General features: G+C 38.7%; 1 long non-coding RNA gene across 1 annotated transcript; it reads right to left on the bottom strand.

Moving 5' to 3' along the window:
- Positions 1-45,235: 45,235 nt before the first annotated feature.
- Positions 45,236-287,764, bottom strand: LOC137210493 (uncharacterized). The gene is made up of 6 exons (XR_010936577.1): positions 287,598-287,764; positions 278,897-278,982; positions 213,221-213,333; positions 162,383-162,459; positions 144,798-144,988; positions 45,236-45,399 (listed from the first exon to the last, which is right to left on the bottom strand). It is a non-coding gene; the product is annotated as an uncharacterized lncRNA (long non-coding RNA).
- Between the last annotated feature and the right edge of the window lie 594 nt (positions 287,765-288,358).

Genomic DNA, 288,358 nt, shown 5'->3' with positions numbered 1-288,358 from the left:
CCAAAAACTATTGCCGACTCAATTCTGATACAGAATTTAAAACACATCAGTAAATAAACAACTCAACCATGTAATCTTACATAAATTATTTTGGGAATATAAATTATAGGTTTAAGTGATGTCATAAAATCTTGCGAGAAAATAATTCTAATATGTCAAGTACTTTAAAAAGTGGAGAAAATTTGTCCTTGGTTTTATTTCCTTGGAAGGGACAAGCATTTTCCTGAGATGGTCATACACCACCTAATGCTACTCAGCACGAAGCCCTTCTTGACTACATTCACTAAATATTAAATACAAAGTTCATTTTAGTCTACCAAAAATATAATCTTATTTAATAAGCACCATTTCTTATTCTATAGAATGTGTGTGTAGGTTTATTAGAATTTGCTAATTTAACCTTTAAACTACTGTGCTAATGTACTTATTGCTATTAATCATCTCAGCTCTTCTTTTATTCAGGGAAAAGAAAATTTAGCTCACCTGATTTACCTTATGTCTTTGCTTGTAATTGCAAATAAAATGAAAATGTTGCTGTACCCAGTTTAACTCTAACAAGATGCATAGTGTTTTTTTTCAGTAAAATGATGTAGACCAATTGAGATCTTTTCCTCTATACTCCATGTAAGTTCTCTACATAATGATTAAGTAACCTATAGAATGCCAAGTGTTGTATCCACATTGCATAGTGATGGAGGATCCTGGCCCAAAATTTGGTTCACATGTTGAGAATGATGACACCATGTACGCTCCTCGTGGGTAGGAAAAGGTTTGTGACTCACAGAATGAGGCTTTCTGGGCACAGCAGGATAGACTCCCCAAGCTCGTCCCAAAAGGGCTTGAGATAGTATGGAAAGGAGGCTGGCTTGGGTGTTTATGATACTGGATGTGGGGGGTAGGAAGGGGCGGGGGCTTTCCATGCATAGGACAGGGCTTGTGTAGTATGAATTTTCCATTCATGCCAAAGGAGGGAGAACTGGGCTTTCTTATCAGTTTGATCAGATGTGGGGCAGGAGGAAAAGAAGGAGAAGTAGATCTTAAAAGCTGTCAGCCGTCAAACATCACAATGGAGTCAGACCCTTTACTACAAGTGCTAATAAAAGAAATGGAATCCTACTGATTGAGGAAATACAATTGACTAGAGTTTTATATCATCACATTGCATTATAATGGAATTGAAATATATGAAGTAACCCAATCACAAATTAAACATATAAATAATAGAAGAGCAGGATAAACATGGCTATGCACAAAAGGCCTAATGGAATTGGAAGAATAATATTACTATAAGAAATATGAGTGTTAATGGCAATACCAGTTAAATTAAAAACGTTAATTTTTAATAACATTACTTTATGTAGTATTTAGCAGATGCAGTGGCCATCTCTCAGAAGATTAGAGAAATATTTTATTGTAATTCAAACTCAAAATATTGCTTAGAAAACCTGACGTGATCAATGACTTTTTTGTTGTTGTTGCCATTTCAAATTAAACTGAGCAAGGATTTCAGACAGAAAGGAAATTATGAATAAAATCAAGTCTAGGTTTGTTTCCACTTTTTGACATTTCTAGAATGGTGTCATTCATTTTATAGAGTTTAGTCAAACTGTGAAGCAGCAGCAATCTCAGAATTCGGATGGTATTTTGAGATATTCTAAACATTGGTTTTGAGAATTAGCCATAAAGCATAATTCAGTCCTAGCTGAAAAGTATTCTTATACTGACACCTTTCTTTTCTCTTCCTTCCAGACAGCAGTGACCTTCCATTGTTGTTGAAACCATCGGTGGTAATGAATACTCAACTGTGTAGCCAAAAAAATGTGATGGAGTGTCAAGTGACACCTCCCACCCCCAACATACTGTTTTGCATTTACTGAATGACATTTGTAAGACTTCCTCTCCTCCACCCCTAAGACTTCTACTTTGTAAAATGTAAAGATTGCCTCCCCCCAATACATATTAACTAGGGCTTCTTCCATTTCTGAAATTTTAAGCTCCTTTACCTTCTCTCAGTTTTTCTAATTAAATAAGAGGTAATTATAAGCCTGTGTGTCTCATTCTTCTCGCTTATTCTCCGAGTTTTGCCTCTCTGCAAAAGGGCCTCAGAGTAGGTAGCCTGGATCTCTCAGTTATTTTGATTTATTAAAGCTTATAGTTATTTCTTTATACAAAAGCAAATCTACATATTATAGATATTTGAGAAAAAACAATCTGAAAAAATAAATATGAAGAAAAATCAATAACGATGGTGCAGTGGAGAAAAAGAGCGCAAGCTAAGGAGATAAAGATAACAAGGAGAGGCATTTCGAAGATGATGGTCAGGGAAGGAGTCTCCAAAGTGATGACTTTTTGAGAAGCTCCTGAAACGAGTGAGGATCTGAACTGTGATGCTGGAGAAGTAGCATTCCAGACCAGAAGGAACAGTATGTGCAAAATCCGCAAATGAGAGGAGACTTGGTGAGTTCAAACACCGACCAGGTGACAAGAAGGCCTTTGAGGCTTGAGTGCAGTGAGCAAGGTGGCAACGGTGAAGGAGCTTAAGTTTACCTCCGGGATTTTAGATTTTGTCCTCAGTCTGATGGAAAATTATTTGAAGGATGCTGAACAATGCCATGCTTTGATCTGGCTCACATATTTAAAAGGTTAATCTGTCCATTGTGTGAAAAATATTCTGGTGATAGAGTAAGAGCATAAACAGGAAGACCAATTAAGTGGCAAGAGCAGATGAGCAAGTAGACAAAATTTTAATGGTTGTATTGGACGTAGAATGTGAGAGAAAAATAAAAATCAAAGATGATTCTAAACTTTCAGACCTTAGCTATTGGGTACTTGATTCCTTCTGCAGAGATGAGAAAAATATGGGAGTGGCAGATTGGGTTGAGAGCTTGTTGAGTTTGAGATGCCTATCAGATATATAACTGGAAATGTTGATGAAACAGGTGGAAACAAGAGTCTAGATTTCAGGGCAATGTAAAAGACGGACCTAAATTTGGGATTGATGGGCTCACTGAAGTAATAGGTCTGGACGACAGCACATTGAAAGAGGGTGAATATATATAATAGAAAAAGCCCATAGGTTGGACCTGAGAACACTGACATCTAGAGTTTGGAAAGGGAAGGGAAATCTGATGAAAGAATTTCAAGATAGGAAAAAAAATGCTATTAGTTGAAAATAACACCAGTGTTTGCTTTGAGGACAGGGATATTCTGAAAGGTAATTTTGCTAAAGGAAGAACAGAGAGCCTAGGACTCCCAATAAAAAGCAGGTTTCAAGGTACTGCAAGAACCAAAGGAAGATTTCCAGCTCCTGCAAAAAGTGCTTGCCTCTGAGAACATTTATTCTCAGAAATACAAGCTGCTCCTCATTGGCTGATTAACAATCATAATGACATATATTTTCATTTTTCAAAGCCTCTTCATACCTCATCCCATTTTGTTTTCACAGCAACTCTCACTTAGGAGACATGACAAATTTCTAATAGCCATTTTATAGATGAGAAATTTGAGGTTCAGCAGGTGAAGTGGTTTCCCCAAAGTTACACCACTAGTTAATGATGACACACCAGCTCAGCAACTAAAGACTTTTGACTCCTACTTCTTTCTACTTTGCATACCATCTATTCAAGCATTTAAAAACGTACGCAATGTTTCTTTGTTTTCTCACAAAGAGTATTTTATACAGTAAGTTACACACACATAGGACAAAAAAATGCCAAGGAAATATCTTCAATATCCATCCATTCCATTTAATCAACCGCAGATTTATAAATCTATTGATCAACTCCATAAATAATTTTTTGAGCACCTACTATGTGAATCAGACATCATGTTACACAGATATACTAAGATTAGGAAGGAGTAGTATTTGCCCTCAAGATGATCATAATCTGAGGGATTTTTTTCACACTTTTACTTGTTATGCAATAATGGTAATTCATACTACTTTTTTTGTGGTTGGTTAGTGTCTACATTAACAAATATTTTCAGATTTCATCATGGGCTTTACTTCTCCAGAATAACAAGTTCTAGCTTATGGGATAGAAATTTATATTTTATTTTCTCATTTGAAACTACAGGTTGCACATTAATAAGTTGTTAAAACAGACCTTCGATATCATTAATCTGACACTTTCATCATATGGCTAGGAAATTAAAGCCCAGACAAGTGAAAAGTGATTTGACTAAGCTACAAAGCTAATCCATGGCATTGACATTGAAAGCTACACTGTTTGTTAAAGCAGTTTTTCAGATCTCTGAGTTCTGGCCAAGGATACTTCCTGGTTGCCAAAAGTTTCCAAGAAGTTTATCTCAGAAATTCTATGAGTTCCTTACCCAAGAATTAATTTTACCAAGCCAGATGGCTTTGTTGGCAAGAATGGGGTATCACAATCCAAATTTTGAAGTCAGAGAGGGAGCTTGCATTTCATTATAGAATTCAGATGATCGATGTTCACTATTTGAGATCTTAGTCAGGTATTTTCAAGCCTGGGAAAGTAATGTATTAGCATCTCCAGATAGTACCCAGATATTTCCTTTTTATTTAGCTTGAGCACAAAGTCCCTTATTAATAATATTATACTAATCTTTTAATCTCATCTGAAAACATTACTAATGTGAAGCTACCATAATGTTTTTTTGAGGTTTATTATTGTAATCTCAGTGTCTTAATTAAAACAACAAAGGTCGATTTCTTACTTGTGCAAAGTCTGTTACAGGTTTGGGTCTCTTTCCAGGGAAGCAGCTTTTCATGTTATGGTTTAGCAGTGGATCTCCATATCAAGCAATACTTTCACAGTCACTTCCGCTGAGAGGGGTGGGCTGGAGGTTCAAGTATCAGAAATTGGATGTTTCCACATGGAAGTGCCACACATCACTTTGACTCACACAGTCATACCCAAATATTTAGGGGAACAATAGTTACATCTATGGTAGTTATCCTTGTTTAGCTGAATGTATAGCTGATATTTACAATAGCCAAGACATGGAAGGGTCCATTGACAGATGAATGGATAAAGAAGATGTGGTGTATATATACAATGGAATACTACTCAGTAATAAAAAAGAATGAAATAATGTCTTTTGTAGTAACATGGATGGACCTAGAGATTATCACATTAAGTGAAGTCAGACAGAGAGAGACAAATATCATAGGATACCACTTATATGTGGAATCTAAAAAAATGATATAAACGAACTTATGTACAAAACAGAAATAGACTGACAGACATAGAAAACAAGCTTATGGTTACCAAAGGGAATAGCGGGGGTTGGGAGGGGAGAGATAAATTACGAGGTTGGGATTAACAGATACATACTACTATATATAAAATAGATAAACAACAAGGACCTACTGTATAGCACAGGGAACTATACTCAATATCTTGTAATAACCTATAAAGGAAAAGAATCTGAAAAAGTATATATATACATATAACTGAGTCAGCTGTGCACCTGAAACTAACACAAGATTGTAAATTAACTATACTTCGATTTTTAAAAATGGTAAAAAAAAAAAACACAATAAAAGGAATTGCTGATTAAAATTGTTCACATTTTTGGTCCTCTTAAGAAAAACTTGGTGATTAAGACCATAAGTGGAAAATCAAGGCCACATAATCAACCTAAGAGGCAGCTAAGCATTTACAGTGTCAATCACTGTGCAAAGAGCTTTTCAGATATTATTTTATTTAAAGTAGTCTCACAACAACCTTAAAAAGTTGGTAATATTGTTGCCTTTTTATAAATAAACAACTTGAAGTTCGATGATTTGTCCAAGATTACACACTAGCTTAACAATGGGGCAAGGCTTTTAAAGTCAAAAAACTCCCAAATAACAATAATTTGTGTAATAAATTCTTTTAAGCCTAAACCTATTAAATGAAAATCATAATAGTAACAAAGGAAATGTCTTGCCTTTTGCTTCCTAAGAAAACTTTCACCTTCTTTTCAAAGAACACTCCTAAACAACCAGGAATGCTAGAGTCACTCAATTCTCAGACTTTTTATAGCGTTTATTGTTGTGCTTTCATTTGGTAATAACTCCCATATTGCCCTGACAGATGTTTTCCATTGTTATCTTAAACTGTTATTTACACCATTTTGAGGGTAGGAATCATATCTGCTTTTATCTTGTATTCCCATTAACACGGAACAAAGTGCCTTGCACACAGAAGGTGCTTCATGAATTTATCTTTTTAGGAATTGTCACTGCTTCTTTGAAGGGAACAATGGTACAAAGAAGAGCATTATAAGAATATTACAATGACTGATATGACACATTTGATGCTTCTCCCTTTGTTTTTGCATTATGCACACATTACCTAGAATTTTAAATGTTCTTTCGCAGCAAGATGCTTATTATTAAATCATGGAAAACATGGAAAGGGAGAATGGGAGTTGGGGGAGACGTGGCCTTGGAAATACTCATCTTGAGCCTCTGTAGGACTTAATTTTCACCTTGGTCACTGTGAGAGTATCCAGGTTGGGATAATATTTGAATTGCTTGTCAGGTGTGTTAGACAAGCTGACATAAATCTCATTTCACATTGACATTCTTCAACTAAGATCTAACAGCCTAAAAGTACAGAGAGATGCTGCCCCAAGCACCACAAAACCTTAAGGCTTGGAATGTCTTCAAGAAAGGACAAAAAGGAGTGATGATTCATTTTCTTGACAGTTACCAAGAATGATGCAGTGTCTTTAGAAGTCTGACAACTGGCTGCCCTGCAGAGGCCTCCAAAGTATTCCTTGCAAATACTCAATTATGCTTCTCAGAATAGGTCTTGCTTTAGAAAATTTAATAGATGAACTTCTGTCTAAAAATAGTTTGCTCACCACCCTCACCACCCCCCATTCTGGCTGATCTAAATAACAGAGAGTCTTTCAAAGCGCAGAAAGGATGCTAGAGAGAGCAAATCCTGGCATAAAAGTTTAAAAGTAAAAGTCATTATGTATGAAATAAATCTATCCTAATTTTCCTCATCTCTATTTTCTGTTCTTTCACTTGGTTCCTAGGCATGATTTTATATATATATATATATATATATATATATATATATGTATTTTTTTTTAAACACTTTCTCTTCTTTTGTCCCAGGTGTTCACCTCTTATTCTATGTAATGTAAGTTGTCCTCCCTCTCTTTTCCTTATCTACTCCCATCCATCAGTGAGATTTCAGTCAGTGCTTAGTGGGATTTTACCCTCAACCTTGATCCCAATAGTACACTTGATATTAAAGGAAGGGCTAATTGACATGAGTGTTGTATCTATTTATCCTTGAGGCATGAAGGATGGACAAGGCATTATACAGAGTCCTCACAAACGGGTTTTCTTGTAAGAGATGAGGTAGGTAGTAGAGATAATTCATACCAAGTACCAAATATGTGTAAGTAGTTTTCTATATATTCATCTAAAATAAGTCTCAAAATAATACTTTGAAGTAAATTCTGTCACCCTCTCACAACTGTTATGGTTGATAAAATTGAAACTCAACTAAGTGGCATAGGTCTGAGAGAGTCCAAATCCCACGCATGAGGGAGATCTCCTTTTGCTAGAAGGCAAATTGCTTCTAGTGTCAGGGATGGTGTGTTAAACTTAGTTCTCACTGCAGGAGAGAGCTTTTGAATGAAAAAAAAAAAAAAAGTTCAAAGCAATGAGTCCAAATATATGCTTTGTCCCTGGCTCATCTTTGCTCATGCTGCTGAAGCCCCTGGTTTCAAATACAGCATCAATCCTGTGAATGGAGATGTTATGGAATAAAAAAAAAATATGGCCTAGTTGGAAATAATTGCTATACATTTGCTCAGTGCTCAAGACTATAAAGGGATTGCAGATTCAAGTTAATGCAAATGGTGGAAGCCCTGATTAGTAGATGTGGGCCCTGCTGAGGCAGAGGTATGTGGGCCATGCAGAGTGCTAGAATCTGGGTGAAGTTACGGTGAAGGTGTCATCTACCTACTTTTCCTATAGTCCCTGTTCTATTTGTAGTGACAGTCAGCTTTCATACAAAAACCCTTTCTGGTACATGTTTCAAATTTCACCTGCACCAAAAATGCTCGGGCTTCAGCAAAGCAGGAATAGTAGTCCCCATTTGACTGATGAAAAAAATTATATCCAGAGAATTTTAAAGTCTTCGTAAAAGTATCGAAATGTGAAACTGTGATCCAAATAGAGAAGTCCTGGCCACAAACATATTGTGCTTTCCACATTACGCAAAAGGAGAGCATAATAAAAGAGGACATTAAATTAAATTTAAAATCATATCCTTGATATATAAAAAAACAAAAGGAAAATGGCAGGTGTGAATCTAGCTATATAAATAATAATGTTAAATGTGAATGGATTAAACACCTGAATCAAAAGTAAAATATGTCAGACTGAAAATATGACCCAACTATATGCAGTCTACAGGAGATATACTTTAGGTTTAAGAAGACAAACAGATTGAAAGAAAAAAGATTTTTAAAAAGCTAGCATTCAGTCAGCAACCATAGATAAGCTGGAATGGCTATATTAATATCAGACAAAATACACTGTAAAAGAAAAAATGTGATAAGAGACAAGACGGACATTCTATAATGATAAAAGAGTAAATTCATCAGGAAGACATAACCATTACAAATATCTATGCACCTAATAATAGAGCCCTCAAAATGTGAAACAAAACTAACAGAATTGAAAGGATAAATAGATAGTTCAATAATAATAATTAGGGATTTCACTTCGCAACTTCAGTAGCTAGAACAACTAGATAGATTTACATGCATATAGAAGACTTAAATAAAACTATAAAACAATTGGATCTAATAAACATTTTTAGACCAGTCCACCCAATAACAGTGGAATATAACTTCTCCCCAAACACGTATAGAACATTCTCCAAGATAGTCTATATGCTAAACAATAAAACAGGTCTCAGTCAATTTAAAAGGATTGACATAAAGTGTGTTCTCAGTGGAATGAAATTAGAAATCAATAACAGAAGGAAATTTGGAAAAAATCACAAATATATGGAAATACAATAATACACTACTAAATAACTAACCGGACATTGAAAAATTCACAAAGGAAACTAGAAAGTATTTTGAGATGGATGAGAATAAAAATATGCCAGAATTTAAGAGATGTATCAAAACAGTGCTTATAGGAACATTTATAGCTGTAAACACCTATGTTAAAAAAATAAAGATCTTAAGTCAATAGCCTAAACTTAAGAAGCTAGAAAAAAAAAAAGAGCAAAATAAATCCATAGTCAGCAAATGGAAGGAAAAAATAAAGAATAGAATAGGAATCAGTGAAAAGAAAATGGAAAAACAAAAGAGAAAAACAATGAAACCAGATGTTGGGTCTTTGAAAAAATCAACAGAGTTAAAAAACCTTTAGTGAGATTGACCAAGAAAAGCAAAGGTAAGACTCAAATTACTAAAATCAGGAATAAAAAGGGGATATTACTATTGGCTTTACAGGAAAAAAAAAAGATTATAAGGGAATATTGTAAACAACTGTCTACCAACAAATTAGGTAAGTTAGATGAAATGGACACATTTTTAGAAAAACACAAATTACCAACATCAACTGTATACAATCTGAATACAGCTACAACAGGAAAAGACATCGAATTAGTAACAATTTTTCATGAAGAAAAGCCCATGGTCAAAGGTCTTCACTAGTGAAGTTCATCAAACATTGAAAGAAAAATTAATACTGATCCTTTATAAACTCTTACAAAAAATAGAGGCAGAAATACTTCCTAATTCATTCCATAAGATAAGTATTACTCAGGTATCAAAACCAGATAAGACATTTCAAGAAAAGAAAACTACACACCAATATTCATTACTAATATAGATGCAAAAACCCTCAACAAAACTAGCAAATCAAATCCAGAGACATAAAAATGATTATACACCAGGACCAAGTAGGACTTATCCCAGAATGCAAATCAGTTCAACATCTGAAAATTAAGCAGTGTAATACACTACATTAATAGAATTAAAGACAAAACCCATACGATCATCTCAATGTACACAGAAAAATCTTTTTCATAAAATCCAACACCTTTTAATGATAAATACACTTAACAAAATAAGAATAGAAGGAACTTCCTCAACTTGATAAAGAGCATTTATTAAAAACTTACAGTTAACATCATACTTAGTAGTGAAGGACTAGACGATTTTCCCCTAAGATTTAGAATTAAACAAACATGTATACTTTCATCCCTTTCATTCAACATTGTAGTACTAGAGATCCTAGTCAGAGTAATTAAGCAAGAAAAATAAATAAAATACATTCATATCAAAAAGTAAGAAGTAAAACTACCTCTATTTGCAGAAGACTGATTTTATATTTAGATAACTAAAAAAATCAGCTAAAAATCGAATCTATTTCAGCTAATAAATGAGTGCTTTAAGATTACTAATATAAGCTCAATATAAGAAACAATTCTATTTCTAAACACTAGTAATGAACAATCCAAAAATAAAATTAGAAAACAATCCCATAGCCTCAAGAAGAATAAAATATTTAGGATTATATTTAATAAAAAAGAATAAAATACTTAGGACTAAAACTTAAAAAGGGAACATAAGATTTTTACACCAAAAATTATAAAACACAGCTGAAAAAAAAAGATTTAGATAAATGAAAAGTTTCCCCATATCCACGGGCCAGAATATTTAATATTTTTAAGATGGCAATATCCTTCAAATTAACCTACAAATTCAATGCAATCCATATCATCATTGTAGCTGACTTTTTTTTGAAGAAATTAATAATATTTATATGGAAATGCAAGAGACCCAGAATAGCCAAAACAATCTTGAAAAAGAGCAAAGTGGGAGAACTCACACTTCCCATCTTAAAACTTATTATAAAGCTACAGTAATTGAGACAATGTGATACTGGCATACAGAAAGATAAATAGATCCAGGGAATAAAACTGAGAGTCCAACAACAAACCCTTCAATTTATGACCAACTAATTTTTAACAAGGGTGCCAAGATAATTCATGTGGAAAAAAATATTCTGTTTGACAAATGGTGCTATTGGATAGTTATACTCAAAAGAATAAAGGTGGACCCCTACTTCACATAATACACAAAAATTAATTCAAAATGGATCATGAACCTAAATGTAAGAGCTAAAACTATAAACTCTTAGAAAAAAACATAGAAGTAAATCTTCATGATCTTGGGTTAGGCAATGGTTTCTTAGATATAACACCAAAAGCACAAACAATAAAAGAAAAAGTAGATAAACTGGACTGCATTAAGTTAAAAATCTTTGAGCATTAAAGCACACCATCAGGCTTCCCTGGTGGCACAGTGGTTGAGAATCTGCCTGCCAATTCAGGGGACATGGGCTCGAGCCCTGGTCTGGGAAGGTCCCACATGCCGCAGAACAACTAGGCCCGTGAGCCACAACTACTGAGCCTGCGCGTCGGGAGCCTGTGCTCCGCAAGAAGAGAGGCCGCGACAGTGAGAGGCCTGCGCACCGTTGTGAAGAGTGGCCCCCACTTGCCCCAACTAGAGAAAGCCCTCACACAGAAACGAAGACCCAACACAGCCAAAACTAAATAAATAAATTTAAAAAAAAAAAGCACACCATAAAGAAAGTGAAAAAAAACAACCCAGAGAATGGAAAAATATATTTGCAAATCATATATCTGACAACAGACTTGCATCATGAATATATAAAGAACTCTAACAACTCAACAATAAAAAGACAACACAAATAAAATATAGACAAATAATTTGAATAGACATTTCTCCAAAGTAGATACACAAATGGCTAACAAACATGACAAGATGCCTAACATCATCAGTCCTTAGGGGAATGCAAATCACAAACACAATGAGTCACCACTCAACTCCCACTAAGATTGCTATACTCAAAATGACATACAATAGCAAGTGTTAGCAAAGATGTGGAGAAATTAGAACCCACAAAGATTGCTGATGAGAATGTAAAGTGATGTATCTCCTTTGGGAAATAGTTTGACAGTTTCTCAAAATGTTAAACATAGAGTTATCATATGATCCAGCAATTCCACTATAGCAAAATGGAAATACGTACAAACAAGAACATGTACATGAATGTTTATAGCAGCAACATTATTCATAATAGCTCCAAAGCAGAGCAACCCAAATGCCCATCAACTGAGAAATAAATAAATAAATAAAATATGGTATATCTATATAAGAAATATTATTTGGCAATAAGAAGGGATGAAGCTCGGATATTTGCTACAACATGGATGATTCTTGAAAACATTATGCTAAGTGAAAGAACTCAGTCATGAAAGACCACATATATTAAGATTCTATTACATTTAATGGTAAGAATAGGCAAATCTATAGATAAAGAAAGTAGACTGGTAGTTGCTTAGAGCACGGGGAGGGGGGAAGGAATCAGGGGTGACTGCTGATCGGTCCAGAGTTTCCTTTAAGGAGAATAAAAATGTTTTAAGATTAGATTATTGATAATCGTACAACTCTGTGACTATACTAAAAGCCATTGAATTGCACACTTTAAATAGGTGACCTGTTTAGTACATGAATTATATTTCAATAGAGTTGTTTATAAAACCATGTTTTGACTATTAACTATTCATTCATCTTTTTTTTTAATGAATAATTATTAAGTACCAAATATCTGCCAGAAATAACAGGGAATTTCATCACAGTTCATGCCATCATGGAACGTGGAGTCTAGTTGGGGAGACCATTCTATCATCTTCAAAAATCACAGAAATAAATGTAAATTGACTACTGTGCTAAATGCTGAGAAAGATAACTGGTACTATGAAAATATATAAGTAGAACTGTCGAATAGAACATTCCGTGACGACAGAAATGTTCTGTATTTTTTCTGTCCATTGCAGTAGTGACTAGTGTGGCTAGTGTGACTGAGGAACTAAATATTTAATTTAATTTAATCAATTTAAATTTAAATGGCTACATTGTGGATGGTGGCTACCATAATTTACAGCACAGAATAGAAAATTAAATGTTCTATCGTCTGTGAAATCATGGAAGTTTTCTCTGAAGTGACACTTGATAAATGCAAGAGCATTCCAAATGCAGAGAAGAGCACAGGCAAAGCCTTTGAGATGGAACCAAGCAGTGCACACTTTAAGGATTGAAGAAGACTAGTGGATCTGGAGTTGACAGAGGAGGCAGAGCACTTAGAGCATGGCTGGAAATAAGGGTTAGGTTGTCAGTACCATACGGAACTCTGAGTGCATATTTAGGAATGATGGGCCTTATGCTAAAAGCTGTAAAAGCTAGTGAATTACTTTTACTCAGGGTGTGATTAATCAAATTTCGACTCAAAACCTTTACTGAATTGACTGTACGTAACAGACTGTGGGCATGCATAGCAAGAGGGGATGTTGAAGACCAATAGGGAAGTTCTGCCTTGGTGCAGAAGAAAGTTGGTAGTGGCTTAGCCTAGGGTGTGGCAAAGAAGACGGGAAGGAAAGAGTAAGACGCAAAGTTCAGCTTCCAGGTTTGCAGACTCTGAGTAGGAAGGAGACAAGGTCTTGCTTGGATGTGTCCATTCCACTGTAGCCTGAGGTGTCTGGAGCAAAACTGAAAACTCAACCTGCATCTGGTCTGGAAAGCAACCTGCTTAAAATCTTCTTATTTTACAGGTTTCCATAAATGGAATGTCATGGAAGGCACCCACTTAGAAATTATGCTAGTTGTTTCTGTGAATATAGGAGGATGCTAGAGAAGACTTTGTTTACTATGGGAAGAATCACTTAATGATCTCTTTGCTTATGATCCAGGGAAAAGTATAATAGGACCTGAGGATCTTCTCCCTTAGCAAAATTATATTTTCTAATTCTCTTAGGAATGCCGACACCTGAGAAGGTGATAAATGGAGTATTTCCTGCCATATCAATAAACAAAGGATGTCACAGTCATCAAGAATTGCAGCCCTCCAACGTGAGCCCTGAGCTGAGGAAACTCAGGGCTGAAAAAGAATGCCTGCCATCTAGCAGCCATTAGACTGCAGCCACGCCCTGTGGTGAGCCTGGAGGAAACTCAGAATGTATCAGAATACTGGCCCCAGATAGCTGAGGTGCGTATCAAAGGAATGATTTCAATGAGTCCAGACTCTTGCCTCTTCCCATATACAGAAAAGCGCTAAATTCCTTAACTTGAGATATCTGGCTTTCTTTCATTAACAATAATCTTTTGACGTTCCGACCACCTGTCCTTTGTTGCAAAACTCCTGTGTATCCTGGCTCATCCCCTTGCCTCCTGGGAGCAGTTTCTCAGAGCTATCTGAGACGCTGTCTCCCAAGCTGCAGTCCTCATTTTGCCCCAAATAAAACTTAACTCGCTCTCACATTGTACATTTTTTTTAAGTTAACAAAGGGAACGAACCCATTTTCCCAAGGAGCCCATGGCAAGGAGAAGGACCAAGTCTCAAACCATTCTTTCAGAGGTTCAAATTTCAGAAAACCAAGAGTGGCTCTCACCAAAAGTGACGGAGAAGCAATAGGACCATGAGTGAAATTATTATGAAGAAATTTTAAAAAGTAAATAAATGCAGAAGGCTGGCTACTTCCATGAATCAGCAAGGGAAACCTAGGAACAAAGTTTCTGAAGTTTGAATTAGTTTCTATGGATCCCATCCCAACTCTCCCAAAAGGATCATGACAAAGTTTGTTGATTAATCAAATGAGCTTTAACTTTGTAAGGGAATCTTGGCTGGTATTGTGTACAACCCTTTTGACTGACCATGTGTGGTATCATCTATCCGGGAAGCTGGCTGGAGCGTTATATGCACTTAGTGCCTTAGCATGAATATGTTAAGAAAGTCTTCACTCTGGACCAGGATTTCTCAACTCTGGTACTACTGTACTGACATTTGGGGCCACATAATTCTTTGTTGTCAGGGCTGCCCTGTGCATTGTAGGATATTTAGGAACATTCCCCGCCTCTACCCACTAGATGTCAGTAGCACCACCCCAGTTGTGACAATTAAAAATGTCTCCACATATTATCAAATGTCCCCTGGGGGGCAAAATTGCCCTGGTTGATAACCATAGCTCTGGATACTGTCTTTTCCTCAAAGAGAACTGGGACCAAATACTTATGATCTTATAGAGGTCCCCAAGCCAGTGTGAGACAACATCTATTTTGACTGAGGGAAGAAAAAAGAGGGTTTGGAACAGCAAAGGAACAGAAATGTAAGTAACTGATTAGAAAACAATGTGAAAATTGTTGAAACAGCATGAACAAGCCACAGTAGAATCACAGCACCAGGAGTGATTGATTCTGCCTTGGGGGGAGAGGTAGCTATAGGAACAGCTTAGCAGGGGATGTGAAATCTGATTTGGACCAAGAAAGCTGAGTGGGTAAGGAGGGAAAGGCATTGCAGTCTGGAAGAAAAAGGAGCCAAGGTGTGGAGTTGTGTGAATTGCAGGCAGAAGGGTGCATAGGGAGGGGATAAGGAAAGCGGTGGCAAGTAACGAAGCTGAGAAGGCCTATTTTTTGCAGTTTTTAAGTCTCCTGTATGCATAACATGAAGTTTGTATCAGACCTTGCTTATGCAATTTACCCTGGCTTGGAAAAAAAAAAAAAAAATCAAAACTAGAGGGGACCTTTAAGTCCATTTTATAAAATCAAGAAAATCCAGAGAAGGAGATCAACATAAGAAGGGTTTTTCCTCTTTGAATTTCTGCCTGAGAGCAGAAAGGGTTTTTTTTTCTTTCTTTCTTCCTGATCCCCTGAGAAATTTAAAATCCTCTTGAGCAGAATGCTTGCTAGGGCATAGGAGAAAGTAATTTTAATTGTCTGTTTCCAATTTGTATACAGGGAATTCATTTGTATGAATGTTTCTCATTTATTTAAATCTGATGGTGTTTTCAATTTGGGTAATTCTTTAAGTGAATGATGATAGATGCATGTACGTTTCTCCCCCTCTTAGAAGCAGTCACACGTGAAGTTATTCGAAGATAGAGAAAATAATGATAGGCTTAGAAAATTGTCAGTCATTGTGGATGTAGGCAAAGCCTCACTTCAAATAGTAACATAGATCTCCACCCTTTAAGTGAAGATGATGGTTGTTACCAGGTATTGAAAGTCTGCAAGACAGTACTCATTTAAAGGCTTTACATGTCTTATATCGTTGATTCCAACAACCGTCTCTTCAGATAGATAGTATTAAAATTCTCACATTGTAAATGTGGGTACTGAGGCTTGTCTAGATTAAGCAACAAGTCCCAGGTCACAAAGTAATCAGTGGAAAAGCTGGGATTGAATCTGGGGTCTGTAGATTTCAACGTCTGTAATTTTAACCCTGACTCTACACTGTTTTTTTTCCTGCTCCATAAATTTATCTGAATATACTCTGACATGTTTTATGTTAGAAAATTGGTACAATTATATAGTGTACAGCATTACTATCTAAGGAGAAAATATCACACTTTTCTAAAAGGCGAGGGCCATGTCTGTTTCTTTTCTTTGTACTCCACAATGCATAATATATAGTCAGGTATTTAGTATGTGTTCATCAAATATGATTGATAGACAAAGAATTCAAATATTGCAAACATCAGGGTGTAGAACTTAGAAAACTCTTTGGAATACATTTGGCTCTTTATCATGTCACCACCATTCAAAAATAAAGTGAATAATCTATTATACTGTTGGAGTCTTATCATGTGCTCTCATAAAACTCACTTCTCTTTTTCCTCCTCCAAATGCTGTGAGGTAAGCATTTTACAGATGAGAAAATTGAGAGTATAGGAAGTGTGTGGCGCGACCTAGTCCACTTTTAGATCATAAGTACGTTTAGGACCCCGAGATTTTAGGTTGCAACTTTTTAGTTGGGAAGGGGTCGCCAAGATATGTATTTAAAAAAGAAGTAAAATGAGGCTAGCAATCTAGTGAAGCATTTTGAAGACAAATGTTAACTTTCTATGTCGAAACAAAGATTTGTAGTGACTGGAAGACTGAAAAGAATTTAGTAGTCAATGCAACATTTTAAGGAATGACTTTTGGTACAGGATGGAGAATATGGTAACTGGTTGAGAGTAAGCTGTAAGAGGCAGGACAACAAACCAAGTCATAGAGGTGAAGCTTTGGTTTTTTTAATTATTATTATTTTAAAATTGAAGTACAGTTGATTTACAATATTATATTACTTTCAGGTGTACAACATAGTGATTCAGTATTTTTATAGGTTATACTCCATTTAAAATAATTATAAAATACTGGCTACATTCCCTGTGCTGTACAATAGATCCTTGTAGCTTATTTATTTTATACTTGCAGTTTGTACCTCTTAATCCTCTACCCCATTTTGCCCTTCCTCCCTTCCCTCTCCACAACAGTAACCACTAGTTTGTTCTCTATATCTGTGTCTGTTTTGTTATATTCATTCATTTTATTTTTTAGATTCTACAAGTGATAACATACAGTATTTGTCTTTCTCTGTCCGACTTATTTCACTAAGCATGATACCATCCAGGTCCATCCATGTTGTTGCTAATGGCAAATTTTCATTCTTTTTTGTGGTTGAGTACTATTCCATTATATATATATATATATATATATATATATATATATATATATATATATATATATATATATATCTTGGCTATTGTAAATAATGCTGCTACGAACATTGGAGTTCATGTATCTTTTTGAATGAGTGTTTTCATTTTCTTTGGATATATACTCAGACATGGGATTGCTGTATCATACAGTAGTTCTATTTTTTAGTTTTTTTTCATACTATTTTCCATAGTGGCTGCACAAATTTACATTCCCACCAACAGTGCACAAGAGATCCCTTTTCTCCTCAGCCTCGCCAACATTTATTATTTGTGGTCTTTTTGATAATTGCCATTCTGACAGGTGTGAGGTGATAGCTCATGTGTTGGTATTTCTTTTGTAAATAAAGCTTTATTAGAACACAGTCACACCCACTCATTTAAGTAATGTCTATGGATACTTTCACCCTACTGTAGCAAAATTGTGGCAGCAAAGACCATCTGGCCCACAAAGCCTAAAATATCAACTATGTAGCCTTTTACAGAAAAGCTTTGTCAACCTCTGGTTTATAGTAAATGAGTATTGTGCTCTGGTCCCTTGAGCAGCCCAAGATAAAGGTCATGTGGTTTTGATTTGCATTTTTCTGATGATTAGCGATATCGAGGATCTTTTCATGTTGCCTGTTGGCCACCTGTATGTCTTCTTTGGAAAAATGCCTATTCGGGTCTTCTGCCCATTTTTTTACTGGGTTGTTTGTCTTTTTGATATTGAGTTGTATGAGCTGTTTATGTATTTTGGATATTAGCCCCTTATTGGTCATAATTTGCAAATATATTCTCCCATTCAGTAGGTTGTCTTTTCGTTTTGTCAGTTGTTTCCTTTGCTGTGCAAAAGCTTTTAAGTTTAATTAGGTCTCATTTGTTTTTTTGCTTTTGTTTCCTTTGCTTTAGGAAACAGATCCCCCAAAAATGGTGCTATGATGATTTATGTCAAAGAGTGTTCTCCCTATGTTTTATTCTAGGATTTTCATGGTTCCAGTCTTACATTTAGGTCTTTAATCCATCTTGAGTTTATTTTTGTACATGATGTGAGAAAATGTTCTAATTGCATTCTTCTACATGTAGCTGTTCAGATTTCCCAGCACCACTATTGAAGAGACTGTCTTTTTCCCAGTGTATAGTCTTGCATCCTTTGTCATAGATTAATTGACTATAAGTGTGTGGTTTATTTCTGGGATCTCTATTCTGATCCATTGATCTGTGTGTCTGTTTTTGTGCCAGTACCATACTCTTTTGATTACTGTAGCTTTGAAGTATAGTCTGAAGTCAGGGGGTGTTATACCTCCAGCTTTGTTCATTTTTTCTCAAAACTGCTTTGGTTATTTGGGGTCTTTTGTGGTTCCATATAAGTTTTAGGATTATTTGATCTAGTTCTGTGAAAAATATCATGGGTATTTTGATACTAATTGCATTAAATCTGTAGATTGCCTTAGGTAGTATGAACGTTTTTACAATATTAAGTCTTCCAATCCATGAACATGGGATATCTTTCCATTGCTTTATATCAACTTAAATTTCCCTCATCAACATTTTATAGTTTTCAGAGTATAAGTTTTGAGGTAAAGTTTTAGAGTAAGAAAAGCGCAGAATAAGAATGTAGCCATAGTCTTGGACAGAGAGAGACTATATGCTATTGCCAAAAACAAGGCAATTACATTGGGCATTCAAGTGAAATGTAGGAGGAGAAGAACAAAGTGGTGTATATAATTATCTGTGCAAGTTGTTCAACCAGAAAGGTTTAGTATAAAGACAGAAAATAATGTTTTATTCACATTCAGTCTAAGGTGACAGCAGCCTATTAGAAATATTCTAAAGCCAGTAAATATCTAAAACTAAATGACAAGAGAATAATGATATTGAGTGATCATGATGGGCCAGTCCCCATACTAAGTACTTTATATTTTTTTTAGATTTAATTTCCATAACCATATGAGGTAGATTGTATTATCCTAAAGTCTCTGGTCTCAGCCTGGTTAATTCATTTGCCTAAGTTCACAGAGCTAATAACTGCTGGGGCCATAATACAGTCAGGTCCTCTGACTCCAGAGCTCTGCTTTTCACAATTGTACACTATTTCCATGAAGGGAGGGGAGGAAGGAAGGGAGGGAAGCAGGGAGGGTGAAAGAAAGGGAGGAAGGGAGGAAAGCAGCAAAGAGAAAGAGAGAGAGAACTGGTATCTTCTGCATGAAGTTGAGGGCAATAAGCTCAAAGAGGAAGTGAGTATAAGGCCATCCCAGGTCTTACTTAAAATAAGTCACCTTCAGTGTCTAATCCTCATTTCCCACATCAGAAAGATAGAGATAAGTATCAGCTAAGCAATTCAAAACTGGTTAAACAATAAAAGGATTCAAAGAAATCTCAGTAGAAAAACCCCAGAATTAGTTAATTAAGCAAGTCAGTGGACCAGATTCTTTCTACCTTTCAGCTTGAGGGCTAGCTCTCCTTGTGCTCCTGAGATGCCTCGAGAATTCCAGGTGCCACAACTTCACTCACAAACATCCAGTAGGGATTATTTCTTTGATGTGTCTCTTTTTAAGAGTGTTTCTCAGAGTCTCCCCATGGCCAAAGTATTTCCACATTTTCTTGCCCTATATGAGCCACAAGCTCCCTTCTATGACAGTAGTTAATGTGTTAATAGAATTTCCATTGTTGGCCTAAACCACAGACTGCGAAATAAGGCCCATTGGCCAAATCTGGCTGGCTGCCTATTTTCATAAACTCATGTTATCTGTTACTGCTTTCACACAACAATGGCAGAGGTGAAAAGCTACAACAAGACCATATAGCCCATAGAAGCCCCCAAATATTTACTCTCTGGCTCTTTACAGAAAAAGTTTGCCAACCCCTGTCCTAAACTAATAAAGATCCACTCTTCTCAGAAAGAGAATTGGGTTTTTTTTCCTTCAATTGTTCAATTTTTTCTTATGTCATGGACACTCTTGGTGTTCTGAGACCAATTTTCAGTGTGTGTGTCAGGGGGATATTCTCCACACATTCAACAACAAATGCTTTGACACCAGCTGGGTGTCCCACAATTCAACTCAATTTTGACACTATGTACCTGGAGATAGTATCCGATTCCACAGATTAAGAGTTCGGTCCTATAAGATTGCACTTCTGTCCCCCCACCCCCACTTCAGATGCCAGTCACAAATCCAGGTTGTTACCTGTACTTCTGATCAACTAATTATAAATCAGAGGTTCCACGACTTCCGTCTTGGATTTGATTAATTTGCTAGAGTGGCTCACAGAACTCAGAGAATTTTACTTACTAGATTACTGATTTATTATAAAAGGATATAACTCAGGAACAGCCAAATGGAAGAGCTGCATAGGGCAAGGTATGTAGGACGGGATTGGAGCCTCCATGCTCTGTCCAGGTGTGCCATTCTTCCTTCATCTCCACATGTTCACCAACCTGCAAGCTCTCCGAATCCCATCCTTTGGCTTTTTATGGAGGCTTTATTACATAGGCATGATTGATTAAATCACTGGCCACTGACAATTGATTCAACCTTCATTCCCTCTCCCCTCTCAGGAGGTTGAGGGGTAGAACTGAAAGCCCCAACCCTCCAATCACATGGCTGGTTCCCTGGTAACCAGTCCCCCCATGCTTAGGTGGCAGAGGGGCTTTCCAAGAGTTTCCTCATTAATATAACAAACGACACATTTATTTCTCTCACCACTTAGGAAATCCCAAGGGTTTTAGAAGCTCTCTGCCAGAACTGGGGATGGAGACAAAGACCAAATATGTATTTCTTATTATAAATTACAATATCACAGTCACACAGAGGAGAATATATACCAAAGAAATTCATAGCTCTGGAGCCAGAAGGAAGTGAGACGAAAGATAGATCTGGATAAGTAACTGGATGTCTACCAGTCTAAAACTACAAGGAACACACCTGTAGCTAAACAAAGTTATGTTCATTGTGCTTGCTGCAGCAAGAGAGATCAAACATGCCTGGGATCTATGAGATCCCAGTGTCATTGTTGATGATTTTGTGACATTGTTAATGTTCAGTAAAGGAGAACCAGATCTAACTGGCAGTGAGTAGGTCAGCTACTGGGGCTGTTTTTTTTCTCCCTCACAACCCAGTATCTGCTACAGAGAAGTAGTACTACCCTTGAAGGTCATTGTGGATATTAACAGAAATAACATGTTGTTGAAATCATTTGAAGGTCCAAAATGCCCTATTAATATAAAGTGAATTTTTTTTTGGTACGCGGGCCTCTCACTGCCGTGGCCTCTCCCGTTGCGGAGCACAGGCTCCGGACGCGCAGGCTCAGCGGCCATGGCTCATGGGCCCAGCCGCTTTGCGGCATGTGGGATCTTCCCGGACTGGGGCACGAACCCGCGTCCCCTGCATCGGCAGGCGGACTCTCAACCTCTGCGCCACCAGGGAAGCCTTATAAAGTGAATTTAAAAGATTGATCCCATTTGAAGATGGATGCCATAGGTGAACACTTTGAGTCTTCTTCCATGAAATTTTACAAAAGGTATCTCTCAAGTACAAAGGAATAAAGTTATCAAGAAGCTTAGAACTTACTTATTACACTTGCATATATGGAGATGATACTTTTATTGTTTAGGCAGTTACTTACTCTCGAGAAAAGATTTCTAGGGAACTAGAGAGAGTTAATCCTATGTGCCAAGACCGGCAGATGAGGGTGAGCATGGCTCCCTGTGTAAGGCAGTGATACTGGACAAGTTATCTGATATTAAAAATCCACCACAAACTATATAATCTTTGCTTCTGCTACCCCATTCTTTTTTAGTCCTCTAGAAAATAAGTGAAGGCTTCACTTATCTGGATCCCATACTAAAGTGCAAATACTTAAGCATGTACTAAGTATTCTACTCTGTGCCAGGTACTGGTGAATAGGGCAAGTTCATCTTTACTAAGATTATTCAACAGTTTAACTTGATTCCATTCAAGGCTATTTATTTATAAATATATTTACATGATAAATCCACTCCAAGCATATTATTGATTTGTATAACATATATTCAATAAGCACCTAAAGTATTATTCACTGGCTTATGGATATATACAAATAAAAATGCATGGTATTTAAGAAGCACCCATGACTTAAACACATAGCAGATTAATTAAAGGTCTGGAATAGGGGTTTGAAGAGAGTACTATGGGAATGGAAGGCTGTGTCAGATGTCAGAGGGAGAATATGAAATTGAACATGACACGGTTTCTGTCGTAGGAAGGAAATAAAAGAAACATTTTAATACATAGACAATGGCAACATATCCTGCCCCAATTGTGTCCCATGGCCTGCCTATAGGAACTTTACTTAACTATGGGATCCCTACCAGGTGCCAGCTATTTAGTATTCCAAGATAACTAACACTAACTAACACTCAGGTCTTATCTTCAAGAAACTCATTATATAGTTTTAAATAGGGACTTTTAATGCTGACGTCCAAGTCTCTTTTTGCATTTTTCTTAAATGACTCTTATTAGACTTATTAGACTTAGAGCCTATTTAAAACCTGAACAGCTAGGGTGACCTTGGACAAGTTATTTAATCTCTCCATGAATCCAGATCTGAGAAGTAGAAATAATGACACTTATCTTGGGAGTTTGTTAGTGTTAAAAAGAAACAACAAACCCCAAATAGAATCACTTGTGCTAAGCCTCACCAAAACTTAACACCTAACCTAGTGCAGTTTCGAGGGAAATTTTAAACCAGTCTGGAATTTCCTGGTCAGCACTAGTGATGTAGTCTGCCAGAGATCCCTTGCTGTCCCCTGAAGGAAGCTGACCTTGCCTGAAATAATCTACCCTTTCAACTTCTTTGTCCTACCCTCTTTTGCCTATAAAAACCTTCCATTTTGTATATTTTGGCAAAAATGATGATGCTAATGATGATGATGATGATAATTGTTACTTGTAACTCAAAAAATTCAGAGATAAAGAAAGCATGATTTGTTTAATCTGAGAATTGAAAGAAAGCATGATTTGTTTAATCTGAGAATTGAAAGAAAGCATGATTTGTTTAATCTGAGAATTGCCTCTTCTGTATGTTGGTTTTGACTTCAGGATCCTTTTCTTTGCGATATCAAAATGACCCCAAATATCATCATATTCCCATATGATGCACACTGGAATTGCTATAAGTAGATGGGGGAGATAGGGAATTAATAAGACTCAATAGAAGCCTAGCTTGACTTATTGTGGTAGTTGGCACCAAGGTGTCTTGCTTTCCAAATCCCCAATTCTATTTCTTGAATGGATAGTTTCCTAAATCGTGTCAGATCTTGTTTCAATAGCAACCATAAATGGTAGAAGTTATCTCTATAAGAAGTCTAAGCACCATGTTTCATGTTTGTATTCTCTCTCTCAGCGGCAAATTACTGACAGAAATTGTACCTGGACAGCACAAAAAGAAGAGAGTACTTGGCAAATAACTGGTAAACTTTATTAGAAAATATAACTAATAATAATAATAATAAAATAATAATTCAGATCAGCAAATCTGAATAACTACAAATCTTCACTTTTCTTGGGGAAAATAGCTCCTACAGTGTAAGTGAGAACTAATTATACAGCTTACTAAAGCAACACAAAGTTAGGGGACAAGAAGGAAAGGTGTGAATTGAAACTAACATTTGTTGAGCACTGGTGATGTGCTAGACACTGTTCTAGACACTTTATCCATGCCATTCATTCTTTCAAGTCAATATTATGAAACACCCATTAGGTGACAGGCAGTGTACTGTCTGACATGACTGTCAAGAGAAATAAGACATGGTATTTATGTTAAAGAAATTATAGCCTAGAGGAGGAGATGAACAAATAGGTCAGCCTTCATGTTGTGATGCGATAAACAGCTCTGTTACTTAGAGAATGCTATCAAAACCAGACAGAAAGGCCAAAAATATTTCCTAAATTTAGAAGTACTTGAACTACGTTTTGCAGGAGGAGAAAGAGGTCAATTCAGTTGAAAAGGCAAAAGTGGATTTTGCTGGTGTCAAGACCAGCATGTGTATAGACAAAGGGGTGGGAAACACTGTGGTGTGGCTGGTGAACTATATGAAGTTTGGAGAGTTTACAAACTATATCGAGGAGTAGCTGGAGATGAGGCTCCAAAAGGCCCACGTACTGCAAAAAAAAAAAAAAAAAGAATGAATGACTAAGGCATTGAAAGTAGAAGAGAAGAAACTGATTCCAGATGATGAAGTAAAATTGGATGGGGATGGTGCATGAGTGAGAGAAGACTAGAAGGTTTCCCACATTTGAGGCTGGAATTGCAGATATAGATAGTATATATATATATATGTATATATATATGATGAGTATAGTAAAAGGAACAAATTGTGGGGGAAAAGGTTATAATTTCAATTGGGCATATTGAGGTGTCCGGGTACCGACTGAAGTATAGATTTGATTTGTTTGTTTGGTAAGAGGCTCTGTCAGCACGTTCATATGGGTAGAGAGAGAAAGTCATCTTCTTTTTTCTGCTACAGATCATTGAGTATCCCTTCTTAGTTATGCGTATGTAAGGAGAATAGTCACCCATTATATTGGGGGTTGGGTACAACTGTGCCCTATGATACTGTAAGCAGCACACCAAAAAGGCAAGAGTCAGACATCCCCAACCTCTGCTCTCTGAGATTCCAAATTTGAAAAACCCACTGTCTAAGATTGATAAGGCACTGACCAAAAACAAAGCAAAACAAGCAAACAAACAACACACTGGGAGGAGAACACCAGGGCTCCAAATGGGACTCGATAGGAGGGAAAGGAAATTGGTTTGGTGACTGACTCTTCCAGGATTAACAAAATGGTCTGAATTCATGGGGAAGGGCTGGTTTGGGTGTAACCAACCGACCTGGGAAACAGTTTCTAAGTATTTGACTATTTGTCAAACAGCTGCAAACTTGAAGTTTGCAAATTGGCCCATATTTAAATTAGTAAAGGAATAAAGTTGTAGTGAATAAGTGTCCACAAGTATGGGTAAGCCCAGTGTTTAAAAGCCATCCATGTGGCCACAATGAAACAATGGTGCTAGTAGTGGGGTAGGAGGGGTTTATAACTATTCTTTTCCATCTGGAGTTTGAGAAGAAGGACTAGATTTATTTGGGCTGGTGAAAATTTGAACAATTAGTTTAAAGTATAAAAGAAATGTGGTTTCATTTGTATCTTAAACTGGAAGAGTGGGTCAGATGGATTACATTGAGTTGGCCGTACCTGTAGAGCAGTTAAATAAAGACATTGAGGAAGAAGATGGATATACAATGAGAAGATCTAGAGGGAGGTTAGACTTGAAAATGTAGATTTAAGAGTTGATAGTGTAAAGATGGTAGTTGGGTGTGTGTTTTCAGATGAGGCCATTAAGGGAAAACATGTTAAGAGATGAACACGGTCCCAGGTCTGGAGACAACCAACATTTGGGTGGTTAGAAGAAATGGAGGGGTCCATGAAGGAATAGTCAATGAGGTATTAGAAAGAATAAGAACAGTGAACTCATAGAGGTCAAGCAAAGAGAGATTTCTCAAGAAAAGTAATGGTCAAAATTCAAATGCCATAGAAGATCTAAATGTGCCCCAAACAAAAAAAGATACTGGCTTTTCTAACATGTACTTTATCCCTGCATCTTTCAGTTATATGAGCCATTAAATGTTTTTTGTTGCTTACATCAGTTTGGGTTGGGGTTTTTGTTCATTTGGACCCGCAAGAGCTCTAAATGATGTTGGTAGGATTTTCACATAGACTTTGATGTCTCCTAAGATGATGACATACTTAGGTATCCTGGGTCTAGGAAGCTGGATGCCTGTTGCAAAATAGAAGACATAAGCTGAACATGTAGGTGTTGTATATATCATTTACTAGTATGTACCACTGGCTTTCATACAGGACAAACGGCTCCCCAAAGTCAAGATTCTTTAATGACAACAGTAGATTTTTAAGTAGAACCCTTGTTAGTGGATGTCACGGATGGTCTTTCTCCATGTATAGATTGGTCCCCATAAGACAATAAAACTCAGACCAGATTAGATGAAACTGAAATTGTTCATCCTTCCAAGACTCTGTGAATCCACTGTAGAGGAATACCTTTTTGCAGCTGTATGCTGGATGAAATAGCTGGGTGGAATCTTATTCAAGCTTCAGATGGTTCTCACTGAGAGTTCTCTACCTTCTTACAAAACTTTGAAATAATCACAATCTTCAAAATGCTAATATAAACCTCTAGACTCCTTCTGATCCTTTGGGAGCTGTGTGCAAATGTTATGCTAACATGCTCTGTTACAGTTGAGAAAACACATCAAATTTGCTAGTGAGCCACGTTATTGACAGAGCTCTGGGAATCCGACCCCATGAGCCCCAGAAGTTAGAAAGCAGAGCAACCCTTATGGTGCAAAAACAAAGTTCTTTGACTATGGCCCTCACTTTTAATTATAATCCCCTAAAAGTTACAATTCTATTCTGCTTTCTCACCAGGTATTTAAAAGATAGGATTGTTGCATCTTGCTTTTAAAGAGCATGTCTGCATCAAAACATAATATGTCTCTACCTCCTGTGGAACTACCTAGTAATTCAAAGGCATATTTCATCTGAGGTGTCTAGACTGTCATTGTCATTGGAAAATTAAAAATGAAAATGTTCAGTTCTTACTGTGCTATGTAACAAAGGGATAAGGATCCTCTGAGAGATCATAATTTTAAAACTGCAGACCACCATTCCGCTCTGCAAACGAAACAAACCTAAGAGTGTTTGCTATGAATTTACCAAGGAGCTTTTAAAGACTTAGAGCTAAAATAATACACCTCTTCCAGAAATGGAGGTGTGGGACCCATAACCAGAGCATGTACCATCTGTCTTGTCTTCCAGGGAGAGCTGTTGAGTTTTCCTATGTCACATAAAATCCCATTGGAATAAACTTCTTGGTTTGTCCAAACTGTTTAGTTGTGATGGGATTTGGGGGACAATTACTGCACTGCTAGAAATCACATTTGAACACTGTTAAGGCCAGAGACGAAACAGAATTTATACCAGCTTCTCTGTAGTTAAATCAGTGAGAGAAGAATTTGGGGCCCAGTTCATTTTGGAAGATGATATGCCCAGTTAACCTGGGACTGACTCTAACTTTGGAATGAAAAACAGCAGAGTTCATATTTAGCTCTATCAATTTCTAACAAGATCTTTAAACTCTCTGGGCCTTAGTTTCTTCATTCGTGTAATGGTGGTACTTATCTTAGACAATAGTCTTAGAAGATAGTGATGAAGGTTAAATTGAATCATATATTTAAAGCTGAAATCTGGATATCAAACACATAGGAAATGCATATAAATGGGAGTTAGGGAATACTGGTGTGACAGCAAGCATAGTACTTTCTAGATATTTATCATTAAGCTTCTGATTATTTAGGGAGGAAAGACGTTATTTTGTTTAATCTTGAATTTGGTATTTGAGGAAGATTTTGCTTAGAAGATACAGAGGGGGAAGAAAATTTGGAAGGTAATTGCTTCCAACTTTTGCCCTGATTTTGAAGTCAGGACACTAGTTTCATTCAACTATATTCAAAAAATATTTATTATCTGATTTCCTATTTTCCAGGCTCTGGGAATATAGTTCTGGGAATATAGAAATTAGCAAGGTAGATATCATCTTTGGCTCTACAGAACTTGATGTTTATCATGGGACATGGATTAACCAAGTAATTAGACAAATAATTATGCACAACTATAATAAAATGCTATCAAGGGAAAATGCAGCATGCTTGGAGAGTATAGAACAGAAGAAATCTAACCAAAATCACAGCTTTTTACTTCCTGGAGAAAGATTTATCCCCATTGGAAATGTGAAGTTTGAAGAGTTTTTCCTCGATATGCTTTCCAAAACTTTGCTGTTCTCCCTAGTTGGGGAACTAGCTGCTTGCAGTCTTTTGAATGACCCTGCATTGCTTGTCTTTGTATTCCCAGGACTTAATAAAAGTGCATTTATACTGCGTTGTTTCAATTCTACCTAATGCAACTTTCCCACTGGGTACTCTACCACAGAAAGCTTATCTCCGTCCTCTCACCCAAGGAAAAGAAGTTCAACTCAACTATCCCTTTGTCTACACAATTGGACACATTCTATTATCCCTAGTCTTCTTATCAGGGCATTAAAAGTGCTAAAACCTTTTCAAAATTTGCCAAACTAAATATCCTATGGCTGTTTTAGGGCACGCTGCCCTCTCTAGGGATGGTAAACCAAAATAAGGATGAGGGATGATATTAGGATAAAAGAGAAGGAGAGAGATAGGCTCTAGGTTACCGACAATTTTGATCTAGGTTATTCCTGTTTAATATTGCATTTCCTTCCCACCAAAATCATTGCTGGTAAATTTCTTGAGCAAAGTAAAATGAGTCACAGAACACTAGAGTTGGAAGAAACCTTAAAGTTTATCAATTAGGACTCGGGCATATGATAAACAAACAAAAAACAAACAATTAAAATTGGCTTAAGCCCAATAAAATAATGTATTGACTGACTCAAGTGATCAAAAAGAAAAAGTAAAAGGTTTGAGGTACTGCCTAGTTTTATGTAGTCTGATCAAAAGTTCATAATCTGGCTTCTTTCCATCTCTTATCTATACTGCGAAACTATGGAAGATATATAGAGTGACTGCTCAACATTCACTCATGCTTTCTTCTAGAATGCCTTCCATATTTCAGAAACTGTAAAGGAAGGCATTTCTAACCCTCCTTGTGGGTATAGGTAGAGATGCGACTTAAGTTGTTCCAATATATAGTATTTGCATTTGATCTACATTTGGAACTGGATAAGGAGTGGATAAGGTTAGGCATCCATTTTTCTGGCTTGGATCACAGCTAGGGCAATGTAGCTAATCATTAGTCACCCCCTCAGTCAGTGACTTTCTCTAGTGGAGGTGGCAGCTTTCCTGAACCATATGCAGCCTGGTTCTGGGGTGAGCGGCTTCTCAATTTAGCAATTTTCCACAGCGTTAATGGACGTTCTTACAACCAGAGCAGAGACATTGTGACTCTAAACACTAGAAACTTTTCTTGGAAGTCCAGCCTATAGCCTGCTTCTCTAGCCTTCCACTGATTTTCTAAACAACCTTACACTTGGTAGATATAAATAAAGACAAATTAAATCTCTAGAAATAAAAAAAAATACAATGTCTGAGATGAAAAACACACAGAATGGGATTAATGAGATATTGAACATTGTGCCTGACTTCTTCCAGTTAGCATAATGTTTCTGAAGTTTATCCACATGTGGCATGTATTAATACTTCATTGCTTTTTATGATCAAATAATATTCCATTGCATGGATATACCACATTTTGTTTATCCATTCATCCACTGATGGACATCTGAGTTATTTCTACCTTTTGGCTATTGAGAATAGTGCTTTTATGAATGCTTGTGCACAAATATCTGCTTGAGTACTTGTTTTCAGTTCTTTGGGATATATACCTTGGAGTGGGGTTGCTGGGTTATATGGTAATTCTATGCTAAAATTGTTTAGGAAGCACTGAACTGTTTGTCACAGCAACTGATCCATTTTACATTCCCACCAGCAGTGTATACAGGGTTCCACTTTCTCCTCTTCCTTGCCAACTCTTGCTATTTTCTGCTTTTTTGATTACAGCCACCCTAAAGGGTATAAAGTATATCTCACTGTGGTCCCTTCAAGGGCAGTTTCTATTTGTCTGATTTTTTTCATATATATGGGTCACATGTTCCTTTATTTTTGTTTTGCACATCTTGTAATTTTTGGTTGAAAACGCTACAATTTAGATAATATATTGTAACAACTCTGCATACTAACCATTATTCCTTGGTTTGTTCTTTTATTTGATTATTTGCTTAACAACTTGGCTGAACTAATTTTGCCAAGTTTATCTCCCCCGCAGTTTGCTGCCTCTGATATCCACGTTCAGATATTTTTTCCCTTGATATTATCTTTTAGCTTGGCTATTCGGAGCTCACCTCCGGTCAGCATAAGCTACTCCTTGGTCAAAGACTATACTTAAGGTCTGTTAACCAGTCACATTTTTGCCCTTTACCAAAGGATTTGCACGTGGCTTGAAGGTAGCTATCAAAGTTCAGGGCATTTATGTATTTTGCTGCAATTCAGCTGAGAACTAGGAAATTGGAGATTCCTTCTCTGATTGCTCTCAAGAGGGTGCAGCCTTGGATATGCACAAAATCTTCAAGACTTTCAGGGAAGAATGTGATTTTAGTTTGAAGTCTTGATTCCTAGGAGTCTCCCGTGGGTCAGAACAGCTTATTGTTCAACGTTCAGTCAGTGGGATTCTTTTTGTCAGAGTTTATACCAGTGAGATTTCTACCCTGTGTTAATGGGTCTGTGTATGGCTTGTGGAATGCTTTGAAGTCTGCCTCACATCCTGTTCTGACTGCCCCTGTGTGAGAGCAGCCTAGTTCATGCACACAGGCTTTTGGACCCCAAGTTCGACTGTGATCCCAGGAGGACTCTTCTTGCCTGCCTCTTCCTGGTTCTCTCTATTAAACTTCACACTGCTCTGCCATTTTGCCTATATCATAGAGCTATGAGCCTCCTCCTACTTGCTTTGCACCAAGATCTCCATTGTTTTGGACAAATCCCTTAAGCATGGGGTTCCACAAGCCCTGTTCCAAATAAAGTAATACCAGCAGGAACTTCCTGTGGGGTATAGAGTATGTGCAAGGTCCTTGGTCTAAGTTTGGGCTGTTCCTCACTTGCAGATGGGCAGAGGGGCCCATTCTCAGGAAGGCAATCACCACGTGCAGGAGGAGAGCGTGAGGACGGTGAACTGCTCAAATTCTCGAAGGTCCCATTTCCAGTGAATGTTGATTTTATTTATATTCCAATCAAATATTCAGGGAAAATTTCCTCATTACCTTGTGGAAAGTCGTAATGATAAAGACCACTGTTTGATTCTCAAGAGATTCAAAGAGCCAGCATACTGATTTAGTGCTAATCTCATTAGAACAGGGACTGAGGAAGAGAGGATTAACAGCAGGATGCACTGCACCATTAAATATCAAATTATTATCCAATTAGGTGTGATGAACAATGTTTTATTTCCAGATATCAGATACCAAATCTCAAGTAAGTGCAGCATTTTCTAGATCTAAAGTGTATGAGTAACCTTGACTGTACCCTTGTTCATAATTGTAATTCTGCACTAAGCTTGAAAAATCCATCCTGGACTTAAAACTGTCTCTTGGTAACCTGGTGGGTTTTCCAGGCACACCCATGGAGACACACGTTTTGGTAAACAGCTCATGGATGTCACTATAAAGTAGTTCTGCCAGCCTCACTCAGTTAGGTTGGGCAGCAAAATATAGGGCAGACAAGGTTGTTTGCCAGTGATCTCTGCAGGGATCATTTGATTAAACAGCACATACTCTCCTTCAAAAATGCTCGTCATTCATTCACTCATTCATTCTACAAAGTCATTCATTCTACAGATGAAATGAACTATGGGCAGAGTTAGTAAGTGTGAATGGGGAATGGAGAGTGCTGAGAGAGATGTGTTCCAGGTAGTGGGGGCAGTAATTCAGAGGCTTAGGATGGATGGGAACATAATTAATTCAATAAACTATAGGTAAGGTTTGTTTTAGAAAAATATGGCAGAAAATATGCAATCTATAAAAAATGAGATAAAATTGTTAAAATATAAGCTATGAGCAGACACAGCTTATATTAAAGGAGTATTTAGTGTTATCTGCATGTATTGTACAGAACAGAGCGTGAGGACGGTTATCCAGCAAAATGGGAGAGACCTTTTCTTGCCTAATTCAACCCAACCCCCACACAAAACAAAACAAAGAAAAATAAATAAAACAATGCATCATTTTCATTAAAAGTCAGAGGGGCTCAGATCAGAAAGTTCTCAGAAGTCAGATAGTTTGCTGCTGTAGGGAGAGGGACTGGCACAGAGCTGAGAGTCATGGTGCTCAAAAGACAGGTGGGCCCATTGCCAGGCAAAAAGCATATCTTTCTTTAGCCAAAGATATGTGTTTTTCTAAAACCAAACAAATGAACAAACAAAAATATACTGTGCACTACAGTGAACTTTATGAGGGCTGGTGAGTGGAATTAAAGGTGGCAGATAAGTGAAAATAATGGTGAAATAAAGTAAAAGTGAGCCCTGGCATGGACAATGGTGATGACACACCATGAACTTAGGAGAACAATGAATTCAACTCTGTGTACTCGGGTCCAAACGTATACGAGCGACAACAGTGATTATAAAAAGAAAACCATCAGCCAGAAGTGACAGAGACAAAGGTTTCCCTGTGGCTATACCTGGCTGAATAATGCATCTTGTTACTAACACGGTGGAATTAAAAGCTAATGCCAGAGCAACATCCCATAGCATTAATAATTTGTCTACTATGTTTTTATTTAAAATTAGCTCATTCATTAAATACAGAACATTGTAATCCCTGTAGTTTTAGTCATTCCCAGTTAATCCTTTCATTCTCTAAAGCGTTGAATTAAAACTCTGCAGGTAATTATGTGGGTCTTAAAAATCTGAATTTTCATTTCGACTAAGTCACTCTGACTGAATTAAAATATTGGTGACAGGGGGCTTCCCTGGTGGCGCAGTGGTTGAGAGTCCGCCTGCCGATGCAGGGGTCACGGGTTCGTGTCCTGGTCCGGGAAGATCCCACATGCCGCAGAGCGGCTGGGCCCGTGAGCCATGGCCACTGAGCCTGCGCGTCCGGAGCCTGTGCTCCACAAGTGGAGAGACCACAACAGTGAGAGGCCCGCGTACCGCAAAAAAACAAAACAAAACAAAACAAATATATATATATATATATATATATATATATATATATATATATATAGGTAGCAGTTATTACTTGAGACTTGGCCAAGTTATTTAAGATCTTTTTTTTTTTTTTTTTTCCCTGTGGTACGCGGGCCTCTCACTGTTGTGGCCTCTCCCGTTGCGGAGCACAGGCTCCGGACGCGCAGGCTCAGTGGCCATGGCTCACGGGCCCAGCCGCTCCACGGCATGTGGGATCTTCCCGGACCGCGGCACGAACCCGTGTCCCCCGCATCGGCAGGCGGACTCCCAACCACTGCGCCACCAGGGAAGCCCTATTTAAGATCTTTGTTGTTGTTTTTTTAACATCTTTATTGGGGTATAATTGCTTTACAATGGTGTGTTCGTTTCTGCTTTATAACAAAGTGAATCAGCTATACGTATACATATTTCCCCATATCTCCTCCCTTGTTTCCCTCATTTGCAAAATGGGAATAATGAATAGGGCATAGTCACTACATTATCAAGTTGTTATGTAGAATAAATAAGAAATCATATGGAAGCCATTTAAAGTAATGCCCAGCACACTGAAAACATTTAAACTCAGATAATAATGTTATTATTTACTATTATTTTACTTATTGTTATTATCTTCTTGAAATGGCGTCAAGACTAGAACAGACTGATGAAATAATGAGAACTTGATGACTGCTGCCTTGAGGAGGTTTATCCCTATCTGAATTCATTACAGGTTGTCTTTAAAGCTTCTCATCCTGAAGCCGATTACATGAAATATCCATCTCCAAATATTCTCTAGAAAATAAGAGACTACTGAGTCAGTAAGTTTGGAAGATGCTTAACACTGCCTAAAATAGCATTTCCCAAATGTTTTTGACCACCAGCCATTTTGTTTGCATGTGTGTATGTTGGGGGGTGTACCTATTAACATCCAGCTAGATGACTATACTAAGGGGACCTCATTTCTAGAAAGATCTAGCTTAGTAGGTGAGAACACCAGCTCTGTTGAGTTCAAATCCTGCCTCTGTCAGTTACCAGTTTTGTGAACTTCCTGCTCCTCGGTTTCCATCCGTACTATGGAAATAATAACAGTGTCATTTCCATAGAGTTGTTTTTATCAGTATTAAAAGAAGTAATCTAGCTGAAAGGTGTAAAGCAAAACGTATCAAGCAGATTATGCTTAACACACATTTACTATGATTACTGCAATCTATATAAAATTTTAGGTCCATAAGATGAAAAGGGAGTCACTTCTTACTTCAGGATGTGCCTCTGCCACTTAATAAGAACGTTATCACATAGAAGTTTCCATTTCAGGCAGTGTGGCGTTTGAACCGCCCTGGACCTTTATCATTGTTCAAAATCTCAGTGTCAAATTCTGCACATAATTTCTCCACATTTGTCCATTTTCCAGAACTGGATTTGCCAAACTTTCAATCTCTCTCCCTTTTCTATATTTTCCTTCTCTCTAACGTGTAGGACTCTGAAAATAAAAGACTCCCTTCTCTTCATCTGTGCCAGGGTCAAGTTCATTGTAGGTTATACCAGATGGCAGCAGAAAGAGATGAGTTTCTAGGGACTAGGGTTGTCATTTAAAAAAAACCCGATTGGTTGTTGTACTTGGCCATTGCTCTTACTAAAAATATTGCACTCACTTGATGTGCTGGCTGCAGTGGGGCTGAACTTTGTCCCTTTGGGGTATGCATGACTGGGGTCAGTAGCTATAACAGGATGAAAACAAAGAAAATTCTCTTTATCTCTTATCACTCTTCTTCATTCTCATCCTGGGTGCTGTCAAGAAATGAATCAAATAGGTGTCAAATGCTATTGTTTCAGGCCTTCCTCCAAACTCTTGCCCTCTGACATAATCTCAGCATATAGCTGTAGGAGCAGGAACAATTCCCTGTGTCTCCAGGGATTTCAGGAGCTTACCTGAACTGGAAGAATGTGGACAGAAAGCTAAGTTTTCAGATCTATTTCTCACCATATAATAAACAGTGCTTTTTCCTACCAACTATCATATACCTCTTTCTCAGTTTGTAAAATGCTGATTTAAAAGCCATGTTCCCAGCCCTATGAGATAAAACGTTATTGCTAGAAACAAATCATAGTTTTCACAGTGTCTCATTTCCTTTTGTCAGATATTTACTTTTCCAGTTGCTTTCGCAATGAGGGGTGGGCAAGTAACAGGAGGCAACAGCTGATGAGAGAATTTATAAGAATATTTTTATGAAATACAAGAGTGACACCCACAAAGATGCCCTTCCTTTTCTTTTTGCTCCCTTTCATCTCTTCTCTTGACCTTGGAAGTTGTAATATCATCTTGTAATCATGAGGAGAGACTTTACCAACGAGGTTGCAATGCTAAAGCAGAAAGATGGGAAGACTCTGGACTCCTAATGAGATTGTCAAGTTGTTGAACCAGCCTTGAATCTGCTGACCTCCAGTTTTCATACGTTATAATACTTGTCAATATTATTTAAGTCACCATAGTTGGATTGTACCCTTGCCTTCTCAATGAAGTATTACACAAGAGTCTTAGAATTTAAAAAGGTTGACAACTTCTCTATCAGCTTCGGGTCTGCAGGTTGTAGGAAGGAGGCTGAATGATGTATGGGAGTGAGTACTAGCTTTGTATCCGAACACACGTGATTTCAAACTCCAGATCTTTGGCTTGTAAGCCGTGTGTCTTTGGGTCATTTACCTAAGAGATCTGTGATTCAGTTTTGTCACCTTTACAGTGGGGGTAACGGTAGCTAAGAGTATTATGGGGAGGATTAAATGGCATTGCATAGAAAATTTCTGGTACATAATAGAAACTCAACAAACTTCTCTTCCACCTTTCTTACCAGCTTGCACCTAAATTTAAATTCAAGACAGGATTTGGGTTGTGTCATGGAATAGGTTTCTGGTGAAATGTTTTAAATAAAGCAGGACATGGAATCTTTTATCTCTAAAAAGCCTTGGAAATAGGAAAGTTCTAGTACAATGTATTTTGAGTTGGAGAGTTAGACTGGGTACAAGCTTTCAGAGACTTTCATCTCTTTGGGTATCTGTAGCTCGTGCTCACTGATGCCACCGATAGTTCCCTCTGGCTTGATGGTACTGCTCTTTGTCATTGGTCTACCAGAGGATTTCCCTTCAAGATCACGTGGAAATTTTAACAGGCGATGAGTTGTCTACCTGCTGAGGAGAACACACCCTGCTCTGCCAGAACGCAGGAGCCTGCCTTGTTAGCCTCTTCCTCTCTCAGGCTGGGTCAGAGATTCTCACCTACCGTCTGGGAGGTAAGTTCTCACCTGCTCTTAGACTGCATTCACTAGACGCACATCCTGAGATGGGGATTCATGTATAAGTGATTTATTAAGGAAATGTTCCAGGAAGAGACTGGTAAGGGATGGGGAAGAAGGACCCCAGGAAGAGTATAATTTCTGGCAAAGTACCAGTCTCAGCCTAATCCTGCATAGTTCTCTGCAATATACATTACACATCAAAGTTTCTCCAGCCTCAAGGCAAGGGAGCTGAGCTTTTCTCTTCCCACAGGAGTCAGTCATTGGCTGTGGGTTATGGGGTGGGTGGGGAAGAAACTTCCATCTTCCTGTGCACATAACCCAAATGGCTCTAGTAGTTCAGAAACAGCACTTGGAAGATTGTAGATGTAAGGCAGTAGGAGCAAACATATAGAAACTGGTGGATGTGTGCACAGAACTGGTAAGTAAACCAGAGGGAATCTGGGCAAGAAATGACAATGGTTCTCTAAACAAAAGGTTTCTTTTCCTTTCGCAAATTTTTTTTTCCTCTTTTTTAAATCATGATGGCCTGTAACAGTTGAAAATTTAACTGAAAATTGAAATAAATATATATTTTTTAACATAAAAAAAGAAAAAAAAGAAATGACAATGTTCCCTACACCTATTTCCCCGCCTCTCAGCGACAACATAGCTACTTCACTATGGAATAAACAAGACTTTCAACTCTAATTAAAAGCCTGAGTTGTCCAAGGCTGCCTAACCCAATCATTTATAGGCCGTGTGATATTGAATAAGAATTTAATGTCTCTGAATCTCTGTATTTCTAGAGCTAGAATTTAATAATAGAGTTGGAATGTGAACCTAGGTTTTTTGTGTGCTTTGTTTTTGCTTTTAATTCTTTCCAGTACATTATATCATAAAATAACTAGATCATGAAATTAAAAGGGACCTTGAGTGGGCATGTTCTCTCTGGGCAGGACAGATATCTACCTTTCTCAGAGAGATAGGCATCTATCTTGTTTTTAACATTCTTCCAATTCAGTGGTTTTCCTGACTTTAGACATTCCTAGTAAAATAATCGTAACAATAATAATAAAATACCTGCAAAAACAAAAAATTACCTTCCCCAAGGATTATGCCCAGTGAAACATCACTTCTATGCAGAAATCTCTGATATTCCCACTAGATAAATCCCCAGTATTATATGTTCTCATAACACAAAATATATTTTTCTGTAATTTGTCAGAGTTGCAACTCTAAATTTATGTTTATTTCTTTGGCTCTCTGATTAATATTTGTTTCCTGCTCTAGACTGTGAATTCCATGACTTCAGCAACTGCGTCTTTGTGTTCTTGTTCACTCTTCTGTCCCTAGACCCTGCACAGTGTCTGACATACATTAGATGCTCTGTAATAATTAACCATTGTAGTATAGTGAACATAGCATGGGCTTAGGGCCAGAAGGAAATGGACTTTTCCATAGCCCATTATCCACTCCCGTGACCAACGTATGAGAGTTCCAGTTGTTCTACATCCTCATCAACATTTGGTTTTGTCAGTATTTAAATTTTATCTTTTGAAGTGGGTGTGAAGTGTTATCCCCTACATTTAATTGGCATTTCTCAAATAACTAATAATGTTTAATAATTTTCCATGTTCTTATTGTCCACTTATGTATCTTCTGCCAGAAATACCTTGTTTATCTTTGCTTTCACCATATTCTTCCCCCTTACATTCACTCCTTGGGGGCAAATAAAGCATCTTCTTAAGATATTTCCTGCCAGTGCTTCTCCTAAGATATCTCTACTGACTATTCTTATGCTGTTCTAGAACATGTGTAACCCAGCATTCAGCTATTCCCCTGGCCATGCTTAACTGGTTGTACTTTTGCCTTAGGAACACCTGGATGTTGGATGAGAAATAACTCCTATTACTAGGAAAATCAAGTCATAATAAACATCTTATTTTTTAATAGTCTATTTAAGATATGTATGAAGGCCTCACATTACACAGTGCTCTTTATCATACTAAGAAGACTATGCATTAATTTTCTACTGCTGCCATGACAAATTACTACAAACTTAACGACTTAACACAAATTTATTACCTTACAGCTCTGGAGGTCAGCAATCTGTTATGGGGTCTCATTGCGCTTAAATCAAAGTGCTGTCGGCAAGCTGCATTCCCTTCCGGATGCTCCGGGGGAGAATCCATTTCCTTGCTTGTTCAGGTTGTTGGCAGAATCCCGTTTCCTGTAGCTGTGGGACAGTTTGTTACTGGCTGTAATTTGAGGGCACTTCCCAGCTTCGGGGGGCCACCTGTATTTCCTTGACTCATGGCTTCCTTTCTCCATCTTCAAAGCCAGTAACGAGGCTGAGTCTTTCTCATGTTGCATTTCTCTCTGATCTTTGTTTCTCATGGAGTAGGACTCTGTGATTTAATTGGGCCCACCCAGATAACCCAGTTTAATATCCCTATTTTCACGTCACCTGATAACAACCTTAATTCCGTTCTGCCCGATAACATAACATATTCACATGTTCTGGGGGTTAAGTTGTGGACAAGTTTGGGAGGCCATTATTTTGCTCAGCACAGACTATATCAAATATTTCGATGGTTGAAAGCTACTTTTGACCCTGTCACCGCTTGGGATTTGCTTTTCTCATACTCCTTCCTCTGTTTTTTTATTTTTTGTTGTTATCATGGATATCCAGATTTCTCACTTCCTTTATATAAAATGTTACGTTATTATAACATGTGCTTTCAAAATGATAAACCTCATTCTATTCTGCTATCCATGTAAACAAAAGATGTAGAGTTAATAAGACTCATACATCTTGGAAGGCAGTGGAAGAATCATCTTAATTAGCTGAATTTATCTGTCAGTTCTCTCATCCCCAAAGTCTTATCAATATATAAATATATATATATAATATACATATTATATATATATTCCCAAATATATATATTATATATATATTCCCAAATAAATATGGTATTCTCTCTAGGTGTAACTATTATATTAACTGACAAGGGAATAAAAACTGAATCACCTCAGCACTTATATCCCTCTCTCCTTGTCAGACTCACTATTATTAATATATATGCTTCTTGAAGTCAAGGGCTCTCCCCTGGGAGCATTAGACTTGAGCACTAAGCTCCACTTGAGACTGAGGACCACAATTACTCAGTGCCTTTGATCATTATGAAATTTATTTAATCACAACAGTCACGATGAAACTAATAGTCTTCTAGCATATTACGGTTTGCAAAATACTTTATAAAATATGATCTCATTTTAAGTCATGTGTCAATCCTGTGAGCTAGGCAGGAAGCACCTTTTTAATTTCCTATTTTTCATTTGAAAAACTTGAAGTTGAATGGAGTTAATCTTGCTTAAGTTCACATAACTATTAAGTGATAGTGTGTGGATTTGAACTCATCTCCTTTTCTTTTCACTATGCCTACTATGGTTAATTCGGCAAAACTGATTATCAGTTTCTGTGATTTGACTCATGAATTTGATAGTCTAGTTTTTGTTCAAGTAGAAAAAGATCTGGAATATATATATTTATATCTGATATACTGACCGTCATAATTTGTTTTCTAAAACACAATTATCTCACTTGGTATGTACAGTTGACCCTTGAAAGGCATGCATTTGAATTGTGCGGGTCCACTTATATGAAAATTATTTTCAACAAACATGCACCAAAGTACTACATGATCTGCAGTTGGCTAAATCCGTGGATGTGGAACGGCAGATACAAAGGGCTAACTTTAAAATTATATGTGAATTTTCAACTGCGCAGGGATTGGTGTCCCTAACTCCCACATTGTTCAAGGTTCAGCTGTATATTATGAATTCAATTTTATGCAGATTCTATTTCTCACTACCTTTCTGATATAATTTTTAGACTTTTCTCTACTTTTTGGCTCTCAGCAGTCTCTAAAAATTGTCTTCTTTAACTTTTCATGATCCCATATGGATCTCCACGTCATCTATGTGTTGCTCTTTCCTCCTAGGGAGAAAAGCAATCTGCTAAATAAATTCTCACTAGAAACAAAGAATCAGATAGCTAGTAGAAGAGATTTAATTCAAGTGGCTAGCCATGTTTCAACTCCAAAGACACAACCTATCTCACTATAGTACAACATGATGCTTTCAATAATTTCCCAAATGACATGGTTTTCAGTATTCTTAGTAACTTATTATCATTGTCCCACAAAATATGTACATGATATATATAAGGAAAACTACAAAATTCTGATGAATGAAATAAAAGAAGAACTAAACAAGTAGATAAGACATTCATAAGAAAACAATAGAAGACATTCATAAGAAGAAAATATTGTCAAGCTGTCAGTTCTTCCCAACTTGATGTATAGATTCAACACAATCCCAATGAAAACGCAGCTAGTTATTTTGTGGATATTGCCAAACTCATTCTAAAGTTTATATGAAAAAGCAAAAGACCCAAAATAGCCAACACAATATTCAAAGGAAAAACAAAATCGGGGGACTGACAGTACCCAGCTTCAAGAATTATAAAGCTTCAATAATCAAGACAGTGTGTTACTGATGGAAGAATAGAGAACAGAATAGAGAACCCAGAAATAGACCCACATAAATACAGTCAACTGTTCTCTGACAAAGAAGCAAGGGCAATACAATGGGTTAAAAAACAGCCATTTCAACAAATGGTGCTGGGACAACTGGACATCCACATACAAAAAAAAAAAAATCTAGACACAAAACTTGCATCCTCTTCAAAAATGAACTCAAAATGAAGTACAGACCTGAATGGAAGTTGTAAAACTGCACAACTCACAAGCGATAACATATGAGAAAACCTAGATGACCTTGTGTAAGGCAATCACTTTTTATTATATAACACCAAAGGCCTGATCCATGAAAGAAATATTGATAAGCTGAACTTTTAATTTAAAACTTCTGCTCTATGAAGGACAATATTAAGAGAATGAGAAGAAAAACCAGACTAAGAGAAATATTTGCAAAAGACACTTCTGATAACGGACTGTTGTCCAATATGTACTCGTAACTCTTAAAACTCAACAATAAAAAAAAAAAAAAACTACCCAATCAAAGATGGGCCAAAGATCTTAACAGACATCTCACCAAAGAAGACATTCAGGTGGCAAATATACACAAAAAAAGATGTCCCACATCTTACGTTGTTAGGGAAATGGAAATTAATACAACAATAAAATACCCACTACACACCTATTCGAATGGCCAAAATCCAAAACACTGAAACACCAAATGCTGATGAGGATGTGAAGCAACAGGAACTATCTTTTATTACTGTTGGGAATGGAAAAGGGTAGAGCTACTTAGGAAGACGTTGTCAGTTTCTTACAAAACTAAGCATACTCTTACATGATGTAGGAATAGTGCTCCTTGGTACTTACTCAAAGGAGTTGAAAACGTACGTCCACACAAAAACTTGTACACAAATGTTTATGACAGCTTTGTTTATAATTTCCAAAAGTTGGAAATAACCAATATGTCTTTCTTTAGATGAACAGATAAATAAATGGTGGTGCATCCAGACAATGGTATATTATTCAGTACTGAAGAAACATGAACTATCAAATCATGAAAAGATATGGAGGAAACTTAAATGCATATTACAACGTGAAAGAAGTCAATCTGAAAAGGCTCCATACTATACAATTCCAACGATATGACATTCTGGAAAAGGCAAAACGATAAAGACAGTAAAATGATTAGAGGTTGCCAGGAGTTAAGGTTGGTGGGAGAAGATTTTTAGGGTAGTAAAAATACTTTGTATGATACTATAATCTTGGATACATGTTGTCACACATTTGTTCAAACCCATAGAATATATAACACCAACAGTGAACCCTAGGAAAACTATGAGCTTTGAGCGATAATGATGTGTCAATGTAGGTTCATCAATTGTAACAAATATACCACTCTTGGGGGACGTTGATAATGAGGGAGGCTATACATGTGCGAGAGCAAAAAGTAGGTGGGACATCTCTGTATCTCCTTCTCAATTCTGCTGTGAACCTTAAACTGCTCTAAAAATTTATCTCAATTAAAAGAAGTATTATCCTGCACTAGTTCCCTATTCCAGAAATAGATTAACCAGGGCCAAATATGCTCTGAGATTGTTACCTTACTGTGAACTAGGTATGGGTCTTCTGTGGCTCCTGCTTAAGACTGTATTAGCCTTATAATCAGTGGTGACACATTTTGACTTAAATAGTAAACTAATAATCAAATTCCTTGGATCTTTTTTCCATTCCAACTCTAGTTAATTGAAGATTTCTCCTTCTCTCTTTGTGCAATTGGTTATTTGAACTAAAACGAAGGATGTGACATATGACTCAGCTAACTTTCATTTTTTTGGAGTCAACCTATTATTCCGATCTCTGAGGAACTCAGAAAATTGTTATTCTGTTTTGTTATAAAGCCATTATTTCTATTTTTTCTTCCTCATCCATTTTATGTCAACAGCAAATATAAGCCTCAACCAGATATCTATTTTTTATTCAAATAATAGAAAATGATGTGTAAGAGACTGATGACAGTTTACCATGTTACCTCACTTAGTCCTGTCCAGAGCCATTTTCTTTTAAATAATTTCATAAAAACAACACTTTAAAGATGAAGGAATGGATCTTTTATTAGAGTACTACCATCAACACAGTATAATAAGTCTATTTAGAACCCCAATTTTTTTTTCTAAAAAGGATTTAAAGTAACTTGCATAATACAGAGCATGATGGACTAGGTTAAAATTAGGAGTAAAATAATAAAGAGAAAAAGGCAGGAGACCTAAGAATAGCAAGGATGAGACTTAATGTGCATATAATAAATATTTATGCTGAAAATATTATTTAGTAAGAGTTGGCAACCAAAAGGAAAATTTTAAAACCCTGCCTGTTACATAGTTCACAGTACTTATAAGCTATAAATGGATCAGTTCTATTCTTATTGCTGGGAGCAGACAGGACTTTCTCCCCAGGATCCTCAAGAAGAGTACAATATGTGATGTAAAGACTGATGCGTTCAACAACACCTCTCAGTAGACTCAGTGATGAATACTGTGAGCAGTTTCTTACAGTAACCCTCAATCCAGTTTAATGGTCTCCCACCAAGACACAATTTAGTAAAAGGGTGAGGCAGTGAAAACAATGCCCTAAGGAACTGACTGGACACAGTCAAGTTCAGGCTTAAATTGACTGAGCCTAATCTGGGGGCATATTTCAGCCTGTTTAGTAGAATCCTGGGGGTGGCATATCCATCAGGCCATTCTTGGCTGTATCCCTCAGCAGAGCTTTTGATAAATATTAGGCAGCAATGCGTTCCACATTACATTAGCTGGCGAACATTTGGAAGACAGTTTTACTCCATGTAGCCAGGTAAAAACAGACCCACGTGCCTGGTAGGTAACTGAGCTTGGGGATGGGCTGACATGAGCCTTACTAGTCAATTTCTAGGAAGCCAAAATGGTTGAGCAAAGTGGAATTGAATACCTTTGCTTAAAAACCTTATTTCCAGGAAAGTCTGTCCTGTGTCAGTAACAGGACAGTCACAGGCTGTCCCCTGTTCAGAGGGGCATGGGCATTCATAGCACAGATGACATCATTAGGATGTCTTGGTAGTAATGGAGCAAATGGCACACCTCCAACTTGCAAAGATCCTTGTTCTATGCTGGACCATTTTATTAGCACAAGCCCTTTGACAGCATCAATTTCTTGGCATCCTGGGACCTTGATCTTTTTAGTTTTCTGGTGCCAAACAGTCTGCAGCTTTAATTTTCTCGCTTATATAGCTCAAAGTTTCTTATCTTTTGAGGCTGAGGAAACTGCTATCTCTGGCTCTCCCTGAGTGACCTTATCTTATCTCACAAGGTTTTAGACACACACACACAGTGACAGCCCCTTGTCTGGGCAGAGGTGGGAGTCAAGGGGAGGGAGGGTCAGGCAGGGATGTGGTGCTCCTTCCCTTGCTCTGCATGGACACGTCCCTGGGGACCTTGCACATTTGGGTAGTGTAGTCAGCACACTCAATCATACAATCTCAGGAAATGCCTCATAGCTGATTTCATCTAAAGACGGACGAGGAGGTGTTTTTAAGAGGCTGACCAGTGACTGAAATCTCAAACCACTCCCCACAAATAGGCATCAACTCTGCCTAACAGGTAAAGAAAGATGACGTTGATAGGTCTGGCAGGGTTGCCTCTTACTAGTTGTGGGACTTCTCAGTTACTCTATTTTCTCAGTTCTAAGTGGAGACAATGATACTTTTTCTCAGGATTGTTTTGAGGATTTAAGTCATTAACATACAAGTAAAATGCCCTCATGGTATCATGCCTGTCATTGTCTCTATTTATATCAAGGTATTTCATCAATTTTAACCGATCTCCTTTTTCCCTTTCATCTTGAATTTTTAAAATCAAGGTGAAACAAAATCTACATTTACTTTTCATATGTTAGTATTTTCTTTCCAAAAACTGCTTTTAATTGGTAGTATATCTTACATTCAATAGCTTCATAGAAATGAGGACTATTATAGAGATGGATAAAGATATCACTTTTCTTATTGTCTCAAACTACATTTATTTCTATAAAATTCATAATTAAATCATAAGTCCATAATTATATCAACAAAGGAAGCAGTGTGCTTTAGGGGAAAACAAGGACAAGCTTTGGAATTAGGCTAGGTTTGAATATTGGTTCTTACCATTTGAGCAGTGAAAGTACTCCATTGCTTAATCTCCTTGAGTCTCAATATTCTCACCTGTAAAATGGAGAAAATAATACATATTTAATATGAGTTAAAATAGCATATAGTTAGGACTTGGCACATAGTAGGTATTCAGTGCATAAGTGTATCTTTTCAGTTAGCAATGTGCTAAGTTTTGTGGGGATCACAAAGATGAATAGAAGGAAAGAAAATTATAATTTTTGATTTTCTATTTTGTATTAGGCTCTGTGGTTGATATTCTATGTGTGCACATCTCAATTCTCCTGAAAACCTGTGGGGAAGTTTTTAATATTCCCATTTAACAGATTAAGAAATTATTTCTCAGAGAAGTTAAACACCTTATCCAGAGTCATTTCTTGCCCTGAAGGAGCTTGTATTCTAATTGGAGACATGAGTAACATGTATCTGAAGAGCAAAGAAGATGTACAATATGAAAGAAGTATTATAAAGGCAGATATAGTACCTACAATTGAGTAAATACAGGTGATAAGCATCAAGAATTTAGAGGGAGAAATCTTCCTGGGTTAAAGTGTTTATCAATCAGGATAGGTTGCCTTATGCTGCAGTAACAAACAACTCACAGATTTCAGTGGTTAAAACAGCAAAGATTTAGTTTTAGCTCATGGCCCTCAAAGTCAGACACATCATAGCTGCTTACGAAACCAGGTTGAAGCAGACACCATTGCCTTTGATATCGTTGGTAACTGCCAAAGTGACAAAAGAACTCCAGAGAGTCATAAAATTAATTAAATTAATTAAATGCTTGGCCATTGAATGCTGTGGTCCAGAGTCACTTCCACTTTCAAGTCATTGGACAGAACTAGTCATGTGACCTTTGCAAACACAAAGGGGTCAGAAAGCCTAATTCCACTGTGTGCCTGAGGAGGAGATCTGGAAATATTTGGTAAATGGCAGTAGTAATTAACACCATGTGATTCTTACAAGAGTCTAACATAATCTATTTTATAGTGAGTTTTACAAATCAACATTTTAAAAAATACTATATTTTCTAAATACTGAGACAGGCTGGGACCTGGGACCCTTTGCTGCAGTGCTGCAATGCTTGCACCTGGACACACCTCTCCTTGGGCAACAAAATACAAAGAAACTATGTGAGAGTAAAAGTAACTGCATGCATGCACAGTTGGGACAAATTCTGGACAAAAAGAAACCAAAAAACCCAACTGCCACTTTTGAAGAGGCCGGAGCAAAAGCAGGGTACTGCTCAGGCCCTTGCACAAAACACCACCTAAGGGGTGGGTAAACCACCTAAGCCACCGCTCCCGCCCAACCCCTGGACACACCCTTACTCTCACCCCATCTAAGGAACAACTCGCCCCTCTCTCAGCGAGTGGGCCAGCAAGGGAAACTGTTGTTTGTTCTCCCTCCCCACTGCTACGGAACTGTTGGAGTTCTCGCTCCCAATAAAACCTTGCCTGAATTTCTTGTCTGACCTCTGATCAATTTCTATTATTAAGCAAGCCAAGAATCCTGGTCGGTAACAATACTAGTTTTGGTTAAAAACTGCACTACTGGTAAGGATATGTCTGAATTTTCACATGTATATGAGCCTATTACTCAAGTCCACTATCTACACACAGGAGATTACTTGTTTACAGTCATCACTGCTGATTTCTTTCAAACCTTTACTAAGCACCTGCCGGTAGAAACTTGTTCTACCTGCCAATAGAAACTGTACTTGTTGGTAGAAACTGTACCTATTCAAGCCTCTGCTTCTTATCTTCCCCTCTGAGCAGACATTACATCCCAGGTACTTGTTTATCCAAAAAGATTTTTTGAGTAGTTGCTGTTTACATAGCACATTTACAGGGGACCTTGGGAATGACAAATACACAATCATACTAGGACAACTTTTTAAGCATCTACCATCTATGTGGCTGCCTAGACCAGAAGCTAGAGAATCACCCTGTACTTCTCCCCCTTCCTTACTATATATGCCATTACATAGTTATCAAGCTCTGTTGACATCATATTTTTAAGACAATTGACTGCACATTGTAATCGCCTGGGATACTTTAAAAAATACTGATGTTTAGGTCCTATCTCATGTAATTGGTTTTGGAAAAGGCCTGATCATTGGGGTGGGGGGCTGTTTGTAAGCTTCCAACTGATTCTCATGAGCAGTCAAGTTTGAGATACAAGAAGTCTCAGTTCTTTCTGCTAATTTTCATTCCCACTGCCCACCTTTGGTGGAAGCCCTTCTAATCTCTAATGTGGATTAATTCAGTGATCTTCTCTCTGGTCTCCTTGCCTCAACCTGGATTAGGGGCCCCAGTGCCATGTTCTCATTATGCCCAGGGCACTTATATGGTCTGCATTAATATTGCCTCTTTATCATCCCTTTGCTCTATTAGACTATGAGCATCTTGCAGGCAGCAGCTAACTTGTAGTTCAGGACCTGGCACATAAAATGTGCTAAGTGTTTGCTGAATAATACAAATGCGTAAATGTTCAGTGAATCCTGGGCGGTAAACCAGTACAAAGATGAATAAGACAGAGGATCTCCATAAAAGCATTCATAGTTTGGTGGGGTAAATGGACATGAAAACACTTACAATGCCATATGAAAAAGGCCTATAACAGATGGAGAAGTTGTTTCTCAAGTATGGGAAATAAATAAGATAGCAGGAAACATTGCCAAAATAATCCTAATTGCTATACTGCTTTCCCATGATTTGCTCCCAATAATCCCAATAATAGTCAATAATATGCTATTTATTTATTTATTTATTTTGCGGTGCGCGGGCCATTGCAGAGCACAGGCTCCGGACGCGCAGGCCCAGCGGCCATGGCTCATGGGCCCAGCTGCTCCGGGGCATGTGGGATCTTCCTGGACCGGGGCACAAACCTGTGTCCCCTGCATCGGCAGGCGGACTCTCAACCACTGTGCCACCAGGGAAGCCCCCTAATATGCTATTTAAAATAAGAAAGGTGGAGAGGAATTAAGAATAGACTGTAGGGGTGGTTTCATATTTCTAGTCTTTTAACACAGTCTTTCATGACTTGCTGTTTCCCAGAGTACTTTATTGACCATCTCTTTTGTATCTGTATGTCCAGAAGACCCTAGAACACCTACACATTTCCACAACCATCTGAAAAACCATATAGGTCAATGGCAAAATGCTTGTATACATTCTTCTCTGTATATATGATTGCATCTCAGCTCCAAATCACCCTTCCAGGCTCTGTTCTGTGATGCAGAGCTGAAACTGCAAACTCAGTGTTCCCTTTGCCAGCTGTCTTCCTTTTAGGTTCTGCCAGTAGGGGGCACTAGAGAGAGCTGGAAAGGCAGAAGTTTGGAGACAAGGAACTTGATTCTCCTTGCCCAGCTTGCCTTGCCTGTTACTATTACCTGGCAACAGTGACCTTAACTGTTGCAGCATTAGTTGGCTTGACTTCTTTTTCACACCCTGTACTAGTCCTCAGTGGTTCTTCCAACTGTTCAGCTTTCTGTCCCAGGGAAGGATCCCGATTGGCTGCTGGGGTCATGTGCCCATCCCTTTGGCCAATCACAAACTGATTTGCAGAGAGAATCGGTTCTGTGATTGACAGGGCCTCTGGACATGCCCACCACTGTGGCCAGGAACCAGGTTTGCCTGTTATTGGGAGAAGGGTCATGGGAAAGGGTACTGGAGCACCAAAAATATAAGCTATCACAACTGACAATAAGGTTAAAAGGGGAAAATAATTTTAAACTTCTGAGGAGTCTTAGATATTGAATAAGCTATTAGTCCTGTAGTAGAGCCTCCCACAGAGCTGCAGCCTCCTCTGGCTGACGCTCCATTTTACTGCCGTACCATATCTCTAGTGGACCCCAGACATACCTGAATTGACACAAGTGCCAGAGCCTAAGGTCCTGCTGAGGTCTGATACACAGAGGCATGTTTAACATGCTAAGGGAACAGAGTCATGAATAAATAATTGCTTGCTGGAGTCCAGAAAGGATTTAAAGATGTCATTTGAACTGGATCCTAAAAAATCAGTAGGTGTTTAGCAGGCAAGGAAGGGGAAACAGGAGTGTAGAGGATATTCTGGGTTATGAAAATAGCAAGTGCAGAGAGGAACGGAGGCATGAAAAGGCATAATGGGTTTTGGAGAATCATTTCATGTGACTGAGCATGCATGGGGGTGGGGGTGTGATACGTCTGGAAACACAGATTGTGGACAGATTGTGATGAGCCTGGGATGCCATCAGTTCTCTTGGAAAACATCTGCTTCCCATGTGCTGGCCAAAGCGACAACCATTTTCACACATACTGTATGATGGGGCTCCCTGTTACATATGCCTGGAATCAGTTTGCTTCAAAGGGTACATTCCAATGAGATGATACCTGGAAGGTGAAGTCAGTAGGAATTCGAACGATGTTTTCAAATTTGCTACCTGAGCACATTTCAGATTTCAGTACAATATCTTCAAGCTGTTACAAAGGACAGAGAGTTTTTCATCCTCTGCATTTCTGCACCTGCATGTTTCCTCACCCACCGCTGGGTCACACTCCGTGTAGCCTCAGAAACGGAAGTAGAAAGTTGGGCTAGGAAATCAGGTAAGAGAACAAATCTACCTGAGGCTGACTCACCTCAAATATGTAAACAAAGTTTAGCTGCAATGGAGCTGTTGAAGTACAAATAGCTGTAGGCATTGCAACAATATAACAAGGCTAAAAATGATGCTGGGACATATACATTATTTCCAACTAAAAAATGAAGGACAAGGCAGAGAAAAAACATCAGGGATTTAGAAATATGTTTTGGGAAATTTTGGGAAATTCATCATGACCTCCACACTGCTCCGTACCTTTCTGAACCACTGACTGATTTCCACAGGCTGGATTTAAAACTGTTTATGACTATCTTCACCTAGCTTTTGAGGTTAATTAATTTTACCTTTGCCTGGTAGTGCCATGAGTATGGGAAGCAGAAACAGGGGGAGGCGATGATGTTTAAGAGCTATTTGAAAACTCAAAATTGCCAGAAATAAATGTTGCAGGGAAGGCAAGGGTGACTTGGAAATAGTTGTGACCTGAGGACTTGGTGGGCTTGGCTACTTGCAAATTGTAGGATCGGTAGCAGAGTGACCAACTCATTCTGGTTTGCTCTGGACTTTTCTGGTTTTAAAATGGAAAGTCCCACTTTCACTGTGCTCCCAGTCCCAGGAAAACAGAAGAGTTGGTCATCCTAGGGAAGACTGGTGATCTAGCTGACCATAATTCAATAAGCCAGGTGAGGCAGGCCAGTGGTTTGGGAAGAGTGAGGGCTACCCCAGGAAACTGTGTAAATATGTGAGGGTCAGCCTAAATTGGAGGACACAGAGGCTAGACTGCGGACAGTCACCTCCAATCAAACCCATAATTTGAAGATTGACCAAATCATTTACTCTTTATCCAGATATTGAGAAATATCAAGCCACTGTAGGTTAAAAAGTTTTAACCGTTTTATAAATTTGATAAATTTTTAGGAAGTGTGTATCTGGGAGCAAAACTCTATAATAAGGTTAATGAGAAGCAAAGCAACACAAATCTGTTTTCATCACTGTTAACATAGCTTAAATCACAACACAGGAGGAAACAGCTGCTCTGGAAGGCAGTCTAGGAGCAGATCAGCAGAAGCTGATGATCTGTTAATGAGCAGGTTTTAGTGGTGAGCCCTGGTGGAAAACCTACCAGACTCAATCCTGAAAGCCATCCACAGAACAGGAGGTGTGTGTGAATCATCTGATTGATGTGAAAAAAACTCAAACCAGATTTTTCCCAGCACTCTAGAGGCTGTCATGCCCCACTGCCTTCTTATCTGTTTATGTTAAGGAGATAGGATACTTCAGTAAGTAAATGTGTGTAGTATTTAATTAAACCTGCTGCTGGGCTCCATGTGTGAGGCTGGTCCTCATTCAGGGATTATTGGACTGTTGCATCCTGCCCTCTCACTTATTTCCCTTCCTTCTGGTGCTTCTACCTCCAGCTCAATACCAGCAGGAGCTGTGGAGCATCAGGGTAAATGCTTTAATATTATCTTATTGCATCCTCATCTTATTCTTTAGATAAGGAAACCAAGGCTCAGAGAACTTAAGTCATTTTTCTAAGGTCTTCTAGCTTGGAGAACTATGATTTAAACCAGGCTCTGGGTGACTCCATAGCCGATGCTTATGACCACTTATGTAATAGAACATAAATGTATTTAGCAAAAACGAACTATGGTATGCAGCGGTGGTTCTCAAAATTTGTCCTCAGACCAGTACCATTAGCATAACCTGGGAACTTGTTAGAAATGCACATTTTCAGGCCCTACCACAGACTCACTGAATCAGAATTTTTGGGAATGGGCCTTAGGAAGCCCTCTGAGTGATTCAGATGGACACTAAAGTTTATGAACCACTAGTATGTAGGCTGTATGCTGGGCACTAAGGATTTAAAAAGAAAAAATTAGGTTCCCTGACATCTGGGAGTTCAGAGTCTAACAGAGGAGGCAAGTATAGAAAGACCATCATAATCGCACTTATTAGTGCACTATAAGTAGAGTGAGAAAGTATGCATAGAAAATTAGGAAAGTAAAGATGAGGACAGCTAACCTGGATGGAACAGGAAAAGTTTTTGGGAAAAGCGGTTCTTGGACAGACTCTGAAGGCATGAGAAGGCTCTGGTCACAGTGACAAGACGGAGAGAGTATTCTAGGCAAGCGGACAGCATAAATAAAAGAAATAGATGACAGGCACCTGTGAAAAGCAGTTACTCTGGGGATGCTGGCGTGCGCGGGATGGAGGAGGCAGCGATGAGTCCACGCAGTGGGCGGTGAGTGGGCGGCCCTCTGCCATTCTGCAGCCCCACCCATCCCCCGCCTGTTGAAGCTCAGGAGACTGGCTCCTTGAAGCCTTGGCTTGGAGACTTTATCCATGACAGTTATGACTGCCCTATGGTCCCAGATGAGGGGCACCATATATCACAAAGGCTTGTTCTTCATGAGCTACTGAGCACCCTGTAATTCATGCATGTTATTTATACCCCACACTCTTTTCTCCTCCCTTCTTATGAAGTCCCCCATGCCACAGCCATCAGCTAGTAGACGTCAAGCTGCCCCGTGGACAGTGTTGTTTGACAGAGACTCAGCAGCTAGCGATGTCGCTTACAGTTTATACCATGAAATCTTACTCAATTCTTTGTTTCCTCACATCACCTATCACTGAATAATATGCTCACATCATAGGACTTCAGTCTGTATTTCCAGATCAGTATTTCAACATGGACATGGGCTATATTTGAGCACTTAAAATAAAATAATGGTGCTACATTCATGCCGGATAGCAGAAAGAATGTGAGATTGGGAATGAAAGAGGCCAGGGTTCTAGCCCCAACTCTGTGCTTTCCAGCTGTGTCCATTAAATCACATTTGAAGGTCCATTTACTTAAGCTTGTGAAGCCTTAATTTTTATTATCTGTAATGTTGGGTTGTTGTAGAATTAAATGGTGTAATATTGGCGCCTGGAACTCAGTAGATGGTATTCCTTTCCTTATCTTTATGTATATCCAACTTGCAGTATTGAAGAGATTGCCTCTTCAAAATGCCCAATATCAAGACTGGGCAGAGATTTCCTTTCTCTTTTTCTAGATATTGTCTCTGTGGATTTTCTGTGTTCTCTCCTACCCAAACCCTGGGGTACAACCAGGGCTAAGTTGTTAAACCTGTATGGGCTTCAGTCTTCTCTCTGGTAAGATAGAGTGACTGACCTTTGTAAATAGTTTTTCAAACTAGTTTTCATCCAGGACCCTTTGTTCAAGTAAACTCTGAGCAGTTTGGAGAAGACGGAAGCAACTTCCTCACTGGCAACCTAATCTCTGTTCACTTCCCCAAGTATTACGATCAGACGCCTGTACCTTGAGAAAATGAGAGCTCTACGGGGATGGTGGTGCCTTATCTTCTGTCCCCAAACTAGCTCCACCTCTGCCTTCTCCATCTTAGTTGTTGACAAACCAAAATTCCTGTTGCTCAGGTCAAAATCTTGATGTTATCTTTGACTTGTCTTTCTCACATCCCAAATCTATTTTTTTTTCCAGGAAATTCTGTTTACTTTACTTAAAAACTATATCGAGAATATGTTTCCTTCACACCATTTCTACTGTCACCACCAGTTCAGCTGGCATTATCTCTTGCCTAAGTAACTACAGTAGCATCAAATTGATCTCTGCTTCCCCAAGCAGTCACAGTGATATTACTAAAACAAGTCAGGTCACTCCTCTGCTCAGATCTCTGCATTGGCCCCTGTTTTACTCAGATAAAAATTCAGAGCCCCTGACCCAGCTAGTTCCTCATACACTAGTCCCCTTCTCCTCTCTGACTTCATTTCTCCCACACCTCCATCAGCTGCAGCCACAATAGGCTCTTTGTTGGTCTCAACTCACCAGGCTCATTCCTGCATTTGTGCCTTTGCCATGGCTGTTCCCTCTGCTTGAAGGCACTTCCCCAGATGCTATGGACGGAATCATGTTCCCTCAAAAATCATACATTAAAGCCCTAACCCCCAGTATGGCTGTATCAGGAGATAGGGTCTTCAAGAAGTAATTAAGGTGAAATGAGGTTGTCAGGGCAGGACCCTAATCCGATAGAACTGTGGCCTTAGAAAGAACTCTCTCTGCCATGAGAGGACACAATGAGAAGGCAGCCATGTGCAAACCAGGAAGAGAGTCCTCAACAGAAACTGAATCGGCTGGTACCTTGATCTTGGACCTCCCAGCCTCCAGAACTGTGAGAAATAAATTTCTGTTGTTTAAACAACCCACACTATGGTATTTTGTTATGGTAGCCTGAGCAGACTAAGACACCAGATCGCCACAAGGCTAACTTCCCCACTCCTTCACCTTGTTCTCAAATGTCATCTCTTCAAAGAATCCCATCACAACATTCTATTAACATTGTGATGCTAGAATTCCCAGTTTCCCTTCCTCTGCTCTTATTCCTTGTTCAAAGAATGCATCATTTTCTAACCCGTGATGTAATTCACATATTAGGGCTACAGTTTATTGTCGGGCTATGCTGCTAGGAGGTATATTCCTTGAGAGATCTCTTTTTTTGCTCCCAGCTATGTCCCAAGAGCCTAGAACAGTGCCCAGCGCATCGGAGGTGCTCAATAAATATGTGTAAAGCAAGTGAATAAATGGAATAATAACTATAATATTTCTTAGCTGTATGAGCTTGGCAAGTTGTTGACCTATATAAGTTTTATCTCTAACTTCAGTTGATTGTTATGAGATTTAAAGAAGTAAAATTTGAGTAAAGACAGAGGAACTGCTTGTCTTGTTCATCATCATATGCCAGTGTCTGAGACATAATAGTTCTCAAAACAAGAGTTAGGTGCTTAATGCAGTGCTTGACGAATAGTAAGGGCTCATCAAGTAATGATTATGGTTTTGGCTGAACGAAATGTCTGCTTTTAATCATTGTCTTTATCTCAGTCTTGAGAGCTGGCCTGGATTAATGAAGAAAAATCCTAAAAGTCTTCCTATTCTCTGTGCACTCAGGCTTTCAGCACCAGCTACACTTGGCTTTGCTGAGCACCAAATGTATTTCCCTGCATCCTGTTTCAGTGCCTTTTACAATGTTCTACTTGTGACCTGGAATGTTCTTCATCTTTTCTCATGCCCCACCTGACAAAAACTCCCGTTGTGTAAATCTGTCTGATTCCTATTCAACTTCCAGAGCTTAGCTCAAACATCACTTCACAGGAAAGTTTCCCTAACTCCCCAGAGTGAGTCAGGGCTTTTCATAATCTGATTAGTAGCACCCTGTACTTTTTAGGAGGGTTATATCCAAATTGCCTGGCACAGTGTCTAGTATTTGTTCAACAAATATGTGTTGCATGGATAAAGGGCATTATTTATGACCAGATACTTGATATCCATAATTTAATTTGATGTTTTATGGTAGGCATTAAAATTATCTCTAATACACAATAAAGCAGCCTCAAAGAGGTTGAACAACTCCCCCAAACTCACCTAGCTAATAGGTTGTAGAGTCAAGATCTGAACTCAGTTCTCTTAAGCTCAAGAAAAATTACCCTTCCCACTGCGAAGGAATTGCTCCTGAGATTCCTCAAGCCAGCTTCCCAATTCCTTTCCTTTCGTGAATGTAAAAAAGTCAAAACATATCCTCACCTGACTGACTCTCTGCCCCCAACGTTCCCTACATCCCCAGTGATCCCAGGACCCCTAATGCCATTCCAGAAGGTCCATGGTCCTGGCCAGCTATCTCCCTCTTCAAGGTTTACCCCCCATTTTTAGGATATCTATCCATATAATTTGTTCAGTACTAAACTTCCTCATCTCATTAAACGGCACCATCATCAAGCTAGTAACAGAGAAGACATCCTCCATTCCTTCTTTACTTCACTGTCCCAAACAATCCATATGTAATATTTTCTGTGCTGCTACCAGGTATGTCTCAAGTTCATCATTTTTCTCCTCTACTCATAATGTCCAAACTGTGTCCTCTCACAGCTTCTAATCCTTTCCAACATATTTTTTTCTGTCAGTCGGGAAACAGAAACTATGCATTCCAGGCACTCAGTTGACAACAGACAGCCTGCCCCACCATTTGCTACACAGCAGTCAAGTTATATTTAAACCCTAAAAACAGAATATTTTATAACTGTGCTTAAAATAATCCAGTGGCTTCCTCTTCAGATAAAACCCAAACTTGCCCCCATGACCTACAAAGCTTACTTGATTTTTCTCCTGCTACCTCTTCAATTTCATCTCATTCCAGCCTTCACTTTAACCATTATATTCACTGGTTTTCATTCTGTTTCTTCAACATGCCCAACAGTTTCTCGCCTTAGAATTGTTATATTCTTTTTTTTTTTTTTTTTGCGGTATGCGGGCCTCTCACTGTTGTGGCCTCTCCCGTTGCGCAGTACAGGCTCCGGACGTGCAGGCTCAGCGGCCATGGCTCACAGGCCCAACCGCTCCGCGGCATGTGAGATCTTCTTGGACCGGGACACAAACCCGTGTCCCCTGCATTGGCAGGCGGACTCTCAACCACTGCGCCACCAGGGAAGCCCCTCTTATATTCTTATATTTACTCTCCCTTCTGTCCAGAATATCTTCCTCCTTGATTTTCACATTCCTTTTATCTCAACACTTTATCTAAAGAGTCCTTTCCAAGTTCTCCCTGTTGCCCCCTTATTTCTTTCAGTGAATTTACTGCAATCTGCTTTTATCTTGCCTATTTGTTTAGCTATTACCTGCTACACTCCTTGGAATGCAAGCTCAGTGAAAGCAAGTACCATATTATCAGGGGGCTAGTTCTCGGCCCTGATTTAGCTATCAGTTAGATGTTCAGTTTTAGAACATTGCTCATTGTAGGCTGAGTTCATTTCCTCAAAAAATCAGAGAACATCAGTTTCTTTGGTGCCCAAGAGCCTGCATTGTACCAACCTTACTAGAAGTGCAAGAAAGATAAGGACAAGGTCTCTCAGTGCAATGCTTAAACAGTTTCAGTACATCCCAAGCAAAGTATCCTAATGCAACCTGAACTCTGAAGCTTTCTGCTATGGATGGTCTACAACCCCTCTCTCCTTTCATCCCTTGGAATAGCCAGAAATCTCATATTAATTTGATTAATTATAACTTTACCTCCTTTCCAAATCTGTCAAAATCTTCTTCATTAATCAGCACCCAATATAAACACACTCAGATTCATTTATCTGTGCTTCTACAGCTCTTGGTTATTATTCCCATTATAATACTTACCATCAATTAATTGATTACTTTGTATATGCAATTGACACCTCCACTAGATTATGTGTTACTTGAGAGCAGAGATTCTGTCTGGCTCATCTTTTATCTCCAATGGCGGGTGTGGAGAAGGCACTCAGGAAACATTTACTGAATCGCATTGAATTCCTTCCGAAAGCAAAGTGCTGGGTAAATCCCACTTAATTACAGGATCCTGGAGACACCTTAGCTAAACTGCTTATAGATCCATAATGCAGAATGCTAACTTTCTGATTAATGGTGTTTTCCAACTATTCATCTCATCTTTCTATTTATCCCTTGCTGTACTGTGCTCTCTTGACTTCCACATTATGCAGAGTGCATGCTACCTTGTTGTGTTCCCAGTGAATTCTCATAAATAGGACATACCTCACCAGTTTCTGGCTTCCCAGAACTAACCCTTTTCTGCAAACCTGATGGGCTGTATCACATTCAAATATTTGTATGAACACATCATTCACCTGTCCCTTCAAAGTCTAATTGGTACTAATTGGCAAATAAATCAAACTGAATTTTCCATTAAACATGCTTTCGTCAGTGTCAGTATTTACTTGTTTGAATTTAGTAGAGGAAAACAGGAACAAGAAACATTAGCAACTATTTTTCCTCTTGTTTAAGATGAAAATAAATAAGCATTTGTTAACACGGAGGGGGAAGTGTTTTTTAAATTTTTAAAATAATAACATATCCTGATATTGTATGAAGGGAAGAACCCAAGACTGAAAGTAGGAGATAATACTAACATAGCTACTATTAAATATTATGTGTCAGACAATATAATAAATTATTTCTGAGCCCACAATATTGCATGGCAAGTGATTTTCTCCATTTTCCAGACTAGGAAAATGATTTTTATAAGAATTAAATAACTTGACCAAAATCACAGAGATAATTTGTAAACTAGGCCTTAAATCTTAGTCAGTCTTTCAAAAAGAGTCATGTACCAAAATGTTCATTGCAGCTCTATTTACAATAGCCTGGAGATGGAAACAACCTAAGTGCCCATCATCGGATGAATGGATAAAGAAGATGTGGCACATATATACAATGGAATATTACTCAGCCATAAAAAGAAACAAAATTGAGCTATTTGTAATGAGGTGGATAGACCTAGAGTCTGTCATACAGAGTGAAGTAAGTCAGAAAGAGAAAGACAAATACCGTATGCTAACACATATATATGGAATTTAAGAAAAAAAAATGTCATGAAGAACCTAGGGGTAAGACAGGAATAAAGATACAGACCTACTAGAGAATGGACTTGAGGATATGGGGAGGGGGAAGGGTAAGCTGTGACAAAGCGAGAGAGTTGCATGGACATATATACACTACCAAACGTAAGGTAGATAGCTAGTGGGAAGCAGCCGCATAGCACAGGGAGATCAGCTCGGTGTTTTGTGACCACCTAGAGGGGTGGGATAGGGAGGGTGGGAGGGAGGGAGACGCAAGAGGGAAGAGATACGGGAACATATGTATATGTATAACTGATTCACTTTGTTATAAAGCAGAAACTAACACACCATTGTAAAGCAATTATACTCTAATAAAGATGTAAAAAAAAAAAAATCTTGGTCAGTCTGACTTCAAAGTTCAAGCTTTATTTCCTTCTCTCTGCAGCATTCTGGACCTCATTTGTCCTTACAATGGATTGTGTTATGGATAGCAATTCTTTATCTCACCCTGTTTTCATACTCTAGTCCCTTGGCTTTGGGCTAAACTGTGAAACTGGCTTTGGCCAACAGAATTAGGTAGGAGTTCTAGTTCTAAGCCTGGGCCCTAAGAAGCTGGAAAATAGTCAGCTGTGTAAATGTGACTTTCACTTAATTTCTCTGGGTCCATTTTCTTCAGCTAGAAGGACCTAACTAGATAATATCTGTTTTTCCTCTTACCTTCTACAGTTCTATGTTCCTACATCCAAAAGTTATTTGAGGCAAGTTTGACTTAAAGCACATCTGGAATTTGATGATGATGAGAATGGTGATGAGGACTGTGATGATATATACCAAGAGCTTCAACACCAATAGATGAAGCGAGGAGACAGTTTTGCCAAGAACCAGAACTCGATGATTGCTGCAAGTGAGCATGAAATTTAGCTTTGCAAACTTTGAGGTAAGGTGGCAGAGTAAATCTGGGTCACACATCTTACTTCCTATTACCGAGCAAAACCACCACCACCACCAAAACAGTGTCAGTAAAAAATCTACCAGCAGCAAATAAGCAAGAAACTAGATATAATGTTAGGCTCACAGAGAGCAGAAGTGGCCGCAAACAAGCCACTGAATATTCATGACAGCTCCCGTTCCCGATCCTGGCGCTCAGAAGTGGTGCCGGGACACAGGCAGAAATCTTCGGGGTAACAGGAACTCTGGGAAGTCTCACCAATACCCCTTAACCTGAGGTTATTAGCAGGCAGGCCGAGGAAACACATTTTTTTTCAAATCCGTAGGATTAAAAGCTCTATTTATCCTTGTAGATTTCAAGAGCTCAGCAGAGGTTCTCTTTCTCTATATAATCTATATCTATATATATCTATATATATAGAGAGAGATATGGTTTATATATACATATAAATTTAAAATATAAACCATATATATAAAAATATAAACCATATATATAAATATAAAATAAAAATATAAACCATATATATAAAATATAAACCATATATATATATATGGTTTATATATATATATATAAATATATATATATTTTAGGAGATAAAGTGTGGAGTGAGGGAGGTCAGATGCACAAGTGACCAAGGTCAAAGCAGACAAAGAAAGTACAGGATGTGCTTGGATTTGGACTCAGAGGGAAGTGGAAGGTGAAAGTTTACATATATAGTGGAGTTTGCCAGGGAAGGTTTCATAGATATTGGTTTCTTGTCTCTGCAGTCTTTCATGTGTGACTTTATGAGATGTATGTGTATGTATGAATGTGTTCAAATAAGTTTAACAGGTACTTCCACATCTTTCATCACCACTACCACCAAACTACACATAGGTACATACACACCACATACCACACAAACACACAACACACTACACACCACACACCACACACAGTTCTACTGCAAAATAACTGGCACAAGTATCTTAGAGTGTCTATAGAGACGCCATCTGTGGTTTCCAGGGGCTGCTCCCCTAGGCATTCCAGTTTTGTGTTTCTTTCAGACAAAATCAAAGAAACGTTCATCTGTTTCTCTGCTTACCCAATGTCTCCATCATGATGCTCTGTTTTGCTTTCTGCATCTGAATCAATCTATTTTGCCTCAGGGAACAGCCTTCTGTATTAATTCCCTGGTTCCACCATTGTCAAAGAGCCTGTGTGAAGTGGAATTGACAAAGTTATCGTATTTCATGTCATTTTATTATTGAGGGTTTCTTTGTCACTAATATCACCCTCACTCTTTTTGCAGACCTTCTCAGAGTCACTTTCTTCCCAAGTCTGGATTCAAACTGACATTTGAATGTCAATAGTTCAATGCCTGATTGAATTATTTAAATAAACTCAATTTTTAGCTTGCTTTTACTAAAATCACTCTTAATAACTACTATTATCTCTTATAATTACAATAATCACTTTGGCTCAGAGTCACTCACACAACATTAGCCTTCAGTCCAATAAACCTTGGCAGTTGTATTTGGTGGAAGGTCTAGGGTATTTTTAGTAAGAAAATAGCTGTCATGGCTGGATCTGGTGGATCAGAGCTGTATTGAGAGATCCGGAAGGCTTATGTCTTCCCGAGGTAATAAAATTAAAGGTTTAAAGCAACCCTGGCTAGATCTTAAGATTGGGAGATAGTATTAAAAAAGAAAAACTTTAATTTTATAGTCTGGAATGTCAGACTATTTAAACCCATCTCTGCCACCTACAGGCCTTGTGTTCTTAGGCAAGCTATTTAAAGTTTCTAGGTCTCAATATCCCCATCTGTAAAATGAGTATAACAAAACGCTTATCCTCACAACGGTTTCAGTGGTTTCCATTCTGATGGATCTGTAACCTACCGCTTCTTAAATTTTTTTTTACCACTTGTTAAATGGTTTGGCTTTAACCATAAAATAACCATATCGTATGGGTTTTGTGTGAAGATTAAACAGGTAACCAATGTAAAGCACATAGAAAACACTTAGAAATATTGGACACTGTTATAATTATTACTTTTCATTTTTATCATTACTTCTCAAGGGTCAGAGAGCTTTCATCTGGGTCATAGATGTTATCTCATAAAATCCTATGTTAACTATTAAAATCATGATTATTATCGCATTTTACAGGTGAGAAGACCGTGACTCCAAGTGGGCGAATGTACTGCCAGCGTTACAGAGCTAACAAGTGGCAAAGGTGGGATTGGAACCCTGGTCTGGCTCTCACACCTTTTTTCTACACTATATTACTTTGGACCAGAGACAGCATTTATAAAACCCAGAGGAAAGCATTTGGGGTCAGAACATCCACAATAGTAACAATTATGGGTGCCAGAAAATGGGACTGAAAAAGCCCTGGCCAGAAATCACATCACACCGACACCCGCAATGGACTCTTGCAGTTCTTTGTTTTAATTAAAGAGTAGGCTCTTAAATTCCATAGGTTCAGGGCTAGTCCTGGGAGCAGAGGTTGCAGAAGAGAGAACGAGTAGTCTCAACTTCATAGATACGTGTGAGACACAAGGAAGAGTAAAGCAATTAAAACCTGCAGCTTTCTCTTGTTTAAGAGTCATAGTAGATGCTGCGATGTGTCACCAGATCCCTCCCTTCAGGACCAAAATAAACTATTCCCCCCTGCTGCTGGCTCTCGCTGACAGCTCTCCCTGCATCCCCCTCTGAGCACTGCCACCAGCTGAAAAAAGCCCACTTGTCCAAGGTCAGTCCCCTTCCAGGACACAGCCTACATCCAATGACTGTCAATGCAGAGGTATAAAGGGCTATTCCTCTTGCCTCAATGTGGGGCAACTCTGTAGGGCCACCCAGCTCCAGAACCCCCTACCCGCCTCCCTGTGAAATCAGCTGAGGTTCTGACTACATATCTTTCAACTTGCCTGTCTGCCTTCACTTTGTCACAGGTATTCACCCTAACAGCACTACCCAGTGAATTTCCTGCATACAAATCAATGCCTCAGTCTATTTCCCAGGAAACCTGAATTGCAATATGCGGTAAAGCACGCATTTTTGTCGTGGCAGCCAACTCCAGTTACTCTCTGTATTTCTGAGGAAGTTCTAATGATTCGTCAAATATTTACTGTAGCATCAAGTAAATACAGCAGGACATGGTAAATATCAGGAGTGCTTTCATAAGCACCAGAATGGAAACATTTTATTGATTTCCAAGGAGCAATTTAGCTGTTGTCAGAGGCTAAGTCAGTGGTCCAGAAAAGAGATCCAGGTCTGCGTGAGCACATCCATTAACATTACTTTATCTCCGGGGTCTTGAATGTGCAGGGTAGCATGGAAAAATCTTAATTATCGCTAAACAAATGGTGAAATGCTATCCTTCTGCTCAGTGTTTCAGAAGTTTCTTCCTCTCAATTTGTTCATGTCTGTACAGGTCCCAGAGGATTCCCTTTGGAGTTGAGTCATTATGGCCACAGGGTTGCCTTCCAGGTGCTAAGGCAGCAAGAGAACGTTCCTGAACCTCTTCTGGGTATGGAGATCTCATGGTACATTATTGCATTTCTTAGGGGTATGGTGTATGAAGGGCAGAGCACAACCATCTCAGGGTTTGGGAACATGGATGATGTGTCATCATTATTTCTACATCTCTGATCAAATTCCCTCACCTCCAGTCATTACCAACAACCTTCTTCAAATATGGCTTCCATTCTTCTAAGTCTTCTCCCATCTTTTGCCCTGAAAATCCTACAGGCACTTTAAGGCTTGAAGAAATGTGACCCACAGTGCCATCTAGTCACAATCGATTACTTCTATAACTTCTATTCTAATAAATTTAAACTTTTTCAAAAAGCGATTAACTTTTGTACATGTTCATAATCTTAGATATAAAAATTTAACCTCTGAAATTCTATCCTAAGGGAATAATCCAAAATGTACATACAAATTTTTCAGTATAAAGATATATAAAATTCCTAGGTATGACCATCAAAAACAAGTCTTTGTTTTCCTTTTATGCTCTGTCTTCTTTCAGTAGGATTTAAGCTCCATCAGGGCAAGGATCATGTCTGGTCTCTTCAATTCTATATCTCTGGTTTCTAAAACAGTGCTTAGCACATGGTAAATGTTCAATCAATATTTAATGAATGAATAAATGAATTTCCAAATGTGCAGAAAGTAGCTAAAAAAAGCAATTGTGTCTAGATATAATGACGGTTTGATAAAAGGAGAACACTAATGTATTTCTGGTTGGAAAGAATTACCATTGTAAAGATGCCAAATTCTCTAATAATCTATGAATTTATAGCATTTCCACTCAGAAATTGACATCTTGTTTTGGAAGTTAAAAAAATTCTTGTAAAATTCAGCTGGAAGAAAAGAATAAAATAGCCCTTTTCTTTTTAAGAGAAATAGAAGAGGTTTTGTCCTGCCAAATGTATACACACACACACACACGCACACACAAACACACACACAGGCACACACAGAGTAATCACAATGGTGTATGGAAAGAATACTTTGCCTGGTGACAGAACAGCTTCGATTCTGTAAGGTATGAAAACACGAAATGTCTTCTTCCCACAGTTACTGTTAACTGCTCTGTTGAACCTTCCTTCCCCACTGGTTAGCAGCCACTTTAAGCATTATGATTATTAAAACAATCTATATTCAGTCCAGGCTATTCTAAAGCTTTAACTGCAAAATCCTAGCCTCCACCCTCCGTTTGGTATAGACTTAACTTGTGGCTTAAGGGTCCCTAAGAGGCAGAGACACGACTGAAGTTTTCTCTCATGTGCCCTTCCCCTCCCAGTACACTACTGAAATCCATACTGGGAAATTGATATACTCGTATTTTCTGTGGAAATTTCAACTGTTACTAAAGAAGTTAGTAAACTCCCAATGAATCTATTGTACATCCAGGCCTAACAGCTACATTCTTGGTGACTCTGAATGGTGATTCCTTTATGTGAGTGCAGGTTGGGCCTTTTAGCACTTTTCTGAAGGTATGGGATGCAACATTAACTCCATTTTTAAAAATTCAAGTGTGAAGGGGATAAAAGGAATGATGTTAAGTTATAAGCATTTACCATCTTCTCTCTCCCACTTCTCCCAAAGGAGAGAGACGTATTATTTGTTAGGTCAATTCTGGATCCTCCTTTATTTATACAAGAATCAGGGCAAAAGGCAAAGGATAACACAAAAGAAAAGAAAATAATAAACGATCTGAGCCAGAGAGGCAGCGAGACAAGCCTGGGGAGGATGGAAGTTTTTGAGGTGCATGTACTGGGGAAACAAGAGATTCAAGGCAACTGCGGAGTGAAAGAGAAATTGAAAGGAAGTGATATATGGGGGAAGGGGATTTTTTAAGGAGTTTCGTTTGCTTCCAAGAATGTATCCACTCCTTTTGAAACTTCTGTTTTTTTTGAGACACACTACATTAAATATTGTTTTTTAATTATTTTTAGTTGCCGGACTATATATTTTTATATGACTTTGTGCAGCACTGGTTGCAAAGTAGTTGGGTTGTACAGGCTACCTGAATTCTTTCACCTACCAAACATGCCATCTGTGCTTTCTGGTGAAGAAGAATCATTCCAAATGCTTATGATGATGCCCTGATGTTCATATAGTAAAACAATGATCTCAGAATGGATGCTCTGGTGGTTCCCCCAAATTTCCCTAAAGCAAATATTTCATTGAAATTATTTTCATTCTAAACGGCCCTAAATTTTTCCTCAGAAATCCTAGGTTCACATTTCAGCTTTACTTTGCTAACTGAACAACAAAACTGTGACCGTTTTGAAGTCAGGAAAGATGCATTATCATCTTCTTACACTGCCAGAGTTTCAGCAATTGGCCACCCAGGGCACATAGTAAACATTCAGTATAAATGAATAAGTGTGTAAGGATTCAGCCATTTCCAAATCTTCTAAATGTCTTCATAAAGTCCTGGATTAAAGAGTCTTTCTGGTATCATTATGAATCAACTCCTGAAGAATTTAATTACCTATAACTTTGGCAGGCATGACTCTTCCTTAAGATGGCATCTCAGGTAAAGAGCTGCACTCCCCACACAGTAGAACGCTGCCTTAAATAAGGCTAAATATTTTGAGTTTGCTTAAATACATGAAGAAATGAAAGAAGAAATAGAAAAAAAGATACAGAAAGAGAGAAAGGAAATAAGAGGAGAATTTAAGGCAATTCTTTTTTTTTTTTTTTTTTTGCGGTACGCGGGCCTCTCACTGTTGTGGCCTCTCCCGTTGCGGAGCACAGGCTCCGGACGCGCAGGCTCAGCGGCCGTGGCTCACGGGTCCAGCCACTCCGCGGCATGTGGGATCTTCCCGGACTGGGGCACGAACCCGTGTCCCCTGCATCGGCAGGCGGACTCTCAGCCACTGCGCCACCAGGGAAGCCCTAAGGCAATTCTTTAGGGAAAAAAATCTGTTACAATAACTCTTTGACTGAAATAACCAATCAATATGTCCAAGAAGCCTGAAAATATTTTTTCCATGTTGGAACATCTCTAGATGTTTTGGGTTAACTGTTTAAATATAAGAAATAAGTAATACACAGACTTCGCCATACTTACACATCTCCTTTTATCACCATGGTTACTCTTATTTAAATTTATCAGCATTGATGGACACTTAGTAATGCACTTATATTGAAGAGGCTAGGTGGGTTTGCGCAGTGTGATGACTGCTAAATTATTTTTTTCCCAGATGATCGAAGTGTCACCTGTTTTTCCCTTTTTCCTTTTACTTATAAAGGGAAACACACCAAGTGCCTTCTGAAGCTTCCTCTTCATCCTAAAGGAGCTTCACAGTAATGTTCTTTCATCATTAATTGCTGGGTATTCTGAAATGTTTTCTCCCCTGAAGTCATACGTCACAAGTTTCTGATGTTTTGTCTAATCTCTCTCTCTCTCTCCCTCTCTCTCTCTCTCCGCATTCTGGTTCTCTGGAGACAAGAGTCATGGAAATGTTTTTGGATAGATGAAAATGCATTCATTCCTCAGTCTCCACTGACCCTGTTATTCAAAGAGTCAATATCTGTAAGGATGGCAGGCGCATTAACCAAAACAAGTATTTTTCTTCTCCAAGTATTGTAATTATTGATGCTTTGGACTTTTCCTGCTACATCCATCGTCCTAAGGTTATCCTTGAAAAAGTATTGCCTGAGTCTAGAGCTCTTAAGTCAACATGAATGATAATAGAAAGCATTTATTAAACACCATTGAGCACTTACTCTTCTAAAAGATTTTTTTGGTAAAAACTTTTACAACCCCCAGCGGCATCCCTTAGACACCTACTGACTTAAAAATGCCACAGCCAAAATCCTTAATGTGGAAGCTCAGTCTCATTTGGGAATGGCCCTGTGCCATGGGTATACACCCAACACAGTGGACTTTCTTCTTGATTTAAACTCCTAGTCTCACTCTAGCATATTGGAAAGGACAGATGCTAAAAGAAGAGAAAGCAGAGTTTGTGAACTTGGAGAGAACAGTGAGAGAACCCCAGAATGAGGCAGGGTTTAAGCAACAGAGTCCAGAAATTTTTGTTGTATACCAGGAAGCATGCTAGAAGCTTGGAACCCCAAGAAAGGAAAATCAGACCTCTCGGATAACCAGGAAAGACACAAATAAGGATCAATCACAAGAGTGACAGAAGCTAGAAGTTCAGACTATTGCTTTGGGGCTGATGTCACAATCAGAAAACACCTAGGTAGACTGTCCCATTTCCCTTGCAGAAACTTTGTGCTCTAGTTCCTAGATGCAGACAGACTAAGTATATTGCCAAATCTAATCCAATTGACCAGTGGTAGACTCGACATTCAGACTTCCAAGACTATCTATGTTTTCTATCATGCTGGTTGGGGACAGACTATGAACGTCCTTGAATGCTATGTTGAAAGCATTTTGACATTATTCAGTAGGCAACAGGGAGCCACTGACATTTTTTGAGCAACAGACTGACATATTGTCGTCTATGGGCAATCTCTTTTCAACTAATAAATGTGGTTTGTTTTTGTCTGGTGAGGAGAAGTCTACTGAGGTGAATCTTCTCAAATCCTTTTTAGGAAGAGGGGGAAAATAAATGTATAAAGAATAAAATAGACAAAAAGCAAAAAAACCCCAAATAAATACATAAAGTATGTTTCCAGTAGAACAAAAAAAACAAAAACAAAAACCAGAGAAACAGGAAGCATGAGTCACATAAATCATAACCAACCAGAGTTCCAAGTAATTTTTTCCTTACAAAAGTTCTTGATACATGGTCAATATATGTTAATTGGTATATTATTTTGTAGTTATTTTCCCTTATTCTCTAGTTTTGCTCTTCTAAGTGATTTCACCATCCAATTTATAATTGTAGCATGCAAGAATGTATACATAATAATTTTTTCTTACAGCAGGAGAATGGAGTACAAAGGTCTTGTTTCAGACAGCTAAGTGATTTACAGTAAGGCTTACTAGATGATTCTGAAAACATAATTCAGATCCCCTGAGCTTTCTGCTTTTTTAAAGTTAACAGTTACTGGTGGAAAGGAACATTAGATTTGAAAAATAACACACACAGTATAAAAAAGACATAGTCAATTGACTCTGCTAGGTACCAAAGTTTACATTTATTTTTTCTGCAATGCTAAAAATTCAGCATTCCATTAACACTACATTTTTTAAAAATCTCTCTTTTTTTTTCATTTTATCTTTTCTGCCTTTGTTGAAAGCTCCCTCTCATCCTGCTGATTTCTGACAACTTGTTGGAAGGTAATGATAACACATATTCTCCTCTGAGCCATATTACAGCAGCGCTTCCTGACAACCCTGTCTCAGGCTGAACAAATTATTTGCACCCTGCCTGATTTGTTTCCATGTTTGTAATTCAACTACAATTTGTTCCTTCCCATGGCCAAATGAAAATGTGGTCATCAGATGCAAACCTTCCTGTTTGAGCATCACAAATAATACGTTTCTAGAGTGCAACACATAAATATTTTACTAACCACAATATAGGTTTTAGGAAATGGCAGAATGAAAGTGGTAGAGAAAATATTTCCTATAATTCATTTTTACAGTATTTAGAGGCCATTTTATGGCTTGGTGCATTCATTAGGCTCTTTAAGAAAGTGTTTCTCATCCAAAGAATCTAAAAATATGTGTAATCTAAATTTAGTAATCTAAAGATGTATGCTTCTCAATTCCTTGACATATCAGGTTTAAATTTTCTTTCTGGTTGAATTGGGATGTAATATATCAGCAAGTATTCCCAGGCCTGATTTTAATTCATTCACTGCCTTTTTTTTTTTTTTCCTACATAGCATCCTTACCTCCCAGGCAAATGAAGAGACACTGTAGAATAATGAAGTTTATACTGAAGATAAATTATTCTCACTCCTACTGGGCCAGTCACCTGAAACTACAAGAGAGAAAAAAATAGGTGGAGATTTGGGGAAGAGGGGTTGGCAATGAGAGCAGTACCATAAACAAAATTCTTCTCTTCTCCAAGTTTAAAGAATTTTGCTTAAAAATATATTCCCTTTGGCCTGAAAACCTATTTCCCATGTCCTGTAGTTTCTGTTCCGTAGGTGTCCTGAAAATAATTGGCTATTTAAAGAATCTAAAAAAATTGCCCATCACAGAGCCAACCGCCTCTTGGTACTTTCCCTCTGAGACTCTTATTAATTGTTAATCAGCTAGCTGCTGTTTCAGGTCTTTAGGACTCCTGCAAGTAAAGGAAAATGCCATGTGGGTGGCAGAGGAGGAGAGAGTAAACAAACGCAGAGGGAACCGGGCTCTTCAGAACTCAGACAAAGGCTGGTGTGGCTTCAGCAAAGACGGAGTTAAAGCTGTTTTAGAGGAGAAAACCACTCCCTCGGCTGGACCAAATGTGGGAATTAGAAGCGCATTTCCCTCTAGCTGCTTGACTAGTACAGATTACACGCACTCCTTGACCTTTATTTCCATAGATGAATACTATTTCTGGGCTTTTGCTCTAAGAAGGGCATAATGACCTGATTCTCTAGGAATATCTCTTCTAATTCTTCTGCTTTTTCTCATAGATGCCTAAATCCTACCCTTGTCTCCAACCTCTCTCATTCTCTCTCTCCCTCCTTCCCCACCCCACTGCCTTGCTCTCCCTCCAGTGTTTTGGGGCTAATTTCTCACATGATTTTCTATTTGGGTCAACTGTAAGTCCAGTCTGTGAGAAAGAATTTGTTATAATTTATATCATGATAAACAACAACCTCATGTAAAGTTGTTCAAATAGAGTAATAACTAAATATTTCTTCCTACCACCCAGTGACCCCAAAGCATATCTGATACCTTGATCTCAACGTTTTGTTTATTTATTGGCATAGGGATTGCAAACATCGCAGATTTGTAAATTGCAGGAGTTAAACGTTGGTTAGACAAATCACTGGGGGAAGGGGTTATTTGACTTGGTCTTCAGTTCACAGTGTATCTCTGACCACAGGGAAGTCCTATCTCCTAGAGTTGGGAAGAGCAAAATTTCCTTGAGTTGAGGAAAGTGGATTGCTAAGGCTTTCTAAAGTGCAACCATTCATAATATCCCAAAGATCATCTTGTTAGCTGACCTAGAGATATCAGTTATGATTTTGTTCCCACATAATGAAGTGAGGAGTGGTGAGGTAAGAGAAGAAAGGGGTGGAAGGGGAGAGGTATAAAAGGAGAGTGGAGAAAGAATTACACACACACACACACGACTGAGTGACATAAGTTGTATTTTATTTTCTATTAGGGTAAAGACCCTCCCCACATAAGTAGGGAAAAGGTTTTCTTGATTATTATTATCCTCAAATATTATACCTTCCTTCCTTCTTGTATCATAACAGATTAAATCAGCTGGCAACTGCTACATGATAGATGACAGAAAGGGGATACAAGTGGTTCTGAATCATCTAGCTTAAAACCATCTGATGACTTCAGGTTCAGGCAAAGTAATAACTGTATTCCATTCCAATATCTGAGAACACTCAGCCACTAAATTTGATGCTACCCATGGCTGATAGTAATGTGTGATGAATTAATGATTGGTTGATTAGATGAGTGAACAATAGCCTTGAATCAAGAATAAAATTCTAAATTTAAAATTTTAATTTCTCCTAACATGTAGTAAGTATATAATACACTTATAAAAGTTTGCTGGAAGACTCAGTGTTCTAAAAGGAGAACATCATCATGCAATGGTTTGCCACCAGCTTCAAGATGAAGTTCATGGTCCTTAATAGGACTTCAAGTGTCCCCCCAGCCTGGCCTCTGCCTGCTTCTGCAGCCTTAACTGTGGCACAGTACTTCAGCTGCCCAGGCTCAAGGTACACCAGCCCACCTGATGACAAATCTTGATCTTGCTTTTTGTGCCTCCATAACTTGGCAAAATCTATTCCCTGGGGTTTTTTTTCGGCTGTTCTTTCTACCTCACTAGCTTCCAGGGAGTCTGCAGGACTCAGCTGAAGCATTTCCTCCTCTGTGATGACCTTATTCTCTGTGCCTCATACAAACAGGGTAAAACATCAGTTTATCACATTGGATTACTTGCTGGTTTTTCTGAGGGAAGAAAGGAAGTCATTGTTCTTCATCTCGAAAACCTTGCACAATGCCTGTCTTACAGCAGGATCTCAACACACATTTGTGCCACAGACACTTCTCTCCAATGTGGAGGTGTCATTTTAGAACATAATGGAACCCTGGTCATTCTGAGGGCCATCCCGCCAACCCCCTCCCCATTCTCCCCACCCAGTAGGCGTGATCAGGTAGCAGGCTGCACTGTGATTCTTGGTACCAATGAAAAGATCATTTGTCTGGGTGGCTTTTCTCTTCTTTCTACCTTCTAAATGGAAAGAAATCATCTGAGGGAGAAGGCCCCTATTTGGCAACACAGGAGTTAGTAAAAGGCAAGGCGACGGTGATCTGAAACTCAGCAATCAGACGCTTTGGTTTTCATTCCATTTCACATCAGGGTACAAAGTATAAAGATACTTCTTCTACACTGGTGTTACATTTTAAAATATTTTGTTTTAATATTTAATTTATTCATTGGTTACCCTCAAAGTGGTCATTTACAAGTACATGGAAAAAATTTACCTAAGTGATTTCCTAGAAAAAATGTCATCCCCTCGGGAAAGCCTTCTTTAAGAGCATACTTTTGGGAGGAATCCTTAAGATAAAAGAATAATTATAAATACAATTTTCCATTTTTCTACTACACTGCAAGCTTCTAGAAAGAGGAAAGACTATTCTGTTTGTTTATTTTGTTTTGTTTTCAAGTCCATAGCTACAGGAACTAGCAGAATAAATAGTTTATGGTTGGTACATATTAAATGTCTATGGGTGAATGTGGGGTAGGTAGACAGAAGAAAGGAGGGGAGGAGGGAGGGAGGGAAGGAGGAACCTGTAGGTCAGCAAAAAGAGCTACAGCTCACTCATCTTCTCCAAGAATCTGTTATGAATGGGCCACATATTCCTGAGGAAAAGGATGCCTAAAATAATGCAGGATATAATGAGAAACACTGGAAATTTTCAAATACTAATCATGTATTAGAGTTAGGCTGTGAAGGACTCTTTAGGCCTCAGATAAGAATTTATAGACTTTATTTTGTTGGTTGGAAATTAAGTGGCAATTGAGGATTTTTCAACAGCTTTATTGAGGAGTAAATGACATACTGTAAGTTGCATTATTTAAAGTGTAAAGATCCATACGTTTTGAACTATGTATACACTTGTGAAACTATCACCACAATTAAGATAATGAACATATCCAATCCTGTCAAAAGTTTCCTCATGTCTCTTTGGAATTTCTCCCATACGTCTGTTCCCACCCCAGGCCCCAAGCGAACATTGATCTGATTTCTGTCACTGTAGATTAGTTGCATTTTCTAGTATTTTATATAAATTAAATCATACAGTACATACTCCATTTTGGTTGGCTTTTTTCACTCAACATATTTATTTTGATATCCATCCATATCTTTGTGTGTGTCAATAGTCCATTGCTTCTTCTTACTGAGTAGTATTCCATTTTATGGCTATTACAAATAAAGCTTCAATGAACATGTGTGCACAAGTGTTTATATTAACATGTGTTTTCATTTCTCCTAGATAAATGCACAGAAATGGAATGACTGGATCATATAGTAAGCGTATGTTAACTTCTCGAGAAACTTCCCAACTCTTTTCCATGGTGGTTGAGCCACTTTACCTTCCCACTGACAGTGATGGAAACTGCAAGTGCTCCACATCCTCAGCAATATTGACGTGGTCATTCTTTTAACTTCGGATATTCTGAAAGTGTCCATTGATCTCATGGTTTCAATTTTCATTTCCTTTATGATTAATGATGTTGAGAATCTTTTCATATATCTTCCATGGTGAAGTGTCTGTTCAAATATTTCACCCATTTTTTCAGGGTATTGTTTGTTTTTTATTATTAACTTTGTGAGTTCTTTGTATATTCTGGATATAAATCCTTTAATATTTGATATGGGAATATTTTCACCCAAATCTGTGGCTTGTCTTTTCATTCTCTTAACGGTATCTTTTGAAGTGAAGTTTTAAACTTTTGGTGAAATCCAAATTTATTGATTTTTTTTTTCTTTTATAGATTGTACTTCAGGAGCTATAGGAAACAAATCTTAATGGTTAATCCAAAGTCATAATTTTTTTTTCCAAGGTTTTCCTCTAGAAAGGTTTTGGTCTATGATCAATATTGGCTTATTTTTGCATATGATTCAAGGCATGGATTAAAGCTCGTATCTTTACAAGTGAGCACCCAACTGTTCCCACGTGACTTGTTGATAAGATTATCTTTCCTCCACTGCATTGCTTTTGCACTTTTTTCAAAAATCAAATGACTAAATAAGTGTGGGTCTACTTGTGGATGCTCTGCTCTGTTTCATTGGTTTGTCTGTCTTAAGAAAAAACTAGACTATTCTGATTGGTCTAGCTTTATGACAAGTACTGAAATCTGGGAGTCAAAGTTCTCAGTCTTTGTTCTTTTTTATGAAAATTATTTTGAGTATTCTCTCTCCTTTGCATTTCCACATGAATTTTAGAAACACTTTTCTGTAACTTAAAAAAAAAAACAGGATGCCTTATAGCACATTTGTTTATTTTTTTAATATTGCTATGCTTATTCTTTTATTTTTAATTTTTTTGAATTTTATTTTACTTATTTTTTTATACATCAGGTTCTTATTAGTCATCCATTTTATACACATCAGTGTATACATGTCAATCCCAATCTATTGTGTCATTTAAAGCTTGTGTTTCCTTATTAATTTTCTGTTTGGATGATATGTCCACTGGTGTAAGTGAGGTGTTAAAAGTCCCCCACTATTATTGTGTTACTGTCGATTTCCTCTTTTATAGCCGTTAGCAGTTGCCTTATGCATTGAGGTGCTCCTATGTTGGGTGCATATATATTTAAAATTGTTATATCTTCTTCTTGGATTGACCCCTTGATCATTATGTAGTGTCCTTCCTTGTCTCCTGTAACCTTCTTTATTTTAAAGTCTATTTTATCTGATATGAGTATTGCCACTCTAGATTTCTTTTGATTTTCATTTGCATGGAATATCTTTTTCCATCCCCTCACTTTCAGTCTGTATGTGTCCCTAGGTCTGAAGTGGTCTCTTGTAGACAGCATACATATGGGTCTTGTTTTTGTATCCATTCAGCAAGCCTGTGTCTTTTGGTTGGAGCACTTAATCCATTCACGTTTAAGGTAATTATCGATATGTATGTTCCTATGACCATTTTCTTAATTGTTTTGGGTTTGCTTCTGTAGATCCTTTTCTTCTCTTGTGTTTCCCACTTAGAGAAGTTCCTTTAGCATTTGTCGTAGAGCTGGTTTGCTGGTGCTGAATTCTCTTAGCTTTTGCTTGTCTGTAAAGCTTTTGATTTCCCCATCAAATCTGAATGAGATCCTTGCCGGGTAGAGTCATCTTGGTTGTAGGTTCTTCCCTTTCATCACTTTAAGTATATCGTGCCACTCCCTTCTGGCTTGTAGAGTTTCTGCTGAGAAATCAGTTGTTAACCTTATGGGAGTTCCGCTGTATGTTATTTGTTGGTTTTCCCTTGCTGCTTTCAATGATTTGTCTTCATCTTTAAATTTTGTCAATTTGATTACTGTGTGTCTCAGCATGTTTCTCCTTGGGTGTATCCTGTATGGGACTCTCTGCACTTCCTGGACTTGGGTGGCTATTTCCTTTCCCATGTTAGGGAAGTTTTCGACTATCATCTCTTCAAATATTTTCTCGAGTCCTTTCTCTCTCTCTCTTCTCCTTCTGGGACCCCTATAATGCGAATGTTGTTGTGTTTAATGTTGTCCCAGTGGTCTCTTAGGCTGTCTTCTTTTCTTTTCATTATTTTTCTTTATTCTGTTCCACAGCAGTGAATTCCACCATTCTGTCTTCCAGGTCACTTATCCGGTCTTCTGCCTCAGTTATTCTGCTATTCATTCCTTCTAGTATATTTTTCATTTCAGTTATTGTGTTGTTCATCTCTGTTTGTTTGTTCTTTAATTCTTCTAGATCTTTGTTAAACATTTCTTGCATCTTCTCAATCTTTGTCTCCATTCTTTTTCCAAGGTCCTGGATCATCTTCACTATCACTATTCTGAATTCTTTTTCTGGAAGGTTGCCTATCTCCACTTCATTTAGTTGTTTTTCTGGGATTTGATCTTGTTCCTTCATCTGGTACATAGCACTCTACCTTTTCATCTTGTCTATCTTTCTGTGAATGTGGTTTTTGTTCCATAGGCTGCAGGACTGTACTTCCTCTTGCTTCTGCTGTCTGCCCTCTGTTTATTTTTTATTTAAAGTATAGTTGATTTACAATAGTATATTCGTTTCAGGTATACAACATAGTGATTCAATATTTTTATAGATTATCCTCTATTTAAAGTTATTACAAAATAATAGCTATATTTCCCTGTGCTATACAATATATCCTTGTTGCTTATCTATTTTACATATAGTAGTTTGTATCACTTAATCTCATATCCCCATTTTTCCCCTTTTCCCTTCCCTCTCCCAGTGCTAACCACTAATTTGTTCTCTATATTTGTGAGTCTGTTTCTCTTTTGTTATATTCACTTGTTTTTTAAATTTTTTAGACTCCACATATAAATGATAACATACAGTATTTGTTGTCCTCTGTCTGACTTATTTCACTAAGCATAATACACTCCAGGCCCCTTCAAGTCGTTGCCAATGGGAAAATTTTATTCCTTTTTATGGTTGAGTAAAATTCCATTAGATAGATAGATAGATAGATAGATACCACATCATCTTTACCCATTCATTTGTTGATGGGCAAAAGTTGCTTCCATATCTTGGCTATTGTAAATAACATTGGGTTGTATGTAATCTTTTCAAGTTAGTGTTTTTATTTTCTTTTGATATATACCCAGGAGTGGAATTATTGGGTCATATGGTAGCTTTATTTTTAGTTTTTTGAGGAACCTCCATACTGTTTTCCACAATGACTGCACCAAGCTACATTCCCACCAACAGTGTATTAGGGTTCCCTTTTCTCCACATCCTAGACAACATTTGTTTTTTGTAGACTTCTTGATGATAGCCATTCTCACAGGTGTGAAGTCATATCTCAATGTGGGCTTGATTTTCATTTCTCTGATGATTAGTGATGTTGAGTATCTTTTCATGTGCCTCCTGGCCATCTGTATATCTTCTTCGGAAAAAAATATCTATTCTCTGGGCTTTTTGTTTTTCTTGTTTTTTGATATTGAGTTGTATGAACTGTTTATGTATTTTGAATATTAACCTCTTATCAGTCATATCATTTGCTAATATTTTCTCCCATTCAGTCTCTTTGTTTCACTGATCATTTCCTTTGCTGTGCAAGAGCTTTTAAGTTTACTTAGGTCCCATTTGTGTATTTTTGCTTTTGTTTCTTTTGCCTTAGGAGACAGGTCCAAAAAAATATTGCTAGGATTTATGTCAAAGAGTGTTTTGCCTATGTTCTCTTCTAGGATTTTTATGGCATCAGGTCTTACATTTAGGTCTTTAATCCATCTTGAGCTTATTTTTGTATATTGTGTGAGAAAATGTTCTAATTTCATTCTTTCATATGTAGCTGGCCAGTTTTCCCAGCACCACTTACTGGAAAGACTATCTTTTCTCCATTGCATCTTCTTGCCTCCTTTGTTGTAGATTAATTGACCTAAGTGTGTGGGTTTATTTCTAGGCTCTCTATTATGTTCCATTGATCTATGTGTCTGTTTTTGTGCCAGTACCATGCTGTTTTGATTACTGTCATTTTGTAGTACAGTCTGAAGTCAGGGAGAATGATGCCTCCAGCTTTGTTCTTTGTTCTCAGGATTGCTTTGGCAATTTGGGATCTTTTGTGGTTCCATATGAATTTTAGGATTATTTGTTCTAGCTCTGTGAAAACTGTCATGGGTATTTTGATAGGGATTGCAATAAATCTGTAGATTGCTTTGGGTAGTATGGTCATGTTAACAATATTAATTCTTCCAATCCATGAACACAGAATATCTTTCCATTTCTTTGTACCATCTACAGTTTCCTTCATCAATGTTTTATAGTTTTCAGAGTATAGGTCTTTCACCTCCTTGGTTAAGTTTATTCCTAGGTATTTTTTCTTTCTGACATGATTTTTAGTGGGGTTGTTTTCTTGCTTTCTCTTTCTGATAGTTCATTATTAGTTTATAGAAAAGCAACAGATTTCTGTATATTAATGTTGTACGCCACAACTTTACTAAATTCATTTATTAGTTCTAATAGTTTTTGGTGGAGACTTTAGGTTTTTTTTATATAAAGTGTCATGTTATCTGCAAACAGTGAAACTTTTACTTCTTTCCTTCCAATTTGGATGCCTTTTATGTCTCTTTCTTGACTGATTGCTATGGCTAGGACTTCCAATACTATGTTAAATAGAAGTGGTGAGAGTGATCATCCTTGTCTTGTTCTTAAATTTAGAGGAAAGGCTTTCACCTTTTCACCACTGAGTATGATGTTAGTTGTGGATTTGTCATAAATGATCTTTATTATGTTGAGACATGTTTTCTCTATACCAACTTTGTTGAGAGTTTTTATTATGAATGGATTTTGAATTTTGTGAAATGCTTTTTCTGTGTCTATTGAGATGATAATGTGATTTTTATCCTTCCTTTTGTTAATATGGTGTATCACATTGATTGATTTGAGGATATTGAACCATCTTTACATCCCTGGAATAACTCCCATTCCACCATCTTGATCACCTCTCTCTTATAACACATTTAAAAGTACATATACTGGTTAGTTACAATTCTAGAAAGTTATGTATTTGCATTACTAAAATATCCTTTTGCCATGAACGACGCTTTAACTGCTTTGGAAGAAGATTTTTTTTCCCTTAGACAAAATTGTACTACAGCAATAACTAGCCCCAAAGTCTGTATGACTTACAATAACAAAGGCTTATTTCTTTCTAGGAAACCTGTCTATTGCAAGTTGTTTGAAGCTCTGTTCCATATTGTTTCCATTTTCAGATCTGAGCTCAAGGAGCAGTCTCTACTTGGGACGGTACAAGTCTTATAACAGAGGAAGGAAGAGAGGTGGTGCTTAAATTTTTGCTGAGAAGTCCCATGTCACATCCATTCACATTTCATTGGCTAAAGCCAGACACATGGGCAAATATGATGTCAGTGAAATAAAAAGTATTAATTCTCCCAGAGAAAGGGCATCATAAGAAATGTCTATAATTATTTTTAACAGAATAACATTTATCACAGATCCTAAATAGCTCTTTACCTGACCTCTTTTAGAATGGTGCATTAATTTGAAAATTGACACATTAATTTAATGTACAATAAATTTTTCATGGAAATATTAAGGTAGCCCACTCATTTTCCCTGGCTTGGCTATGCTCTTATCCCTCCTCAACCACACTCCTCTTAATTCCAGTCAAGAAAACTTTGGGCTACTTGGACTTCACAGCTTAGTGTCACATCACATATTTCTGGAAAAAGTGGGAGTGTTATTTCCTATATCATTGTTTTGCCCATCCTCTCTTCTCCCTTTCTTCTATTATTTAATATCTGCTTAGAGATATGTACAGAAAATTTAGAAACATGTGTAATTCAGTAACTAACAAATTCTCCCTAAATAGATTTAAACTTAAGTGGGAATAGAGAAGTTGATTGTCTGGAATCCAATAAAAGCCATCATTAATTGAGTATTCAGTGTGTGCCAGTCATGATTCTAAATGACTTACCTGCATTTTCTAATTTAATGCTTCTGAGAATGCTATTAAGTACATACCATTGTTAAAATGTGAATAGCAATGAGGAAATAGGTGCATTGAGATGTTAAATAACTTGTATAAGAACTCTCAAGTATTGAGTCCTGATTCAAATTCAGGCCTGTCTTACTCCAGAACCTAAGTCTATAACACTATAATTCAGAAGATGGGCTTCAAACAATCTCAAAGTTCTTAATCGACAATCCGTAGGATTTTTAAACAGGCAAGGCTGAAATTTTAATATCAAAGGCAAATAATACATTTTCTATGAAGTCATCTGCATCTGGGCAAGGCAAGCTGTAGATCTCAGACTAATTTTGGAAGAATTTCAGTGCAGATGAATAAATAATCTTAATTATAGTATATTTCAAAGCTATATAGAGGTATCACCTTAAAGTTCAGATAGAAACAAATTTTCGAAATAAGTTGTGATTAGGATTCTCTGGCTGATACAAAGTCATTCAACAAATATTAGCTGCATCACAATATAATTATAACTTCATTCCATTTAAAAAGAAAAGACCTTAAAAGCCTCAATAAAATATTAGCGAAATGAATCCAGCCCCAGATTAAAAGAATTATACATGATAACTAAGTGGAACTTATTCCAGAAATGTAAGAGTTGTACTAAGAAATCATTCAATGTAATATATCACATTAATAGAGGAAAGGGAAAAAGGGGGGAAAAAAAACGCCAGAATTGTCTCAAATCATAAAGAAAAAGCTTTTGACAAAATACACCACCCTTTCATGATAAAAACGTGGAACAAACTAAAAATAGAATACAACTCACTCAACATGATAAAGGGCATTTATGAAAAACCCACAAGGAACACCGTGCTCAATGGTTAAAGACTGAAAGCTTTCCTTCCACTTAAAATCAGGAACAAGACAAGGATGGCTGGCTTTGTGATATCTATTCAACACTTCATGGAGGTTCTAGCTAGAGAAACTAGGCAAGACAAAAAGAAAAGGCAACCAAATTGAAAAGAAAGAGGTAAAATTATATTTACTCCCATTTGATAAGGTCTTATATATAGGAAATCTTTAAAAACCCACAAAAACTCTGTTAGAGCTAATAAATTAATTTGGCAAAGTGCAGGATACAAGGTCAACACACAGAAATCAGTTTTAGATGTATATACGAACACTGGACAATCCCAGAATAAAAGTAAGTAAACACTTCATTTATAATTGGATCAAAAAGTGTGATATTGGCATCAAGGTAGACGTATTGATCGATGGAACACAACAGAGTTCAGAAAAAGCTTTTTTATTACTAAGGGCCAATGCCAGTTGAACACGTGTGTGAGCCTGAGAATTTTTTCATTCCCAGAACTGCAATATCAAAAGTTTAATCAAAATTTTAGCAATGGAGGAAACAATAATGTCTATAATGTCTTTTTGTCTAGTGGTATTTAAGATGTGCTAAGTTGAACCCCAAAGCTTTTGAAGAGTTGCATCAAAATTTACACTAAAATATGTATTTTATTTCAAGATTTCGTGGAGTTTGAAAGGGACAGAAGCATTTCTCTTATTTACTTGTAATTCCAATTATATTATCTTTGAAAGTAATGAGTGATGACTGCTTTCCATAAAGCCAGTAGAACCTATAATCTTGTATCACATAGAATTTTCAGTGCACTTAACTCTTTTCATGATGCGAACATACTAGTGATGTAGGCAGTACAACTAATAAGATTCCTGTTTTTCATATGAAAAATTGAGATGGAGAAGCTACACTCTAACCAGGTGGCAGCCAAGCTAAGAACCAAACTCAAGTATTTTCTTGCACTCCAAATTCAGTGTTCTTGGTGTCTGCAGCTCTATCTCTAGCGCTTAGTATATTTTATTCTAAAATACTTAAAAGGAAATCTTTAGGAGGCTTAGGAACAGGCCCTAAAGAATAGATCCCTGATATTTAAAACTGGCTAAAGCCTACTGTGGGCTTATGGATTTTTGGAATATGGTTTGCCACTACTTAGGTGCCTCACCAAAATTCACATCTTCCCAGAACTTGTGAATGGAACTTTACTTAGAAATGGGGTTTTGCAGATACACTCAAGTTAAGGTTATATCAAATTAGGGTGGGTTCTAAATCCAATAAAACCTTATAAGAAGAGAGAAATTTGGACATACAGACACAGATGTACAAGGGAGAAGGCCAAGAGAAGGCAGAGATGGAGTGATGGAGTTACAAGTCAAGCAACGCCAAGAATTTCCTGCAACCACAAGAAGCTAGAAGAGGCAAAAAAGAATTCTCACCTACGAGCTACAGAGGGAACGTGGCCCTGCTGACATTTTGATTCAGACTTATAGGCTCTAAAACTGCGTGACAATAAATTTCTGCTATTTTAAGCCATGTAGTTTGTTACTCTTTGTACTGCAACTCTAGAAAACTAATTCTGGGTCTGTTTAGAAAGAGTCTTTGGTTCCACTCTTAACTCAGTGGTCCCTGGAGTGGAGCTGGTTCAGAATCTGAGAGGCATTAGTGAGGGTTTCCCTAGAATAATAAGGGAGGAAAGCGCTTACCAAATGTGGATAAGATTGACCTGAGAAAAATGGAGGTGTTCTCCACAAGGCCCACCAGTTTGGTGCAAAGAGAGTAAGACTTCAAAAATAGAGAGCTAGGATCTAATTCTCATATGTCACCACCCAAAAGCGAGACTTGTGCAAGGCACTTACTCTCTCCAGGCCTTTTTCTTGTGCTATAAAAAGGGAATAATTTCTCTGGACTTACTAATTTTCAAAGGGATACTGTGTGTTTGACAACAAAATGTGAAATATTTTGAGAAGTCTAGAACTATTCAATCTTTATCATAGAGGACTATGAAAATATAAACCAATCTAATTATTTATATTTTTTTAATTTTGTGAGCTAGACTCTTCAAATATGGGGTGAGGAAATCAAATGGTTATTTCGTTTCCAAAGTTTAAATGTCTATCCTTTTCTTAACCTAACTGCAGAGGCTATAAAGGAAAAATTCCATGTTCGGTTTTTCTATTAACCTAGATTGTTAAAGCTTCCACCACTTCAGGAAAATAATAACAACATCAAAAAGGAAGCAAAACAGGGCCATTATAACCCTCATAGCAGGGAATAAAAATTACCTTCATTCATGCCTCAAGTGGAAGAATTAGAGGTTTTGAAAACAATGGAGGTGAGTGACCAGTCATTTGCTTTCTTGCTCTCAGATCCACTTCCTGCTCTTTCCATATCACCAGAGGGCAGATCCCTGAAAACTACAGAGGCCTTAGAAGCCAGTAGAAATCCCTGGAGGCAAAGAGGGGAGCTGTGATGCGTCTCCTTCTCTCTCTGCCATGGGCTGAGTCTCTAGAACGGACTGTGTTTTCTCTGTGGCTTCAGCACCTTCCCTTCCACCCGCAGTCCCTCCCTCGCATAGGCTCAGTTGCTGTGTGAGAGAATCACTGCGATTCTAGCTTCCAGTGTTTTGTCCTGACTCCTGTTCTGGCAACACAGCCCCCACCTATTTTACCTCCAGCCCTCGAGATAGGATTGGGTTCCTAGCGTTTTTAATTTCATTTTTTTTCACCTTCCCCATTGTTCTTTCATCTCTTCTAGCATCTTTGTTACTAATTCCCTATATAAATGTTTCTCTGATTTATTTGGAATGGTTTTTATTTTTCTGGATGGACCTTTATTGAATCACTAGGTAAAATTATTTTGTCTCTGCATGGAAGAAGTCATAAATACTTCCAAATTTTTCTGACTCTCTAGCCTCAGAAAAGATTGATTGCCCTTAATATACAGTATAGCATTGAAAAACGATAGCCACACAATTACTTACCCTGCTATAAATGCATGTAACACAAGAGCACATGATTAAATCTTTACTTTTCTTTTCTCTAGAATGAGTTTGGAGACAATTGTGAAAACAAACTTTCCAGAGGTGACAGGGAGGGGGGTTGGTAGGTAACAGAGAAGAAAGGATGAACAGAATGTTCAGCTTTGCTTGGAATGTTTCTGTGTGTAGTCAGAGTGCACACTCAGACCTTCTAACTAGGGAACTCTTTCTTGTCCTACAAAATTCAGCTCAGATATTACTGTCTGGGACAGATACTGCTAGCTGTTCACAAAAATTCATGTCTTCTTCATGGTCTATACAGCTATTTTACATTTCTCAACCTCCTGTGTTGGTAGGTGTAGCCATGTGTCTTATGTCTACTCATGGAATATAAACATAGTGATACTACCATTTCTGAGCATGGCTTATAAAAATATCTTGAGTTGCCTTGTCCATGCTTTTCCCCTTTCTGCCTGCTGACAAGAAGCAAAGTATGATGATCTGGGAAGCTATGCGCTGAAGATGACACAGCCTCTGTCAGCCTGATCTCTGAAATGCTCCATGGTGGAGAGTCGATTTACCGACCCATTCACACACTGAGAACTGTTAAATGAGCCAAAATAAATTATTTTGAGCTATTAAACAGCTGGGGCCTATGAATTATAGCACCTAGCATGTCCCTAACCAATATACTTCCTCCAAAGTCCTTCTTAACTTCTGTAGAAGTAGCAGTTTCCTATTTTATGTACCTCGTTTATACCTCTGGGGCAACACTTTTCAAATCAGACTAGAGTTAATTGTTCATAATTATTTCTCTCTCTCTACTTCTCTGTCTCTCTTTAGAACATGAGCTTCACAAAGACAGGGAAAAGGTCTCATATACCTTTGTATCCCCAGTACCAAGCATTAGGTATGGAGCATACATGGTCTCAAGAATTTCATGTTGAATTGAATGGACAGGAATTGTAGTCTGCCTTCCCTTACCCCATCCTTCCTAAGATGAAAATCTTGTCCCTGAACTCTGAACATTTTTACCCAGTGCCCACTATTTGCTGGCAAACCTATCACCCCAACCATCTACTCATCTACTTGAAGTTTTTACTTGAGGCTTCTGTATGTCAACCATTCCCGTTCTCCCCACTTTGTTACAGAACTGTCTGACCTCAGAGCCCTATCTATCTTCATTATGACCTATGGACTTCAGTTTCAGCATGGAAGTAATGCTTACACAATATCCTGGGTGATAAAAAATTAGTATCATCTTTTTATGAGCTTATGATAAGATCTCCCTGAATTCATACTCTGAGCTGTGTTATTTATTTAATTGGAAGAATTATAAGCCTGGAAACCTCTGATTTCTAACTTTAACCATTGTTAGTTATAATACTGAATTAAACAAACTAACAACCCTGAAAACCCATAAGTCCTGAGGTAAGAACAAAGGTCAACTCAATGAAATGCAGTTTTAGAAGCACAAGAACAAGAACAGTAATAGCAGGATATGTCTTTATGTTCTTTATTCAGCAAGAGTGAGAGTAGAAGATGCATTTTGAACATCTATTCACCTCACTGGTACTTTGATGTTAAGAATTGTACAGATACCTAGTTTATTCTATTGCAAAGTAACTGAATCATAAAGTGTCAGGGCTGGAAGTTTCCTTTCAATTCATGTAGGCTTGACATGTTGAGAAATGCGGACCTTTTGAAAGTACATTTTCAAAGTTGTGGGCGCGCACACACACACACACACACACACACACACACACACACACACACACACATATTACGTATAATTTCAATAGCTCAAGTTTCCATGGAGGGCACCCATGATCTTTCATCCACCCATGGAAGCCCATTAATGAAATCTTGTGTGCACTAACAAATAAATGTGGATATCAGCTATGAAGTTTACTCCTACAGCAATAAAGTGCAATAAATGTCACACTCATTAATTTATCAATTTCTCCACATTAAGTTGTATCTACTTCCAGCTCCTATAGACTGGGCCCATAGAAGAGTCCATCTCAGTCTTCATTGAGAAGCCCTGTTGCGTCCATCCCCAGGACTATGTAAAGGTTTTACATAGTGCAGATCATCAATGGAGTTTACACTTATTATGACTGATGTGCTCCTGGTCCAGGGCCACAAAGCTCCTGTTGCTAAACTTGGGTCGGCAATCTTTCCTTGTGGTTCTAGAAGTTTCACTCCAAGTATTATGTCACATTAGCATCATCAAGCCATCCCAACATAGGTATTGTCACCTCTAGGGGAAAGGGAGAATGGTCACCATGCATGAGGGTGGAGATATTGCTATGGATTAATCCTTAAGGTCCTCAAACTCCAATCCCATTCCCAGTTCCATGGGAGAAAGTCTAAAGGCTTCTCAGCTCCTACAGTTTTTGCCTCCTATGCTCCACCTTTTGGGAGAATTCAGCACAAATTTTTTCAACTGCTTTTTGCAGGATAGGAAGGCAGTGTACCTTAATATTTGAGTACCTGAGCTTTGGAACCAGACTAGTTGAGTTCAAGTTCCAACTTTAATTCTTTCTAACTATGAATGCATTAGTTTTCTAGGGCTGCCATAACAAATTACCACAAACTTGGTGACTAAAAACAACTGAAACTATCATCTCATAGTTTTGGAGGCCAGAAGTCTAAAATCAAGGTGTCAACAGGATTGATTCTTTTGGAGAAGCTGAGGGAAAATCTGTTCCTTGCCTCTCTCCTCATTTCTGGTAGTTGCCAGCAATCCTTGGCTTTGGTTGGCATGTAGATGTGTCACTTCAATGTCTGCCTCCAACTTCACATCACTTCCCCCTCCTTTTTCTTCTTTTATAAGCACACTTGTCATTCAATTTAGTCATTCGATTTTATCCAGGATGATCTCATCTCAAGATTTTAAACTTAATTACATCTGCAAAGATCGTTTTCCCAAATAAAACCAAATTCACAGATTCTGGGTGGACATATCTTTTGAAGGACAAGCATTCAACCCACTACAGCAAACTTAAGAAATTTTTAACTGCATAATGTTCACTCTGGTCCTTTGTATAATGAAGAATGATGATAATAATAATAGTAAACTGCTCCATAAATTTACTGAGGATAAAAGAAGCTTATACATGTAAAGAACTTAAAGACTTCCTAGTAAACAATAAATATTCTTTGCTAAGCAGTATTTGCTATAATGGGGAGTTAACTTCTGAGTATCTGTTAATTTGTGCTCTTGGGTCAATTCAAAGCCCCATTAACAATACCTAAGGCAAGAAAGCACAAAGGGGCTAATAAACTCTTGTTTATGAAGATGAGGAAAATATGCACACTGAAAAACACAAATTACTCTGTCTCATTTCTGTAGCTATTTTGCCTTCGTACTGAGACAGAGTTTTAGCGGTGGAAATGTCAACTGTCTAGCAAGTTGCCTTTTATTTAGCCCAGAGGATATAACAATTTCCAGTGATAGGATGCCAGGAATGAAATGAAATGTAGTTAACAAATCAGAACCAAACCAGGCTTTAACATAGAGAATTTAATAGAGGGAACTGGCAAACCAGTGGGGACCGAAAGGACAAAAATGAAACACTGAAGTAACACAGACATACTCACTGCAGGAAACAGCTATCACTCCCAGCTAAGGGAGCAAAGGGAAGGGGTTGGAATCATGGGGACTTAGAAGCATAGAGGAAGGGCTCTGTGGAGTTAGGAACCAAAGTCCTAAGGAGGTGTACTACTCAAATGGTGCTGGTGTCTCTGAAGTTTGAATAAAGACTGCTGAACTGGGTTTAGACCTTGAGGAAGGGGCTTTGTCCCTCTTGTGCTTCCTGGTCAGTGGAAGATGAGTTTGGCTCTGAGAGTGTGGGAAAACCCAGAAACTGGTCCCAGCTACTGTTGCTAAACCCAACTTTCACTGTTGGGATGAAGAATCGGTGGGGTGACAGGGAGCAAATTGGAAGGAGCAAGAACCTTCGTCCTCCTCTCGTCTTCCAGGCTCCTTCTAGGGCTCTTTATGGACAGAACCCAACAGGAAGTCAGCTGCTGAATAAATGTGTTTGAAGACTCCAGCTACAGTGTGCCAAAGCTAAAAACAGAGTGTGCATGGAGCCAAGAGGCCATAGTTTAATAATCAGCATTTGATAACTACGTGGCAAGCATTTTACATATATTATTTCTATTAATCTGCACAGTGGTATTATATATAGGGAGTAGTTATATATTATGATATTGTAATATATGTTGTTTAATGTTTAATATGTTTAATATATTAAATTACCATATATAATAATTTATCATGTAATAATATAATAAATATTTGATTGCATTAAAAAAAGAAAAAATGAAGTTAGGAAAGTTAAGTCCCTAACAGCAAAAAGTTAATAAGTGGCCAGGCCAGAATTTTAACCAAGGTCTGTCTGACTTTAAAATCCATAGTGTTCTTAATCTGAGCTACCATCTGGGTATCAGAACTAAAATCTAAAATGTTCTCAGCAATCTGGAATACCAGGCAAAATCTAAAAATCATGTGTTATACCAAACATACATGCAACATTTTGCAACTGAACTAAAAGAAAAAAAAATAGGCACAATTATCAGAAAGAATATATGTGCCTATATAGCACAAAAAATGGATTAATGTGTTCTAGCCTATTGCAATCATAATGTTAATAAACAATGTTGTACAGCTATCAAAAAATAAATGTGGCCATTTTCTGCAGTGTGCAGAACAAGTAGGGTGATAACTCCTCTTTATTCTGCAATGATCAGGTCACAAGTGGAATTTTTAAATTCAATGTGGAGTATTAGATCATCAGAGTGAAGGGTTTCAAAATGAGTCCTCCCTAAAATGTGCTGCTTTGACATGTGGATTACTTTGAGCTGATGTCAATCACAGCCCAAAAGACTCAGAAAAAGCTTTTTACTTCCCTCTTAATTGCCTAAAAGAATTTAGATAGAGGGCCTGATCCAGGAAGAGAACTATTACCAGAGATAAGTACAAAGAATATGGACTAGGTGTGGTAAGCTGGGGAAACTCAGCAGGGCCTGGAGATCAAAGTCCTCTCCGTGTCCCATTGTCTCTGTATGGCATGGCAAACACTTGTTTACTAAATATTTGTTCTTCCCACCTTCCTGTGAATTATCTTTCTCCCCTTTGATGTCCCAGACCTCTATTCTCTTCTCCTTAGCTCAGAATGGCATATAAGCCTCAATTGCCTGACTGCCTATGGGTCTCATATTCTTATGGAATCCAATACATATGCAATTAAATTTGTTTTTCCCATATTAATCAGTTCTATGTTAATTTGATTATTAGGCCAAAGAATCAAGAAAGATAGAAATTTTTCCTCCCCTACAAGAGGAACTTTAAAAAAACTGAACTTTATGAGGTAAGAGTGACCATCATGATGAAGGGATGGAAAAGTCCTGCCATCATCCTGATTTCCACCCACCTCATCTCACTGCACAGTTAGGGTCATTGCCTCCTGCATGGTCTTCCTGCCTCGACCTGACCTTGCCAACATTATCCACCTTGTGGCACAGTGATCTCTGCAAAATACAAATGTGCTCATGTCGCACCCAGCTGTAGTTCACCCCAAAGCCTTTGTAATGACATTAAAATCACTTAATAAGGCTTCAAAAGTCCTCAGGTTCTCATACCCATTTCCTTCTTCAGACAGACAGACAGACACACACACACACACATACACACACACACACACACACACACACACACACAGCCACACACAGCCAGATCTTGTTGATTCTTATCCCCATCCTTAGGGCATTCTTCTCCCTCTACTGGATCACTTTCCTACCTCTAACTTCCACTTGCACACTTGCCCTCTACACACCCCTTGCCTGCTAATTCTTGCTCATTCTTCTAAGGGGCAGCTCAGGCTTCACTTTATCTTGAAAGCCTTTCTTGACAGCCCCTGCTCCAGATTTCAGAGTGTTGGCCCCTTCCTTATGCTTTTATAGCCCCCTGAGCTTTCCCTATCTTAGCACATTATCACACTCTGATATAATTGCCATTTACTTGGCTCCTCTACTAAATAGAAAGTTATATGAGAATAAGGACTTAGTTTGTCTTTTTACTATTTTACCTACACTACCAAATACAGTGCTCAGTGGACAACTGTGCCTTGAAAGGATTCATTCTTGAATAAAAGATAAAGGAATTTGAACAGAATAAGGATATTTGCAGATGGGAGTGTGAAAGCCATTTCCAGGGTATAAAGCAGTATACACTGATTTTTTCATTTAGACCAGAAAGCAGAACTAGGACCAATGGGTAGAATTGAATTGAAAGTAGATTTTCATGCAATACAAGAAAGAACTTCAGACATTAGAACAATCTGAAAACATGTCATGCTGGCTTTAGAAACAGGGAATTTTCTGTCACTGAAAATGTTCAAATTGAAAGGCAGGTCCATGAAATGCTAATAGGATATATTTTTGCTAATGGGATATATTTTAAGTGCTGAATAGATAAATTGGCAGTTTTCTAAAGGGTTGTGTTGAGAAAGAGTCTGAGACTCTATGTGGGATGGAGAGAAAAAAAATGTACAATCAATTATTAGTATCTTTCTTAGGACTGAATGGAATATGCAGTAATGGTCCATATCTGTCCTTCTGCATCCCTGCTTCTGTGTTATCCACCACACACACAGACACACACAGACACACACACACACAGAAACAAACAGAATTATAAAATGAAAGTCTTAATAGGGGGACTATCATTTCTTCAGTCAAAACAGCTCTTCACTGGGTGCACTGCCTGGAAACTCTTATTTTTTGAGTTAATGGAAAAATTTAATGTTCACAGTTGCTTCTTTTAACTGGAAAATGAGTAGTTTCATAATAGTTGACATGTTCTGATTCATTACTGTTTTTGCCTCTAAACAGCAAAAAAGAGAAGTGGGTGTATGGTTGTGGACAAAAACGATACGCTGGGAAGCCATGGATTCCAAGAATACCCAGTGGCTTATAACCTGGGGAGCAGCACGCAATAAGTTTAGTAGATTTTGCTAAACATTGGGCTTACTAAGAAAACAGCAAAACAAGTCTCAGCACATAATATTTAAATTCTGTGATTATTAGGAAAAGAGAAAAGTTCGTATTATCCTGGTCAAGGCTCCAAGTATGCCTTAGTACTAAGGGACCCCTCTGGGTCTCTGCATTTTGTACATAAAATAAAGATCTTAAGGTAGTTAAAGAGAAGCTAGTTTATTAACGGTGATGTTATCCTCCTTTTAGTGCTGCCTTTTCTTACACATTAATCTTTGGCATGCTGCTGATGCCTTTTCTGCATTGAAGTCAGGGGGCCTGGTTGATGTGAGGGCAGTGAATTGTGAAATACCAGGGTGGGTAATATACTAGCTCTGGCAGCTAGACTCTTCAGAAGGAAAAATAAATAGACTCCTTTCTTGCTTGTTAGGAGCATTAAATGCATGGATGTAGGTATAGCACATAGACTTGATACATACTAAATATTAAACAAATGCTAGTTGTTATTATTGTCATATTAATATTTTTATGTACTGTCAGGTGTCAAGTCAAGGGCAGTGCTCTCAACATTCTGCTTCTAAGACAAATACAGGACTTTGATTTACAGGCTCAGGATTGAATTAGTCAACAACAGGAAAGGAAGCAGCATGGCTTAGGAACCAGGTACAGATTTTGGAACCACATACTTGGATTTGAGTCCCATTTCATCTACTTATTAGCTATGTGATTTGGGCACCTTATGTGCCCTCTCTGACTTCAGTCAGTTGTTGGATTAAGTAAGATTCTGCATGTAGTTAACCTAGCACAGTGCCTGGAACATAGTAAATGCCCATATTTATATATTTTTAAAAAGGTTAATAATCCCTGTTATTTTTGTACATTTCTTTTGATTTGGGTTTCTTTCCTTTCAATCAGTTCTCTGCATTGTACCCAGAGCTCTACTTCCAAAGGGTCAATCTGACTTTATCCCTCCTGTACTTAAGGCTCCTTATTAGTTCTCCTTTACACTCAGGATATTCATAACAGCAGGAAATACTAATGGTTCTGTGTGAGCACGTGCTGTTCTCTCTAACCCTTTTGGATGGAGCTTCCCCTGGCCTCAGGTATTTTGCCTTACAAGCATTCACTGGTCAGTATTCTGCTGGATATTCAACGGAGACTCTCTTCAGTTGTGTGAAGTCCTCTGTGCAGCTTTCTCTTCTCTAGTACTTGAAAATATAGTCACCTTGGTCTCCCCAAACTCTGTTTCTTCAACTCAAGGATTTCATCAGGCTTTGTCTCCTTGTAACCACAGCCTGAAAATTCTCTCACTGGGGCAACTGTAAGGTTCACTGGATTGTTTGTCTCCCAAACCCTAGAGATTCCTGCCCTTCATTTCCCATCTCCACTGTTTTGAAATCATTGTTTTATATATTTAGTCTAGTTTTGTATTTGTTTTAGGTGGCGGGGTAAATCTGATGGATGTTACTCCATCTTGGCTGGAAGCAGAAATCTGGTAGCTCATTCATCGCAGTGTTTTCAGCTTAGACATTTGTCACCTTGGTTCATCAGAGAGAAGGTTCAAGACTTAGTCAACACTTTGTCAAATATAGGTGAGCCTAAATCCACCAAATGGCACCTTTCTTAACCGTTTTGCCATCTCTGCCACCATTTTGCACTGTTTTCCTGGAGTTCTGTTTTAGTTTCCCTCTTTTCACCTCTACATTCCTAGTACAACTCTCCTCTGAAGCCACTGAGACTGATTCCTACTTTTTATGGCCAGACCACCCACACCTTATACATGATTAGTATTTATACTGGGCTGGTACTGGATGCTCAGTTGTTGTTCTATTGTTACTTCTGGCACTCCCTATATAACGTATTAATTACTTCTGGATTAAGTATTCCTGGATACTTATGTACTTATATATGCCTTGTTTGGACATTCATGGATATCAATTCTTACCAAACTAAGACAGAGTTTACTACAATGCTCTGGACCCTTGAGCCAAATCTATATCCCCAGTGCTCTGCCTGTCATCCATTCCCACCAAGATGTGCACGTGAGGATACAGCATACCTTGAACTCCCAACTAAAGACACTGAGAAGCTAAATAGTGACAACCATGAGTTTTGTTCTTAAAGAAAAATATTCACGTGCAGAGAAATCCCTGTCAAAATGTAGTGAGTTGTCTAGTTAAAACTTCTTCTGTTGTCTCAATTTTCAAGTGACTAGAAAAGCAAACAAACACATGGAAAACAAGGCCAGCAAAGTTTAGTAGAATTTCCCAACATCACAGAGCAAATTAATGTTAAAGGTAGTACTCATACTCAGGTCTTCTGCATCCTAATCGAGATTTCTTTTTTTCTGGACCACAAACCCTTAGGTAGTTCTTTTGTAGAACAATTTATTATTAATATTCTTCCCGAAAGAGGAACACCCCCAACCAACCCAATTATTTGGCCCTGTAATTTTTTCTAAACCTGACTCAGATAAAGGAAATTTTCTTAAAGATTTTGTATGCTACCTTCTTAAGCCACCCTCTAATTTCACTCCCTCATATATCATGGCAATCTACAAGGGGGGCCAAAGAGAAATTTTTGGCTACTATACTTTTTCTTAACTCTTTCCTGATTTATGAAGAGCCTACTACTCTACAAATGTTCAGGCTTCACATTCTGGCACTGCAAATTTTAGGATCCCAAGTTTCTTAATTTGTACATATCAGAGAAGCAGCGTACCTTATACTGTAAACCAGTGCACTGGAGAACAATTAGAACAATGATTTCCAAATTTGAGAAAATGGACCTATTGGGGATCCTTGATTTTACTTTTTCTCTCCATGGCAGTATGGTTTTATATCCATACAATCATAACTACTGTGTTCACAGGATTGTTGTGATTGGCATAGGGAGGGGAATCCCAGGCCAGGGTCATTATTTCCTTGAGATTATTGAAGAAGCAGCTTCAAAGCCAAAGTGACAGTAAATAGGAGTGGGGCAGTGGTGCTTAGTGAATTCCCACGTGGGTTAAATCCAGATAGAATTCAAAGTAGAGTAAACATAATAATTCTATTCTTTCCTGTCAACTCCCACCTCATTACCTGAAGTGCTCCTGACTTGGAAAAAGTGGCAAGATAATCTCCAATGTCTAAATGAGATGGAGAGGGATTTGGGCCTAAGTGTCTCTTTCTGCAGCATCTTATAGCTTGGGGTTTCTATATTCAAGAGTCTCCGTTCAATGCTGAGCTGCTCAGATGCTTCACAGAAGTCCTTATCTTCTCAACTTTGACAAACACTGAAATAAACATTAAAGATGGGAGGGAGGGTGTGAATGGGAGTTGATAGCAGAGACATATTAAAGAAATTAGTTGATATATTAGAAGAAAATAGAAAACACTATGAAAGAAGGGACTACTTAAAGTTATGTAATCTTGAGTTAATAATAGCATAGTCTTCTCTTAGACACAGACACACATACCTACAAATGATTCAAAAGATTTCTAAGAAGAACAGTATGGAGGTTCCTTAAAAAACTAAAAATAGAATTACCATGTGACCCAGCAATCCCACTACTGGGCATGTACCCAAAGAAAACCATAATTCAAAAAGACACATGCACCCCAATGTTCACTGCAGCACTATTTACAATAGCCAGGTCATGGAAGCAACCTAAATGCCCATCAACAGGCAAATGGATAAGGACGATGTAGTACATATATACAATGGAATATTACTCAGCCATAAAAAGGAATGAAATTGGGTCATTTTTAGAGACGTGGATGGATCTAGAGACTGTCATACAGAATGAAGTAAGTCAGAAAGAGAAAAACAAATATCGTATATTAACGCATATATGTGGAACCTAGAAAAGTGGTACAGATGAACCGGTTTGCAGGGCAGAAATTGAGACACAGATGTAGAGAACAAATGTATGGACACCAAGGGGGGAAAGCGGTGGCAGTGGCGGGTGGTGGTGGGATGAATTGGGAGATTGGGATTGACATATATACACCAATATGTATAAAATGGATAACTAATAAGAACCTGCTGTATAAAAAAATAAATAAAATTAAATTTTAAAAAATTATCATTTAAAAAATTCTACAAATAAGAAATAACTCAAAGTAGGATAACAATTTAAAAAAAAAAAGATTTCTTGCCTGTCAGCCTGGATCATTCCTACCCTTTTGTCATTTTTAATTTAATTAGGATCAATGCTGTCTTTTGCAGCATCAGGTCTTGGAAATCTTACTTATTAATATTCTTCAACCGTTGGCAATAGCAACAATAATTATAATTGCACAAGTACCAGCAATGTGCCAGGCACTACCTAAGTCCTTTAAAATACCTCTAACTTGACAATAACCAGGTAGGTATAATTAGCTCATATTTCAGCTAAGGAAATAGAATCTCAGAGAGAGTAAGTAACTTGCCCAAGGTCACACAGCTGGCAGATGGTAGAGAGTCAGGACTCTGTTTGATACCAAAGTCCTTGCTGTTACAGTTACTGGAATTATAGCTCAGGCTAAATTATTCCTCCCTGCTCACTCTGTTCCCCAACTCCAAGGGTGGTCATCATTATTATAATCTTGGAGCTGTTTCAAAGACATGGTGGCTTTGCAGATTCAACTACAGGATGAGAAAAGCAAACAAAGTGAGTGTTCATTTTCAGCCTTTATGTGGGTCTTTTCATCTTCAAAGTCCTTTGTGAATATTAAACAATTAATCCCCCTGGAAGCTCTTAGCATTGAGGGTAGTGAACATTTCCATTAATGTTGACGAATATCTATTGCTGTTGGTGAAGTTTTGCCTTTCAGGCTGTGCTTCTAAAGCCTCAAAGCCTTGACATAAATGAAGCACGTTTTCATTCACATATCTCTCCCAAGTGTATGAGGGAGTTGCTGAGAGGTCTAAACACAGGGCTTTTTAAAGTACTTTTGAAGAGTTAAAAAGCTTTGTGGGTTCTTCTTCTTGAACACATATACACACACAAGCACAGTTTTTATGATAAATCAGAAAAGTTGATGGTGCATGTGTATATATTGCTGAGCCCTTGTGTGTTATTCCAGACAACATGGCACACAGAGGAGACTCATCTGTTATGGCTGAAGTCACAGCTGAGCTGCACAGTTGTCTCTGTGGTGCACCTGGTTAGCACATTTGGTTGCTAACTGAAAGGTTGGTGGTTCAAACTCACCCAGGGATAATTTGGTCTTCTTTTCAGGAACATGTGAGCAGCCCTGTTTCAGGAATTTATTACTCTTTTGTGAAGCACTGTTGCAGTGTTCTCTAAACTGGTCTGCTAAATCCCACCCCAGGTACTTGTTAAAACCACAAGTTCCAGGACCTTGAGATTCTGATCCTGTTGTTCTGAAAAGGTGGCTGGGAATTTGCATGTTTAAGCCATACTCTCTGCCCTTCCCCCCACCCAGGAAATTATTTTATCATTCATGTTTGCACAGAATTTGTGTAGAAGATAAAATAACTGGCTCCAGAGCCACACTGCTTGGGTTGGCATCTCTGCTTCTCCACTCACGACTCTGGAAAGTTCCCTGACCCCCATCTAAAGTAGCCACCAGTGACTGTGTAGCACAGCATCCCCCTGTAGTTATCAAGCACATGTTGGTATCTGACACTTTAATTTTTAAAAATTGTTTATTGTCTGTCTCTCTTAACTCACCATCTTCCAAAGCTCCCCACGCCCTCTGTGGTGCTCATGTGCTGTGTCCATTTGGCTACGCTGGAGCTGGATTTCTTGGAATTCCCTTCCTTTATGGAGCCATCAGAACATTTTGCATGAGATTTGAAAGATGGGAGTGAAGCAGTAGTTATTTTTCTTTCAGGTCACCATTGGTTAGAGGTGCTGAGGAACAGATGCAAAGGTGCTGGGAGGTTCCAGTTTGTCCTCACTTTTCCTCACCCCACATCCAGGTCTCCTTCCTGACTTCCAGCCCTGCTGACCAACGCCGACCATAGGCCCACTACCAGATACTTTCTGTGAATTCACAGAGACGGAGCCATGAAGAGCCAACAGCATTCCAGAGATCTCTACGTCACTCTGGAAGCTGGACTTGCCCTTGAATGGTGAATGAACTGGAACTAGGCAAACTCCTAATGGCTTTAGTTCCAGAAAATGTAAATTCTGTGAAGTCTGACCTACACTGTCTTGTTCGTCTTTATTGCCTCAGTACCTAGAAAAAGATCCAGCATGCAGTAAGCATCCAATGAGTGTTAGCTGAGCAATGACACTGAGTGACGAAAGTGATGGCTTCCTTATCTATAGAATGGGGGTAATGATGCTTCTCTCATTGAGTTGGGTGAGGACAAATGAAATAACATATAAACAGTTCAGTACTGAGCTGGCATGTAATAAGTTCTGATATATGGTTGTTGTTGTTGTTTATTTTGTTCTTAGGGCTTTGAAAATATCAAATCTGCCACAGTGAGCCAAAAACATTATAAGTTTGTGATTCAATCTGTCTCAAGAGTCAGTCACAGAGACCTTCAAGATGGTGGAAGAGTAAGACGCGGAGATCACCTTCCTCCCCACAAATACACCAGAAATACATCTACATGTGGAACAACTCCTACAGCACACCTACTGAACGCTGGCAGAAGACCTCAGACCTCCCAAAGGGAAGAAACTCCCCACGTGCCTGGGTAGGGCAAAAGAAAAAAGAATAAACAGAGACAAAAGAATAGGGACGGGACCTGCACCAGTGGGAGGGAACCGTGAAGGAGAAAAGGTTTCCACACACTAGGAAGCCCCTTCGCGGGAGGGGACTGCGGGTGGCAGAGCGGGGGAGCTTCAGAGGAGAGCACAGCAACAGGGGTGCGGAGGGCAAAGCGGAGAGGTTCCCGCACAGAGGATCGGTGCCGACCGGCACTCACCAGCCCGAGAGGCTTGTCTGCTCCCCCGTCGGGGTGGGCGGGGCTGGGAGCTGAGGCTCGGGCTTCCATCGGAGCGCAGGGAGAGGACTGGGGTTGGCTGCGTGAACACAGCCTGCAGGGGGTTAGTGCGCCATGGCTAGCCGGGAGGGAGTCCGGGGAAAAGTCTGGACCTGCCGAAGAGGCAAGAGACCATTGTTTTGGGGTGCGCGAGGAGAGGGGATTAAAAGCGCTGCTTGAAGGAGCTCCAGAGACAGGCGCGAGCCGCGGCTATCAGCGCGGACCCCAGAGACGGGCATGAGACGCTAAGGCTGCCTCTGCCGCCACCAAGAAGCCTGTGTGCAAGCACAGGTCACTATCCACACCCCACTTCCGGGGAGCCTGTGCAGCCCGCCACTGCCAGGGTTCTGGGATCCAGGGACAACTTCCCCGGGAGAACACACGGCGCGCCTCAGGCTGGTGCAACGTCATGCCGGCCTCTGCAGCTGCAGGCTCGCTCTGCATCCGCACCCCTCCCTCCCCCGGCCTGAGTGAGCCAGAGCCCCCGAATCAGCTGCTCCTTTAACCCCGTCCTGTCTGAGCGAAGAACAGACGCGCTCTGGCGACCTACATGCAGAGGCGGGTCCAAAGCCAAAGCTGAACCCGGGGAGCTGTGCAAACAAAGAAGAGAAAGGGAAATCTCTCCCAGCAGCCTCAGGAGCAGGGGATTAAATCTCCACAATCAACCTGATGTACCCTGCATCTGTGGAATACCTGAATAGACAATGCATCATCCCAAATTGAGGAGCTGGACTTTGAGAGCAAGATATGTTATTTTTTCCCCTTTTCCTATTTTTGTGAGTGTGTATGCTTCTGTGTGAGATTTTGTCTGTATAGTTTTGCTTTCACCATTTGTCCTAGGGTTCTGTCCATCCGGTTTTTGTTTTGTTTTGTTTTTAATTAAAAAAATTTTTTTTCTTAATAATTATATTTTATTTTTTATTGTAATAACTTTATTTTATTTTATCTTACTTTATTTTATTTTATCCTGTTTCTTCCTTTCTTTCTACTTTTAATCCCTTTTATTGTGAGCCGTGTGGATGAAAGGCTCTTGGTGCTGCAGCCAGGAGTCAGTGCTGTGCCTCTGAGGTGGGAGACACAACTTCAGGACACTGGTCCACAAGAGACCTCCCAGCTCCACATAATATCAAACGGCGAAAATCTCCCAGAGATCTCCATCTCAATGCTAAGACCCAGCTCCACTCGGTGACCAGCAAGCTACAATGCTGGACATCCTATGCCAAACAACTAGCAAGACAGGAACACAATCCCACCCATTAGCAGAGAGGCTGCCTAAAATCATAATAAGGTCAGAGACACCCCAAAACACACCACCGGACACAGACCTGCCCAACAGAAAGAAAAGATCCAGCCTCATCCACCAGAACACAGGCACTAGTCCCTTCCACCAAGAAGCCTACACAACCCACTGAACCAACCTTAGCCACTGGGGACAGATACTAAAAACAACAGGTACTACGAATCTGCAGCTTGTGAAAAGGAGACCCCAAACACAGTCAGTTAAGCAAAATGAGAAGACAGACAAACTCACAGCAGATGAAGGGGCAAGATAAAAACCAACCAGACCAAATAAATGAAGAGGAAATAGGCAGTCTACCTGAAAAAGAATTCAGAGTAATTTTGGTAAAGATGATCCAAATCTTGAAAATAGAATGGAGAAAATGCAAGAAACATTTAACAAGGACCTAGAAGAACTGAAGAGCAAACAAACAGAGATGAACAACACAGTAAATGAAATTAAAAATTCTCTAGAAGGAATCAATAGCAGATTAACTGAGGCAGAAGAACGGATAAGTGACCTGGAAGATAATATAATGGAAATAACTTCTGCAGAGCAGAATAAAGAAAAAAGAATGAAAAAATTGAGGACAGTCTCAGAGACCTCTGGGACAAAATGAAATGCACCAACATTCAAATTATAGGGGTCTCAGAAGTAGAAGAGAAAAAGAAAGGGACAGAGAAAATATTTGAAGAGATTATAGTTGAAAATTTGCCTAATATGGGAAAGGAAATAGTCAAGTCCAGGAAGTGCAGAGAGTCCCATAAAGGATAAAACCAAGGAGAAACATGCGAAGACACATATTAATCAAACTATCAAAAATTAAATACAAAGAACAAATATTAAAAGCAGCAAGGGAAAAGCAACAAATAACATACAAGGGGATCCCCATAAGGTTACGGACTGATTCCTCAGCAGAAACTCTGCAAGACAGAAGGGTGTGGCAGGACATATTTAAAGTGATGAAAGGGAAAAACCTACAACCAAGATTACTCTACCCAGAAAAGATCTCACTCAGATTTGATGGGGAAATTAAAAGCTTTACAGACAAGCAAAAGCTAAGAGAATTCAGCACCACCAAAGCAGCTTTACAACAACTGCTGAAGGAACTTCTCTAGGCAGAAAACACAAGAGAAGGAAAAGACCTACAATAACAAACTCAAAACAATTAAGAAAATGGTGACAGGATCATACATATCAATAATTACCTTAAATGTAAATGGATTAAATGCTCCAACCAAAAGACATAGACTGGCTGAATGGATAAAAAAGCAAGACCCGTTTATATGCTGTCTGCAACAGACCCGCTTCAGACCTAGGAACACATATAGACTAAAAGTGAGGAGATGGAAAAAGATATTCCATGCAAATGGAAATAAAAAGGAAGCTGGAGTAGCAATTCTCATATCAGACAAAATAGACTTTAAAATAAAGACTATTACAAGAGACAAAGAAGGTCACTACATAATGATCAAGGGATCAATCCAAGAAGAAGATATAACAATTGTAAATATTTATGCACCCAACATAGGAGCACCTCAATACATAAGGCAAATGCTGCCAGCCATAAAAGGGGAAATCAACAGTAATAAAATCATAGTAGGGGACTTTAACACCCCACTTTCACCAATGGACACATCATCCAAAATGAAAATAAATAAGGAAACACAAGCTTTAAATGATACATTAAACAAGATGGACTTAATTGATATTTATAGGACATTCCATTCAAAATCAACCGAATACACTTTCTTCTCAAGTGCCCATGGAACTTTCTCCAGGATAGATCGTATCTTGGGTCACAAATCAAGCCTGGGTAAATTTAAGAAAATTGAAATCATAGCAAAACTCTTTTCCGATCACAACACTATGAGACTAGATATCAATTACAGGAAAAGATCTGTAAAAAATACAAACACAAGGAGGCTAAACAATCCACTACTAAATAACCAAGAGATCACTGAAGAAATCAAAGAGGAAATCAAGAAATACATAGAAACAACTGACAATGAAAACACGACAACCCAAAACCTATGGATGCAGCAAAAGCAGTTCTAAGAGGGAAGTTTATAGAAATACAATCCTACCTCAAGAAACAAGAAACATCTCAAATAAACAACTTAACCTTACACCTAAAGCAATTACAGAAAGAAGAACAAAAACCCCCCAAAGTTAGCAGAAGGAAAGAAATCATAAAGATCAGAACAGAAATAAATGAAAAAGAAATGAAGGAAACAATAGCAAAAATCAATAAAACTAAAAGCTGGTTCTTTGAGAAGATAAACAAAATTGATAAACCATTAGCCAGATCCATGAAGAAAAAAAGGACAAAGACTTAAATCAATAGAATTAGAAATGAAAAAGGAGAAGTAACAACTGACTGTGCAGTAATATAAAGGAGCATGAGAGACTACTACAAGTAACTATATGCCAATAAAATGGACAACCTGGAATAAATGGACAAATTCTTAGAAATGCACAACCTTCTGAGACTGGACCAGGAAGAAATAGAAAATATAAACAGACTAATCACAAGTGCAGAAATTGAGACTGTGATTAAAAATCTTCCAACAAACAAAAGCCCAGGACCAGATGGCTTCACAGATGAATTCAATCAAACATTTAGAGAAGAGCTAACACCTAATATTCTCAAACTTTTCCAAAATATATCAGAGGGAGGAACACTCCCAAACTCATTCTACGAGGCCACCATCACCCTGATACCAAAACCAGACAAAGATGTCACAAAGAAAGAAAACTACAGGCCAATATCACTGATGAACATAGATGCAAAAATCCTCAACAAAATACTAGCACACAGAATCCAACAGCACTTTAAAAGGATCATACACCATGATCTAGTGGGGTTTATCCCAGGAATGCAAGGATTCTTCAATATACACAAATAGATCAATGTGATACACCATATTAACAAATTGAAGGATAAAAACCCTATGATCATCTCAATAGATGCAGAAAAAGCTTTCGACAAAATTCAACACCTATTTATGATAAAAACCCTCTAGAAAGTAGGCATAGAGGGAACTTACCACAACATAATAAAGGCCATATATGACAAACCCACAGCCAACATTGTTCTCAATGGTGAAAAGCTGAAACCATTTACACTAAGATCAGGAACAAGACAAGGTTGTCCACTTTCACCAATATTATTCAACATAGTTTTGGAAGTTTTACCCACAGCAATCAGAGAAAAACAAGAAATTAAAGGAATCCAAATCAGAAAAGAAGAAGTAAAATTGTCACTGTTTGCAGATGACATGATACTCTACATAGAGAATCCTAAAGATGCTCCCAGAAAACTACTAGAGCTAATCAATGAATTTGGTAAAGTAGCAGGATACAAAATTAATGCACAGAAATCTCTTGCATTCCTATACACTAATGATGAAAAATCTGAAAGCGAAATTAAGGAAACACTCCCACTTACCATTGCAAGAAAAAGAAAAAAATACCCAGAAATAAACCTACATAAGGAGACAAGAGACCTGTATGCAGAAAACTATAAGACACTGATGAAAGAAATTAAAGATGATACAAACAGATGGAGAGACATACCATGTTCTTAGATCAATATTGTGAAAATGACTGTACTACCCAAAGCAATCTACAGATTCAATGCAATCCTTACCAAACTACCAATGGCATTTTTCACAGAACCAGAACAAAAAATTTCACAATTTGTATGGAAACACAAAAGACCCCAAAATCCAAAGCAATCTTGAGAAAGAAAAATGGAGCTGGAGAAATCAGGCTCCTGGACTTCAGACTATACTACAAAGCTACAGTAACCAAGACAGTAGGGTACTGGCACAAAAACAGAAATATAATTAATTATATTTAATGGATTGACAATGGCAGATTAATGGAACAGGATAGAAAGCCCAGAGATAAACCCACGCACATATGGTCACCTTATTTTTGATAAAGGAGGCAAGAATATACAATGGAGAAAAGACAGCATTTTCAATTAAGTGGTGCTGGGAAAACTGGACAGCTACATGTAAAGAATGAAATTAGAACATTCCCTAACACCATACACAAAAATAAACTCAAAATGGATTAAAGACCTAAATGTAAGAGCAGACACTATAAAACTCTTAGAGGAAAACATAGGCAGGACACTCTATGACATAAATCACAGTAAGATCCTTTTTGACCCACCTCCTAGAGAAATGGAAATAAAAACAAAAATAAACAAATGGGACCTAATGAAACTTCAAAGCTTTTGCACAGCAAAGGAAACCATAAATAAGACAACCTTCTGAATGGGAGAAAATATTTGCAAACAAAGTAACTGACAAGGGATTAATCCCCAAAATATGCAAGAGCTCATGCAGCTCAATATCAAAAAAACAAACAACTCAATCCAAAAAATGGGCAGAAGACCTAAATAGACATTTCTCCAAAGAAGATATACAGATTGCCAACAAACATATGAAAGGATGCTCAACATCAACATCACTAATCATCAGAGAAATGCAAATCAAAACTACAATGAGATATCACCTCACACCAGTAAGAATGGCCATCTTCAAAAAATCTACAAACAATAAATGCTGGAGAGGGTGTGGAGAAAAGGGAACCCTGTTGCACTGTTGGTGGGAATGTAACTTGATACAGCCACTGTGGAGAACAGTATGGAGGTTCCTTAAAAAACTAAAAATAGAACTACCATATGACCCAGCAATCCCACTCCTGGGCATATACCCTGAGAAAACCAAAATTCAAAAAGAGACAGGTACCACAATGTTCATTGCAGCTCTATTTACAATAGTCAGGACTTGGAAGCAACTTAAGTGTCCACTGACAGATGAATGGAGAAAGAAGATGTGGCAATTATATACAATGGAATATTACTCAGCCATAAAAGGAAACGAAATTGAGTTATTTGTAGTGAGGTGGATGGACCTAGAGTCTGTCATACAGAGTGAAGTAAGTCAGAAAGAGAAAAACAAATACCATATGCTAACACATATATATGGAATGCAGAAAAAAAAAAAGGTTCTGAAGAACCTAGTGGCAGGACAAGAATAAAGACACAGACATAAAGCATGGACTTGAGGACATGGGGAGGGGGAAGGGTAAGCTGGGACGAAGTGAGAGAGTAGCGTTGACATATATACACTGCCAAATGTAAAATAGATAGCTAGTGGGAAGCAGCTGCATAACACAGGGAGATCAGCTCGGTGCTTTGTGGCCACCTAGAGGGGTGGGATAGGGAGGGTGGGGGGGAGACGCAAGAGGGAGGAGATATGGGGCTATATGTATATGTATAGCTGATTCACTTTGTTATAAAGCAGAAACTAAGACACCATTGTAAAGCAATTATACTCCAATAAAGATGTTTAAAAAAATAAAAAAGAGTTAGTCATCTGCCAAATCACTTGGGATTAGTCTTGCTTTTGCCCTAGAATTATAATGTCATCTTGGAGTACTATAGAGCAGGAGAGGATGCTGAAGACTTCTGTGTTCAAAAGATGAGGAAATAGAGACCCGAAAAGTGAGGAGATTTGTTAGAAGAAGAGGTAAAACTAATAACATGTTGTATTAAAGCAGTCCAGAGTTCTTTCTGTGAACTTATGTAAAATAAAAGTCTTAAAATAGTTCATAATTACACACACACAAATGTGTATGTATATATATTCACATGGTAATATGTGTATAGGGCAATAGTGTCTTGCTTTGTATGGGTAGGGGGTTCATGGTGTGATCAGAGCAATAAACCTAATGCTGGGACTGCCAAGTGAGAAGCAGGCTCTCTCCTCTACTGGATTGGCCAGCCGTGAAGATACTATATACCTGGAGCTGCCTCGAGCTTCTCCAGGAAGGCTGAGCATGAAGCCAACATGAAAGGAAACACAACCAAGAGATGGGAGAAACTAAATCCTAATCATTTATCACGAGTCCTTGATTAAGGACTCTCTAAAACTAGACTAACTCAGGATGTATTTTGCTTAAATTAGATGAGATGAATTTTCTGGCACTTGCAATTAAAAGCATCATAACTAAAGTATTGGTTACAAAACAAAAATAAAAGTGGGAGGCACTTTGTGCCATTGTCCTAGTCCCCAACCAACATTTTTCCTAGGTCACAGTTGTTACTCTAAGTTAGAGGGGAAGGTATGTCCCTGCATTGCCTCACCTCCCTATCCTACCCACATGCATATAACTCAGTTTACACTGGACTTTGCAATCCTGACCACACCATTCATTCATTCAATGCACATAAACTGAGCACATTATAACCTCAAAATTGTATATTCTATTTAGGAAAGGGTTAAAAATGAAATGATAACTGCTAAACATAGACTAGAATGCCAGGCTTTAGGAAAGCTGATTGTAGGGACTAACCTTGACAAAGATTTAGTGTGAAGGTGAGCAGGAAAGGCTTCAGAGAGGACAAGAGATCAAAATTAACTTTTAGAGGTTTGGCGGGAATTTACTGTCTAGTCAAGAAATTATGTGGAATCCTAAGAGAGAAGACATGCAAAATCATAGAGATGATAGATAATTGGAGATATGCAAATACTTGCTAGAGTGCAAAGTACACAGTAGGAGTTTGGAAGAAGAGTCTAGAGGGAGAAAACTGGGAGTTCTGGTATATGACACTGAAATTCTTGGACTTCTGTACTGTGAGCAATGGAGGACCACGGAAAGGAATTCAGATGGATGAGGATGTTCTGGCCTCTGTTGGGCCATTGTGATAAGACTGCTTTTTCTTCACTTGTCTAGCCTTTCAAAAAACGCACACAGACTGGCATCACCTTCTTTACTGAAATTCCCCTGTAAAACCCATATCATTCCTAGGAGAAGGCATTGCCCTGGAGAGCTGGAGTGCAGCCACGTATACTATACATGTTCCAGAATTGTTCTGTCTGAACCCTTTGGCTACTTTACAGACAGCTTCCACTGCCATTATTTTATTTTCCTCCTTCCTCCTGTCCCTGATCAATTTTCTTTTGCTTTGGATGAATCCTCCCTTAACCTCTCATGTCACATCCCTCCCTTTTTGTTTTATAGGTTCAGTGATCAGATTTGCATTTTAGAAAGACTGTTCAGTGGACAACAGTTTTGAACAAGGAAAAACTGAAGGCAGTGAAAGCAGATGGGAAGTTGTTGCAAAACTGCAAGGGAGAGATGAGGGTAAAGGGGGGTGATGACGAGGAGAGGATACTTCAGAGTGATAGCCACCGTACATGTGGAATGGGTAACTGCAGTTGGGGTATGTGTATCAAAAAGCAGTTAGCATATGTTCTGGAAGAAACTTCAGCATGCGGAGGCTTAAACTGCATTCAGAATTGAATTTCCAAGCTCAGTAAATTTATAATGTGCTTCTTCAATCCATCCCCACCCCCTCGCTCCACAGCTCAATGAAATAGCTAAATAATTAAATCCTAAAATGCTTCCAGGATATGCTTTGTTGTTGAAACACATCTGCTACATGTTGGAGGAGCCTTTCCCAGCAGATGTTCTATTCCTTTGGCTTGTTTGTTTATCTATGGAAATGAATATCTTAAACCTCCGCTCCTGCTAAGCTTAATAAAAAGGAATCCTTTCCACATTCATCTTCTTCACAATGCCCCTTGTGGCCCCTTTTCAAAACATTAAGGACATATGCTGTGCAGCTAATTTTTTTTTTTCATCCTACTGCAGTGCATTAATCCAAGGGAAGGCCATCTTCAGCTCAGGACTTAGTACGGAGGAAGTAATCTGTACACCACATTCTCTCCCGAAGAAAACAGTCTCTGTAGTTGGATGAAAAGACACTGAAAGCCAGGACTCTAAAGAGACTGGGGCCTCTCTCATTAACCCTGGGATAGTGCAGGCTATTCATTGAGCAATTATTTAATGGAGTTCAGTTAAAGTCTTGCCCACAGAAAAACTAGGAGATGGAGAAAACAAACCATAGACTGAACCAGCATAGTTTGATGATGAACAAGAAAATGTATATTCATCCGATTTGGGGAAAAGTGGGAGCTGTGAAGAATAAGTAGATAGGATTCAATACACTCTCTGTAAAGATCATGAACATAAGGAAAGACTTAATAAACATCTTGGAGACATTCATGGTCTCCAAATTTATTGAAACCCCGTTGGTGAAAGAGCTCCTAGGGAACTCTTAGGAGAGGCATTTGCTTCCCATTTATGCGTGGAGATGGTCAATGTTATATGGGCTCAATAAAAAGATATAACTAAGTCATCTTTGAAATACAGATGAGGGAGGAAGAAAAATGACATTTTAATTAAAGTTAAGTATGGTACAGCTTAGCAGCATGAGGGGCCATACGGTGCATTCTAAAATTAACTGCAGGTGTCATAATATCAATACAGGAAAAGTTATGTATATATATATTTCCTTTAGGGTAAAATAAGCATTTGACTCATGAACTCCATTTTGTATAGCATTTAATTTCTAAGTCTCAGGAACCTGGGCTTTTAGTCATGATCGAATTTCCTTAGAAGCATCTGGCTTATATTTTATAGATCAGTGTCCTATTACAAGAGAAGTATTGTGTTATTAAAGAGAAGTTTGTCTCTCTTTGTTCTTGTGGGAATGAACGTTTTTTTCTGTCTAGATGTTTGTAGAATGTTTTTCTTCAAACCTGAAATTCATGTTTCTGCCAGGATGTGTCTACATATATGACTCTTTGATTTTGCTTAGCATACCCTGACCTTTTTCCATTTGCATCCTCAGGTCATTGGCTCAGAGAAGATCTCTTCTCTTAAAAATACTCCATTGTTCCTACCAAATGTAAAATAGATAGCTAGTGGGAAGCAGCCGCATAGCACAGGGACATCAGCTCAGTGCTTTGTGACCACCTAGAGGGGTGGGTTAGGGAGGGTGGCAGGGAGACACAAGAGGGAGGAGATATGGGGCTATGTGTATATGTATAGCTGATTCACTTTGTTATAAAGCAGAAACTAACACACCATTGTAAAGCAATTATACTCCAATAATGATGTTAAAAAGAATACTCCATTGTTGCTTTTGTTGCATTTATCAATTTCCTTTTCAGGTATAGCAATTATCCAGACAGTGGCAGGTGATTCTCTCTTTCCTACTCTTGTGTGACCGTTTGCCCTCTCTATTTTCATGTCTTTGTTTTCTCAGGTTTTCCTCCACCATCTTGATTTGATTTTTCACATTCTTATCTTTTCTGCCTCCATCTGCCTTCAATATGGTCTGTAATTCTGCTACTATAATTTTGGTATTTTTGCTTTTTTTTTTTTAGCTCACCCAACTTTGTTTTCATCCTATTCTGCTATTCTTTTATTTCAGCCTACTTTTCTTTTGTGACTTTTTGCTTCTATGTAACAGATATTTTTTTCTGTTTCTTAGTGTATTTCACTGAATATTTAATTTTAAAATTTTCTTTTGGATTTTAATATGTCATTTTTAAAAACACGATATTCTTATACTTATAGTTTCCTTTCCTTTTCTGTAACTTGTATATGCCCAATATTTTCTTAATTCACTTGAATCTACCTTGGATGGAGTAAGGTGTCTCCAGACTGGGTGTTTGCCAATAATGTGAGAATTTCTCTTAACTCTGCTACTCATTTGTCTAATGCTGGACTCTCATTTGCAGTCTACAGTGGAGTGATGGGCAAGGCTCCCAACTCATTTCCTGGTTTCTGCAAGATATCTAGGTAAAAGGGATCTATTTTATTGAACTGGGAACCTTTCTATCTCTACAGCATACATGGCATGTTCTGTCTAATCTCCAAAATGCAGTGCTTCTGTATATATATTTTTTGTATTTGCTTTCACTGCTTACCATTAAGGATCATACCTCACAAGTTCTCTTCCTCAAATCCTGACATTTTCTGCCCTGTTGTATTCTTCAGGGGTAGAAGACATAGATGGAGGAGAAGTGAAATATAACTGATTATTTGAAGGAAAAAAGTCAGTACCCGTGCATGAATTGCCTAGTTTTAATTTGACGGAGACCCAAGTGTCTCCATCAGGAGGACAATCTAAGGTGGAAGAATTTTCTTCCAATATTCTTTGGAGCAATACTTTGAGCATGAATAAAACTATTTGCTGAAGACTGGATAGAAGTTTTTTTGAATTTTTATTGCAATATATTTCACTGGATTTAAAATTATTAAGAATCCTTCAAAAATTCAAGTCAATTTCAGGGAGGTGCATCTTTGCTTTATTCACTGTCTTCATGGGTAGCAGAAGAATGGACAATGCTGCATTAGGAATTGCTAAAATGTCAGATGCCATTTAAAACTGGAAGGTACCCAGCAATTAGCATCTGTTCAGTGCCTGTAATGTGGTAGATGACTTACATACAAATGAACCTTCGGAACAAAATTCATTCATAATGCTGGGACTAAGTGTACTATAAATCACCCAGTTTCTCTCACATCAGCCTGCATTTTGGTTCTAAACTAAAAGTTGCAGAATAACTAGTTGTTAAAAAAAAAAAAAAGCTAAATCTTGGGGTAAAATCATTTTTGTTATCACAGATATAAAGGTGAGAAAAGAAAAAAGAAAACCCCATTCTGCCTCACACATGTAATCCACACAACCATCTATGAATTGTGGCTATGATCCCATTTCTTATGAGGACAACAAGATACAGCAGGAGTAACGTGTTCTAGGTGACACAGCCATAAAGTGAGAATCAGGATCTTTAATTCAGACCCAGGTATGGCTGAACTCAGAGGTTCAATTTCTATTGCTTTGTATATCACCTACCCACAAGTTCAAGTAGTGCTGAAGGGGTTTCTCTCAAATCAATTTCTGGTGACCACATGCATACGGTACAAAGAAGTCCCACCTTGGGGTCTGTAATGTCTTATGAAAACACTTATTCTTGCTTCTTAGTCTCTTCTTCTCTTGGAACCTGTTATAAGTCCATAAGGAAAAGGAGGCTAGAGGCCAAACAAGGAAAACTCTCCACTGTACTTCATCCTTCCCCTCTCCTCTAATGCCTAGTCTTTTTTTTTTTTTTTTTTTTGTGGTACTCGGGACTCTCACTGTTGTGGCCTCTCCCGTTGTGGAGCACAGGCTCCGGACGCGCAGGCCCAGTGGCCATGGCTCACGGGCCTAGCCACTGCGCGGCATGTGGGATCTTCCCGGACTGGGGCACGAACCCACGTCCCCTGCATCGGCAGGCGGACTCTCAACCACTGCACCACCAGGGAAGCCCTAGTGCCCAGTCTTTATCTTAGTACCATGCATGTGCTAATGCCATCAAACACTTGAAAAGAATGACTATTCTATATACATAAAAATAAAGTCACCTAAATTTCATGAATATTGTGGATTTTCTTGCAGTAGATACAATGTTTTCTGCACTGACTCTTCTGTTCCATTCCATCCCAGGCCTTTAATTTGCAGGGGATCGGTATTGTCTATGTGGGATTGGAGAAAGCATAGATATAGCCAGGGCTGGGGATACAATCTTTTGTTAGGGAAAAGAGCAAGTGTAACTGACTCATAACTCTGTAAAGGTAAGCAAAGTAAAGTAAATGGTTCTTAGAAGGCAATGATGGGAATTCTCCTTCAGCACCTTGCCTCTGGATCAAAGGTGATATTTATTCTCTCTTTAAAATGGACTGGAGGGTGGGAAAGTGGGGACATGCTCTAATATTATGTATTGTACATATATTGACTTCAAATTGTATGCCACCAGATATTATAGAGGCTATTCCCTAAAATTTAAAAAGAGACGCGCTATTTCCATGAGTATCCTTCATGATCAGTATTCCGTAACAATCTTAGCACCAGTGGGTTTTAAAGATCACCTATCTTGGTGGTATGTGAGCAATAAGTAGGCATAAAACATGGGATATTTCTTGTAATACTAATATAAAAAATTAATATTCATCTTCCTTTTCCCCCTTTCTCCTCCTCTCCCCATCTTGCTGTGCTTCAATATTTTTTTTGCTGGGTTTGGAGGTTTCTATAAAAGTGTTTCACCTGTATTCTCACAGCTCATTTTATATCAGGGACAAATAAAAATTAAAACCATTTCTGGGGAAGAACCACTAATTCTTATTGAACAATAGTCAGAAACCTTTCAGGAGCAAGAGAAAGCTTCTTCTTATGTCTTTAAATAGCTCGTATGTCATCCTTGAGTATTGTGCTAGAGAAGATGCTTCCAAGAATTGCACCTTTACTAGCTGTCTACGTAACATCAAGGAGCTAGATGGTGGCAACAAACAACAAATCAAATAACAATAACAAAAATCTATTGTCTAGGTACTGGTTCCGTAAACACTAAGTAAGTGGATGTTTGATTTTTAAATTTTTTAATGTAGATGTTAGATGTTCATGTCTGATTTATTGTTTTACACCCCAAAGCACCTAGCACTCTGTCTTGCACCTGGCATATGTGGCTGATAAATATTTATTGAATGAATAAATGCATGAATAAAGACAAAGCATGGATGGGGGTAACTGATGACATTGTATCGAAAGGCATTCAAGATATAAAGCCTTGAGACTCTTTTTCATTGACAGTGATAGGATTTAAAGGAAATAATGTTTCTCTTTTGTTTTTGTGTATTAGGATTTTACCAATTCCCTAATATGATATTCTCAATCATTGCATGATAGACAAAGGTAGCAGATGAAGGACAGTCCTTTAACACAGATGACACTCAAGTTAGAATTGCAAGGGTTAAAACACTATAGTCTTTGTGAGCTTTATCCATATATCTAAATCTACAACTGGTTAATGTAAAACAAGGAGTCAAAGGGAGAGCACATCCGGTGTTATTCTGTGTAGTGGATAGCAGGACAAGGATCAGGAGGGTAAACAGAACAAAGAAGCAGATTTTAGCCAAATATGAGAAACGATTGTCCAACAACGTGAGCTTCCACCCAATAATGAAACAGCAGTTTCACAAAGAACTGTGCTCCTCCATATGTATAAAGTGTTTAGAGTGGAGCTTTGACACATAAGAGTATTATATAAGCATTTCTTCAATAAAACAGAAGTTGAAATGTCTGAAATACTGAGTAGATGACTCTTACGTTTTGTAAAATTTTGACTCAATGGCTTATATAAAGGCTGAACTGTTTTCATCATGGAAAATGGCTCTAGAATTTTTAGACCCAAAGAGAATCTTATTGGAATGCTGATTCGGGGAAGTGGACATACAAGAGTGAAGAGACCCTGAATAGTTGGTTTGGAATGGGAGTTAGGAAGTTTCAGTGGCTCCAGGTGTCATCTCTGGAATGAACAAGACCTCCAGTTGTTTTCAGTATTTTCGTCATGCTAACTGGTAATTCAAGTTCCAGAAAGGAAGCATCTGATGGATCTTGTCTTTTGAATCATGTACCTAGTCTTTTTATTAGATTACTTGATTATTTGGCAAATCAGACTGCAAGTCTTGGAAGAGATAATTTCCCAAGAGGAAATGAGGGTGCAGTTTCCAAAAGAAAGTGTAATGGATATTGGGTAATCAAAAAACAACAAAGGCTCACTGTATCCTCTAAGCACTATCCAGCTCTATGGTTCTATGGAGCTCTGGTAATATGACATTGGGAACTCCAGATGGATGAGGTTCATGACCTCCTGACGCAGTCCATGAGTACTGTGTCCACAGACCGACCATTGCCTAACATTCCTTTCTGATGATGACAGAAGAGACTCAATACACAACTGGGTACAAGTACCATCTCCTCCCAGTATGCATTTAGCCTCTCTGGCTAGAAGAGAGGTCTCATCAGCCAGAAAAGAAGCATTGTCTGTCTTCTATTGCAAGTATCCATTCCAATTCAATTCCCATGGACAATTTCAATGCATTGTCCATTGTCTGTTGACTGTGGACTCTGCAGCCAGATACCTCGAATCCTATGTCAAACACATACTTGTCACCTTATGCAAATTACTGAACCTTTATACATCACAGTTATTTTCATTGAACCAACCTCATAAACTTATTGTATGTAAAGGTTAAATTCGTTAATACATGCAGTACAATCAAATAGCCCTCAAAATAGAGGGCTGTTGATAATATTTTTATTAATGTTAACATTACAACCACCAGTAATGTCACCACTATTACTTTATTGAGTAGGATCCATCTCAGACACTCATGGCTGGTCTAAGGCACATTTGCTAAGATGGCCAAGTTCTTCTTCTAGATATTGTTCTTCCTGAAGGGAGAAAAGTACCTAAAATATAAGCAAAATGCTATAGAGGAAGTAGAGGGAGATAGTTCGATGCCTACCATTCTTTAATACTCAGAACACCTTGGAAATGTCTCTACTACCCTGTGCAGAACAGAAACAGACTTTCAAGAATAACCACACGTTTAAACAAACCAGAACCAAACAAATGAAAAACAACAACAAAGCCCTTCTTTTCTCTTTCCATCCAGGGCACAGCTTTTTCAAAGACTTTTTTCTTCTCATTATACAAGTACTATCCATTTGCAAACAGAGAAAACAAACAGCACTGAACTGTGATACCCTACTCCCCGTTACACTAGCCAATCTTTTCTGACATTCAGGACATATATCCTTCCAGTAAGGCTTTCTATGTATATAATTTTTTATAGAAACAGATTTGAATGGAGTTTAACTTAAAATGCTTTTGAGACTAAAGGGGGTACAGGTTATAACTTTGAGTGGGCTAGCTCTGGATACTCCATGAAGTGGAAAACTACTTAGAATATAGATCTTCTTTCAGGCTACAAAGTAATTTAGAGCAAACCCAACCCCCTGGGACTTTTGTGGTTGAAGTTAGCCATAAGGACACTTCATCTGGTAAAGCCTAAGGCAATTCCACTGATACCTGATGCACAGAACCCCATGCTACAGGGATAACATTTCTGTACTCCCCTCTACGTTTAGTGACCCTTGTTTAATTGCGGGTTTATTAAAATTTCAATGTCAAGTGTTCCAGTTTCATCAGGGTCATTAAAATATTTAATTCAAATGACCACTAACAAAATGATATGCATCATGAAAAGGCTTTGCAGTTCATGGAACAGAAGAACCGTTATGTTCTGGCCTGGTTCTGAGGGGTTCGGGGTTGTTGAAGGTGCCTTGATCACATCACCTGTTAGAAAGATCACTCCATCTGCAATGTCTTGTGGAGATGCACAAAGAAAAGCCTCAGGGCTGGTAACCAGCAACAATCGGTTCTACCTCCTCTAAAAAGCTCTCTTCCTGGAGAGCACAACCCTGAGGAACTGTTGGTGTGCTGTAATGGAAACTTTCACGATCTGGAACTTCTAAGGAAAATCATCATCAACATTATTACCATCATTGTCCTCATTTCAGTAACTGTAAAATCTTGAACAACATCTATCTTCCCGTCATCAGAACTAGGAGCTTTATGTATGTTCTATCATAAGAATCCCAAGCAGTTGCTTTTACAACTCTATTCTTGGGTACCAGCATTCTGGATAATTGCTTCAGTCATGAGAGGGGAGACTGTGTATGTGAGGCTCAATTTCTGCTCTCCAATCGCCAGATTTAAAGTTCCACATTCATTGATTTTATATTGTCACAGGGTAAGGAGTTTCTCTATTCTCACCTACCTGGGTTCCAAAACTATCCCACTTCTTTTGTTGGCCAGGCATATAGTAAATTAGGAAAAAGGAAGGAGGCCTTTTGTAGTACAATTCAAAATATAGAAGAGAAACGGAAACTCTTTTAGCTTAATAACACCAAAGAGCACGGGGGAGAAAACCTCGTAAGTGTTCTTTTGCCTTATGGATGTTTGACTTTGCAAAGGAATTCTCTTCACGTTTCTTTTCCACCTACATATAACTCAAACCCTCTCAGCTATAGTCAAGTGGAAAAAAATCTAATGGAATGGAAAGACTTCTGAGACTAGCAGAATAAGTAATGTGGCAGAGCACCTAGAGGTAGGGGAAGTTGGAGAAAAGAGTTTGAGAGCCGGGGGCATGGGAAAGGAGTTGAAGGGAGGAGGGACTCAGAAGATTCAGTTTGGGCCATGCCAGTTAAAGCTAAAGGCTCTAGGTGCTCTCAGGAGCTGGCAATCTGGGTAGAACAGAATAGAGAACCATTTCCAATTCTTCACTAATTTCTAGACTCTGTATAATAGTCAAAATAAGCCTGAAGAAAAGGCAGTGCCACATGGATGCTAGGTTCAGACTCTCAGAGACTGAATCTCTTACTTGTGAGATTTTAGGCCAATTAACTCTCCCATTTTTCAGTTTTCTCATTTATAAGATGAAGATAAATATACCATATACATTAGCCCCCCCTTATCTATGTGGCTATGTTCCAAGACCCCCAGTGGATACCTGAAGCTTCAGATAGTACTGAATCCTATATATACAACACGTTTTTTCCTATACATACATACGTATGATAAAGGCTGATTTATAAATGAGGCATTGTAAGAGAATATCCAAATTGCCAGCATCACTACTCTTGCATTTTGAGGCCATCATTAAGTAAAATAAGGGTGACTTGAACATAAGCACTGCGATACTACGACAGTCGATCTGATAACCAAAACGGCTGCTAAGTAATGAACGAGCAGGTAGTGTATGCAGTGTGGATACGCTGGACAAAGAGATAATTCACATCCCAGGTGTCATGGAGCGAGACAGCTTGAGATTTCATCATATTACTCAGAACAGCACGCAATTTAAAACTTACTAATTGTTTATTTTTGGAATTTTCCATTTAATATTTTTGGCCATGGTTGACTGCAGGTGACTGAAATCATGGAAAGTGAAACTGCAGTTAAGCGGGGGGAGAATACAGTCCTTCTTAAGGTGAGGAAAGGAGTAAACAGGATAAAATATGTGAGGTGCTTAGGTTGGTACTTAGAGGTCAGAAAATTTTCTCTGTAAAGGGCCAGATGGTAAATATTCTTGGCTTTGCAGGACACGGTCTCTGTCACAATTACTCAACCCTGCTCTTGTAGTGGGGAAAGCAGGCACAGACAATATGTAAACAAATGTGTGTGGCTGTGTTCCAATAAAAGTTTTTTACAAAAACAGATGGAGGGCTAGGTTTGGCTTGCAGCTGTAGTCTGGGGACTCACAGCTTAGAACACTACTAGACATACCGTAAATGATTCATACGTATTATCTATTATTGTTATTAACTGATTACCACATATTTCCAGATTCTTTTTGTTTGATAATTAGCCAATTGTAATATTATAACAGTAATTATACTATTTTATATATAGTCAAGGTCGTATTAAAGAGATTACATTATATTGGACTTTTCCATAAAATGTATTTTTATAAACAAGTCCTATTTTTAAATATTTTAAAAACGAACAAACTAGATTTGGCAAAGCTTCCTTCTACTGCAACAAATGCTTATAATCTCAAATGCTCACAACTCCTTTCCATGACGGTTTGAGTTTCAAGACTGTGTTATAGGATGCAGGCTTTTGCACAGCTTTACATGGGTGAGAGCCAACTTTTAACAAGGCTGGTTCTCCTCAACACTATTCCTATCGCCATCACTGTTACTATCACCCAGAAAATTCTCATTTCTCAAAGAAAGCACCCAAGTTCCAGGAGCTGGTTCTGCCAACATCTCGGCATCTTTCCAGTGGGCCCATCTGTTTGCATTGCTCAGTCAAGGCCTAACGGCTCAGAACATATGGCTGGGACTTCTCATCTTGGAGGGTTGAAGCTGATAAATACTTGAGAACACACAGTTGGTGTGGGAGGTATATTGGCTCAAAGAAACTTGGTCTATTTGCAATCCTGAGGCTCATGGGAAAATTACCTTAAGTCCTCATAGGGGAAGAAGAGCCTTTCCATTTTCACAAGAATAGATGGAAATGATTACATATTAGTATTATACTATTCCATCTATACCAATACAGAGGCTCAGAAAGTTTGAAGGACATGCCCCAATTGAAACTGGGATAAAGTGGCAGAAACTGAACTAGTCCCAACAGGGCTCTTTACAATTACATTTACTTAATCAGAATATTCCTTTTTCCAATCACTCCAAGTAAGTAGAATTTTACTATACATTGGAATATTAAATGTTCTGTGAATAGAAGGTATTACAAGAATAAATCTGGGCATCAACACAGCTGGACAAAATATATTGGAAAAACCCTGGGGATGGGAGCAAAGTAGTTGCTATCTACTAGTTAAGATAGCTGACATCTCAACTTGGAAATTTAAACAACAGGACCTATTTTTATCAGGTTGTCAGGCTCTGTGTAACTATAGTCCTTTAAAGAACTAGTTATCCTTGAGAATGAATCAATAAACAAGACAATCATCACCCCTGTTTTCATGCAGCTTATGGTCTAGTGGGATGTTATGGAATCAGTTAGGGTCCCAGAATGAAAGCAATAGCACCATCAAAGAAGAGAGTTTAATGATGAGTTTACTGAGTTATGAGCAAGGGTAAAGGAGTTGGAAGGAACAGAGAAGCACCTTAGGGCTGACGATACTGGAGAGCTGATCCCATCTCTAGGATAGAAGAGGCAAGAGGAGGAAATGATATTATCAGAGCCTGCTTGAGGGAACTGAACCTCAGAAAAGGGCTGCCTAACAGGACTTGTGGCTGCAGAGGAATATAGTCAAAGATGGAAAAACCACTAAAAAGCAGAGAGGCAGTAGGTATGGGAAATGAATTTTCCCGGTCTCCGAATTACTACCTATGGCCCCCAATGGAAGAACCACATTAGTAACCAGAGAGTAAAGGAACTTGGGTGATACAGCCTGTAAAGTTCAGCTTTCTGAGACACAGAGTATGGTTGACAAGAGTAGAGAACATTTTTTTTTTTGGAGGGCAGAAAGAGGGGGGATGTTGAAAATGAAGAAAAACCAGTTTACTTATGGTATGTTCCTAAAGTCTAGTACTCATGAAGGGGACACAGTAAACCCTTGATTCATGTTTAGTTAATGGAAAATGGCAAAATGGAAATAAAAGGGTTTGGGAGTCAACTAAGCATGGTCTAGAACCCCATCCCTGCCTCTTTATAGCTGTGAGATATTAGACAATTTCCTTAAAGTTTTTGTTCCAATTTCCATAATTGTAAGATGGAAATAATAATGCTTTCTTCGCAGGGTCTTTGTAAAAAAATAAAAGAAAATATTTTTTAAATACTTGGTATGTAGGAAACTATCAAATAGTATTATGGTTTTTTCTTCCTTCTTTTATACTATTGTATCCTCACTACTGTATTAATTCCAGGAATTTATAGTGCAGTAAGCATAAAATTCAATGTTGGACATAACTGGCAAATATTTTAACAAACTTAAAAGTGTTAAAAACAATCCCTCAAAACAATAGCAAAAGTAAAATCATGCTGGTCTTAAAAGAGATTAAGAGATTCCACTCCTTAAAATAGCTTTTTGATTTTTATATCAGAGCATTTTGGACAATCTTTTAAAAATGTAAAAGTTACCATCCCTGGGGTGATAAATGTACTTCTAATCTCTCCCTACCCTGATCTACTCCTGCAGAGTTATTTGTCCAAAACCAGAATTGATTATATCACACTCCTCTCTTAAACATATCTCCTATGTGCCTATAGCACAAAGTTTAAACTTCTTAGTAAGACATCCAAAGGTTTTCCCAATCAAACTCCAAAATATATCTCTAATCCAATCTTCCAGCACTCCATATACTAGAGATCAGCTTCACTGAACGATTCATGTTTTGCAATACATTTTCATATCTGTGTTCCTTACTGTTTTCTTTATACATATCTCCTTCTTGGCAGGTGAAGTATCTATTAATCCTTCAAATCTTAGCCTCAATGTCGCTTCTTTGGTAAATAGGTTATTCCCTCTCCTTTGCTCCCACAGTGCTCTTTATTAACGCTTAATGCTTCCCTAAATTATGATTAGTTGTATGTCTATCTCCCTAGCCAATTCAGCTTACATTCAATGTATAGCACCTATACGTACCAAATATAGTGAATACCTTTTAACTGTATAAATACAGAGTAAGGAGGAATTCATTAAGGTGGGCTTCTTGAGGAAGGTCAATGTGAAGTGAATGTTAAATTTGTAAGGTGGGGAGTATGTGTACTTTAATAAAGGAGAATTGAAAAGTTGTGTTGGTTGGTATACCAAGGCCAGTGCTTTGAGAATGACAGCAAAGATGTTTTTCATGGAAGAGCAAATAAGTAGGGTACAATTCAGTGAGAGGCAGCAGAAATTAGTGAAAGTAAGAATGGCTGAACCTCAGTCCTTCACCTTCCCCACCCCATCTTCCCTGGCCACTTCTGCTCTAGGCAATGGCCCTACTTTTGCTCAGTTCTGTAGCCCTGACAAGCTTCAGCATTTGTTTGGCCTATCTAGACCTATGGTTAGGAACTTTGCCTTTCTTCCTCACTAAATTACAAACATCCTGAAAGCTGAAGCCACATCTCATTATCTTTAACCTTGTGTATACACATCGGTGAGTTGTTGTTGAATAAAATGATGAAAGACCTTAAATTCCTAATCCAGAGTTTGACTTTGACAGAATGGACAGTAGAGAGGCGCTGCCCAGCTGGTCCTCCCTCTTCTTCCTCTTCTCCCACAAAAAATGTAAAAAATATTTATTTATTCATTTACCTTACATTTACCAAGTGCCTGCTGTATGCCAGTCCCTGCTGAGGTGCTAGGGATATCACAGGCAACAAGAAAGGCAAAGTTCTTGACTTGATAGAGTTTATCCTTCCCTGACAGAGACATAAACAATGAGTAAACAAATATAATATGTTTCAAGAAGTGATAAGTGAAGAAAAGTAAAGTTGGATAGTGATGGGGTAGCAATGTGGGAAGTGGTTTTCGATAGAATGGCATCTCTGAGCAGGTGCTTTATGATCTGAGATGCATGTATTGTGAGGAATGAAGTTACATTAAGATGGTGCAGTTAGAATATGCCAAGACTTTCTCAACCAATTTTTGAACCTGTTCATAAGCATATTTAACAAGTCCTTCTAAGGAGCATAATTTTTTCTTCATAGTCCCTCAGTATCCATTACCAATTATTTCATGAGTTTCTGGACTTTTTCTTTCATAACTTATTCAATTACCCACTGATATCTGAAATGAGATTTGCTTGGTGTTAACTTCCACGTTATTCTTTCCACAGACACATTGAGAATTAGAATTCCCTTTGCTCAGTCATATCTGTTCTTCCTTCCTCTATAAAGTCTTGCTGTAATATTTTTGGCTATCTACAAGTTTTATGGATGTCACTGAGAAGCAGGAGAAGAATGAGAATTGTCACATATGAGCTCCAGGACATATAATATTTGAAATGCATTCTTCTCAGATCCATTCAAAAAACATTTGTTGAGTTTCTTCTATGGGTCAACCACTATTTTACCTGATACATTAGTGAACAAAACACTCAAATTTCCCTTCTCTCATGGAGCTTACATTCTTCTAGGGGAATACATACAATAAACATAAGACACATATAAATTATAAGGTATGCATAAAACGTGATGAGTGCCATGAAAAAAAAAAGGCAATATTGAGCCATGTGCAAAGGAATTGGCTGGGGCTGCTGGTGCTAAAAGCACTTTACACTTGACAGAGAAAAGACTGTACAATGAGAGATGCCTTATATATTCAAGAGATGCCTGGAATAGAAGAGTTGTAGAAGATAGGAAAGACAGACAACAGGAACCAGATCCTGTGAGGTCATCGAGGCCCTTGCAAGGTCATTGGCTTCTACTCACAGCAGCTGTATTCCTCATGGAACACAGCAAATCTTAATCAATTTGCTGTCTTTCAATTCTAGCTTGAAAATGCAATTCTAAAGTAAACAGGGCTAATGAGTTCCATGATTGAAGTTATATACCACTGTGGAGCTGACAATGTGTTTTTATGCATATCCATTTACTTAATTCCCCCAAATCCTTAGGTTAATATTCCAGTTTTAAAATGAGGAAACTGAGCCTTGGAGATGTGAAGTGACTGCCTTGGTATCTCTGCTAAGGTGTGGAAAATCAAGATGCAATTCATATCCAGGAACATTTTATTGGAATAATGTCTACCCCCCTCACCATTACCTTTTAATAACCGGCTACGTTCTTCTCTTCCTGGGACCACCTCATCTGCAATTGAACTGATGGACTTTCACCCACTCTTTCTTTACTGCAGCAGCTGTCAGTCTGACAAGGCAGCATCCCTATTTTGGTGAGTCCCTAATTGCTGGTGTGGGCTTCAGGGCACCAACTGGGTGTGCTTCTGTCTCTCCCTCCAGCCTTGGCACAGAGCCTCACCCCTCCTCTGTGGGCTACAGTCACATTCACTCTCTTTCATCCGTGGTCCTGATGCACGTGCTGTTCTCTCTGCGTGGAAAAAATTCTCCCCCTACTCCTCTAATTATTCTTACTTTCCATATCTCAGCTCAGTAATTTCTTCATATTACCCCTTTTCCACATTGCTGGGATCTCAGAAACATTTGTTCAATGAAAGAGGCTCTGGAGTCTCAATAAAAATGTGTTAAATGAATGGATACATAAATGAGGTGAATGCCTGGAGGTAAAGCCCACACTATTTCCACAATACCCACTATTCTCACACAGCAAGTATTTTATGCAAGTCTATGATTAGTATGGAATGGTAAGGCAGAAGGAACCTCTGCTCAACAGCAAGGATAGAGCTGTACACAGTTAAGTGGTTAATACATCATTTATTTTTATGAAAAATATGCTAATTTAGGCACTCAACATATATTTGCTGATATTTTTCATTAAGGTAAAGTTGCAATTATGTTCTATTCCACGTAAAAACCTGCACTTGCATAGGCAATTTACAGCTTGCATTGTATTTTCACTTACTCTCCAGCTCATTGAAATCTTATAGGGACCCTATGAATGTGGTTGTTAATACAACATATCTCTGACTGTCATTGGTTAAACCAAGCACTTTATCAATGCACTAGTGACTCAGACAGTATAAAACTTAAAAAATCACTTGTAATTTTGCTGAGGCAAGATCTTGAAACTCACGGTTCAGCCATTTAACTAGTCAGTAAGCCTGATTAACCATTTAACATACTCAAACCATCACGGCAACTGAGAAACTGAATTTTTACTTTTATTATGATGTTAGGTATTTAAAATTTAAATCTAAACAGTCACATGTGGATAGGGCTACTGTAACTGGATAGCACAGACTTAAATAAAATGTCATGGACATCATGCAAGTTCCATGGGATAAACATTTATCTGAATGGGCAGTTTTCCAGCACCCCTCAGCTACTGGAAATTACACCCACTCTGCCTATTCCTCAGCTACATGACTAAAAAACTCCGAAGTTGTGTATGTTTAGGTATACATAAGGTTATTATTTCTATCGAATTTCTAAATATATCTTTATTATTTTCCAGTTATCCAGATAGTTCTTTTATCTTCTTTTGTTCCAGAAAAATGCCAAAATGAATTCAGGAGAGAAACCAGTTTGGAGTTATCATTAATTTCATTTAGTAGGTTGTCTCCTCAGCGCCTACTACTGCTTCTTTCTCCTTATAAATGCATTTTTATTCCTTTAATTCTCTTGGGGTTGGTTTAACTCACTACTGATGGTCTGATCTCAGCCCTTTATTAAGTCAGAATCCTGCAGTTTGGAAATTTTCCCTTGTGGAACATTTGCTTTGAATAAGGCATGTATTCCCTATATTTCTTCTACTTGGATGGGGCATCATTTAATAAATTACTGTTTAGACTTTACACACAGAAGTTCAAATAAAAACTGGAATAAACTAAGTCAACTTATATACACATTTAATGTGTATACACATTTTATCAGGGTCATACAGGATTTGCCTTATAAGATAGTGATCTCATCACTGAAATTAAACAAAAGTGTGAGGTCAGGTTTTAGGTATTCTAAAGATAGGAATTTTGATTCTAAGTTCTTGGCACTTAAATGGGTTTGATGTTGTGATGATAGATTATCTGGAAGCTTGCCTCAATTTCTTAGACTTTCTGGAGTAGAATCTCTCCTACTGTGATGTTTCTGATTTCACTCCTGGTTTATTTGTTTCTTTCCTTATCCCTTTGCTACATTTTCCTGGATTTCTTTCAAGAGGCCGCCTTCCTCTGGCAATAGCGTGAATGGCTGGTTTCCCAGGGTCCTCTCCTCAGCCTTCTTTTCCTATCAGTCCCTATATTTTCTTTGTGAGATTGCATCTACTGCCATAGCTCTACCTTCAACACAGAATAGATGCTTGCCAGACATGGCCCTAAACCAAGTTCCCCTTGCACACATAAAACTGTCTCCTTAGGGGTTTCCACCTGGATGTCCCACAAGGGACCCATATAACACATCAACAATTCAATTTGTCATCATCCTCAAACCACCCAAAATATCTATTTCTCCTACATTTCCTATTTAGATGGATGGTGCTACCACGTAACCAGCTACCTAGGCTCAGAACCTGGGAGCCATTCTTTGGCTTTTCCTCTTCCTGATCTCCCTCCCATCTAAAAGGTCATCAAATCCTGTCCATTTTTACCACCATTCATTAATTGATTCATTCAGCAAATATTTATTCTGTGAATGCTACAAGCCACATATTTTTCTAGATGCTGTGAATGGAGAAGTGAACTAAACAGACCCAATCCCTGCCCAGATGAAGCTTATAGCACGTTAGGGAGAGATACAATAAAAATTAAACAGAGAACCACATAAATAAAGTAATTTGCAACCCACATGGGCTAGAATTGACCCAGCCTCTCATGTATCCTTGCTCCTAGAAAACTTGTCAAAAATGGCCCTGAATTCTTATTTGCACATGAAAAGAACATAGACACCAATACTCTGGAATTCTTTTCAAATAGATGACTGCTTGTCTATACCAATTTCTTGCAGCCTGTATCACTTGTGCACTGAAGAGGCTCTTTCTCAAAGACTCATTTTACTTGTAGAATTCATTTAGTCTAACCTCTAACTCCATACAAGATTCACATTTACAAAATGGTGTGACCTGCTTTTGAACCATCAAGCATTGGACAAGCTCATACCCTCACACAGCAGCCCACTGTATTTTTTAATAACTTTGCCTGTTAGAAAGTTCTCCTTGAAACAACTGCTGTTGTTCTGGAGTTACACAACACCTCTAATATTTCCTCTTGTGATTGCATCTCAGATACTAGGAGATAACTATCTGAAGCCTTATTCTCCAAACCAACTCTTTACAATTCTTTCACATGATCCTCATGTAAATGATACGATCCCCAGATCTTACACTGACCAAATCCTAAAGACACTCTAATTTGTAAATGTCCATATTAAAATGTGATATCCAGAACTCAACACAAAGTTCCAGATGTGATATGAGTAGTTGCGATCATAATGTTGATGATGATAAAAATCATAAGTACTACTTATTGTATGCTTCCTATGAGCCACACATGGAAGTAACTGAATTATCTTATTTGAAACTCACTATAAATTCATAGTCTGCATACATTTATTATCCACAACATTTCTGCTGATTGGAAGTTAAGACTCAGAGAGGTCACATGACCTAATCAGTTGCAAATGCCTTGTAAGTGGCAGAACCCAATGCTTATACCCAGTTATGTGTATCTTCAAAACCTATGCTCTAATCACTTCTTTTTTCTCTTTCCTTATACAAATAAATCAGGGAAAGTTACTTTTCTTTACCTCCCTGTGCCTCTGTAATTTTTATTATGTCTTAATCTATAATCTTAGGGTAATGCTAATACCTACCTCATAGAGTTGTCTTGAAAATAAAATGAGATAATACCCATCAAATACTATGTAACTAGGATAGGAGTTTTAAAACGTGCACTTATGACTTCCATTATTGTACCACATAATGCTTGATAATCACTAATAAATGATTTATAACTGAGACACAGAATCCTAAGAAAACCAGAGAATTGTAGCTAATGACAATTTCCACAGAAACTCAGAGGTTCTGTACTCTCAGAACATAACAGTTAAGATAGACTATGTGGCAGAAACAATTCCTAATTCTTAATGTCTTAAAACAACAGTAACAAAATGTTTATTTCTCGCTTATTCTACATTTCCATCAAGGCTTTTCAGAGAGCTCTGCTCTGTATATTTACTCAAGGTCCCAGAAGGAGGGAGGCCTCACCATCTTGTAGCTTGTAGCCACTCATCTGGAACATGTTGCCACTTTGATGGCTGCATCAGGGAATGAGAAAAACCTGACTGTCATGTATCAGCTTTCCACAGCTCCAGCCCAGCAGTGATTCACTTTTCATTGGCTAGAACTAGTCACCTGGCTCCATCAAACTGCATAGGAAGCTGAGAAGTAAGTCTTCCCTGAGCCCTGCGGGGAGGAAAACTGGATACGAGTAAAAGTAGGAAAGTTAGGGTGACCATTCAGAACTGTTTGCCCTGGACAGTCTCAGTCTACACCTATCATCCTGGTGCTCATTACTGTCAAAATTGCCCTGGTTTGGATGATAGTCTAGTTACCCTGAGTAATGTCATCTCCATCTTCCTACGTTGTTAAAAGTCATTTTGCGAGAGAGGCCTTCCCTCTCCACCTAATCAAAAGTAGACTCCCATTCTCTCTCTATCATATCACCCTCTTTATTTGCATCACAGCACATATCACTACCTCTTTGTTTATTTGTTTGCTTATTGTCTGTCGACCTCCATTAAAATGTCAGCTCTATGAGAACAGGGGCCTTTTCTGTCTTGCTCAAAGCTGTCTTCCCTGTTTCTCGCTCAGTAAATGTTTAATGAGTGCATGAAAGAATGTTTCATTTCCTCACGGCAGCATTAATAATTGGGAAATGAACATTAAAGCTGCTCCTACCTGAAAGGAAAACTAAAAATATCTAGTAATAGCAAGTACTGATGAGAATATGGAGAAATGGAAATTCTCATCTATTGCTGTTGAGAATTTAATTTAGTAAAACTACTTTGGAAAACAGCTTTGTATTTCCTAGCAGAGCTGATCATGATGTGCTCTTTCTACAACCCAGCAACTCCATTCTAAAGTGTATTACCTGGTGTACGTGCATGTGTGCAACAGGAGACATGCACGGGAATATTCTTAGTAGAAAAATATCTTAATCTAAATGTCCATCTACAAAAGAATATATGAATAAATTATGGATATTCATGTAATAAAATATCAAATATCAGTGAAAATGGAGGCACCACAGCTAAATATGAATGAACCTAAATCATAGAGAAGACCGAGAGAAGAAGAGATGTCCCAGTCACTCCCTAGACATTGTGGCCCCAATCTCCCCAGATACAAGGACTAAAACGAAAAGTTAAAAACAAAAAGGCCTGCAACAAGACTCCTTTTGAAAAGCTATCTATGAAATTCCCTTCTTTGAGAGTCACATGTATAGTAGCTATTTAAGGATAGCTTATGAATTTAAGCTATTAAGGATTTAGGGATTAAATCCTGCAATGCAAATTCAATTTCATTTAATTGCATATTCATACTATATGCATTAATAGAAAAAAGAACAACTTCCAGACAAATACCAGAGAATTGGCCTACTAAGGAAACTAAGGAGGATTCATGGCAATCTGTGTCAATCACTAGCTCTTAGTCAGGATCCACCATGAAGAAGCAGTCATTCCAACTGCTGCTCTAGAACAGATATCTCACCTTTCCAGGGACTGATGATGCTACCAGAACTGGTAACTCCAAAGCCTCACCTTGCCTAAAGGATCTGCACATTGCAGAGGTCCTCACAGAGCGAGTGTCTGAGCATGACATGCCCTGATAGTCTAGAGACAATCCCAAAGTCTCCATGTTCTTGTTGCTAGCAGATATTTTAGAAGGAGCAGTAGTATCTCCACTTCACTTCTGCCCTCCAAATCTTTCATAAATCTACCAGATTGTCTGAAGATAGATCACATCCAAACCCTTGCTGCAAGGGAATCTAGGAAATATAGGTTTTGGCTTTCTGGCATCCACTGTATAGGAGGACACACCAGAAAGACTAGAATGAATGGTGAGCACCAAGCTACCACACCTACCATAAGAACTCTTCTTAAGATCTAAGGCCAAAGAGACAACAGGTAGTGAGGCAAAAGGGAGACTATCTTGCTTCCTAAAGCAATTTAGCATGCCTTGGCTAGGCAACTTCTGAGCTCTGTTTCAACCCTGAGATTCTTTGATTTATCAATCTAAAACAGCTTCCTGCAGAGGATTTTTTAAACTTTTTAAAACTATACTGGAAGTAATCACTCTATATCACTTTGATTTGGGGGTAATCCTTTTTGCTTTCCTGGTAGGTCTCTACAGATGTCAGAATCCCAAACTAATAGGATTGTATTCTAGTAAACATGTCTAAAATAAGACTTTGTCCCCCTAGTTTTTTTTGCTTTTTTTTTTCCCCTGCCTTGGAAATTCTCATCTACTCCATATTCTCAAGGTGGAGGATTGTTCACAGAGTCAGAGAGAGAAAGGAGGCCAAAAGTTAGACAGATTGTGAAATGAATCAGGAAATAAGGAGCATAGGCAAGGGGAGGAACTTGAGAATCTGGTATTATTTCAGCAAATTTATCTAAGTTCTCAAGATTAATTTTACTGAGGTGGCTGTCTTGAAGTGTGAAATGGATTAGCTTGGTTTGAGGCAACAATGCCTGAAACACAAGATCAAAGCAGAATTATTCTCCAAATGATCCTTTTAAAATTCCTATGTGAGGAAAGATCCTAGAAGTAAGGCAGTGGGTGGCAAAAAAAAAAAAAAAAAAAAAAAAAATCAGTTGGGTTCAAATGAAGATTCTAAGTCTCCAGAGCCAAATGTATCTGATTTAATAGATCTGTAGTGGGACCGCCGCATGTACAGTTTAGTCAGGACCTTACCTAATCCCAGTGTAGGCGGTTGCTTAACCACCTGTGGAGAAATACCGTGCTAGAGTTGTAAGAGAGAGTGATGGTCATTTTCCACAATTGGAGAAAATAATTTTATAGAGATTGGGAACTAGGAAGGGCCCATCAATGGTCCTGTCAACAAGGATCACAGATTAGGTCTCAAAGTGTGGTCCAAAAGGTGGTGTGCTCTTTAAAATGCACATACCTGACTCTCTCTCAGAGCTGCTGAATCAGGATTTCTGAAGTGGGAATGGGAAATAAGCTGTTATGCAAGTCAGTTAGAATGCAGGGTAACACTCGACAATCACTGCCACAGGTAATATGGAAGACACGGTAGCATTATTTTTCCAAGGACTCTGAGTTCACTGAAGGAGGTTAATGGACATTGATACATTTTAGTATGCAACGTGTAGCACTGACCGCACAATAATTTAAATAAACTGACAACCATTGAATAAAAAAAATCAGTTTTTCTTTCCATTTCCATATGTATATGTATGTATGTGCATATGTATATATATGAACAATAAAACCAATGTAGAAGTAGCCATCTAAAACAATATTTTACCCTGTCAGTAATCTTAAATCCTAGCTGGAGAATTATCTAGAAGACATGGTGAGATAATCCCTGTAGAGTTGAATGCTAGGAGAAATTCTTGCCAAGTTATTGTAATGATGAAAATTTGAAGTGATAGTCTATTCCCACAGTCTTTACAGATGAATCTGTTACTATGCTATGTATTGACCTTACGAAGATATCCAATAGAGAAGGTTGTCATCACTGGGGGGAAATTCTGTGCCCAAAAACAAAAGGCAGCATCCTTTGCTTATTTGTATACTAGAGAAAAAGATAGTTACAGCCACCACTTGCTGCTTCTGCTTTACAACAAATTGAAAGGGAATACAATTGTGTTTCAACATTGTGTTGTTTACTATGACTATTAAAAACCCCAGATGAAATTCTGAACTTTTATTCTAGTCTTTTTGTTAAGATTATTTTGTTCTCCATCAAAACCGTAAGTGTGGGGCTTCCCTGGTGGCGCAGTGGTTGAGAGTCCGCCTGCCGATGCAGGGGACACGGGTTCGTGCCCCGGTCCGGGAAGATCCCACATGCCGCGGAGCGGCTGGGCCCGTGAGCCATGGCCGCTGGGCCTGCGCGTCCGGAGCCTGTGCTCCGCAACAGGAGAGGCCACAGCGGTGAGAGGCCCGCGTACCACAAAAAAACCCAAAAAACAAACCATAAGTGGGTTGCAAAATCCATCGGCCTTCACTGATCCTAAATGTAACTACATTAATCCAAGCTGATAGCTGCATGCGAATACAAAGCAGATGCCATTTATGAACAAGCACCTTAGCATACTGTTTTAACGAGTAATTCTTCTCAGCTTGACAAATATAAACATTTATTTATATTCCAAAGTAATTTACATTTAAAATCCCATGGCAACAGCTGATAAGAGAAGAAGAATATTGAATTTCAGCACATAAATAAGCTTTTCCAAAACAACAAAGAGGATTCTATTAATGGCTTTCATTTAGGCAGCATGCTTCACCTACTGGGAATTCTAACTAGCACACTTCACAGAAACATATTGGGCAAGTTGTATGCTTTATAAATAAAAAGATGATGAATGTACACTGTATCCACACTGACTTTGTGTGATAGGTTATTTGAACCCAGAATTTTAATTGGCTTATGTTCCAATGTCCCATTTTTAGGAACTTATGCATGGAGATATAACTTCAGAGCTATTTATACTAGGGCTTGGGAGGATATAAAGAAGTCTGAATTTAAAACCAGGACAATAAAAATATATGCATCTATAGTTATAGGACCATACCTGGAGTATGGCTTTTTTTAAATGGTCAAAATAGCCTTGTCCAAATGTAGAAAATTATTAATGTCCCATTTTTTAAAAAGTGATGTGAGCATGTGGATCTCAGTGACTGGGGGGTATGCAGTTGTCAGAATTCTTGATAAAATCAACTATCTAAAGAGTGAAATCTACATACTAGTAGAGTTGTGTTAGTAGAGAATGTAACAAATGGCATCTAGTTTTTCAGAAGCATTTGTGGACTGGCAGTGAAGCCTAGTATAAAGTGCTAAGGTTTTGAAATCAAAACCTTTTGAATCAAAAACGGCATCCAATCAGGTTTTGCCACTGATGTTGTGATTACAAGCCTTATGTTGCATGCCAGTGACCTTGTGTGGCCTTAGGGAAGTGTTTTGTATCTTTAAGCTATTGTTTTTTAATCTATGAAACAGAAATAATAATAGTAAGAGTAATAATAATATCTATTTCAGAGAGGTACGTTATAGTAATAATTAAACAAAATAATGAATGCACACATCATGCTTAGAACAATGTTTGGCAAAGAGTAAAATTTCAATAAAAGGGAGGCAAAAATATAACCACTTGTTTCCTAGGCCTAACCTAAGACCTAGTCTTCTTAAAATGTAATAATTTAGAGAAAATATAAAGATACAGAAATTACTTCAAACAAGATAGTAACAATAGGAGGTAGAAGAGATTAGTGAAAGAAGAAACTTTTTTTAAAGTTCCACTAAATTGGCAAAAGTGTAAATGTCCTACTCTAACAAGTACTGACAAGGGGGCGAGTAATGTAAGTACACACACACACACACACACACACACACACACACACACACACACACACACACACACCCCTGTTGGTGGAAGCGTAAATTGGCAAAACCACTTTGGAAAACGATCTGACCTTATCTCAAAAAGTAAAAAATGTACATAGCCCTAGAATCAGTAATTTCACTTCTAGGCATATACCCTAAGATCTTTTTATATATGTATACCAGGGGCATGTACAAGAGTGTTCATATCAGTCATGTTCATTAAAAAAAAAAAAACTAGAAACAAAGTTTCCATCACAAGTAGAACAAACCATAAATTATGAAAAATTCATAATATGGAACATTATAAAAGAGTGAATTTACATTGTTAAATATTTTGATTTTCTTGTCTTGCTCTGAAGATTGCTGGGCTTTCTTCTGGCTGGCGAAGTAACTTGGAGATGAATTTGATCCCCTTGAAACCTAGGGTGGTTTTGCTAAAGTGGATCTAGAATAGCTTTTACTTTAGGGATGGTTCAGCAGCAGAATACACATTCTTCTCAAGCTCAAATGTAACATTCCTCGAGACAGACCACATTCAGGACCACAAAACATTTTAAACAATTGAAAAAATTGAATCAATAGTTAACGTGTTCCAAAGCAGAAAGCTCATAGTTTCACTGATGAAGTCTATCAAATTTTTAAGGAAGAAATTGTACCAATTCACTATGATCTCTTCTAGAGAATAAAAGGGGACATTTCCTAACTTATCTATGAGGCCAGCATTATCCTAATACCAAACTCAGATAAAGATATTAAAAGAAAGAGAAACTCCAAACAATATGTTTCATGAATATAAATGCAAAAATCCTAAACAAAATATTAGGTCAAATCTAACCATGAATAAAAACCATCATACAGCATGGGATTCAAGACTGATTCAACATTTGAAAATCAGTTGTTGTAATCCATCACAGCAACAGGCTGTAGAAGAAAAGCCATGTGATCATGTGAAGAGATGCAGAAAAAGCATTTGACAAAATCTAACGCCCATTAATGATAATAATAATAATAACTCTCAGAAAACTAGGAATAAAGGGGAACTTCCTCAGTCTGATAAAAAAAATCTACAAAAAGCCTACAGATAACATGATACTGAATGGTGAGAAACTAGATGCCTTCTCCATAAGATCAGAAATAAGGCAAGAATGTCCCCTGTTTCCACCCCTATTCAACATTGTATTAAAAGTCCTACTAATGCAATTAGAAAAGGAAATAAAAGGTATATGGATTGGAAAGGAAGAAATAAAACTATCTTTGGTTGTAGACGGCATGATCATCTATGTAGAAAATCTGAAAGAATTGACAAAATATCTCATGGAACTAGTAAGTGATAAGAGCAAGACTGCAGGGTACAAGGTTAATTCACAAGAGCCAAATGCTTTTCTACATACTATCAGCAATGAGCAATTGAAATTTGGAATTAAAAACACAAGAGTTACATTAGCACCCCCCAAAATGAAATGTCTAGGTATAAATTTGACAAAGTATGTACAAGATCTACATGAAAAAAACCTGCAAAATTCTATTGAAAAATACCAAAGAATATCTAAATAAATTGAGAGACATCCTATGTTTGTGGATAGGAAGACTCACTGTCATTAAGATTTAGTTATTCCCAACTTGATTCAATGCAATCCCAATCAAAATTGTAGCAAGTTAATTTTGGGGGTATTGACAAAATAATTCTAAAGTTTATATGGAAAGAAAAAGACTCTCAACAGCACAATATTGAAGAAGAAAAACAATGCTGGAGGACTGACACTACTCAACTTCAGATTTTCCATAGAGCTACAAGAATCAAAACTGTGTGGTACTGATGAAAGAAAAGACAAATAGATCAATGGAACAGAACAGAGAGCCCAGAAATAGACCTATACAAATATAGTCAACTGATCTCTGACAAAAGAGGAAAAGCGATTCAATGGAGAAACAATAGTCCTTTCAACAAATAGTGAGGGCACAACAGGACATCCATAGGCAAAAAGAAAAAAAAAAAAGAATCTAGACTCTGATCTTACATTTCTCAGAAAAATTAACTCAAAATGGATCATAAACCTAAATGTAAAATGCAAAAATATAAAACTTCTAGAAGGCAGCGTAGGAGAAAATCTAGACTGCCATGGGTTTGGCGATGAGCTTTTAATACTATATTAAAGTAAAAGATTAGGCAGTGAGAACATTAGCCTGAATTGTGTATCTGATTCTACTACCTCACTGTGGAGCTTTGAAGCAGAATCTTGCCTATTGGAGGCATGCTGTGTTGGGTGGAAATGGCCAGGACCAAATGTGCTTGTCATGCTCAGTACTTGCATAGGAACTGCCAATATAATAGCCAGTCCTTGACTTGAAAGCTGAGGCAGATTCTAAAAGCACTAACAGCTAGAGGCTGTCAAGTAACTGCACTCCTTGTAATGGAATGGCAAGGTCTTTCTTGGATGAAGATCCAAGCATGCACCTTCGTGGCTGCCCCAGGTATGTGGAAGTATCAAGAACTGGCCATCAGAATGAGTAATATACTTAAAAATGTCATTCAGATGTCCCAATTCAGAGCCTAGCTCTTTAATTCCTAATTTCTTTCACATCCCAAACACATATCTGCCAGCCCATAAGGGAATCTTTGTCAATATATATGTCTTGGCAAATGTTAGACTCTCTATTCTGAAGCTAATTATCAGAGGAGCAATCTTTGGCTCGATACCCCATGGCTAATCATCTCACCAGTATTGTTAGTATTATCCACACATTGGCTAGTCTTCTCTCTCATTACAGTTTAAACAAGTGCAATTTGGAATAAGCCTTGAGGAATATTCATTTCAATTTTATGTGAAAATAGGTATTTTTCATGCAATGTATTTTTGTATAAAATTTCATGCCCCCTTATCCACAGATGGGCTTTGGTGTTTTTGATAACTACACTGCAATTTAATGCTTTATCCTCTAACAGTCTTAAAACATCCACCCATTATATTTCTCTCACAGTTTCCATTCATGAAGCTTTCTATTGGTCATAATTGTAGCAAAGATGGATTCAGATGGACCCTAATTTTTAAGCTCCCTCTTCTCTCTGCCTTTACCATGTCCTTTGAAAAGCTCTGTGATTTTTAAAATATAATTTCATTTTCTTCTTTTTCAAAAAAGCAAATGAATCACAACACTCCAGTCATGCCTAAAATTATCTTCTACCATTGTAATCAAATATCACACCTTGGGTAGAGGAAAGGTGGGAAGAAATAACAATGGCTGCAGTCTAGGGAAGACAGTCTATAATTTTGTTGGTTTAGGATGAGGGACTCTACTATGGCTTCATATAACTATGCTTAAAGGCTTAGAAATATTTGCCCGGTGAGGTCCAACTGATTTTTATTAAGGAAATATTGAGAACAGAGAGGTCAAAATGAGTGGGACAAAGATGGGTCGCCCAACCCCATGGCTTTAGGATGGAAGGACATTCCAAACAAGATACCAGTTCTTGTGTTGATGTTCAGGCTGGAACTATATAAGACGTCATATGTGCCTAAGACTAAGGATTTCTTTTCTTGTAGTATTTCAGGAATGTGATATCTGCCTTGAGTCCTACTTGTTTTCTGCCTGGTTGAACAGGAAGAGTTGTGCATTCATTCTTGGTAGCTGATAAAATGATGATCAAAGGAATGAATTGATTTTATTAATCTATTTGTCCCTCATACTATTTAACCCCCACCTTCCATGCCTGCCCTTGTCCTTATCCATATTCCTGGGTTTGAATCTCTAAGTCCAAAACTTCCAGGGTTAGGAAGTCAAACTTAAACTTTCTTTCTGGATCTCCTAGTACCTCTGTGACCCTTTGTTTGGCTAAGAGTTGAAAATTACTGTGATAGGGACCCTCTAATTTCTATTCTTTTTCTGTCTAATTAAATTAGAAAAGTGAAAGCTTTAATCTTAGATGTCCCTCAAGGGCCAGCTCAAACCATGTATCTCCCAGAAAGCCTTTCCTAGCTAATCCAGGCACATGATGATCTTTTCTTTTTAGACCTTGCACTATAGATTCCAACACTAGAATGTGAATCAATTTATCAATTTTCACTGGTTGTTTCATGAGCTTAAACTGTATCTCAAACTTTTGACGCAGGGACCAATTTATTTCTCACACAAAATTTGTTAGTTTGAGTTAATCAAAATAAAACTCATTCTGAAGGATTTCTTGAAATGACCGTGAGACAGTGGTTCTTAACAAGGAGGACACATGAGATTCAGCTTAAAGAATTGCCCTAAAAGACCCATGGTGCCTAACATCTCTCTTCAGAGATTTCATTTCATTAGATCTGAGGAACAGCTTCTTTGGTATCTGTATCTTAAAAAAATCTCTCACATAGTAAACATGTACACCCCTGGTTGAAACCTACCTCTCTAAAGCTGTTGGAAAATGCTCATATGGTTTCAGTTCCCTGAGTGGATTCTGACTAGAGTTGCCATATTTAGTAAATAACCTATTTGCAAAGCAGAAATTGAGACACAGACGTAGAGAACAAACGTATGGACACAAAGGGGGTTGGGGGGTGGTGGGATGAATTGGGAGATTGGGATTGACATATATACACTACTATGTATAAAACAGATAACTAATGAGAACCTGCTGTATAGCACAGGGAGCTCTACTCAATGCTCTGTGGTGACCTAAATGGGAGGGAAATCCAAAAAGAGAGGATATATGTATACGTATAGCTGATTCACTTCGCTTTACAGCAGAAACTAACACAACACTGTAAAGCAACTATACTCTAATAAAAAAAAATAGGACACCCAGTTGAATTTTAATTTAAAATAAACAACAAATAATTTTTAGTATGAGTATGTCCAAAATACAGCATGACTTATCTGGTGACCCTAATCTTAACCGAGACACAGGCCCATACATATATGGAAGTTTTATGTGTGATAAAAGTGTTACTGCAAAGCATTAGGAACAGGAGGAACGATTTAATAATTGTGCTAAGAAAAAGATTATTCTTAGGTAAATAAAATGAAATTGGACCACTACCACACACTATAAACAAAACTTAATCCCAGATTGATTAAATTTGAAAATAAAACTTTAAAACTTTTAGAAAAAATATAAGAAAATATTTTATGCCTTCAGGATAGGTGTAGGTTTCTTTAGAAAAGACATGAAAGAGGGTAGTATAAAGGAAAGTATTGATAAAATTGACCATATTAAAGTTAAGAATTCCTGTTTAAAAAAAGACACTGTAAAGAAAGTGAAAGGACAAGGATAAAATATTAAATTACATATGTTCAACAAAAGATTAGTAACCATTATGTACAAAAAAATTCTCAAATTAACAGAAAACAACCCAGTAGAAAAATGCAAAGAAACAGAAAGGCAACTCAGAAAGCAGAAGTCCATAGAAAATAAATATGTGAGCAGATACCTATTCTACTATTTGATAGTAATGATAGAAATGGAAATTAACAATAACACTTAAAAATAATGTCATTTATACCCAATAGATTGGCAAAAGTAACAATTCTAACAGTACCAGATGTTGATGATGTGGAACAATTTAAATATTGGTGAGAATGTATATTGATAAAAAAAACTTCCAGAAAAATAAATTCACATTACTTTGTAAAGTTGAAAATTATAATACTCTATGGGTATGGATCCAATTCTAGGAATAGATCATAAAGAAACTCCTGGTATATAGTTCAGAGAAACTCTTTAATATGTTTACCATGAGAAGTTTTCAGAAATGTTTGCAGTAAAGAAAATACCATAGTACGTAAATGCACCACAGCTACATGAACCAACATACATGAACTGGAGAACAGAATGTTGAGTTAAAAAAAAATATCTCAGGGGACTTCCCTGGTGGTCCAGTGGTAAAGAATCTGCCTTACAGTGCAGGGGGCGTGGGTTCAATCCCTGGTCAGGGAACTAAGATCCCACATGCCGCAGGGCAACTAAGCCCGCATGCCACAACTACTGAGCTTGTGGGCCTCAACAGAGAGCCCACGTGCCGTAAACTACAGAGCCCACATGCCCTGGAGCCTGCGCGCCACAACTAGAGAAGAGAAAACCTGCACGCCACAACTAGAGAGAAGTCCACGCACGGCAAAGAAAGATCCCGCATGCCTCAACGAAGATCCTGAGTGTGTCAACTAAGACCCAACACAGTCAAAAACAAACAAAATAAATAAATAATAAATAAATCTTTTAAAAAAATATATATATGTATATATACATCTCAGGAGACTCCATTTAGTATGATACTCTTTTAATGCACAAAATAAACAAAACTAAACATAGGAATACTTACATGTTTGTTAAAAATTATTGGGAAAAAAAAGAAAAAGGAACTCAATGCTAATTTCAAGATAGTGGCTACCTCTTATGTGGAGGCCAAGAGTGGAATAAAAGAGCAAGAGTTGCACATAGACAAATACAATGATATCGGTAAAGTTCTAAATTGTATGCTAGAATCATGGTGTTCATTTTATTGTTAAGCTTTATAACTCACATATATGTTAAAAATATTGTGTTCTATTGGTCTAATAACCCAATAAAAATAATAATGAATAAACTGACATCCTTTGTTTTTATTCTTCAGTTTCATTAAGAAAGGTTTCCCAAAGTGTGTGCTAGAGTTTTCAGCTCACAGTAAGAAACATATTTTTCATTGTGACCTAATACACACACACATATGCACACATTCCTAAAACAAAATGTATTTAACATTTTTGTATTAAATGATAAATACTTTGCAATGGATTCTGAAATGTTCTATTCTGTTCTTTAATGCTTATACAGCCTACTCAAATGATTTCATGATTCCACTATTGGGTCATGACCTATAGCTGGAGAAACACTGGTCTAGAATTCACCAGTTTCATTGATGTTAATAAATATTATTTAAGCAAAGGAATCTGTTGTCTAGTAAGCTAAGAAATTACAGGTTAAAGAAGTTTATTACAAATAAATAAGGTCCCCCTTTATTCTTAAATGACATATATGTTAACATGCAACGTGACTATCCAAATAGGGGATCTAGTATTCAGTTTCTAAAATTTAACCGATCATGAAATAACTTGTGGGACCAGTGCAGTAGAGAATATACTCAAGAAATAGTTAATCAAGATAATGTCTGTTTTTTCATTCTTTCCATTTCCCTATCTCAAAATTCTTTGTTTCACTTGTGATTTCCCCAAACACACCGCTAGTAATGATTAGGATGCATGAAGCATAGTGCTAAAAATACACTTAGTTGAAAATTGTGAAATGCAATATTACAACCATCTACCCATAAAACTATCAGTGTCAAGAAACCTCCCATCTTCACAAAAACATCCAGTGACACTCCTAATCTCCTCTTATTAAAACTAATTTACCTGTAGAAATTTTAAAAAATTATTTCAAAACATTTCATTCAATTTAGTTGCCTATTCAATTTATTGATTTTTACAATAGTTATCATGTTCTGCCTTTTAGCGGCAATCTGTAAGGGTTCATTGATCTCAGCAAAACAGACTTTTGCGTAAGGACTGTTTATATTGTAATTTATGTGGGATAATGTATACTAGGTTTCAAACAACTGACTTACAAATGACTTACAAATGCATTTTGGAGATCCATCAATAAACATGGGTCTGCCTAATATTCTGGAATCTTAATAGTTGAAGCCATTACCAATGATTAAAGTCTTTTATGAGTATTTCATTTTGGGGAGGAGTAGAAAGGTCTGAACCCCACAGGCTCAGGCAGCCTACCAGAGGTGAAAAAGGAAACATTTCAGGAGCATACTTCTTCTTGGTGGGGCTCCCAAAACAAGGTGGGAGGGTACCAAAGACAAATTGCTTATTTCACATGATTCCTTTGTTTGTTTGTTTATTATTTTATTTTCTATAAGGAAATATCCTGCTTCAAATAGAGCACATGATAGGTCTCATGTCATTTTCTCATTTGCCTCCACGGAGAGGCAAAGTGTTGACCATTTTGAGTCTCAGGGGTAGTTGATTTAGGGTCAGTCATTCAAAGTTCATAAATACGTATTTTCTCATAAGTTTTGACTTCAGAACCTTGACTTTCTGGGCAATCAGTTTCTGTTTCCTCCAGCTCAGTGGTGTGCTGGAGCTGCATGTACTGGCTGATGAACGCTGTCTGTGCTCGTCTTTTCCCAAGTTAGTTTGGAATCAGCTATGTTGGGAGTATTTACACCATAGAAACTGTCAAATGCTCCAAATTGACTTTTTGTTGTTGTTGTTGTTGTTGAGTCAGTTTGCCAGCACACAGTGTCTGACACAGACCACCTACCTGCATCACCACAACTGTATGACGTTGTGCAAGTTACTATGTTCTCACTTTAATAGAAGAAAAACAATTCCTTCTCTTCTCCTCCTGGACCACAGAGGCAATTTGAAGACTCAAACAAATCTCTATGCACATGTTTTGTAGAGGCAAAAAAGCCATGCAAATAAATATTGTTTTTATCTGAATTAATTCTGCCTTCTTTATACCTGGTCCTGAGCTGCACCTTGTAAATCTGCCCTTTTATTTGTTTCCATTGTAATAGACTATCACTTTTACAGCTCCCAAGGAAATATGCCCCATGCTATTTAAGCCTGTCCCATTGGTTCTGAGCTAATCTCTGTGGCAGACACTGACCAACAGAATGAGACAGAGGGGTATTGTACCAAGTCTTGGTCTAGGTTTCAGGGCCTGTGAGCTTCTGCTTTCCCTTTAAGTTGGACAAAATGTAAGATACTTCCATGCTGTAAAGGAAACCAAGCTAGTCATGTGGAAAGATTAAGTGAAGAAAAATAGAGATGCCTTATCAACCATCCCACCTGAGCCAACAGACCCAGGAGTGAAGAAGCCATATTAGATATTTCAGCCTAAGACATACAGTGTGAAGCAGAAGAAAGTCATTTGCACCAATCCCTGCCCAAATTACAGAATTGTGATAAGACAAATGATTATTTTTTGTCATTTTAAGCTACTAAATTCTGGAGTGGTTTGTTGTCTGGTGACAGATAACCAGAATATTCATCAACCTTGTAGAAATAAGCATCATCTCCACTTTTCAAATGGAGAAACTGAGGGCTCAGAAGTGGTGAGTAGCTTGCTCATGCTCACAGAGCAAGTAAAGGTTGGATTTAGGCTTAAATCTGTGTATATATGCTCTCCACATTACTTTATTCACTAGTGAACCTGATTTCTTAATTGCACAGTAAGTTCCATTTTGAGGTTATTGTTCTCTATGGTGACTAATCTAGTATTAAATTACAGTTGCTGCCTAACAGTGGTCTTGGGAAGCTACGTGGTTTAGTGGAAAGAGAGAGACACAGAGAGAGCTGCATTGTAATCCTAGACTGGTTGTATTAGTCAGGATTCTTCAGAGAAACAGAAGTACCAAGATGTGCCTATATATGGAGAGAAAGAGATTTATTTTAAGGAATTGGTTCATGAAATTATGGAGGCTGTTAAGTCCCAAATCTGCAGAGTGGGGCCTGCAGGCTGAAGACCCGAGGAAGAGCCAATGTTGCAGTTTGAGTCCAAAGGCCTTCTGCTGGTGGAATTCCCTCTTGCTCAGGAGACGTTAGTTTTTCCTTCTGTTGAGGTCTTCAACTGATTAGATGAGGCCCACCCACTTTATGGAGGGTAATCTGCCTTAGTTAAAGTCCACCAGTTAAGATGTTAATATCACCCAAAAACACCCTCACAAAAACAGCCAGAGTAATGTTTGACCAAATATCTGGGCACTGTGGCCCAGCCAAGCTGATACATAAAATCAAACATCACACCAGTCATTCTTTAGCTGCGAGGCCTTGGGTCAGTCATTTAATTTTTATGAGCCTCAGTTCTTTCCTTAGTGTGATGGGCATACTCATACTGTCCTTACAGAGTTATATGGATGACTAAATGGGGTAAAGTGTATTCAGCACTCAGTACAACGCAGGAAACATTGGTTAGTTTATGTGGGATGGGCATTGCAGGATATGTGAACATAGTACTCATAAACTGGGCTTTTAAGAAACTGTTCCAGAAAGGAAATACCACTGTGAGGTATTTTCTTGCTTTGTTTAACAAGGCTCTTCTGGCAGAGAAAGGCAGTGAGAACACATCAGAAAATGACCCTAAATGCATAGATTGCATTACATCGCAGTTACTATGGTCCCTTTTCATAAAGTGGGTTCAATAGCACATTATTGGATAGACCTACAGTCTGTCATACAGAGTGAAGTAAGTCAGAAAGAGAGAGACAAATACCGTATGCTAACACATATATATGGAATTTAAGAAAAAAAAATGTCATGAAGAACCTAGGGGTAAGACAGGAATAAAGATACAGACCTACTAGAGAACGGACTTGAGGATATGGGGAGGGGGAAGGGTAAGCTGTGACAAAGCGAGAGAGAGGTATGGACATATATACACTACCAAATGTAAGATAGATAGCTAGTGGGAAGCAGCCGCATAGCACAGGGAGATCAGCTCGGTGCTTTGTGACCGCCTGGAGGGGTGGGATAGGGAGGGTGGGAGGGAGGGAGACGCAAGAGGGAAGACATATGGGAACATATGTATATATATAACTGATTCATTTTGTTGTAAAGCAGAAACTAACATACCATTGTAAAGCAATTATACTCCAATAAATATGTTAAAAAAATAGCACATTATTTTTTCTTCAAACCTCTTTTTAAAGAAGAAAAAAAAAAAAGCCTCCTTCATTTAAATTGCTTTCCACTTCAAAATGTGTGTGACTGCAAATCCCTGATCACCTCAGCAGCTCCAGGCTTCCAGAACATCCTGTTTCCTGGTCTCTAATTGCCTCCTTTCTGAGACTGTACATTGACTAGGGCTGCCTTTCACTGAGTCAGCCCCACACCTGCCATATCTGACCAAGGTCCCCTCCTGATCTGGGCCACAACCAGGTCCTCTTGTGCCCCAATGACATCCTCCATACACAAACTGAGACTTGCAATTCCTAGGACTTAATTCATAGAGATTAAACCTCTGATCTCTGCAAAAATGAAAATCCCCAGGAACGCTGGCAGGATGCAGGAGCCCAGAGAAGTTTAATTTAACACTACTGGGGTGTGTGTGTGTGTGTGTGTGTGTGTGTGAATGCAGTAGAAGCAAAATGGTGCCCTTGTATAGGAAAAAGGGAAGAAAGGATCCAAAACATAAAGACACACTTGCATCACTTGAAAATCTCACTTAAAGTTGGCTCTTCACTGAGCCTGGAGACCTAATGGAGGGCCCTTGGTTCCAGCTCCTTCGGAAATCCTGGGAGGCAAGCAGTGTCACATGGGAACCAAAGATTTACACATTCTTTTAACATGGGAGGGGCAGCCTTAAAGGTGCTGGAGGAGTGCTCATTATTGAAAGAGTAAATTCCTTATTGAATAGGACTCCCACTGACCTTATAGGTTTTGTATAGTTGAACAATTCACTCCCTAAGCAAAAAAAAAAAAAAAGTCACAGGGGAAAATTAGCTTCAATCCCACACTGAACCTTTAACATAGGGTTGCATGTGCTTTGTCTGTGTGCCTTATAGCTTCAGGGGGAAGACTCTTCCAGGACAGCCTCACAATGGTCAGCAAAAGAAGTGTAATAATAACTACAATTTACATAGTTCTCTAGACATTAATTCAGTTATCCTAGTTGATTCTCATACCAGTCCTACAAGGGAGGAAGGATAAGGATGTTGGCTAATCTCACTTTCAGAAAACCTATGTACCTTGTCCAAACCCAGGATTGCTAGACCCAGAATTCAAAATTGACCAGTACTTGTTCCACTTTTTCCATATAACTTAGGCATAAGACAGAGGTTGCAAGAGAAAAGTCAACTAAAAGTGAGGAGTAAGCATTTTGTTGAAAATCCTTGCTCTGGATAGAGAAGGAAAGAATTTTCAGCATCTCAGATACCACCATGGTGATGCTATGAATGATTGCACAGCATGCTTGAGAATTCACTAGGGTGTTTTCTAAGCCTCCGTAGTAATTGTGGAAGCACATATTTGAAATAATAATGACATACAATTTTACGCACACACCATTAGATTGCCAAATTTTAAAATTTAATAAGACAAAATATTGACAAGAATGAGAATACACAGGAACTGTTATACACCGCCAGTAGAAGTGTAAATAGATATGACTACTCTGGAGAACAATTTGACAATATATAATAGAGTTGAAGATGCACATACCCTATGACCTAGCAAATTCATTCCTCAGTGTTTTCTCTGGAAAAATGTCTACATATGTACTTAAGATGGTGTTTATCATTGTAGCACTGTTTATAGTGGTTGAAATTGGGTTTTAAAATTAGAACAGACCTATGACCATCCACTTTTTGATTTATCCATCCATCCATCCATCCATTTATGAGCGTGTGCATGTATGTGTGCTCCGTGCCAGGTATGGTTCTAGGTACTGGACACACAGCAGTGTACAAGACTAAAAAGAGACCTTGTCTTCATTTATATCTTGGTGGAAACAAGCAATAAACAAGAAAACAAATGTATAATTTTAGTAAGGAAAAGTGCTATGAAGCATAATTAAGAAGAGTCAGTATCCATATCTAAGTTGGAGAGAGACATCTTTTAGATGCACTGGTCAGTCTGGGAGACCTCTTTGGAAGGGCAACGTTTAAGCAGATATTAGGCTAAACCTGGGGAGGGGGAGCATGAGCAAAAGAGAATCATTTGAACCCTGGGGAGTAATTAGTGTTAGGGAGTGAACCCCACAGGCTCTGAGGTGGGAACACGTTTGGCGTTTTTTGAAACTCAGTTGTGTAGAGGAAAACCAGAGATTCAAGAGGCATGGATAAGTTTTTAAATGTTAAAGAGCAATTCAGCTTATTGATGGCAGCAAGGATTTTTTAAAATAAGGCGTTCAGCTCAGCTCAATAAGCAATGCAAGATAACAGAAAAGAAAAAATGTTACCTACCTAAGTTATTATGGAAATGAGCCAAGAATATTAGTGGTAACTGACATTTAATAACGGCTTAAAAGGTGTTAAACACTGTGCCAAACTTTTTGTTTACATATCAACTCACTTGTTTACAATGAATTTAACTGTTTGTTAAAAAATGACTAATGTGGGTACTAGTACCCTCGATTTACAGATGAAGACATTAAGGTTTGAAATGTTTAAGAAGTCTGTCCAATATGACCTAACTAGCAAGCAGCAAATGCAGGATTTGAACCCAACTCTGCCTTTATTTTAGGCTTATGGCCACTCCATCAAAAACCAGGATGCTGGTGTTAGAAGACCCATTTTCTCCCTTGGCAAGCCAGGAAGAAAGACTTAAGAATAGCCACTGTTTGGACAACAACCATTTTGATTCCCATTTCTCCAGAGGTCATGTTCCCAGCCCAACTCCTTAAGCTGATCCTCTGCTATTTCTGGTTCAAGAAAGGCCAAAACACAGAGCTGAAAGGTACATTTCTCTGTCGTCTGAAGCAGTGTTCACAGGGCTATCACTTTGAGAATGGACAAGATCCTGCCCCATCTTCCCTTCAATCTTTTTTCCCACAGATTCAGAGATTATCCTTTACATTTCTCTGAAGAGAAACATCTGACCCTAAACTTCAGTCCCGAACCATCGGGCCGGGAGGACAAGAATGACAAACCGGTTTCATTTCACATGTTCACTCCAATCACTTGGTAGTGGCCAAATGGAGAAATGAGAAAGATTCTGAGAGTTAAAGGGAATGCTGTCAGCAGATAGAACCAGTGGGGCAACCTGAGCTCATGAACACAACTTATGACCACAACAGCAGGAAAAAGGCTTGGGATACCTCATATTAGATGGTCTTAAACATGTACTCGAGTATATTACCCTCTAAAGCAGAACTCAGTTTTGCTCCAGTTGTGATCTCATCCTTTTCAGCCCAAACCCCTCCCGAACACCTCTTCAAACTTTCTTCACAGGTAGATTTTATCCAAATCCTATCTCTTTTCCCCTTGATTACTGTTTTCTTCATTTGTACATGGCTCTTCTTGTTATAAAGCAAGGGGCCCTGTTGCCTAGGAAACCTGGCAATATGCCTGTCCTGGCCCATCTTTGCTGGGACTTGTCCATGCTTGGAGGGGACTCCCAAAGTGCTCTTGATTCACTCTGCTCTTAAGGGTACAAGAGTGGGAACAGTGAACAGGGGCTATCTCACCAATCAGGACGCATTCACCGTTACTTTCAGTAGTGTATCTTTTTTACTTTTAATATCTCAATATAAAGTTAAAAGTTTTACAAGCCCTCATATTATTTATAAGATCCCCTACCCATCCAACTGTGGATTATAATTTTACAACCTGAACAATATATTTTAATGCATTTTATTTCTACTTCCTAAATCTGATCCAATTCTCACCTCAGCTTCCCATTCTGATTAATGCTCCCAAATACACTACACTAAAAAAAGTCACAGGTCATATCTTAATTAGGATGCCAGATTTGGTAAGACCTTAAAGATTAGCCACCATTACATTTTTTTTTAATAGGGGAGGAAACTAAGGGGCAGAAAGGTAAGGACCAGGGCCTAGGAGCTATTAAGGCCACAGTCATAAATCGGAGGACTAGTAATTTATTAATTCATTTGTTGTTGTAGTCATTCAGAATATATATTCACTATGTGCCAATCACTGTTCTAGACATTAGGAATTAAGCAATAAAAAAATAAATAAACAAAAGTTCTTATCCTCAAGGAATAGTTTAATCAAAACAATCCAGAAACATAATCTGAAATCAAACCCTAAAAGTCTCAGAGCTACTCTAACCAATGTAAAGGTTCAAATATATACACTTGCATTCAGAAACCAAAATTGAGGTTACAAGACTTGAAGTAAAGAGTTATGGCTTTAGTCTCATGTGAGTCAATAGCTAGATTAGACAATTTTACTGATCCCTCTGGTCTCACCTATAAAACAGCAGTATAGGACGAGACAGTCTTAAAAGTAACTCTCATTGTAAATCCAAAGACTAAGAATTTCAATCAGAAGCCCATGAAAAAACCTTTAAATATAAAAGTTTCCAAGCTTCTGGAAACTGACTGAATCATAATTTCTACGACAGGTCTCAGTAGAGGGAAGGGCTTCTGATGAATCTTTGACTGTAGGTTTTGATCATCATTAAGTGACCCTTAACTGATTGCTTCTTACTCCTAGCCACCTGTTCTTTTTTAACTACTCCCTAGCATTAACCATCATGAAAATTAAAAAAATAATAATTTGAACACTTTTGGGAGAAGCCTGTATGTGCTGTAAACATGGTAAAAAGTAGTCAACAGATTTTACACTTATTTAATTTATCAATTACAGTTCTATAGCCATGGTAAAAGCAATCACTATGGCTGATTTTATACCCATTTAATCAATCAAAAATTCACTTCAGCTTCCTAAAACCAGCTAGTCAGAAATAGCTCCTTACTCCTGAAAGTCATCAAGTGAGCACACGAACTTCCTATATACATCCAATCAACAGCAGCGTATGGCTGTTAGCATATCTGACACCATCTTGGGCCCTTACAGTTTCTTCTGTGCTTTAGCTGACCCTACCCAGGACTGTACTGTGCAGTAAATTTCTTCTCTGTCATCAAGAGCTTTGTAGTTAATAGATATTGTTTAATAATCATTAGGATCAGGTGGCCTCTATGCTCTTTTGGTCCCAAACAATGATGAAAACCTTTGTGATGTATTCATGAACTTTGACTTAAGAATGTATGGCCCTATTTCCAAACACCTACCCCCATACCCTAGGTTAACTATACAATTGTCATATATATATAATGTGTGTGCATATGTGTGTATGTGCTTCGTGAGTGGATGAATGGCTTACCTTCTTTTGTCTTAGATGGTCTTGTTTCTGTTGCATGTATAAGAGTGTGCTCCATAAACAACAGAGGAGGGCACAGGCTTGATCAGTCTCCAATCCATCTTGCCAGTTCATGAAAGTAGGTCATATTGTTTAGTTTATATTCCAAGGTCCACACTTGCTGCATTTTTGACCACACAGTCTGTTCGTAGCTTCTGTTTGGTTAGGAAACCGAAAACATTATTCATAAACACACATTCTTGACCAACTATAGAGGCCTTTTTCCTTATTTGTCATGAGTTTGTCTATAGCAAAGCCATAACCTGCTCCTGGCAGAACAGCTGCTTTCCTATAAATTCTCACTGCAACACTAGTTTTTGTGCTTATCTTGGTAACTGGCAAAATTACTTTTATTTTAAATAATAGCAATGGCTATTTTGTGAAACTTTTTACATGTCAAAATTTAGGGGAGTTTCAGAAAAAAATATAGAGCAAAAAATCAAACATTCAATAGTTAGCTTTTTAACTTGTATGCTAACTTCAAATAAACAAAATGCTGACTTCAAGAAAATCTCCTGCAAAGGCTCTCTTGTTCACTCCTGTTCAACCATTTGAAATCCATACTTCGTCCATCTCTCTTCATCTATCTGTCTTATCCTCCAATTCCTTCTGCTCCTTCTTCTGACCTCCTGAGCTCCCTTTTGGGAGAGTTGTTCTCAGGAAAGGAACAGTCACATTGCACACAATATCTTTTAAATTCCTAAGTCAGAAAGAAATATATAAAAGCTGCATTTAAACCAGTGTAGAGAAAAGTTGAGAGCCATAATTAAAATTTTTCCTAGGCCTCTAGAAGTTATACAAAAACCTGCTACAGAATTCAGGATTTTGCAAGATAGTTATGGTCCTGAATGGTCATAAATATTCTAATTTGTTCACTAAATTATTAGCCCTTTAGACAGGAGAAACTGTTAAACGGAGCAAGGAGGGAAAGACCAGAAGAGAATTTAAATAGCCTCGTTATGCATATTTTTAAATGGGGCTGACAAGGCAAAAATAAATAAATAAAAGGAAATGTACTGCATAAAAGCAATTTAAGAAGACTTTCTCTTAGAAGTAGATTGCATAAGGATTCAAAACTGTAAGCCAAATTATTAGTAGTCTTTAAAAAATAGTCTTTAAAACTCCCAAACAGTATTTTGGGTAGACACAACAGCTTAAGAGAAGTTTATCGTCTCTTTTCGCAAATAAGCTCAGACCTGAATTAAGGAACTTTATCAGAAACAAAATGAAATGGGTAATTTTCAATTCAGAATATCTTCAATGTGTAACCGAACACTTACACAGACTATTAGAAAGTAAACGAGCTAGAAATCAAAACAAACTTGTAAGATAAAATTCACCTTACAAATGGTACTTCCTGATAAATTGCACTACAGAATAATTATCATTGAAAGTCCCAGGAAAACATCCTGGATATGATTAATATTTCTACATTATATGTGATTGAAGAAAAATACTTAGCTATAATTTCAGAATTCTTATGGGCAAAACACTCATGTACAGAAAATAATTAGTGCAGAGCACATAAGAATCTAGATCATTTTTTCTCAGATAATCATAACTTTCTTTTTTTGTATTTGCTAACATACTAGGCCATATTCTAGAGCTATTAACTCAACCACATGGTACACTTCAAAGACCCATCACTGGGCTTCCCTGGTGGCGCAGTGGTTGAGAATCTACCTGCCAATGCAGGGGACACGGGTTCGAGCCCTGGTCTGGGAAGATCCCACATGCCGCGGAGCAACTAGGCCCGTGTGCCACAACTACTGAGCCTGCGCGTCTGGAGCCTGTGCTCCGCTACAAGAGGCTGCGACAGTGAGAGGCCCGCGCACCGCGATGAAGAGTGGGCCCCGCTAGCTGCAACTAGAGAAAGCCCATGCACAGAAAAGAAGACCCAACACAGCCAAAAATAAATAAATTAATAAATTAAATTTAAAAAAAAAAGACCCATTGCTTACTCTAGATTATGCTTTGATACAGTAGCCAAGTCTTACCTTTTTTGCCTTAGAGCAATGGGGGTCTTGGCTACACTATTCAAAGTATCTTTGGATTTCATACCAGTATCACCTTTAAATCTGATTTCACATGCAACATAATCCCTATTCTCAACTGAAAATGACCAACATTTTTCTGCTAGTCAACTACCGAACTATGAAATATTGTTACTCCCCCTTAATCTAAAAACGATCTTACACTTACATAATGAAATAAAATTTCTTGATTGTGTTCAAGAAGTATCTATGCCCAGAACCGATCTTTTGGATACTCCCTTAAGTCTTGACTTAATATATTTTTGTTGCCAGAGCTTATCTTAAAAATGAGAAGGGATGATGCTAGGTTGGATATGCAATAACTAGTTCAGTCTCTCTTACGCAAGCTAATCCCTCACTGGAAACCCAATTGATTCAAATTGCTGAACAATGGTCCTTTCTAGGACACATCAAATTGTTAAAAATAAAAGTGTGAATACATTCTCTGATAGCCAAAACAAGTTTGAAATAGTTTAACTATCTTGGGATGATGTTCAAACTAAGATATTTCCTTCCCCCCCGCCCCACAAAAATTTCTATTCTAAAGGTGGAGGCTCATAGGTAAAGAGATACCATTACAAATATATTAAATGCTTTACCATATCATCATGCTAAATATGCTTCTCTAATACAGTCATTACCTGCGAACATCTTGTAATATAAAGACAATTCCATGGAAAAGTTAAAGGATTTCACTAGAGACACAAATTTTGACCCAAATTCTAAAAGAAATACAGGGACCAAATGAGTTTTAAGATCCATGAGAATAATATCTAGCAAAGCCAAGACGGCTGCTTTCTAACACTGAATAAAACCTCAAATGGACACTTGCTAAAATCTTCCAGGAGATATCCCACAGTAGGGGAAAACAATTTAAAATTCCAATGGGGAAACTTTTCTAGATGTTGTGGTTAATCCATGTTATCCCTGTAGCTAAAAATGTAGAGGTTTGACATGGGTGGAACCGTGATCAAAAAGAAACCCTCAGCATCTCCAAATGGATTTTACACAATTGCCTCCTACAGCTATGACTTTATGCCTTCATGAACATATTTCGTAAAAATGTTTATTTTCTGGATGGGGTAAGACACTCTATTGTCGAAAGCCATATCACTCACGGTGGCTAAAAAACAAGCAAACAACAACAAAAACTATTAAACTTCGTGCTTCTTACATAGGGCATAACAACGTACAAAGATGGGGATGGAGCCAACACTGCAGTGACAGATACTTGTGAATTAGAGATGGCTTTGCCCCTTACTCTGAAATGTCACTGTCATTATCAGCATGAAAACTCTGAAAATGCAGAAAGGGTCTTCTCAGAAGTGTAAATTTGCAACAATTAGAAACTTTAAACTAAGGTTCTAGGTGAACCGCCAGAAAAAAATTAATCCCTGAAAAAAGGTCCAAAAGCTAAAGCTAAGTTCAATGGAACAAACTGACAACCTTCCACTTAAAAGATTAGTAAAAAAGAACATCTTAGATGGTTGAAATCACTGATTGTCACACTCTACATACTTTTTGTTCATTATGCTTTTGGTCATATTTATCCTATTGACTGGCTTCAGTTTATACACTTCTAACTTAGAATTACCAAAAGTAAAATCAAGGTCCTGAAGAGAATTGTCTTCTTGATAAAGCCTGTAAATCTTAAACTGTACTTCCCGAGTGCTTTTTAGTCCTTTCTCATGGTGTTTAGTTAAACTTGCTTGTCTTACAGCTTTTTTTTGTGTTTTGGTTTTTTTTAATTTATTTATATTTTTGGCTGTGTTGGGTCTTCATTGCTGCACGTGAGCTTTCTCTAGTTGCAGTGAGCAGGGGCTACTCTTCATTGCACAGGCTTCTCACTGTGGTGGCTTCTCTTGTTGTAGAGTACGGGCTCTAGGCGCATGGGCTTCAGTAGTTGTGGCTCGTGGGTTCTAGAGTGCAGGCTCAGTAGTTGTGGTGCTCGGGCTTAGATGCTCCGCGGCATGTGGGATCTTCCCAGCCCAGGCCTCCAACCGCGCCGCCTGCATTGGCAGGTGGATTCTTAACCACTGCGCCACCAGGGAAGCCCATCTTACAGTTTTTTGATGTCTGTTTTCTCAAGTCTTAAGTTCTTTTATGTAGTCACTGTCCATATAGATGACTCAAAAACTTATTAAAAGACAAAAGCCGGACAAAAGTCATACTGATTCATTTGAACTAAAAAAAATACCTTCGTAAATGAAACATCTTCAAGGAAAATCATATATATATATACAGGATATACACATATATGTATTTACTGTATATATTACATATTGTGTACTATACTGAACACTTTTATAGGCCACAGTTCATAGCGCAGTGCCTAAAAACTATTTATTGATGTGGTTCAAGTTAATGAAATACAATATTCTCCCCCAATCCAGAATATATATTTTGTTCTGAATAGGGTACTAATAAGTTCAGCTTAGGACATTTTATTGCCAAAAAAAAAAAAAAAAAAAGATTGAGGGAAGCATCTATAAGACAGAGTTGAAAAAGAATTCTTGTAAAGAATAGGGAAAAACAAATATGTCTTGGTTAGCAAGTTGTTAGTAGAAAACCTAAGTAAGGGGAATATGGTATTTTTTTAATATTCCTAGAGAAGAAAATAACTTCTAACATTTTTGAAGAGAAAAGAAGAAACTATCAGAAAAAATATGATAACAGATGTTATGGGAGAAAAAAATTATATGGAAAAGCAAAGAAACTAGAATTGATAAAACAATTTTGAAAAAAAAAATAAAGTGGGAGGAATCTACCTCATTTCAGCATTTATATAACTACAGTCATCAAGATTATGGTATGGCTGAAGGGATAGACATATAGATCAATGGAACAGAACAGACACAGAAAGAACTAGAAGTAGACCCACACAGATAAATCTAATTGATTTTTTTTATAAAGGTGCAAACGAAATTCAATGGGGGGAAATCTGCAGAATCTAAGGCTAGGCAAAGAGTTCTTACAGTTGACGCCAAAAACATGATGGACAAAAACAAAAACTGAAAAGCTGGACTTCATGAAAATTAAAAACCTTTTCTCTGCAAAAGATGATGCAAAGAGGATAAAAAGATAAGCTCTAGAGTGGGAGAAAATATCTGCAAACTACATATCTGACAAATGACTAATATCAAGAACATATCAAAACTCAACAGTTTAAAAATAATCATTCAATTAAAATATGGGCAAAAACATAAAGGGACATATAAATGAATAAGATACACAGTACAGGTGGAAAATAAGCACATGAGAAATGTTTAGTATCATGAGTCATTAGGGAATTCCCTGGCTGTCCAGTGGTTAGGACTTGGTGCTTTCACTGCCAAGAGCCGGGTTCAATCCCTGGTCGGGGAACTAAGATCCCGAATGCCGCGTGGTACGGGAAAAAAAAAAAATCCTTAGTCACTAGAAAAATTCAAATTAAAATCACAATGAGATATTACTACATACCTATCAAAATGACAAACTTAAAAAAAAATAGTTTCAGCACTAAATGCTGGTGAGGATGCAGAAAAACTGAATCACTCATACATTGCTAGTGGGAATACAGAACGACTTAGCCACTCTGGAAAACAGTTTGATAGTTTTTAAAAACTACAATAAATATGCAACTACCATGTGATCCACTAATTGCATTTATCCCAAAGAAAAGCACACACAAGAAACACAAAACCTGTATACAAATGTTCATCACAGCTTTATTCAAAATAGCCAAAACCTAGGAACAACCCAGATGTCCCTCAATGTCTGAGTGGTTGAACCATCTGCTGTATATCCATACCATGGAATACCATTCAGCAATAAAAAGCAACAAATTACTGATACATGCAAAAACCTGGATGAATCTCCAGAGAATTATGCTGAGTGAAAAAAAGCCAACCCTGTAATTTTACATACTATATGATTCCATTTATATAACATTCTTGAAATGACAAAATTGTAGAAATGGAGGACAGATTAGTAGTTGCTAGTTGTTAAGTCAGGGTGTGTGGCAGAAGAGAAATCAAAGTGACTATAAAAGGAAAACATTAGGGATGCTTTTAATGGCAGAAATGTTCTATATCTTGATGGCATCAGTGTCAATAGCCTGATTTGATATTTTACAATAGTTTTGAAAGATGTTACCATTAAGGGGAATTGGTTAAAGGGTACATGGGATCTCTCTGTACTATTTCTTACCATTGCCTATGAATCTATAACTATCTCAATGTAGAGTTTAATTTAAAAAATTCAAAGAGCATGCATTACTTCCCAAGTAATTGTTTCTTTCTAGAAATACTATGATCAAGAATGGTTTAAAATAAAAATATTTTGTTTTTGGTTCTGTTTCAATCAAAAAGTTTAAGAAGCCAAAATACTCCATTACACTCAGCTGATATAACCAAAAGCAAGGGCATTTGTGTCAGGGCATACTTAGGTTCGAATCCCAGGTCAATTTTGGGCCTGGTCTCTGAGAATTGGATATCTTGTTCTTAAAGTAGAGATAATGATACCTATTTCACTGAGTTGATATGAGAACTGCATGAGATGAAATATGCAAAGCACAGAGAACATTGCCTAGTAAATTATAGGGGCTCAACAAATGTTGAGCCCCTATAGATGTCCTATCTCTTTCCCATTCTGAGTAATGGGAACCCTTAATTTATTTGCACATAAAATCAAATACAAGAAGGAGAGAAATGTCAGGCTATATCTGCAGTACAAATTGCTACGGGAAAAGAATATTAAGATGAGTTACTAGTATTAAAAATAATCTTTCCAACAGCGTTCAAAGAGACTGAGAAATGCTCTCTTGGGAAAAGCTTTCACTAAACAGGGAAACATGAAACAGAGGCGAAGTCATGCCCTGAGAGAGTAATGTCCAATTTGACCTATTATGTGTTTACTACATCAAGTGTATTTGTTGTCCTGATTACAAGCCCCTAAAGGGGACATGGGGAAGGGGAAGACTGTCTACTCCACAGTCATTTTCTACATTCTTTCTTTTGCCAACTGGCCCTGACACAATGTTTCACGCACTGATAAACTAACCTCTTTTGACCTACAGCCTTCCCTAGGATGGGAGTATATTGAAGAATATATATATTTGGAATCAGTGAGGTGAGGGAAAAATATAAGACACATGCAAGGTGCAATAAAAGAAAGTTGAAATGGGAACATTAGAAAATTAATTTCGTTAACTCCAAGCGTTATAGGATTGTAGCTCAGCAATCCACGTGGGATGTGTTAGGAGTTCAACATGGGAAATAGGTGAGCTGAGTGGATGGAAACAACAAATGATGAGTAATAGAAAGATGTCTGAACAGGAGAAGATCTTATTAACCCCTGGATGCTTTGTTCACTTGTTTCTACAATGAAGAAGAATTTGTTGCCTGCTAATAAACAGACTCAGGCTAATCAACTTATCTAGAAAGTTTATCTGCATTTTAATGGGAGAAGCAGGCATCAGAGGCTAGCACCAGGTACCTCCTACAGCATGCTTGGGGCTGCCCTGGAAGATGCTTGTTGATTCATGAAGGAGGCTTTCACCTGCCTCTTCTATAGGTTTATTATAATTAATTGGGCAAAATCAGATTTCAAACCGGATTAAGACTTCAAGGAAATGTTGCTTTCAAATTTTTCTTCTGCCAAATCAGAAAGGAATGCCTGTAGGTACAAGATATTTTATCATTGTAAATAATCAACCTCCTATAATTGAATAGCACATTACGATCTACAAAGCACTTCTCCACAAGTTATCTCTTTAGATCCATGTAAAATCCTTTAAACTAGGCAGGACATATGTTATCACACAGGTAATCATCTACAAATGAGAAAACTGGGGTTTGAAGAAAATGATTGCCTAATGTCACCAAAGAACAAAGTCAAAGCTAGACATTCTGACCCCCATAATACTATTGATATCCAACCAAGGGCCAAGAATACACAAGGCATTTTGAAGCTGTGGATTTTTTTCATTAGCCTTTGCATTTTCTTTCCCTGTGGTGGTGAAAGGCTAAAATGATTTGGCTATGATGGCATCTTAGGAAGCACTGTGGAAAGCACAGTGCAGTCATGGCCCCAGGCCTGCAAGAACTTTAATCTGGATTGAAATAGGCATACAATCTTTGAATCATTTATGGCTCTCAAAGGGGATATCTGAATATATGTTGAAATGAGAGAAGAGACAATAACTACCAGTGAAATCCCAACTAATCACTTGTGATGAGCTAGAGTATAAGCAGGTTTTGTGGTGAAGGCCTCTATACACAAAGACTTACAGAATTAACAGGATTTACAGACAAAAGAGGAAAGGGAGTGGGTGGGATATTCCAATGAAGCAATAGTTTGAGCAAAGTGGGCCATATCTTTTAGAGCTATGCTAATTGGTATTAGAGGTTGCAATGAATACTGTAGTATAGATTTAAGAGAGGAAGCTCTGAGTCAGATTGTTGGAGTTCAAATGTGCATCACTTCTGAACAAGTTATGAGACAGTTTCTCCATCTGTAAATGGAGATGATATTAGTACCAACTTCATAGAGTTTTGTGAGAATTAAATAAGAGAGTGCATAAAAAGGCCTTCATTAGAATAGCACCTATACTAAATTGACATTTTTAAAAAGCTGTTACCTGTTTTAAAAAAAAGTTGGCAGTAGCTAAGGAGGTGGTTGGATCTGGAGTATAGATAAAGTGACCATATAATTTATCATTTAAATCATTTAGCCTTTGAAATGAAAGGGGATGCTATTAATGGTTATGCCAGGGTGCCAAGTATAAAGGAGGAATATTCAAGACAAATCAGAAGGGGTTGTGACCCTACATATAAGAAACCCTACTCTAAATTTTTTCTTGTTTATTCAAACTTCCCAGGTGTGTCATAGACAAAAATTCCATGATCAAATAGCACTACATAGGTGAGGATATTGTTAGCAATTTCTGTAATATGATCCAAAGCATTGAGCTTTGAACCAAGACTGTCAAAGGTGGAAAAGATTTTAGAGGTCACCTAATAGTCCTTCTACATTTTCAGTTTCAGAAGGGACCTCATTGAATACTGGTGCTGACAGAGTGCCTGTGATTTTGTTAGGCAACGCTGACACAAAGGACCTACAGCTAGAACTGGACAGAACTTTTGGAGACAATTTATAATTATTGCGAAAGTCCAGGGTTTATTATACAGATGAGGAAACTGCTCCATATTGGCTAAGGGCCTTATTGAAGATTTCCTAACACCTGATTCAGAATTTTTTTTCAACAAATCAGCATTACCCAAAATGTATTCCATAGAACTAGTCCTAAAAGATGCTCTGGCAGAGAGGGAGGGAGGGCGGGGATAGGAGGAGGCCATGGTTGAGTAAGCTTAGGCAATGCTGCTTATTATATTATACTCTTGGAAATTCACAATTTACATTAAATACTCTGAGAAATCCTTGACTAAAAAACCAATTTAATTTTGTTCAAACCAGTATTTCCCAAATGTGTTTTACTACAAAACCCTTTAATCACTTAATATAAATTAACATTCTGCAAAATTAGTGTTCTGATGCTACATGCTTTGCAGAGGACTACACTACACAATTTATTACCTTGTGAAAAACTTCCAAACCAGTAAGAACAAGAAATAAATAGATTAGAACATTTTCTCATTTCATATGGATTTACACGCAGTCATAAAATCAACATGACTCTCGTCAAATTCATTCTTTTAGTTGGTTTAGGTAACATGTTAATCAAACTTAAGACAATTGGATACACTCAACTCATCATTTCCTTATTATTGAAAAAAATTTGCTTTAGCTCTGTCCAAAGCAATTTTAATATGATAAAATAATTTCAGCTTAAATATTTTATAACCTCAAAAAAGTAAGAAAACACTTCAATATTTATTCTAACCTATAGAGTGGGAGGATTTAAAATTTTTAAATCAGTGAAAGAATGCCTAAGAACACAGAGATTACCTTTAAAAATGTTATATTTCAGTATGTCCAAAAAATAAAGCCCATTAAAGCAATAGTAAAAAGGATTTACAGTTAAATACAACAGTAAAAGATACCTATCTTAAGCATATAAATGGGCTTACATAAATTTTAAAAAGCATATAAACAAACAAACAACAAAACTCATTAAGAGAACAACAAGAAAAAAGGACCAAGGATCTAAACAAAGGAAATAGAATAGAATGAATAATGGATATACTTGACTTCTCCACATCCAAGCTTTGCTATAGGCTACACTTTCTCGCGTATGCATTGCCTCGGCTAAGTCACTTCTCATATATCCGTTTCCATCTTTATATCTCAGCTGCATAACCATGCTGCATGGCCTGCATCCTAAAGCAACGGCACCCACAAGAACCATTATAAGCTATTTTATAATGGTTTATTTTTTTCTGTGAGAGAACTTCCTCTTACACCTAAAAGTTTGTTGTTCAACTTAGGGACGTTCAATATGCAACACAGACACCAAAGAAGAGGACTTTTGTAGACACAGTGATCCTGGAGTAAACTTGCTTTTAAGCATAACCTTCTATATTCCCTGGACATCAAGGCATGAGCTAATTCATGAAAAAAGTCAGATAAAACTTTCATCTCAAACTGTCATCTCTGCTCTCCACTGGCAGTACTTGAGTAGCTTGGTTTCACATTTCCAGTTATTTGTCTTGTCAAATCCTCACTGTTCATCTTCTAAAAAGCCCCCTGATAAGTTTAGACAGTCTAATATCCTCTCCATCTGAGGCAAAAATATCAGTCAATCATCTATGTTTCCCAGGAAGGGGGATTTAATTACTTTTCCTGGCTACCTCAGTTATCAATCCCTACATTAAATAATACCTATATTTAGTGGCTTAAAACAATATTTATTATTTTTTAAATTTAATTTTATTTATTTTTTATACAGCAGGTTCTTATTAGTTATCCATTTTATACATATTAGTGTATATATGTCAATCCTAATTCCCCCATTCATCCCACTACCACCCCCCAACCCGCCACTTTCCTCCCTTGGTGTCCATACGTTTGTTCTCTACATATGTGTCTATATTTCTGCCCTGCAAACCAGTTCATCTGTACCATTTTTCTAGGTTCCACATATATGTGTTAATATATGATATTTGTTTTTCTCTTTCTGACTTATTCACTCTGTGTGACAGTCTCTAGATCCAACCACATCTCTACAAATGAGCAAATTTCGTTCCTTTTTATGGCTGAGTAATATTCCATTGTATATATGTACCACATCTTCTTTATCCATTCGTCTGTCGATGGGTATTTAGGTTGCTTCCATGACCTGCCTGTTGTAAATAGTGCTGCAGTGAACATTGGGGTGCATGTGTCTTTTTGAATTATGGTTTTCTCTGGGTATATGCCCAGTAGTGGGATTGCTGGGTCATATGGTAATTCTATTTTTAGTTTTGTAAGGAACCTCCATTCTGTTCTCCATGATGGATGTTATCAATTTACATTCCCACCAACAGTGCAAGAGGGTTCCTTTTTCTTCACACCCTCTCCATCATTTGTTGTTTGTAGATTTTCTGATGATGCCCATTCTAACTGGTGTGAGGTGATACTTCATGGTAGTTTTCTGGGATTTTTTTTTTTTTTTTTGTGGTACGCGGGCCTCTCACTGTTGTGGGCTCTCCCGTTGCGGAGCACAGGCTCTGGACGCGCAGGCTCAGCAGCCATGGCTCACGGGCCTAGCCACTCCGCGGCAATGTGGGATCTTCCCAGACCGGGGCACGAACCCATGTCCCCTGCATCGGCAGGCGGACTCTCAAACACTGCGCCACCAGGGAGGCCCCTGGTTTTGACTCTTAACAAGTGCTCGTGCCTCAATTATGCTAGGATTACAGCGTTGTGTGAATACACAGATGATCTACCACAGAGCTTAACTATATAGCATCTGGGACATTAATAGGACATAATAATGTTCATATCTTTGACATAGGGAAAAAAAATTGAGAAATCTTTTAGTTTAGCCCAATTCTTACATCTCTTCTCTAATATCCCAGTAAGAATTGAAGTGTTTGTTTGAATATCTGCAGTGATAGAGGACTCAGGACCTCTAACACTTTTAATGTCAATATAATTGCCTACTAGGGATGTGCTAGTCTGGTACTGAATTAAGTCATTTAATTAGATAAAGAGAATACAATAATTCCTTTTTTGTAACTCAGCAACATGCCTCTTTCCTCTAGTCAAAAGCATCTTCCCTCTATGCATCATCTGTTTCTCTCAGTCTTGAATGTGATCACAAGTTAGGAGTTATCACAGCATCAAAACACCTAGTATAAAGGCAATACCCAAACTAAGTAAACATTCTATGCAAAAACTTAAACTTGGATTATTCAATAGAAAAAATAAAGTTACTTCACAAAACCTGCAGCATTGAAGAATTTATCAACTTGAAGCATAGAAAATATTACAGTATGGCATCTGTTAGTCTAATTTAATTCAACTACAGTTAAGCACTTTAAATTTCCAAATATATGGGGAAATTTTTGAAATACTCAGTGTTCCCAATCCAGAGTGAGAGACTTCTAAAGTATAGAAAAATCTTTTGTGATTCAGCAAGGTTGACTAGTGTCTGAAAGCTTCCAAATATAGGAGTTCCTAGAGGTAAAAATGTTCTGGAAGTGCGGTAAAGGATAATAACACGTAGTTTACTACAGAATGCCTAGTGTATATATCACAGGGCCCATAAATATCTATATTTTCTTACCAAAGACATATGTAAGAAACAGATTGAATAGTTTAATAGAGAATAGAAAAGTTAAAGGTATAACTAGTTACCAAATTTAACTCAGCTTATGATAGCTTTATTGTAAACATGCAAAGTCCATGTTCTCACCTTTCCCTGTATCCACATCCTTTGCTATATAACTCTGCAGAGCCCTCACTCTGGCAGTAGGCTTGACCACATGACTTGCTTTAGACAAAGGGATAGTAACAAATGTGACATACACAGAGGCCTGAAGTGTGTTTGGGTGTAGAAACCGCCCTACCTCTTGCACCTCTGCCTTCCTCTTGAGAACATGCCTAGGCTAGCCTGCTGGAGGAATATAAGAGACATGTGGGGCTAAATCAGGTCCCTCCAGACAGCAGCCAAAGGACCCATAGATGCAACAGTCACTCTGAGACAGGCCATACCCATAGAGCGAACAATTTCAGGTTAGATCAGAAGAACTGTCCAGACTAGACTGCTGACCCACAGATTCATGAACTAAATGAATACCTATTGTTTTCAGGCAATGTGCTTTGGGTCTGACGCAATAGCTGCTTATTTCCTTTGTCTTTCTATCCCATCACCACATAACACTCCATGATTTGACAAGCCAGAAATTCAACTTTTGGGATGGACAAAACAGCATTCAAAAGGACCAAGGAATTTTCCCCAGAGCAAATGTTGGGAGTAGTGTGGTAAAATGGAGAGTAACTGAACCAAGATAGTACAGTAAGTTCCCTACATACAAACCTTCAAGTTTCAAACTTTCAACGATGCGTACGTGCTTTCACATGTCCAACCATGTACGTTAGGTCATGTGTCTGGCATACACTGTCACATGCGTGCATCCACTCCAAGTGGTTGTGCTTTTGCATACTTTACTGTACAGTACTGTATAGGGTACAGTAGTACAGTATCTTTATTTCAAGCCCAGAATGTCTGGAAGCAAGTGTAAAAGCAGTGGTAAATAGCCGATCGTGTTAGTTGGATACCTAGGCTAATATTGTTGGACTTGCAAACAAACTGGACTTAACGAACACCCTCTCAGAATGGAAGTCGTTCATATGTAGGGGACTTACTGTAAATCCAGAGGCTCTTCAATCATAAACACTCTTCCCACTGTTCCCACTTCCCCAACACACCTAGAAATAGGGTCTATGCTTTAACCACATCCCCAAGTTGACATGATCAATCACAATGACAGATATTCCCAATGGACTATGAAACATGGGGGTGGAGGGAACAGAGATGAGGACCACAACTATTAAAAAAGTGAAAAGCCGCACACTGAGCAGTTTATTCTGGTTGAAGCAGAATAAATGCACATGAGAGAAATAAGAATTTTAAATATCCACAATAAAATGCTCAAAGAGAAAATAAGGATATTGGAAATGCCAAGGAAAAATAAGCAATCATAGAAAAGAACTGATTAGAAATAAGTGGAATAAAAACAGAATTGTTGAAATAAAGAGCTGAACAGATAGGCTGAATAATAGAATACATCCCATCAAAAAATGAAAGATTGAGCTGAAATATCAAGTCTAGGACTTTCACAAGAAGGCATAAAGTGGAAAAGAATAATTTAAAGTTAAGCCATATAAAAGATAGAAAAATAACTGTCCATAACCACATATATAAACATTATAAAATCTGAGAAAAACTAATTAAAAGGGAGGAAATATGTAAGTAAATGATTAAGAATATACACAAATTAAAGAAATATGTAAGAATTAGATTAAATAGTTTAATAAAGATTAGAAAAGTCAAAGGTGTAACTAGTTATCAAATTTAAGTTACTCACATGAAAGAGAAAAACTTCCACGAGTAAAAGCAGATCACCTGAAAGGAAATGACAAGAATTACGCATACCTGAGATGAAAAGTAACGGGGTAATAATAACAAAGTGGTAAAGGCAAGGAATTGCAAATATAGAATATTATAACCAGCTCAATTATCATTTAAACAAGAGTTGAAATACAAATATTTTCAATAATGACTGAAGCAGAAATTTTGCCACAGCCAGAACCTTTGTGAAAGAAGTCTTAGAATACGTACTCCAGTAGTAAGAAACGAAAGCAGTAAGATATGAGAAGTAAATTACTTAATCAAATATGTCTTTGTAAAAATAAACAATAACCAACGACATATCCTCCCAAATTATTAAAGTGTATCTAGAGTGCATTTCTAAGTAATAACTATATGGTGATATAGCAGGACCAAGGAGAAAGATCAGAGGAGGTAAGAGAGAGCTTTACTGCAAAGGAAGATAAAAATTGACAAACTTAAGAGGCTGCTTGGGAGAAAAAATAACTATAAGCCTCAATATGTTATGGATAACTAACAAAATTAACGTAGAACATAAGACCTTCAAACTAACAAAACAAAATTTATCTATGGAGGTTAGTAAAAGAGAAAGATAAAAGCAATATGTATGTATTATAAATAAAAAACATGAAATGAGATTTCAAAAGTAACTGAAATTTATGATAAATTTAAGTAGCTTAAATGTACCAATCAAAAGACAAAGATTTCAACTGGACCATTCGACAGGGCAATAACAAGTTCACCACCATTTCCTCTTCTTGGATTGACAGAAAAGAAGGCATGTCCTAGTCTTTCTGACAGCTAATTTCTGAACATATGACTGAGTTCTGGACTGTGCTAATTGGCCAGAAGTTGTGTAAATCACTTTCAAGGCTGGCCCTTAAAAATATGATGCTCTAATTCTCCTTTTCCTGGTTGGATCAACTCAAGAGCCAATGTGTTACAGCTCTGGTAGTAGCCTATACCCTTGAGTCCCCTTTTGGAGTAGAATGATGAAGGAGAGCCATGTTTCCCACACCAAACTATGACGTGAATAAAAAATAATGAATTATTGTTGCATTCTTTTGAGGTTTTATTTGTAAGCACAAATTAGTATGGCCTCACTCTGACTAATATTGAAAAAGAGCTCTGGTCATAAATTATTTCCAAGAAACTGCCTGAATAAGGCAGAATACTTCAGAACACTGGAAATCTGGAAGTGAAGTTATTATTCAAGGACACCATCCCCTCCCTGGCACTGATAAGGAGATAGCCTCTATGGTGCTGCATTTAGTTCAAGAATCAAGAAAACTATATGTTTATATGTCTTCTCAAAAACTAAGGCAAAATGATTTTTAGTATAAGCTGTTCTGGAATTGCTTTGTTAAGCCAGAACTAAAAAGATAGAGGTGCAATAAATATTTAGCATTTACTCAACTCTAACAGAATACAAACTTCATGGAAATTGTCCCTTCCACCAGTGAACCACATAGAAACAAAGCAATGAAACAGTCATGCAAAGATATGTTTCTGTTCTTGGTTGCTTTTACCACCTTTATTCCATTAAGTTCTTATACTTGCATTAAATAAGAAATGTATAAATTTCTAAATCACATACTTATAGCAGGTATGCATGTGTCCTTTACCCACCAATTCATAATCACATATGCAACAATGAACACACGTAAAATGAAATAAAAATAAAAGAGTGAAAACTAACACACCAGGCAAATATGGTTGAAAGAAATATAGTGTAGCAACATTAATTTCAGACTAAATAGAATTGAAAGCAAAAAATCATTATAAATAAAATTTTATCTTGTATGTAGGCTGATAAAAGGAACAAAAGATCCAAAAGATATGATAAAAATGAATATATTACCACATAAAACTTACATACATAATCTCTGACAGCAATTGATGAACTACAAAGAGAAATAGCTACTAAATCAGTAGTTGTAGTTGTAGATTTAAAACCCTGTGTTTCAGAAACAGACAGCTCAGGGAAACAAATTAAAAATTTGTATATATGATAATTACTAGCGGAACCAAAATATACATCAGCGACTTTATAGCCAGTGAGCACAATTTTTCTTTTCCAAGCAGACATGAAACGTTCATACAACTCAACCAACTACTGAGACACACACAAAAAAAGCCTCAATAAATTGCAAAGAAGCAATATCTTAGAGTTTTCCAATTATTACTCAATAAAATAAGAATCAAACCAAATATAAAGTCTTATAGAAACTCCAAATATCTGTAAATCCAAAAAACATACAACTATACAGCACTTGGGTTAAAGAGAAATTCATAAGTGAAAGTACTAAATTACAGCTGAGTGAGCACAAAAGCACTCCATGTCAAAATGTCTGGGAACAGTGAAGGAAGTACTGTGAGGGGCATAATATATCCTAAAAATTGTTTACCAGATGAAAAGAAAGGTTATAAATAAGTGGGCTAAATATTGCCCAAAACACTAGGGAAAAAAAAAGAGAATAAATCCAAAGAAGAAGAAGTTGTGAAGATGAAGACAGAAATCCATAAAGTAGAGAAAAAATATAGATAACATGTTTACAGCACATATGGCATAAACGATATGCTAAGGGCTAAGTGCTTTACTTATATTGACTCACTCACTCCTCACAACAGCCCTTAGATAAAGGCAAAATTATTCATTCTCATTTTAAAGATGAGTAAAGCAATGCACAGAGAGATTGCATAACATTCCCAAGATCACAAAGCTAGTAAGGACCAGAGAATGATTAATATTCCATACTTTTATCAGCTGTGCTCTACTAACCCAAAGGCTGATTTTTCTTTTATAAAGACTTCCAAAGTAGATAAACTTCCAGAAAGACTGATCAAGGAGAGACAGAGAGAGAAAGAGAAAGAGAGAGAGGGACAAAGAGAAAGCATTGTTGTTTTAGTCTGGGTAATTAAGGATAGTTGACAACAAAACCCCAAATCTCACTGGTATAGCATAATAAATGTTTTTTTACCTGCTTATATCACAATCGTTGGTCAGTCAAATCCACAGGGCAATTCTCCTCAAGCAGCAATCAGGGGTCCATGGAACCTGTGGCAGAAGAAGAAAGAGAAGGATGAGGAACACTGGCTCTTCACTTCCTTGATCTGGAAGTCACACTGTGCTCATCTCTCTTTGGTTTGCACCAACCAACAGTCACATGTCCTCACCCAAAATGAGGATGAGGGAATGTAGGAAAACACATGCACTGTTTCGGTGATCACTAACAACCTCTGCAATTGTTGGAAGAGGTCATCAAGAGGATGTGACCACCACTTGACCTCTTGGGCTGGACCCAGCAATAGAAGGCTCCTCACCCCCTCCCCTGTCCTTTGAATGTACACTCTGCCCACCGTTCCCACAGTGGGAGCCATTTTCAAGGACGCAACTTTGAGACAGTGGGGTGCTGTTGAGACCCTCTGGGTGGTATATGTGACTGAACCCTGTTAAGTCCTCTGTATAAACTTTTAAGATTCTGGCGGGCAGGTGTGTAGATCTACTCAGTTTTCAGCCACCCAAGACAAGTCTTGTATGTAAGTTCCCTTGCTTATTAAAACTGCCATCTACCCATCTGAAGTGGTCTGCCTCTGTTTTTAGTCTCTCCCTGCCCTCTATGTATAGGGACTATTTTGCGAACCAGCAGCAATAGATACAAAAAAGGTTAAAAGACTATAAAAGGATAAAAAACTACGAACAGATTTTTAAATATGTATTATTATTTTTTTATTATTTTTAAAGAAATATTTAGAAAACTACTCAACAGTAAATTTGACAGTCTAGCTGTAACAGAAAAATTCCTGGGAAAAGATTAAATGCCAAAATTGGAACAAGAATGCATTATGTATGGTCAACAGCCAAACATTAACAGAAATGGAAATTCTTATCAAAAATCTCTCCCTATCCTTGCCCTCCTTCCCAACAAAAAAATAAAGTCCCTGTACCAGCTAGAATCTTATTATTTCTCAGCCCCAAATCCTCCCTTAGTTGTCCTGCTTTGTGATACTGAAGCTGGACCCTATAAACATTTCTTCTTTGCCAGCTGACGTAACATTAGGTTTTGTCAGTCCACTGTTATGGAGGAACACTGCAGGAGAAGGGGACTTCTCTACCTGGTTTCCATGTGCTTACTACTCTCCTCTGGCTCCTATAGCATTCAGTGCCCACCAGCAAATTTCAGTGGCACCCCCATGGTGGCATTCTAGTGAGTTCACCAGCCCCCCAGGCAGCTTCCCTGGGAGTTCAGTGTAAACTCCACAAGGGGCTTGTACTTGGCAACTTCTCTAGGCTCTCCATATGACTTTCCAAGGAGTCTCACAGGTGATCCAGCAGGAAGTTTCTGGTGAGTTCTGCTAGCACCACAGCCAGCCCCTAGCAAATTCAGGAACACCCCTGTATACAGTGTCCCAGTCCCTTTTCTAGTAAGTCTCCCAGGCACCCCAGTAGGTGGTTTCCTGTTGAGTTTCAGCAGAACTCAAGGGCCAACTTCCCATCTAGTTCCATCATCAGGACCCCAGAAGGCAGGTTCCTGCAACTTTTGATGCCCCACTAGGCAGTTTCCTCATTATCAGCCTGGTCCTATGGCACATAAGTAACTCTTCCACAACCCAGAAAACTATAGTCACGCCCTCTCCAACAAAGTATAAATCTCAGCCTTTGGTGGGGAGGAGGGATTCCTTTTCCAAATTTGTTCCCCCTGGACTTCTGTCTCAGCCATAAAAGGAGTGAATTGTCTATGTACATGCTATTCTGTGTTCCTTAGAGTTCCACATTACTATTTAATAACTCCTGTTACTTCTTTTTCTCTTCAAATTACTCTATGATTTCTGTCCTCTGACTGGATACTGACTGATACAGTCCAAGACCCAGACATTCTTAAAGGGACATTTCACAAAATTTCAAGGCACAGATAATACATTTTATACAAGTTATCCAGAACAAAGAAAAAAAATAATTTTATGTTTCTAGTGCAACCCAGCTTCTCAAACTAGATTAGGACAATACACAAAAACACAATTCCATGTATTTCAATAGATAAATAGAAAAACAGTCTGTGGTACATCCAGGCAGTGGAATAGTTTTCAGCAGTCAAAAACAAATGAGCTATCAAGCCATAAAAAGACATGTGGGAACCTTAAATGTTTATTGTTAAGTGAAAGAAGTCAATCTGAAAAGGCTACAAACTGTATGATTCCTTTCTAACTATATCACATTTCGGAAAAGAAAAAACCATGTAGACAGTAAAAGACCAATGGTTGTCAAGGCTTGAGGCAGGGGAAAGGACAAATGGAAAGAACACTGAGGTTTTTTTAGGTCATGAAACTATTATGTATGATACTGTAATGGTGGATACAGGACACTATACATTTGTCAATACCTATAGGACCTACAATACCAAGAGTAAACCCTGAAGTAATCTATAGACTCTAGCTAATAATAACGTATCAATAACTGCTCATCAATTGTAATAAATGTAAGGTGCTAATAATAGAGCAAACTGGGGGAGGGGTGTGAGAAAGTGCATAGGAACTCTTTAATATCTACTCAATTTTTCTGAAACTTAAAACTTCTCAAAAAAGTTTGTTAAAGAAACTCCACAGCAGCTCATGCAGCTCAATATCAAAAAAACAAAAAACTCAATCCAAAAATGGGCAGAAGACCTAAATAGACATTTCTCCAGAGAAGATATACAGACTGCCAACAAACACATGAAAGGATGCTCAACATCATTAATCATTAGAGAAATGCAAATCAAAACTACAATGAGGTATCAACTCACACTGGTCAGAATGGCCATCATCAAAGAAACTACAAACAATAAATGCTGGAGAGGGTGTGGAGAAAAGGGAATCCTCTTGCACTGTTGGTGGGAATGTAAATTGATACAGCTACTATGGAGTACAGTATGGAGGTTTCTTAAAAAACTACAAATAGAACTACCATACGACCCAGCAATCCCACTCCTGGGCATATACCCTGAGAAAACCATAATTCAAAAAGAGTCATGTAGGGGCTTCCCTCGTGGCGCAGGGTTGAGATTCCTCCTGCCGATGCAGGGGATACGGGTTCGTGCCCCGGTCTGGGAAGATCCCACATGCCGCGGAACAGCTGGGCTCGTGAGCCATGGCCACTGAGCCTGCACGTCCGGAGCCTGTGCTCCCCAATGGGAGAGGCCACAACAGTGAGAGGCTCGCGTACCTCAAAAAAAGAAAAAAGAGTTATGTACCAAAATGTTCATTGCCGCTCTATTTACAATAGCCAAAACATGGAAGCAACCTAAGTGTCCATCGACAGATGAATGGATAAAGATGGGGCACATATATTCAATGGAATATTACTCAGCCATAAAAAGGAACGAAACTGAGTTATTTGTAGTGAGGTGGATGGACCTAGAGACTGTCATACAGAGTGAAGTAAGTCAGAAAGAGAAAAATACCATATGCTAACACATATATATGGAATCTAAAAAAAAAAAAAAAGAAGAAGGAAGAAAATGGTCAGAATAATCCAGGGGCAAGACGGGAATAAAGATGCAGCCCTACTAGAGAATGGAGTTGAGGATACTGGGAGGGGGAAGGGTAAGCTGGGAGCAAGTGAGAGAGTGGCATGGACATATACACACTACCAAACGTAAAATAGATAGCTAATGGGAAGCAGCTGCATAGCCCAGGGAGATCAGCTCGGTGCTTTGTGACCACCTAGAGGGGTGGGATAGGGAGGGTGGGAGGGAGGGAGATGCAAGAGGGAAGAGATATGGGGACATATATATATGTATAACTGATTCACTTTGTTATAGAGCAGAAACTGACACATCATTGTAAAGCAATTATACTCTAATAAAGATGTTAAAAAATAAATTAAAATAAATAAATAAAACGGCTGGAAACTGGCAGTGTGGGGTATTCTCACTGATACCCCTTACATCCTGCACTCACCTAGGTAATTTTGCTTAGTTGATGTCAAGAGACTATTGTAACATTAACCTACAAATAATGACTGAGTAATGACAGAAAATCATTATTCTACTTCATTTATAAATGATCAAAATAAGAAAATCTTAAATAAAGTATTAGGTGATGAAATTCAACAATTATTTTTGAAAGAATGTTAGATGTTTCATAATGCAACTTAACAGCAGCATACAACACCCTCCATCTTTCTGTTGATTCATCTTTCTGCATTTTTTTTTCTTTTTTGGCTTAAAGGATCCTACTGTCTCTTGATTCTCCTCCTATCCAAGGAGTTATTCCTTCTCAGTCTTGTTTTCTGATTTCTCCCCATTTTCCAAATCTTTAGCATTGAAGTCCACCATGGCTGTATTATCAGCCCTCTCCTCTATCTAAAACTTACTCCCTAGGTAATCCCAATCATTCTCAGGATGTGAAATGCCATGTTATCACTGATGATTTCGAAATTTAGATCCCAACTTTAGATTTGTCCCCTGAACTCTAGACACTTGTATACAATTGCCTACTCCATATTTACTTTTTAATATCTAACAGACACTTAAATATCCTAAATCATAATCTTGATCTTCCTTCCTCTACTTACCCAACACCCTAATGAACCTTCTTCTCCTTACTTCTTCATTTTGTTAAATATCAATTCCAGTCTTCTTGGTACTGCACCGTGCATTCATCTATAATTCCACTTTCTCTAATGACCCACATGCAATTCATCAGAAACTCTGTTTAATACGCCTCCAAACATGTCAAGAACTGGACCCCCTTGCACCCCCACACTAATCACTTGTTCAAAATTTAATGATTTATTATTTGAAAGAAAAAAGCCTCTTAAATGATCTCCTTAAACTCACCTGCTTGAAACCATTCTCTACATCACAGGTAGATTTTTTTTTTTTACATTTTAATAGAGTTTATTTATAGACTAATTTTAGGTTCACAGAAAAAGTGAGCAGGAAGTATAGAGAGTTCCCATACGGCCCATGCCTCACCATGCACAGCCTCTCGCACTATCAACATCCCACACCAGAGCTGTATATTTGTTACAATTAATGAACCTACATTAACACATCATAATCACCCAAAGTCCATAGTTTACACTGGGATTCAGTCTTGGTGCTGCACACTCTCTGAGTGTTGGCAAATGCAAAACATGTATCCACAATTATAGTATTATACAGAATAGTTTCACTGCCTTAAAAATCCTCTGTGTACTGCCTAACCATACCTGCATCCCCTCTGCCTCCTGGCAACCACTGATCTTTTCAATCTCTCCATAATTTTGCCTTTCCCAGAATGTGATAGAGGTGGAATCATACCGTATGTAGCCTTTTCAGACTGGCTTTTTTCTTTGCAGGTTGACCTTTTCAAACTGGCTTTTCTTCTTAGCAGTATGCATTTAAGGTTCCTGCATATCTTTTCATGGGTTGATGCCTAATTTCTTTTTAGCATTGAATACCACAGCACTCCATTGTCTAGATGTACCAGTTTTTTATCCATTTACTACTGTTACTACCGAAGAACATCTTGGTTGCTTCTAGCTTTTGGCACTTATAAATTCCTATAAACATCTGCGGGCATTTTTTAAAAACTCATTTAGATAAATACCACAAAGGGTAATTGCTGGATGATATTTTAAGAGTATGTTTTGTTTCATAAAAAGTGACACACTGTCTTCCAAATTGGCCGTACCATTTTGCATGGCACAGCCAGTGAATGAGAATTCCTGTTGCTCCACACCTTCTCCAGTATTTGATGTTGTTCATGTTTCAGGTGTGTTCATTTTCGTTTTAATCTGCAATTCTCTAATGGCATATGCTGTTGCACATCTTTTCATATGCTTATTTGCCATCTGTATATCTTCTTGGATGAGATTTCTATTCTGATCCTTTTTAATTGGATTGTTCATTTTCTCACTATTGAGTTTTAGAGTCTTCTAAAAATGTATTTTAGATCATGTTACCACTCTTCTCAAAATAAAAATAATAATTTACATTTACTCTTCATCAGGAACTGTTCTGAGTGCTATTCACATGGCATCCCATCCATTTTAAGATGTATTCTTTTCTTTTCACATGTTAACATTGTTTAAATTGTGATATATCTCATTACTGCTGGCCAAGCAGTGGTCATGATGTAACAGTCACGGCCCATGCATGTCCACCAAAACTTGCCAAAGTTTTCAGTATCATGGAAAAATATCTCAGAGGCAATAGTAGAGCCTTGTTTTAAACAAGTTTCATTACCAGTGGTCTTACTGGAAGCAAGAATGATTGGTTGGAAAAACAAAGACATAGTCAGCTCTGAATGAAAGGGGTAGGAATCTAAAAGTTACTAATTTTTAGAAACATTTTAACCAATTCATGCAACTTTTAGTTGAGATGCTGAATGGTGATGTCCTAGGATGGTGGAAAAACCATAAAGAGACCAACTTTCACAAAGGCTGACACCCAGCATTGAATCATTTCAATATACGTTTACATCTAGCTGATCTGTCCCTATTGTATGTCACTGGCTGAGAACAAAATAAACATCCTTCAGGGAAAGGATCTTTCTCATTTTTTACACACAATCTCCAGAATACAATAAAAGTCACCAGGGAAGATGGGAGGAAGAAATGAATGACAGAAAATCTTCAAGGGATATAAATATTAGAGGTATCAAACAAGGACACTTAAATCATGTGATAAATAATGTTCAAAAAATAGAATAAAAAGTAGATACTATCACCTGAGAAATGAATCAAATAGAAATTCCAGAACTGAAAAATAAAATGAATAAATTACAAACTTTATAAATGAGAATACAGAATAAACACAGGAGAAGAAATAATTAGAGAACTGCAAGTTAGGTTAGGTTAGAACAAAATATTTAGACTGGTCCCCTGGTTTTCCAGCAGAGGAAGCAGGCCCAGAGAGGTTGAGTCACTGCATCAAAATCATATCTCAGGGCTTCCCTGGTGGCGTAGTGGTTGAGAGTCCGCCTGCCAATGCAGGGGACATGGGTTCGTGCCCCGGTCTGGGAATATCCCACTGCCGCGGAGCGGTTGGGCCCGTGAGCCATGGAGACTGGCCCTGCGCGTCCGGAGCCTGTGCTCCGCAACGGGAGAGGCCACAGCAGCGAGAGGCCCTCGTACCGCAAAAAAAAAAAAAAAAAAAAAAAAAAAATCATATCTCAGAGCTGAGCCTAGAATAGGGTTCCATGACTGCATGCCCAGGGCTCATTCTACTGGGTTGGCCAAAATGTTCATTCAGTTTTAAGTAACAATGAAAGACACATTTTTCATTTTCACGAAGACCTTAAGTGAACAACGTATTCACTAACTGAACGAACTTTCTGGCCAACCCAATACTATGTCTCCCATTTAACAACATTTTTCTCACCACTTGAGGGTCCGGAAAGTCTGATCTCTACAGAGTGGCATTCCCAAAGGAATGTTGAGAAACCGTAAGGGAGAGGACAGAAGAAAGAGAAGTTTTGGCAGGGGCTTATCAGTACTTGGAGATAGGAAAAGTATGAAGGAACACATGCCAAGGTGTACTTGTTGCTCCCTGGGACACCACATCTTGTTCAAAGTGTGCCAGCTATATTAGGAGCTTTCCTTTTCCCCCTCCATTGCAACCAGTGAGAAATGGGTGCCCCCAGTTAGGAAGCCTACCAAAGAATGACATTTGCCTTGAAGGAAAGGCCTCTGTCAAGAAACCCCTACAAAGACCCCAGAGAAGCTGCTAGCTAGAGCTCACCTGCAACATCCTGACTCTCAGGGGAAGGCAGTTTAACCCAGAATTATAAGTCATTTGATAACTCTAAAATGTACCTGTGAAATAGGCCAAGTGGTTCTTACCTAAGTGTGATTGGGTAAGATTTAGATTCCATATATATGGAATCTAAAAAAAAAAAAAAATGGTTCTGAAGAACCTAGGGGCAGAACAGGAATAAAGATGCAGACTTAGAGAACGGATTTGAGGACTTGAGGACACAGGGATGGGGGAGAGTAAGCTGGGATGAAGTGAGAGAATGGCATGGACATATATATACTACCAAATGTGAAATAGATAGTGGGAAGCAGCCACATAGCACAGGGAGATCAGCTCGGTGCTTTGTGTCCACCTAGAGGGGTGGGATAGGGAGGGTGGGAGGGAGACGCAAGAGGGAGGAGATATGGGGATATATGTATATGTACAGCTGATTCACATCATTATCCAGCAGAAACTAACACACCATTTTTATCGTTTTTTTGTTTTGTTTTGTTTTTTTTTTGTGGTATGCGTGCCTCTCACTATGGTGGCTTCTCCCGTTGCGGAGCACAGGTTCCAGATGCGCAGGCTCGGCGGCCATGGCTCACGGGCCCAGCCGCTCGGCTGTATGTGGGATTTTCCCGGACCGGGGCACGAACTCGTGTCCCCTGCATTGGCAGGCAGACTTGCAACCACTGCGCCACCAGGGAAGCCCTAACACACCATTTTTAAAGCAATTATACTCCAATAAAGATGTTAAGAAAAAAAAAACTTATGTGTATAGGACCATTCATTAATGACAGAATATACATTATTTTTAAATGCATATATAATAATTACCAAAATTTATTGCTCAGTAATAAAACACATCTAACTCTTTGGATTCAACGTTTTTTAAAACTATGTACTTAGGATGAACTTTTATTTTTCCTCTCATGTCTCCTCTGGGTAGCTCAGTCCTCATCTTTCAAGAGTGATTTTTAAAAGGAATCTATTGAGGAAAAAACTATCATTATAATGAGTCCCAAATATGAGCTTTCAGAAAAACAAGGAGCAGTGCTTAATGGTATTTCTCTACTTAACAAGGGCTTGTGAATCAGAAGTCCTAACTCTCTCCCTCTCAAATGTAGGCAAACAACTTCAATACATAAATAGCAAATAAAATAAGGAAGCCATTTATTTTCCAAAATGTATTAGGTAAAATGTGGATAATCAACCATACAGTGCTACCTCATATGTTCAAGTTCAAGATAGTTTTCAAGATACAAGCCTTTTAAATTCTTCCCCTTTCTAAGAGGAAGGGCCTTATGCTAGTATTTTCAAGGAAGGCTTTTTGGTTCTGTCTGTTTCACCCAAGGACTCTAAATGGAACTAAAGGAACACAATGGTTCACAATGAATCTCCTCATTTACAACCATCATTTATGAAGAATGTTTCCTGGATAGTGAGATTATCCAAAACACTATTTAAAATAAATTGACAAAATCAGAGCAATCAGGAAACGGAAGAATTGAAAAGTGGCAGCTACCTTTTCTAACAGGTTTACTTGGGACTTACATACAATTCCTGTCTTTTTCAGTCCATTTTCCAAAGGGCCAAGGTGACACCTCAATAAAATTTGTTATTTTACATTATATTGCAAAGCACGGAAAAACTATAAGAAAAAGACTTCTATAGAAATCTATACAAAGGCATTTTACATAAAATCCCAGCCTCTCTGAACTGGAAAAATTTGGGGACCAATACCTCCTGTTCTTTCATTACTTTGCAATGGCCTCTGTGGGAAGAATTTTCTCCAAATGTTTTACTGGCTTCTCTTTCTGCACCTCGTCTTTCTCCTCCAAGTACAGTACTTTCTTCACACATTCCTGCTTGGCCCAAAACTGGTCTAACAAAAAAGACACTTTTATTTCATCCCAAATGTAGGTGGAAGCAGGAAAAGGCTAACTTGAACTGTTTTCCGCAAGGGCTGCTAGTCATTTCCTCAAGGCATGGGAAGTCCCAATAAAAGGCTCCATCTGGCAATATCAATTCATATCCGTATTCGAAACACTGAAATATCACTTGGCATTACAGGGTAGGTCTACACTGCTGTCCAGCATTCCAACCTCCCAGCAGCTGGGTTGGAAAGCTCAAATATCCTCCAGCTCCAGAGGAAGTGAGGAGTCCAGAGAAGACCCTTCCTACTCTCAGGCATGGAATTTTCATCTCCATAGAATTCTCTAATGTTTCAATCTGTCCCCATTTCATGATTACATAATCTAGCCTCATAGATATAATGTCTCCTTATGTTTTAAACCCAAATCACATGTTTCTAGGGATTCTTCAAAGTTCTTTTGAAATGCATTATCTTTAAGTATGTCTACACAATTTGCATTTGTTTATACTATTATTGCCCAAGATTGGCTAATAGCAAATGAAAGCCAAGGCAGGTTCTCTCAGATTGGTATGGACACTTGAATGGAGGGTGACTCTCATCTCATTTTGTTTGAGATTCCGATAGCATTGATTAAAACTCCAATGCTATATTTCTAAAATAGAACATTAAAGTGCCAGGGTGCATGTTCATATGAACTCTGAGGCCTGTCTATGTCTCTCCACTACCATCCTCTTGGGGTGTACTTTCAAAAGCAGAAAATAAAGACAATTCTTCTATGCTAATTGTATATGAATAATTCATAAATTCTATGCAACATTTTAAATTTTGATTTTATTTTTTAAATTTATTTTTTAATTGAAGTGTAGTTGAATTACAATGTTGTGTTAATTACTGCTGTACAGCAAAGTGACTCAGTTATACGTATATATACATTCTGTTTCATACTCTTCCATTGTGGTTTATCACAGGATATTGCATATAGTTCCCTGTGCTATACAGTAGAACCTTGTTGTTTACCCATTCTACACATACCAGTTTGCATCTGCTAATCCCAGACTCCCCATCCAACCCTCCCACCCTCTCCCCCTTGGCAACCACCAGTCTATTCTGTATGTCCCTGATTCTGTTTCTGTTTCATAGATAGGATCATTTGTGTCATATTTTAGATTCTACATATAAGTGATATCATATGGTGTTTGTCTTTCTCATTCTGACTTACCTTACTTAGTATGATAATCTCTAGTGGCATCCATGTTGCTTCAAATGGCCTTATTTCAGTCTTCTTTATGGCTGAGCAGTATTCCATTGCATATATGTTCCACATCTTCTTTATCCATTCACCTGTCGATGGACATTTAGGTTGTTTCCATGTCTTGGCTATTGTGAATAGTGCTGCTATGAACATAGGGGTGCATGTATCTTTTTGAATTATAGTTTTGTCTGGATATATGCCCAGGAGTGGGATTGTTGGATCAATCCCACTAACTAAACTATTTTTAAATTTTCTGAGAAACCTCCATACTGTTTTCCATAGTGGCTGCACTAACTTACATTCCCACCAACAGTGTAGGAGGATTCCATTTCTCCACAACCTCTCCAGGATTTGTTATTTGTGGACTTTTTAATGATGGCCATTCTGACTGGTGTGAGGTGGTACCTCACTGTAGTGTTGATTTGCTATGCGACATTTTTAACTTGTTGGTTATAAAGCTAACTTCTCATGGGCTTCCACTTCCACCATCACCCACCAAAATACAAAGAAGTTAATGGGAAGTCTAGAGATTTCCACTAAAAATCACACAACACATTTACATTTGTATATACAAATGTAAAAAAAGATGAAAATAAACAAACAAAAAACTCCCAAACCTCAGTCTTCTAAAAGATTTTTCTTGACCCTACAGTTTGAAATTGCCATTATTGGAAATGAGAGCAAGATCTAACAAGGGCAAGATAGAAGCATTTTGAGGCATCTCTTACGGCTCAGCTGAAGCCTAGGGACAAAATATTTATTGAGACACCAGTTTTCAAGGTCACATGATTTTTTTCTTCCAATGCTTCTGTGCAACTCAGAAAATGTAGAAAGTTGAATTGCTTTAAGTTTGAAGCTTCACGAGGTGAGAATGACAGAAGAATAATAGGGCAAGTTGTTCTCAGATATTGGCTGGCTTTATTTTTTGAATGGTCCATTTAACCAAGCCTAAGCTTTATAAAGTATATATTAATTGACAATATTTATTAGATATCTACAATGTGCCAGGCATATCCTTATTTTACAGATAAGGAAATTAAAGCAAAGTTAAATAAATAGCTTGTCTCCCAGCAGCAAGTAATGGCTGCTATTCTAGCTCAGGTCTGTCTGATACTAACTGCACACACTGACTACTTCACTATAAGAAGGCAGGAGGGAGCAGATAAAATAAATTGGAAGAGTCTGTGGAGAAGAGATCTGAATGTGATTGAACAACAGGATTAAAAAGAGTAGATTAGTAAAAAAGAAAAACAACAACAACACACACACACACACACACACACACACACACACTAGAGGAACAGAATGCTCTGAATAGAGATTAAGAAGTTAGAATTTAGAATTTCAAACGTTCTCCCATTTTAAATAAAAAAGAGAAACCAGTTGTCCTGTGGTTAAAGTGAATCAAATAATGAAAATTTTTTCAGAGGAGATGAAAGAAGTGGGAAGTTCATTTTAAGATTCAACTTACCAGGATAATGACTTCCATTGAGTTGGAGAGGTTATGTTTACTCAGTTTCCAAAGTCTCTATTAAAGGAGAAGTCAGGATAGATACCAGTAACGAGAAGGGATAGAACATACAGGGCTGAATTGGACAATAGTAAAATAATTAGGGATCTTCTCATAAGACTGGAAGCATAACTATCTAGAAGCCTTATCATTGAACAGGAAAGATGTCAGTTCTGCCTTATGACCTGAGTTTGTGAGGTGGTATGTGTGCAACAGCAACACAACTTTCCTCACACTTAGCAATGAAAACGACACATTTCTTATTGCACAGTTTTTGTGGGTCAGTAATCTGGGAATAGTTACCTGGGCCTCTGCTTTAGGGTCTCTCACAAGACTGCAATCAAGGTGTCAGTCAGGGCTGAGTTCTCATAGGTGTCAGCCAGGGCTGAGTTCTCATCTGAAGGCTCATCTGGGGAAGGACCTACTCCCAAGCTCTCCTAGCTGTTGACAGAGTTTTAGTTCCTCATTGCCTGTGGGATTGAAGGCCTCTGTCCCTAGCTGGCTGGAGGATGCCCTAAGTTTCTTGCCAAGTGGGTCCCTCCAACATGGTAGTTTGCTTTATCAAAGCGAACAAGGGAGAATCAGCTAGCAAGATGAAACTTATAATCTTGTAACCTAATCATGAAAGTGACACTTCATTGCCTTTGCCATATTCTATTAATTAGAAGCAAGTTACTAGACCAGTTCATGCTCTAAAGGAGGGTATCACATGGGGTGTGATTTCCAGGAGGCAGGGCTCATAAAGGACCATTTTAGAGGCTGCCTGACACATGGTGTGTAAGAAAATGAGAAGCCTTTCCTTGAAAAGATGGCTGGGAGGAACATCCTCAGAATTCAGCCAGGTTTCAGCTAAGGACAGGAACTATAGGGAATATCAAATGGAAGTTTGATGACTCACAATGGGATAGCAATTCTAGTAGGTGCAGAAGAAAGGTTTGAGAGAGAAGAAAACCAGGAAATTGAGTGAGAGTAAAAGAAGTACAGAGAAACATGACTAAGAATTTTATGACCAAAGGGGCTTCTGACAGGTAATGGGGAATGGGCTATCATGTTCTATTTTCCTGGATATTCGAATTGGAACATGGTTAAAGGAGACATGTACTCTGACTTGTTCTCAAAAGTGAGTTGTTACATGCATTGGTAAAAGGCAGTCTGGAATTAGAGGTGCAACTTCTATTCAACAACCAAAACAAACTAGTTGATCATATGGTAGCCATACCAAAGACTTTGAATTCATCCCTTACTTCCCTGTTTACAACTGTACTTATCAGCTCAGATATCTTCTATTCCTATGAGAAAAGAAGTGAGAGGATGAATGGCCCTACAAATGTGAAGACAAAAATGAGGCAATGTTGTTAAGGGGGTGGGAGGAAGTATTTGAACAGCTCAGCCAAACTGGGAAAGATGTTCTCATCTGGTTACCCAAACAGACTCTGGGGATCATGAACTGATTTTTGCAGCTTCTTCTGTTTGGTTAATGACATATAAATTGAGGTCTAATGATTTCAGCTCTTGCTAAATTATAGTAAAATCAAGGAATAAGAGGCTCTGTCTCTCCCAAAAACCATGACCTTCTTAGGGTGGCCACCTTTGATGCCTATACACCACTGGGAGAAAGGAAAAATCAGGTATTTGAAGTGTGAAAGGAACGGGAAACAAGGTTTCCAGCTCTGAGATATAGGGGCCCATGAGCAAGGCCCAGAAAGAGGAGTTCATGGAAAGCAGGAGAAGAAACATGGACAGCCTTGGAGCAAGTTCCTTGGGAGCTGTTCCTTGAGAGCTCTTACCTCTGCCCTCCTGACTTAACAGTGCTGTAAATTGCTGTGCAAATATGAGAAGATCAGGGTCCTCTGCTCAGAATCCTTACTCCCATCTCATTTGCCTTCCCATACTCAAAAATCTGTATTTACCTTAAAACTGACATTATGGAATGCTGATAGAATTAAGTAGATATCTACAGCTTCTAAATTCTTCCATCACCTATAATTAAAAGATAAAATCAAACCCTTGCCCCAAACTTCCTTTGTATTACTAATGATGAGTATACTCTCTGTGAGAATATAAAATATCTCTCTTTCAATAGTACTCTCTCCAGGGTAGTCATATCAGAACTTTTTATTATCACTTTAAAGAAGATATTCTAATAATTATTTAGCATTCAAAGGAAGTTTCCAGGCTATGGGCCTTAGGCCTTTGGAGACTTGGGGTATAGGGAGTTTCCAAAAGTGATTCCATTGACTTTAAAAACATTATTGAAAAAATATTTTCAAAAGGTCTGGCATTCAGTGGGATGTTTCTCTGTCTTTTTATCTGTCCATGGGGTAACTTCTGAGAAGAACCCTTGGTGACTGAATTAAACACCAAAGTACCATCTTGTTAGGACTTGGCCACAAATGCAAAGCCAGAATAATATCCTTTTGTTTCTCATCACCTAAAGCAAGTTTGTGAATAGAGGTAGGGCGTAAAGAGAGAGAAGCCAAACCCCACAGTGTCTGTTCCATTGTTTGGAAAGCTTTGAGAAGTATTGCTTTGAGTCTTTTGCCATTTTCCTTTTAAACCAGGGAATTTTTTCTAATGTACTAAAACACTGGAGTAATACTGGTGATAGAATTGAAAAAGAAAATTGTCTTTGGGGGAAAATACAGAGATACTAAAGCAAATTTATTAGAACTGAGGAGGTAAGAACTGTTTCTTAGGATTCATGGATTTCTTGTCATTTTATATTTGATTTTAAAAGAAAAAAAGGTTTTTTCCACTATCCTAACTTTTCTGCAAAAGAAACAAAAACAAAAAAACCCATGCAATTCTTCATTCTTATCTATTTCCTGGGATCCATTAACCATTAATAGCTCTCATGCACATTTACCATTTATGTGCTTATATAAATATTATTTGATGTCTCATATCCATTGCAAGGAAGAAAATGGAGCGTATTAGGTGTGCTTCTACTTAACATTTCCATTTTCCTTTTTTTATTTTTTTTTTGCGGTACGCGGGCCTCTCACCGCTGCGGCCTCTCCCGCTGCGGAGCACAGGCTCCGGACGCGCAGGCCCAGCAGCCACGGCCCACGGGCCCAGCCGCCCCGCGGCATGCAGGATCCTCCCGGACCGGGGCACGAACCCGCGTCCCCCGCATCGGCAGGCGGACTCCCAACCACTGCGCCACCAGGGAAGCCCAACATTTCCATTTTCAAGGCAATCCACATATTGGTTTTAATAAAACTTTTATTTTAATTCAAGTAAGAACTTATCTACTGTCCTTGAAACTTAATCTACTATATAATAAAAATTTTAATGCCAAATATACTTTTTAAAAATAAAGGACTTAAGTATATTTATGACCTTACATAGGGTAGGATTTTGGTCATGTAAACAAGTTGGTTTTGGGAAGAGAGAAAATAGAAACATACTTCAAAATTTGTCTATTTTTTCGATGTTATGGAATTACTGCCATAAATAAAATAGAACGTGCACTATTTCAGATAGACGGAGAATCTTTTTTTTTTTTTTTGCGGTACGTGGGCCTCTCACTGTTGTGGCCTCTCCCGTTGTGGAGCACAGGCTCCGGACGCGCAGGCTCAGCGGCCATGGCTCACGGGCCTAGCCGCTCCGTGGCATGTGGGATCTTCCCAGACCAGGGCAAGAACCCGTGTCCCCTGCATCGGCAGGCGGACTCTCAACCACTGCACCAACAGGGAAGCCCGGAAGGAGAATCTTTAAAGCAGCAATCCTAACATTTTCCCTCCCAACTTTTATATTTCCTTTGTTTTGCTTATGATCTGATTATTTCTACTGTCTTGTTGGTTCCAGGGCTGCTTTCTTTCTCTTTAATGTTCTGGTCTAATTTGGTGGCTTGGGGCACCCTTTCTTTGATTCCCCTTAACACCAGAAGGCAGTATTAAATAATCAAAATAATGTTATTAAACAGTAGGGGGAGCATAAGGAAAAGATGGAAACCAATCATAATAACCACAAATGCAATCAAGCTCTCTAAATATGGACTCCATATTCTCTTTAGGATTATTATATTTTTAGATTCCATATATATGTGTCAGCATACGGTATTTGTTTTTCTCTTTCTGACTTACTTCACTCTGTATGACAGTCTCTAGGTCCATCCACCTCACTACAAATAACTCAGTTTCGTTCCTTTTTATGGCTGAGTAATATTCCATTGCATATATGTACCACATCTTATTTATCCATTCATCTGTCAATGGACATTTAGGTTGCTTCCATGTCCTGGCTATTGTAAATAGTGCTGCCATGAACATTGTGGTACATGTCACTTTTTGAATTATGGTTTTCTCAGAGTATATGTCCAGTAGTAGGTTTGCTGGATCATATGGTAGTTCTATTGTTAGTTTTTTAAGGAACCTCCATACTGTTTTCCATAGTGGTTGCATCAAGTTACAGTCCCACCAACAGTGCAGGAGGGTTCCCTTTTCACCACACCCTTTCCAGCATTTATTGTTTCTAGATTTTTTGATACTGGCCATTCTGACCCACGTGAGGTGATATATGGAATCTAAAAAAAAAAAAAAAAATTGGTATAGATGAACCTAGTTGCAGGACAGGAATAAAGATGTAGACATAGAGAATGGACCTGAGAACACGCGGTGGAAGGGGAAGCTGGGGCGAAGTGAGAGTAGCATCAACATATATACACTACCGAATGTAAAACAGTTAGCTAGTGGGAAGCAGCAGCATAGCACAGGGAGATCAGCTCAGTGCTTTGTGATGACCTAGAGGGCTGGGATAGAGAGGATGGGAGAGAGGTTCAAGAGGGAGGGGATATGGGGACATATGTATGCATATGGCTGATTCACTACAACAGAAACTAACACAGTATTGTGAAGTAATTATACTCCAGTAAAGATCTATTTAAAATAAAAAAGATTATTATAGTTTACTCCCCAAAAGATGTTAATAGGTATGTTTCTTATTGCTCTTGAATTCCCTAGTATTGGTCTGGGCTCTGTCCCTTGAAAGCTAACTTTTACTCATTCAATCCCCTTCAAGTCAAAGTTAAACAAAAGACTGTTCTCTAATTCTTCTTCTTCCTTCCAACCCTGCTCCATTTTCCTGAGGGAGAACATCTATCCATTCAATACATATTTTAAAAATGCTTCCTATATGCTAAGCAGTGTTCTAAGTGCTGGGCATTCAGCAATAACTAGGATGAATAATATCAATAACCCTCACTTCCATGGATCTTATATCCTAGTTGGGAGACAGGCAAAATCAAACAAAAAATGTGACCTGAAAGAGAAACAGAGTGATATGATGGAGAGAAGGACCAGGGTCAGAGAAGGGAAACTGCTTTAGCAACATTGCTCAAGAAAGTTTCTCTGAGGAGGCTGCATTTAAGCTGCCAGTGGAACTGGGAGAAGGGGCGAACTGTGAGAAAACCTGGGGACAAGACACCTTGAAGAGGGAATGGCACGTGCAAAGAAGTGTAGGATGAATGAGCTAGTGATGTTGGAGAACAGAAAGAAGACTAGTGGCTACAGCATGGTGAGCAGAGTTACACGTGAGATGGAAAATAGGCAGGGGCCAGATTCTCTGGCAGGGCTTGGTAGGTCATGGTAAAGAGTTCAGGTTTTATTCTAATTGTCATCAGAAGCCACTAGGAAGAAGAGAGTGGTATAAATACCTCCTCCATCAAATAACCAACATTGATTATTCTCAGTAGATTTTTATTTTGAACAAGTTACACTTATCAGAGCCCACCAAAATTTCCATAACAAACATGCTCTGTGATTTTGAGCATTTAACTTTATTTCAGTGCCTTGGTATTACCATTTGCAAAATGGGGTATAAAATTCATTAAAGTCTTAAGATTCAGGAGTCAGATAACTTGTTATCATTGAATTTCATCGTGCCCCAAATTCTCATCTATAAAACTTAGAAAATATCTGCCCTGATTATAATGATCAAAGACTCTAGTTGTAAAATATCTTTGCAAATACTAAAGTGTATACACATGTAAGTAAAAGTTACTCTATCAATAAAGCTAAGAAGGAAAGTGGGCCAGGTAAAGTGGTTTATCCAAATAATCTCTTAAATTATACTTGTAAAATTGTATTATGTTGAACTTGGAAAAGATATTAGATGCTCCTAAGTCATAAATATATCAACAGAATCTTCATAAAATACTTAAAATTTTTATTTGCATTTTATACCAATGAGACTTCAAAATGGACAAAAGTACTAAAGAGAAGAATTTATGTGAAAACTTCTGAATTCCTATGGGAAAATATACAATAACATTTTAAGATAATGTTATCATTTTACGATTTTCAATATATTCTTCTCTTATTTGAAAATTAAATGCATGAGTACTATAACTTATCTGTCATTAAATGCTGTCAGCCTCTGTGTTACCAGAAAGATATACTTTGTAAAGAGAAGTAAAGAAAGGATCATTCTCCGTCTCTTTTCTCCCTGGGAGAAAGTATTATATTATAGGTTCCCTGGTGTGTCAGGATGGTTTAATTTATGAATATCTCCCAGAGAGTATCCATCATGACTCAATCAGATTGCATGTATATTTCATTCCATCATTCAAAAGTTAGTGACGTATAGATGGTCAATGGGGGTGTAGTATTTTGATTAAAGAAAGTAACTGCTGATGTTGCATCCTCAGAATGTCAAAAGAACTGGAAATAGTTCTTGCTAAATTCTGTAGCAGCAATGGCAGCATCACTGCATGAAAAATTCAGTTCTCTTAAGGGGAAATCCTTAAGCCATGTAATTTCCACAAGGATGATTAGTTTCAATCAGAAAGTATGGTATAGTGATTTCACTGATGGAAACAAGAAGGTGATTGCAACTCAAAGAAGCAGATTCTCTCCAGGGTTCAAATCATTTCTGAGTAGTGTTGCAGGAAGAAATACTAACACTTTCAGATCATCAGAAAAATGCATTATTGTTGTCAAGCACTGAAGTACCCCCACAGAGGCATGGGTGAGTTCATCCATCTTCCTGAGAGCTTAATTTACTACTGGGAAGAACTGACTTATGACTCACACAGGGGGAGTGGAATTCATATGTACTGAGCACCTACTATAATCCTAGCACTATAAAACACACCTTTAAGTGCATTGTCTTATTTAATTCTCAATAAAGTCTAGAAAAGGATGTCAATAGTTTATAGATAAGAAAATGGAGGATAGATAAATGACATAATGCTTTCTAGGTCACAAACACAAGTAGCAGAGCTACATCTGAACATAGATAGGTCTGCTACGAAATTTCATGATGTCTCAGCCATACAGTAACAAAATCGATAGAGCCCAGAAAGCAAGTTGCCATCTTTCATAGTCTTACACTCAACCCTCTCTCAACCACCACCCTCAAACACACCTACCAGTTGGATATAGGTGTTGGCTATAATATACTTGACTGGAAATCTGGGCTTGATCAGAGTCCCATATTCTTCCCCAGAACTTCCAAGTCCTTGAACAGAGAGAAGTTTGATGAATTATCCATTCAGCTATCCATCTACTGCCAAATTCCTATTGGGGAAAATAAATGTTTAAAATTATTTTTCTCCTATTCTATGACAAGAAAAAAAGGAGAGAAGCGAAAATCAATTGACAACATCAGGGAAGGCAGAAGCATCAGAAAAACCTTGAAGAATGGATCAGGCTTCAAAACATAAAGATGGCATAAGAAATGACATTCACAGAGTGGAGAATAACATGAAGAAAGGCTAAGAGGGAGGCAAGTCAGGAGAAAAAAGTTAAGGAAGACTTAAAGATGTCTCAACTCCCAGAGTTACAGAAAATGCTGTGATATTAACTAAAATTAAGAAAGCTAAGGACTGGTTTGAAGGAGATGACAAGAAAAGTTTTGGACATATTAGTTATGTCATTTGAGTTATTCTTCCAATTTTTCAGGCTAAAAACTTGGTAGCCATCCTTGACTCCTCTTCTTCTTTCACTGTGTTGCAATCTTTCAGCTAATTTTGTTGGTTCTACCTTCAAAGTGTATGTTGAATTGAACCCTCTTTTCACCACCTCTATGCTAACTATGGCCTTAGCCACCAGCCTCTTTTACCTGGATTATTATAGTAGCCTTTTTAAATGGACTAAATGCTTCAATGAAAAGATGTAGAGTGGCTGAATTGATAGAGAAACAAGACCCATATACATGCTGCCTACAAAAGACTCACTTCAGATCTAAAGACATACACAGAATGAAAGTGAGGAGATGGAAAAAAGGTAATGAAAATGGAAATGAAATGAAATGCAAATGGAAATGAGAAGAAAGCTGGGGTAGTAATACTTATACCAGACAAAATACACTTTAAAACAAACACTGTAACAAAAAACATCATTACATAATGATCAAGGAATCAATCTAAGAATAACAATTATAAATATATATGTATATATATATATATAAAGTACAAATATTAACAGACAAAAAGGGAGAAATTGACAGTAAGACACTAACAGTGTCATATATGACAAACCCACAGCTAACATCATATTTAATAGTGAAAAGCTGAAAGTATTTAATCTAAGATCAGGAGCAATACAAGGATGCCCACTCTTGCCACTTTTATTCAACATAGTATTGGAAGTTCTAACCACAGCAATCAGACAAGAAAAGAAATAAAAGGAAAGAAAGAAGTAAAACTGTCACTTGTAAAACTGCAGATGACAAACTGCACATGACATGGTACTATACATAGAAAATCCTCAAGACACCACCAAAACATTATTAGAGCTAATCAATTAATTCTGTAAAGTTGTAGGATACAAAATTAATATTCAGAAATCTGTTGCATTTCTATACACTAACAACAAACTATCAGAAAGAGAAATGAAGAAAACAATCCTGTTTGCAATCGCATTAAAAAGAAGAAAATAACTAGGAATAAATCTAACCTAGGAGGTAAAAGACCTTTACCCAAAAAAATTATAAGACATTGATAAAAGAAATCGAATATGACACAAACAGATGGAAAGACATATCATGCTCATGGATGGGAAGAATTGTTATTGTTAAAATGACCATACTACAGATTCAATCTACAGATTCTAAGCCATCCCAATCAAAATACTTATGGCATTTTTCACAGAACTAAAGCAAATAATTCTAAAATTTGTAATGAAACACAAAAGACCCCAAAGAGCCAAAACAATCTTGAGAAAGATGAACAAAGCTGGAGGTATCATGCTCCCTGATTTCAAACTACCGCAAAGCTACAGTAATCAAAACAGTATTGTACTGATACAAAAACAGGCACATACATCAATGGAACAGAATAGAGAGCCCACAAATGAACCCATGTTTATATGGGCAATTAATTTATGACATAAAAGGCCAGAATATACAATGGGGAAAGACAACCTCTTCAATAAATGGTGTTAGTAAAACTGGACAGCTACCTGCAAAAGAATCAAACTGGGCTACTCCCTCACACCACACACACAAAAAAATTTTAAGTGGATTAAAGACTTAAATGTAAGACATGAAATCATAAAACTTCTAGAAGAAAACATAGGCAGTACACTCCTTGACACCAATCTTAGTATGGATATGTTCCATCAGGCAAGGCAAACAAGCAAAAATAAAAAAATGGAACTATATCAAACTAAAAGGCTTTTGCACAGTGCACGAAACTGCCTATAAAATGATGAAAAGTTCACCTACTGAATTGGAGAAGTTATTTGCACATGATATATTTGACAAAGGGTATATCCAAAATATAAAAAGAACTCATACAACTTAACATCAAAAAAAAAAAAAATTAACAATGGGCAGAGCATCTGAATAGATATTTTTCCAAAGAAGATATACAAAGGCCAACAGGTACATTAAAAGATGCTTAACATCACTAATCATTAGGGAAATGCAGATCAAAACCACAGTGTCCTATCACCTCACACCTGTTAGAATGGCTATTGTCAAAAAGACAAAAAATAACAAGGGTCAGTAAAGATGTGTAGAAAAGGGGACCCTCATATACTGTTGGAAGTGTAAATTGGTGCAGCCACTCTGAAAAACGGAATTGAGATTCCTCAAAAAATTAAAAAGAAAACTACCATACAATTCAGCAATTCCACACCTGGGTATTTATCTGAAATAAACAAAACACTAATTCGAAAAGATACATGCACCCCTGTGTTCACTGCAGCATTGTTTACAGTAACCAAGACATGGAAGCAACCTAAGTACCCATCAATAGGTGAGTGGATAAAGAAGATGTGAGATATATATATATAGATATATATATGTAAAATATACACATATATATGTAAAATGTAATATTACTCAGCCATAAAATAATGGAATCTTGCCATTTGTGACAACATGGATGGACCTAGAAGGATTATACTAAGTGAAATAAGTCAGACAGAGAAAGACAAATACTGTATGGTTTCACCTATATGTGGAATCTAAAATAGAAAACAGGGCTTCCCTGGTGGCGCAGTGGTTGAGAGTCCGCCTGCTTGATGCAGGGAACGCGGGTTTGTGCCCCGGTCCGGGAAGATCCCACATGCCGCGGAGCAACTGGGCCCGTGAGCCGTGGCCGCTGAGCCTGTACGTCCGGAGCCTGTGCTCCGCAACGGGAGAGGCCACAACAGTGAGAGGCCCGCGTACCGCAAAAAAAATAAAAATAAAAAATAAAATAAAATAAAATAGAAAACAACCGAACAAACACAACAAAACAGAAACAGAGTAATAGATTCAGATAACCAACAGGTGGTTACCAAAGAGGAGGGGCTTGGGCGGAGGAGAGAAATAGGTGAGGGAGACTAAGAGGTACAAACTTCCAGTTGCAACATAAATGAATCACGCATATAAAATGTACAGTGTGGGGAATATAGTCAATAATTATGTAATATCTTTTTATGGTGACAGATGGTATCTACACTTATCCTGGTGATCACTTTGAAATGTATAGAACTATTGAATCAATATGCTGTGTAATGGGAACAAACATAGTGTTGTATAGGTCAATTATACTTCAAAAACAAACAAAGGAACTCATAGAAAAAGAGATCAGATTTGTGGTTAGCAGAGGTGGGGGCTGGGGGGAGGGGGAATTGAATGATGGCAGTCAAAATGTACAAACTTCCAGTTATAAGATTAAACATGTAGTAGATATGTAATGTACAATATGATAAGTAAAATTAACACTGCTCTACGTTATATATGAAAATTGTTGAGAGTGAATCCTAAGAATTCTCTTCACAAGGAAAAAAATATTTTTTTCTATTTCTTTAATTCTGTTTCTATATGAGGTGACAGGATGTTCACTAACTTTACTGTGGTAATCATTTCACGATGTATGCAAATCAAATCATTATGTTGTACATCTTAATCTTATATAGTACTCTATGTCAATTATATCTTAATAAAACTGGCAGAAAAAATATAATGTTGGTTGGTTGTGGGGGTTTGTGGTGGTTTATAGCGTTTTTTAATTTAAATTTTTTTTATTTTTTTAAAACTGTGAGTCAGTATCGGATTTTCCAAATTGGCATGTAATAAGAAAAATCAGATATATTTCATCGGGGTATAATGCCCCTCTTTTCTGATGCCTTCTGAGGAAGTTCTTCAATCTGATTTCCAGCTCATTATTTCATTCTTCAGCTATTTATTCCACGTATTGTGTTTTTTATATCAAATTTACTATTTTCATACCTAATATTTCCATATTGTTCTTTTTTATAACCTGAAGTAATGGTTTTATAGCATCCCTTAATCTCTTTATATTTATTTTACTTCAATAAAAGTATTGAGGCTTCTGTTTCAATACCTCTTTCGTTGTATAATTTCTTGTGTGTGTGTGTGCGCACGCACACGTGCACGCACGCACTTTATAGAGGTTATTTGATCAAGCATCTGATTATTTTGGCCTGTGAGCTCATGTTCCCCAGGAGGCATTAGGTAGCTACTTTATCTTGTAAAGCGTATTGGGGAAGACCCAAAAGCTACGTTCTGGTCTACATCCCCCTATCTGAATTTAAGAAGTGGAAGGAGGGCCCCCAGTGAGTCCCAGATCTTGCAGAGTTTACCCTCCCATTTGCTGCCACTCTAAAACTTATCTCTTCTGAATGCACACATAAAGTTTTAGAAATAAGCAGCACTGAATGAGGCAATCTCCAACATTCCAATCCACCAATCCTAAGAGTTTGAAGAGGGAGGAGGTGAACAAGACATTACTGAAGGTGACTAGTCAATTGCCATCTGTGTTCATCACCCCATCAGGGCCATGCTCTGCCCTAACATCACCCCCACTGATTTCTGTGGCCTGGAATGCTGCTCCCAATATGTGGAGAAGGAGGAATCAACTATTGCCTCTGAGACAACTTGGGGAGAAAGAAGATAAAAAATTTCTTCTAGGGACTTCCCTGGCAGTCCAGTGGTTAAGCTTGGAGTTCCCAATGCAGGCGGCATGGGTTCAATCCCTGGTCGGGGAACTAAGATCCCGCATGCTGAGCAGCACAGCCAATAAATAAATAAATAAAGAGTGGGAGAGAAAAAAATAAATGTTGTATTCTTTAAAAGAAAAAAAAAAAAAAGAATTTCTTCTAACCCTTACTCTACCTTCCAGTGAGGTCACTTCCACCCCTGCTGTTGTACCCAGAAAGCCTTCAGTCTCCCAGGAATTTATGTAAGGCAATTATTCCTTTTTTTTTTTTCTTCTAATCCATGCTTCTATATTGTTTCTATATTTACTCCAGAGTTGATTTGAAAGGAGGAAGCCATGCTGATTTTCCACCTTCAGCATGCTCAAACAACACTTAAGCTGCCATCTTTGTCAGTGGAATTCTCTGTGGTCAAGCATGTAATAGAACCATCTCAAAAATTAAAAACTGTATTTATGACTTCATGCTTAGAACATAGGATTGTCTTTAACAGTTGAGGAACAATGGTCTTTAGTGATATGTATAATTGTCCAATATTCATTTGGAGAAAAAAATTTACTCTGGCCCACCCTGGTCATGTCAGGCCAGCTGCCACCATCACCAATGAGAAGAGGATTCTAAATAAGTGTGGAGTTGGGTTTGCTTCATTTTGTTATTTTTCCCTTTGGAATTTCCACTACAGGTTTGTCAGAGGTCATAGCATTACGTTCTTCATTTGAATAATCTCTCAGCCTTGACTGTATCTATCCATCATATTAGACAGTATGTCCAATTTAAATGCACATTCCTACAATTTCACCAGAAAACTGACCCCTGGGACCACTTTGGGCAAGCATTGTGCATCTGGCATCCTCTGCTGTGCTTACTCTATCTCTCCAAAAGCTATTTGAAAGTCATTTCTTTATGTAAATGCAGAATTCCTATTACCTTCTTTCTTTGTTCTTGTGATGGCAAATTAAAAGAAGCAAAGGACTGGCTTTTTTTGAGTCTCTATCCCTATTTTACTATTGGCTTGCTCATAATATTATAATATTTATTTAATATATATTACATACAATTTTGCAATTATACATAATATTTGTAATTAAATAAACTACATATTATATATATTATATAATATATAACAGCATATATTATATATTATGAAATATATATTATGTTATATAAATATTATATAAATACATATTTATTGCAATTATGTAACACATATTCTTATTATATATTATAATAAATGAGGTAGTCCTCACTAGAAGAATCCACAGTATCTGAAAATTATATTTCAGAGCCATCTAAAAAATATTGAGGCATTTTAAGATGGCTTGTGGCTTCTAAGTAGGACACTTGATAACACCATCCAAATATCAGAAGTCTAATAACTCATTATGATAGCAAACTACTTGGCAGAGACAAACTGGGCTTACATAAAAGCAGGAGTAAAGTTGCTTAGATAATAAATACCAACTCTTTAATCTCAATTCCAAACCACATCAAAATTTCTAATTCTGACTTTATTTGTGCAACATTTTTTAAGCTTTTATTTAAAAAAAGATATTGGCCACCTCCTCAAATACTTTTGCTAAAATATTGTTAACTGGAAAAGAGCATTATTTATTATAGCTCCTTCCTTTTCAAACCCAGTAACCACAATTTTATTTTCAAGGAAGAGAAACTTTATTTTTTCTCAGTAGATCCAGGTCCACGCTGAAAATGCTAATGCCTAGGGGCCCGACTGACTGAATCCAAAGGAATCTTTGGCACCTCAGCACATAGCCTCAAGGCATCCAGGTTAATAAGCCATGTTTAAGGTTAATGCCTGGTCTTACACGATCATCAGTCCTCATTAAAAAGAGCTGCCACGATGGGATTTGACACACCTGTCAATCAGTTCTACTGTAGAGACCAACAACGGGCAAGAACAAAAGCTAACACCAGAGGGAAAGTAAAGGTCAAACACTTTTGACAGTTTGATGTACATGAATCAGAATTTTATACTAGCCAAACTAAGTTGCTGCTACTTTTTCTGGCCATTCCTGTGCATATATCAGATTGCAGTGTACTTATTCATGTTTTATTGCATGTTAGAATGAATTTTTGATTACTAATAGTTTATATCATTACTCGTGTGGGTGTTTATAGTTGTTAATACTATTAAATAATTAGTGCATGAATTTTCATATGTCCACTTGCAATATCACAGGATCAGCATAATGACTACTTGCAACATGGATCCACTTCTAAGTGGATCTGCTCCCATTTCCAAATCAACTCTGACTCACTCAATCAACATTTAGTGAGAGCCTACTACACACTCAACACTACACCAGGCTCTTAGGATACAAGACTGATTTCCCCTCTCAAGGAGTTTAAATGAGTGAAAAGTGCAGATTCTTACAAAATATTCTTCAATTTATATTACTACTCTAATACATACATAGTACTCAGAATTAAGTTCATGCTATAGGAAAAAGAATTGTAAAATGCTTTGAAATAAACATATCTGGGTGTCTTTGGCAGAAAGCTAAGCATAGTCTAATCACATTTTTTTAGATTATTTAATTCTATGGACTCTCTGAGCCTTTCACTGTCTTCAAGCCATTTTACAACTCTCTAATTGGTAGATAACTGATAGCAAGTAAATGATTCTTTTCCACAGACAGGAAAGAGAATCTTGTCTAAAGTAAATACAATTGATTCTCCTACCCTTCCCTCATTTGCTGTTCCTTCAACCTCATCCCTCACACCTCCAGTTCCTGACATAAGCCAGCTTTGCATATATTTGTAAATTAATTTCAGCATTATTTACAGCTCATATGTGAGGTTTTTTGAATTCTTCTTTTGAACCGATTATAATCACCTTATCCTTACCACATGATGAGTTCAATAAAATCTTTGACGTATGTCCATTTGTATGAGAGTCATGATTACATTTGTTTTTGAAAAAATACCCTTTATCAACTTTCAAGGTATTTTAAAGTAGGCAACAAACTGTCAAACCAACCTCAACATCAATATCTCCTCATTCCCAAATATCCTCTGCCTTACTCCATTCAGGCTGCTACAGTAAAATACCACAGACTGAGTGGTTTATAAACAGCAGAAATTTATTAGTCACAGTTCTGAAGGCCTGAAGTTCAAGACCAGCATGTTCAAATTCTGGTGAAGGCCCGCTTTCAGGTTCATAAATGGGGTCTTCTTGTTGTGTCCTCACATGGTGGAAAGCAAAAGGGAAGCTCTGTTCAGACTCTTTTATCAGAGCACTAATCCTATTCATGAGACCTCCACCTTATAACCTAATCACCTCCTAAAAGTCCCACCTCCTAATACCACCAGATTGGACATTAGAATTTCAACATACAAATTTGGGGGGAACACAAACATTCAAACCATAGCATCCTCCATCCACCACACATACCTCCAATCCCTCTGAATTAATATATATTCACTGAGCACATCCGCACTTAGTCTCTCATTGTTGTCGTTTATTCTGTTTGTGTTGTATGCTATAAAACTGTTTCCACTTTTTCATACGCTCATTTTTTACTCATTTATTACAATTCATTTTAAAAATCACTTCTGTAAACATCTCCCTAATTGCCCTAAGTCAAACTAAGTTTTCCTCTGTGCTCCCCCAGCACCTTGTCAATACCACTAGCATAGCACTCATCACACTGTATTATAATTATTGCATGTGTGTCTGTCTCCTTTCTTAAACATAAACATAAGCTCCTGGAGGGCATGTCTTATTCATTTTTACACCCACATCACTTAGTTAGAACCTGGTGCATAGTCAATACTCATCACATGTTTAAGGAGTAAATGAATAATTAAATGATTGAATGAATGAACACTTAAAATCTCATCATAATCATATTCTTATTCCTCTGTATACTCATTTCCATTAATTAGTGCATTGTGATAGATCCTCCCTATACGAGAAGCTGAACGTTGATTAATGTAAAAATATTTATTTATGAATATCAGCATGCAGATTGGTAGTCAACACCAAAGAACATACCAACATTATGATCAAGGAAAAAAAATAAACACAAAATTCCAAACTCATAAATATCCTTTGGTCTCAAAGTTAATTGGTAAATTGGTTGATTAGAATCTCAGGCATAGTTTCCCACAGTAACAATATAATGCAGTGTTTAGTTCCCCAATATAGCCTACTAAAACCTCTTGATCCTATGAAATATTTGAGAATATATCTATATGCAATAAAATAATAGAAAAAATATCACAGATTTAAGAGACCCCAGCATAGTGTCTTGACACCCAGCATATCTTTGCTAACATAGTTGGCTCTTGAACCACTCGGCGGCGTAGGGGCACCAACCCTCCATGCAGCTGAAATCCATGTATAGTCCGCCCTCCACATCCACAGTTCCTCCATATCTGAGATTCATCTGTATGCATGGTTCTTTGTGGTTCTGCATCCACAGATTCAAGCAACTGTGGATTGTGTGGTTCTGTAGTATTTACTATTGAATAAAATCTGTGTACAAGTGGACCCACACAGATCAAACTCATGTTGTTCAAGGGTCAGCAGGGATTAGAATCTAAAGAAAATAATTTACTAAAATATCACTTTTCGATTATTTTGAATATAGGTGTTTGAGGAAGAAATTGGCTTTATAGAGTAGAAAGATAGATTAGATAAATAACAGAATATATCTGGACACTTTGACCTATGTTTGGTTGGAGAAAACTGATACTTCACTACTTCTAATTTCATTTAAAAATTCATGGCTTTTCTTTTCCTTAACTGGGGTGTTATAATAACTTTCACTTGCTTTTTTTAAAAGGTTCTGTGGCTTTAAATGTTGTTTGGGTTAAGAGAAAGTTGGTTGTTCTTTATTTTGTTGTTGTTATTGTCATGTTGTTGTTGTTGACGGTGGTTTCCCAGAAGAGAAAAAGAAAGAGAGCAGAAAAAAGAAAGCAAAAATAAGAGAGAAGAAGGACAGAGGGTTAATAATACAGAAAGAAGGAGAAGAAGAAAAGGTTCTGAGAAAGGGAAGAAGAGGCAGTCCTATGCTGGTAAACTGGCTGAGACAAAGGGAAGCCTTGATTTGTATGGTTTGAAATTTCCACAGTGTAAATATTCTCATCATGCCTGATTTCAGGTTACCAGGATGACATCCTGAACACAGAGTTAGAAAAAGAAGTGTCCAGTTGGCGTCCTCCGTCTACCACACGTGTGCTTTTGCTAGTTAATGGAGACTTACAGACCAGCTTCAGAACACCACTGGGAAAGACAGTGAGGAGAGAGAAAAAAGAGGAAGACAGACAGCATTAAGAAGAATCTAAGAATGAGTTGAGGGGAAAGATTGATGTTAAGAATGACATGTCTGGTGACAATCAGGTTAGTAGAGGAATAAGCCAGGTGTGAGAGAAGTCCCCTCTCCTGGAATCCAGAAAAAAGTAATCCCTATATGTGATCTGGTAGCATAATTTTTCCAGGAGACTCTAGTTATTTCCCCCCACCCCCATGTAGATATTCCCCCAAGAAACCTTCCCAGAGAGAGAGAGATGATTCCTTTAAAACCAGTCCTTTTCACATTTTAATGTCCATAAACATCCCCTGAGAACCTTGTTAAAACAAAGATTCTGGTTCAGTAAGTCTGGGATAGGCTGGAGATCCGGCATTTGAAAAGCTCCCAGGTGATGCTGGTGTTGCAGGAATATAAACCACAATTTGAGTTTCCAGCTCTAGTCTAGCCTCTTGACCATGTGTTTTTTTTAAGTGAGAGATGTAAATCTGCTTATGTTTCATGCGAAAACCTTGATCTTCATGAAGGGCCACATCCTGTTCTCTAAAAGTAATGACTTCATCATCATAGATCCTGACTAGACACAGATGATAACAATAGTAATCATCTTCATTTCTATTTTCTAAGTGCCATTTATGTGCCATTAGCTAACTTCCTATCAATAGCTAACAAATGTTCTCTTTCTCACACATTATCATAAATACAGTTCTTTATAAGAAAGAAACCCTCTTTGCTTTTATCTCATCTGACAACTGGGCCATTTAACAAGTTCAGCCTATAGTTGTAATTTCTGTCCCTTCCACTATGGTTCAAATGTTTGTGTCCCAAATTCACATGTTAAAATCTTAACCCTCAAAGATGATTATTAGCAGGTGCTGCCTCTGAGTGATGCTTAAGTCATGAAGATGGAGCCCTCATAAATAAGATGAATGCCTTATAAAAACAGACCTCCCACACCAGAACCGCCTAGCCCCCTCACTGTGTGAGGACACAGAGAGAAAGCACCATCTTCGAACCTGGAGGAGGGCCTTCCCCAGATCCCAGCCATACTGGCAATGTGAACTTGGATCTTCTCAGCCTCCAGAACTGTAAGAAATAAATTTCTGTTGCTTATAAGCCACCCAGTCTGTGGCATTTTGTTATAGCAGGCTGAACAAAGACACTTCCATTTACCATTTTCCCCCAAGGATAACCATAGCTTTAACATCAAACTCCTGCCTTTAGAGTTTAGGAAGGGGATAGGGAAATCCAGCAAAATCGTTTTTCCTTTACAGGGCTTCCTTAGGCTAATACCTAACTTTCTCTCCATGTTGTCACTGTCAATCCATTTTAAAACTACCTTCCCCATTTACAATAATCTCATATTTCTCACCTGTGAAAAAAGGTTGCTTATTGGAAGCAAACTGCACTATAATCAGTAAAAATCAAGCCAGGGAGACAGAGAGCAAAAATGCCCTGAGGGAAGTAGGAAAAATGAAGTAGAGAAGAAATGCTGGTTTTGCCAATGTCTTGCCTTGTCCACTAAGGTGACATCATCATCCATAGGCTGAGAGAAATGATCTCGGGTCCACTATGAGGAACACAAGCTTTAAATGATACATTAAACAAGATGGAATTAATGGATATTTATAGGACATTCCATCCAAAAACAACAGAATACACATTTTTCTCAAGTGCTCATGGAACATTCTCCAGGATAGATCACATCTTGGGTCACAAATCAAGCCTTGGTAAATTTTAAAAATTGAAATCGTATCCAGTATCTTTTTGAACCACAAAGCTATGAGACTAGATATCAATTACAGGAAAAAACCTGTAAAAAATACAAACACATGGAGGCTAAACAATACACTACTGAATAATGAAGTGATCACTGAAGAAATCAAAGAGGAAATAAAAAAATACCTAGAAACAAATGACAATGGAGACACGACGACCCAAAACCTATGGGATTCAGCAAAAGCAGTTCTAAGAGGGAAGTTTAGAGCAATACAATCCTACCTTAAGAAACAGGAAACATCTCGAATAAACAACCTAACATTGCACCTAAAGCAATTAGAGAAAGAAGAACAAAAAAACCCCAAAGTTAGCAGAAGGAAAGAAATCATAAAAATCAGATCAGAAATAAATGAAAAAGAAATGAAGGAAACAATATCAAAGATCAATAAAACTAAAAGATGGTTCTTTGAGAAGATAAACAAAATTGATAAACCGTTACCGGACTCATCAAGAAAAAAAGGAAGACTCAAATCAATAGAATTAGAAGTGAAAAAGGAGAAGTAACAACTGACACTGCAGAAACACAAAAGATCATGAGAGATTACTACAAGCAACTCTATGCCAATAAAATGGACAACCTGGAAGAAATGGACAAATTCTTAGAAAGGTACAACCTGCCAAGACTGAATCAGGAAGAAATAGAAAATATGAACAGACCAATCACAAGCACTGAAATTGAAGCTGTGATTAAAAATCTTCCAACAAACAAAAGTCCAGGACCAGATGGCTTCACAGGAGAATTCTATCAAACATTTACAGAAGAGCTAACACCTATCCTTCTCAAACTCTTCCAAAATATAGCAGAGGGAGGAACACTCCCAAACTCATTCTACAAGGCCACCAACACCTTGATACCAAAACCAGACAAGGATATCACAAAGAAAGAAAACTACAGGCCAATATCACTGATGAACATAGATGCAAAATCCTCAACAAAATACTAGCAAACAGAATCCAACAGCACATTAAAAGGATCATACACCATGATCAAGTGGGGTTTATCCCAGAAATGCAAGGATTCTTCAACATATGCAAATCAATCAACGTGATACACCATATTAACAAATTGAAGGAGAAAAACCATATGATCATCTCAATAGATGCAGAAAAAGCTTTCGACAAAATTCAACACCTATTTATGATAAAAACCCTGCAGAAAGTAGGCATAGAGGGAACTTACCACAACATAATAAAGGCCATATATGACAAACCCACAGCCAACATCGTCCTCAATGGTGAAAAACTGAAAGCATTTCCACTAAGATCAGGAACAAGACAAAGTTGCCCACTCTCACCACTCTTATTCAACATAGTTTTGGAAGTTTTAGCTACAGTAATCAGAGAAGAAAAGGAAATAAAAGGAATCCAAATTGGAAAAGAAGAAGTAATGCTGTCACTGTTTGCAGATGATGTGATTCTATACATAGAGAATCCTAAAGATGCTACCAGAAAACTACTAGAGCTAATCAATGAATTTGGTAAAGTAGCAGGATACAAAATTAATGCACAGAAATCTCTGGCATTCCTACACACTATTGATGAAAAATCTGAAAGTGAAATCAAGAAAACACTCCCATTTACCATTGCAACAAAAAGAATAAAATATCTAGAAATAAACCTACCTAAGGAGACAAAATATCTGTATTCAGGAAATTATAAGACACTGATGAAAGAAATTAAAGATGATACAAATAGGTGGAGAGGTATACCATGTTCTTGGATTGGAAGAATCAACATTGTGAAAATGACTCTACTACCCAAAGCAATCTACAGATTCAATGCAATCCCTATCAAACTACCACTGGCATTTTTCACAGAACTAGAACAAAAAATTTCACAATTTGTATGGAAATACAAAAGACCCCGAATAGCCAAAGCAATCTTGAGAATGAAAAACGGAGCTGGAGGAATCAGGCTCCCTGACTTCAGACTATCCTACAAAGCTACAGTAATCAAGACAGTATGGTACTGGCACAAAAGCAGAAAGAGAAATCAATGGAACAGGATAGAAAGCCCAGAGATAAGACCACGCACATATGGTCACCTTATCTTTGATAAAGGAGGCAGGAATGTACAGTGGAGAAAGGACAGCCTCTTCAATAAGCGGTACAGGGAAAACTGGACAGCTACATGTAAAAGTATGAGTTTAGATCACTCCCTAACACCATACACACAAATAAGCTCAAAATGGATTAAAGACCTACATGTAAGGACAGAAACTATCAAACTCTTAGAGGAAAACATAGGCAGGACACTCTATGACATAAATCACAGCAGGATCCTTTTTGACCCACCTCCTAGAGAAATGGAAATAAAAACAAAAGTAAACAAATGGGACCTAATGAAACTTCAAAGCTTTTACACAGCAAAGGAAACCATAAACAAAACCAAAAGACAACCCTCAGAATGGGAGAAAATATTTTCAAATGAAGCAACTGACAAAGGATTAATCTCCAAAATTTATAAGCAGCTCATGCAGCTCAATAACAAAAAAACAAACAACCCAATCCAAAAATGGGCAGAAGACCTAAATAGACATTTCTCCAAAGAAGATATACAGACTGCCAACAAACACATGAAAGAATGCTCAACATCATTAATCATTAGAGAAATGCAAATCAAAACTACAATGAGATATAATTTCACACCAGTCAGAACGGCCATCATCAAAAAATCTAGAAACAATAAATGCTGGAGAGGGTGTCAAGAAAAGGGAACACTCTTGCACTGTGGTGGGAATGTGAATTGGTACAGCCACTATGGAGAACAGTATGGAGGTTTCTTAAAAAACTACAAATAAAACTACCATGTGACCCAGTAATCCCACTACTGGGCATATACCCTGAGAAAACCATAATTCAGAAAGAGTCATGTACCAAAATGTTCATTGCAGCTCTATTTACAATAGCCCGGAGATGGAAACAACCTAAGTGCCCATCATCGGATGAATAGATAAAGAAGATGTGGCACATATATACAATGGAATATTACTCAGCCATAAAAAAACGAAATTGAGCTGTCTGTAATGAGGTGGATGGACCTAGAGTCTGTCATACAGAGTGAAGTAAGTCAGAAATAGAAAGACAAATACCGTATGCTAACACATATATATGGAATTTAAGAAAAAAAAATGTCATGAAGAACCTAGGGGTAAGACAGGAATAAAGACACAGACCTGCTGGAGGGTGGACTTGGGGGTGTGGGGAGGGGGAAGGGTGGGCTGTGCCAGGGCGGGGGGGTGGCATGGACATGTATGCACTACCGGGCATAGGGTGAATGGCTGGTGGGAGGTGGCCGCGTGGCATAGGGGGATCAGCTCGGTGCTTTGTGACCGCCTGGAGGGGTGGGATGGGGAGGGTGGGAGGGAGGGAGGCGCGGGAGGGGGGAGATGTGGGAGCATATGTGTATGTGTGGCTGATTCATTTTGTTGTGGAGCAGGGGCTGACACACCATTGTGGAGCGATTGTGCTCCGATGAAGATGTAAAAAAGAAAAAAGAAAAAGAAAAAGCTTTCAGGCTGTGATTTATTTTCCCCTGCTGTTATACTATTTAGATAGGCTGGTATTCCAATCGTTGCAGGACCAGAAAGAGGAGTAACTGTAGGATTTTTCATTTACCTCCCACTATTAGATGAATAAGGAAGCAATACATCCACAGATCCATTCTTGAAACCTGGAGTCCATACCTGTCTCTTCACTGGTGGTCTGGTGAGCCCCTGTATAGGAGAATGTTCTGTGTTTCTATTAGAACAGCCCATTCCCCTCAAATTTTAGATACTGATATTTTACTAGGAACACAGATGTGAGCCTCTGGAGAAGGGAGGTTCATTATCACACCCTAAGACCCCCGTATCAGATTCACCTTGCTTCTAAAAGTGTCAAATCCATTTCTTTTAAATATCTGGATTTCTCTTCATTTTAATGGTAGAAATGAAATGGTATTATTTTATACCTTTTTCAATTTTTCCAGGCTTTAATAAAATATTTAAGGCCAATCCAAGAAAATTAATTATGTTAAAAATAAAATTCAATCAATATTCCAGACAGTAGTTTTAGATAATGATCTAATCCTAGCTCATATGTTCTATATTTCTTTACTAAAATTATCTTTTTTAAATTGAAGTATAGTTAATTTACAGTGTTGTGTTTGTTTCAAGCGTACAACAAAGTGACTCAGTTATACATATATATTTTTTATATATATATATATATTCTTTTTCAGATTCTTTTCCATTATAGGTTATTACAAGATATTGAGTATAGTTCCCTGTGCTATACAGTAGGCCCTTTTTGTTTACCTATTTTATATACAGTAGTGTGTATATGTGAATCCCAAACTCCTAATTTAACTCCAGCCCCCATCCCCTTTGGTAACCATGAGTTTGTTTTCTATGACTGTGAGTCGATTTCTGTTTTGTAAATAAGTTCATTTGTATCAATTTTTTAGATTCCACATATAAGTAATATCATATGAAAAAGAAATAGTACATGGGGAACCATGCATTTAAAATAATGCTATCCTGTTGAGTTACTGATCTGCACTGCGCATATTTCCTGGTCATAGGCAGCTTCCACACAGAAACATCTGGATGCAAATTGGAGAATTCGATTACTCAGATCCAAGTGGGTATATCTATTTTGGTAGCTGGGTAATTGACTTGTAGCTGGCCTCCTACAGATATAGCCCAAAGTTATTTTGCCAAAGACAGAATAAAGTGATAGTTTTTTTAATGCTGCTAAGAAAAAGATCTTTGCAGCCGTGCTTAACATTATGCAGGTAGCCACCATGACAACAAAATTATAATTGTTATTTGGTCACATGGAGATGTTACATGAGCCCTCAGATTAATAAAACAATGGAAAAATATATCAAGATATTGTCATAATATCACCTGATATTTCGCCTCTGGTAAATTTCCTGAGGAATTCACCTGCCCATGTGTAAAACAGCTATGGAGAGGTGGTAATTTTCCAGGAATAAGGGGAAGCCAAGTATAAGTTTAGAGTTTGGAAAATACTAAAGTAAATTTTAAAACAGTTTTGAAAAATCATCGTTAGTATAAAAATCCAATGTTAGAACTGTTACTCTGTTAGCTTAGTCTTTGAAACAATAATATAAATATTTTAAGTGTAAAATAGGTCAATTTGGATATTTCTTTCCTTTTAATAGACTTTTGTTCATTTCATCTGATCCTTAGCTTCTCTAGATCCCTGGAATGCATGAAGGAGTCTTCTCCATGCAGTTAATGAGGAAGGAAGGAAGATTTGGGGGAGGGGAGAATCAAGAGGGAGAGCAGGATGGAAGAATGAGAAGAGACACACCTCTCCCTACACTCAGAAGACACTGTTGCACAGCACCATTCCATCCTGTCAGATACCTTTCCACATAAAAGCCATCTATAAAAGGAAGGAGGTGGCAAAGCAAGTCATTGATAGCATGCAGTGAAGTTCATCTCTGGCTTTATTAGGAAGAGAAGTGGAAAAAAGCTTAAGGCTCTCAGCAATTTCAGGTGTGCTGCATTGCCCAGCTGATGGAGAGACCTTGTTTACTCTGTCTGAGCACATCCTGGTTCCAAAATCTGCAATGACTCCCTAGCACTTCTCAAACTGCAATGTGATTTGAATTACCTGGGAATCTTGTTACAATGCAGATACTGTTTCGGTGGGTCTGGATTCTGCATTCCTTACAAACTCTTGGTTGATGCCTGCTGTTGGTCCATGGTCCATGCCTCAAGTTCCATCATGCCTAGCCTCATCTCCCTTTCCTCTGGCCTTCACCCACACTGCAGCCAGGATGAACAACTTGCTCTTTCCTAAACAGATGTTCTGCCCTCCTGCTCCTATGCCTCTTCTTCTTCTGACTCCCTCCCTAAAAGTTCTCCATGTCCGCCATACATATGCCTCCAGGAGTAAAATCAAAAAAATGTTTTCTATTCTGCCATGCTGCTAAATCTGTTTCAAGGGTAGGTGTGCAACTCCTTGTCCCCCTAAGTTTGCAGGCTGCTGGAACACTTAACTCTATCTCCCCACCGCACTTTCTTTCATTTGAATATATACTGAGGTGTACTAAACGTCCATGCTGAGGGTGAGGATTCTGAGATGAACAGACCTCTTGCCCTCCTGACAAGCTGGTGATGGGACTATTTGGAGACAGTAGGGGTGCAGCACACTAAATCGATACAATATGGAGGTGCTCTTAGACAGTAAAGCATGAACTGCTCTAGAAGGAGTGAAGAATTGAGATTTAAAGGGGGATATTACAAGGCCAACAAGGGAATAACTACTCTCCAGGCAGGAAGAAAAAGCCCACAAGCAACAGCACATAAAGGAAAGAAGAAATGGAGAGGGCAGACAGCAGAAGCAAGAAGAACTACAACTCTGCAGCCTGTGGAAGGAAAACAACATCCCCAGAAAGATAGACAAAATGAAAAGGCAGTGAACTATGTACCAGAAGAAGAAACAATATAAAATCCCAGAAAAACAACTAAACGAAGTGGAGACAGGCAACCTTCCAGAAAAAGAATTAAGAATAATGATAGTGAAGATGATCGAGGACCTTGGAAAAATAATGGAGGCAAAGATCGAGAAGATGCAAGAAATGTTTAACAAAGACCTAGAAGAATTAAAGAACAAACAAACAGAATTGAACAATACAATAACTGAAATGAAAAATATACTAGAAGGAATCAATAGAATAACTGAGGAAGAAGGAAGGAAAAGTGACCTGGAAGACAGAATGGTAGAATTCACAGCTGCAGAACAGAATAAAGAAAAAAGAATGAAAAGAAATGAAGACAGCCAAGAGACCTCTGGGACAACATGAAACACAACAACATTTGCATTATAGGGGTCCAGAAGGAGAAGAGAGAGAAAGGACCCAAGAAAATATTTGAAGAGATTATAGTCGAAAACTTCCCTAACATGGAAAAGGAAATAGCCACCCAAGTCTAGGAAGCACAGAGAGCCCCAGGCAGGATAAATCCAAGGAGAAACAGGTCAAGACACATAGTAATCAAGTGGACAAAAATTAAAGACAAAGAAAAATTATTGAAAGCAAAAAACAACAAATAACATACAAGGGAACTCCCATAAGGTTAACAGCTGATTTCTCAGCAGAAACTCTACAAGCCAGAAGGGAGAGGCACGATATATTTAAAGTAATGAAAGGGAAGAACCTACAACCAGTATTACTCTACCCGGCAAGGATCTCATTCAGATTTGACAGAGAAATCAAAAGCTTTACAGACAAGCAAAAGCTAAGAGAATTCAGTACCACCAAACCAGCTTTACAACAAATGCTAAAGGAACTTCTCTAAATGGGAAACACAAGAGAAGAAAAGGACCTACAAAAACAAACCCATAACAATTAAGAAAATGGTAATAGGAACATACATATTGATAATTACCTTAAATGTGAATGGATTAAATGCTACAAGCAAAAGACACAGGCTCGCTGCATGGATACAGAAACAAAACCCATATATATGCTGTCTACAAAATACCCATTTCAGACCTAGGGACACATACAGACTGAAAGTGAGAGGATGGAAAAAGATATTCCATGCAAATGGAAATCCAGAGAAAGCTGGAGTAGCAATACTCATGTCAGATAAAATAGACTTTAAAATAAAGAAGGTTACAAGAGACAAAGAAGGACACTACATAATGATCAAGGGATCAATCCAGGGAGAAGATATAACAATTATAAATATATATGCACCCAACATAGCAGCACCTCAATACATAAGGCAACTGCTAACATCTATAAAAGAGGAAATTGACAGTAACATAATACTAGTGGGGGACTTTAACAACTCACTTACACCAATGGACAGATCATCCAAAATGAAAAGATATAGGAAATGCAAGCTTTAAATGACACAATAGACCAGATAGATTTAATTGATATTTATAGGATATTCCATCCAAAAAGAGCAGATTACACTTTCTTCTCAAGTGTGCACGGAACATTCTCCAGGATAGATCACATCTTGGACCATAAATCAAGCCTCAGTAAATTTTAGAGAATTGAAATCATATCAAGCATCTTTTCTGACCATTCTGCTATGAGATGAGAAATCAATTACATGGAAAAAAACGTAAAAATCACAAACACGTGGAGGCTGAACAATACCTTACTAAATAACCAAGAGATCACTGAAGAAATCAAAAAGGAAATAAAAAGTACCCAGAGACAAATGACAATGAAAACACGATGATCCAACACCTATGGGATGCAGCAAAAGCAGTTCTAAGAGGGAAGTGTATAGCAATACAAGCCTACCTCAAGAAACAAGAAAAATCTCAAATAAACCATCTAATCTTACACCTAAAGAAATTAGAGAAAGAAGAACAAACAAAACCCGGAGTTAGTAGAAGGAAAGGAATCTTAAAGATCAGAGCAGAAATAAATGAAATAGAAACAAAGAAAACATTAGGAAAGATCAATAAAAGTAAAAGCTGGTTCTTTGAGAAGATAAACAAAATTGATAAACCATTAGCCAGACTCATCAAGAAAAAGAGGGAGAGGACTCAATTCAATAAAATTAGAAGTGAAAAAGGAAAATTTGCAACAGACACCATAGAAATAGAAAGCATCATAAGAGACTACTACAAGCAACTCTATGCCAATAAAATGGACAACGTGGAAGAAACGGACAAATTCTTAGAGAGGTATAACCTTCCAAGACTGAATCAGGAAGAAATAGAAAATATGAACAGACCAATCACAAGTAATGAAATTGAAACTGTGATTAAAAATCTTCCAACAAACAAAAGTCCAGGACCAGATGGCTTCACAGGTGAATTCTATCAAACATTTAGAGAAGAGCTAACATCCATCCTTCTCAAACTCTCCCAAAATACTGCAGAGGAAGGAACACTCCCAAACTCATTCTATGAGGCCACCATCACCCTGATACCAAAACCAGACAAAGATACTACAAAAAAAGAAAATTACAGACCAATATCACTGATGAATATAGATGCAAAAATCCTCAACAAAATACTAGCAAACAGAATCCAACAACACATTAAAGGATCATACACCATGATCAAGTGGTATTTACCCCAGGGATGCAAGTCTTCTTCAATATAAGCAAATCAATCAATTTGATATACCATATTAACAAATTGAAGGATAAAAACGATATAATCATCTCAGTAGATGCAGAAAAAGCTTTTGACAAAATTCAACACCGATTTATGATAAAAATTCTCCAGAAAGTGGGTATAGAGGGAACCTACTTCAACATAATAAAAGCCATATACGACAAACCCACAGCCTACATCGTTTTCACCACTATTATTCAACATAGTTTTGGAAGTCCTAGCCATGGCAATCAGAGAAGAAAAAGAAATAAAAGGAATACAAATTGGAAAAGAAGTAAAACTGTCACTGTTTGCAGGTGGCATGATATTATACATAGAGAGTCTTAAAGATGCCACCAGAAATCTACTAGAGCTAATCAATGAATCTGGTAAATTTGCAGGATATAAAATTAATGCACAGAAATCTCTTTCATTTCTATATGCTAACAATGAAAGACTGGAAAGAGAAATTAAGGAAACAATCCCTTTCACCATTGCAACAAAAAGAATAAAATACCTAGGAATAAACCTACCTAAGGATGTAAAAGACCTGTATGCAGAAAAGTATGACACTTATGAAAGAAATCAAAGATGACACAAACAGATGGAGAGATACACCATGTTCTTGGATTGGAAGAATCAATATTGTGAAAATGACTATACTACCAAAAGCAATCTACAGATTCAGTGCAATCCCTATCAAATTGCCATTGGCATTTTTTTCAGAACTTGAACAAAAAATATTAAAATTTGTATGGAGACATAATGACCCTGAACAGCCAAAGCAGTCCTGAGGGAAAAAAACGGAGCTGGAGGAATCAGACTCCTTGACTTCAGACTATACTACAAAACTACAGTAATCAAGACAATATGGTACTGGCACAAAAACAGAAATACAGATCAATGGAACAGGATAGAAAGCCCAGAGATAAACCCACGCACTTATGGTCCACTAATCTATGACAAAGGAGGCAAAGATATACAATGGAGAAAAGACGGTCTCTTCAATAAGTGGTGCTGGGAAAACTGGACAGCTACATGTAAAAGAATGAAATTAGAACACTCCCTAACACCATACACAAAAATAAACTCAAAATGAATTAGAGACCTAAATGTAAGACTGGACACTATAAAACTCTTAGAGGAAAACATAGAAAGAACACTCTTTCTATGAAAGATCACAGTAAGATTTTTTTTGATCCACCTCCTTGAGTAATGGAAATAAAAACAAAAATAAACAAATGGGACCTAATGAAACTTCAAAGCTTTTGCACGGCAAAGGAAACCATAAACAAGACGAAAAGACAACGCTCACAATGGGAGAAAATATTTGCAAACGAATCAACGGACAAAGGATTAATCTCCAAACTATATAAACAGCTCATGCAGCTCAATATTAAAGAAACAAACAACCCAATCCACAAATGGGCAGAAGACCTAAACAGACATTTCTCCAAAGAAGACATACAGATGGCCAAGGAGCACATGAAAAGCTGCTCAACATCACTAATTATTAGAGAACTGCAAATCAAAACTACAATGAGGTATCACCTCACACCAGTTAGAATGGGCATCATCAGAAAATCTACAAACAACAAATGCTGGAGAGGGTGTGGAGAAAAGGGAACCCTCTTGCACTGTTGGTGGGAATGTAAATTGATACAGCCACTATGGAGAACAGTATGGAGCTTCCTCAAAAAACTAAAAATAGAATTACCATATGACCCAGCAATCCCACTACTGGGTATATACCCAGACAAAACCATAATTCAAAAAGACACATGCACTGCACTGTTCTTTGCAGTAGTATTTACAATAGCCAGGTCATGGGAGCAACCTAAATGCCCATCAACAGTCAAATGGCTAAAGAAGATGTGGTACATATATACAATGGAATATTCCTCAGCCATAAAAAGGAACGAAATTGGGTCATTTGTAGAGACGTGGATGGACCTAGAGACTGTCATGCAGAGTGAAGTAAGTCATAAAGAGAAAAACAATATCATATATCAACACATATACGTGGAACCTAAAAAAATGGTACAGATGAACCAGTTTGCAGCACAGAAATAGAGATACAGATGTAGAGAACAAACGTATGGACACCAAGGGGGGAAAGTGGTGGGGCGGGGGTGGTGGTGTGATGAATGGGGAGATTGGGATTGACATGTATACACTAATATGTATAAAATAGATAACTAATAAGAACCTGCTGTATAAAAAATAAATAAAATAAAATTTAAAATTCTTAAATAGGAAGGAAGAAATGGCACTGTATGTGAGGAAGAGAGAAAGTCATGAAAGGCTGCTATGGTAGAAAAGGCAAGGCAAAGTGTCCAGCATTGAAGCTGATGTCAGTTTGGTTTCCACTGCTGAGATTCTCTGATTTCTTCTCAAGGGCTTGAGGCCAGGCTACCCTCTTTCAATACCTTCACTCAACAAAGTCCCATTTGGAATTCTGGAAAACCACAATATAATCTCTGAAGATACACACAGAATTTCTGAGCTGGTGAAATATTAAGAGTACTTTCTCAGTCTTTTGGCATTGCCTCACCCATAACTCACACATCCACATCTTCAGGAGCAGCCATTTCCACCTCCAATTTTTTGTTACACCAGAAGCAGATTCTGAAGCAAAGAATTGAGTGCAAGTAGCTTATTGAGGATATGAAGACCAGTAGGGAAGTTGGAGAAGTAAGACAAGGAAAGGAAGACAGTCAATATATTATCAACCTGCTACCACTGAAGGCGACTGGAGCTTGATCCCACTGGAGAAACCCTAGGAGCCAGTGTGAAACATCTCTGAGTTACCCTACCAGAGGGACAAGGGAACTGGGGGTGTTTAGACATCCATCCCCACCAGTCACTGACTGAGGGCTGCTAGGGCTGGGGTGGCACAGGAGTTACTTCTCTGGCTCTTCTGGTCTGCCACGCATGGCAAGAGTCTCCTACAGAAAAAGGAATCTCTAAGGTAAGGAAATGCAGGCGCTAGCTGCCGGAAGCATGGAGGGTCTGTGATGAACTGCTGAGGTAGGGGGGCTATGAATGGAGTGTTGCAAGTGTCTGCCATACACCCCACATGATCCACAGCCACGTCTCCTTCCTCCTTGCTTGCTACCACCTCCAGCCCAATTTTCCCAGCATCTGACTTTGCTGATGCATTCTCTTGTTTTGGGTTCTCCTCCATCTGAAGCTTCTCTCCCTACCTGCTGCTCAGTACAGTGAACACTGAGGTACTCAGGAAGTGTTTGTGGAATTCCATCTGATGACTCAAATCCAATGGGCCACCTAGTGAATTTATTTTAACATGATACTGAAATGAAACTGAAATGACTTTACATTAGGTACATATATTACCACTTGGTCAACATTTGTATAATATCCTAGCTCTCTGGTAATTGATAAAACTTGTGAGAGCAGATTTTTTTTGTCGCTAAGCTTACACATTCTGATTCAATTATATCACCATGCCACACTTAGTGGGTTAAATTACACTGCCGCTTCCCTTCCTCAGTTGTGCCCAATCCTGCAATATTAGGGAGGTTTTACTACATTCTTAAGCCTCAAGTATATTTCCCAAGCGGTTTGCTTCTACATGCTCTTTTTTGGATCTTATTAATGGCATCAGACTTAAGAACCTGAGTGACAGCTGCAGTTTCTGCCTCTTAGCCATTCACCCATCTTCTACTAACAGAGTGGAGAACTAGCCCCTCCATCCTCAGACTGTGTGCCTCAGGTGTATAACATCACCTGTGGCTCTAGCATTGGTCATGTAGCTCAGGACTGGCCAATCAGAGCACTGTAATCACTTGGGCCACTGTAATTGGTTCTCATGGGCACGTGACTCATTCAGAGCCAATGAAATGCAATATGGTATTTGCTGGAATTGTTTAGAAATCTCTCCTTTTCTCCTGGACTTGAACTTGGGAGCATACTGGCCTGGAACTGCTGGCAGCAAGCTTATTGTCAAACTTGAGTTTGGGAACAAACCTAACAAGAAGGAGTGCAAAACTGAGAGATGAGGGAGGCTGAGACTAGGTGACCAATCGAGCCAAGCTTGAAGCCAGGGGTCTTTCTGGCCTTAACACTTCCATACGATAACAAATCTCTTGGTTTATGACAGTTTGGTTTGGGTTTTTTGTCATTTGCAACCAAAAGATCTCTAACTGATAAAGAACCTGAGAAACCTGGTTGTAAATCCCAGTTCTGCCTTTTGCTAGCTCAGTTTTTAAAATTTCAGTTTCCTCATTTTTCAGATGGAGATAAAATATGCCCCTGACAGGGATGTTGCAAAGATAAAATGAGATGATGTACACAAGCCTCTCTGCATGGTGTTTTCCCCAAATGTAGGAATCCATAAACTTAGCTCCCTTCTCTCCCCCACCCACCTCCCAGCATTGCCCCCTGTCCTTCCCTAAGCACATACCAGCCCAGTAAAGGTTAATTTATGTATGTTGGCTGTATTCTAATAATTAATAAAGCCAAGGAAAACGTACTCATGGAAATCCTGATGTTCAAGGACCCCATGACCAATACACCAGACATACCCAATACACAGTACCCATGCAAAGGCTAGGAGAAGCTCCCAGCTAACCTTACACTGCACCTGGGAAGAGGTGGGCCATCTTTGTCACTTGTTTTCTCTAGACCTCAGTTTTCTTCCTTCTCAAGTGAGAGGAATAATAAAGAGATGGCATCTAAGGTCTCTTTCAGTTCTGAAATACTCCATGCCTCATTTCCTGAATTGCCTCCCCTCCTACTTAGTAGAGTCTAAAATCCCCACATTTGTATTCAGAGCATGGCCAAGACTGCGGTGGGTTCTCTAGGACAGAATATATGAGTCTATGTTGAAGATGAGGTCTCTCTGACTTTAAAGACAGCTAACCCTTCTTCACAATGTTGCAAAGAGTCAATGTGATTTTGATTGACTATTTGCCCTTTATGCTCCCAAAGGTTCTGGTGTTTCTGATCACCAGCTAAGTTGTAAGGGGAAGGAGTTTTAACTCTCTGGCCACCAAGGGAGCTAGTTTTATTAGCCTGCTCCAGTGGATGGAGGAACAAAAGAGCTCTTTTTGGAGAACTAGGGATTCTGATTTCATGCCTGCTTTTCCAGCAAAGTTTCACAGCTGTGCCTGCAGCCAGGTTTGTAGCATAGCTCTCATTATTGGGGTGTGCATAGCCGCAGCTATAATATCCAAAAGGAACATTAAGGCTGTCTCTCCCCACACACCTTTTAGCATGTCAGTAGCAAATATCTTGCTAGTAGCCCTGAATTTTGACAGCTCTAGAAGAGAACGTTTTCCACAGTTATTGTCCTTTAAGGAAAGTTTTATGATGGACTCTAGTGCAATTTGCCTGCTTTCTTTACTAATTCAAAGCTCAAACCTTGATCTGTTTCTTTAGAAATTGAAAACACAAAACAACCGTCTCAAGGAATAGCTCCAGTGATGCTGCAATTACTATTTTATGGCTCTCTGAAAAGGTATTTGTTTGTGAAAAATACAATTATGTCATTTAGTTCCTTCCAAACACCCAATGGTGGGTGAAGAAGCATCAGAGGAGAAAGTGAACAGTTCTTGGAAGGGGTAATTGTTGGAAACATACATTTAGAGCAAGTGACTAGACCAGTATTGTCTCTTTCAGAGGGACAGAAGGATGACTCTGGCATCGGCCCAGGGCAGACATGAGTGTTTCCTAGCCTTAGTAAGGAGCATACATGCAGAGTAAAACTAACTTACCTAAAGAAATATGGATCACTCTGGATTGAATTTTGCTTAGTGCTTGAACATGCAGGCCTGCCCTCATTTCAGACTCCATATTTGATGTCAATTTTCACATGCAAATGAGCTTCTTGAGTGTAATGTAATAAAGGGAATTCCTAAAGAATATCTTTTGCGGGCTTCCCTGGTGGCGCAGTGGTTGAGAGTCCGCCTGCCAACGCAGGGGACACAGGTTCGTGCCCCGGTCCGGGAAGATCCCACATGCGGTGGAGCGGCTGGGCCCGTGAGCCATGGCCGCTGAGCCTGCACGTCCGGAGCCTATGCGTCCGGAGCTTGTGCTCTGTAACAGGAAAGGCCACAACAGTGAGAGGCCTGCGTACAGCAAAAAAAAAAAAAGAATATCTTTTGCAATTGATGTGATCAGTTAGGTATTATCAGTGGTCTTTTATAGCCTGAAAAGTCTCAGCAATCAGTTTTGATTACTCTTTTTAGGCTATTTGTTGTACCCATTAAGTATATTATATTCGTCTATTTTACTATCTCCCATCACCTCCACCCCAGAGTATGAGCGCCTTAAATACTCCATCCCATACTTAGCTCAGTGAGCTCCTATAAAGCTCTGGGTTCCTAGCACCTAGCACATAACTGATCCTTAATGAAGGCTTATTGGATGCATTGATTTTCCAAACTGGTCTCCAGCTATATATCTTCATGCATTATTTCTAATAATTTCATATCAACTTCTCTCACAATAACAGGGCAACCAAATCAATCGACAGAGTGTGTGTGTGTGTATATATATATATATATATAAAATATACTTGTGAGAAAGGAAACTCCTAGGCAGTGACCAAGACCATGAAGTTTAGAATTATGCATGATTTTGTTTAACCCCCTGAAGTAGCTTCTTTAGAAACAACCTCTATAATACTAGGTACATATACTTTTTATATACATAAACAAAGAAATAGATATAAGGATGTCCATAGCAGCATTGTTTGTAATAGCAAGAAATTTGAAACTATTAGTCAGCAATAGGGACATAGGTACACAAGTTATATAATGTGCATACATGTAGAACTCTAACAGCAGTGAGAATAAACTGAGAACAGGCCATACGAACATGGATGGATCGCTCAAGCAATGGTGAGTGAAAACACCAATATGCTGAAGAACACATGCAATTTTATAGCATTTATATTAAGCTGGAAAACATGGAAATTATGTACTGATTGAGGACACCTCCTTATGTGGTAAAAGTCTAAAGCACTTCATGGGAATGATAATTACTCTATTAATCAGAGTAGGCTAACTCACATGTTCACTCCTCACTTGTGTTATAGTTAAATGATGTCAGTAGCAAAAAAAAAATTGCTCTATACCGTCACTCAGGGAACCAGTATTGTTCTTTGTAATTCCTCCTCTCTGTAAACTTCTGGACCTTTTCCATGCTGCCAGCTAAGGGGAGAGCTTGGAGGATTACTCAGGAGGTTTCCATGGGCCATATACAGAAGGGATATACTTCACTTCGTTCACGTTCTATTGGTGAGAATTTGGTCACATGCTCTGACCTTGCTGCAAGGGAAGTTGGCAAATATAGTATGGCTGCATGTCAAAGAAGAAAAGAAAAGGGGCTTTTGAGTGGATTTCATTGTGATTACAAATGGGTAGGTGGGGGAGTGAAATATATTCAGGGGAGAAGAAATGGAAAGTTTCATCTATACTGCTGTGCTTTATTTCTTAAGTTGTGTGGGATACATGTGTGTTTATCATATTTTTCTTTAAACATTCTTTTTTCTGAAGTATGTCATAATACAATAAAAAATGTATTAAAGTGATTATATATAATGTAAAGTCTCTAACCAAGGAAACTAGCATTGAGACCTTCAGGAGAAGTGAATCAGAATTCTAATCTCTAACCCTGGAAAAGGAGTGGGGATTTTGCAATTTAGAACTATATAGGTGTTCTATATAGTTGATTCCTATTTATGCTTTGAACCAAGACTGATTCTGGAAAGGAGTAAAATAAGCACCAGTAATTCTACTGGAGAGGGGCAGAAGAGTCCAAACACCCAATTCTCTCCCCACCGTTGTGGGTCCTTACATATACCTCCTTATCAAAGAACCGTAAGATTTCAGAGCAGGAAGGGCCTGCAGAGGGTGGTATTCTACCAGCTTTCTACCAAGGGCAGGGGTCTCCTCCAGAATCTTTGGCAGGTCATCACCTAGCCCCTACTGGAACACTTTCAGTGAAGAGTGTTCTAGGCCTTCTCCATGGGCCTAACTGTCCATTATTTACTCCCTTAGACCCTACTTTCTGCCAGGAGAGGGAAAGATAATCCAAGGTAATCTGCACTGTGTTGTCAGATGGACTGCTTTTCTTGGTAAAGGTAATGGCCTTTCAATATCTTAATCCAATAGATGGTCCCATGGCAAGCCTTAGAGCACGTGAAAACTTCATTAGAACTTGCAGGCTTGCTCACTTATTAATCTATTTCCAGACAACTTTTTTCTGCTATTGCAGACACATGTGTAAGATCAAAGTTAATATTTTTTTTTTTTTTGCGGTACACGGGCCTCTCACTGCTGTGGCCTCTCCTGTTGCGGAGCACAGGCTCCGGATGCGCAGGCTCAGCGGCCATGGCTCATGGGCCCAGCTGCTCCGCGGCATGTGGGATTCTCCCGGACCAGGTCACAAACCCACGTCCCCTGCATCGGCAGGCGGACTCTCAACCACTGCGCCACCATGGAAGCCCAAAAAAACATTTTTGACTATCTAAAGTTGATATTCAGTCTATGCTGGGGGTGGAGGGGCAGTCCTATCTATGGTCGTTAAGTGTGATATTTCCTTACTCAGTGTTTCTAGGGAAACTTGTTTATGCCTCTTTTTTGATACTTCGTATATTCTGCCATCAATGAGAGAGTGACATTTGAATATATTCCCTCTAGTATTTGATAAGTTCTTCACAGACCATATATGAATCAGCCACAATCTCTGGGCCACAGAAGATGACCAAAAATAAGGGGAAAATATGGACATAAACATTAGAAAATTAATGAGGAAAACAATTGAAAGTACTGATGGGATGTGCAACTACTTTTATTCCATAGGTGTTATTAATGACTAACAAGCTTCGTAATAAAAAATAAATTATAGTGGGGCTTATATAAGATTTCAATGAGAAGCTAGTTGAATACCTAAATTACAAATCAAAAGGTTTTCAGAACACAGGTACAATGGCAACACTAAAAACTCAAGCTATTAAGAGTATGAAATTCTTCCCTTTTTCTAGACATTAAACAGTCAGCCATATCCATGTGCTAAAATTTATGAATTTTTACATTTTTAAAAAACCAGAGAAAGAAGATTGAAAGTAGTGGTTCCCAACCCTAGACAGTAGTGTTTAGTTTTTTGGGTTTTTTTTAATGTATTTATTTTTATATATTTATTTTTGGCTGCATTGGGTCTTCATTGTTGCACACGGGCTTTCTCTAGTTGTGGCGAGCGGGGGTTACTCTTTGTTGTGGCACGCGGGCTTCTCATTGTGGTGGCTTCCCTTGTTGCGGAGCACGGGCTCTAGAGCACAGGCTCAGTATTTGTTGCGCACGGGCTTAGTTGCTCTGCGGCATGTGGGATCTTCCCAGACCAGGGCACGAACCCGTGTCCCCTGCACCAGCAAGCGGACTCTCAACCACTGCACCACCAGGGAAGCCCATGGGAGGAAGATTCTTAACCACTGCGCCACCAGGGAAGCCGTAGTGCTTAGTTTTGAAAGCTGCAACCTTCTCCTTCCCAACTGAGTATAGATCCAATTGAAAGATAAGCATAAAAGTCAGATAAAAATGAAGGCTTAAAAGTCTTTGGACAAAGTGGCTTGCTAATATTTTCCTGAATTGATAAACCACCCAAAACCAGAGACCACCCCATAAGGACAGACCCAGCTCAACTGTGCTTGTGGCATGGCTAAGAGATAATGAGAAAAAGTTGAGCCATGCTCCTCTTATTCTCCCTGATCACCAATCAGAAGAGACTCTCTTCCTGAGGGGTCCGTGATGGGATGAGAGAGCCCAAGCGAGCTACACCAGTGGAAATTTCTCACACAGAAATAGGACAGGAGGTAAGTAAATGTTTTCCATGAACAAAGTAAGATTCCCAAATTCTGTCTGTAGTCTGATAATTCATTCCCCTTAAAACATGGGAATGTGCTAGTACTCTGACCTTTGTTCATGACGCAGTAGAAGGCTCTGTTTGACACGTTCCCTGGAAGCTACCCATCCTTCCGACACCAAGGAGCAACAGGATTTCTCCTCCTGGTAGCGCCAGTGATGATGCTGATAGATATGCAAAAACATGATTTTTCATGGTTAATAAATATGTAAGTAGTTCTGAGCTTCAATAGAAAGGCACAAAAGAGTCAGTGAGCATGAAATAAAGCTGCTTAGGATTCTGCTGACTGGTCTGGGGTAGAAATGCTGCAGGCTGATTGTACACTTCTCTGTCAGAGCCTGAGAGGCTCAAAGGGATTCTTCTGGAAAATCCTGAAGAATCGGGATTATACATTTATGATTGCAAGTATTCCGTTGTTAATGTGCAATTCTATCTGAGGTTTCAGAGCTGAGTATTTCAATTCAATTTGAAAAAACAATATGAAGCCCAAGAAACACATCAATCTTTTATAGTATAATTAGATAGTCTTTTGTGGCTTTGCTCAATGACTCTAAAGTAAATACATATACATATATGTATTTGTTCTGTGAATTGATATATTTATGTATGCACATCATACATTGTTAGTTATTAGAGGTTTCTTATTCATAGATTGTTCTAAGTAAGGTGTGCCTCTTTGAAGATCAAAACTTCTCAAATATTAAAGGTTTTACATTTTAAAACTTTCTAAGTAGACTTCCTGAATTACTAAAAGAAGATTCTGAGGAAAAATCTTAATTTTATCTTTATAAACATAGATGGCTGTGAGAGGAACTTGGGTTTTGAAATATTTAGAGACATGTAATGGCCCAGTCTATGCTTACAATTTCTCTGTCATTATCAGCTATTCCATATTTTTAACATAAAATTTACACACAGTGAGACACACAGATTTTAACTGCATAATTCAATGAGTTTTGATAAATGTTATACCTGTGTTACCACAACCCTGATCAAGACATAGGGCACTTCCATCCCCAAAGGGAGTTCCCCTATAGTTAATCCCCCTCCCTCAATAGTCAACCCCTATGCTGATATTCATTCCACAAATTAACATTGTCTGTTCTTAAATTTTATATAAGTAGAATCAATGGTATGCAGTCCTTTATGTCTGGCTTCTTTCACTCAGCATAACATTTTTGAGCTTCATTCATGCCACTGCATGTATCTGTAGTTAGTTTTTGTATTGCTGATTAGTATGGCATTGTTAGAATAATCACAGTATGTTCTTCCATCCTCTATTGATGGATTTGTGAGTTATTTCCTTTTTTCCTGTTATGAATAAGGCTGTAGTAGACATTTTAATAAAAATCTGGATAAGAAACTGGATAAATACATGGAAAAAAAGTGGGGCTCCTACATCAAACCATGTGCAAAAAATTAATCTGCAATAGATTATGAAACTAAATGTAGATGCTAAAACCATAAGGCTCCTGAGAGAAAAAGAAATATAGAACATCTTTAGGACCTTGGGATAGGCAAAGATTTCTGCAGCATAAAAAGCCTTTGACATAAAGTAAAAGTAGATAAATTAGACTTCATAAAAATAAAAGCTCATCAAAACACACTATTAAAAAATGAGAAGTTATTGTCAGTGTATTATAGGCATTGACGTGTACTGGCAATACATTTGACACAGGAATTGTGTCCAGAATAAATAAAGAATTCTAAAAATCGACAACAAGAAGACAACACGCTAGTGAAAAGTTGACAGAAGACTTGAAAAGACACTTCACAATAGAAGATATGTGAATGGCCAATAAATACATGAAAATGCTCAACATTATTAGTCATGAGGGAAACGAAAATCAAATAACAATGATATACCATTTTATACACATGTGAATGCTAAAATTAAAAAGACTGACAATGCCAAACGCTAGCGAGAATGTGGAGCAATCAGAACCCTGTATATTGATGATGAAAGTGTGAAATGACACCATCACTTTAAAAATGGTTTGCAATTTCTTGGAAATCTAAACATATATAACTACCTAAAACTCCATTCCTAGATATTTACACAAAAGAAAAGAAAACTTAGGTTCCACTGCTTTTTAGATGATTTTATACAGGATTCTTTGAAGAGCTTTCCTTTAAGGTCCGATAGAAACAGCACAGACAAGGGAAGCCGTCGTTATTTGAGCACTTGCCAGGCATTGTGCAAGGCAAGTTATACATGTTATTACAGGAGAGATGTAACTTTCCCAAAGGTAACAAGTAAATAACGGATAACGCTTTCTTTATTTTATGTATTCATCAAATATTTAATAAGCTTTTATTGGTCTTGGACACTGTTCTGAGTGCTCAACATACTGCATGAAAGAAAATAAAAGATTAGATTTCTGGTCTAGTGATATTTTAAGTTTTTGTGGGGATTAAGGAAGCATAAAATATCAAATTAACAAATAAATAAAAAGGTGGTGGCCCCTGATAGTAAGAACTACTGTGAGGCAACTGAAACAAGGTAATAGGATAAAGAGTGATGGTAGGTGAGGGACCACTAGATAGGGTAGCCATGGAAAATGTGTCTGAGGAGGTGATGCATTTGGGAGGATATTCCCATGATGAGAAAGAATCAGGCACAGGAAGATCTGGAGAAGAATAATCCAGGTAGAAGGAACAGTAGGAGCAAAGGTCCTGAGATTAGAACTAGCCTGATTCGTTCAAGGAGTAAATAGAGTCTGGGTGACTGAAGAGGGTGGGTGACAGGAGGGTGGAAAGGTAGGAAGGGGCCAGACTGTACAATGCTTTAGATGCTATGGTAAAAAGTTCAAATTTTATTCTAAACTCAAAGGTACTCCATTAGAAGATTTTAAGCCAAGGTTTTAAGATCTGCTCCAGGGACACTGGCAAGGCTCAACTCATGATAACTACAATCATTGCAGCAGGATCTGACTTGAGGGCTGATTATATCACTTTTTAAACTAAGTCAAGTACACATTCATTTATTAATTTATCTACTCAATAAACATCAATTGAGCACTACTATCAGCCAGATACTTTTCTAGACAAAACAACACAATCACCAACTGCACCATCAACACTCCCTGCCCTTATGGAGTTTATGACCTATTTCTATGCTTCTCTAACCTGGTTGCATAATTAGACTCACCTGGGGAGTGAGACTTAAAAAAGAAATCAACTAACTGAGCCTTTTACCTTTTTCATGTCTCCAGATTATTTTAACATGCAAACTGAGGTGAGCACAACCACTCTTTTCTCAGACACATGGGGGCAGCATAAGGTGGTTCTAGAGGTTTACAAAACAATTCTTTTAGCCTTGTTTTCAAGCAAATATTGGGATAAAGCTGAACCACAAATAAGCTTCAAAGTGCAGTGCCTGTATTGGCCAGCAAGCAGCGGAGCTGAGATTTGAATCCACATCTTTTTGAATGCATATCAATACTTCTGCCATACACACCAACTACAAAATATTTTTAAAAAAACAAATAGCATCCTCTTAATTGCTCCTTAATTTTTCTATTTAGTATCTCAACTCTTTTGGTTCTTACAAAAAGCTTTACGAAAAGATAATGTATAATTACGAGCAGAGTTTTAATCTTATATTTCAACCCTGAAGTTGATTACAGCAATGTCATGATTTAAAGAAAAGGATGAAGAAACCTAGAATAACATTTGTTCCTGCACTGAGTCTGAATATTAAGTTTGCTCAAGATTTAGCTCCCCTCCCTTAACCAGCCTAACAGGAGAACTATCAATAAATAGGTTTTTGCTTCCATAGACAGAAGTCGGCCCCTGACATAATATGTAAATTTGTGGGATATTTCCATTTCCAAGTTGTCCTTATTTTAAATAAAGATAGAATTCAAAGAGAAGAGATTCTCATAATGAATAAATCCTCATTTTTGCTTGGTACCAATTTGCATAACACGGGTGACTTATGTCTAACATGCTTACAGGAACAAATCAAGAAAAACAAATTTCTCTTTCAAACCCAATTGTAATTTTATATTTTGCCAAATATCAGCTAATGTGGAACTTCAAGGAATAAAGAACAGTGGGAATTTAACTAGAGACTCAAGTGACTGTCTTTATTAAAATTCAGTGTTAATATAAAATGTGACCTCTAGGAGACCTACTTTGTCAGTGCAAATAAATAATTCACTTGTATTGGCACAAGTAAGTGTTTTGCATGTGCATGAAGAGGTTGATAAATCTTTATTAGATATCAACATCCTTTGCTATCAAGAGATTTAAAATATGTTACTGGAAGATATTAGATCAAGATGTAAAGGCTGCCTTTAGTTGAATTTTTGAACAAACATTCATTTTGTTGAATGGAACAGGTCTGAAAAAAATTCAACATCTGATAATTGTGTCTCTAGATGTTATTGTCACCCTCTTTACCTAAGTGGGCAGCCTCTCATTCTGGCTCAAGTACAGTTGTCCCTAGGTATACTCGGGGAATTGGTTCCAAAACCAGCTCCCCATTTCCTCCCCCACGGATACCAAAATCCTAGGATGGTCAAGTCCCTCATATAAAATGGTGTAGTACTTGCATATAACCCATGCACATCCTCCCATATACTTTAAATCATGTGTAGATTACTTATACCACTTAATACAATGTAAATGCTATGCAAATAGTTGCCCTTGCAGCAAATTCAAGTTTTGTTTCCTGGAACATTTTTTTAAAATATTTTTGATCCCCAGTCAGTTGAATCCGCTGATGTGGAACCCATGGATATGGAGGGCCGACTGTATAGTTTTTAGCAAGACTCAGTACTTTATTGCATCCATGTACTCTCCTCTCCCATCCAACTCCAGAACAATTAATAGGTGGTATTTACATCATATACCATTATATGAAAAAATTAGTAATAATTAAAACCAAAAATTGACATCTTGATTCTTCCCCCACAATGGCCCTCTCTGGTAATTATCTGCTTTAGTGCTCTTCTTTCATTCCCTTCCTCCGTCACAGGGTCTAAAACTGACGCCATTGTTCCCAGCACTTCTGCCCTAACACTAAGCTTCTATAATTAGGGTGGATACTGGTCCAAAGCTGCCTTTGTGCAAATTAGACAGAGGCAGTGCCCCTGGAGGACATAACTCCTTACTTAGCAGGAAAGCAGCTAGGTTGGATTTCAATTTTGATGCCAGTCTGGGCACCCCAGTGGCCCTGTGCATATCTCCTGAGATTAACCAAACCTACCCTCCTTAGGATGAAGCTTAGTAAACTTCTGTTGTTAGTGAGTGTATTTTTCAGGGGCTCTCTGAATACCCTAAATTTCTAATTAAAGAAGTCAAACAACAAAACCAATTTTTTGGTGGGAGAAGGAAGGGATTTCTGATGTTAAAACAACAACAATATTTTCTCCATATTCCAGCAGTTAAAATAACATCTTCAACCCCAGCCCCTGTTCCAGGAGGACCTAGAATAGGAAGAAGAGGGCTTTATTCAGCCTTAAAGGTAAGACAATGAGTTTAAAGCTCACAATGGAGGAGGGAGTAGATGCCAGCTGTCACTCTCTGTGTTTTTTTTCCTAAGTCTTTGGAACACAACCCTGAGATTGCTTGGCTAGTTTCTTTCCAAGTTATTTCTTTTCTTTTCTTTCTTTCTTTTTTTGCAGTTTGGGGTGGTTTTTTTTGATAGAAACAACATACCAGTAGTAATTAGGAATAATTGTGACTATACACATAAATAGTATTACTAAGATCCATACTGAGTGAAAAAAGGTTTGTGTAGACGAGCCAGAGGATTTAACCATTTTTATGAAAAAAATCTTCTCAAATTTGGATATTCTCTATGTGTAGCAGTAAGGAAAAACGGACTGGAAGAATGTTCCTCAACAGATCAGACAATGTCCAGTCACACTGGGGAGGGCAATCTGCTGAGTCCGACAATTCAAATGCTAATCTTATCTGGAAACACCCTCTCAGAAACACTCAGAAATACTTTTTAATCTGGGCACCCCATGGCCCACCTCATATTAACACATAAAATGAACCATTACCTTCCCTTTTGGGTGTCAAAGGAGGCTGAGTGGAGAGCCTGGACTTGTACCTCCACCTGAGAGGAACACCACAGCGCCCCCGACCCCCTTCCTTGCTAGAGTGGTATCAGAGGAAGCTGGCTGAAATAAAATCTTTAAATGAGGTCCAGAGTCTCATAACATAATATGAAAATTTCCGGGTTTCAACTGCAAAGCACACATCATCTCAAGAACTAGAAAGATCTCAGACTGAGAGAAAAAGATAAATTACAGATGCCAACACTGAGACAACAGAAATACTGGAATAATCTGATAAAGATTTTAAATAAACCTTCATACATATGCTTCAATGAGAACTACAAACAAGTTTGAAACAAATGAAGAAATAGACTTTCAGGACTTCCCTGGCAGTCCACTGGTTAGGACTCGGTGCTTTCACTGTCGTGGCCTGTTTTCAATCCCTGGTGGGAGAACTAAGATACCGTGTGGTGTGGCCAAAAAAAAAAAAAAAAAAAAAAAGGAGTTTCAACAAAGAAATAGAGTCTCACCATAGAAATAAGAGATATAAGGAAGAACCAAATGGAAACTTCAGAAATGAAAAATATAGTAGCTGAACTTCAAAAATCAGATTGGGTGAGTTTAACAGCAAAATGGGGGGAGGGGAGAATAGGAAAGAATCAGTGATTACATGACATAGAAACCACCAAGTCTGAACAAAGAGAAAACAGATTAAAAACAAAGAAGGACCAGAGCCTCAGAAACCTATGAGACTACAATAAAAGACCTAGCATTTCTGTCATCAGTATCACAGAGGAGAGGAGAGAGAGTGTGGGACTGAAAAGGTTCTCAAAGAAATAATGGCTGGAAACCTCTCAAACTTTTCAAAACACTTAAACCTACAATTTAAGACGCATAAGCCTCTTAGATAGCCTCATCCACCAGAGGGCAGACAACAGAAACAAGAAGAATTACAATCCTGCAGCTTGAGGAACAAAAATCACATTCACAGAAAGAGAGACAAGATGAAAAGGCAGAGGGCTATGTACCACAAGAAGGAACAAGATAAAACCCCAGAAAAACAACTAAATGAAGTGGAGATAGGCAACCTTCCAGAAAAAGAATTCAGAATAATGATAGCAAAGATAATCCAGGACCTCAGAAAAAGAATGGAGGCAAAGATCAAGAAGATGCAAGAAATGTTTAACAAAGACCTAGAAGAATTAAAGAACAAACAAACAGAGATGAACAATACAATAACTGAAATGAACACTACACTAGAAGGAATCAATAGCAGAATAACTGAGGCAGAAAAATGGATAAGTGACCTAGAAGACAGAATGGTGGAATTCACTGCTGCAGAACAGAATAAAGAAAAAGGAATGAAAAGAAATGAACACAGACTAAGAGACCTCTGGGGCAACATTAAACACAACAACATTCGCATTATAGGGGTCCCAGAAGGAGAAGAGAGAGAGAAAGAACCGAGAAAATATTTGAAGAGGTTATAGTCAAAAACTTCCCTAACATGGGAAAGGAAATAGCCACCCAAGTCCAGGAAGTGCAGAGAGTCCCATACAGGATAAACCCAAGGATAAACATGCTGAGACACATAGTAATCAAATTGACAAAATTTAAGACAAAGAAAAATTATTGAAAGCAGCAAGGGAAAAACGACAAATAACATACAAGGGAACTCCCATAAGGTTAACAGCTGATTTCTCAGCAGAAACTCTACAAGCCAGATGGGAGTGGCATGATATACTTAAAGTGATGAAAGGGAAAAACCTACAACCAAGATGACTCTACCCCGCAAGGACCTCATTCAGATTCGATGGAGAAATCAAAAGCTTTACAGACAAGCAAAAGCTAAGAGACTTCAGCACCACCAAAACAGCTTTACAACAAATGCTAAAGGAAGTTCTCTAACTGAGAAACACAAGAGAAGAAGAAGACCTACAAAAACAAACCCAAAACAATTAAGAAAATGGTCATAGGAACATACATATCAATAACTACCTTAAACGTGAATGGATTAAATGCTCCAACCAAAAGACACAGGCTTGCTGAATGGATACAAAAACAAGACCCATCTATATGCTGTCTACAAGAGACCTGCTTCAGACCTAGAGACACATACAGACTGAAAGTGAGGGGATGGAAAAAGATATTCCATGCAAATGGAAATCCAAAGAAAGCTGGAGTAGCTATACTCATATCAGAAAAAATAGACTTGAAAATAAAGAATGTTACAAGAGACAAGGAAGGACACTACACAGTGATCAAGGGATCAGTCCAAGAAGAAGATATAACAATTATAAATATATATGCACCCAACATAGGAGTACCTCAATATATAAGGCAACTACTATCAGCTATAAAAGAGGAAATCAACAGTAACACAATAACAGTGGGGGACTGTAACACCTCACTTACACCAAAGGACAGATCACCCAAAATGAAAATAAATAAGGAAACAGAAGCTTTAAATGACACAACAGCCCAGATAGATTTAATTCATATTTATAGGACATTCCATCCAAAAACAGCAGATCACACTTTCTTCTCAAGTGCGCACAGAACATTCTCCAGGATAGATCATACCTTGGGTCACAAATCAAGCCTCAGTAAATTTAAGAAAATTGAAATCAGGGCTTCCCTGGTGGCGCAGTAGTTGAGAGTCTGCCTGCCGATGCAGGGGACACGAGTTCGTGCCCCAGTACAGGAAGATCCCACATGCTGAGGAGTGGCAGGGCCCATGAGCCATGGCCACTGAGCCTGCACGTCCGGAGCCTATGCTCCGCAATGGGAGAGGCCACAACAGTGAGAGGCCCACATACTGCAAAAAAAAAAGAAAACTGAAATCATATGAATCATCTTTTCTGACCACAACACTGTGAGATTAGAAATGAATTACAGGGAAAAAAACATAAAAAACACAAACACATAGAGGTTAAACAATAAGTTACTAAATAACCAAGAGATCACTGAAGAAATCAAAGAGGAAATCAAAAAATACCTAGAGACAAATGACAAGGAAAACACGATGATTGAAAACCTATGGGATGCAGCAAAAGCAGTTCTAAGAGGGAAGTTTATAGCTATACAAGACTACCTCAAGAAACAAGAAAAATCTCAAATAAACAATCTAACCTAACACCTAAAGTAACTAGAGAAAGAAGAACAAACAAAACCCAAAGTTAGCAGAAGGAAAGAAATCATAAAGATCAGAGCAGAATAAATGAAATAGAAACAAAGAAAACAATAGCAAAGATCAATAAAACTAAAAGCTGGTTCTTTGAGAAGATAAACAATATTGGTAAACCATTAGCCAGACTCATCAAGAAAAAGAGAGAGAGGACTCAAATCAATAAAGTTAGAAATGAAAAAGAAGAAGTTACAACAGACACCGCAGAAATACAAAGCATCCTAAGAGACTACTAAAAGCAACTCTACGCCAATAAAATGGACAACCTGGAAGAAATGGACAAATTCTTAGAAAGGTATAACCTTGACTGAACCAGGAAGAAACAGAAAATATGAAGAGACCAATCACAAGTAATGAAATTGAAACTGTGATTAAAAATCTTCCAACAAACAAAAGTCCAGGACCAGATGGCTTCACAGGTGAATTCTATCAAACATTTAGAGAAGAGCTAACACCCATCCTTTTCAAATTCTTCCAAAGAATTGGGGAGGAAGGAACACTCCCAAAGTCATTCTATGAGGCCACCATCACCCTGATACCAAAACCAGACAAAGATACTACAAAAAAAGAAAATTACAGACCAATATCACTGATGAAAATAGATGCAAAAATCCTCAATAAAATACTAGCAAACAGAATCCAACTACACATTAAAAGGATCATACACCATGATCAAGTGGGATTTATCCCAGGGATGCAAGGATTCAATATACACAAATCAATAAATGTGATACACCATATTAACAAATTGAAGAATAAAAACGATATGATCATCTCAATAGAGGCAGAAAAAGCTTTTGACAAAATTCAACACCCATTTATGATAAAAACTCTCCGGAAAGTGGGCATAGACAGAACCTACCTCAACATAATAAAGGACATATATGACAAACCCACAGCAAACATCATTCTCAATGGGGAAAAACTGAAAGCATTTTCTCTAAGATCAGGAACAAGACAAGGATGTCCACTGTCGCCACTATTATTCAACATAGTTTTGGAAGTCCTAGCCACAGCCATCAAAGAAGAAAAAGAAATAAAAGGAATACAATTTGGAAAGGAAGTAAAACTGTCACTGTTTACAGATGACATGATACTATACATAGAGAATCCTAAAGATGCCACCAGAAAACTACTAGAGCTAATCAATGAATTTGGTAAAGTTGCAGGATACAAAATTAATGCACAGAAATCTCTTGCAATCCTATACACTAATGATGAAAAATCTGAAAGAGAAATTAAGGAAACACTCCCATTTACCACTGCAAAAAAAAGAATAAAATACCTAGGAATAAACTTACCTAGGGAGACAAAAGACCTGTATGCAGAAAACTATAAGACACTGATGAAAGAAATTAAAGATGATACCAACAGATGGAGAGATATACCATGATCTTGGATTGGAAGAAACAATATTGTGAAAATGACTATACTACTATTTGATAGGGATTCAATGCAATCCCTATCAAATTACCAATGGCATTTTTTACAGAACTAGAACAAAAAAATCTTAAAATTTGTATGGAGACACAAAAGACACCGAATAGTCAAAGCAGTCTTGAGGGAAAAAATCAGAGCTGGAGGAATCAGACTCCCTGACTTCAGACTATACTACAAACCTACAGTAATCAAGACAATATGCTACTGGCACAAAAACAGAAACATAAATCAATGGAACAAGATAGAAAGCCCAGAGATAAACCCACGCACCTATGGTCCACTAATCTATGACAAAGGAGGCAAGGATATACAATAGAGAAAAGACAGCCTCTTCAATAAGTGATGCTGGGAAAACCGGACAGCTACATGTAAAAGAATGAAATTAGAACACTCCCTAACACCATACACAAAAATAAACTCAAAATGGATTAGAGACCTACATGTAGGACTGGACACTATAAAACTCGGAGGAAAACATAGGAAGAACACTCTTTGACATAAATCACAGCAAGGTCTTTTTTGATCCACCTCCTTGAGTAATGGAAATAAAAACAAAAATAAACAAATGGGACCTAATGAAACTTCAAAGCTTTTGCACAGCAAAGGAAACCATAAACAAGACGAAAAGACAACACTCACAATGGGAGAAAATATTTGCAAACGAGTCAACGGGCAAAGAATTAATCTCCAAACTATATAAACAGCTCATGCAGCTCAACATTAAAAAAACAAACAACCCAATCCACAAATGGGCAGAAGACCTAAATAGACATTTCTCAAAATCAGACACATAGATGGCCAAGAAGCACATGAAAAGCTGCTCAATGTCACTAATTATTAGAGAAATGCAAATCAAAACTACAATGAGGTATCACCTCAAACCAGTTAGAATGGGCATCATCAGAAAATCTACAAACAACAAATGCTGGAGAGGGTGTGGAGAAAAGAGAACCCTCTTGCACTGTTGGTGGGAATGTAAATTGATACAGCCACTTTGGAGAACAGTATGGAGGTTCCTTAAAAAACTAAAAATAGAATTACCATATGACCCAGCAATCCCACTACTGGGCGTATAGCCAGAGAAAATCATAATTCAAAAAGACACCCCAACATTGCACCCCAATGTTCATTACAGCACTATTTACAATAGCCAGGTCATGAAGCAACCTAAATGCCTATCGACAGACGAATGGATAAAGAACATGTGGTACATATATACAATGAAGTATTACTCAGCCATAAAAAGGAACGAAATTGAGTCATTTGTTGAGACGTGGATAGATCTAGGGACTGTCGTACGGAGTGAAGTAAGTCAGAAAGAGAAAAACAAATATCATATATTAACGCATGTATGTGGAACCTAGAAAAATGGTACAGATGAACCAGTTTGCAGGGCAGAAGTTGAGACACAGATGTAGAGAACAAACGTATGGACACCAAGGGGGGACAACAGTGGTGGGGTGAGGATCGTGGTGTGCTGAATTGGGTTATTGGGATTGACCTGTATACACTGATGTGTATAAAATTGATGGCTAATAAGAACCTCCAGTGTAAACAAACAAGCAAACAAACAAAACAACTAATACTAAACTTTCTTTGGGTTATTTGTATGGATATATGTTAACATAAATGTTTCAGACATTACATGAAATTTCTAAAAATCTTATATTTTCTGGTATAATGTTATAAATCATAATTCTAGTTATTACTTTAAAATGTATATCTCAGAAATAACTAAATTTCCTTGTCAATTGCATTATTATGAACTTTCATCAAATCTTTAACCATGGTCATTTTTAAGTCTTTTGTCATTTACAGACAGTTCTGGGTGTACTCTTATACTTTTGCAAAAATGTTCCTATAAAAGGGTTTCATCTTCAAGGAATTCATGGAAAAGACTCTGACAAGTACAGGTTTCTGGTAACTGACTATACTGCTGAACTGAATGAATAAGCATTTTCAGAACTCTAATGGAAAACTGATGAATTCATAAAAGTTGTAACAAAAGATCAAGATGAAAAATAATTAATTACATCGAACTGAGTGAACTGATGAGGATGATTATAATTTTTGTGACTTTCTGTTTGAATAAAAAAAAAACCCCACAAGGATTCAGAGGCAAAAAATATACAAATCAACTTTCACTGCGAAGTAAAGGAGCTATTACAGTGGAGGATTACTGGACTGAATGTTAATATTATGACATAGTGTGAGTATATTTCGTGTTTGGTAATTGCAATCATTGTTGCTTTTGTTGTGGTCATCCATTTACGATGCTTGGTGTCAGTTTATTTATCTCTTGTAAAAATAAAATGCAGTGTGTGTGTGTGGAAAATAAAAGAGAAAGTTGGATCAGTAGTTACCTCTCTGAGGCATTAATGAGGGATTGACTTCAAAGAAGTCTGAGGGAATTTTCTAGGATAATGGAAATTTCTATATCTTGATAGGTTGATATTTGTCAAAACTCATCAAACTGTATTCTCAAAATGTATGCATACTACTGTATATAAATTATACCTTAATATAGTTGATTTTTTAAAATGTAAAAAGAAAATCTGAACATAGATAACATGTTGTAGTTCATGAATATCAAAAAATAAATGTGGATCCATCCACTGCAAAAAAAAAAAAAAAAGAAAATACTGATGTGGAAAATGAATACACTACACATACATTAATACATACCATTACAAACATGGTTATATTAACTTTAGAAATTATTTTCTGAAGCATTTAGATGAAATATACTTGCAAAGAACAGGTTCTCAATAAATGCATATTAAAGGCAGGAATTCATAATGTGATTCAAAAATGTGAGTTCCAGGAAATTTTTGTGGGTAGGGAAAAAGATCCATCAGCAGAAAAGAGCTTTTTATGAGAACATGATGACCTGTAATTCTTTCTACTTACTCTGAAAATGGTTTTCAGTTGTTATATTATGACTAAATTGAGATTAAAAAAACGAATTGATTAAATAAAAAAATAAATAAATAAAATAAATGGTTCCCCATGGGAAAGGAAGAAACAGGAAAGGGAAACAAGGAGAGTAAATTTCTCTGGATATACTCTAGTTCATGATATGACTTTGGAACACATTAACATTTTGCATAATTTTAAAAATAAATAAAAGTAATATCTATTTATCAAAAGTAAAATAAAACAATTGACCCCAATAGTATATTGAGTTAGTGCCATAACCACAAGAGAGAAAATATTTCAAATGATTTTACAACACAGTAATTTATTAAACATCTTCAGCTTATGTACCCTAATGACAAAATGAACTGTAAAAATATCTGAAATTGATTTTAATAATCATATTGTTAATGGTAGTGTTTATATTGTTATTCTGAGTCTGTTGTGTGTGAACTATGTGAGAAAGAAAATGAATAGTTATACTGGTGTCATTGATAAATACAATGCTTGACATAAGAGAAAAGAAATAGAGCTGTACAATCAAAGATATTAAGTAAAAACTATGTAGTCATTTGATTTATAAGTATCTATTTAAACTCATGACAATTTATCTTTGCCTCCTGCCTCTGTCCACTGAAAGGGCTTAGAAATAATAGCCAACCCTATTAGTAACAAGGAACACCTTTAGCACCCAGACTGTGGTCTTCCACTTTTAAAAAAACTCGAGGATCTCTAAAATATTTATGGATGAAGTGATAAGATGATGTGATGCCAAGATAGAAGCTGTAATGTCCAATAAGGTTGTACTGAAAGGTCTTATGGGCTCAGGAGTCAAGTTAAGAGACTGAACAAAGATGGGATAATTTGGGCATCAAGAATAATCACAACAGGTTGAAACATTTCAGTCATGGGTTTATCTTTGAATTTATAAAGTTATTAAAAGGAGCAGAAAATTACCTCATTCTCCTTTGGAGAACGTTGCAGAAATATCTCATTTATTTTAAAAACGAAAAAATAATGAAGGAAAAGAATCAAACATTTATTCTTCCTTTCCTATAAGAACTTGTCTCAGGGAAACCAAATAGCAGACAAGGGAAAGTTTCTTTATAGAAGCATTTTAGCTGACAAGTGAAGGAATGGTAGAGTTGGGATGCTGCCATATTGCAACCCATGATGTTAGAGGCAAGGATGGATGATGGATCATCTAGGCAACGATGACCACTGGCAGTTGACATCTCAGACAGCTTGCTGATGGAGGGAGGTACAAAACACCACCTATGGGGAATTCTTGCCAAAAATCAAACTATATCTGGAACAAAGCTCTAAAACCAACCACCAATGTAAAGGAAACATGAGGGACAGAAGAATGTTAAATGACAGAAAAATCCAAACTGAGAGGAACTCTAGAGACTAATGATTTGGTTTCTTTAAGAAATAAATAGTGAGGGTCAAGAGAGATCAAGATCATGAAAGAGAAAGAGAAGGAACAAGGAAGAAGAATGGGGAATCTATAGACTTAAGCTATTTAAGAGAAATACAAACCATTGCATTGCAATTTATGCATCTTACTTTAATCCTAATTCAGAGTATGAAAAAAAATTAAGATAAGAGTAAAATGTGAATATCAGCTTGACTTTTTTAATATTCAGAAAGTACTGTTGATTTTATTCTATGTATGATAATACTATGGCATTATGTTTTTAAAAAGAATTCTTAACTTTTTGAGAAAAACATTAAAGTATTTATGAAAGAAATAATATGATCATTGGGAGTTGTCTCAAAATAAATGAGCAGGGGACTGCATGGAGATATAGTTACAATAGTTTTACCATGAATTGATAATTGGTAGAGTTGGGTGCTGGGTAAAAGGTGTAAGAGTGCTGGATATAATCTGTTCTCCCAAATTTGTATATGTTTGAAATTTTTCATAATAAAAGAGTTTGTAAAGTATTATCCAGGATGAGGACAGTGCCTGTGGTGGGTGTGAGGACTATGAGACCGAAGCAGCCTGAGGTCATTGAGCTCAAAGCAGGAGGGCAGGGTTCCAAGAGAGCATAAGAATAATGGTCATTGTATATAGTAATAAAAATGAATAAACTACGGAAACAGGTAACAACATGAATGACCCACACAAACAGGGTATTGAATCAGACACAAAAGAATACATACAATATGATTTCATTTATATAAAGTTCAAGAAAGGCAAAATTAATCTATTTTCTTTTGGGGTACATATAAAAATGGACAATTATTTTTCTTAAAAAAGTAGGGATTATACAAAATGCCATAATACTGGGTTCTCCCTGTGGGGGAGGCAGGGACCTGTGACCAGTCAGGGGTGCAGAGGGACTTCTTGGGTTCTGGCAGTGATCTCGTTCTTGACCTGTGCAGTGTTTTCCTAGGTGTTCACTATATAATTGTTTAAACCATACATGTATTTCTGTACCTTTATATATAAATATATATATATCCTTCCATTTGAAAAGGAAGTTTAAAGGAAAAACAAAAGCAATGATTTATAAACACTGTCATGGAGACAAGAAGCCTCAACACCCCCCAGGATTAGGCTGAACCTAATCCTGAGATACCGTGCAGAGGTGCAGGAGGAGGACCTGCCCCCTTGTAGAGTGACAGAGTGCAGAAGAGCACGTAGGGACATTGGTGAAATAGGGGAATGGGAAGTGTGTGCTTCTTGCATCAATGAATCCAGAGGAGATGACCTTAGTCCAGGAGGCCAGGGGTGACCAGAATATTAGAAAAAATGGGATAGAAGGAGCTGAGTCTAAACAATAGTCCTCAAAATTCTCAATGAACTCAAAAATAGTTATTCAGTGTTCAAACTGGCATAGGACTCCAGGTTTCCGCTGGGTCGCATTTCTACCAGCAACTTCACCCTGGTCAGGGAGGTGAGCTGCCAGCCTGTGTTGAGGCCACCAGGGTCTGTGGGACCTGACAGCCACCAGCCACCCCTGACTCATTGATTTGCATCTTTTACCTCTATTTGGTAAAAGACCATGTTTGCCGCAAGTACCATTGTAGCTCCAGAGCCCAACACAGTGCCTGGAAAACTGTAGATGCTTTCTAAACGCTTATCGAATGAATGAATAAATGAATGAAGAGTTCCTATTTCCTGTTTGTAGAAGTTGAGCCTAGAACTCTTCCATAGAGAGGATCTGGTGCCAGCAGAGGAACAGATTGCTTAATATTCAACACAAATACTCAAAGCTAGTAGAGCTGTTTTCCATAACCAGCCTGATCATTCCTTCCACAAACTCCTCTGCATTTTTGGAACCCAGATTTCCACAGCTGGGGTTAAGATATTGTGAGGAAGGGAATGAAGTTAAGGTTCTCATTCCTTTACTAAGTGCTCATTCTACCTTTTTTCAAAGTAAAGTGCTGTTTAGAAATGATTTCTAGGGACTTCCCTGGTGTCGCAGTGGTTAAGACGCCACGCTCCCAATGCAGGGGGCCTGGGTTCAATGCCTGGTCCAGGAACTAGATCCCACACGCATGCCACAACTAAGAGTTCATATGCCACAACTAAGGAGCCCGCCTGCCACAACTAAGACCCAGCACAACCAAATAAATAAATATTAAAAGAAAAAAGAAATGCTCTCTGAGTAAAAGTGTTGTAGGGAAGAGGAGGGAAAAGTTGTTTAAAGAAGTTGCAGAACCACAGGGAGGGCGTAAGGGAGCAGCCACAAATCGAAGCAGACGGGAAGGTGGTAGAAACAGATCAATGTTGAGACTGGCTGTTTTGCATCTCCCACGCCTGGAGTGACACAGAAAGAGAAAGCAAGCTTCAGGGCTCTGGATAATTAGAAAAGGAGCAGGGGAGGGAGGGGAGGTATGAGGGGAAACTGGCAGAGTGGTAGGAACTTGTTTCAGTGACTAACAGTGAGCACCCACAGCCCTCGCCCCTGTGTGCCTGGTGCAGTAGCCGCCTAACCTGTCTCCTTGCCTTTGGCTTACTCCGATCCAGCCAATACCCCCCACCCCATTCCAGATTAACATCAAAGTCAAGAGACCTGTGTTCCAATCAAGCCTTAGAAGCACTCTGTCCAATAAAAATATAATTTGAGTCACATATGTCATTTTACATTTTCTAACAGCCACATGAAAAAAGTAAAGAAGGAAAAGTGACATTATTTTTAATAATACACCTTATTTAACCTAATGTATCCAAAATATTATCATTCCAACATATAATCAATATAAAAATATCAATCAGTTATTTTATAGTCACACTAGGTCAATGAAATCCCCTGTGCCTTTCATGGCGATAGCACACTCCAGTCAGACCGGCCCCATTTCAAGTGCTTCCTAGCCATGTGTGGTGCGTGGTTACTGCACTGGACAGGGCAGAGCCCCTGTGTGACCTTGGGCATGCAACCTCACCTCTCTGAACCTTGTTTTCTTCCTCTGTAAAATGAGGGTTAGGCTTAGAGGATTTCTAGGTTACCTTAATATATTATGGCCACATTTTATCAGCAAAGTTAAGTTCTATTTCATAGCAAAGGTCTCTGACCATTGGTTGAAAGATGTGCAGCAGAGTTTGATGATCCCAAACAGTGATACAGATCTACTTAGATGACAAGGAAGTAGGCACATGGGACAGTCCCTGTAGCCAAACCATTGCCTCACTATCGACCAGCATGCCATAAATACAAATCTGTTGCTAGAAATGTCAAGTTTATGACTTCACATCCCAAAGGGTTCCTTCGTGGTGCTCCCTCAATCTGCAGAGATGAGAAAAGGGCCATTAAATTACACAAACCGTTCAGCTGCAACTAACAATGGGGGCATCAAAAGGCAGAACTTTTATAAGCAGGAAACCCAAAGACTTAAGGGTCCAATTCGTTGCATTGTTTTAAGTTCCTTAAGAGAACTGAACTCATACTTTCTTCTAGAATGTGCACTGCTGGGAGTTACACATCTACGGTGCTAGTGGCAAAGGGGGGAGGTCTCCCTTCCAGTAAAAATTCTTCCAGGAAGATTTTTTCCATTGCCAAACTCTGGGAAGACAAATTTGTGTTCCAGAGTTAACTGGAACTTATCATGGAATGCAGATAACTTATTATGGAATTCTCCAGGAGGTGTCCTGGTCAGATCGAATCCTGCCTCACCTACACTCTGGCTGCAGCTAACCTCGCTAAGTGCATCTTCCCCCAGCCTCTTACCTGTTCCACTTGGAACCTCTTCCCCCCGCCCCACTGCAGCCACACAGTCTTTCTCCCTCCTGGCCATGCTCTGCCTTTGCATATGCCCTGTTGTCCAGCTTGAATGCTCCCCTGCCCTTCTCTACATTGCAGAACAAATCTCAATATTCAAATCACAAATCACTTAGCGTTTTCTTTGTGAAGCCCATTCTAATGCTACCAGGAAGAATAAGAAGGGACTCCCTTTGTGTTTCTACAGCTATTTGCATGATGCTAGTGCCATAGCACTTGACAGTGACATGCACCAAACTCACCATCTCATGGAAAGGGACAGACCTGAGTTCAAATCCTGACTCTGCCTTTTACAAGCTTTGTGCTCTTGAACAGGTTACTTAACCATTTCAGGTATCTCCCAAATAAAATGGGAAGAAAAATAACTACTTAATAACACTGCTAGGTTCTTTTAGTTCACAGGATGTTCTGCAACAGTTTTTATTAGCACTAGTGGTATTGGAAGCACCAGATGTTTATGCATTAGTCCCTTCAAAAGATATTTATTGAGCATTTACTAAGTGTTGGTACTATTCTAGATGTAAAGGAGAGATCCAGACAAATGAATGACTCATTTCCTGCCTGAGAGCAGCTCATAATCTCAGTAAGCAAAGCCTCAGTCTTTGATGCTGGAACATAGGAGCCCTTTTCCCTTGTTCTGTCTCCTGGAAGGCGAGTAAACAGTCAGTGACTGCCTTTGGTAACTCAGCTCTGTTAGGATGCCTATTGTTTGACTGTAAAAAGGAGACTGCAGGACGTAAACAGGACAAAGCTCTTTTCAGTGAAGCAGGCCTCAGTAGGAGTCCACACAGAACCAACAACAATTATATCACAGCCTTAAAGATGCCTCGACCCTACTTGCCTTGTATTTACTTCCCATTTCAGTGAAGGTTTTGCTCCACCCAAGAACTGGGAGCCAAGGCTGAGCACCAGAAGGGCTGGTAAGTGGTTTAGGGATGGCTGCAATGAAACCTATTTTCCTAATAGGTCCAGTTTTCTATTAGCAAAATGAGAGGACATGCATGAGTTCATTCTGATTTAGCCATGCCTCCTTTAGGCAGAGTTAGATTTGGGAAGACAAAAATCACATTTTTTTTGACGACAGATGTCCTGGAGAGGACAATGGCTATCCCTCTGGAGTGCAGGGCTGCAAGGGAGGGGCATCCAGAAGGGCTGCACTGGAGGGGGTGTTGGTGGGACGGGGTCAGGGGCAAGACTCGGGAAGCAGAGAGTCTACGGAGGGGTGCGTCCTAGCGGGGACTTGGAACACAGGAGCCCAGACAGTTCCTCAGGGTGTGAGGGGTGACTCTGGTCTAGTAAGTTCCCCTCTGACATCGGCTCTGGTCAGCAGAAGTCTTCTATATGCCCTCTGACTGTAGAGAGGGGACTCCTACCCCACTGGTGACCAGTGTAAGTCAGAATTGGCTCAGGAAACCCTGATACCTGATACCTTCAGATGACAGAATTGGGAGGGCTTGGGCTGCATTCACCACATGTGACTTACACAGCAAAGCAAACTTCAAGATTGCAAAGCAGAAGCTGGGTTGCGGTGCGGAGGGGTGGCTTTCCAATCCCACCTCAGGTGTGCCATCAGGATGAATCCCTTAGGACTTTCTTCTCCAGGAAACTCCACCCGCCCCCAGGGAACTGGGTGGCAGCTGCTCCTGGTACACAGTAAGCTGTAAGTCTGGTCACGGTGCAATGCCACGGGTTTGCTTCCCAAGAGAGTTCCAGAATGAGAAAGTCTAATCATGCTTGCTACCTTCTTTATCTATAATAACTTTTCTTTTGTTAGCAAAGACACCTGGGTTCAAACATAGGCATCTAAGAAAGAGAAGATGAGAGACAGAGAGAGAGGAAATACCCCAACACTCTGATTAAAAGCAAAACAAAACAAGTCATTTAAACAAGGACAGAAGCCTCCATTAGCTGCAAAACTGCCCTAAACAAAATAACACCTGGTGACAGGTAGTGACATTTATGCAGAACAATGGGAGACAGAAATACTGACCCAGCATTCTGAGCACCATGTCATTAAAAAGATAGGGGGAAATGAAGCCGCTTCTTCACAAACCAAGCAAAAATCCAAAATAGAGCCTGAGGAAGTGAATGGGTGAAGAAAAGTGCTCCACAGCACCAGCAAGTTCCTTCTGTCGGGGTCACCCTTGGAACTCGGAGCTGAACTCAGCCATACCCCTGGGGACACAGCCAAGGGATGGGAAAGGGAAGCGACTGGTAATTAGAAGTTCAGGGGGTGAGTCTCAGATCTGCCCCTGAGGGATGATCTCAGGAAGTCTTTTAACACCTCTCGACCTGTCTGCCAGATTGTAAAGCATCCTCTCTTTCTTTTCTGGGCCTGGGTAATGTGGCTCTTCTTTCACATTTTGCCTCACATATATGGTTTTTTTCTTCCAGACCCTAAGATCCTCCTTAGGTAAAAACTCTGTCTTTTCAGTTTCATTTTCTTATGCCCAGAGTCTACTTGGTTCAGAATGAATGGAGGGAAGGAAGCAAGGGATGGAGGAAGGAGAAGGGAGGAAGGGAAGGAGGAAAGGGTGGGACTGCTGAGTGAGGAAGCATGAAATAGTGCCAACTTAACTGCTTCTTTAAGTCAAACCTGATGGGATCTGGTGTACCGGGCTCTCAAGTCAGACTGCACTGTACTATCTTTGGCAAGTTTCTAGGCTCTCTGTGCCTCAGTCTCTTCGTGGACACATGAAGGATTATGATTCAATCCATTTCTCAGGGCTGTTGTGAGCGCTAAATAGCACAGTGATGGAAACTGCTAATCACAATGCCTGACACTTACAGCTACCCACTAAATATTAGCAATTATTGGTACGTGAGAAGAAGTAATGAAAATGAAGCCAATATTGTTGAACCAAGTTGGGGGATACAGAGCCCCATCTGCTCTCCCTTCCTCCCCTCCCCCACTGTGCTGGAGAGAGCCCCTGTGCTCCCTTTGGATATTAGAAATTGGTGGAAAGCAGTGGAATCACCATGGAAAGGACTCAAGCATGGAAACCAGAACTGGGTTCTAATCCCAGATTCGTTACTTAGAAGAAAGCAAAGTTACTTAACCTCTCTGAGCTTCAGTCCTAATCTGCAATTTAGGAATTAAATATGTCTGAAAGTTGCTGTGAGGATGAAATAGAGAAAGGTATGCAGAGCATTTAGAACAGTTCTGGATGCTTAGCAGGCGCTCAATGAATTTGCTTCCATCTCTGTTAAACACTCTTCTAAGTGCACAGTAGTTCATTGCTATTCTCCAGGAGAGTAGAAAAAAGCCTCCTACTGAAATGGTTACAAAGGAATTTGACAACACCCAGCCCCATTTCAACACTTGAGGTGGCCCTTTCCCATCCTTGATGGACAGCAGTAGGTACCTGGGGTCTCCTGCAGCCAGACTTGGCTGTCAGCCTGCTGCCAACATTGGGGACAGATTGTAGTCTATAGAACTGCCCCTTCCAGAGGCCAGCCGCATCTTTTGCAGACAGCAGAAAATGCAAATCAGGAAATGTAAGGCTTTTGAAATGATGTAATCAGTTGTCAGACTGGGACGCTGCAAGGTGACTGGGTGACTCTGACCAAATGTGAAGAAAAGAAAAACCCACAAATTCCTAACAAAACTTTCATAAATGACTCAAGAATGATAGCTATCTCATTTCAAGTAAGAGAGCAACCTGTTGTATAGAGAAAGAACATTTCCAAACAGACTTGGCAGTGCAATTTCTGGCTCCAAGATGGAGGGGAAAAATGAACATTCCATACAGAGGAAAGCAAAGATTCCTGGCTACCCCATCCTCCCACTTTCCTCTTTCCCTGCAAAATCAGAGCTTGAAGCTAACTTCTAAAATGGAAGTACAGAAAGAGAGGGATCAAAGAAATGGAGAATATTAGCTTTAATTCACTAATTCTTTCAACAGATTTTTAAATGTTCCTTTTTGCTAATTAACTTTGTATTATGAAAAATTTCTAACATGTATAAAAATAGAATAACCTAACGAATTCCCATGTATTCATAACCACTTTCAACAATTATCCAATCTTTTTCTATCTCTACCTGCACTCACTCCTCTTCCTCCTGTGCTACTTTAAGGAAAATCTCAGACACCATATCATTTAATCCATAATATTTCTTCCCAGATATTTACTGAGCACCTTCTGTATATCTTTATCACTGGGCAGGCAAAAATATCAATAGATAAGGAAGACCCCTTTCCCTCACAAAGTTCATTGAAGGGGGACATAGATCTTAAAACATGTAAATTTGAGGCATTTATTTTTATAACAAATATCGCAGAGTATGAGCTTTGCCAGGCACAGTTTTCAATGTTTTATAATATTTACTTATTTAGTGTAGTCCTCCTAACTCCCCCATGAGGTAGGTAATATTATCTTCCCCATTTTACAGATGAGAAAGCTGAGGCACAAAGAAGTTAAGTGATTTTGCCCAAGGTCACCTAGCCAGTAATAGGTGGTGCTGGGGTGCACAAAGTGCTATGAGGCACAGCAAGGGAAGTGGATCATTCTATCTGGGGCCATTGAGGAGTGGGTAGAAGTTCCCCGTGCAGACAAACAGAAGAAACAGCATGAGCAAAGGTCTAGAAAAAGAAAGAGGTCAACACAAATGAAACAAGAATTTTGGAGGCAAACCAGAAATGACCGGAAATGGAACTGGAAAGGCAGGTGAGGCCAGGCTCTGAAGGGCTTTTCTGAGCCATGTTAAGGAGTGTGGACATTCCCGTGGCCGCAGGACAGCCAGCAGAGATTAAGCAGGTGAGCTCTTTGTAATGAGGTGGATAGACCTAGAGTCTGTCATACAGAGTGAAGTAAGTCAGAAAGAGAGAGACAAATACTGTATGCTAACACATATATATGGAATTTAAGAAAAAAAAAATGTCATGAAAAACCTAGGGGTGAAACAGGAATAAAGACACAGACTTACTAGAGAATGGACTTGAGGCTATGGGGAGGGGGAAGGGTAAATGGTGACAAAGCGATAAAGAGGCATGGACATATATACACTACCAAACGTAAGGTAGATAGCTGGTGGGAGGCAGCCGCATAGCACAGGGAGATCAGCTTGGTGCTTTGTGACCGCCTGGAGGGGTGGGATAGGGAGGGTGGGAGGGAGGGAGACGCAAGAGGGAAGACATATGGGAACATATGTATATATATAACTGATTCATTTTGTTGTGAAGCTGAAACTAACATACCATTGTAAAGCAATTATACTCCAATAAAGATGTTAAAAAAAAAAAAAAAAGCAGGTGAATGGTGAGATCAAAGCATATTAGAAAGATAACTCTGAAGACTGCATGGAAGAGAGAATGTAAGTGAAAGAAACAGAAAGGCTACAAATGTCCAGGTAAGCTGGGAGGTGATCAAGCCTGAACCAGAGCAGTGGCCGTGGAATGGAATGAAAGATATGAAAATAGGAATCAAGTGACACAATGCCAGTTGGGACTCTTCCTGTTTCTCAGAATTTTGGCAGAAACCCGAAGCTCTAAACAATAAAGAGCAAATACTGGCGAATTCTGAAAAGAGGAGCCGTACACATCAGCGAAGAGGCTAAGAAGTGGCCAAATCCCTTCCTGAATCCTTTAGCCCATCACCCACCTCCATTCTTCACATAAGAGCAGCCTAGAGATTTTTTCAGGAGAGCTTCCTTTGCAGAACATTGTTGAGAACATAGGGAAAAGTCTTCCCTGCCAAGCCTAGAAAGCGAACTCCAGTGGTCTCCAAGATCAACAGGGGTGCAGAGTAGTGAGAAAATTCTTGAAAGGATGTAACAGGTATGTCTTAGAGTTTGGTGGGACAGAGTAAGTTGTCTGGTTCTTACTCTGGCATAGGGCTGGCTAGAGCTGCCACCAGAGCTAGAAGATGCAGCAGGAGAGGCCTGGAACTCCAGAGTTCACAGACAAAGACGTCACTGTCTCCATGAACTGAGAGGCAGCCTGCCTGGGCTGCGGTTTCCCAGGAGGAAGAGGCTAGAATTGTGCTGAGAGTTGGGGTTCACCATTATAGTGAGAGAGGACTGGTGAACAGTGCAGCATGAGAGTGCCTTGAAGGGAGGGGGGTGTGTGCAGAAAAGATTAACATAGCAGATCTGACTGCTCTCCTATGAAAGACCTGCTTACAAGGTCAGCCCTTGACTGGCCGTGACTGTGTCTAGGAACTCGGAGTGTTCCCAGTGTTCCAAGAACTGATAACAGTTCTGGCTCCCTCTGCCTAAATTGTCTGTACAAAATATATACAGTATACTGTTTATACTCAACACCTGCTTTCCTTCTGGGAGTCTAGAATTTGGTACGTGCCAGGCAGAGACTGCCTACCGACCAGCCTTCTATAAAAACTCTGGGTGCATGGTCTCCAATACACTTCCCTAGTTGGCAAAATTTCATACACTCCACTGGGAAGGATTTCACAGACTCCACTGGGAAGGACTTTTGGAAGCTTGTGCCTGGTTTCCCCAACTTTGCCCCATGTGTCTTTCCCTCTGCTGATCTTGCTCTGTATCCTTCTGCCATAGTAAAGTATAGCTGTGGGTGCCAATATCAGCTGAGTCCTGTATGTCTTCCTGGTGATTCATCAAACATAGGGGTGCCTCCAAAGAACCTACCTTGTCCCCCAAGAGGAGCAACACCAGCACTTGGGTGTCTGCCAGAAAGACGGCACAGGTGTCAGGTCTGAGAGCATCAGTTATGTAAAACGATTTTTAGATTTTAATTTCTCAGTTTTCTCCTTGAGCTGATCCTGGGGAAAGCAGAAGCAGCATGGGGTGTGGGGGAGGAGGGGAGAAAGAGCAAATGAACAGGAGGAGAAAATGAGCAGGTAGGATACAAAGCGAATACCCCTCCCACTTTGCAGATTATAAAAATGTGAGTCTGACCTGAGCTGGGGTGGAGGGGGGCAGGACCAAGGGGTTTGGAAGGGATGAGGAGGGGAAAAGTACTAAACTGAATCAGAGATTAAATGTTTTTATTTATCATATCTGAAAGTGAGACTCATAATAATTGAAAGTAACTAGAAACAGGTGAGAAAAGCCATGTGATCTGCCTGAAGTGTGGTCAAAGATGGGAATGAACATCCTGAGAGTGCATTTGAGGACAATATGGAACTAGAATAAATCAATTTCTTGATTAATCCTACCAAGGCCAGCTCTTTCCAAAGAACCAAAACCCACTTTCCAAGCACAAGCAAGTGTTCAATAAAAGCCCATGAAGCGTACAGGTAAACATGTTCATCTCTAGTTAAAAGAATACTGGCTGTGAGCCCTACCTCTGCTAGCTCCTCGCCATGCGGTTTTTGGAGAGGGCTCCTCATCTTTCTGATCCTCAGTTTATGCTCTCACAAAATGTGGACTTGAATATCAACTTCACACGTGGGACACTATGGGAATAAATGAAAAGAGACACATAAAGTGCCTGACACCTCTGAAATATTTGGAAGAGGTGGGATACTGTGGGGTTGCGTCTTTTCAGGGCCTTAGCTCTGTGTGTGGGCTTGAGCACTTGCCTGTTTGCAGAATGTATAGTTGGCAAAGCTGGGATTGAGGAAGTCTGACTCCTCTACTGTCCCCCGCAACTGAGTCAAGCAACCACCAGGCACTGGTCCCTCTTATAAACGCGGGTCACCATGTTCCCCATCACACATCTCCAGGCTACTGTTTTGCTCAACAGGAATTTGGCTGGTGTTTCCTTTCCTATAAACATCACTATAATGACCGACTGAATTTTATTTTTTCAATAAGAACAGATATCTCTACATCCTTCCAAGCAAATCCCCATCCGTGCCTTAGATAATGCTGATATGCCTGAAATTCAAAGCAGAGAAAATACTGGACTCAAACAAAGCAAGCAAAAGAAGGTGTTTCTCAAGCTAAGACAGCATTGCAAGCCACCCACCATGGCCGTGGGATGTTTCTGGGAACTGGAGGACCCACAGTCCTCTACTCAGCTGCGAAAATCAGGAGAGCCTGGTTCCCTCCAGAAACTGCCAACCAACAGGTCTTTCTGCCAACAAGAGCTAGAAACGCTCCTAGCACACTTCTTGGGTTTCCCTCTTATCTTTTCTGATGCATATTTAGCCCTGGTTGGAGAGGAGAATGCAAAAGACGTAGAAACACATACAGATAGCAAATATGTTTTGGGCAAACTTTATGCCTCTCTGACCTTCACTTTCCTATTCTGAGAATGAGGAAGACAGACTAGATCAAGGTTTTCAGCCTTGGCTGCAGCTATGACCATCTGGGAGCTTTAAAAATACAGATTCCCAGGCCCACTCCTGCCCAATTAAATCAGAACTTCTGGAGGTAGGGTTGGAGGAAGGGTGTTTTTCAAAAGCTCCCAGATAATTCTAAGAGGAAGCTACCACTGGGCTAGATGATGCTTGTGGTTATTCATCTAATATTCATTTTATGATCCTTTATTTAAAGTGACCATAAAGCAATTGGCTGGCTTCCCACACCTCTCATGAAAAGCGATCTAAATGCTAAGGTTTCTCTTTGTGTAGTAAATGAAATCTCGGCCAGCTTTGTGGACAGACCAAGGCATAGCATGATTTTAGGAATTTTTCTAATGCTAAACATCTGGGAGGTAATGATGAAATCTGAGACCAGAGGAGTAAAAAACTGAAATGCTCACAGAGTCTGGCTAGTCACATAAATGCGTGACTGAGGCCAGGTATAATAATAGAGACAGAGAGGACTGGGGTTTGTGGAACCAAAATTGTGTGACCTGTCAACTTTCACAACCTCCCTCTCTTCTCCCCTCTCTCCTCTTCTTCTCCCCCTCACTCCTTCCCTACCTCCCTCCTTTCTCTCTTTCTTTTTCCCTTTCTTTCTTTCTTTCTCTCTTTTTCTTTCTTTTTCTCTTTCTTTCTTTCTTTCCTTCTGTTTTTCCTTCTTCCTTTCTCTTCCTTCCCTCCCTCCCTCCCCTCCCCTCCCTCCTTTCCCTCCTTCCCTTTCTTTCTTTCCCTTTCTTTCCTTCTTTTCTTTCCTTCTTCCTTTTCCTTCCTCCCTTCCTTCCTTTCTTCCTTCCACTCCCTCCCCTCTACTCCCTCCACTCCTTCCTTTCCCTCCCTCCCTCCCTTTCTTTCTTCCTTTCCTCCTTCCTTCCTTTTCTTTTCTTTTTTCTTTGCCTCTTTCTTTCTTTCTTTCTCTTTCTTTCTTTCTTTCTTTCTTTCTTTCTTTCTTTCTTTCTTTCTTTCTTTCTTTCTTTCTTTCTTTCTATCTATCTATCTATCACGTTGACAGAATGAAAGATTAACCTGCAGCATGGTTAATTCACTGGTAGGTCACCTCTTTGAGACCACTATTCAAAATATTCTGATATATTAGGAAAAAATAATAATAAAAATATTCCAAAAGCATCTGCCTCATTACTAGTCCTCCAAAAGACACCACGTCTTCACTCCACGTTGCAGGGAACAATAACTTTGAGAGACAGACAACAAGACTTACTGGCAGACATTGCTCCAAACCTACTCAACCTCCTCTCCTTCATGCATCTCCATGGTGCTGCCAATGTGGCTCCATCATCTTAAATCAAATATCTACTTATAGCCCTTTATTTTCTGTGTGACATTCTGGTTTCCCTCTTGGGCTTATTGCACTTCCTTCTCAGAGAGAATTTTGATCAGCAAACTCCACTGATGATTTCATGTCCTACAACTTCATGATGAGAGCCTCTCCAATCTCCCCGACCCTGGAGGGCCCTACCAACCAGCTGTCCTCTAACTCAAGGTTTCTCAACCTCAGCATTATTGACATTTGGGGCCAGGGGAGGGAGAGCTATCCTATGCATTGTAGGATGTTTAACAGCATCTCTGACCTCTACCCACTACATACCAGTAACAATCCCCCACCCCCACCCCCCAGCGGTGACAATCAAAAATGTCTCCAACATTGCCAAGTGTCCCCCAGGGGACAAAATCTCCCTGGCTGGAGACCCACTGCTCTAACTGCACACAGTGTCCCAGTGCCTGCAAGGGAAATGGTACAGTGAGCTCCATCCGTTTGGAACACAGCCAGCATAATAACCAAGCTTCCAAAAGAAAGGCCCCAGCTGAAAAGGAAACAAGCTCCAGTATGATCAGCTGTGTCAGTCCCATTTAATTGTAAATTTGGACAGGCTCTGCTGAGTGAAGTACAGAATGTTTCTCGCCTTGGGCACTGATATTATATTAGAATAAAAGCAACCGGAGAGGCATTTGTTTTTGTGGAAAGTGCGTGCATGGGCAAAACTCTGCTCATCAGATTGTTTTGAATTAGTGTGGAAGCTATAAATAAAGTGTTTTCTCTTTCTTGGACCGGCTTTGATCTCTTGTTATCCCTCCCTTTTCAGAACCCTTTAAAGGCAGCTTTCATTCAGATCCTTCATCAGTGAAACAGGCGGACTTCAATAATTGCACTCAAAAGCCTTGGTTGCTTTTTGCACGCAAGCCCCACATCAGTCAGCCCAACAGCCCACCACCCCCAGATGCCTGTCCCCTTAATGCCCCTGGAGAACGGAAGATGGATGAACTGGGCTGAGGGAACGAGGATAGGCATGTAATGTGAAGAGACACGTTTGACTGACATTTTCCTCCTGTGTAAGGTTATTGAACAACTGTGACTGAATCACTGCAGTCGCAATTCTCACATTCCCTGGAGCAAGGGGCGCAAATGAGATGTGTCTCCTCCTAGACTGAGAGGCGTGATCCCGAATCCTTGACTCCCGTTGGGTTGGGTCATAAATAACTGAATCCTCTGACAGCACCCTGCAACTCTGCAACTGCCAGAATGGCTATTAGAAATATCCCCACATGTGAAAGATGACATGAGCTTCCATTGTCATGACACAGTCGAGTCCAAAGGAATCGAGCATTAGTGTGGCAAATAGTTATGGGAGAAAGTGTGGTAGGGAGAAGGGAATGACCCCTCTCCTAAAATAATCCCAGTACTGACTCTTACTTGCTTTGTAGTGTGAACCCCTCAGAGACTGTTTTCTCACATTTGAAATGAGAGCAATCGTATTTCTTTCTTAAGGTCATCAAACGTTTTAGAAATCTATAATGGCAATACCTGGCATATTGCCTGGTCCGTTGGACATGTTCCTCCTCCGCCTCGTCACCACTGTCATCACCATCATCATCATGTCTGTCATCATTTCTTCTTAGAGAGATTAATGGGTTGGTGGTTATGGGCTGTATTCGTCTCTCTTCATGTCAAAGAAGACTCTAGTTATTCTTTTCGTAGGATGTTGAGGGGAGAAGGAGAACTTTCCCCAGGCTTCTTATTTCTAGAAAGAAGTGGGAAATTCTCTAGAGGTCCAGGCTTGCAAACTTTCCATGACTGAGTGGCTAACAGCAGCTTTCAGAAAGACTTAGTTCAAAGGTCCGGAAGGCTATGGAGCAGGTTGTGCAAATGAGTATGTGCTTCCTTGCCTTTCCCTTCCTTGAAGAGCCTGGGCTGTGATTTCATAGATACTGAAGACCCTCATGTCATCAAACATCCTCTTCTCTCCAACTTGAATGCCAGGGTGAGTAAGAAAACCAGTGTGGATTAATGGGTAGGCCATGGGCAACGAAGACAGTTGGTCCTCGGCGCTCACATTTGCCCCTTCTTACCCTCACCCCAAGCCACAGGTGATCAGACTAAATGCCAAACTCTGATTCTTCCATTTAATAGTTGCAGGACCCTTACCACCTCTAAGCATTAGTGTCCTGTTCTGAAAACGTGGGTGGAATAATTCTTATTTCACAGAGGATTATCTTCTGGCTCAGTCCCTGCAAGGATGTGTGACAAAGTCCCAGAAGCAGGATTGTGTTCAGTGGAGGGAGCCCATTAAATAAAAATTTTCTTAAAAGTCGAGGCTGTCAGATGCTGAGACCAAGACAATTCTGCTCCAAGTCAGAATTGACCAACAGTGAGAGGAGAGTATTTCCTTCTCCTCCACACAAGGTCGTGGCCATACAATGTAAGGCTGGAGGAAAAACTAGAGGGTGGACTCAACTAAGGATATGGTCTTAAGATGCAGCTACTCCCAGGCACAAAAAATCAAAGAGACATAAGGTAAGATGACAGAAGAGTCAGAAATGCTTACATATTCCGGAGGAGAGTCAAGGCCCTCTGTGAGTTCACCAAAGACAATCCAAGAGACTCCTAGACCAGAAAGGGAGGATTAGGAAGAAGCAAGGTCCCATATATATTATTGTTTAGGATAATGTCAGAAACTACTGCCTGTCTATTGGGACCCTTTGATATTTCCAGCTGGTGTGCCATGGAAAACAGGGGCTACACATGGATTTACAACTGCTCACCCTTGCAGCAAATAAGAAAATATGCAACGCTAGGTCTGTTGGAAAGGCAGAATTCTGTTAAAAAGTGCCTTCCTAGGAATCAGGAGTCCAGTTCCTAGATCCAGCTCTGCCCTTCATGCGAAGCTTTGGATCCAGAACAAGCCTTCACCGCTTTGACTCTCATCCGTGAAATCAGCTGAATTTGTTATACAACCCTCATCCGTAAGATAAAGTTGTTGAATTTGGTAGTACTCCTGTGGTTCTTCTATCTGAAGCATTGGGAACCTGGGTCTGAGGTTCTCGTGATGTACCTGAGTCAAAAGGAAATAGCTGCCCCTCTTGCAGTCATAATGCATGGAGAAGGGAGGAAGATCTCCCTACACCAAACCTAGCAATTAGCCCAAAGCACGCAAAGAATCCATTTAATCCCGTCACATAATTTGGCATTCTCTGGCCTCTCAATGAAGTGAGGTTAACGCATTGATCTTCCCAAGGAAAACACAATATCCTGGAGAGAAATCCAATTTTAACCAAAATGACAATATGCACCTCGGAATGACATTTGCCCCCATAAGGCAGTTCACCTGCCTTAGTATACAGACTTAAATCACTCACCGAAGTCTCCCTACAGACCATGGGGAAATAGAAGGAAAAATAACTTCACTTTTCAGAGACTTTAAAGATTTTCCTCATTTGGAGTGTGTGTGGAAATGCATTTTAAGCACAAATCTTTGAAGCAAATTGGAATCTTGACCACAAAGAATGAAGGTGGCTAATCTAACTTGAAGACTCCAGGCAGGCAAATGTGTATTGTGATTGTGTAGAAGAAAGGCCTTTTCCTCAGGACATTTATGCTGAAAGGTTTAGGGTTTAAGAGTCATTTATATGTGCGTCTTCCTCTTACATGGTTCAGAGAGAAGAGAGGAGCAAGATAAATCAGATGCAGCAAAATGTCAGCAATTTGTGAATCTAAATAAAATAAAATGGGTGTTCATTGTAATTTTCTTGCAACTTTTCTATAGGTTTGAAACTTCAAAATTAATATTTGGGAAAAATGAATTGGTACTGATTCAATGTTATTTCACTAAAATAATGTCACTCTTGAGTAAGAGGACTGTGTGTGATGAGAGAGAGGTTACGTTTTTACTTGGAAAGACTAGGAATTGCTGGTAAACTATAAGCCATGGGTAGGTGGTCGGCTTGTGAATGTCATCTGCATGCATTTTGAAGTGTAAAAGGAAGTAGATGTTGCAATTTACAGAGAGAACATTGTCACCTTAGGTGTGGTTTGTCAGCCTTGCTTTGCCATCAGTAGTCAGTAGCCGACATGAGAGTTGCAGGATTTCCCTAACGCTCATCGTTATGAATCAGTCTCCCCTAGCGTCCTCTTGCCTCAGTCCAGAAATGTTTTGGTGAGTTCCTAGTGGCCCCCACCCACTTTCTTTGTTGAGAGGAGTTGGTCCTCGGCGCTCACATTTGCCCCTTCTTACCCTCACCCCAAGCCACAGGTGATCAGACTAAGATTTGACACCGGAACTAAGCTGAACCTGTCAGGTTTCTCTCCCACGGATCTCAAACACAGAAAGTGAGTCTGATCTAGAGAATCTGAGCTGAAAAACCACATAGGACCAGAGCAAACTACAGGCAAAAGCAAGCTGAAGTTATGAAGGAGCAGAAACCATAAATGTGCAGAGAAATGTAGTTATCTGTAAAGGGGAGAAGAGGGGTGCGTGGAGAAAAACAGAGATGACAGACCATCACACCCCAGAGAGTCACAAACAGCATAGAAGTGGCACCATCTGAAGGACCCTCCACTCCTCAAGCTCCGTTTCCCATTATGCCTGACTTCCTCCCACCTCGACCCCAGGGCAATCCTCTCTTCCGCCTTTCTTTGAACTAAACAGGATAAGTTTCAGTTCCTTGAATGTACTAATTTTCCTGCAGGATGTGACTTGCCTTCTCTCGCCCTTTGGCTGGGGTCCTATCATCCGACCACCTCCTCCTTCAGCAGACATCCCTCAGCCCAAAACTATTCATTCCAGTCTGCACTCCCCCCGTTCCCGCCACTCTCATCCAATCCAGGTCTCTGAGCCAGCTCTGCACCTGGGCTCACTTGAACAGTGACATGATTTATTTTACTATTTCTTTTGTTAATGTATGGATTGGTGGGATATTTGTTCTATTTCTAGTATACTGATTGTCTTAGGGATTCTAGAGGGCCAGGGACAGGGGCTGCACTACGTATGTTTGTATTATAAAAGTAATACATGTCCATAATAGAATTCTTGTGGAAAAATAGAAAAGGAAAAAAAAAGAAAGAAAAGTCATTTATAATTCCATCATCCAGAGATAAGTCCTATTCATATTTGGGCTTATTTCCTTTCAGACTTGACTTAACATAATTCAGATTATGCAGCACATACAATTTTGAATGCTCATTTCCCTTAAATGGAAAGTATCAATATTTATCTGTATTTTAAAAGTTCTGTTAAAATATCATTTTAAAAGCTGCATGACATTCCATTTTATATAAAATATGTAAAAATGTATAAACATATAAAACAATCTAATTACACATACTCCTATTGTTGTATATGTTGGTTGTTTTCATTGTTTGCTAATATAAATAACCCTGGGAAACACATCTGTGTGGCTTTAGATTCTTGATGCAAATTGATAAGCTGGTTTCACAAATGGCCTTACTATTTGCTCTTCCTCCGTTGGTACAATACTTCTCTTGCACAGAGAAGCTCTGACATTTATTAATTTAATTATGAAAAAAAAAGGTAGCTCATATTTATTTGCATTTTTGAAGACTACTAAGTTTAAACTTTTTTCATTTGTAATTTGACTTGATACAGGGCAAATAAGTGTGTAATAAGTTTTGTTTCACTGGATGAAGGTCACATATATTATACTGCACAGAGTAGTGTCTTCTGCTGTCCTGTATCTCCGAATTTAAAAAAAACAAAAACAAACAAAAAAAAAACAACCTCACCATGTGAGCAAGTCAATTATTAGTGCTGTGCTGATAGCATTAGTATCACAGAGTTTTGCCAATTCTCCCAAACGGAGAACCAAACTTGAGTGGTTCCATATCTAAATGGGGAAAAAATAAATGAATAATATATATGTGAAGACTACAACTAAAGCAAAATTATTACAATATACTTCTGTAAATGACTTTTCATTTCATTGTTAGTACCTGGTTTCAATAGGCACTCTTATAATATGGTAGATTTGAAAAGAGTTTAAAGATAAGAAGCTTTGGTAATGTGGTCTAAGAGATGGAAACTTCCACTTCTTAGAACTCTACATGGATATCCAATGGAAAAAAAGAGGGTCTAGGCTAAAAGAATTGAATTCTCTCTTAGTTTTGAAAATGTTAAGACAGGAAATGCATTGGCACCATCTGTTTATGTAATGAACAGTTATTCAATAATTTTCACTAATTAAACCCCTCCAATGTCTGACCAGCTCCTTTCCTGCTAGAAAGGACAGTCTCTTTTTCCTCCAAGGTCTAGATCAGAATCACTTTTCCTGAGTTCCCAAGAGATGGAATGAAGGCAATGGGAAGTCTAGTGACACATTTAACATTGTGTTAAGATATAGAGGGGGAAGGGGAATTGGATAAACGTGGTCAAAATGTACAAACTTCCCATTATAGGATAAATAAGTACTAGGGATATAAAATACAACATGATGACTAAAGTCAACACCGCCATGTGGTATATCTGAAAGTTGTTCAGAGAGCAGATGCTAAGAGTTCTCATTACAAGAACAACTAAATTCTCTCTCTCTTTTTAATACCAATATTTAACTAAACTTACTGTGGCAATCATTTTATAATACGTGTAAGTCAAATCATTATGTGATACATCTTAAACTTATACAGTGCTATATGTCAATTATATCTCCAAAAAAAAACAAAAAAAAAGATTAGACTTTTTTTTTAAAGCCTTCTTAAGATGCCGTATGATCCCACTGTTTTTTTTTTTGATCCCACTGTTAAACTGACCCTAAACTTACTTTGTATGGGAAGACGCTATTGAAAATTTAACTCAGTCTTATTCTTTTGTTCCCAGTCCCCAAACTTGTCACAGAATGTTCACATTTCATTTTGTATCTGTAATAGCAGAAGCCTTTTTACACGTCTGCAATCCTACCTCCCAGAGAAACCGGAAGTGACTTGTACCAGCTCAGGAGAGCCAAATGTTATATGTTCAGGAATTTTGTGAACCAACTGTTAAAGACAGCCATTTTAAATTACATAAACTTAAAATTTCACACACTATATTAGAAAAACAAAGGTTAATAAATATTCCAAACTCATCGTTTCCTAGTTATTTTACCATCTTTTATTACTATCTGTGCTCTTGAGTTCGTTTGCATGTATTGCATTGATATGATAGAGATTCTATAGAATGGTGCACTACCACACATCTCTTCCCAACTTCTCATTCAGTGGTATCACATTGGTAGTTTGAAATTCACCACTGCTGTATTTACTCCACTGAAATTGGAAAAAAACTGCAAATAAGAGTCTCCCACACCCAGTCCACACCATGTCCACACCCCAGAAGAGACAGCCATTGTTAAACATTTGCCAGCACATCAACACACAGGAGGATGTGTTCTTTGGTGAAGAAGGTAGGGCTTTATGGCAAGATCTTGGGTTTCAAAGTCAGAGAAACCTGAATTTGCATACTGTGGATTTGAGCAAGCTATATAACTTCTCTGAACCTCACATTTCTCATCTATAAAATGGGAAGAATATCTGTCTCTTAAGATTGTTTTGTTTCATTTCGAGATATTGACAATCTAATATATGCCAGGTATTTTTCAGGGTGGACTGTTAGGTCAAGAAGGTGCAGTAAATGCTAACTATTATTATTTTTATTACTATAATTATTCTGAATTGTAAGACCAGACACTATAAAACTCTTAGAGGGAAACATAGGAAAAACACTCTTTGATGTAAATCACAGCAAGATCTTTTTTGACCTACCTCCTAGAGTAATGAAAATAAAAACAAAAATAAACAAATGGGACCTAATTAAACTTCAAAGCTTTTGCACAGCAAAGGAAACCATAAACAAGACAAACAGACAACCCCCAGAATGGGAGAAGATATTTGCAAATGAAGCAACTGACAAAGGATTAATCTCCAAAATACAGAAACAGCTAATGCAGCTCAATATCAAAAAAACAAACAACCCAATCCAAAAATGGGCAGAAGACCTAAAGACATTTCCCCAAAGAAGACATACACATGGCCAAGAGGCACATGAAAAGATGCTCAACATCACTAATTATTAGAGAAATGCAAATCAAAACTACAATGAGGTATCACCTCACACCAGTCAGAATGGCCATTGTCAAAAAAATCTATAAACAATAAATGCTGGAGAAGGTGTGGAGAAAAGGGAACCCTCTTGCACTGTTGGTGGGAATGTAAATTGATACAGCCACTATGGAGAACAGTATGGACATTCATTAAAAAACTAAAAATAGAACTACCATATGACCCAGCAATCCCACTACTGGGCACATATCCTGAGAAAACCATAGTTCAAAAAGACATATGTACCCCAATGTTCATTGCAGCACTACTTACAATAGCCAGGACATGGAAACAACCTAAATGTCCATCGACAGATGAATGGATAGAGGAGATGTGGTACATATATACAATGGAATATTCCTCAGCCATAAAAAGAAATGAAATTGGGTCATTTGTAGAGATGTGGATGGATCTAGGGTCTGTCATACAGAGCGAAGTAAGTCAGATAGAGAAAAACAAATATTGTATGTTAACACATATATGTGGAATTTAGAAAAATGGTACAGATGAACCTATTTGCAGGGCAGGAATAGAGACGCAGACATAGAGAAGGGACATGTGGACACAGCGGGGGAAGGAGAGGGTGGGATGAATTGGGAGATTAGGATTGACACATATACACAGCCATGTGTAAAATAGATAGCTAGTGGGAACCTGCTGTATAGCACAGGGAGCGAAGCTCGGTGCTCTGTGATGACCTAGATGGGTGGGATGGTTGGGGGAGCTGGAGGGAGGTCCAAGAGGGAGGGGATATAGGTATACATTCAGCTGATTCACTTCGTTGTACAGAAGAAACTATCACAATGTTGTAAAGCAACTATACTCCAATAAAAAAAAAAGTATAATTCTGAGAGTTTATCATGTAAGATAAGGCAAGGAGAAAACTTTTTCTCTTCCTGTAGTGGAAATGGCTGTGATAGGGCTGCAAACAGTCCAATGCTAAATAAATAAAGAGGAAGAAAAGAGGGAGGGAGCATGGGAGGGAGGAAGTGAGATTGCAGAAGGACACAGGGACAAAGCGTGGAACCCGTGTGTCCCACTAAAAAGCTGGGCCCAGATTCTCAGGCCAACTAGCACACCTTGAACGTTTCCAAGCAAGAGGCTGTCACAGTAAGATTTGTGTTTTAGATAGATTATTCTGGTATCAGCAAGCAAATGAAATGCAGAGACCAAAGCTGATGCGTGAAACTAATTGGGAAGCTACTGTATGGTCTCAGTAAGAGATGGCAATGGTTTAAAGTAAGTTAGAGCCGTAGAAACAGAGAGCAAGAGATGGTAAGAGAGGTGGAAAGGAGATCTCCTCTTACAGAAAGGTCTTGCCATCCTCCCATCCTTCCTGCAGAGATAAAGAGTAGCTAGACTAAAGGCTTGAAATATTTCAATCTATCATGAGGTTTGAAAAACTACATTCTTACCTCCCTCCCCTTGCATTCTTGATTAAAATGATCATCACTGGGCAGCACTAAAAAAGATAATAGCATTAAATATATTTTTATTGACCAAAAAATTAACTAAGAATAAAATGACAAATTGATAAGCTATCTGGAACTCACTAGAACAGGAATTGACAAACCCTTTCTGTAAAGGGCCAGATGGTCAATATTTTAGGCTTTGAGAGTCACACAGTATCTACTGCATCCACTCAATTTGGGGGTTACAACATGAAATCAGACATTGACAATACTTCGATGAATAAGAATGGCTGTGTTCCAATAAAGCTATTTCTGAAAACTGAAATTTGAATTTCTAAAATTTTCAGGTGTTACAAAATATTCTTTTTAATTTTTTTTCAATCATTTAAAAATGGAAAAACCATTCTTACTTGACAGGGCATCTGAAAACTGGTAGTAGGCTGGATTTGGCCTGTGGCCATAGTTTGCTGATCCCTAGACTAAAGCATGGAGAGTCTTCTGTAGTTATCACCGAAAAATTCCAAAAATTTTGTATGAAAAGTCATGGAAAACCATTAAAAGAAAACTGCACTTGAAAGAGATTAAGACACCACCAGAACAGACTGAGGGGAGGAAAGATGTCTGGAGAAATATCTTAGATCGTACAAGTGAACCACCTTACTCTTGAGGTGAAAAATTAGATCTAGAGAAAAAAAAGAAAAATGGGCTTTGGAACTTGCTTGTTCCAGAATTGCCTTTGGAGCATCTGGGGATTGACAATCATTTTATTCTATCTCTGCCATTAAGAAACTTGTTTTTGAAATGGATATGATTTGAAAAAATTATTTAATTGGAAATTGAAATCCAAAGAGGCAGAGAAGATGTTTGCAGAATGCTGAGTGAGCTAAAATGAGATTAATCTTCAGGTCCACAGATTAGAGGCCACAGGGCTGGGAGACCACATAGATGGATATCAAACCCTACTGATAGCCTTTGAGAAAACCGCTCTAGGAGAGAGGCCAGATCTGAGATGAGCAAATTTCACTCTGATATTCCAAAAAAGTAATGTGTATCTTAGAAATGACATTTTAGGAAAGCTGATCATGGCCCCAAAAGAAATGTACATGTTGATGATTAAGCAGAAGGATTATGTATCCAAAGTAAAGAAATCTATTAAGGAGAGAAACCCAAGAATAAAGCCACAGTAAATTTATTTCCTGTATTGATACTGTTAGTAGGTAGGTGGTTCGGGAAAGCAACATAGATATATTATGACAGGATTTAACAAGGCCGATGCAAGATCTCTCCTGACATCTTTTTAGACCCAGTGGAGAAATCAGAATTTGATTTTTTGTTTTTGATAGGAATGGGTCCAGTGGTTTTCCTGGTCACTTCCATGAAGTTTTATCCTCTGGGAGAGGAGGAAGAGAGGGAGGGAGAGAGAGGGAGAGAGATTGGGAGGAGGAGAGAAGAAAAGAAGAAGAGGGGGAGAAAATATGTTTTTGGAAAACATGAGAGATTTTACTAACCTCAAAGATTCTTTTTTTTTTTTTTTAAACAATCTAGCCTCAACAGGCACTCAACATGCTAGGAGGATGGTCTCCGACATTTTCAAATTTTATTATTCAGTGTTCAAATACAAGTCAAATGGAGAGCCTGATCCAGGCAAAATTCCACACCCTGAGAAGAATCTTTCGGAAGTGTTTTCACTTCTCTCTTATGCCCCTTATGTACAGTGGACGCCTGTGACGCTACATCCCACAGTTTGGCCTGGTGATGACTTGCTGGTGGCCTGGTGTGCTAATGACTGGTAAGTAGGCTGCCAATGACCCCTCTTCTTTAAGATCCTGACTTTCTATCTTTTATATCTCGAAGGCAAGCACAGGACTTGGAGTGAGAAGACCAGGGTTTGAGACCCAGCTTTACCACTTACCCACCATGTGACCTTGAGCAATCTCCTTATCATTAAGGCAATACTTCATGGATGGGAGTTGTGAGAATCAAGTGAGGTAATGAGGTCTGAGAATATTTTGCTGACGGCAAAATTTTGAAAGACCGTATATTTCTTATTATTATTCTCAAAGTAGCCTTTGGTGAAACCATTTATGCCTAGTCCTATGTCCTTCTTAAGCTCCATAGAAGTTTGTGTGGTCTGTCCTCACATCATGGCCCACCCCTTAACAGCTTCCCTTAAGTGGGCACACTTAAGAAGCAGGTGAAGGGGGGGAGAAGAAATAAAGTGGAAAGAGCTGGAAGGCTAGAGGTCTGCTCCTCATCCATCTCCATTTTCTTTGTGACTGGGAAAATCACACCCTGTTTTCAGACCTCACATCTATATAATGAGGGGGTTGGAATAAATCACTGCAGAAAAACTCAGTCAAAACCTCATTTCTAGATTCGTCTTTGCGCTGCATTTTCCTTTGCTTTCCTCTTTCCCCCACTTCCATTTTACAGCTAACCCTCCCCTCTGTGTCAGTATTTTTAAGCATGTGGTCCTGGACCACTTAATCAGGATCAGCTAGAAAGCTGGTTAGAAATGCAGATGCCTGGGACCAGCCCAGATTTACTTGATCAGAAAAAAGTTTTGGAGTGGGGGCATGAGGTTTGGTATCATTACTTTAACAAACTCTCCAGGTGAGTTATGCCTGCTATAATTTGCAAATTTCCACCCCAAGTTTTTTGCCTATAATCCAAGAGAACAGGACCATGTTTGTTTTGATTACAGCTGTATTCCAAGCACTTAGCACAGTGTCTGGCACTCAGATGACACTCAGTGAGATTCTTAAATGAGTCAGTTACTGAGTTAATGGAATGAACTCTGAGTTCTAAGGATTTGGTCCTACCCTTCACCGAAAATGTCTACCCCATTCCCTCAGAACCCTACTGGCTTCTGGATACCTAATCAATAAGGTCAATGGTCATGATGAGAGGTGCCAAAAGGACCAAAATGTGAATCTCTTGCTCCCACATGAGAGGGGCTCTGTGGACATTTTCCTCCTGCAAGTGTCGAGCGGGGAAGGATTTTTGGACAGAGGAGGACTTTGGTGTCCCTCAATCACATCACCTAAGAAGGCTATCTGCTTTAATTGCCATCATGAAACCTCCATCTCTCTATGCTTAGAGCCTGGTGGCTCCAGTGTTCTGGTGTCTGAAAAGGTTAGGAGCCCCTAGAAGCACTCACTGGTACTGCCAAGGCTTGCTTGGTGATCACTCTGCATCCCATTTCCAGCTCTTTGGTTATACTAAATATGCATATAGTCCATATCTGAAACCTTGACTGATAGTCCTGAAGTTGTTCGTAGGGTTTTGTCACTTCAATCTGGGGGGCCTTGCAGTTTCTTTGACTCATCTAATCTCTTATCACTCAGATTCAGTATCTTCATGTGACCACCAATTTGCTCAAATGTCCTTCATTTATTCACAATTTACCCAACATGTATTGAGTATCTACCAGATGCCAACACTGTGCTGCGTACTTGGAATGAAAAGGTAAACAAGACAAAATTTCTACATTTAAGGAACTCACATAATAAGAGATTCTTTCATTACAACGATGGAGGGTGAGAGATACAGTAGAGGACCGCTGAGAGTCAAAAGGAAGCATTCAACCTAACCTTATGGGGTAAGATGGGAAGTTAGCAAAAGTAACACAAATGAGGAATGTTTGCTTCCTGCATTCATTCTTTCAGCAGACATTTGCTGAGTACCCACCAAGTGCCAAGCACAGTCTGGGCTTTCTGGGAATATAGCCTTGAACGTTCCAGAGCTTGAATGAGTTCCCTAAGTAATCAAGGGGGGAGGATTTCTAAGGCAAGGATAGTGGCTGTATAAAGGAATAGAGGTAACCATCCAAAGAGCTGTCCTTAGTCTCTCTTGCTTTTTTCCTATCATCTCATTTCTTTTCAAAACATTCCAGTCCCTCTTCCTGTTGTGCTCCTCTACACCATAGGAAACGAGACAAATTTTTATTTGGTAATTTGCTAATGCAGACTCTCTTCCAGATAACCATGTACATAATGCTTTAAAGAATTTCATAAATGAAATTAAGGGCATTTAAGGCAGTTCAGTAGGAAGCATAAGTATGGGTTAAGAGATCGTGTGCTGACCACATCTAGTTCCCACTTCTAGGGCTGTGGTGAGTGGTAAAGCGGAGAGCTGTGAGGTTAAAAGCAAAAGAAGTGATAACTGAAATCTCCAGGGCTGTAGAGAGCATCTTGTCGCCTCAGAACCTAGTAGAGCTGCTGGAGCAGCCCGCATAATTGCAGGCAAATGGGGTTCGGTTTTTCAGATACTCAGAAGAAATGGACTTGCTCACACTCTGAAGTGGTCCTTGCTGTTAGAAGCTTCCAGAACAGAGGAAGGTGGGGTGGTGGTGAGACAATGTTAACAGCAGAACAGATTAGCCAAGCTCTCAAAAATCTTTTTCCAGTTTCATTTGAATGATTTGGATAACACAGAGCCACTATATTGCATTCAAAGGTGTTTTTCCCCTCCTGTCTAGAGCAAAAGTCTTTTCCTCTTTCTTCAACCCCTCTGACAATTTGTAGCTGGCACTGAGCATTCTCAATGTGGCGTTTTGATTTGGATGATGACAAGATATTTCTTGAAACTGATTTACTTTATGCCAAATACGAATTGGATTTGCAATGGTTGGTGCAGATGGAAAACCCATGAAAAAAATGTCAGAGCAGCCACACTGCAGGCCCAGGGGCTGTGAAATCAGGCTGCTTTCAGATGGGGATGTCCTAGGGCTCTAACTCCGGAGTTAGAAAGGAAAATTAGTAAGGTGATGGAGGAACTTTCAACGCCCTTCAAACTGGGGTCTAGTTCTCAGTTTCTCAGAGAACGTCCTGACAGATATGTGCACACAAACTCAAGCAACGTTATTACCTTCAGATAGATGCTCCTCCCAGGTCTCAAACTATTCTCTTATCATACAGTGAGTGTTTAATTTCTCTCCCGGAGTCCTCCTCTCCTTTCTGCTCTCCCTCTATCTCTGACCCTTGGCTTATCTCGCTTATCCTTGCTGTTTCTTCTCCTTCTTCATCTCCACACCCCGCAATCCCTGCCCACCTTCCTCTCCCTTCCCTGCTCTCATTCTGCCTCCTGATCATTTTGATGTGCACCAACTGCTGGGACTCTGTTCAAATGGCTTTTTCTGCTATTAACAAGGAACACATCAAGAGCAATGATCAGAAACAGAAGAGGAAGCTCTCATTCTACTCCCTCTGGGCTTTGACCTCACACAGTGGGTCAGTGGGGAGGAGGTGCCATGAGCACAGAACCCCCAGGCCTCTATGTGGGAATTCTGTAGACCCCTCCAATGGGGATTCTGTGCCTCAACAGCTTAAAAGAACCCTCTTTGGATCATCAGATTCAACAGCAGTCTACTGGCCCCTGCTTCTCTCTCCACTTAGACCCTCTCCTGCTTTAGATCAAGGGTTCTAGTACCAAGGAAAGATGAAGGCGACCATTATTAGCCCAGGGAAAACCTTTTTTTTGCAACGTAATACAATTTCACAACCTCTTCCTGTTCCCATTTTGTAGTCTTTATTTCATGCCACCTTGGTAGACTTCTTGCTTAATATGTGAATGGTCCTTGGTTTTCTCTCCTTGCCATGGCTCACAGGACCTTCTGTCCCTTCTTCTCCTCTGAGGCCACTCCTCTCACTCTCCCAGCTCCCTAACCCTTATGATCTAGACATGATGATGTTCATATATGTCTATCCCTGAGCTTTGCACACAGTTCTCTTTGGTGGGAGCATTTGTTCCACCCTTTATTGTCAGTGCACCTGACTAGCCCTTATTTGTCCTTTCACTATAAGCTTCAAAGTCAACTCCTCCAGGAAGCCTTCCTTGATTCCTATATCCAGCCATCCATGTGCATGCCCTCTTCCCCTGACACACACACAAGTATACATCGCATCCACTCAACTTATACCACCCCCCCAACACACAGACACAGGTGAACAGAAATCCACACATTTACACTTATGCCCCCTACACATATGCCCAACTATACATATTAGATTGAACCATATGAAATTACCAATATTGGACTTTTTAACTTTCTAAAAGGATTCTAAACCAAATTCCAGTGTGGGGGGGGGAGGGGCGCAGGGGGGGGCTTTTCCCCAACATTAACAATTCTCTGACACAGGCAGGGTGTTCTACAATTTAACTCAATTCAATTCTGACAACATCTACATGGAGATAGCATCAGATCCCTCAAGGTTAAGAGCTCAGTCCCACAAGATTGTTCTCTTCAGGTTGTCATTTGTGCTTCTGACTGATCAACTATAAATGTGAGGTTCTCATGACCCCCTCCTTAGGTCTGATTAATTTGCTAGAGCAGCTCACAGAACTCAAGAAAAGAGTATACTTCTGTTTGCTGGTTTATTATAAAAGGATATACATAAGCATCCAGATGGAAGAGCTGCATAGAGCAAGGTATGTGGGGAAGATCCTGGAGGTTCCATGCCCTCTGAGCACACTACTCTGCCCGAATCTCCATGTGTTCACCAACCTGGAAGCTGTCCAAACCCCATACTATTGGGATTTTTATGGAGGCTTCATCACATAGGCTTGATCAATCATTAACTCCATTTTCAGCCCTTCTCCCTTCTCAAGAGAATGGGGGGGTGGGGGGCAGGGGTGAAATTCCAAGCCTCTAATCATGGTTTGGTCTTTCTGGTGACCAGCCCTCATCCAGGAGCCCACCCAGAGTCTCCTTGTCAGAACAAAAGACACTCTGTTATATCCAGGAAATTACAAGGTTTTCAGGAACCTTGTGTCAGGAGCTGGGGTCAAAGACCAAATATTAGAACAAAAGATTCTCCTAGTGCTCTTATCACTTAGGAAATTCCAAGGGTTTCAGGAGTTCTGTGCCAGCAACTGGGGATAGAGAGCAATATCCATTTTCCACTATCTCACAACTACAAAAGAGTGATTTCACACTATGCACTTTCAACTTATGTATTTTACAGCTTCTACCCATGGATATACACCCTCTCCCAAAAGCACATTCTTTTTCACTCAATACAAAGCCCACAAAATACCCCTTCTACTAAGTATTATGTGGATGAATTGCATGATATGTTCATCTCCCTCATACTCAACATTTCTGGTGACACTGCATACTTCTGGTAGGAAGATGAACATTAACTTGTCTCAAGATACACTTTGAAAAGATGTGCCTTGCTCCTCTAAGGCCAAGGAAGCCTAGGGTGGTTAATGAAAGGACACCTGGAATAAAGTCCCCTCAGCATTTCAATAATTCCATCCCACTGTAGAGTAGAATAAACCCCTAAGTCAATTTAGAGAGGTTTCTGCAAGACAGCAAAGTGTTTGAAACCAGTGCAGAAAGTACAGTATGGAATAGGATAAAAGAAATGCAATTCAGTTCCACAAAAATTGAGAACTCACTATGCACCAGTGTTACAGACTGAATTGTTTCCCCAAAATTCATATACTGAAGCTCTAACCCTCAATGTGACTGTATTTGGAAATAAGGCCTATAAGGAGATAATAAAGGTTAAGAGAGGTCAGAAGGGTAGGACTATAAGCCAAGAGGGCTGTTGTCCTTATAAGAAGAGGAAGAGATACCAGAGTTCTCATTCTCTCTCGCTCGCTCTCTCTCTTTCTCCTTGCACACAGAGGCAAGGCCATATGAGGACACAGCAAGAAGGCACCCATTTACAAACCAGGAAGGGCAGCCTCCCCAGGTATCAACCCTGATTTGGACTTCTGGCCTGCAGAGTTGTGAGAAAATACATTTATGTTGCTTAAGCTACCCAGTCTGTGGTATTTTGTTATGGCAGACCTAGTAGACAAATACAGACAGGCACACTATTCTAAGCATGAACAATAGGGCAATGGGCAAACAGATGAGGTCTCTACACCCCTAAAGCTTACATACTAGTGGAGGGACACAAACAATAAACAAATGCGTAAATAGCTTGATTAGCATGAAGAAGAAAAACACAATAAGGAAAAGAAACAGAGGAAGTATTTGATTAATAAGGTAGTGAGATGTCTGTAGGGACTTGAACACTATGATAAACTTTGAATTTAATTCTGTGAAATGGGGACACAACGCAGGGTTTTGAGCAGAGCAGTGACGTGATCTGACTTATGTTCTAAAAGGATCACTCTCCCTAAAATATTGGAGGACAAATGCAGGTTTATATTACTCTACTTTACGCTATCTTATATTAACCGATAAAGGCTTGGACATACTTGTAGTATTGCAGTGTAATGCCTAACGGAAAACGGGCAGTAGATGAATGAATGAATGAATGGGGGATAAGCATACATAAACTTAAATCCTGCCTTTATGACTCACTCACTAGCTGTGTGAGTTTTGGCGAGTTGCTTAGTCTCTGTGAGCCTCATTTTTTTCCTTTTGAAAAAAGAACTAATACCTAACTTCAGATTTTAATGTTGAAGGGAAATAGGGCATGTTATGGAAAGTGACTTGCCCATGATTTGCACTAAATAAATACAGTGGATTTGACCTGGATGGGCTTATCCACTTTAATTGTGTAAGGGTGGTATCTGCTTCAGAATGAGAGGGTGACAAAGCCTGGGTGAGTTTCTGAGGCTGGATTGGTGATTCCTTCTGAGAATACTGTGTGTTTTAGAGCTGTCCCAGGGCTTAATCCAGCTCCTAGAGCTCTGTGTGACTGACTGGGAAAAAATTGTCAACAAAGTAATAATAGCTAATCTCACTGAAGCTTCTCTCCCAGCTGCTGTGCTAAGCCCAATCATCTCACTGAATGAGTGAATGAATCCCTTAACCCTAGGAGATCGTAAGACTATAACATATGCAATTTACTGATAAGGAAATTGATGTTCAGAAATGATAATTAATTTACCCAAGATCACACATCTAAGAAGAAGAGAAGCAGGGGTTTGAATCCAGTTTTGCCTGGACCCAAAGCTCTGGCTTTTACAAATTCTGGCCCCTCCTCAGGCCCTCCAGAAACCTCACAATCCGTCAGTGTAAATATATCTTGGTAGAGCCTACATTTTTACATTCTGTGTTGGCCCCTGTGGTACTCATTAGCTCTATTTTCCAACTATTTCTGGCTCCTGACCTTCTGAGAATACTGCAGGGGTGTATTTCCCTGTCTCCTTTGGTGTTAGGCATAGCCCTAGGACTTGCTATGTCTGATAAAAGGTGAGAAAAGTAAGGCAGTCACTTCCAGGTAGAAGAGTTAAGAAACAGTGCCCGATTCACCACAGTCACTCTTTCCCCATAGTGGATGTGAGTATGGAAGGAAGTGACACAATGGAGCTCCCCTCTGCCTGGGTCCTTGGGTTGCTATGGTGAGTGGATGCCCCCGGTGATCTGCCCAGGACATGTGCTGTGGGGTAGAAATGGTGGGGCTGCAATCTGGGTGTTAGCTGTGACCATGCTAATCCTGGCCCTGGGCACCTCTGGGTGTCCTTCCTGCCTGCCCCTCCCAAACCTCTTCAGGATGCATTTCTCAATTCCAGCTGCTTTCAGGCCACAGTCAATAGAAAGCACTGGAGTGGGTTAGGGGGTGGAAAGAAGGGAGAAAACAGAATCTTCTTTCTCCTCACTGCCATGGCTGCGTCTCTGGCAGCACCTGTGTCTCTGCCACAGCTCTAGCTCTGGCTTGATGCATCCCCCATGGCCCTGACCTCTTGTAGGGGACCATAGCCCTTAGTTCCTCCCACCCAAGGGTGGTAGTGGCTTCTTGCTCTTTCTGGGCGGCTAATTTCTGGGTTCCATCCTTCTCATTTGGTTTATCAGGCTCTTTCAGCCCTTGTGTAACTCTTTCTATACCATGACTTTCCTCTGTTGAAAATACTCCAAGTGTTTTTTGTCACCTGGCTAGACCTAAGTACTACAGTCCATTTTCCAGGGTGATTTCTGAGGAAAAACATATGATTCTGGTTCCACACAAAACATGCAGATGGTGCTTAATTCATTCTTGTTGCCTTGCAATACACAACAGCACTCTCCCTCCTTCCCCTGCCCAGGACTTCAGGCCTACAACGTGTCTTTCTGGAACTCAATATCCCTTTTCTGAGGATAATTAAGATAATGTCATTCAAACAAATAGAAAATATTCTACTGATGACTGACTCCAATTCAAATGTCTCTGGCAAGAACTTTTAAACAAAGGAGGGCTCCAATCTATGCAAGTGATAAAGTGATCTTTTGAAGTTTCCGCTTATTTCCCGTTCTGTTCACTCTTGGTCTGTGTACTTACTCGTATGTGTACTTATGAGTAACTATGCAGGCTGGTTTTCTGTTCTTATCAGCCGAGTTTCTTGGGTTTCCACATAGTCCTGACAGATGAAGCTCCCCGTGCTTCATAAACAGGACCTCATTGCCTCTTCTTGGACTATGATTTTGATCAAAGCTGAGCCTGAGCTCAAAATAAACAAGAATGAATATCGCTGGGTAGTCAATAACAAACAGAAGTTACCAGCTGGAGGACCTCGGGCCAACTGCAACCAGCAGAAAGACTTTGTTGGTACTACCCAGACCTTTTTTTTTTTTTTTTAACTGGACTGTGTTATCAAGATATCAAAGTTAGACATTTCATATTTTAAAATCCCAATGTATTCTGTCTATTGGAAGATTGGGAAATTTGGACCCATGAGGTCCTTTTCTTACAAGGTAACAAAAGTTTCCTAATTTAGGCATTTGCTCTCTAGGTCACTACAGTCCCCACAGGCTCCATCAGGCACTTACTTCACCTGTCTGGACCCAGTAGTCATTTGAGTTTGTGTCCCCTGTGATGGGCTGTGGCAGGAGGGACGAATAAGTCTGTATAGTGCTAAGCCATTGAGATTTAGGGTTTATTTGTTGCCACTGCAGAGCCAGTCTATGTGACTAATACATGGGGCTTTTCTGTTGTCACTGGTATAATCTATGGGGAAGTAAGAACATACTCTTGAGTAATCTCTGTACCAGGATGTGTTATTAGCCTGGGTTCCCAAGAGAAACAGAACCAATAGGAGATAGATATAGATATATAAATATATTTGTTTGGCCTACACAGACCATTATATGTTACACATACACACACAGAAACATACATATATATATATATATATATATATATATATATATATATATATGAGAAAGAGAGAGTTAGAGACGTGTTTTAAAATAACTGGCTCACATGACTGTGAGGACTAGCAAATCTGAAATTCACGGGGTAGGATGGCAGACTGGAGATTCAGGTAAGAAGGTAAGAGCTGATGTTGCAGTCTTGAGTCCAAAGTCTGGAAACTCAGAATTTCTATGTTGTAGTCTGGAGGCAGAATTCAATCTTCCTCAAGAAACTTCAGTCTTTGATCTTAAGGCCTTCAACTGACTGGATAAAGCCCACCGGCATTATGTAGAGTAATCTGCTTTACTTAAAGTTTACTGACTGTAAATATTAATCCTACCTACAAAATACCTTCGTAATAACATCTAGACTAGTGTTTGACCAAACAGCTGAGCACCATAGCCTACCCGAGTTGACACATAAAATTAACCATAACACAGGCTACACACAAAGTCTCAGGACTGTCTTATCTTTCTGATCTATTGACTATTCTGTGGTTGGAAATCTGAAAAATTATGCCTATATTAAGAGAAACAGATACAGTCAGCAAGGGAATAGAAAATTCTCTTGAATTTTTAATATAAGATAGAAAAATTAAAGAAAGCGTCAAAACATCTCTCCACTACTTCGCCCATTGCCCTTTGCCAGTCCAAGTACTTAAGTGCATATGTTTGCACTACATTCATCTGCATGGCCCATGGACCTGGCTTCTGATGCCGGCATTAGCTGCCACACCCTCCTGACCTCTAGAGAACCCAAGGCTCTCATTACTTCCCCTGCCTTGGCTCCTCCCCAAGCATGGAAGTATTTTGCTATGGGTCAAAATAGAAGTGAAGGTCAAGGACACAGTGAGGTTGTAATAGTGGGGGTGAGGAGGAAGAAAGAGGGATTGAGCAGAGAGTCACTGCAAGGAGTAAGGGTTCAAAGCAGAAATCAGACTGGGACAATTGCTCCCTTCTACTCAGAGAGGATATCCTGGGAGTTTCCTCTCTCCATGCTCTTCTCTCTCCTGTCACAAGGTAGTAGGAAGGGCCAGGACTGAAGGAAGGCTTGCAATCCACTCCCAGTCCTCCCAACCCCCTTTCCACCTCCTGCCCTTGGAAGGTCAAGTGGGATCCAGGTGGGTAGTGTGGGGAAAGGTAAGTCAGGAGCAGGCCCCAAAAAACTGCCTTAACCTATCTACGGTGAGAAGAACCCACAGAGGCTAGCACACTGTGGAGGGAAGACAAATTAGACTGAAGCCCCAGGGAGCAATGAAGGATGGACTTGGCTGCACTGTCTTTCCCATGATGTTTCATGATGAGGACGCCACGGGAGTGGTCGCAGCTCAGGCAGATGGCTGGGGCAGGATTCACCCTGACACACATCGAATCAGCTCAAGGCAGTTAACAGCTCAGGCTTAAGCAGACAGGCTCCAGTTAGGATCCCAAACTCAGCTACTCACCACCTAGTTGAAATTTAAGATATTATATAATCTCTCCAACTCTCATTTTATTTGTAAAACAAGGATTAAAAAGTTTCCTTTTAAGGTTGTGATAGAAATTATAATTACTACCACTTATGGGTTCTTCTTATGGGTTCTGTGTGCTTTCTATACATCTATTCAATCTAACCACATAATGAACCTTAGAGGTACATGAGGTTGCTCTTTGCCTATTTGGAGCCTATGAATGAAGCAGTAAAAAGATACTTTACTTCCATCTGTCGGAAGATTGTCATAATATACTATTTTTGTTAGAATAAGAAATTCTATTAGCATCTGCTGGGAAACGTGGGCAGTAAGCATGTTAGTCTCTCACGTTGATGATGTAAATGGTGTTCCCTTAGATCTGGTGCCTTTGTGCACTCTACAATCGACACAACTGCATGCAGCACACCTGTAACTATGATTGCTATCCCCATTTTATAGATAAGTAAACCGAAGTTCTCAGAGGCTAAGTAATTTGGCTGAGATTATGCCAAGAGGTATCACTGTGCTTTCAGCTGAGGCAATCAGCACTGTGACAGGTACAAAGGAGGTTCTCATGAAAGATTAGATGCAATTTTTGTTACTGTTAGAACTGCCTCAAATAGGCAAAGTGGAGTTCGTTTACAGGTTTTTGCCTTAAAATGGGGATTATTCCAATGACAGTGTAATGGATAGATTAGAGGGAGAAGATAATTGCATTACATGAATGAACTGGTCCAGCAATATTAATTGGTTTGTGCAGCATAGTTTAGTTTTTGATGTTGTAATGCAGCTTTTTTATGTGTGTTTAAAGCTTTGCTAATTATTAAAATGCCTTGAATCTGTCGCATACTTTATCCTCTTCAAAGGGCTTCTACATTTACTCCTGGATTGTAAAGGACGCATGGTATCTTCCAGATTTCACACATATAAAAAGGGAGACTCAGGATCTAGCGTGGTCCTCTGTTTATGTGTTAAAGGACTGGGTCAGTGAGCCTTGAATCCTCTGCTCAGGAACAATGATGAATCCCTGAAGGAACTGGCTCCAGGGCCCTGGTCACCTGCTGAGCCCTTCTCTCCTCAACCCACTGGGTAAAACCCACAGGGATACAAAACTAAGAGGGAGCACTGAACCTAGAGAGCTCACCAGCTGGTCCTCAGACAATGTCACTTTGGACAGAGAAGTGGTGAAATAGAGGCACACTCAAACCAGGAAGCAGTGTCCAAGTCCCACTGCCTCTCATGTAAACGTGGGGACACACTAATGCAGCAAAGGGTCGTTGTGAGGTTTAAATGAGCTTATATATGTAAGGGTTTAGAATGGCACTTGACACATAGGCTGTAAAAGTCACACACACACACACACACACACACACACACACACACACACACACACACACACACATTACTCCCTTCCAGAGGCAGAAGTAATCAGTTCTACCAGGTCTGTTAGGCATCAGAGAAGGCTTCACAGAGGAGGTGACAGTCCTGTATATTTTCCTCAAAGGGCTTAAGAAATGCTTTGAAAGAAGAAACCAGAGCACACAGCATGATTTGAGTCCTGATCAGTATTGTCTGAAGTGGGGGGCAATCTCCACAAATGAATGAGAACTTGCCAAGTGTTCGGAAATGCTAATTTTAAGGATATATTTCAAAACCAAACAACACACTTCCCCTTTGATTTTAAACTGAGAAGACAAAACATAAGGTAACCTTTTCTTGATGACTCAGGATTTAGCCTTTTGCTGTCGGTAATCTTTTCTCAGGGCACCCCAGAGCTCTTCCTAATTGGCTGCCTAAATTTATACACAACAGTCAAGAGAAGGATCTGAGAGAGACAACTCTCTGACAATGGAATGACCAGGCACTGCTTTGCTCCTTCCAGGCCTGTTACACCTACTTCCATTTCCACAGCGCTGTTCAATCATCAGGAATGTGACAGTGTGTGTTAGTCACTGTGCCCTGAAAATACAAAGGTAAATACGACATCCGTGAAGGACAAGGGACATCTTTGAGTGGCAGAGACAAAGAAATGGAGGTGGTTGCAATGCAGAATGAGGGGCAGGGGGTTAGAGATATAAGTTTTGTTGGGCCTGAAGCTTATATGATTTAGTGGGTCCTCTTGAAAACAATAATATTAAAACCAATTCACGAAAGAAGGTTCAGAAGTAAATGAGTATTTATTCAGAATGAGAAAAATCAACAAATATCTAAATATTTTCAGATGCAGGTCCCTGTCTTCTGAGATCTCTTTGCACAATTTACAATAAACATACATATAAATTCTCCTTGACTGCTCACTGCCTTCTCTTCGACACCTGGAACACTCTATGTCACAAATGATGCCTAGTACCCAAAGAGGCCCATGTGTGGAGGGGTCCCAAACCTTAGGCATCATTACTTCAAGGGCAATCCACCTTTGAGAGTGAGTGGTATGTATAATGATGTAAGTAAATACAGGACGGGAGCACTAAGCCTAAGATTCAGGAAGCCTTCCTGGAGGAAGAGACCCATGAACCGAGCCTGAAGGGCTATAAGCAATTAGCTGGGGGGGGGGGGGGAGTGGCTTCCAGAGAAGGGCAGAAGCCTGTGCAAAGGCTGCAGGATGGGAGGAGGGGAGTAAATTTGGGATACCTGTGCTACTGTGCATTGGCTGCTATGATTTAAAATGTATTTTTAGGTTGGGAAGAATATTTAGAGCAAAATTTCCCATTGACTTACATAATTTGAGCCCTGCAGCTTGGAAAAGTGAGCAATCAACATCAGAGACAGAACAGCAGCCCACCTCATTGACAGATTCCAGACCTCCAGAGTCAAAGTGCTTCCTTTTTCATTACTCAGAGCCCTTCTTCTGGGACTCTTAAGCCCACTTCTTTCTCATTTATGGGAATGAATGCAAAGAAACCTTCTTCTTATCAGGGGTGCTTGTCAGTCTGGTCTCTTTCTCCTTCCTCTTTACTGCCTTTCCTTAGGTTTCTGACTTTTCTGAATAAAAGATATCACCCCTCCTCCCCCAGTCTCGCTAGTTAAAAAGAGGATGCTTTAAAATATTGTATTTTGTGCTAAAACCAGCAAACCTTACAATGACTAATCCTGAACACAGTAGATGCTCATTAAATGTTTGATATACGACTGGGTCAGCTGCAGAATCCCAGTCCCCAGATTCCACTTAATCACTGGGATGCTTTCAGGCAAGCTCCTTCGCCTTATTTTCTTCATATCAGGAGGCTAAATGAGATATGAGTGTATGCAATTCACTCTGTCATCAGATTTGCTGAAACCTACAGGTGCAAAGATGAAGATGGCAGACCCTGCTCTGGAGGAGCCTCAGGCTCAGTGTGGGAGCTCAGTTCAGAAACAAGTGATTAAACTCTGGTGCAAAGGGCTTTGATGGAGGGGACCAACATGGTATGCACGTAAGGAGGCTATGCTGGAGCTGAGTGTGACAAGGAGAGTCTTCCAGGCAGACATGTGGAAAGAGACAAATCCAGGCAGAAGGCGAATCATGTGCAAATATGTGGAGGATGAGCAAATAGTGCTCTGATTCTGGCACGCAGGCAGGAGGGAGGAAATGGGATAAACAAGTGGGCAGGGAGCCTGATGCAATGGTTTTGAATATGGGGATGAGCACTTTGAATTTGACCCCATAGGAAACAAGGAGGCAATGAGTAAATTTCAGCAGAGGAATTATACATAGTTATGTCTTTGTGTCTGCTGTGATGTGGTGGATGGGCTGCTCTGTGTGTGTGTGGGGGGGGGGTGTTGGTGGGGGGAGACCAAGTAGGGAGGTGACTTCAATAGTGTTCCCCCAACTCCAACCCCCCCACGGACACACTCCATCGTTTATAGCTAATTCATTGTAACTAATTTAGGAATTCTCACCCACTCCAGAGATGAGCATTCAAGCAGAAAAATCTAGATTTAGAAAACTATACGCATTTTTCTCTACCATTGTTTTTGGTGTAAGCTCCATCCTGACCCTTCACTCCTACTCTGCCATTGCCTGCACTGGCTGGGGCTAGCACATCAAACCCAGAGGCAGCAGCCCCAACTCTGAGCAGTTGTCCATCTGTCTCCTCTCTCCCTTGATAACAACTGCCACTGCTTAGTCATCCACAAATATAAGCAGAATGCCCACCACGTATCCAGCCCTGAATTGTAAGGTGGGAACAAGAAGATGAATAATATAACAAGAGTGCCTGCCTTCAAGGGATTCATAGACTGGTGGAGAACTTTTTATAGACTAGATGCATTTTCTGCCATGAGCTGCTCACAACAGTGCTATAAGATGCAGGGATCATTATCCCCATTTTAGAGATTAGGACACATGCTTAGGAAGGTTAGGTGACTCACCCAAAGCATACGGAATTCTTTTCTTGTTCTTAACTATTTTTCTTTTATTTTGCACAATTACCTTGTTAGGAGGGGAATCTCTTTCCCATTCCTGACATTCCTTCTGCATGGAGGAAACTCCCCTAGCAAAGCATATGGTGGGGAGGAAAGGTGACTTGAAGAGACTAGCAATTTGGAAGAGGAAACTGCATACCTAATCCCTTTCTCTTATTTCCTCTTGAGACTTAACCAAGTGAAAAGGCACACCTTCTGCAGTCTTCCTCCATGCCCTCCTCTGCCGTCCACATCACAGCCAAAAAATGTTAGCACTGCATGGTTAAGTAGTCTGTCCATGGTTATGCATAGATATGAATGCAAGTAGGCCCACCCCAGTCTCTACCTTTGACCACTGTATCTGTTTTCCAGAGCTGCTATAACAAAGTACCACAGCCTGGGTGGCTTAAGCAATAGAAATTTATTTCCTCATAGTTCTGGAAGCTAGAAGTCCAAGATCAAGACCTCTCCTTGTTTTAGAGATTACCATCTTCTCCCTGTGTCTTCACATGCTCTTCCCTCTATGTGTGTCTGTGTCCTAATCTCCTTTTCTTCTAAGGACATCAGTCATACTGGATTAAGGCCCACCCGAATGACCTCATTTTACCTTAATCACCTCTTTAAAGACCTTAGATCCAAATACCGTCACATTCTGAGGTAATGGGAGTTAGAACTACAATACATGAATTTGGGGGTGACACAGTCCATCCCATAACAACCAGTATGCTAGATTGCCTCTTTCATGGCTAGACAAGAGTAGTACAAAAATATTGGGAATGTAAGAGAAGGAGCTACGTAAGCTCTCAGGAGTGGATAAACAAACTAACGTGGGAGTTGAGCGGAGGAAGGGATTATCTCCAGCTTCTGGAATGGGGCAGGGCTGTGAGAAAGCTAAAGGAATATCCATCAGGGTTCTTGGTCACAGGCAAAAGAGACCAACTTTGTCTCCTATAAGCAGATAAAATATGTATATCAGGGAAAAAAAGAAGGAGACTCACAGAATGCAAGGGAAAGAGGAAGAACCTGGCTTGTGAAAAAAATAAAATAAAATAAATGGAAGTCACTCTCAGGGGTCTGGGTAGCAAGAACCAGTGGAGAGCCTCTTCCGAATGCTTCTTCCGGAATGAATTCACCCCAGTCACTTCTGCCCTTACAGCAGTCGCCCTGAAATTCAGACTCCCAGAACAGGAAGTCCAATCGAGGCATGTGTCCACTCTTCGGTTCGGGGAATCCGGGACATTTGGAACAAGACTGCATCAAATAGGGGTGGGTAGTGCCCTGAAGGGAGATCAAGGGGCTGTCTCCAAACATGGGGGAGTAAATGCTGAGTAGTCAAAAACAGTGCTGCAGTGAGATGTGTCATCCTGATATTATAGCTGGGGAAACTGAGTCTTAGCTTTAGGTACAGCTTGTAATGTAAGAGACCTGGGACTTACAAAAAGCTCTGCTAATTCCAAATGATGTACTCTTTCTAGCCACCCCATTGTGCATCAGTCTGCCCACTCCCAGGGTGAATAAATTAATATATGAGTAAATATATAAATAAACAAACAAGCAAACAAGTACATGGCGAGGTTAGAATTCCAAAATTTTCATCCACTAATTTATATATACTCTCCCTTCACTACTAAATTGAAGTGAAGGCTGAGGTATGTTTAATAAGAGAGCTTTCTTTATTTGGTTATCATTGATATTCAAGACAGAATTTGAATCCACATAATCCACCTTTTGCGAGAGAAGAGCAAGTTCTAGTTTTCCCTCCTGTCAATTCTTCTGGGCCCTGAGAGGCTGAGGAATCTTTACACACAACTCAGCTCCTGCAGGTGACCTCTGCTTTCCTGCTATTTGGATTATCGAGCCTCCCAGGCAAGGGTCATGTCCACCTCTGTGTTTGCAGTAGCACCTGATATATTGGTGGATCTCGAAAAAAGTAAATTAACATTAGCAATGTGGATAGGTTTGTCACGTATATGAGAGAGGGAAGGTAGCAGTTCCACATCTGGGGAAAGGTAATTGAGTTGGGGTTGAGGGTGACAGCAGATCCTGCATCTTTCAATTTATTGGGTATTTATTGAACCCCCAGTTATATGTCCAGTGTAATGCAAGCCCCCCAAAAGAAAGGGAAAAGAATAAGCCAACAGCTGATTATAAGAAATATTTCATCTTTATAGTTATATGTTTTATAACTGAAACCTGAGCTCTGGACTTTAAGTTCACAAGGGCATGTGATTTCCACAGTATTTTTTCCAAAATTCTATAAGCCCATAGTAATCATGAGAAAAACATCAGGAAAACCCAACCTACAGGATACCTGGCTTCTTAAGACTGTCAAGGTCATGAAAAACAAGAAAAAAATTAAGAAACTATAATAGGCCAGAGGAGAATGAGGGGACATAACAACTAAATGCAATATGGTACCCTGACTGGATGCTGGAATAGAAAGAACTTACTATGTATAGTGTCTGTCCTCACCCCCACCCCCGGCACCCACTGCCACCAAAAAAAAAAAAAATTATGTTCACCCAGTAGCTATGAATGTGACCTTTTGGGGGAATAGGTTCTTTGCAAATATAATCAAGTCAAGGTGAGGTCATAATTGATTCATTTGGGCCATAAAACCGGTATGACTGGTGTTCTTATAGAAAGAGGGCAATTTGTACACAGAGACACAGACACAAGGAGAGAAGCCCATGAGAAGATGAAGGCAGAGATTGGAATGATGCATCTCAGCCTCATCTAAGCCTGTCTTAGCCTGTTCAGGTTGCTGTAGCAAAATTCCACAGACTGGTGGTTTATAAACAACAGGAATTTATTTCTCACAGTTCTGGAGGCTGGAAGTCCAAGATCAAGGTGTTAGGATGGTCGGGTGAGGGCCCTCCTCTGGGTCACAGAATTCTTGTTGCATCCTCACATAGCAGAAGGGAGAGGACGCTCTCTCAGGCCTCTTTTATAAGGGTGTTATTTCACTCATAAGGGCAGAGTCCTCATGAACTAATCACCTCCTAAAGACCCTATCTCCATTGGGCATCAGGATCTCAACATATGAATTTAAAGGAGACAAAAACATTCACACCAGAGCACTAAAGAACTCCACAGATTACCAGCAACCACCAGAAGCTAGAAGAGGCAAAGACGGATTCTTCCCTAGAACCTTTGGAGAGAGCACGGCCCTTTGGGCACCTTGATTTTGGACTTCTAGCTTCCAGAACAGTGAGAGAATAAATTTCTGTTGTTCTAAGCTACCCAGTTTGTAGTACTTTGTTATAACAGCCCTAGACATTAATGGACATTAATGGAAAAAAATGGTAAAATCAACTTAAAGGCTGGAGTCATTAATAATAATGTACTGATGTTGGTTTCTTAGTTTGACAAGTGTATCATCATAATATAAGATGTTGACCATAGGGTAAAACAGGTGTTATACCAAGAATGCTGTGTGCTAGCTTTGCAAGTTTTTTTTTTTTTAATTATAAAAGTTTATTTTGGAAAAAAGGTCAATTCACAGGCTGTGTCACCTTTGGATGGTCACCACCCTGAGCTTGGGTCTCCTCATGCATAAAATGGACATAATAAGAGTCCTACTGAGAATTGTGTTTAAAATGTGATAATGCATATATAGTCACATCTTTTCTCATTTTTATTCTGTCATTTGGTCGATTTGCCAGCCCTTCCAAATTCATGTCACAGTGAATTTGTCCAGTTCATGCCTTCATTCATGCCATTGTTTAAAATCTTAACAAAGAAAAGGGCAGAACCCTTCAGGCTACTGCTGGGTTCAGTGGCAGGATGCCCAATGAACAGGAATAGTCTTCCAACTCGCCATGAATCCAGCTAACTCTTATGTTACATCTCAGGCTAAAATCTAGGCACCCTATGAGTCAACATTCCCTACATGTCCACTACTTGAATAACCTTAATTAAAAAGAAGTGAGGTAAGTCTAGGAAGGATATGATACTTTTCTTATCTTTTATAGGTGACTATGTAACATCATGGTTAGCTGGAGTCAGATTCATTGGGTTCAAACTCTAACTATACTAGGGCTGCCATTGGGCAAGTTAGTTACTCTCTCTTAGACTCAGTTGCCCCATCTGTAAAATGAGGACAGAAATATCTTTCTCATAAAGTTGTTATAAAGGTTACATTGAATAATGTGTGCAAAGAACTAAGCCACACAATAGGCATCGGTGCGTACTAGAGTGTGTGTACACCTGTGTTTGTATATATGCACACTTTCATTGACTGATGCAGTGACTGACACACCAGGAGCACAAAGATTGTCTCTTTCAGGAAAAAGTCCTGTGCAAATGAGGACACTATAGACGGAAGAGAGATTGTGACTTGCCCAAGGAGAATGGCAGAAGTCCCAGCAGAACACAGGACTCATGACTCCAAGGGCATTTACTCTGCAGGGATCTCAGAAATGATCTGATTGCTTTTAACTTGTAGACATGAAAACTGAATCCCAAACAATCAATGGGGCTTGTCTGGGGCACCATGATTTCTAAGTGGTAAATATTATACCTCTATCTCATGTGTTCTGACTCCTAGTTTAGGCCTTTCTCTACCTCTTCTGGATACTCAATAGCACCTACTACAGTCTATCCGTAGGCATCCAGTCTGCACTTAAAGAGTTGACTGTTGATATCCAGCATCTCAGAAAACAAGGGCAGCTCTGAAAACTGTCAGACCTTTGGGCAAGGGCAGTGAGGATGAGCACAGTAAAGCCAGGGCAGCTCTGATTAAAACATAGCTCTTTGCTGAAAGACCTGTAGCTGTATCTTAACGTAAATACTGAAAAAGCCTCAGTAATCCCAGAGGCTTCAGCTCCGTGCATCACAGCTAAGCAGTCCTTTAGGCACACAGGAAGCTCCAAGAATATTCCAGCCCAGCTCTGCCTGCCTCACTCACACTGTGGAATTTTGTGCAAATCATTTCTCTACTCTGTGCTGCAGTTAATACTATAAATAATGGTACCAGAGAGTTTCAAAACACTTTACAGTTCTCCAAAAAGACATTTTGACACTTAGCTATTGTCTCATTTGATCCTCACAACAGCTCTTCAGGATATTACTGTTATTATTATATCATAGCCCCTATACTATAGATAAGAAAACAGGTTCAGGACACGGAGGGTGTTTTTATTGACAAATATATATTATCAACAATGATAATAAGGACTAATAAGCATAAGGAAGTATAGTCATTATTTTTTATATATATATATATATATATTTTTTTTTTTTGGCGGTACGCGGGCCTCTCACTGTTGTGGCCTCTCCTGTTGTGGAGCACAGGCTCCGGACGCGCAGGCTCAGTGGCCATGGCTCACGGGCCCAGCCGCTCCGCGGCATGTGGGATCTTCCCGGACCGGGGCACGAACCCGTGTCCCCTGCATTGGCAGGCAGACTCTCAACCACTGCGCTACCAGGGAAGCTCTATAATAATTTTTAAATGGAGTATAATCTATAAAAATATTGAATCCCTGTACTGTACACCTGAAACTAATATAATATTGTAAATCGACTACACTTCAATTAAAAAACCCAATGATAGTAAGGAAAGTAGTAGTTAATATTTGCTGAGCATGTATCAAGGCTCCAAGCACTTTAAATGTATTTGTCACTTAATTCTCACACAATTTTGTGAAGTCGGTGATACTCTTATCCTTATTCTAAGCCACAAGAGAGGTTAAGCAACTTGCCTGAGGTCACAGAGCTAGGAAATGAAGGAGTCAAGATGTGAGACCAAGAAATCTGGCTCCAGAGCTCATGTTCTCATTAATAAGCTACAACAAACACAGCCTTTTGCTAAATAATGAGCTTCTGGGCTGAATAAGACACAGACACACCTTTCTCCTTAAGGAGCTCATAGACTACGTTGGGGAAATTGACATGTAAATTAGATCATCACAATTCAGGAAGATTAAAAAGTATAAGATTCCTGAGTGGAGCAATGACACAGGGGTGATTAAAGTCAACATGGTGGACCTTGGATTAAAATCCAGGCATTCTGGGCTTCCCTGGTGGCACAGTGGTTGAGAGTCCACCTGCCAATGCAGGGGACACGGGTTCGTGCCCCGGTCCGGGAAGATCCCACATGCCGCGGAGCGGCTGGGCCCGTGAGCCATGGCCGCTGAGCCTGCGCGTCCGGAGCCTGTGCTCTGCAATGGGAGAGGCCACAGCAGTGAGAGGCCCGCGTACCGCAAAAAAAAAAAAAAAAAATCCAGGCATTCTGAGTGCATCGTTAATATACATTCATTCTTTCCTTCTTCCGATAAATATTACTACTAAGTGGTAGAGATTGGAAAAAATAATAATGACATTATTCTTCTCCTGAAGAACCAATAATTTCAATCCAGAGAAAACATTTTCCAAACCACTTCAAGCCCATAGCCTTTGTTCCAACGTGAACATACCAAGAGCCCATCAGTCAGAAACTGAAGTGAGGACTATTCACTTACCAATTCCCTCCTCATCCCCTGCCCACTGCGGTGAAGAGGCACAAAGGAGCATTCCATTCCAGTGACGTCAGCAGTGGTAGCCTGATTTAATATAACCTCAAGCTCAATCACTTGCAGTAACGCAAACTTAGTTGGGATCCCTTTAATCCCCATAGAGGTTTGTCTCAATACACTGGGTATTGGCTCTGCCTTGAGAACTATGCTTGCTCTCTGGTGGCGGATCTGCTGCGAATTCCAGGAATGCAGCAATAGTAGGTCAGTACATTCTTTAGATGACAACTGGTGTTTTTGAACCAATCCTCAAAAAAAATGTCTTTGAAGGATGTGGTCAGACTTTCCACACCTTCTCCCTTTGGGGTCAGAACTATCTCAGAATACATGTTCCCCAGTGTTTTGAGGATAAGAGAGATGAGATTGCAATTAGAAAAAGCTAAAGATGGAGTTTTATTCCTAAAATAACAAAGTCAGCTATAAATTTCACAATCAAGCTCAGAGTATGTGAGGTGAAATTATAAAATATGCCTCCTTCAACAACGTGACTTCCAAATACGGTAATAGTTCTTTCATTTTTTCCAAATAATCACCAGAATACCCACCTAACTTACTAACAAGAAAGGCTAAGACTTGAAACCTTTCCAACAATGGCTGTAGAAATATGTCACCATATTCACTGCATCTAGGAGAGGGGAGAGGTTGCTTCTGCTTCTAAATAGCAAGAGGAGAGAGAAATTGAGTCTAACCTGTTGCTTATCATTCCTTCTTGCTGCCTCATTGTGTTGTTATCAGACTGGTCCTGCATAACTCGACACTTGATGCACATCCATGGCTACTAAGATGCCCTTGTTGATCTAAGTCACTGACCAGAGAATCCCCATGTTGGAAGACAAGCCTAGTCGCTTGGCCCCAAAGCTTATCCAGTGAGCCTGGGTTCAGTTTCAGCCATGATTTGCCAAAACTATCTCTCCCCTACCCCCCTCCACTTAAGAGTGCTTCCATGAGCCTGGGCCACCTACCTGGGCTACCTCTTTGGGGGATGTTTTTTTTTATTTTCTCTATCACTGGGCTTTCAGCTGGACCACCCTGGTCCATCTTTTTAGCTTCAAATTTTCCTGGCTTCTTTCTGTCCTTGGACTATTAATGCAAACCGGTCCTCTTTTTCTCAGGGATCAGTATTCCCTGCCAGGGGTCTCAGAGTTGGGCACCTTGACCATGGTTTTGTCCTCATGAATGCCTGTTCCTTCTAAATCTATGCAACTGATGGAGTGACTTTATGACTCTTTTGAACAGAGATTCCTCTGGGACTTTTGTCACTATTTCTAGTTCAAGAAGAGGCTGGCATTATTTTTCAGGATTTCCCTTATCATGCCCTGATAGCAGCAACGTGCACATAGGAAGCAACAAGTGTGGAAGGCTGTGAGTGGGATGGCAGCCGTTTCTTTTTCATCAGAACATATCAGTGTGTTCCATCCTCAGAGTGGCATGGAGTCGACACTGGGCAAACTGGTCAGGGCAGGGAGGGAAAGCAAGAGAAGACTCATAACAGATGGCCTTGTCTGCTTTTTTCTTGTCTGGCCTGGTAGCCAAGCAATTAGGAGCAAGCCTATCCGTGCTCATCAGCTGCCAGCGGAGGGGATCCCAGGGAAGAGATAAGGAAGAACAGAAGGGAGGCTCCAGGAGTGCATGTCTACCCTAGCCTAACTCATGACCAGATTTAACCAGCAGCCCTTGAATGTGAACCCTTGATATCGCAGGACTAGCAAGGCTGCTGCTGTGAACTCAGAGTACAGATTCATGTGGGAAAACTGCCTTGCTGTGCTGAGAGCCATGGGGCTGTTACCTGTGTTGCTTCCAGAGGCCTATGCAGCTGCCTTTACCTGCTTGTCTTTTCCCAGGGTCCTCTTTGTCAAATACATCAATTAAAAACATCAACTGCCGAATGAACAAACACAGGCAGCAGGAAAGGGCCTGAAGGGCCAAGTTCTGTTTTCAGTTACTCTGGGTTTTCAAGCACTTTCCAAAAATATAACCCCCACCACCATGGCAAACCTGCCTGTGATGAAACACAATGTACGATTTCTAATGTTGACACAGAACAGATGGGACTTTGATTTTTTTAATCTGTTTTTGATAGAAGAGAAATAGACATAATGGATTCTTTTTGGCGGGGTAGAGGGGATTTGGGCTTTTCTTTTTCCCTCATCACATGCATAGCCAACACTGAGAGTTCTTGGGTTCCCTCTCCTTGTTTGTCATCAATCCCTTCTGTAACTGGGAGTCCCTGCTGGACTGGGCCTTGTTTTACTCATCAACCAGAAAGGATGCAGTTTACGGCCCCCAGGTCTCTTCCATCTGCTCAAAAGAGCAGCTGTGGGAGCTGCACACCGGAAGAGTCTCTTCAGACTCACCAGCAATGAGACAGGGGCTTCTCGGCATTGATCTACAAAGTGATGGCTGAACAGGGGACACAGGGTATGGTTATCTTCACCTACCCCAGATATTCCTGTAATCTAAGTGCAATCAGTGGGCAGGCCACACAGAATCGGCTTCAAGATGAGTCCCAACAGATTGCAGCCCACAAGCTCCTCCTAAACAGGCCTTCCAGAGCGGACCCTGGTCACAGAATGCCCTTGTTAAGCCCTTCCGTTAATTGCCAGCGGAGATCCTTTGAGTGTGGTCTATGCACAGAATGTTCTTCGGTGGGGGCATGTCTACCCCCACATGATCCCATTCCCACGGCAACAGTTGGTACAGGGGCAGTTTGCAGCAGACTCTATAAGATTGGTTAGGCCTGGCCACTTTAACCCCAAACTGTCTGATTAGATGACAATAAGTATAGCTGAATAACTGTTCAAGCCTGATTTCAAATTTAATTTACTACTGGACTTTATTTCTTCCTACCCAAAAAGTGCCCATCAAGGAAAAAAAATTAAAAACAGAAAGAAAAACACAACGAGGGACTAGAGCTTAGGGTGGTGGGTGTTCTGCCCTATGTTGAGAGTGGCTTGGCTCTCTGGTCTCAATCAGATAGGCCCGAAGGAAGCTGTATTGATTCAAAGGGACAAAAGGCAGTCTCGTGTCGGAGAGTGAGTGCAGGTTTTTTGGCCTTCCCAAGACCTGCTCACTGCCCCACCATTCTCGGGGGGTTGGTGGGGTGGGAGGGGGGCTGGGGGGCAGGGGCAGGGGGAGGCAGGTTACCGGTTTAGGAAACTGGTAGGATTACAACCTGGAAATTCACCTTATGCTCTCCCAGATTCCAGTCTCTCCAGCACAAGTGAAATTACCCTGACCATTTTTCTGAAAGAAAAATCTGGAAATAGGAATACTTCCCCCAAAGAAATATTCTGGCAGAAAAAAGAACAAGGTCATACAGAAACTGACAATTTTTACATATCCACAGGAAATGAAATCACTGTCTTAAAGAGATATCTGCACCCTCCCCCATGTTCATTGCAGCATTATTTACAATAGCTGACACATGAAGACAACCTAAGTGTCCATTAATGGATGAACAGATAAAGAAAATGTGATATATATACTCAATATCACACATACACATACACACACAGTGGAATATTAGCCATAAAAGGAAGAAAATCCTGACTTTCATGACAACATGGATGGACTTTAGTTATGCTAAGTGAAATAAGTCAGAGAAAGACAAATGCTGTATGATCTTACTTATATCTGTAATCTAAAATACCCTAAGTTCAAAGAAACAGAGAACAGATTGGTAGTTGTCAGAGGCTGGGGGAGGGAGGGAATGGGAGAATGGGGTAAATGGGTGAAGGTGATCGAAAGGTACAATCCTCCAGTTATAAGAGAAATAAAGTCTAGGGATCTAATGTACAGCATGGTGACTATAGTCAACTATACTGCATTGTATATTTGAAAGTTGTTAAGAGAATAGATCTTAAAAGTTCTCCTCACAGGGGGGAAAAATTGCAACTGTGTTACAATTTCTCATCACAGGAAAAAAATTAACTATGTGACTGTAACAATTGTTATATATGTACAAATATATACACACAATACAATATATCTATAATGTTATATGTCAATTATATCTCAATAAAACTGGGAAAAAATTTTCCAGAGGAGCAGAGAAAAGATTGCTGGATTGTTTTATTTTGTGAGCCAGCTGTAGAAGAAGAAGTCTATTTCTACTTTTTTAGATATTTCACGTGCATCAGAAGTGCATCCCCTTGGTGACTATTTCTCAGACTCAATATCATGTATATAAACAAGAGGACACTTGTCATTTTGTTTGCCTTGTTGGACAGCAAGTACCATGGTACATAACAGATACTTAATAAATGTTTTGACTTAAAAAAATTGTTTTAACTGCCATTATTTAGTTAATGAACATTTAGTAAACAAGCAGGAAGAGGAGAATGCCCTCACTACTGATGACAACAATGATGATGACGTTAGAAGGAATGAAGAGAAAGCAAGATAAAAAAGAGCCTATATGGGGTAACCTATCAACTTTCTGATGATTATGCCCAAGTAAAATGGGATTGCCAGGGCCTGAGTTCAAATACCACTCTTACCACTTAGGATGATTAGTTGGCAAGTCATATTATGTCCCATTCTCAGTTTCTTCATCTTTAACATGGAGACAATGATTCCTCACAAGCTGTGAAAATCAAATGAGAAAATCATATGTAAAAGCACTATGTAAATGGGTTTGTGCAAATATAAGAAGGTAATTTTATTATCAGTCATAAAAAACTATATAGATCACTTAGCATCCACTCAAGTGTTAAGATATCTTAACTACAAAGTATCTATGAAAATAACCAAGGATTTTTTATATATATATATATATATATATATATATATATATATATATATACATATTAATTGCTGTGTAAAAACAACCACAAACTTAGTTGCTGAAAACAACACCATTTATAATCGCACAGTTCTGGAGGGCAGCAGTCCAGCCAGGCTCAGCTGGATTCTTTGTTTAGGGTTTCACAAGGCTGAGGACAAGTGTCAACTGGTGACTCGGGAAGAATTTGCTTCAAAGCTCATTCATGTTGCTGACAATTAAATTCCTTGAGTTGTAGGACTGAGGTCCCCGTTTTCTGGCTGGCTGTCGGCAAGGTACCACTCTTAGCACCTCGAGGCTACTTTTAGGTCCTTGCCCTGTAGCCCCCTCCATCTCAACAACCTCCCTGATACCAAATCTATTCCTCCTTCTACTATCAGCTAAAGACAATTCTGCTTTTAAAGTGATTAGATTAGGTCCACCAGAACAATCATTCTTTTGATTTACCCAAAGTCAACTGATTAGTAACCTTAACTACACCACAAAAACCTTCTACCATAAAATGTAACATAATCATGAGTGTGATATCTCATCATATTCACATTCTTGGGAATTAGGACTGAACATCTGGGGAAGAGGCACTTTAGAATTCTGCCTACCACCCATCATAAAACTACTGGAGAATAGCTTTGAATACATACACTATGTTTCTCCTTATTAGGACTTGAGGGTCACATTCATATATTCACAGTGCTTAGCACAATTCTTGCACACAATTCTTTGCGTATTAAGATGCTTAATATGGGTTGTTAAATAGAAACAAGAGGCTTTTGGGGGGACATCTGCTTTGAAATACCAGATTTCATAAAGAAAATAAGGATAGAAAGTGTTTTTTTTTTTATTTTGTTAATAAATTGTATAGCCACCTCACCCCTCTGTCACCTAGCAAAATACCCAACATATAGTGAGTCCATGATAAATAATGTTAAATGAATAAGTGAGTAAATGAATGAATGAATAAATGCACAGAAGAATTTTTCACTTAGGCTTAACTAATAATCTCCTCTGATATCTGTTACACATCAAGTTAAGGTTGTTTTTTGTTTGTTTGTTTTTCGTTAGTTTTTTTGGAAAAGAAGATGTTGGGAAAAGCTCAGTAATAAGACTTTGGTTTTGATTTTTTTAAGTTTCCTCAAGGATCTGTTCTACTGTGATCTAGTTACACTGAACAATGCTATTCCCCCTCAGCAGAGAGGGGCCAGTACTTCCAGGCTAGAGGAAGATTTGCATAGATCAAACAGCAGTTCTGCCTAAAGCATCAGAGGGCACCTGAAAAACAGCCAACTCCAAGAGCCTTCTCTTTAAAAGAATTTAAGAGCCTTGCCAGTCTGCTAAGGAATTCAACTGCACAGGGCTTCATATCAGGTTAGATTCTAGCTCTGCTAAAAAGTAAATGGCTCCTACCAAAAAAAGCACACATGCAAAAATATCTTCTATCACTCATCCACAAAAATGACAAAGCCTCCACACTGTTTTGAAGTGTCTTTCTTGAAAGCCAGATTGACAGATATTAGATTGAAGGGAGGCAGCTTAATATCAAAGATGATAGCTGGCAATGTAGCAGGAAAACACAATCCACCTTGCCGTAGGGAAATCAATGTTCTTCTCTTAGCCATTACTGCATTAGTGACTGGTTATTATTTAAAAATAAAAACCTGAAAATGTATTGGTTACACCTTTATCAGACTATCTCCCCAGAGGATTCTGTTATGATTCTTCTGTTTTCTAAGTTGCACAAAACAGTTTCCCATTAACCATATCCCAGCATATTCTGCTTCCTAAACCAAAGCCATTTACATAATGGGTAATTTAAGACACATGCACAAATTAGCTAAATATATATATAAGCAAATACCTTGCTCAAGTTTGGACACAGTTGGAAAATGTGAAGGTTGAGGTGGAAGATGGGAGCAAGGTGTATATGTGTTATAAGTTAAAGAACAAAATATATTAATATTATCTAATAGTCATAATAGCATTTGTTACATGGCACTGTATTTGTATTAACTCATTCAATCCTCACAGAAACTCTATAATGTAGGTGTATTATTGTCATCTCCCACTTATGGATGGAATTACGATGCAGAGAGGTCAAACAGAGCTGGGCATTGAACTCAGAAAGACTTAATTATTAGACTCTGCTACTGCTGATACACTCAGTGGTGGCTTTTCTAAACTCTACATCTATTTCATATCATGTGACTAGGTCCTGCCTCCTGCTGCTGGGTAGCTCTGGGTACCCTGCTCCATTTCTCTAAGCCTTGGTTTCCACATCTGTAAAATGGGGTTAAAAATAGAGCCAAGCTCCCAGGGATGATTACAGTGAGGATTATTCATTTCTTTATTCAAAAGATATTCAGTGAGCACCTACTATGTGCCAGGCACTGTCCTGAACAGTAAACAGAGCAGACAAACCCCTGCCCCCTCAGTAAGCATACTTTCTAGAGTGGGGAACAGACAATAAACAAAAACGTAGCAAAACCATACAGACTCTACGGCCACTAAAGCAGTGAAGAATGGACCTCTTCACCGGGCTGATCAGGTATAAGCCTAACCCTTGGGGTGAAAAAGCCACTGGGGTACGTGGACGTACCACAGAGATACTGCTCCCATATGCGTTATCTACTTGCTCAAGACAGACTTAGAAAAGTTACATTTTAGTCCCAGGAAATCACATCTAGTGAGTGACAGAGGCTGTATTTTAATGCAGGTTTATCTGTGGAACCCCCCGAGTCAGTGGTCTTTCTAATGTAGATGCCCAATAAAGGATCATTTTCTAAGCTGCCTGCAACTGCAGAATCCCCATCTTTTCTTTAGGTTTTACATTGTGGTTGGTTTTAGCACATGATTCAAAGAAAAAGTTGGCAAAGAAAGCAGCTTAATTTTCAGGTACCAACTGCATAAAAGGCTCTATCTCAAGACCTCACTTCAGGGCACAGAATTTCTCTCTCTAACAGCTGGTCAAGTTCATCCATCGAAATGGAGACCAAGAGGTGCCATCCCAGGAGAAAGGGGCTGATGAGATTTTTTTCAGCAAGATGTCAGGTTGTATCATCAGAATCTAGGCTGATGATATCACTTAATAGCTGGGTGATCTTAGACAAGTTACTGAACCTTTTTATTCCTGATTCCTCAATTCCAAAATGGGACTAATGGTAGTATCTATTTCACAGAGTGGTTACAAGTTTTTGGACATCTCCAGTTGAAAGCTTGAATAGACTCCTCAAATTAAAAACTTCTCATCCAAATTAAACATGATGATTCGGATCTCCTCCTCAAACTACTCCTACCCTAGCCTTCTCCATTTCAGTAAATGACAATCCCATTCTTCTAGGGGCTCAGTTTACAAAGAAGCAAACAAAAACGTCAACTTTCTTGATTCTTCCCCGATATCTCATATGCATTCACAAAATTCTGTTACCTCAACCTTGAAAAACATGTCCAGAATCCAACCACCTCTCACCTGTAACTGCTAGAATCCTTGTTTAAGCCACTACAAGCTCATGGACCGTTGCCATGACTACTTAATGGTCTCTTTGTTTCTGTCCTTGGTCAGTTCTCAATGCAGTGGTCAGCAGGATCCTTTAGAAACATAAATCAGCTCATGACACTCCTTAGCTCAAAATGCTGCCAAAGTTTTTTTCAATAGTAAATGCTACAGTACTACACCATCCATGGTTGGCTGAAACCACCAATAGGGAGGGTCCACTGTAAAGTTACACGCAGATTTTCTACTATCTGGAAGGTCAGTGCACCTAACCCCTGTGTTGTTCAAGGGTCAGCTGTACATAGGGGCTTCCATTTTTCCTTTTGCCTTGGGTTCCAGTATCATTCAGTACAGCATTGTCAATACTATCTTTAAAATTTTGAAAAAAATAAAAACTAAAAAAAATAAAACTTTGATATTTTGTTCATCATAATACTTTGAATAATTTTGATTTAAAAAGACTGTATTAAAATATTATTTATCTAGTTTAAAAAAAAAAACCTTGCCATGGCTTCCCTTCTCACTCAGAGTAAACTTAGATCCTTACACTCGTCTAGTCTACAAACTCTAAACAATGTCCCTCCCTCATCTCTCTAACCTTGCATCCCCTCCTATGCTCTCCTCAGGTCACAGTGGTCTCCTTGCTGTTCCTCGCTATGCTTTTTTTTTTTTTTTCCTGCCTGGGTTCTTTCCTCTTGCAGTTCCCTCTGCCTGAAAGTAACTCTTCCCCAGGTATCCACATACATGCTCCCTCACCTGCAAGACTTTCCTCCCAAGTCATCTCTTAGGCAAGGTCTTCCCTAAACACTATTTAAATGTCCAACTCCCCACCCTGCAGCCAATCTCTCACACACACACACACACACACACACACACACACACACACCCCCTATCCTTTTCCCCCAGTTTTTTTTTTCCTTTGTAATAGAAAACCTTCACTACCTTCTAAGATAATTGATATTTACTTTTTAAATGGTTTGTTTCTCTTCACTGCAACACACAAAATGAAGAAGGCAGCCATTTTGTCTATCTTGTATCTCTGTCAACCAGAACAGGGTTTCTCAACCTCAGCACTACTAACAAACATTTGGGGCAGGATAATTCTTTGTTGTAAGTGCTGTCCCACATTGTAGGATGTTTAGCAGCGTCCTTGGCCTTTACCCATCAGATGCCAATAGCACTTCCTCAGTTATAATAAGCACGATGTCTCTAAATATTGCCAAATATCCCCTGGAAGGCAAAATCTCTCCTACTTATCACTGACCTAAAGCAATGCTTAATACAAAGCAAATGCTCAGTAATTATTTATTGAAAGAATAAATGAATGTTAAATGAGTTAATGTCTTAAGCACATAAAACAGTATTTGGCATATAGTAAGTATTCAAGAAATGTTAATTATGATCAATATGTTATTTTTATTATTGTTGCTATGTTTTTGTCTACATCTAGAATAAATCATGGAGACAAACTATTATGGAATTTGATACAGATTTCATTTTTAAAATATATTTGGATTATTTTTTAAATTGCAGTACAAAACTTCAGACAGAGAAGTATTAACACATTGGATACCACCAATTCATTAGCTTGTGTTGCCACATTAACTTGCTTCTGTGCAGACCTCAGAATACATCATCTTCTGCCATCTCTATGCATATATTTTAACTTCTTATAAATGTGTTGCTGTTTCGGAAGGCTGTAGTTCGGCACTGGTGTTTATTTTTATTCTTGTCTATTCCTGTTGGCACATGTAAAACTGTTCAAGCAAGTACTCTGTAGTTCAGTTGTATCAAACATACATTGATTTAATCTCTCCAAATTCAACTATATGAGCTTGGACAAAAAGTAAAGAGAGAAAGCATAATTTTCATTCAAAATGGGCCCCTAATGCAAACCAATTACTTCATCTGGTGCTCGACTAAAGCAAAAGCAATTGGCTGTTCCTCCAGGAAAGCCATCTTTCCAGTGGAAAGTTGGGACACTATACACAAAACCAATATACCATTTTTTATGGGAGATTTAGAATAGTTTTCATGGGCTATTTGACCATGTATGTTTATAGTCCTTTCTTATCTTCAGACTCAAAATCCAAAAAAGTCTTTGAAAGACAGCATTTTGGAGTAACTCATTTGGCAGCAAATTCTGTGAGGTTATTTATAGTCATTGTTTTTCCAGTGTGTTTGATTATGAGATGCTGCCCCAGATTCCCACCAAAGGTGTTAATTAAGTGAGAACACATGTACCTTACTACCTTTATAAAATATGAAAATTCTGAGTTTCAGGACACATCTGACCACACAGTTTAAGAAAAGGGATTGTGGACCATTAATTGGTTTTCAGCTCATTTGCTATTTTTCTACCTTGATGCTTGAGTAAGATATTACCTAATCGTATAGCAATACCACTGTTCTACACCCCATCAATAAATGCTGCCTGCCTGTATCCTCCTGCAAAAAGAGTAACCATGAATGGAAAGCGTATGAAACATGTAGATAGTTTGTGTGTTTAACATAAGTTTAGGGTACTTATTGTCTCATTTTTATAATATCGAATTAAAATAGTTGTGATATAATCCACAGAAACCACTAATCATAAAGACTGACTATATTAAACACAAAATCTTATTTATTAAGATAATTATAATCATCATCATTGCCATGACTGGTGGTTCTTTTTTTTTTTTTTTTTTTGGTATGCGGGCATCTCACTGCCATGGCCTCTCCAGTTGTGGAGCACAGGCTCCGGATGCGCAGGCTCAGCGGTCATGGCTCACGGGACCAGCCGCTCTGCGGCATGTGGGATCTTCCCGGACCGGGGCACGAACCCGCGTCCCCTGCATCAGCAGGCGGACTCTCAACCACTGCACCACCAGGGAAGACCTGGTGGTTCATTTTTGAAACCAAATTTCTTACTACTGTTCCTTCACACTTCAGCAATCATTTGTTTGAAGAGCATCCTGGGATTATAAAGCAAACACTTAAAATTGTCTCATCTGCTTGCTCTTGTGTTATCTTATGTGCTCAATGCAGTTTTTATCAATAAAATTGATAAACCTCTAATCAGACTGATCAAATAAAAAAGAGAGGACACAAACAACCAATAGCAGAAGTGAAAGAGGGAGCATCATTATAGCTCCAAAAAACATGAAAAGGATAGTAAGGGAACATTTTAAACAACTTTATTCCAATAAATGTGATGATAAATAAACCAATGCCTTGAAAGACACAAACTTGCAGAGCTAACTAAAGAGAAGTAGATTACTTGAATAGCCTATTATCTATTAAAGAAGTTGAATTCCAAGTTGCATCCTTACCAGTTGGCCCAGATGGTTTCACTTTTGAATTCTATTTAAACATTTAAGAAAGAATGCAAAGGAGTAAAGAGATATTTCAGGGGTGGGAAGAAATCATCTGTATCTCAAGTGTGGTGCAAGTACATAATGCACACATTTTTCAAAACCCTTCAAACTATACACCTAAAATAAGGGGTGAATTTTACTGTATGTAAATTATACCTCAATAAAACTCAGTAAAGAAAGACAAATGAAGAAAGGAAATGGTGTAACTATTGGGGAGACAAGAATGCAGGCTGAGTCAGATGACAAGTCTGAAGAGCGTTCTCAGACAATGTATCTAGACAGAGTGGTGGGTATCACGTTAGTTTGGGTAGAGGTCCTACACACAAGCACAAGCTTTATCTGAGGCCACCACAAGGTCCTGCCTTCAACTCTGCACCCAAAAGGCTCTAGAAGAACACAAAATCAATCTGACTGCTGGTAGCTTTCCCTCTGATGGTGAAATATTTCTCTTCCTCCTCCATGGCTCATGTGAGAAGTGCATGTACCTGTGCATTGAGTGGTTCTCACAGAATGAAGCGAGAATCTACATGTCACTAATGTCACCAAATAACCCCTTTTCTTGGGAAATAACCTGCAATTCCCAAATGTGAAAGGGACTTTGTTTAACAACAGAAGCATGAAAGGAATTAAAATAAATTCCTTAGCTGAAAGTGAAAAATACACAATCTTAAAGAATTTTGTTTGTCTCCCTTTCATTTCTAGGTCCCAAGATTTTTACTAAAGCTTGGAAGTGTCATTTGGAGATCTAACTGCTATTTTTATTTTGTCCCACTTTGTGATTATAATGGGCTGAACTATGTGTCCCTGTCCCCTCAACCCGCCTCCAAATTCATATGTTGAAGTCCTAAACCCCAGTAACTCAGAATGTGATTATATTTGGAGTTAGGGTCTTTAAACAGATAATCAAGGTTAAATGAGGTCACTAGGGTAGGCCCTAATCCAATCTGTCTGGTGTCCTTATAAGGAGAGGAGATTAGGACACAGACACACAAAGGGAAGACTGTGAAAAAATAGAAAAGAGTTACGTGCAAGCCAAGGAGAAAAGCATTCAGAAAAAAATCAACCCTGCAGACACATGAACTTTGATTTAGAATCAAGAGAAAATAAATTTCTGTTGTTTAAGCCACTTTGTCTGTGGTACTTCATTATGGCAGCCCTAGAAGACTCCTATAAAGTGGACCTTCCGTATTCATGGGTTCCCCATGGGCAGGTTCAACCAACTGCAGATAGAAAATATTAGAAAAAAAAAATTCCAGAAAGTTCCAAAAGCAAAACTTGAATTTGCTGCATACTAGCAACTATTTATATAGCATTTACATTGTATTAGGTATTAGAAGTAATATAGAGATGATTTCAAGTACATGGGAGGATATGATTGGGTATATGCAAATACTACATCATTTTATACAAGGGACTTGTGGTATCCTCAGATTTCAGTGCCTGAGGGGGCATGGGGGGTCCTGGAACCAATACCCCTTATATATACCGAGGGACGGATCTAGTGACTTTCCCTATAGTATGTGCATAATAAATACAGGTAAAAGTCTGACTTATGAAGCTATAATCTCTACCTTGCTGGATCTTCTACAGAAAAGGCGGGAAATTCCAAATGAGCTTGTCCCAAACTGAGCTCAACTAAGCTGGACAACAATTTCAGTCTTCAAGTTCATTTTAGCAGTGCTAAAACTCAATTGTAGTGTGAGCCTTTGCTGTGTGACTTCCTGATGGCTTGTGCTCCCTGTTGGTGCGCATATCTGAAAATGAACAAAACAGGCATTTGGTTAATTATATATTTTTCAACCTGAACAAATTTTATTCCTGAAGTTAGCCCAGCCTTTGCTTGTTTATTTGCTACTCCAAATAAGACAGTGAGCTATGTGGGCTAACAGAGCAATTTTTGCATCCAAAAAATTACAACAATAATTTAAGAATCCCAAAAAGAAAGAGGAAGAGGAGGACAAGTGAGGATATTTATTTTCAACTAACACAGTGTGTTCTCTCTACCAGCCACTGCCAGAAGTAAGAGACAGGCAGCAATACCTCTCCATCAAGAAGCATGCAGCCTTGGAGTCCATATGTTCTCTGAAAAGCATATTTTCCAACATAGTGGTTCCCAGCAAGGACTTTAAAACCAGAATGGCCTGGGTTTGAATTTTGGCATCATCACTTACTGCTGTTTCATTTGTCAAGTTTTTAATCTCTGTTTCCTCATTTGTAAAATGGTAGTTTTATTATTGTTTGGAAGGTATTTCTTAATTATCATCATTCATGTTCAATACAAACCATTACCATTTGTATAAAAGTTTGGGATATTGCAAAGCACTTTGACATA

The sequence above is a fragment of the Pseudorca crassidens genome, chromosome 17 (assembly GCF_039906515.1).
Source record: "Pseudorca crassidens isolate mPseCra1 chromosome 17, mPseCra1.hap1, whole genome shotgun sequence".
NCBI classification, from domain to species: domain Eukaryota; kingdom Metazoa; phylum Chordata; class Mammalia; order Artiodactyla; family Delphinidae; genus Pseudorca; species Pseudorca crassidens.
This window is presented reverse-complemented; position numbering and strand designations above follow the sequence as displayed.